We start from the raw sequence: 288358 nt of genomic DNA, 5'->3' as shown, positions 1-288358 counted from the left end.
CTATATTGACGTTTTCTGCATTGTCTATATAGATGATATTCTGATCTATTCTCGTAACATCACCGACCACGTGCATCACGTGCGTTCCGTCCTCCAACAACTAGGGAAACATAGGTTATATGTCAAGCTGGAGAAGAGTGTTTTCCACGTCACATCCGTTGAGTTCCTGGGGCATATCATCACTCCAGCTGGTATCCACATGGATAACAAGAAAGTGGAAGCCATTCTGACGTGGCCTTCTCCGGAATCCGTGAAGGGGGTCCAGCGGTTCGTAGGTTTTGCCAACTACTACCGAAGGTTCATCACAGGCTTCTCCGCGCTGGTAGCTCCTATCACACGCTTACTACGAAAAGGGGTGCCGTTCGAGTGGGATCTGAGTGCAAACAGCGCCTTTCAGGAATTAAAAAGACGATTCACTATAGCCCCCGTGCTGGCGCACCCTGATACTGAGCAGCCCTTTATCGTGGAAGCAGATGCCTCCAAAGAAGCCATAGGGGGTGTGTTATCCCAACGAAACACCAGCACAGGACAATTGCATCCGGTGGCTTTTTATTCTAAAAAACTGCAACCCGCGGAACGCAATTACACAGTGTCGGACCGTGAACTGTTGGCCATAAAAACGGCGTTTGAGGAATGGCACCACTTCCTGAAGGATGCAAAACATACGGTGACCATCTACACCGACCACCGGAACCTTCAGTTTCTCCGCTCGGCCCGTGCTCTCACTGCCAGACAGTTGAGATGGACATTATTCTTCAACGAATACAACTTCTTGATCACGTTCCGACCCGGAAAGGACAACGCCAAAGCGGACGCCCTTTCACGGTTAGAAGAACAGGACGAGAAGACCGAGACCCCCGAGCCGGGGCCCATTATCGCAGAAGACCACTTCCAGGGGGCTGTTACATCTTCGGGCTTCTTATCTCTGGTAAAACGTGATATGGAACACGCCGATCCGGTGATCCTGGCTCAAGACCACGAAGGGACGACCCGTGTGAACGGCTTGCTGTTTAAAGGAGACCGGTTGTACTTACCTGGAGCACCTAGCCAACAAGGCGCAGTCCGCATGTGCCATGACCACGTCCTCGCTGGCCACCCCGGTTATCAGAAAACCCTCGAGCTCTTACAAAGACAATTCTGGTGGCCAACCCTGGTGTCCGACACAAGAACCCATGTAAAGAACTGCACCATTTGTCTCTTGGGTAAGAACAGGTCTGAACCGTCTGTTGGGTTACTGCGTTCCATACCAGTTCCGCCCTTTCCCTGGCACACTATCTCAATGGATTTCGTGGTGGAGCTTCCCATCACCAAGACCGGGCATACCACTGTTCTCACCATAGTCGATCACCTATCCAAGATGGCGCACTTCGTACCCTTGTTGAAGTTACCCACGGCAGCGGAGCTGGCCTTGGTTTTCGTGCACGAGGTGGTTCGCCTCCATGGAATTCCATCCGTGGTCATTACGGACCGGGGCTCTCAATTCGTGTCCCGTTTCTGGAAGGAAGTATGCAGACTCCTTGAGATTGATGCGCGTTTATCATCGGCGTACCACCCACAGACCGACGGTCAGGCCGAGAGGACGAACCACACCATGGAACAATATCTCCGTTGTCTGCTACTGATGGTGGAGAAGGAATGGTCTGAGGTGATCTGGTTGGCGGAATACGCATATAACAACAGCAAGCATTCGGCCATTGGCATGTCTCCCTTCTTTTGTCTCCACGGTCGTCACCCTCGCACCTCTGCCTGGGAGGTGCCCCGGGACAGTCAGTTGCCTACGGTGCGTGCTTATCATGAGTCCCTACACCGACTCTGGCAGCAAGCACGATTTGAGTTGGCCAAGGCTAAGGACACCTACAAGGCGCATGCCGACGCCCATAGACAGAAGGAGCCGGAATACCACTTGGGCGACAGGGTGTGGCTCTCCATTCGGCACCTCAACGTGCATGGTCCCAAAAACCTCTTGCCTCGCTTTGTGGGTCCTTTTGTCATCGAGAAGGTGGTCAACCCAGTGGCCATGAGACTCTCGCTCCCTCCGCGGATGCGGATCCACCCAGTCTTCCATGTCTCCCTTCTACGGGCGGTCTGCCCTGAGGCTTCCATCCCCTCTCCTCCTGCACCGGTGGTGGTGGAGGGCCATGTGGAGTATGAGGTCAGGGCCATCCTGGGGTCCCGCCGGGTCCGGGGTAAGCTGTTCTACCTGGTGGACTGGAAGGGTTACGGTCCTGACGAGCGTTCTTGGGAGCCTTTGTCCCACGTACGCCATGCCCCCGCGCTGGTCCGTGCCTTTCATCTACGACACCCCCTGAGCCCTCGCCCTGCTTGCCCTGTCTGAGGTTCGGGGTTGCGGGAGGGGGGCCTGTTTTGGGTGGGGGTTCTGTCGGGTTCGCAGCGATTGCCGTTCCCCGACATTCCGCTAGGACACACACAAGGCGCCGGGATACTCACTTCCGGGCGGAAGTTGAGCCCCGGTCTAGTTCTCCCAGTCACCACAGGTCAATGAAGCACTTCCGGGGGAAACGCTTATAACTCGCGTTCCCCGCCGGATCGGTGCTTCAAATTCTTTCTATCGAGGCTTGCAGCGAAGGAAGTTCCGGAGTGCCGCCGTTACTCAGGTGGCTGTTGGTTTTCGAACTGAGGTTCCTTTCTGCTGTGGCGTTCGCGCTGGAGCGCCATCCCCTGGGGGTTCCTTTAACCCTTTGACATCAGCGCAGGAGAGCGCTGCCTTCTTCTGTGGCGTCCGCGCTGGAGCGCCATCCCTTGTGGGTTCCTGCACCCTTTTTGACATCGGCGCAGGAGCGCCATCCCCTGGGGGTTCCTTTAACCCTTTGACATCAGCGCAGGAGAGCGCTGCCTTCTTCTGTGGCGTCCGCGCTGGAGCGCCATCCCTTTTGGTTTCTCTGATTCTTTGACTTCCACGCTAAAGCACCTTTGCATTTGGTTCCTTTGTTTTTGATATCCGCGCTGAAGCGCTACCTTCTCTGTTACTGGGGAGAGCAACACAGCCAGCACACTGGGTGCTCATCCAGAGGCGCTGTATCTAACCACAAACCTTTATTTCAATGCCCTTGCAGAAGAAGATTCCTGATCGAACCGGAATCCCTGATTGGACCTGAGGCCACAGAAACACTGGTGAGTCCTGGCAATTGTGTGTGTTTTAGGGAATAGAGGTAGGGCATTCGTGGGGGTTGTTCCCAATCGGAATCTCCTTTGTTTCCCCAGTGGCCCTCGAGATCTCCTGTTCGCTTCAGACCACAACACTACGCCCTCTTCTGGCTGCTACCCCGGCGTCCATCTCATCCCTGTTGGGTTTATGTCCTAGGGGGTCAGGTGGGTACTAGGGTGGGTGCTCCTGTCGTCTCTGCGGAATCGCTTCACAAGCAAAGGTAAGTCTTGTGGGGCACCCGACAGATGCCTTCTGTGACTAAATGCCCTGTAGATATGGTGCCATATTTACAACAGAAAAACACATCAAATTGTTTATATAGGAGAAATTTAAAGTAAAAAAAATTGCTTCATAAAATATTAAGACGTAATTGGCTTAATTGAAAGTGGATAAAAACATTGACTCAATGTTTCATAGAAATATTTGTATCCACTTTTAACGTCTCCCATTCAATCAAACAAATTACAGTATTTTTCAGTTAGGCCTTCTGTTTGTAAATTAAATACATGGAATAAAATGGGATAAAATTAAAAGGAAAAGTTAACTTAATCATTAAAGTTAACTCTTCATTAAATTTTCTCCAGTTTAAAAGCATTCAGAAATATCATTTTGTTCTTGTTCTCCAATATGGAGTTGACAAGGACTTTTATTTTAAAATTGAATGTCAGTGCTTCGGTTCTTCACCTCTGTGCCCTGGGTCATTAATCTGACTCCAGCACTGCACATTATCAGGCCCTGCCATCTGCAGCCTGAAGATAATAATGTACAAAAAAACTGATTTCTGATAACTTTAAAAATAAGATATGCTGATTGAAAAATGAACTCAAGGCTGTGAGCTACTCTGAAGGTGCTTGTGAGCTACTGGTAGCTCGCAATCAACTGGTTGGAGAGAACTGATTTAATCTGTACTATCGGCTCTCGTGCCCAAGTCCTTTACAGGCTCCCTCATCTTGTCCATATCATGGGGCAGTAGTGCCACTGTGATGGCCACCCCATCAATCTTTTCCATAATGGTCTTTTTGCCCTCCCGTATCAAATAATTAATATCCAGATTGAATGGAGGCGTGCTCTCCCCCATGACTGGCTCCTCACCAGAGCTGCACCTTGGGCCATCCTAGCCAGGCCCTCCTCAATTGGGTGGTGCGTTTGGGGGCCATTTCCAGGACCGCTTTGGATTTAGGTGGCATCCATGCCCAGTAACAAGGTGCTATTTTTTGGGGGGCCCAAGCATTCTATAGTCACCCCTTCATAGTTCCTTGCAATAGAGCAATCCGTGCCAGCCCCAGCAATGTTCACTTAAGATTCTTTCAGCGGTACTTATGGTTTTTGCTCAAGGAGAATGAATGAGGGAGTGAACCGCTGGGCCAGTCACGGCCACGGCCACCAGTCCAGGAACTTGGCGGCCAATCGGGCAGCTCCTCCGCTTCTGTAATGGGGAGGGGTGAGAGACCGGGAGCCCTCCAAGGGTGTCTTCATGCTGGACCCTGTCCCCCAGCCTCCAGCAGCATTGCTCCCTCCAACTGAGTATTCGGGGCAACCCCCTTCAAGCAGTCCCAGCAGGGCCACACCCCCTAGACCCTTTACGGTGATAAAGATAAAGAGACAAACCCATGACATCCAGTTTACGAAAAGGAGGGAACAGCACATGGCTGGTCCATAACGAATGAGCCCAAAGGGCTATACAAGGTAAAAACCACAAAAAACGTACATAAAATAAGGCATAATAACAACATTAAAAAGAAAGTACAGAAACAATAGGTTGTGAAAAGTGGTAAAACCCGTGTCAAGTAAGAAAGAGCAAGGAAAACACCCATTGTGTTGAGAAAAAGGTAGGTAAAAAAGTGCTCTCAAGCATAGAACCCAGAGCAATATACGATTAATGTATCAATATGTTCCAATCAAAGTATTCAAAAGATCATTCTGTCACCAAAGACATGCCACCCAACGTTACAGTGGCCGTCTAGGATGGAAATTGTGTGAACCTGATAGCATGATACTTACAAGGTCTAAAAATACAAAGACTATGGAACGTGATGTATCTAGTAAAACATTGGACTTCTTCAGGGCATAAAGGATATTAAGCATCAATGCCATTCCAATCATCTCATCAGGTGGTCGAAAAACATTCCTCAGTTTACGAGCCAATATGAGGCATCTGTATAGTATCAAGGTTGATGGCTATAGTCAAGCAGTTAGCGAATCAAGAGAACATCCAAAGGTCGTTAGTTGCTACTGTCCATGCAACTAGCGGGTCCAGAGAACATTCAAAGGTCGATGTATGGTTTACAATAATAAATGGTCCTTGGATAGGGAATTATCCACTCTGTCGAATGCACTGCGATTGGTGTCAGCAGGGTCGGGAAAATTGGCCATGGAACAAGACGTCCACTTCGATGAAGCGAGCCATAAACACATAAATGAAGTATGTGTCTACAGGACTTGCCACACTTCTTCAGACCATGCAGCAAACAATGACCCATATGAGGGTAACAAATGAGGGTAAGTCATTAGAGTATTTCAAAGAAATGCATGTTAATACTACATGGTTTATCACCAGATATGCATGTTGTCTGTTTGTGTTGTTTGCATTGCTATTTCCCCATCACATGTGCCGATACAGGAATGTTTGTCAGATTGCTACTATATGAGCAAGATGACGAGTACAACAATGCTGTTGCTTCTATAGACGAGGTTGACCATTAACATCAGGGAATACAGGGCAATCCTTTTTCCCTTTGATGTAATTTATTCACAAACATTAATCCATAGGGACCACTTTACAGCCCCAAAGAATACCCTAGACTATATATATATAAATATATATATATATGGCTTAAGTGGGGCAGAAACGTGATAGCACAATATTAGGATGCTGCGGTCAATGTACCTCTGAGCATCCACCAACTGCTTGCATTATAATTTGTAATCATGCCTCAGGTATCACCTAATAAGGGACACTCTTGTGGTATATCTTAATGTATTTGTAATTTAAACAGGATTAGCATATTTTAAGAACTCCCGGAAAAATATTGAGCATGAATCTGTCCTGGTAGTACCATCTTACCAGGGTGGGATGAGGTGATCAATAATGAAGCATGCCACATTATGTGGGTGAGACCATCACATCCAAATATACACTATTTTTGGTCACCTAGGGATATAGGGTTAGGATATGGAAAGAGTAGCACTCCTATAGAAAATACTCACTGTATCTTTTGTGTTATTGAGTACCTAAAGAAGGTAGTATGGTGTTTGATTCTCCACTTCTCTTCTTGTGTTAATAAAGCTGACATAGAGATAGCCTTCCGACTGCTTCCATTGCATCCCGATAGCTTTCACTTACTGGGCTTTCAACTGGAAGGCCTATACTACTTTGACAAATGCCTGCTCATTGGGTGTACAATCTTGAGTTCTTACTTTGAGGCTTTAGCACACTCCTGGAATGGGAGCTCAATGAACAACACCTCGAGGGTAGGAAATTGCACAGTTTAGATAACTTCCTGTTCATGGGCAAGCCCAACTTGGGCCAGTGCCAGACCCTCCTCAAGCAGTTCATTGCTGGGTGTGCCACTAGCACACGGCTAAACGTCAGTTCCAATAACCAAGCTAACTTTAATGAGCAATGAACTGGACTCATCAGAAGGGGTGTGCAGGCTGCCCAATGAAAAGGTCACAGACTTGCGACTAGCCATAAAAGGGCTGGTGGATGAGAACAAAGATACACTTCAGGAACTACAACAATTGCTCAGCAAGCTTAATTTCGCTGGAAGGTTGATTCCAACAGGGAAAAAATTTGCCAAGCACCTAGCAGGGCTGACCCAAGTGCTGACCAAGGGACGCCATTAGGTCAGGCTGTCAGCCAGGGTCAGGCAAGATCTTCAACAAAGGCTAACCTTCTTGCAAGACTTCAATGGCTCGCTAATATGGCATAAACCATGGAGAACAGCAACACAGCTGGAGCTCTTCACAGGTGCGACTCAGGATTTAGGGTTCGGCGTGATGCTGGCCAAGGCCTGGTGCACTGCACATTGACCCGCTGGCTGGCAAAATAAAAGGGGTCACAAGAAACAGAATGCTGCTACAGTTGTTTCCCATAGTGGTTCTAATTCTCACTCTGGAAGGAAACACTTGCAAATAAGCAGGTGACGCTGTGGTCACACAATCATGCGGTCATGCAGATAGTGAACTGTTGCTCAGCGTCACACCCAAGGGTCCGGGACCTGCTATGACAGCTGCAACCTAAGTGTGGACACACTGTTCAGAGAAAGGCTTGTACCGGGATGTGATAACTAAATTGCCTATGCCCCCTCTCGATTTCAGTGGTCCAGGTTTCGGCAGCCACCACGGTAGGTGGACCAGGAGATGACACCATTCCCAAAGGAGCATTGGGGTCTACGAAGCTGGTCGGCAGAGTCCTTCCACCTAAAACAAGCAACAAGTGCCAAAAGAGCCTGGCGCTCTTCTAACAAGTAAATGGCCCAAAGGATCTTAGTGGCAAGCAAGCAAGCATTGGGTGGAGAAGTTCATACTGTGGGCCTTCACTAATGAATAGAGTAAGGCATGGTCACATGCGCATTTAGAAGCAGTGGCTTACTATGCAAAGCTTCAATCAGGGGATGATCCGACAAAGTCCTTCTACTGCAGAGCAGCGATGAAGGGGTGAGGAGGCATGCAGACCAGACCTCAAGACCAGAGGCTCCCCATTGACTTTAACAGGCTAATTTCATTACTGCAGTCTTTAGGAGCCATTTGCAGCGACCCCTTTGAATTGGCCCTTTTCAAGGCAACCTATTCTGTGGCATTCTTCAGAGCGCACAGGGTCAGTGAAGTGGTGGCTCCATCGAGGACAGAGGCGGGCCGCTTCTGCCTGCAGCTCCAAGACTTGTGCATAAGTGAGGCCCACATATTTCTGAGGATCTGGCGATTAAAAACTGATCAGGAAGCCAAAAGTAAACTGCTGCAGATAGATTGCCTTAGCTCACCCACATGTTGTCCGTTGTGCTTCACTCACTACTATTTGCGGGTATGGCCCCAGGGTGGGCTACTCTTGTTCTTACACTGTGACTGTACCTTCTTAAACAGGTTCCAGTTTACAGCTGTGCAGAGGAAAGCCCTGGAAAACGCAGACTTGCCTCTGCAGCGCTTTGGCTCCAACTCATTTTGCATTGAAGCAGCCACAATAGCAGCAGCTCACAGCTCAGGGGGAGGATGCAATTATGAGGCTGGGCAAGTGGAGGGCTTCCATCAGATCGGAATCAATTTAAGGTTCTCCCGCCCCCTTTTCTTCTCTTCCACAGAGGGCGGATGCCCTGGCTGCTGGGGCACTCATACATTTTGAGGGCCCAGTGGTGGACGGGGTCACGGAGACAGTATGGAGGTATATGGCTTTGCAACACTAACCTGGTCTGGATGGGTAAACCAGGATGAGGTGGGCACCACTGCTACCAGCGGTTCGGAGGGCCCTGGAGTCACGCTATGTGGTTCACCTGGGAGTGAATGACCTCTTTGCTCAGGGCAGGTAGAAACTGCTGGAAATCATAAAGACCAACTTGACTGAGGTCGCTAGGTTAGTTCAGCCCATGGCCGTTTTCTGGTCCAGGATGATAGCTCCTTTAGAATAGAGGGTAGCAGAGAACCACGGCATAGTGCAGAGATCCAAAGGAAGCTTAATGTCATGCTTGCCGTGAACGATCCTCCGCTGTAGACGTATCGCCTGCAGCGTCTGGCTATCGCGCATGCGCGATGGCGGCAGGCCAGTAGAAAAGCCTGCCATCCGGAAGGCTCGGGGCTTCGCGTTCTAGTGTTTGCCCCAGGCTGTTCCGTGAACTTCCTGTTCCTGTTTCCTGTTTCTGGTTTGCTCCTGTTGCGCGGGCGCTTCGGCGTCCGTTTTTGGAGCCTTGTCCTTCCTTGCTTCTCCGTCCTCCTTCCTGGAGATCGATAGTACGGTCCGTTATTCGGACGTATTGCTGAGAGTTTTCCCTCAGCTAGCAGAGCTCTGTTATATATTTTTGCGGTACCGCTGTTCTCTTTCTTTTTGCCCTGTCCTTCCGGATTACCTGGTCTCATCTCTGCCTGTTTGGGATCTGAGCTCACGGGGATCAGAGCGCTCCGCCCACCTAGCCGGATTTCGTCCCGCGGGCCGGCCGGGTGTCTCTGCCCTGTCTCCCTCCAACCTCGAAGCCAGTTGTGGTCCTACCAGTTATCCCTGAGGTAGGCTTTCCTCCAGCGCTTGCCGGATTCACCCCTCCTTCTTCACGTGCACTTCTCCTGCTGTCGTGTCCGGAATCTACCCGAAGACGTCTCTCCAGGTGCCTTGTGAGACTCTTTCTACTGTGCTGTCCTCCGGATTCTCCAAGTAAGACAAGTGGGAAGGGACATTGGGATTCCTTAGACTTTCTGCTGGTGAACTACTATATGGATTTCCTTCTTATGTTGTAGGGTCGAACTGCATCCACTCCAGTAGCGAATTACGATTAGCCTTTGCCTTTGCCTGACCTCTTCCGTTCTCCTGTGCAACCCTATAGGTAGCGGAGGGCCTCTAGCCGTAAGGTATTCAGATAGGCAAAACTACACAAGGGGTGGGGGTCTTAGGGTCCTCATAGGTTGGTAGAGTCACTTATATTGTTCTTTTTAACATTCACAGATCACTGTTTCACGAACATAACCACAGTTCCATAAGACACAGCAGAAGGAAGAAGACCACAGCTCCTGTGTTTCCCCTTTATCCTTGTTTTGTTTCCCCTCTTTCCGCCGCCACCTCTGTGCTCTAGGGCTTGATAGAGGCAGGGGTGGAGGTGGAAGGTTGGGACTTTCTCTACATTGGGACTTGGTGTTGCATGACGCCCCTGCGGAACTTCGACCGGGTAAGATTATTACAGAACGCGAAGCCCACGTGGTGTGTTCTGCCCGGGCGTCATGGAGCAACAACACGTAACATTGGCGGATCTCGCCAACATGATTGGGAATCTTCAGGCAGAGACCCAGGCGTTGGCACTGCGAGTGAATTCTATACAGAGGGAGAGGCAGGGGGAAGGCCGTGCTAGTGAATCTGCACCCATCATACAGGTCCATACTCCTCCGTCCATCCCTCTCGCCCCACCTGAGAGGTTTACGGGCGATTCCTCCAAATTTGCCACGTTCATCAGCCAGTGCCAACTGCATTTCACTTGCAAAGCTCCCTGTTTTCCAACAGATCAGGCTAAAGTAGCTTTTGTGATATCGTACCTAGGGGGGGTCTGCTGCAAATTGGGCAATTCCATTAATAGAAAGAGATGACCCTCTTTTACAGAACTATAGGGCTTTCAAGAACGAATTCAGAAAATTATTTGATAAACACACATATACTCTCACAGCAGATACGGAATTGCTTTCCTTAAAACAAGGGACTAATGAGATAGCCACCTATATTTCTTCTTTTCAGAGGTTAGTTGTTGAGGCAGACTGGCCAGAGGAGAAACGTGGTACATTGTTCTATAGGGGTCTGAGGGACGAGATCAAAGACGCCTTGTCTCACATAGTGGACCTTCCCCGTTCCTGTAAGGACCTCATTGATCTTGTAGTGCAAATTGATCATCGCCTGCAGGAACGTAAGAAGGAGAGAGGTAAAACAGAGGTTCGGGTAGTAACGATAAGGGAGAAAAAGCCTGAATTCCCCTCTACAGGAGAGGAAGCAGAACCGATGCAGATCGGTATTGTGAGAGGACCTTTAACCCCGGACGAGAGACGCCGAAGGCGAGAAAATCGGCTCTGTTTATATTGTGGCAAGGCGGGACATTTTTTGAGGGCCTGTCCCACCAAACCAGTGCCAGGCAAGAAGTCGGAAAACTAGGAAGCCCGGAGACCTGTGAGACAAGGACTTCGGGTACGTCTGGATTAAGTGTCTCTTCTTCCGACCCTATAACATCTTCCTCTGGTCATTTTTTTGTCCCAGCTGATTTGGTCTGGAAACAAGGACAGGCTGAAACTCAAATCATGCTGGACTCTGGGGCTTCGGGGAACTTTATGGATATAACATGGGCTCAGGAACACCGCATTCAGCCCCAAGACAAGGGGTATGGAGAGACGGTTACCACTATAGATGGGAGTGTGTTAAAATCAGGGCCCATAACACAGAAGACTGAACCCATCAGGGTTCTCCTAGAAACCGATCATGTTGAGCAGGTGGAATTCGATCTTATTCAGTCGCCTCAGTTTCCTGTTCTCTTAGGCCTACCCTGGTTAAGGAAACATAATCCTCTCATAGATTGGCATAAGGCCACTTTACAGTTTAGACCAGAATGCTGTAAGGCACACACCCTGGCTGTCAGTCAAAACCAAGAGAGTAGGAGTACCGGGAACAAGGAAGAGTTGCCTAAGGTTTACCAAGACTTAAACACTATTTTCGACCCCAAGGAGGCCACTTCCTTACCGCCTCACAGACCCTTTGATTGTCGTATAGACCTTCAAGCAGGAGCCAAGATACCGTTCAGTCGTGTTTATTCCTTGACGGAGAAGGAGAACCTTTATTTACGGGAATATTTAGATAACATGCTTTCCTTAGGGTTCATCCGTCCCTCCAAATCACCGGCCTCTTCTTCTCTGTTCTTTATCCCTAAACGGGAAGGGGGTCTACGCTGTTGCATTGACTATAGGGCCTTAAATAAAATAACCATCAAGAACAGATACCCTCTTCCACTCATCTCCGCCCTCCTAGACAGAGTAAAAGACGCCCGTGTATTCACGAAATTGGACTTGCGGGGGGCATATCATTTGGTACGGGTAGCAGAGGGGGATGAGTGGAAGACGGCTTTCTGTACCAAGTATGGACTTTTTGAATACTTGGTAATGCCCTTTGGGCTTTGCAACGCGCCCTCTGCATTCCAATTCTTTATAAATGAGGTGCTAAAAGACCTGTTAGATGTTTGTGTAATCGCCTATATCGACGATTTGTTGATCTTTTCACAGTCCGTCCAAGAACACATCCCACATGTAAGACAGGTTCTACAGCGCTTGCAGGACAATCAACTGTACTGCAAATTGGAAAAATGTACGTTTCATGTGCAATCAGTTCCCTTTTTGGGGTTTATAATCTCTCCCAAGGGGTTGCGAATGGATCCACAAAAGGTGGAGGCCATTGCAAGGTGGCCGGCTCCTCAAAAGATCAAAGACATTCAACGATTCATCGGTTTTGCCAATTTTTATCGTGGCTTTATCGACGGCTTTTCTAGATTAGTGGCCCTTATTACGCAACTGCTCAGAAAGGGGGTCCCGTTCATCTGGTCAACCGAAGCCGATAAAGCGTTTCAAACCCTGAAGGAGGCCTTCACCCAAGCTCCAGTACTGCAACATCCAGACCCGAGTTATCCTTTTGTGTTGGAGGCTGATGCGTCACAAGTCGTAGTAGGTGGGGTACTATCACAAGCAGATAGACACTCAGGAGAATTGCATCCAGTAGCTTTTTTTTCACACAAATTAAAGCCTGCAGAAGCGAACTATGCAGTGGGAGACAAAGAGTTGTTAGCTATTAAGAAAGCCTTTGAAGAGTGGCGACAATACCTACTGGGAACCAAACATACGGTGACTGTGTATACAGATCATCGTAATTTGCAATTTTTACGATCAGCTAAGGCCCTCTCCATGAGACAGCTCCGCTGGGCACAGTTCTTTAGTGAGTATGACTTCACTATACAGTACCGGGCGGGTAGGAAGAACGGCAAGGCGGATGCCATGTCTCGCTTAGGGTTTGAGATACAAGAAGAGAAGGTGGAACCTCCCCTGATCATCCCGCCAGACAAGATCATAGGAGTCTTATCCGAGAAGGACTTCCTTTTGGAAGTCGTGAGGGAACAGCAAGGTCCCGAGGGGCAGGAACTGATTAAGACCACAGAGTATGAGAATCGAGAGGGGGTCATATATGTACAGGGAGGGCTAGTCTTACCTACACCCGCCTTACAAGGACAAGCTTTAGAGTGGTGTCATTCCCATCCCTTGGCCGGTCATCCCGGAATTAAAAAGACTTTGGATAATGTACGACGCCGCTTTTGGTGGTCTACCCTGGGCAAGGATACTGAGCAATACGTTAAGACTTGCCATGTATGCGCTCAAAGCAAGGTGTCGCGTCAAAACCCCTCTGGGTTGCTCCAACCCTTACCCACACCTCCTCTCCCTTGGCACACGGTGTCGTTAGACTTCATAGTGGAACTCCCCCCTACTACCAAGGGCCATAACACTTTGTTGGTGGTGGTGGATTTGTTTACGAAAATGGCACACTTCATCCCCCTAAAGGGATTACCCACTGCAGCAGAACTAGCCACTGTTTTCTTACAGCATGTGATCAGGTTACACGGATTCCCCTCTGTGGTAATTTCAGATAGGGGTGCCCAGTTTGTCTCTCGATTCTGGCGACAGCTATGCTCCTTACTACAGATTGATGTGAGACTGTCCTCTAGCCATCATCCGCAGACAGACGGGCAGACCGAAAGGGTCAACCAGTGTTTCGAGCAGTACGTGCGGAGTCAGTCTTTACACTCACGCAGCGAGTGGGATAAAATGGTATGGGTGGCGGAGTTCGCATATAATAACAGCCAACATGCATCCACGAAGTACACTCCCTTTTTTTGTTCGTATGGTTATCATCCAAAGGCTTTTCTCTCACCTAGGGCATCATCTTGTAACGCACCAGCAGTTAGTGAATTCGTTCAAGAGATCCACCATGTACACCAGCTGACACAGACAAACTTAGAACAAGCAAAGGCAGCGTACAAGAAAGGCGCAGATCGACATAGACAGTTAGAACCAGAATATAAGGAGGGCGATGAGGTGTGGTTGTCTACCAGATACATTCCATTGAAGGGGTCCTGTAAATTTAAACCTAAGTTCCTTGGTCCATACCCGATCTCTAGAGTCATCAATCCTGTGGTAATGGAACTAACACTCCCTGAACCCATCAAGGTACACCCTGTTTTCCATGTATCCCTCCTGAAACCTGTGGAACCCGGTACTCGTCTGCCTGCTCACCCTCCTCCGGTGTTGGTAGACGGAGGAGAAGAATACGAAGTGGAGTCCATTGTTGACTCCCGACGGAGTAGACGCCGTCTACAATACTTGATACACTGGAAGGGGTATGGCATTGAAGATCGCACCTGGGAACCTGCCAGTCAGGTGCATGCTCCTCGCTTGATACGATTGTTCCACAGACGACATCCTCAGAAACCCAAACCCGTGGGGGGTGCGTTGGGGGGGGTGTACTGTCATGCTTGCCGTGAACGATCCTCCGCTGTAGACGTATCGCCTGCAGCGTCTGGCTATCGCGCATGCGCGATGGCGGCAGGCCAGTAGAAAAGCCTGCCATCCGGAAGGCTCGGGGCTTCGCGTTCTAGTGTTTGCCCCAGGCTGTTCCGTGAACTTCCTGTTCCTGTTTCCTGTTTCTGGTTTGCTCCTGTTGCGCGGGCGCTTCGGCGTCCGTTTTTGGAGCCTTGTCCTTCCTTGCTTCTCCGTCCTCCTTCCTGGAGATCGATAGTACGGTCCGTTATTGGGACGTATTGCTGAGAGTTTTCCCTCAGCTAGCAGAGCTCTGTTATATATTTTTGCGGTACCGCTGTTCTCTTTCTTTTTGCCCTGTCCTTCCGGATTACCTGGTCTCATCTCTGCCTGTTTGGGATCTGAGCTCACGGGGATCAGAGCGCTCCGCCCACCTAGCCGGATTTCGTCCCGCGGGCCGGCCGGGTGTCTCTGCCCTGTCTCCCTCCAACCTCGAAGCCAGTTGTGGTCCTACCAGTTATCCCTGAGGTAGGCTTTCCTCCAGCGCTTGCCGGATTCACCCCTCCTTCTTCACGTGCACTTCTCCTGCTGTCGTGTCCGGAATCTACCCGAAGACGTCTCTCCAGGTGCCTTGTGAGACTCTTTCTACTGTGCTGTCCTCCGGATTCTCCAAGTAAGACAAGTGGGAAGGGACATTGGGATTCCTTAGACTTTCTGCTGGTGAACTACTATATGGATTTCCTTCTTATGTTGAAGGGTCGAACTGCATCCACTCCAGTAGCGAATTCCGATTAGCCTTTGCCTTTGCCTGACCTCTTCCGTTCTCCTGTGCAACCCTATAGGTAGCGGAGGGCCTCTAGCCGTAAGGTATTCAGATAGGCAAAACTACACAAGGGGTGGGGGTCTTAGGGTCCTCATAGGTTGGTAGAGTCACTTATATTGTTCTTTTTAACATTCACAGATCACTGTTTCACGAACATAACCACAGTTCCATAAGACACAGCAGAAGGAAGAAGACCACAGCTCCTGTGTTTCCCCTTTATCCTTGTTTTGTTTCCCCTCTTTCCGCCGCCACCTCTGTGCTCTAGGGCTTGATAGAGGCAGGGGTGGAGGTGGAAGGTTGGGACTTTCTCTACATTGGGACTTGGTGTTGCATGACGCCCCTGCGGAACTTCGACCGGGTAAGATTATTACAGAACGCGAAGCCCACGTGGTGTGTTCTGCCCGGGCGTCATGGAGCAACAACACGTAACATTGGCGGATCTCGCCAACATGATTGGGAATCTTCAGGCAGAGACCCAGGCGTTGGCACTGCGAGTGAATTCTATACAGAGGGAGAGGCAGGGGGAAGGCCGTGCTAGTGAATCCGCACCCATCATACAGGTCCATACTCCTCCGTCCATCCCTCTCGCCCCACCTGAGAGGTTTACGGGCGATTCCTCCAAATTTGCCACGTTCATCAGCCAGTGCCAACTGCATTTCACTTGCAAAGCTCCCTGTTTTCCCACAGATCAGGCTAAAGTAGCTTTTGTGATATCGTACCTAGGGGGGGTCTGCTGCAAATTGGGCAATTCCATTAATAGAAAGAGATGACCCTCTTTTACAGAACTATAGGGCTTTCAAGAACGAATTCAGAAAATTATTTGATAAACACACATATACTCTCACAGCAGATACGGAATTGCTTTCCTTAAAACAAGGGACTAATGAGATAGCCACCTATATTTCTTCTTTTCAGAGGTTAGTTGTTGAGGCAGACTGGCCAGAGGAGAAACGTGGTACATTGTTCTATAGGGGTCTGAGGGACGAGATCAAAGACGCCTTGTCTCACATAGTGGACCTTCCCCGTTCCTGTAAGGACCTCATTGATCTTGTAGTGCAAATTGATCATCGCCTGCAGGAACGTAAGAAGGAGAGAGGTAAAACAGAGGTTCGGGTAGTAACGATAAGGGAGAAAAAGCCTGAATTCCCCTCTACAGGAGAGGAAGCAGAACCGATGCAGATCGGTATTGTGAGAGGACCTTTAACCCCGGACGAGAGACGCCGAAGGCGAGAAAATCGGCTCTGTTTATATTGTGGCAAGGCGGGACATTTTTTGAGGGCCTGTCCCACCAAACCAGTGCCAGGCAAGAAGTCGGAAAACTAGGAAGCCCGGAGACCTGTGAGACAAGGACTTCGGGTACGTCTGGATTAAGTGTCTCTTCTTCCGACCCTATAACATCTTCCTCTGGTCATTTTTTTGTCCCAGCTGATTTGGTCTGGAAACAAGGACAGGCTGAAACTCAAATCATGCTGGACTCTGGGGCTTCGGGGAACTTTATGGATATAACATGGGCTCAGGAACACCGCATTCAGCCCCAAGACAAGGGGTATGGAGAGACGGTTACCACTATAGATGGGAGTGTGTTAAAATCAGGGCCCATAACACAGAAGACTGAACCCATCAGGGTTCTCCTAGAAACCGATCATGTTGAGCAGGTGGAATTCGATCTTATTCAGTCGCCTCAGTTTCCTGTTCTCTTAGGCCTACCCTGGTTAAGGAAACATAATCCTCTCATAGATTGGCATAAGGCCACTTTACAGTTTAGACCAGAATGCTGTAAGGCACACACCCTGGCTGTCAGTCAAAACCAAGAGAGTAGGAGTACCGGGAACAAGGAAGAGTTGCCTAAGGTTTACCAAGACTTAACCACTATTTTCGACCCCAAGGAGGCCACTTCCTTACCGCCTCACAGACCCTTTGATTGTCGTATAGACCTTCAAGCAGGAGCCAAGATACCGTTCAGTCGTGTTTATTCCTTGACGGAGAAGGAGAACCTTTATTTACGGGAATATTTAGATAACATGCTTTCCTTAGGGTTCATCCGTCCCTCCAAATCACCGGCCTCTTCTTCTCTGTTCTTTATCCCTAAACGGGAAGGGGGTCTACGCTGTTGCATTGACTATAGGGCCTTAAATAAAATAACCATCAAGAACAGATACCCTCTTCCACTCATCTCCGCCCTCCTAGACAGAGTAAAAGACGCCCGTGTATTCACGAAATTGGACTTGCGGGGGGCATATCATTTGGTACGGGTAGCAGAGGGGGATGAGTGGAAGACGGCTTTCTGTACCAAGTATGGACTTTTTGAATACTTGGTAATGCCCTTTGGGCTTTGCAACGCGCCCTCTGCATTCCAATTCTTTATAAATGAGGTGCTAAAAGACCTGTTAGATGTTTGTGTAATCGCCTATATCGACGATTTGTTGATCTTTTCACAGTCCGTCCAAGAACACATCCCACATGTAAGACAGGTTCTACAGCGCTTGCAGGACAATCAACTGTACTGCAAATTGGAAAAATGTACGTTTCATGTGCAATCAGTTCCCTTTTTGGGGTTTATAATCTCTCCCAAGGGGTTGCGAATGGATCCACAAAAGGTGGAGGCCATTGCAAGGTGGCCGGCTCCTCAAAAGATCAAAGACATTCAACGATTCATCGGTTTTGCCAATTTTTATCGGCGCTTTATCGACGGCTTTTCTAGATTAGTGGCCCCTATTACGCAACTGCTCAGAAAGGGGGTCCCGTTCATCTGGTCAACCGAAGCCGATAAAGCGTTTCAAACCCTGAAGGAGGCCTTCACCCAAGCTCCAGTACTGCAACATCCAGACCCGAGTTATCCTTTTGTGTTGGAGGCTGATGCGTCACAAGTCGCAGTAGGTGGGGTACTATCACAAGCAGATAGACACTCAGGAGAATTGCATCCAGTAGCTTTATTTTCACACAAATTAAACCCTGCAGAAGCGAACTATGCAGTGGGAGACAAAGAGTTGTTAGCTATTAAGAAAGCCTTTGAAGAGTGGCGACAATACCTACTGGGAACCAAACATACGGTGACTGTGTATACAGATCATCGTAATTTGCAATTTTTACGATCAGCTAAGGCCCTCTCCATGAGACAGCTCCGCTGGGCACAGTTCTTTAGTGAGTATGACTTCACTATACAGTACCGGGCGGGTAGGAAGAACGGCAAGGCGGATGCCATGTCTCGCTTAGGGTTTGAGATACAAGAAGAGAAGGTGGAACCTCCCCTGATCATCCCGCCAGACAAGATCATAGGAGTCTTATCCGAGAAGGACTTCCTTTTGGAAGTCGTGAGGGAACAGCAAGGTCCCGAGGGGCAGGAACTGATTAAGACCACAGAGTATGAGAATCGAGAGGGGGTCATATATGTACAGGGAGGGCTAGTCTTACCTACACCCGCCTTACAAGGACAAGCTTTAGAGTGGTGTCATTCCCATCCCTTGGCCGGTCATCCCGGAATTAAAAAGACTTTGGATAATGTACGACGCCGCTTTTGGTGGTCTACCCTGGGCAAGGATACTGAGCAATACGTTAAGACTTGTCATGTATGCGCTCAAAGCAAGGTGTCGCGTCAAAACCCCTCTGGGTTGCTCCAACCCTTACCCACACCTCCTCTCCCTTGGCACACGGTGTCGTTAGACTTCATAGTGGAACTCCCCCCTACTACCAAGGGCCATAACACTTTGTTGGTGGTGGTGGATTTGTTTACGAAAATGGCACACTTCATCCCCCTAAAGGGATTACCCACTGCAGCAGAACTAGCCACTGTTTTCTTACAGCATGTGATCAGGTTACACGGATTCCCCTCTGTGGTAATTTCAGATAGGGGTGCCCAGTTTGTCTCTCGATTCTGGCGACAGCTATGCTCCTTACTACAGATTGATGTGAGACTGTCCTCTAGCCATCATCCGCAGACAGACGGGCAGACCGAAAGGGTCAACCAGTGTTTCGAGCAGTACGTGCGGAGTCAGTCTTTACACTCACGCAGCGAGTGGGATAAAATGGTATGGGTGGCGGAGTTCGCATATAATAACAGCCAACATGCATCCACGAAGTACACTCCCTTTTTTTGTTCGTATGGTTATCATCCAAAGGCTTTTCTCTCACCTAGGGCATCATCTTGTAACGCACCAGCAGTTAGTGAATTCGTTCAAGAGATCCACCATGTACACCAGCTGACACAGACAAACTTAGAACAAGCAAAGGCAGCGTACAAGAAAGGCGCAGATCGACATAGACAGTTAGAACCAGAATATAAGGAGGGCGATGAGGTGTGGTTGTCTACCAGATACATTCCATTGAAGGGGTCCTGTAAATTTAAACCTAAGTTCCTTGGTCCATACCCGATCTCTAGAGTCATCAATCCTGTGGTAATGGAACTAACACTCCCTGAACCCATCAAGGTACACCCTGTTTTCCATGTATCCCTCCTGAAACCTGTGGAACCCGGTACTCGTCTGCCTGCTCACCCTCCTCCGGTGTTGGTAGACGGAGGAGAAGAATACGAAGTGGAGTCCATTGTTGACTCCCGACGGAGTAGACGCCGTCTACAATACTTGATACACTGGAAGGGGTATGGCATTGAAGATCGCACCTGGGAACCTGCCAGTCAGGTGCATGCTCCTCGCTTGATACGATTGTTCCACAGACGACATCCTCAGAAACCCAAACCCGTGGGGGGTGCGTTGGGGGGGGTGTACTGTCATGCTTGCCGTGAACGATCCTCCGCTGTAGACGTATCGCCTGCAGCGTCTGGCTATCGCGCATGCGCGATGGCGGCAGGCCAGTAGAAAAGCCTGCCATCCGGAAGGCTCGGGGCTTCGCGTTCTAGTGTTTGCCCCAGGCTGTTCCGTGAACTTCCTGTTCCTGTTTCCTGTTTCTGGTTTGCTCCTGTTGCGCGGGCGCTTCGGCGTCCGTTTTTGGAGCCTTGTCCTTCCTTGCTTCTCCGTCCTCCTTCCTGGAGATCGATAGTACGGTCCGTTATTGGGACGTATTGCTGAGAGTTTTCCCTCAGCTAGCAGAGCTCTGTTATATATTTTTGCGGTACCGCTGTTCTCTTTCTTTTTGCCCTGTCCTTCCGGATTACCTGGTCTCATCTCTGCCTGTTTGGGATCTGAGCTCACGGGGATCAGAGCGCTCCGCCCACCTAGCCGGATTTCGTCCCGCGGGCCGGCCGGGTGTCTCTGCCCTGTCTCCCTCCAACCTCGAAGCCAGTTGTGGTCCTACCAGTTATCCCTGAGGTAGGCTTTCCTCCAGCGCTTGCCGGATTCACCCCTCCTTCTTCACGTGCACTTCTCCTGCTGTCGTGTCCGGAATCTACCCGAAGACGTCTCTCCAGGTGCCTTGTGAGACTCTTTCTACTGTGCTGTCCTCCGGATTCTCCAAGTAAGACAAGTGGGAAGGGACATTGGGATTCCTTAGACTTTCTGCTGGTGAACTACTATATGGATTTCCTTCTTATGTTGAAGGGTCGAACTGCATCCACTCCAGTAGCGAATTCCGATTAGCCTTTGCCTTTGCCTGACCTCTTCCGTTCTCCTGTGCAACCCTATAGGTAGCGGAGGGCCTCTAGCCGTAAGGTATTCAGATAGGCAAAACTACACAAGGGGTGGGGGTCTTAGGGTCCTCATAGGTTGGTAGAGTCACTTATATTGTTCTTTTTAACATTCACAGATCACTGTTTCACGAACATAACCACAGTTCCATAAGACACAGCAGAAGGAAGAAGACCACAGCTCCTGTGTTTCCCCTTTATCCTTGTTTTGTTTCCCCTCTTTCCGCCGCCACCTCTGTGCTCTAGGGCTTGATAGAGGCAGGGGTGGAGGTGGAAGGTTGGGACTTTCTCTACATTGGGACTTGGTGTTGCATGACGCCCCTGCGGAACTTCGACCGGGTAAGATTATTACACTTAATACTTCAATAAGTTAATTTTGCAAGGGCATGGGTGGGGAGTTCATCAGTCACGGGCTCATCCTCTATAGGGTGTCGGGTTACTATGCAGAACACAGGGTCTTCTTCTCCGGGGTAGGTATGGATATGCTCCTACTGAACATTGCCAGGGCTCTCGAACCCTTGGTGTTCTCATAGGAGTAGGTGCTTAGTATAGAACAAAGGAGCTGGAGGCGGTCGTGAAATCACCAACAGCGTGGCAGAGACAGCACCATTTTCACTGGTATCAATAACATGGTTGGTACGGACAGTAGGCAAAGGGAAGAAATTGCAGAACAGTGTCCTTGAGATGGCTCACAGCAGGTACACTGAGGGGGCAAAAGAAGAGCCAAGAAGGTGGTAGAAGCTGAGTGGACATGGCACTTGCAGCCCAGGCACGTGCTGACATGGCCACAAATGTCACCCATTTGTAGCATGGGAAGCCTAGAAGCCGTGACACGTAACCCCAGGGGGGCTTCGCTTCAACTTAATGGACTGGAACGGTTCTGGAGGGTGCTGTAAACATTAATTTACTGTGATGACCCATCAACCTAAATCTGGGGATCAATGATTAATGGTTGGCAGGGTAGAACAACCAAGGAGCTTAGGATGATTAGGTCGCCCTTCTGGGGGTGGGGGATGAAACTTTTTTCAAAGTGGCCACGTGTGACATCTATGTCAGGATTGGAGGCTTCGGAATATGCTTTACTCTTTCTTAACTATTTCTTTAGAAAATTTCACAGCAGCCAATTACAATGTATGAAACAAATGCTAAATTTCCCAACATTATCTTTATGCGACACCATCAGTATTACACCAATCAGGCTACTAGTATGCCGATACAACCTTGGAGCACCATTTTTATTACTCTTTCTTTGCTGCTATGTCATAAAGATACGTACCATTTTACATCCATATGTTACTTTACACTGTGCTTTCCTACCGCGCTTAACGCGCACGCCATAAAAATGGCCTTTGCGTTGCTTGTCAGCACCTGACGTTGGTGCTCTGGAGGCAGGAAGCGGAGCACCTGCCACTCTAACCCTTGGTCCTCTTTCTAGCTCGCCACACGAGCGGTCTCTGAGCAGTAGGATACCCTTGTGACCAGTAGCGGCTGACATGGATCCAGAGAGGAGGGCGGGGCTGGAATGTTTAAAAAAGAAAGAAAAGTAGCTCCTCACTGTTCTCCCGCTCTCTCCCACGTTATCGCAGTCTCTCCTCTGCAGGGTCGGAACAGGAAGCAGGCAGGGTCCCTCACCTAAGCCAATCACTAAGCTGCAATGCAGCGTTGTGATTGGTCTGAGTGCGGTGGTTCAGCGCTCAGCCAGTGAATGGAGGCCTGGGCATGTTCTCCGTGCAGGCTATTATCCAGCCTGCATGGAGAACATGCAAAGTGCCCATGACTCTTTGACTGGCCCGGGAGGCCCGGCCAAAAAGTCATGCCCACTTAGAGTGGGCAAACCACTCCTCCCCTGCCCTGCTCTCTGAGCAGAGCAGCCTTGCCCGTAAAGCTGCGCAGCAGGAACAAGTACAATGATAATAACCCCGAGCTATCATTACATTTCTTCTTTCTTTCACTGCTTTGTAGCAGTGGGGCACCGCTCCTCCTCTTAGTGGAGGAGCCGCCACTGTTTGTGATACTGGGTGGTGCGAGTTACGCTGCCTCGCAAGAAGAGAGCCTGCCCCTCCGTGCTGCGGGCTGTGGCGGTCGCAACCGCTACAACCACTGCCCTCTGAAAGGACAAGGAAACCACCACTTCCTTCAACACAACAGGTGAGCCTAACTCCTCCTTCCTGTGTTTAGTTGGGGGGCAGATCACAACACTTCTCCACAACTGGAAGTGCATTACACAAGACCCATGGGTTCTGGACACCGTCTCGGGCTTCAAGGTAGAATTTTTCGGAACGCCCCTCCAACCCTTTCTCTCCGCTCCCTTTCCTTTTTCCCTACAAGATCGAGATTTTATTCGACACGAGTTAGCTCAGTTTCTACAGAAAGGGGCAATCTCCCCCTGCCTCCCCGACCCATCTGGGTTTTGCAGCAATATATTCATGGTCTCCAAAAAAGGTAAAAGTTCTCGACTGGTCATCTACCTTAAAGAATTAAATACCTTGACCTTATATCAGCTCTTCAAAATGGAAGGGATTCACCTACTTAGAGACCTTCTTCAGGACAGGGATTGGATGTTCTACCTTGACCTGAAGAACACTTATGTCTCCATTCCAATGTTTCCCCCTAATTGTCAATTCCTCTATTTCCAATGGGAGACTCAATGATTCCACTTTGAGGTCCCTCCTTTTGGTCTGTCTTCCATTCCGTGGTGTTTCACCAAGGTGATGTGGCCTGTCGTGGAACAATTTCGCACCAGAGGAGTTTGGCTTATAATCTACCTAGACGACATCCTCTTGATGGAGCAGGACAGTCAGATGCTGTTGACTCATCATTCTTGGACCATGCAGATCTGGGATTTCTAGTTAATCAAAAGAAATCCATAATGTGCCCTTCCCAGTGTATAGAATTTCTGGGCTTTCAGATAGACTCGGTATCGGCCTTTCTTTCTCTACCGCGTCCTAAATTGAAATTGGTCCAGAAAGAAACTCGAGCAGCCTTATCCAAGGACAAAGTCACATTGAGAGTTCTAGCCAGGATTTTAGGCCTTCTGGCTTCTTCGATACAAGCCATATTTCCAGCTTCCTTACGCTATCTAGCCCTTAATCGGCACAAGATTTAACACTTACAATGCAGCCTCTCCTACTCAGAGACAATCTCTGTCACTCCGGACACCAGAACAGAACTGCATTGGTGGCTTGAACACGTCAGGCAGGAATGGTGGGTCATTTTTGCCAGCCGACCTGACGTGGTCATTGAATCCAATGACAGCCAATGGAGTTTGGGAGCCAGATGTGGAAGCAAAGGAATCTCATCTCCGCATAAACTGCCTGGAACTCTTGGCAGGCTCTTTTGCTATCAAGACTCTAGTGCCCCACAACTCCAGTTGTTGTGTACTATTGAGGATGGACAATAACTCTGCTGTCCAGTACATCAACAAGTTGGGCGAGACCAAGTCCCAGATTCTAGTAGAGATAGCCAAGGAATTTTGGCACTACAGTCTTCAACATTGTATCACGGTCCTTGAAAAGCTCCCAGGATGTGAGAACACTGTAGCGGACTGGAATTCCCAACATCTTCGAGACTCCAGTGAGTGGAATCTCTATTCTTCCATTTTCCTTCTTCACCAGAACCTGTGGGGCACCTGCGACATGGACCTCTTTGCCTCTTGCCTATTCAATCAACTTCCCAAGTTTTTTTCTTGGTGTCCGGACATTTTATCTGCCGTCGCGGATGCCTTTCTCCAGGACTGGCACGGTCCCCTACACTATGCCTTCCCACACTTGCCCCCATCAGGCGGAGCTCATCCTCATCACCCCATTATGGAGATCCCAGTCATAGTTTCCGGTTCTCATGGAAATGTCCTGCGACTGTCTGTCCCGGATCATCCACTTCCAGGATCTTCTTCTGGACCCGTCAGGGCATCGACATCCTTTGCTGACACAGGGCTATCTACTGCTAGTGACGTGGCACATTTCAGGAACTGCTGGCTCTTGCCTGGCATTTTGGAGCAAGCTGAAATCTTCCTCCTCTGCTCATGGTCAGACGCCACCCATAAACATTATGCCTCTGCTTGGCGGCGTTGGCTGAATTTGGATCCCTTGGGGGCCCCATTATCTTTGTAATTAATTTTTTTGCGAGTTTGGCATCTTCCGGTGTACAGTAGTGGCTGCTACCGGACCAGAGTGGTGAGGCGGGAGGAACGAAAAAAGAAAGAAAAACACTTACCTGAAAACGGCCGTCCTCTTCTCCCTGTATCCAGTCCGGCAGCAGGTAGCAGCAGGAAGCACCCGGGCTCTCAAGCTACCCAGAGTCTGAGCGCTGTGTATCGGCGATCAATGGGGAATGGGAGGCTGGGCATGTTCTTCACTGGGCTGTACATTACAGCATGGTGTGGAAAATGCAAAGTGTGGACAACCCAAGAGGGCCAGCAAAGCAGTCGTGCGCACTTACGGAGTGCAAACCCCTCCTCACCCTTCTCTGGAAAGTCCCGCTCCGCGAGTCACTGAGTGCAATAGGAAAACTAAAATGATAATAACTATACGCTATTACTATTCTTTTTTTCCTTTTAAGCAGCGGGGGCTTTAATCATACCCAAGTATGTTGTGTGTCTGCCTAGGTCTGTGTTTCTGCCTGCATGTGTATGTCTGTTTTTGTGATAAAAAAGCGAGAGAAAGAGTGAGAGAATTGAGATACTCAGGAAGTATTTTAAAGAAAATCTGTGGTGCTTTGTGTGTGCATAAAATAGTAGTTGAATGATTGTGACAAAGTTACACAGCACTCAATGTTGTTCCCTTAAATAGCAAAGTGCTCTGTCCTAGGACCACTCGTTCAAAAGACCCCAATATAATAAATTACAAACACAGACAGGAGGAGCACAAACAAATAGACTTGATATTGTATATACAATATATAATACTTTTACAAAGAAGAACACCAGGAGGCTACAACAATACAATAACAGTAGTGGACATCACAAAGTGTATATTATTGTATGAGAAATTAATCTTTTATTCCTTCTTTTCTTATACACAGAAATAGTAGCACGAACACAGCCAAGGACACAGCCAAAGACACAGCCAACGCGTTTCGTCCTATTAAATAGCGACTTCCTCAGGGCGATTTTCCTGTCTCTGTGACCAAACGTTACTATGCTTCCATTGTTTTTTCAAGCGAGTCAAAAGATGGGGCATTCCCTGCATCTGGCTCTTCAAGAGTTTTCTGTGTGTACCACTCTCTAAGTCCTTCTTATTTCAGCCAATGATACTCCATAACTACTTTTAATAGATGGATAAATCAGTCATGTGTGTCCCAACACGGTTTAGATGACAGGACCCGCTGGGTCGTGACGAAAGGGACCCACCTGGTGACGAAAGAGAGTGCCAGATATGCTACTATTTCTGTGTATAAGAAAAGAAGGAATAAAAGACGCATTTTTTATGCAATAATATAATCTTTGTGATGTCCATTACTGATGTTGTAACCTACTTGTGTTGCCCTTCTTTGTGAAAGTATTATATATTGTACATACAATGTCTTGTCTATCTGTTTGTGCTCCTCCTGTCTGACTATGTTGCTGCATGTCTGCTCAGTGACAAAGGTTCATAAATAACGTAAAGGGGAGGGTTGGTGGGTGGATGAGTGAGTGAAAGAATGGATGGGTGTGCGAGTAAAAGGCTGTATGGATGGGTGAGTGAAAGGGTGGATCTATAGATGGGTGGATGAATGAATGAAAGGATGGATGAGTGAAAGAATGGATGGATGAGTGAACAAGGAGCTGGATGGGTGGATGGATGGAAAGGTGGATGGGTTAATAAGTCAAAGAATAAAAGGATGGATGAAAGGGAGGGAGAATGGATAAAAGGGTGGATGGATGGATGGATGAGTGAAAGTGTAGATGGATGGAGTGAAAGGGTGGATGAATGAAGGAGTGAAAAGAATGATGGGTGTGTGAAAGGGTGTATAAAGAGATGGATGAGTGAAAGGATGGATGGATGGGTTTGGAGATGGATGAATAGGTGTGGATATGGAAGGGTGGACAGACAGAATAGTGAAAAACTGAATGATGGATGAAGGACTGAATAGATGACAAAAAGCAATGGTTAAATAGTGGACATCAGCAGGTAAATGGTAGGATGGAAGGATGAATGGATAGATTGATGGAAGAGACAGGAGATCTCTTCTGGGGAGGGCCGTGATGAGTTGCTTCATTTGCTCGGTGCCATAAGAGCTTTGGTTCAAAGTGGGGGTGTTTTCATTTTCTGACTACTCCTGTGCTCAAAAATATATAGTATTGTGCCAAATAATAGCAATTAAGAGTATGGCATTAAAAAAGGTGCAACTATTACAAAACAAGGAAATGTTAACATAGTGCTTGGCTTTCATTTTGTGTAATGAGTTAACCTGTTTTGTTTATATAAACACATTTCTCATGTGTTTTGGTATGGGCTGCAACTATTATAGAAGTCATTAAGTATCCTCATGTCTTGTCCTTAGCCCTGCACCTATCCCCACCCACTCACCACACCTCTAGCTCATTTTAATGAGTACCTGCACTTATTTTTTCCCATTTAAAGCACTGATCATGGTTCTTCTCGAATGGGCGGTTGAGTTTCACTGTTCCGAAGTTACAAAGAGACAAGGTTATGAATTGTTAGCTGTTACTACTGAAGAAAGAGGAACGAAAATGGCGCTTAAAGGTCTTATTGGCAAACTCAGAGCTTGATTGGTGTAATACTGATGACGTTGCATAAAGAGATTGTTGGGAAATGTAGCTTTAAGTTTCATACATTTTAATTGGCTGCTGTGAATTGGTATTTAAAAACAACGAAGAAAGAGTAAAGCATAATCCTCGCTCCGAATCCTTAATAGAATAAAAAACTTGCTAGCATTCGCGCCATAAATTTTCAACTCTATTAAGGACACGGAGGCGAGGATTATGCTTTCTCTTTCTTTACTGTAAATATTCAGCAGCCAATGAAAAACTGTTTAATATACAATACTCTACATTTCCCACAATGCCATGATGCAACACCATCAACTAGAGACTGTGTCCTTCTAAATAGGTTCCTCAGCAAGACTACTTCCTCTTTCTTTGCCTTGAATGAGTATTGTCCATAGCCTTCACAACTGTCCAACGTCGACAGATTTGCAGAAAATTCCAAGATACTTTAACAGGAGCGACTTAGCAGAACTCCCAGTAGACGCAACAACGTATGACTTGTTAATGGGAATAACCAACAAAGTGACGTCTCACTCCACTTTCTGTTCTGTTCCTGAAACAGAAAACATCAATCTGTAATCTGTAATAACCGTGGAAGACATTTTACTCAGGGCGGGTAACATACATACAAAAATATTCATGCATTGTACATTGGGCAGGAAAATCCTCGCCTCCGTGTCCTTAATAGAAATGAAAATTCTTGGCGCGAATGCTAACAATTTTTTTATTTTATTACATGACCGGAGGCTTCGGATTATGCTAGTTTAACGCTTCACTAGCACCACAGAGGAAATATCGCCCACAGGTTTATAATAATATTGCTTGAATGTAGAATCGGAGGATCAATCAGCTGATCTCATTATGTCTTGTATACATGTAACTAGCATGAATGATTTTGACACCAAATGAGCACCAAACAATTGTGTATCAATTCAAGCCTCTGTCATAATATATCTAAGCCATCTCACAATTTATCATTGGAAGGAAAAGCATTATATTCAATGGATATTGAAAAAGTCTTTGTTCTTGCATAAATCACAAACGAAACCCCTTCAGGGGAGAATACCCTAGCTGTTAGGTCAAGAACCCTGATGTCCGAGATAAGTCGGCAAGTAGATAGACAAAGAAGCATAGCCAATTTAGAGGGGGAACTGTTTCCTAGACAAAAGTACATTTTCTGGCCAAATTTCGAATAAGTTTAACACTTTAGAAACATCCCATAATACAGAATACTTAGCTTTAGGAGGATTCGCCACCCAAATTCCTTTGAGAAGTTTGCAAATCAAGGGGTGCATACCTAATGACCTACCATCTATCTGGGCATGTCCCACCGAAATGGCGGATCGGAAATTGTTCACCGATTTGTAATTGTTCACTGATCTGTAAGATAGCCCTTAGGAGGCTTTTTGGGAAAGATAATGTATCACATGAGAAAGATATGCCTTCATGGGATCCACGTGTTTCTCCACGCCCAAACCCAAACATGCCCGCCATGCAGAGGAATATCGCTTCCTTGTGGAAGGGGCCCAGGCTTCTTGGATGAAGCCTGAAGCCTCCTCTGAAATTCCATTGTTGCCTGAAAACCTCCAGGCCATCAGGGACAACTGCCCCGACAAAATTAGTGGGTGCAGTTCCCCCTGAGGGCCCCGGTGCATAGTCCGACACCATTGTAGGAGTAGAGGGCAATCGCACGCTAACTCCATGAGTATGAGGAACCATGGTTGGGCTTTCCAAAACGGAGTGGCCAACAGTATCTCCGGCTTGTTGGTGAGATATTTGGTTCGCTACTCTGGGAATAAGAATGAACGAGGGAAACGCATACTTCAATGTCCTCGACTATTTATTTGTGAAGGCATCCGTGGCCTTCGCTAGAGGATCTGGTCTCCAGCTGAAAAAGGTCTCTAGTTGGCGATTGAGTCTGGAAGCAAACAGATCTATCATGCAAGGGCCCCAGATTGAATGAATCAGGTGAAACAGGGAGGGCTGGAACTGCCAATCGCTGTAGTCCCTCAAATGATGGGAATTCCAGTCCGCTATTGCATTGTCCTGCTCCGCTATCACCCATATCTGGTGAGAGAGGCAATAATGCCAAAAGTCTTTGGCAATCTCTGCCAACATCTGGGATCTCATGCCCCCCAGTTTGTTGATATAGCTCACTGCCGAAATGTTGTCCTTCTGAAGGACACAACAAGATACCTTTTTGGGTGAGAGGGTTCGATCGCAAATGATCCCGCCAGGAGCTCCAGACAATTGATATGCAATGACAGCTCCTGGAGGTACCATCTGCCCCCTGTGGCTATCTCCCCACAGCGTGCAACCCAGCCCCATGGCTGGCATTGGACTCTATCACTACTTCAGGGAGAGAGCCAAATATTGCCCGGCCGTTCCAGGCATCCACTTGGACAAGCAACCACCTGAGCTCCTCCCTGACTTCATCTGTCAGGGGAACCTGATCTGAGTACGACAAACCCTTCTGTAAGTGTCTTATCTTCAGGCGCTGTAGGGCCCGATAGTGTAAGGGGCCCGGAAAGATGGCGGGTATTGATGATGCTAGAAGACCCACTAGGCGAGCTGCTTGTAGGGACATGACCTGTTTGGACAGAGTTACCTTCAATTCTTTCTTCAAGTTCCATAATTTGGATTTGGGCATCTGCAGTTGGACTGTCTGGGAATTGATTACGAAACCCAGGAATTCTATAGCTTGAGTCGGGCACAGAACTGATTTGAATACAAACCAGAGGTTCTCTAACAGAGACATTGTCTGTAAGTGACGGGGTGCTAGGGAGGAGGATATGGCCATGATGAGTATATCGTCTAAGTATATCATTAGGCGAATGCTCTGTTCCCTGAGGTATGCAGTCACTGGTTTCATCAACTTGGTGAAACACCAAGGAGCTGAAGAAAAACCGAAAGGCAGGACCAAGTATTCCAACCATCTGTCCTTCTACCGGAACTGTAAAAATAAAATTGTCAGTGAGGAGGAAAGATCGGCACGGTTAAATAAGCGTCTTTGAGGTCTAGCCGGACCATCCAATCCCCTTGCTTTAATATATCCGTCAACAGATGAATCCCCTTGTTGGACCCGGCCTCGTGGCGTGGTCCTGACCCCCGTGGATTGTGCCCGTTCCCCGCCCCGGCCTTCACGGGCCACCCTTCCAAACTGCACCGAGACCCCTCATCCCGAGCTGCACGAGGTCGCATACCCCTCGGGGCTCCGCCATCTTGTTGGCATCCACGTGACTCTGTGCGCCAGCCGGCGCGACCCCGCTCAACCCGGCCTCGGCCCCAGCGAAGCCCCGACATCGAGGCACCAAGAACTGGCCAGGGGGTGCCACATGAACCATTCACCGCCCCCGGCGGAGGACAGTATCGATGAGGCCCCCAACTGTCCTCCCATCCCTAGGTGTGATCGCCCTGCAACTCTCTTGGGCCTGGCGCCTCTCCTGCTGGGCGTCTGGCCACCTCCACCCGGCCTCTCCGCCCCCCCGGACGCAAGGGTCCGGACATCAAAGGGCTCCAGACCTATATCTGGGGCGACCCCGCCACAGATCGGCAGTTGTATCCCGGAGTCGAGAGCCCTGCTGATCGAATCGCGGCCGACCCTACGGAGAAGAACTCTTGCTTGAACTACCACGAGCCCTGCAGACTGCGTCGCGGCTCCTTCTTGTGGAAACCTTGAAGCCACCCGGAACATCGGGGCCCTGCTGACGCTGTCGCGGCCCAACCTCGCTGAAACCTCCCTCGGAACCCTGCTGACGACGTCGCGGCTCGAGCTGAGCAGAAACCATCTTTTGAGCCCTGCTGACTTGAACGCGGCTCCCCACGAACTGAACGCCGGAGCCCTGCTGACGCCGTCGCGGCTCGACCCCTCCGAGATCCGGAGGTCCTCCAGCTTGAGGATAAGTACTGGGCCCCAGGTACCCTCGTAACGAGCTCCTGCCCAAGACTGTCCCGCTACCCCTACCCTTCCAAAGAGACATTGAGACTTTTGGTGGATCCCTCGATCCCTTTCGTGTAAATATTGATTCCGTAACCTTTAAGTACTGATAAAGAATTGCTCGTCTTGAGACAACCTCCTTGAGTCCTGTGTGGTGGTGTTACTGTGCTAGTACGTGATAGGGGAAGGATCTCTCAGGAGACTTCCTTGCAGCGCTCGGCTACTTCGTGCAGTGTGAGGGCCCCCCTTGGTGGTCACGCCGACTCCTCGGGGTCCGCCTTCCAACATTTGGTGGCCAGCGACGGGATCCGAGCCGAACGCAGTACGTACCAGCCAGTACCCACTAGCTACCCATCCAGTCAAACAGTAATCATGAGCAACCAGGAAAATAACATGACCATGGAGTTCCAGCCCGAACGGTTGGAGGAATATACGCACAAGGAATTAAAACAGTTCTGCAAGGACAAAGGCATTGCAACCACCGGCCTAGGTACCAAAGAGAAGATGCAGAAAGCCCTGAGGACCTGGCTGGAGGCCGAGGCAGGCCACTCCCAGGAAGAAGGTCCCTTGCCCCTGACTGAGGCCACATCAACCACACTGACTCCGGCAACCGGAGGAAGAAAGAGCCTAGAAACCGGCTTCTCCGAAGAAGAAATACGAGAGCGGGAGAAGGTCGGAACCACGAACTAGAGCTCGCACGACTGCGGCTGGACGGCGAACTCCAGCTGGCGGAAAATAAACTGGCCCTAGAGCAGCTACGGCTTCAAGAGGAGATAGAAGAAAAGAGACGGCACCGAGAGTTGGAGGAAAAAAAACTGACCCTTGAGCACGAGCGAAGTCTCAAAGAGCTCGAAATCAAGGCCAAGAACGGGGGGACAAACACCCCCAGTACTAGAGACACCCTACCGCCTGCCGAGGCCAAGGTACATATCCCGAAAGAGGTCGTCAAGGAGTACTATAAGAATGACGACATTCAACAATGGTTCAAGGCCTACGAGGTGGCCATGACCTCTCATCGGTGGCCCGAAAGGACTGGGGCGCCGGCCTGTGGGGGCGGTTCCTGAGTGAGGGTCGAGACACGCTGCTCCAGCTGCCGGAGGAGGTGATGACCTCCTACGACCACATGAAGTAGGCCCTGCTCACCCGCTACGGGCTCACCGCGGAAATGTACTGCCAGTGGTTCAGAGACTGCAAAAAGATCCCGGGTACCACCTGGGTGGAATATGTGGACTTTTTCAGGCGGGCCCTAGAAGGATGGATCAAGGGTAGCAAAGTCACCACCTACGGGCAGCTGGTCGACCTCATCGTGTGGGAACATCTCTCTAACAATTGCTTCGTGGAGCTGAGGCAACACCTCCTCGACAGCAAGATGACCGACCCACGAAAACTCGCCGTCGAGGCCGATCGATGGGTCAACTCCCGAGTCCCCCAGAACTCAATGGGGGAGTACCAGAGGAACCCCACCGGACCCCCCTGCCAACGCGGTGGAGGGGGAGGGCCGAACAGGAACCGGGACCCCCCCGCCGGGGCCCCCAGGAGCCCCCCTCGAGGGCCACTGCAGCAACACCTCTCCCCGAGCCTAGCCCGAAGAGGGGCGACCCCGGCCAGACCCGGACCACGGCCACCAGTAACATGCTACGGCTGCCAACAAACCGGACACTATGCCAGCGACCCGGTCTGCCCCCTGAACCGAAGGAGCGGGGCCGGCGGGCCCCCGCCCCGACAGCTGGCGGCCGCCGCCCTGGGAGAGGGAGAAGAGGAAGAGGAAACTCTCGACCAAGGGACCACCGAATGGGAGCCGGCAGCCATGTCCCTGGTCTGCCTGGGTAGTCGAGAAATGGTACCCCGCACCCCCATCCCAAGCAACACCCAGAAGTACAGGCAGCAGGTCACCGTCAATGGACAACGGGCCGAAGCCCTTCGTGACACCGGCGCCAGCGTCACCGCTGTCCGCTGCCACCTGGTGACCCCCGAACAGATCCTACCCAATGTGCTGTGCCCCGTCCGGACGGCCGACAACAGCGAAAGCCTGTGCCAGATGGCCCTGGTCCCCTTCGAGTGGGGAGGGGTGACCGGCCTGCTAAAGGTGACGGTCCGCGACGACGCACCCGTAGACTGCCTCCTGGGGAACGACTTGGAGAGTTCCCCCTGGGCTCAAGTAGAGCGACGAGAGCACCTCCGAATGCTGGGACTATCAGAATGGGCCTGCGCCATCACCCGGTCCATGACCGCCCCGGCCCCCCGCTCGTCCTTGGCCCCCGGTGCCGCCCAGCCCGAGGGGCTCGCTCCACCCCCCGCCGGCGGCGAGGGGGAGGCGGACACCGACCCTGGACCTAGTGAATCCTCCCCCGAGGAGATTGCTTCCCCGTGCGCCCTACCAGAACTGGCACAATGGCGACACGAAGGGGCCCCACCCGGGAGCAGTTCCAGCAAGAGCAGCAGTCCTGTCCCTCTCTCGAAGGGGTCCGACAACAAGCGTCCGCACAACTCAACGGGGACCAGACCGGCACCCACTGGGTCTACTGGGCCGAGGGCCTGTTGTACAGTGAGCAAAAAGTGGCAGAACTTGGGGCCAGCCGCGTGTTGGTGGTCCCCCTCCGCTTCCGGGAGTTCCTGCTCAACCTGGCACATGACGTGCCCCTCGCCGGACACTTGGGGCAAGACAAAACTTACAGCCGTCTGGTGACCCACTTCTACTGGCCACGGATGCGGAGAGACGTGGACAACCACTGCCGGTCCTGCCAGACCTGCCAAGCCAGCGGGAAGACGGGGGGTCGGGTCAAGGCCCCCCTCCAGCCCTTTCCAGCCGACAGCACCCCGTTCGAACGGGTCGGAATCGACATCGTGGGGCCCCTGGACCCCCAGACCGCCCTGGGCCACCGCTTCATCCTGGTCCTCGTGGACCACGCCACCAGGTACCCGGAGGCGGTCCCGCTAAGAACTATAACGGCCCCCGTGGTAGGCCGGGCCTTGATGGGGATCTTCTCCCGAGTGGGATTTCCCCGCGAAGTGGTGAGCGACAGGGGCACGAACTTCATTTCCAAATACATGCGGTCCCTGTGGCAGCAGTGCGGGGTCACGTACAAATTCACAACCCCCTATCACCCTCAGGGGAACGGACTGGTTGAGCGGTTCAACAGAACCTTAAAGGGAATGATCCTAGGCCTGGAAGAACCCCTAAGGCGGAGATGGGATGTCCTGCTGCCGGGCCTCCTGTTTGCCTATCGGGAGGTCCCGCAGAAGTCCCTGGGGTTCAGCCCGTTTGAACTATTGTACGGACATCCGGTCCGCGGACCGCTCAGCCTGGTCAAGGAGGGCTGGGAGACGAAGCTCCAAGGCGCCCCTCCTGACGTCTACCGATACCTTCTGACCCTCCGAAACCAGACCCGCAAGTTCCGAGCCATGGCCGAAGCCAACCTCGAGGCCAGCCAGGAGGACATGAAGCGGTGGTACGATCGGAACTCCTCCACCATCGAATTCGAGCCAGGCCAGAGAGTCTGGGTCATGGCCCCGGTTGAACCCGGCGCCCTCCAGGACAAGTGGACCGGGCCCTTCAAGGTGGTGGAGAAGAAAAGCCCCGTCACCTACCTCGTCGACCTGGAGTCCCCCCGGAACCCCCTCCGGGTTCTACATGCTAACCGGCTCAAACCCCACTTTGCCCGGACCGAACTGAGCCTGCTACTGGCGACCGACGAGGGGGGCGAGGACGAATCCGAGCCCCTGCCCGACCTCTTGCAGTCCAACGTCCATGACGGGTCCATCCAAGGTGTTCAACTTGCCTCTTCCCTGACCCCGGAACAGCGGGACGACTGTCAACAACTGCTGCAGGACTACGCAGCCCTCTTCTCCCTCACCCCGGGGGTGACCCACTGGTGCGTCCACGACGTCGACACCGGGGAGAGCCCCCCCGTGCGACACCGAGCCTACAGGGTACCCGACCGAGTGCGGGCATGCATCCAGGCCGAAGTAGCAAAGATGCTGGCCCTGGGGGTCATCGAACCCTCCGACAGCCCGTGGGCCAGCCCTGTCGCCCTGGTACCAAAGGCCGCAGCCCCCGGCCACCCCCCGGAGTTACGATTCTGCGTGGACTTCCGAGCCCTGAATGCGGTGACCAAGACGGACGCCCATCCTATACCCCGGGCCGACGAACTCATCGACCGCTTAGGGGCCGCCCGCTACCTGAGCACGCTGGACCTCACCGCCGGGTAATGGCAGATCCAGCTCACCCCCGGTGCCCGAGAAAGATCCGCCTTTTCTACCCCGGATGGGCGATTACCACTTTCGGGTGATGCCCTTCGGAATGAAGAACGCCCCGGCCACTTTCCAGAGACTTGTAAACAAGGTTTTGGCCGGGCTCGAGGCCTTCAGCGCGGCCTACCTAGATGACATTGCCGTGTACAGCAACCACTGGGCAGAGCACCTCCTTCACCTCAAAGCCGTCCTGGCCGCCCTCCAGCGGGCCGGGCTCACGATCAAGGCCAGCAAATGCCAGATCGGCCAGGGATCCGTGACCTACCTGGGCCATCAAGTGGGAAGCGGGCAGGTGGCCCCTCTCCAGCCAAAACTCGATGCCATCCAGGCCTGGGAACCCCCCACTACCCAGACCGCTGTGCGGGCCTTCCTGGGCCTCACTGGATACTACCGGCGGTTCATCCGGGACTATGGGAGCATTGTTGGGCCTCTCACAGAGCTCACCTCGAAGAAACAACCCAAGAAGGTGCACTGGACTCCCAGCTGCCAATCAGCTTTCGAAACTCTCAAGGCAGCGATGTGCACTGCCCCTGTGCTCCAGGCCCCGGACTACAAGAAGGAGTTTATCGTGCAGTCAGACGCCTCCGAGTATGGGATCGGGCCGTCCTGTCCCAGGCCGATGAAAAGGGGCTCGACCGACCAGTGGCCTTCATCAGCCGCCGGCTACTGCCCCGGGAACAGCGATGGAGCACCATCGAGCGTGAAGCCTTCGCCGTAGTGTGGGCCCTTAAGAAGCTCCGGCCCTATCTCTTCGGTACCCACTTCCGGGTCCAGACCGACCACCGGCCCCTGCGGTGGTTAATGCAAATGCGGGGCGAGAACCCCAAGCTGCTGCGGTGGTCCATCTCGCTGCAAGGGATGGACTTTGCTGTTGAACACCGGCCCGGCAATGACCACTCCAACGCCGACGGCCTGTCCCGCTTCTTCCGCCTTGACGAGGAGAATCCCCAAGGAGATGGGTGACTCTCCATGCCTTCGGCTGGGGGGGACGCCTGTTGGACCCGGCCTCGTGGCGTGGTCCTGACCCCCGTGGATTGTGCCCGTTCCCCGCCCCGGCCTTCACGGGCCACCCTTCCAAACTGCACCGAGACCCCTCATCCTGAGCCGCACGAGGTCGCATACCCCTCGGGGCTCCGCCATCTTGTTGGCATCCACGTGACTCTGTGTGCCAGCCGGCGCGACCCCGCTCAACCCGGCCTCGGCCCCAGCGAAGCCCCGACATCGAGGCACCAAGAACTGGCCAGGGGGTGCCACATGAACCATTCACCGCCCCCGGCGGAGGACAGTATCGATGAGGCCCCCAACTGTCCTCCCATCCCTAGGTGTGATCGCCCTGCAACTCTCTTGGGCCTGGCGCCTCTCCACCCGGCCTCTCCGCCCCCCCGGGCGCAAGGGTCCGGACATCAAAGGGCTCCAGACCTATATCTGGGGCGACCCCGCCACAGATCGGCAGTTGTATCCCGGAGTCGAGAGCCCTGCTGATCGAATCGCGGCCGACCCTATGGAGAAGAACTCTTGCTTGAACTACCACGAGCCCTGCAGACTGCGTCGCGGCTCCTTCTTGTGGAAACCTTGAAGCCACCCGGAACATCGGGGCCCTGCTGACGCTGTCGCGGCCCAACCTTGCTGAAACCTCCCTCGGAGCCCTGCTGACGACGTCGCGGCTCGAGCTGAGCAGAAACCATCTTGTGAGCCCTGCTGACTTGAACGCGGCTCCCCACGAACTGAACGCCGGAGCCCTGCTGACGCCGTCGCGGCTCGACCCCTCCGAGATCCGGAGGTCCTCCAGCTTGAGGATAAGAACTGGGCCCCAGGTACCCTCGTACCGAGCTCCTGCCAAAGACTGTCCCGCTACCCCTACCCTTCCAAAGAGACATTGAGACTTTTGGTGGATCCCTCGATCCCTTTCGTGTAAATATTGATTCCGTAACCTTTAAGTACTGATAAAGAATTGCTCGTCTTGAGACAACCTCCTTGAGTCCTGTGTGGTGGTGTTACTGTGCTAGTACGTGATAGGGGAAGGATCTCTCAGGAGACTTCCTTGCAGCGCTCGGCTACTTCGTGCAGTGTGAGGGCCCCCCTTGGTGGTCACGCCGACTCCTCGGGGTCCGCCTTCCAACACCCCTCCATTTTTAGATGCCTGTAACATACGCATTGATTGAACTCTTTTAGGTTGAGCACCGGTCTGTGACCACCACCTCTCTTCTACACCAGGAAGACATTGCTGCCGAAACCCTCAGGACTGTTGTCGCTGAAAGCAACTGCATGTTGTTGCAGTATGTCTTCTATTTCTAAATCTATAAAATTGTTGTTGTGTTGGGAAAACACCAGTTGAGGTGGAAGAGAGTCCTGCACTGGGGTCTGGAAAAAGTCTATGCGACATCCCTGAGCTGTTTGTAAGACCCAGGCATCTCTTGTAATCGTTTCCCAATTGTGCAGAAAATGACAAATACGACCCCCCCCAGAGGATTCAAAGATTAATTTAGTGTTTTTACCGGAGGTAATCTGGGGTTAGAAGTTTCCCCTTTGTCCACCTTGGTGGTAACGGCGATGGGTAAATCTTGTCGGTAGAAGGTACCGCCTCTGGTGCTGTCTTGCCAGTCCCCTCTACCACTACTGTAGCCTCCTCTGGGAGGGCCTAGATAATATTGGCAGCCTGGCGAGCGGCCCCTGCCTTGCCCAGCCCATCCAAAAAGACTTGCTTGGCAAACCCTTTCTATATTTGTTTTGGCCTTGTCCAGGGATGTGAATGTGCCGACGTATTCTAATACGTCCTTTATGAATCTTTCACCAAATAGGAGACATTTCGCCAGAGGGCCCGCTTCCACGGAGGCTAGCTCCATGAGATTGTTGTCCATCCTCATTAATAACGATTCTCTTCGTTCTGCTTAAATGGCACAATTCGCGTTATCCAGGAAGCAAATGGTGCATTTTGTTCGTCCCGCCAAAATGTCTGGATCCACAGGGGTACCTGTGTCCTTGGCTACTAACGCCATCTCAGGGATCTTCGCTAGGGGGCCAGTGACATCCAGGAGCTTGTCCTGCAACCGCGCCAAGCTCGGTCGTTGCCCTTTTTAGGGTCTTTGGTGAACTTTTTCAGAAACTGAAGCATGTTGAGGTCGATATCCAGGGTATTGGCTACCTTGTCCGGAATATAAGGTTGTGGGCATTCCGATCTTAGCCTGTTACGGACATTCTTGTAAAAAAAAAATTGTAGGTTTTGGTGGATATAATCAGATACCTCCTGAGCGGAGCTCAGTCAAGATCTCGGGTGGACCATGTCCTGAGGGTTAAAATCAAAGGGAGTTGTGACCTGGAAAGTGGTGGAAACAGGCGGGTTCAAATGCGCCTTGTTCTTTCTAGGAGGGGAATTGTGGCTTGCAGAATCGGTGTCTGGATCTTTGTCAATATCTTGGGCCTTGTTGGGCGCTGGGGTTGTAACTGCCGGGGCAGAATATTGGAGATCCCCAGAGGAAGCTTGGGGCAGTTTCGCTAAGGCCTGCGCATGCGGCCATGTGGATGACTTGGCTTTACCCTTGGGGTTCCCATCTGAGATATTCAGCGCTGATCCTGTAGCATCAGGGGACTGAAGCCCATGCCTCCTATCAAAGTTCTCTAATTGAACAGTTATGGGCTTGACAGCGGCTGCCAGAGCTTGGTTTACCGTCTGGGAAACAGCCGCCTCAATGGCCTTATTTACTGATTGCTGTACTGATGCATCCAAGGCATCTACCAATTTGTATTCAAGGTAAGGACCCTGCTCTTCTACCTAGTACCCAAACTCATCCTCCTTGAACGTGGCCCAGTCTTGCATGGTTAGATATGCAATGAGTTAAGGTATTGCTATTAATAAGCCGAGTCACAATTCCCAAGGAATTAATATAGGGGGCGCCACCCATAGTGCACTATCAGGACAAAGTTGCTCCTCAGCCCAGCTGTAATCCATAATTATTCCAGCCCAACAGGGTGTAAAGAGTGCCAAAGTTACTTGAAAAGAATGTGCCCGGCTTGGGCCTTCCTAGTTATTACAGCCTGGAAAAGGTGTAGCTCCACGCAGACAGGAGAACTCCCTGCGCAGTGTTCTGCTTTGAAAACGGTGCGGAACGAGGAGGAAATCACTCACTGGGCGTCGCGTAACCCAGAAGGAGCCCAAAACCAGCCCAATTAGGCTACGCGACGTCCGGGTCTCCAAGTATGCGCCGGCCCGATCAGGGAGGGTACCGCACTTAAGACGAGGAATGCCGGACAGAGAAAAAAGCCAGACAAAGGGGGGAAAAAAGGGAAAATCTGTTGTAGGCGAGCCGAGCCGCGAGAACCGCGTTGGCCATGCTCGCCGCCACCAGATCACCAACACCACCAACAAGCCTGTCGGAATGCCTGCGCCGAGATTCGCGGGCGCACCCGCCAACAGCTGCGAACCACTGCAGAGAAAGTAACAATTTGGCACAGATCAGCAATAAATCAAAATACACTTATTTATATACCAATACACATAATGATATACAAATAAACATACGAAATAATCTAAAAAGAGATGAAACAATGTATGAAGCACTTAACTCGGCTGCAAGCAGCAAAGAAAGAGGAAGTAGTGTTGCTGAGGAACCTATTTATAAGGACACAGTCTCTATGGTTGGTGATGTTGCACATTGCATTGTGGGAAATGTAGTTTATTGTTTATTAAACGTTTTTAGGTCTCGCCTGGCGTAAGACTGCGCAGACATGCGCAGTCTCGCTGGCGAGATTTAGTGTTAACAGGTATTTTTAGGTCTCGCTAGCGTAAGGCTGCGCGCATGCGCAGTCTCGCTGGCGAGATTTAGTGTTGACAGGGTATTTTCAGTAAGGGGCATTAAGTCCCGCCCCTCTTTCCCATTGGCCGGCATCACCGTTTATGGTAAACGGCGGCCAGCCATTGGGAAAGAGGTGCCGGTAAAGTTTTCGCTTGGCTTTTCGAGCTGTCCCATTTGGACGGCCTCGCCTGCTTTGCGTTGGTCACAAAAGGTTTCTTATCTTTATGGGGCCAAACACATGGCCCCATAAAGACAAGAAACCTTTTGGCAGGCGAGGCCACGGCAGAAAAAGCCAAACGAAAACGTCATGGCGAGCGCTTGTGTTTATATGCGCTCGAGCCATGCTGTGCATTCTACATTCCAGGTTGTGAATCGTAAAGTTTACCACACGTGCTGCTGCTACAGAGTGTGAGGTGAGGGGGGGCAGGGAGCAGTGGGCCTTGTGAGGGATGAGGTGCCGTTGCCCAGGGGAGAGGGTGGGAGAGATATGTGGGGCAGCTGGCGGGGTTAATATTACCAACTGAAATGGTAATAAACGGCAAGAACGTTATGGGGCATTAATAAAGTGCTAAGGGAAATATTTGCAGGATATTTCTGAGTATTGGTGTATTCGCCTAGCTCACCTTTCACCGATTGTGGCTCGTCTGGCGAGGTCCCTGTCCGAGGGTGGATTTCCTCCTCAAGGCACATTTGTGGGGATGGGTGTGTTGGTGATGGAGCCACCAGGTGGCTGGGGTCTGTGGAGGTTGGCGTTGGCTGCTTGGTCGGACGGAGTTGCAAAGGTGTTGTGACACAGACATGTCACGTGAAGTAGCCCGCTGAGTTGGGGAGCTGATGAAATGTATCTCTGGATGTTATAACTCCATAGGTCTGCTCATGGCCTCACCTTCAAGGTGCTGTTTGATTCTGACTTAAGTCCCGAGTGAGAGGGCAGTGGTTGGGGGCTTCCTGTGTTCCTGCTGGGGGGCATTGTACTGTGAAGTTTTGGAGCACAATGTTGGGTGTGAATGGGCAGTCAATTATTCAAACTCTGCGTGATTTAAAACACATTCACACAGTCATGTGAACAAATATGCCTTGGTGACAGCACAATTGGGCATGCAGCTATATCGTGACTTGTTGTCTAACATGGGGAGGTTCATAGAGTCACTAGAGGATTATGAGGAATCTGCTGTGAAAGTGATGGAAGAGCACTGATGTGGAATCCCACACTCCTGTGGTGTTTAGGCCCTATGATGAGTGCGCATGGACCCAGATACAGCTAACATTTAAAAAGCTTCTGGCAGGCATCTGTGAAGGCTATAACCCCCCGACCCCTGGGGATTGTAAATATTAAGGGGCCTTCATGTCAAGCTCAAAGAACTCATAATAAATCAGGTCTTATCTCCGGGAAACTCATTCCTTAGCTGCCCTCTAGGCAGGGACAGGAAGGCAGGATTACGGTTCCAGCATGAGACAAGCATTTGCAATGCAATGGGCCTCGCATTTACGCGAGTTTAAACTATTGGCATTGTAAATAACAATGCCGTTTATTTATCTTTTAAAAACAAAAATAAAAGGCATTGCCATTTGCAATGTTAATAGCTCAAACTCTTGTAAATGCGAGACCTATTGCATTTTTAATGCTTGTTTTAAATTGTCTTTACTGAATGCAGCATCTATTTTGATCCTTAGATTTGTGGGCAATCAACAGGGATTGATTTTTGGCTCAAAGAAGGAGGCCACAAAACCTGGTTCTAGACTGTAGAATAAAGAAAGGGGGTTAAGATCTCAGATTTCCAACCATTCAGCTTTAAATCATGTTGTCCCACCTACTCATGGACCTTGGCCTAACGGTTCTGTAGCGCAGCGGTTTTCTTCTCTGGCTCAATGTCCACCACAAAAACTATCTAAGTGTCATCTACAAGCATGAGCGCACTGAGACTGAGAGATTTAATCAGCTGGGCAGAGAATCCCATGTAGAGGATGAATAATAAAGGTGATAACACCAACCCATAAAGTACTTCACAGCTTAAGGGCTTTGATCTCGACAAATAAGTACCAGGCTCCACCTGAAAGCTTCTATTAGAAAGAAAGCTGCATAAATAACCCAAGGTGCAACTAATGAGGATCTTTACATCAGCAATATATAGGCTTCAAAGTTAGAACAAGGGTAGATTGTCCGATAAAGTATACATGATACAAGATGACTGTGCTCCCAGATGTTATATCTGATGAGAAAGAGCTTGATAGCCAAACACTCAAGTCTTCAACGTGCCGTTGTGGAAGCACCAGCTGTGTAACCTGGGGCGCTGACAAGGTCCTATGACAGACTTTAAATGCCCTTTTTCAGGATCTTCTGTAGCACAACAAGCTCCTATTTTCTGCACAAGACTGTAAATGATGGAGTTTCTGAGATCTGCGCATCTCTGTTTCTGCAGTTTGTGTGTGGTTTCCAGCAACATCAACATCTGCAATGGGCAGTCTACTGTGTGGCACACGCTACAGAGTATGTGTCAGAGATTTTTTTAATTGTGAACCTTTTATGGTGGTAGACTGCAAACCAATGTACTCAATTTATTCCAAACTTTGATGCTCAACTACTTCGGAGCTGTAACGGCGTGCAAGCTTGATCGCGCTCTACCCAATGCGCTAGAAAGTTTATACAAGCGAAAGGGAGCCAGGTCTGGTCCCCGTTCAAGCTGCACAGCCACCTGTGCGAATGAATCAAAATCTCAATTTTATCTGTTTATCACTGTTTAATCAATTTCTTTTTACCTTTTTCCACAATATTTTTCAATTCGTTTTATACATTGAACTGTTGTCATAGTCTATGGTGCTGTGTGTGTCGATCTTGGTGGAAGATTAATGTGGGTGTATGAGGCATTACACATGCATTTAGAGAAATAGTCATGATGCCCCTGATGAAGGGATCATTCCCGAAATGCATTGGGTACTTTTAAATCGTGACTTGTGGAAACGTTTACTCTCCTATCCTACAAAAAAAAAAACCCTTGCAGGGCAATTTGAATGTATAAAATGAATTGAAAAAATATTGTGGAAAAGGTGAAAAGAAATGGATTAAACAGTGATAAACAGAGATGAAATTGAGATGGATTCATTCGCATAGGTGGCTGTGCAGCTTGAACGGGGACCAGACCAGGTTCCCTTTCGTTTGTATAGAGATTTTTTTGAGACATCCCAACTATTCCCCAAGCCTGAAGGAATGAAGGAGTATTGTCCCTCTATTGTGGAGGCTAGCTTGGCTGCTTTAGGTGACTAGGTTCTTTTGGATGTCTGCCGATACCCAGATTCACTGAGAGTTGACTAGAACACAGGCATGGGGGGGGGGGACGTGGGTTTCACTGTAGTAGAGGAAACACAAAGGGGTCTGTGGTGACTATCTCGACTACTTATGAGATAGAGATAGTGGCGGCTCCTCCATAGATGCATCGCCCCACTGCTTTCTCGCAGTGCGAAAAGCAGAAATATAAAATGGTAAAACTACTATTTTATGTTTCTGCTTCTCGCACTGCGAGAAAGCAGAAGTGCCTGGTTGGGGGCGGGAGGGTGGGCGGTCCTACTGACTATTTGGTCGGCCCCAGGGCCTACCAATCCAATCATGCGCACTCTCCCTTTTTAGGTCTCGCCTGGCGTAGGCTCCGCAGACATGCGCAGACTCGCTGACGAGATTTAATGATTTAGGGTAGCTTTCACTAGCTGGGTTTAAGCCCCGCTCCTCTTTTCCATTGGCTGGCGTCACCGTTTATGGTAAACGGTGGCCAGCCATTGGAAAAGAGCTTCAAATGATGTACACTTTTCTCTTTTAGAGCCGTCCCAGTTGGACTGGCTGCCCCGACTTACTGCTGGCGTAAAAGGTTTGTTATCTTTATGGGGCCAAACACATGGACCCATAAAGACAAAAAACAAAACCTTTTAGCACAAAAGGAAGTCAGGCGAGCCAGTCTAACTGGGACGGCTCTAAAAGAGAAAAGTGTCTCTGGCTTCTCTGGTGACTAACAACCGTGGGCGCTATACCCCGACATTGTCACGTGAGAGCTGTGTCTCACTCTTCGCCAACCAGCAGGAAGTGCTTGAATATTCTGGGAGCGAGGGGCACTTATGAAGGGGAGAGAGTGTATCCCCCACGAGCACGAGAGTACCTCTGAGGCACGTGACAGTGAGTGCACGTGTGAGGGCGTGTGAGATCCGCAGAGCTCTGTTTTTTGTCTTGCAATTTTATATAGCTCGAACTCAACCCGGAGGTATCATGGCGCTATACACGAACACCAGCTGTTGCAGACAGGCACATCCATGTTTTGTTAGGTTGGGGAGATGAAGTGATTTGCCCAGAATCACAAGAGGTTGAGCCGCAGAGACTCAAACCTGGTAACCCAGCTTCGAGGTCATGTGCTCTAACCGTTAGGTCACATCTTGCTGAGTCCAGCCTGCAGGGACAGGGGCCCATGTACTTTCACTCCAGAGTGTGTCACTCCTGGGCGTGTCACTGTTAAGTTTGTCAGTCCTGTGTGTCTCTCCTGAGGTTATCACTCCTGGATGTATCACTACTGGGTGTGTCATTACTGAGGGTGTCACTCCTGAGTGTGTCACTGGGGCGTGGGGGAGAGCAAACAACCCTGTAATGGTCACCGTGTTCTATTTGTATGACGAGGTTTGTTTAAACCAGAGATGCGCTTGGTGGGCGCTATACCCGACTTTGTCACGTGAGAGCTTGTGTCTCACTCTTCACCAACCAGCAGGAAGCGCGTGAATCTTCTGGGAGCGAGAGGCACTTTTGGAGGGGGGAGAGTGCATCCCCACGAGGACGAGATCATCTCTGAGGCCCGTGACAGTGAGTGCACATGTGAGGGCGTGTGAGATCCGCAGAGCCGTGTTTTTTGTCTTGTAGGTTTATATAGCTCGAACTCAACCCAGAGGTATCAGGGCGCTTTACACGAGCACCAGCTGTTCCAGATGGGCACATCCATATTTTGTTAAGTGTGGGGAGATTAAGTGATTTGCCCAGAATCACAAGAGGTTGAGCCGCAGAGACTCGAACCTGGTTACCAAGCTTCGAGGTCGTACGTTCTAGCTGTTAGGCCACATCTTATTGATGTGGCCGCGAGACGCGATATGTGGTGGGGAAGGGGGAGAAGCGGGAGTTGTGTGCGCGCGCGGCTAATGCTTGGAAAAACAAGCATTGATAATGCAATAGGCCTCGCCTTTGATTAAAGTTAAAGCCATTTGCTTTGCTAATGGTATTGTGTAGCAAAGCAAATGGCTGTAACTTAATAAAAGGTGAGACCTATTGCATTTGTAATGCTTGTTTATAAGGGGCATTAAGCCCCGCCCCTCTTTTCCATTGGTTGGCGTCACCGTTTATGCTAAACGGTGGCCAGCCATTGGAAAAGAGGTGTCGGTGATGTATTTGCTTGGCTTTTGGAGCCATCCTATTTGGACGGACTCGCTTGCTTTGCGTTGGTCGCAAAAGGTTTCTTATCTTTATGGGGCCAATGGCCCCATAAAGACAAAAAACCTTTTGGCAGACGAGGCCGTCCAAGTGGGACGGCAGAAAAAGGCAAGCAAATACGTCATGGCGAGTGCTTGTATATAGCGTGAACTCGACCCAACTGTATTGTAGCGCTTTACATGAGCACTACTTACCTCACACAAGGAAAACAGCTCCTTTTTGGTAGGCACGGGGATAAAGTGATTTGCCCAGAGTCAAAGGCTTTTGAGCCGACACGGAGCCTTGTTCGAAAGACGGCAGCTTGGACTGTTAGGCCACATCATCTCCCTGGGTTTTGAGGCAGGTGAGGTATAGGGCGGCACATGTCTGACAAATATAGAAAGGGGGGGGGCGATGCCTATTTCCGAATGTTGTGTCGCGCTGCGCACGCGCAATGTGAAATAAAGACTTGTTGTATTGATCTCGTCCGACGTAACTGCTGAGCTGCCACGCCCTCAACCTTTTATTATCCGTGGCGCGCTACAAAGACCATCAGACACAAGTGCCGGGGGGTTCCTCCCACCAGCGGGTCCGTGGCAATCTGCCGCTCCCTGCAATGACTGAAAGAGCTGAAGGGCAATCAAATAATTCTGACGGCACCTTATTTGGAGTTTGGTTGGTGAGATACTGGGTCACAAAAATAGCGGATATCCCTTCTACCACATTATATTACAAGTGCATTGGGAAAAGGATGCGCGCCACGTTCGTGACGAGTTTCCTGCCCGCCAAGCTCCATGTAAAGCTCCAAGTCTTCATTCATCTTGGTTAAATTGTGCAGTCGGTCGATCTGAAGATTTATATGGCTTCAGCGCCCCCTGCTGCTGACCGGAGAAATGTAGGTGCTGTTTTTTTTTTTTCTTGTTTCACATTGCAAAACCTTTAGAGATGTTTCTTCACGTAGCTATGGGTTCTATTTGTTGAGATACTCATTATTTTGGTAGCCGACATACAAACCACAACTCGTAAGTGTTACATTGAAGAAGGTACTCTGGCAGGTAAGTAATCCAGTAGCCGTAGGTATAATTAAGTAGGTGTATTAGTCATAAGATAGATGGTAAAGAAGGCCCTACCAGGAGCAGCATCCAGCTGCTCAGCCCATCACACTCAAACTGACCACACATTCAAACCATGCATTCACGAACATTCTGATTGCATCACACACACAGGCTGATCAGCAGGGAGAAAGATACACAAAATAGTATAGCATATAACACATCTCCCTCCTTCAAAACAATGAAAACAAAAGAAAGCAGAAGAGAATAAATACAGTATGCCATGACGATGACAAAGAAAGAATTTGCAAATAAGCATTAAACAAGAATATATGAATGACTACAAATACAATTATGGAATAGCAATACAGCATAATATAAGAACTCAAACAGTGGAGAATAAGTTAAAATGGAGTAATTAATAGCATCACACCCAAATAACGAAAACACCACTCGCACTATATTCAAAAGAAAGGTAGGACGTCATATGGTTTGGGTGCTGTTTTAATGCAAAGAAAGGATAACAGTGAGTGGGTAGTAGCATTCGCTTCTTGCACCTTAAGGGGTTTAAAGCCTCCAGCTGGAGTGCAATTAAACGCGGCCTCGTTCTTCCAAATTTAAATTACGGCCCATAAACCAAAAGTGGAAAATTATCCTGTCGCACGCAGCAGGGTCGGAATGGCATGGGCAATCCGGCAGTATCCGATGGGCTGGTCTTACAGATCAGTGTGTGGGCCGATTTTTAGCAGTTTGTGGGCCTGTTTAATATCCAGGTGGGCCGGTGTTTTCCTGTTGATTTCACATTTTTACTGATATTGCCACAAGCAGCGGATGTGGTCTAACGTCTTGGGTGGGCGACCTTGAAGCTGAGGAACCAGGTTCCAGTCTCGGCAGGGACGCTCAACATCCTGTGATTCTGGGCAGAGCGTTCAATTTCCCCGTGCCAAACAAAATGAATGTGTGGTCTGTGACGTAACTGGTGCTCATCTAAATTGCTCTAATACCTTCGGGTCGAGTTAGTACTGTATAAAACTGCAAAAAAGCATTGTATTTAGCAAATGCATGCAGTGTCCCGTGCCCATACAGCGTGAGTTTAGAAGTATGGCAAGTTCAAAACTGTCCTGATTTGCAAATGTGGGCCTCTTTTTCAGCTGTGTTGTTCGCTAATTGGGCCACTTTTGTTTTGGTGCCCAGGTCTATTTTTTCCATTTCTACCCAGGCATGCAATACTTCTGAAACATTTTGATGAATTATTTCTGCATCCAGTGGTGTGCATTAGTAAGGTTTGGAAGGTGAGTCCGAGGTTTTACACCCATCTCTACTAACCCATCCTACTTAGAAAGAGTATTCATTAAGCAGGGGTTCGGTGTTCGAAAGACCAGCATCAGGGTGATAAAGGTTTTTGTTGTTAAAAGAGTCCAAGGAAAGAAATGTGATTTTTGAAAATTAATCAACATTCTTGAAGCCCTTCAAATCTATATGTTCAAATAGTTTTGTATAGGAAGAGCTTGTTAACAGCCTAGCCGTAGAAGACTAGTAAGCTGGGCCTATGCTACTGAAACCCATCATCTTTGGGAAACTGTAACCTGCTATGCTTTACAGGTTCCAGTTTGGCAGCTCACAAGTCTGCGTGCCTGCTGCAGTGATCTGTCTGTATAAAAAAAATTCAGGTCATATATGAGAGGGCGGAGTATGTGTGTGCATGCGTGCAAATCGATACGTGTTTGTATGTAACCTGAACGCTATTTTGTTTTTGTTTTGTTAAGGTACTTGATTATTAGCATGAACCTATATATGACCCCTCAAGTAAGTGTTTAACAAGCATTTGCAATGTAATAGGTCTCGCATTTACACGAGTTTGAGCTATTGGCACTGTACATGACAATGCCTTTTATTTACGTTTTGGTTTTTAAAACATAAATAAAAGACATTATCATTTATGTTAACTGTTCCCCTCCGGATTGTAGCTGGGAGGGGTGGGAGCACACGACACACACACACACACAGGCAGCAGGTGTGGGGCCCAGCGCGCGCGCTGGGCAATGATGACACAGCAGCCCGTGATAGAGTTGGGCGCGAACTAACTCTCCGTTTGCCCGCCCGTTTATTATATATGCGCGCTCACGTCCGTCGACGTGAGCGCAATCTACGCGGTGCGTCTGGCTAACATCCCTTTCCAACTCAGTCCTTGACGGCAGTTCAACTCTTAATTCGCAGCATCACTTACTTGGCACGCAAAGTCTCTCAGCCGACTGCTGGGCCTGAGGTTCTCCTTCAGCTCATACCTCGAGGTTCTCTGCGAGGCCGGGGCTTGGGTCTCGAGTGCCGCCTCTTGCCTTGGTTCACTGCCCGGGCGTTCGGCGCTGTCTGGTTCAGTCCCTGGGCCGCCCCGAGGGGCGGGGCTGGGTGCACTCACTGGGAGGTCCTCCGGGTCATGGTCTTCGTCGACGCCCGCCGCTTCTCGGTCGTCTGCGGGCCTCCTCACCACCTTGAACCATGATATGTTCCGGGTGACCAGGTCTCTCCCTCGGCGCGCCGTCACCATGGTCCCTCGGCGGTCGACTACTCTCCAGTATCCTCGATCATACCATGTCTTAAACTTTCCTCCCGGCCGGCGCTCTTTTAGGACCACCGTGTCTCCAGTGCGGACCTCTCTGTTCACGGCCCTCCGTGCCTCGCTGACTCGGTTATTGCGTTCTTGGCGCCTCCGGAACGCATCCTCCTCGCTGAATGGCGGCGCTGTCCAGCCTGGGGCCACTGGTAGCCCGTCGCTGCGAGTGCCATGGAACATTAGGGCCCAGGGCGCCTGACGGGTGGAACAATGGGGAGTGCTGCGATACTCCCCTAAGAATCGCTGTAGTTCTTGTTCCGGGTCTAATTGTTCGGACACGGCGATGCGCAGAATTTTATTGATGGTGCGCATAAACCGCTCCGCTTCCCCATTGGCTTGGGGCCACTGCGGGGTGATGCGCCTGTGTCGGATACCATGTGATTTTAGGAGTTCTTCGAACTCGTGTCCTTGAAACGGGGGCCCATTGTCACTCCGCAACTCCTCGGGGGATCCGAACATCCCAAACACCTTCTCCAGGGCGGGACCCACGTGCACGAAGGCGGTGGACGGTAATGCCTCTACTATCGGGTACTTCGAGTAGCTGTCGATGACTACTAGCGTGATTCGCCCGTCGGGCAGGCTCCCAAAATCCACACTGATTTTCTCCCACGGGCTTCGCCCGTGCTCTTCTGTTAAGATGGGCGCCGGAGGTTGGGCTCCACCTGTCAGCTGGCATGACTGGCAGCTACGGACGGTTTCGTCGACATAGTCGTCCATACTCGGGAACCAGACCTTTTCTCTCATCCGAGCCTTCATTCTCTCCGCCCCCTGGTGTCCTTTGTGGGCTAGCTGCGTAGCTCTTGTCCTGAGGGCAGCCGGGACGACAATTCGGGAGCCTCTTAGGAGGAGCCCCCCTCTGGTCACGCTCAGCTCGTGGCGTACCCTCCACATGTGTTGAAGGTCGTCTCTGTCTTTGTTGGCCCACGAGTTTGCTGTTTGAAGAAAGTGCTGCCAGGTTCCCTCGAGAACGGTGCTCTTGACCTTGACCATTACTTGGTGCTGGTCAGCTGTCTCTAGGATATCTTCCAGTGTTAGGGCCCGGGGGCGCGTCAGCGCAGCCACCATGTCGAGATGACCCTCAACCTCTTCCTCATTGTCTTTTGGCTCAGGCTTGCTACAGCTTTCCGGGTGTCGGGACAGGAAGTCCGCCGGGTTCTTGGCTTCTGGCCTGTACACAACGCTTAGGTGATACTGTTGCAGGCTGATGGCCCATCGCTCTATTCGCGGGGGTGGGTGTGGCGCTGTCCCTCGGAATAGTGGCACCAGCGGCTGATGGTCGGTCACCACTGTGAACGGATGTCCGCATACGTACAGATGGAAATGACGGCAGCCCCATCGGATCGCCAGTGCTTCACGCTCGATTTGGGAATATCGTTTTTCTGTGTCCGTGAGGGCCTTGCTGGCGTATGCTAGAGCTGCCCACTGTCCCGGTTCTTGCTCTTGGGTCAGGACTGCCCCATGCCCTACGGGGCTGGCATCCACTAGGATTTCGGTCTTCTTGCTCGGATCAAAATAGACTAGTGTTGTTTGATCCAGCAGCGCTTCCTTGATCGCCTCAAACGCTGTCTCTTTGGTGTTGGCCCACTGCCACATCACGTCTGTCTTGGTGAGGCGCCTGAGGGGCTCGGCCAGGGTGGCCAGATTCGGCACGAATCTCCCGCAGTAGGTGGCCATCCCCAGGAAGCTGTGTACTTCTGCCACTGATGCGGGGGCTGCAGCCATTTTGATGGCATGCGACTTCCGGGGGTCTACTTGGATACCTTCCTTGGTAAAAATATAGCCAAAGAATTCAATTGTCTGTTGAAACAGTTGGCACTTTTCCCGGTGTAGAGTGACACCGTGTTCTTGTAGGCGTGCTAGAGTGGCTCGGACATGTTTGTAGTGCTCCTCCACGGTTTTGGAGTAGATGAGGATATCATCGCTCACGTTCAGCATGCCAGGGAGTCCAATCAAGATATCTTTAATGGTGTTTTGGAAAATTTCGGCAGCCGATGAAATCCCAAAGTTTAGGCGTTTATACCGCCTTAGCCCTAAGTGCGTGCTGAAGGTGGTAATGTACCGGCTCTCCTTCGCTAAGGTGAGCTGGTGGTAACCCGCATTTAGGTCCAGCTTTGAGAACCATCGGGCCCCGTTTAGATCGGATACAATGTCATCCATGGTCGGCGTGATATGCCTCTCTAGCGACGTTTTGCGCGATAGCTCTCAGTTTTGGGCCACTGTGAATCAATCCTTTTTTTCCGATGTGGATAATAAAGTAATGGATTGTGTTATCCCGGATGAAAAATGGCTTAACCACTTTAGAAAAGTATATGGTGCTAGCGATTTGGGCACTCTCAATAATGGGTGGGAGCCCTTAGAGTGTGCTCCGTTAGTTTTTACCCCAGCTGAGGTGGAGAGGGCAATTTTGGAGACATCCAAAAATAAAGCCCCTGGGCCGGATGGGGTCCCAGGTGACTTGTACATGCACTCCCCAAAACTCTGGGCAGGGGTTTTGAGCCATGTTTTCACAGCTGCTAACAGTAACATCTTTCCTAGTAGCTGGGTCACATCAGTCATCGTGCCAATTTTTAAGAAGGGCCAGCGCGATGACCCGGGGTGCTATAGGCCTATTTCCCTCCTAGACTCTGCTATTAAGATCTTAGGCAGAGTCTTACTCCATCAACTTAGAGGAAATATTGAGAGGAGGGGAGGTCTGTCAAACGTACAATATGGCTTCAGGGAAAAGAGGGGCACTGTGGACCAGTGCTTAAACCTCCACATGTTAATATCTAAATACACAGTTGCCAAGGAGGGGTCCTTGTTCATGGCGTTCATGGACCTCTCCTCGGCATTTGACTTAGTGAATAGGTCAAAATTGTGGGCTGCCCTATTAGTACTAGGGGTTGATAAGTCACTTGTGAACTTCATGGCATCACTCCACCAGGAACTTTTTGCAAAAGTAAGGGTTACAAAAGAGGGAAGATGCACCAGTCATTTTAAATCGGAGAGAGGAGTGCGGCAAGGCTGCATCTTGGCTCCCCTCCTTTTTACCATCTATATAAACGGCCTTGGTAAACATCTCGAGGCCGTGGAGGGGGACGTGCCACGTGTAGGAGAGATAAGAATACCTGCTCTCCAATACGCGGACGATGCAGTCCTGTTAGCACGTACCGGGTGGCCCTTCAGCACTTGTTGGATTCATTTGGGGCATTTATGGACCAGCTAGACCTGAAAATTAATGCCAATAAGTCCCATACCATGGTGGCGACTAGCCACAGTAAGAAGGGCAAAAATATTTCCTTTTTTTGCAAGGGCGAAGCAGTGTCCAGGGTTGTATCTTTTCCCTACCTGGGGGTAACATTCGATGAGAGGGGTACCTGGGGACCCCAGATTAAGATAAAGAATCTTTCAATGGCGAGAGCTACATCGGCCCTTTTGGGGTTTGCAAATAGGTTGGGGGCAAGGCCAATGAAGGCCCTTTTAAGAATATATAACGCCAAGTGCATCTCCATAGCTTTATATGGTTCGTCATTATGGGGGTATGTTACCCAGGAAACCTTACAACGAGTGGAAAATAAGTTTTAAAGACATCTCTCTGTTCCCCAGTCTACCCCTACCTTCTCGATTCACGAGGAAGTGGGTTTAGACTATGTAACAGATAAGCTTAGATTGGCACCCTTAATATGTTGGCTGAAGACATGGCTAAACAATGAATTATCCCTTAACCATGCCATCCTGCAGGATGTTATGTCTCTCGATCACATGAATAAAATTCCGTGGTTGGAGTACGTGAGACATACTTTTGCCCAGCTGGGACGCCCCAATCTATTTAATTTGCCGTCTTCTATTAGGAAAGAGGATATTAACTGGATTAAAATACACTTTATGGGAAAGGCGAGATTGGCTCACGAGGAACATGAACTGGCAAAAACAACAGTCAGATCACACTATATGTTGTCATCTTCCCCGTCCATAGAGCCCTATCTTACTTTTGTAACAAAGCCCTTCCACAGACATTTGTTAATTAAATTCAGATTTAATTTAATCCCATATCCTAGGCTGCTTTCAGTCTTGGAGCAAACCGGAAAGGGGCCCGCCATGTAAATGTGACGATTTTTCCACTCAGGATACTATGCATTTTATTATGTTTTGCAGTTTATATAGGGTTGCCAGGAACAAATACTTGTTACCTATTTTAAAAGAAGCTGGGTTTGTCCAAGTTAGGCCAGCCCTAGTTTATCTGCAGTCTCTTGGCAGTATTCGCACTATATTTTCTGTGGCTAGTTTTTTGGTAGCAGCGCACAGAATTAAAAAAAAGGGCTCTGCCCGCTATGGCGATGGTATGAACTGGGAAAACTGTGAAGTGTGACCATATAATTTTGTTTTGTCTGGCACTCCCTACTTGCATCTTTGTATTTGTATCTTTGTATATGATGATTGTGCCTCGACCTGTTAAATCAAGAGCTATGTATTTTTTAAACTGTATATATTGTTGTTTTATGGCTTATATGATTTTAAAAATCGAATAAAGTGTATTTTGATGATGATATGCCTCTCCCTTTTGATGGCTTTGTTTGGGAGGCGCATGTCGATGCACAGCCGGATCTTCCCAGGTTGTCGTGGCTTCTCGGCTATCACCATCGGTGAAACCCACGGTGTGGGTCCTGTGACCTTCTCGATTACTCCTTGTTCCTCTAGCCTTCGGAGCTCCTCCTCTACTAGCGGGCGGAGGTGGAATGGAATTCGCCTGTGCCTGAGGGCTGTCGGTTGTACAGCGGGGTCTATGTGAAGCCGTACTGGCGGCCTTTTAATCTTCCCTAGTCCTGAGAACAGGCCTTGGAACGCTTCCAACAGGTCTTCGACTTGCCTGTCTTGGACCATCCGGAGAAACGTGATCAGCCCTAGATCCTCTCCGGCGTGTCCGCTGAGCAATGTGTCCACCTCTTGGTCGATCACATGAATGTCGATGACGATTTCTGATTTTTGCGACTGTACTGCCACCGTCATCTTGCCTTTTAGCGGAAGCGGCGTGTCACTCCCATAGGCGAATATCTTTGCTTTGGACTGTCAGAGCTCCGGCCTCGGTTTGAGGCGGTGGTACTGTTGTACGCCCATCACTGCCACCGACGCGCCTGTGTCTATCACGGCATTCACCTTCGATCCGGCTATTAGTATGTCACACCATGGCTGTGGTCGCCGGGTGCTTTTGAGGGCTTTGGTGAACGACACGAGGTATGTTTCTTCCTCGTCGTTGGACTCTGTGCTTGAGTGTGGATAGCCTCTGGTCTGCTCCCTTCTGGGCTTCGGCTGTGACGACAGCGACGTGTGCGACAGTTGTCTCACCAGCTTCCTCATCGGCCTGTCTCGCTTGTGGCCGCTTTTCTGTGTCTTCCTCCGGCAGACCGATGCGAAATGGTTGTCGATGCCGCAGTTAGTGCATGTTTTCTCTCGAGCTGGGCATGCCTTGAGTGGGTGGTCGTCGTATCCGCAGTATCCGTATTGCCTGGCTTGAGCTGGGGCCCGCCGGTCGCGGGGTCTCTGTGGCATTTCTTTCGCCCGGACTGCGTCCGTCTTCTCTATCTTCACTTCCACGCTTCTGTCGGTCCCTTTTACTAAGGGCAGGTCCATCTCTTCTGCTCGCGCCGCTGACAAGTCATGCGTTCTGGCCAGGACGAGGATCTCATTCATCGTGATGTTGGGTTTGCGAAGTATCAGCCCTCGCAGCGTCTTACTCCTGATTCCTAGTATCAGTTGCGCCCTGATTTCTTCTTTTGCCCGGTCTCCTACGAGGTGCGTGTCCGCGAGGGCTCTCAGCCTCGTGTGAAAGGCGTCAACCGACTCCCCTTCGCGCTGCTTCGCTTGGCGTAACTTAAAGTGTTCATAGTCTGGGTTAACTTGGGGGTCGAAATGTGCATTCAGAGCTGCCACCGCTGCTGCGTAGTCAGTAGGGGTTCCCGTGTCGGGCAGGTGTTTAAATAAAAGGTACACCTCTTCCCCTGCATAATGTAAGAGGAGGGAACGTTTCACCGCTCCGTCCGTCTCTCTGGACCCAACGAAATAGTTCTCCAGTCTGCCCAGCCATGTCTGCCACCGCGGGGCGGCTGTCGTGGGGTCAGCGGCTTCGCTGAATGGAGGCAACACTCCAGATGCGGGGTGATGGGGCAGCGCCCCTGCTGGGCCGGGTGCCTCAGTGTCGCTCATTTTGACGCAGCAGAGACCACCCACGTGCTCGCTGTGACTTCTGCAATCTGCCACTCACTTGGGTTATTGGTGACCCCTAACGGGCAGGTTCGGTGTGCTGCACCGCCAGGCGATGCCTTCTTGTGTCTCCAGCCGGTGGACAGACTCTTGGGGTTCAGCAGCTGCTGTAGAGGCCCACTCTCGTCGCCAGTGTTAACTGTTCCCCTCCGGATTGTAGCTGGGAGGGGTGGGAGCACACGACACACACAGGCAGCAGGTGTGGGGCCCAGCGCGCGCGCTGGGCAATGATGACACAGCAGCCCGTGAAAGAGTTGGCCGCGAACTAACTCTCCGTTCGCCCGCCCGTTTATTATATATGCGCGCTTACGTCCGTTGACGTGAGCGCAATCTACGCGTTGCGTCTAGAGCTCTAGCCTTCGGCTAGAGCGAGCGCTAACTGTAACAATTTACAATACCAATAGCTCAAACTTGCGTAAATGCGAGACCTATTGCATTGCAAATGCTTGTTTCATTGGCTACTGAATATTTACAGTAAAGAAAGAGAAGGCATAATCCGAAGCCTCGGGTCCTGTAATGGAATTCAAAATTCTAGATGGGTTAGCTAGAAAAAATGTCAGTCTCCGCATGCAAAGCGGCTCCTGCAAAACGAAAATGAAATGCTAGCCCCCCCTGGAAATCACCGCAGGACAAATTTCCAATCCAGTGCGTTTGCACAGTGAAAAAATATGAAAAATATCAATTAATTAATGAATAAAGTCAAAATAATATTCATTTATCCAATCCAAGGCAAGCAAGTTAATTGGAAAATAAAAACCTACAAGATTTTGCGAGATATCCCTTGAATTATCAGTGTTAGATCTCTAGAGTCACATCGTCACATGCCTCGCCCCTTCTCGGGCAGTTTCGGGCTTGCCCTGCAATCAATCGGTCTCCGAAAGGAAGCCACGTCTTTGGTTTCCGTAATTACAGTCCTTTCTTTCCCAGTGTGTCTCTCTCTCACCATTACAGGCCTTTCATATCAGGTTGCTACAGTCACTTCGCTCTGCTCTTTGCCGTAGCGCTCACACTCACAGGCTGTCTATGAGTGCGGGAACTCCGCCGCGCTCGCCCGGTCTGTGCGCCCCTGCCCCTCCGGTGTACAGCAGTTCCCCGTCCTTGGCCGTCTCACCCCGGGTTTCCCAGGGGGCGGGCTAGGGAGGGCGGGCCGAAGTCGCACCGTCCGTCGCACGGGAAGAGGAAGAAGCTGCGGCAGGGTAGGGAGAGGGAGCCGCTCGGGCTGAGCGTCCTGCCAGGCACCGGGGAGGCTTCGGGGGCGCATAGAGCCATGTTCAGCCGCCTGAGTGCCCTGCTACAGCAGGCAGTTGAGACGGTGAGTGCCCGGGAAGGAGAGCCAGGCTAGGCAGAGGCGCGGGCGGCCCCACAGAGGAGGGAAAGCCGGCAGGGGGAGGTCGTAGCCGGCCCCAGCTCAAGCATGATAGTTGTAGGGGAGACAAGCCACTACAGGCCGGGGATTGGGCCTCTGCTCTGTACGGGCGAAGCACATCCGTAGTTTGACTGCGCCATGCCTTGTAGCCTCAGAGGATATAAATAACACGTACAAGTCGAGAATGTTGTCCCTATCTTTCCGGGTGTACGATGCCGACTTGTCTACACGAGAAAGTCAACTTCCTTTCAAGTCTCCCTCGGTGTAAAAATGCATTCGCACATTCGAGTCTTGAGTGTTTTTTTTATCAGAACCTGCATGGTGGGATTTTTTTCTCTCTTTGTATTTAACATTTACGAGGCCCAGAATGCATCGTTTATAGACTACAAAGCAGGGACTTTTGGCTGTGTCGCTCATCATACGGGGCTTCTTAAACCCCTGGCAGGTATCGGGGCCACAGGGCAAGCACTGTTCTGACACCGACACGAGAGTTCTCAAGTACCCAAGACTATGCATAACTCAGGTGAGACCAGGTTTTGTTTTGCATTCTGGGACGTATATATGGTTCTGTGTATTGCAGATAATATCAAGGCTTTAAGTCTCAGAGTGCAGATTAAAAACCTGGCGTGGTTGAGTTATTCATGCATGGACCTGGGAAACTTGAGAGATTGTTTCCCTTTTCCTCATGGTCACCATCTCTGCAATGTTTGCACTCTTTGTCAAACCACCCTATACCCCCTTTGGGTACCATGGCTGTTTGAATTTTTTATTTTAATGGCTTTACTTGAGATGAGTAGTAGAAGTGATGTTAGTAGGTTTTCTTAATTAGCCTGCCAATGCTTTGTTAGGTGTCCGGGGTTTTCCAATATGAATAGGTTCTCGGTTTCTGTGTCTGATATCCCTGTGTCAATCCATTTCTCGATGGTATGGCCACAACTCACCCTAAATTGGCCTCCTAGATCCCAGAAGCTCTCAAGATTTTGTGCAGGTTTAGACTCCCTTGGTATGTTTCTGAAGATGTCCAGCAGTAGGGCATTGTGGCCGCTTTCCTGCCTTTGAAGGATCCTCAGGTTTTTAAAGCGGTGTGAGTACTCCGGTTTGAGGAAAATGTAGTCTATTACAGTCTGGGCCCATCGAGGAATTGTAGGTTGGGAATGCAGCAAATTCATTCTTCCTTTGTACAGAATTGTTGGAGTTGGTGAACACGTGTGTCCGTTTTTTGCAAAGTTGTACTGAACCACAGCATGTATAGTGAAGTATGCAGTTTGTTCATTCCTTCCAATGTGTGGCCCCATTTTGCAGTTGAGATCTCTGCAGATGACCAATAAGGGTGTGGTCGTGGTCGGTTTGTTTATTGCAGATTCAGTTAAGATCAGTAGGTTGACGAAGCTTTCAAACTTTTTTTTTTTTTACTTTAGACATTTAATATTCTTAAGAGTGACTTGTTTAGGAGAGTAATTTTGCACAACCAGATGTTTTTGTGGATGTTTTTCCAGGCTTTGATTTTGAGGCACTTGTCTAGTCTGCAGGCTTTACATAACCCATCCCTGCTCCAAGTGGCCAGTTTTGGGATGGTATATTTGTTGTGATTTATGTTATCCCTAGATAACCAAGGGGCATGCCACCCATGTTTCCTGCAGAACAAAATTACTGCTTCTTTTAGAAAGTTCATGGGGTCATTGATCCCTATCTTCTGTGGACTTACAGTCATCTTGCATGACAGGATTGATGTTTCTGTTCTCCAGTCAGAGATATTATTATTGTCTTTTTTTTTCTTCACAACATAATTTTATTGTTGACTGCCAAGACAAAGAGCATGCCTCACAGAGCATCAGCACCACGCATAGAGGGCAACATAGACTGATGTCAACATTTTCAACAATAGCATGATATCGGTCATACAAAGAATAATTTGCAAGGAAAAACTTTAACGAAAAAAACAACCAACTGTGCCACCTTACATCCGATTGAAAAATAAGAACATCTCACATATAGGGAGAGGTTTAGCCACTCATAGCCACAGCCAGTATGTGTAGTATATATATTACAGTCCAATACATTTATAGGAATGATTCTTCAGCAGTGGGTGGGGGTGAAGGAGGCTCCAGATATATATCCCTATAATCTGCCCACCTTTTCTAAATTTTGAAATGTTTCTGAGGGCACCCCCTTGCTTAAAGACTGGGATTTCTAGGCCCATACAAAAATCCAAGCCCTTCTTCCATATCCCAATCGGCAGTGGAGATTCCTCCTTCCAGGCACGGGCAATGTCTCTTCGCCAAGGTGAGGTCTAGAAACAAGAGATGACGCTTGTACCTGTTTCCACCCAGATCCACCGTAATATGTAGCATGGCTAGTTTCGGGGAGGATGGAATGACCCATCCCAGAACCTCAGATAGGCAAGTAAACACCCCCTCCAAAACCTCGACAGTGTAGGGCAGAACCACACAGTGTGCAGTAAAGTACCCTCCATAGATCCACATCGTAAACAATGCGGGGATGCGATTAAACCAGCACGCCACAATCTGTGCCTAGTGTAATAAGCTCTATGCAGATACTTAAACTGGATAAGACGCAGGCGGGCTGCTATTGCTGCTCTACGCAGGGATTTCAGGGCCTCTCCCCAATCGTCTTCGTCTAGGGGACCCAGATTCTGCTGCCATGCCTCCCTAGTTTTATGTAATGTGGTGGGCGTGTTATTGATAAGTGTACAGTAGATTTTGGTTATCTTATGGTCTCCCAACTCACCCAGAAAGACCTAAGCCTCAACTGGGTTAAATTCAGGTATCTCTGTTAGGCATGATATGTATGGAGTGAAGGCATGTCTAAATTGGAGATATCTGTAGAATTGTGTGCGAGGCACATCATACTCCGTTTGTATTTCAAGAAAGGTTTTGAGGGTGCAGCCATGTACAACTGCCCCCACCGTGTCTATCCCAATAGCTTCCCAGCCCCGAAAGTCGGACAATTGCACCATCTGTGGTAGCTGCCCGTTATTCCACAATAGAGTTTCCCTGGTAAGCCTCCCCCACCAACCCATCTGCTGAATCGCAGACTTCCAGATCTTGAAGATTGTAGCGGTTGTGGGTGGCAGCCCCCTAAGCAGCGCCTGTGAATACAGAGCCATGTGTAGGGCATTTTCTCCCAGCAGCCAACGCTCCACGGCATACACCGGGTCACTGCGGCCGCCGTACCACCAGTCATTGAGGACGAGGAGGTGGGAGGCCATGTACTAGGCTTGGACGTCCGGAGTGGCCACTCCGCCAGAATATGTAGATTGGAAGCAGGTTCTCAGGGCCACTCGTGACGCACCCCCCCCCCCTCCAAAGAAAGCGGGCTAGAATAGCGTTTAGTTGGCGGAACCACATTGGCTTTATTGGATAGGGATGATTTTGCAATTGGTAGGGATGGTGGGGTAAGGAAATCATTAAAAAAATTGCCGACCTACCAAAAAGAGATTGGGGCGTGTGGGTCCACACGCGCGTCCGATTACTCACTTGTATCCACAGGGGGTGAGGTTCTTATCCCACGCCATGTCTTTGATGCTGAAAGAAAAACGCCTAAATACTTAAAGCCATCTTGGACCACCAATACCTCCTGCGACCAGTCACCCAGGCGATCCCCACCCGCAGCGGCCACGAAAAGGATTTCCCCCGATTCATATATAGGCCGGAGGTCTCGCCAAAGATCTGCATAATACGTAAAAGGCGCGGACCAGTCCTATCAAGATTCGTGACAAAAAACAGGACATCGTCCGCATATAGCTCTATGCGATCGTAAATACCTGGTGCCCATTCGAAGCCACGCATCTGCGTGTCTATTCGTACCCAAGCCGCAAGTGGCTCCATGGCGAGCGCAAAAAGATAGGGGGAGAGTGGGCAGCCCTGGCGTGTCCCCCGCCCGATGGGAAAACGTCTGGAAGCCAAGTCGGCCACCCGAACCAAAGTAGTTATGTCTGTATACAACAATTGAATAAGATTCAAGAAACGGGGGCCAACGTTTAGACGGCGAACCAAGGCATAGAGATAGGTACAACTAAGGGAATAGAAAGCCTTATTCATATCCATTATTCTTGTCTTTTGAGGTCCTGATTTGTCAATTTTACATTTTTGGATTTTGTTGGCTTGGTTTTATTAGTGATGGGGTGGCAGGATCCATCTTTTGTTTTGAAGTAGTGCATTTGTACCTTTTGGAGTATCAGGTTTGTTATTTATGCAGTTGTTCATTCTCTTTGTAAAATCGTCAGTACAGTCCTTTAATTCGATGATATCGAAATTGTCAAGGTTTGAGCTTAACGTTAATGTATGAGTTGTTTCTTGATGTTGGGAGAAACTTGAATTATTGTCTTTTAGCAGTGTTGTTGATGATCTTGGTGTGAGTTCTATTATTAGTTGCCCATCTGAGAAGGGGTTAATCAGGTTCAGATTTTTCAGTGTATTGTATCAAGTTAGATGTTCCTGTGCCAACTCAAATGGAACTATACATGTCTTCTGGGGTAGAAGTGTGTCTCTTAACGTAGTAAAGGTCTTTCATCTCTACTGTCCCTCATTCAAGTTTGTCCATTAGCCATTCGTAGACTGTTTTTTAAAGAAAATCTTCCCTCTTTACAGCTTGTCCTAGGCACCTTGTGAACTATCAAATTTCTTGCTTCGGTGAGCCATTTATTTTATGAGTCAGGGTCTAAATCTTCGAAAGTTATGGAGTAGCAACAGTCTTAGATTCTGTTTTAAACAGGTTCTTTTTACATGACCTGTCAGTGTTTTCAGTTCAGTCGTTTAAGTAGTAGACTTGGGGAATACTGTTGTTTGTTTGAGTAATATCTACTGGAATTGTCATTTTCGGTTAGTTCCTTTTGTTTATACTTCTCGATTCCCTCTGACTGCTCCTCCAGTTTCCAGGGCTTTAATATCGGTACTTCCATGATGTTTGGGCTAACCTCTTCAGACTGAGTCCCGTTTTTCCTTGAGTTATCTTTCTGTTTTATTTGATTAGGTTTATCCTATAGAAAGGTATTCTCAATCAATTGGAGAGCTGCCACTTCTGTGCATAGAAGTTTAATTTCGTGGTGGTGGTTATTCAGTATTTTTGCTAGATTTAAGCACACATATATTTTTTTGTTCTCTTTCATCTGGGAAAGAAAGAGCATTATTGAACGCATTTTCACAAATGGGCATTGTCGGTTAATTTAATCTCTAGAGCTTTTCTGTTAGGATTAGAGTTCTTGGAAAATCCTCCTTATTGAAAATTCTGCCTGAATGATTCGTTATCTCATCCTCCTTTACTTTATTTTCCATTGCAGTTATTTTCGGACGTGGTACAATATTTGCATTGGTTTCCTGTATCGTGTCCTGTTAGCGTAAGTAATGCTTTTTGTGTTGGAATTGAGTTATCCGGATTTATCAGGACAGCGAGGTCCAAGGGTTTTCAGTGGTGGCATATCGGAATGTCTGTTGAAAGTCTGACTAAGCGGAGGAGGTATATTCCTGTAGGTTCGGCAATAGTAGAGGGGTTTTTATCATTCTGAGCGTTACGCTGTGACTTCTATAGCACGGTGTATATCTTGGCGTTAGTTTGGTCTCATATCAAGGGTTACTGCAGAGATTAGCCCAAGTTGTGTACAGTTATCGATCTCTTGACTGTGGTGTTGGTTTAGCCCTTGGTGATCTTCTGATTGTGGTACCATTTAGCCATCCACCATCCCTTCTTTGATTCAAAGGGTTTGCTCTATATCAGTGTCCATGTGGGCTCTTCTGTTTATCGCTTTTGTTTGGTTTAATATTTGGTTTGTTTCCCGATTCTGAGGCATCCTTATGTTGTTTTGCACCCATAGATCTGTGGCCGCTGGTGCTTGCAGGTGATGTGTTGGATTTGGTTTTGATATCCCCACTTGATGCTGTCCTGTGGCAACTTAACTCGCCTGGAATATCATTACTCTTTTGAAAGACTTTGGGTAGCTTGGATTGGGTCAGTGGTCCCGGGACTGAGTGGTTTGGATATTTTTGGAAGCCCTGGGCGAGCTATAGCACCCATGGGAACATGTTGGTGCTCCGTAAAAGAGGGTGCTGCAGTATTATTTTAGATGGCATTTTTGATGAGCACGATTATCTTCAAGATTGGCTTAAGTCGTTATATACCTTTTAGACCTCTGTCTTAAATGCATGACTTGTCTTATTTTACTTTTGTCTTTTAAATTATTGTGAGGTCTTAAACCCAAGCTCATAACCTTCAGGGCCCTCACTTTACTGATATAGGCCCCGTTCCTAGGTATTGACCCTACCCGCCAGTGGCCCTCATCAGAGACCCGAGAGGGTCTAAACCATTGAAGTAATTGAATGTGTTGCTGTAGTTCTTCTAGTCTTAAAGGGGTTACGCAACAAACAGCATTGCCTGAAAAACCACTCTGATGTGAACGATTAGTCAGCAGCAGCAATGTCTCTCACTTCAACCCATCTCCATTGTTGATAAGCATGGTGTCTGTATACCCCTGCAGCCCCTCACCCACGCATAGTACACTCCCACTCGAAACTCGGCACATTCGTGCGCCCAGCATGACCAAAGCCAGCACTTGCACTTAGCATGAACATATCCAAGCCTGAACAACTTATCCCAAAATGAGCATTATGTCACACTAAGCAGTCAGCCTCAACGGCCACACCAAGCAGTGCACACTCTTACCCTTAGTAGACTGACTACAGTTGCACACAGTACACCGGCACACCAAATAAACATACACCCAACCTATTCGCACCACCAGCACTTTCACACCCAAGATGGCTCTTGTTAGAGCTCTAGGTCTCATTGTCTCTTACACATTTCTTTCGCTCATGAACTCTCTAAAATCAGCAACAATCACATTCTTACTTGTTCAGCACTCTTGTGACCTTTACCAGTCTGAGCCAATCTTCTGTGTCTGAAAGATATTGAGGGACAGGTGGCAGACACAACATTGCTGTCATCTTTGGTATCAATAGCACCAGTTAGTGCACTTTCTACAGTTATAAAGTGTACGTTGACTTAAGATGTCCTAAGCTGGTCTGGTGCCCAGCCAAGGGTTTATAGTGTTCCAGGGACGGGGCATAATGTGTAGCAATGGCTCTCAGCATTAGCATAACGCTGCATGTGACACTGAACCCTCCATATGGATAATGTAAGAGAAGGGATTGTCTTTCCCGTCGTGATCACTGCACGCAAGCTTCTAGGTACACTGCAGGAAAAAATTGAGAATTTCTTGAATTAATCTCGGACACTAGTAATTATTCTGGGCCTAAATAGGATAAAAGCAGTATGGGGTTGCTGGTGCTTCATTTAGAGGGGACCTAGTTTGACATTAAGGGTTGGGCTGTTCCTATTGCAACTGGACCAAGACCGATGTGCATTTGTTGGTTCCTGTCTCAGGTGGCATGATGGGCAAGAATGTGATGGACTGGATTGCGCCCAGTGTAATTACCAGTGGCTGAGATTAATTCAAGCAATCCACTCATCACTGTTTTGTTTCCTCATTGTGATGGTTATGCCCTGCAGTGGGTCCCATACTCACTATACACTAGGACTGAAGCTGCACTCTACTGATGATACCAAATAGTCAGACACCGACCTGGGATTTGAATGTCTTTCTGTTCCGAGTAGAGCTGGACTGTTCCTATTGGAGCAGGATGAAGTCTGTTTCGCATATGGCTGGTTTCTCTCTGAGGTGGCAAGGAAGGCAGCAAAATCATGGACTGTCCCAGAGGAATAACCAGTGGCTTATTCAAGCGATTCACCATCACTGTTTTATTATCATCAGAACTAGGTGCAAGGCAGCACAGTAATGGCAATAAAGAACAAGAGGGCCCCTCAAACTAAGGAGACAGAGCACTGTAAGAACAGTAGAGAAAAAAGCTCCCCTTGGAGAGTCTATATCACCCACCAATGATTATTCAGTGAATCACAACACTCAACCACATCACACGTGTTCAGTCTGGACCTTATTATCCACAACCAGTACCACTAAGGTATAAAAATTTCACAAAGCTTTAATATTGTGTATTAAACGCTAGTATTTGAATCATATCTACATTGAGCATGTTACAAGCTACATATGTCACTACACTTAAAAAAGATGACACATCCAACAAATTATACACAGCTAACCCCCAAAATATGACGCAAAATAAAACCCACAAATATATACAAAATTAAATATTTATAAACAAATAGGAGAACAATACAAAACAGTACTAGTATATCTGTTGTTTTTACTGATGCGCTTTAGAATATCAAACACAAATCCTGATTAAGCTCATATTCTTCATCAGTGGTCAGCTATGTCATCCATCTTCTTCAGGACTATACGAATAAGTACAAGTTTCCACAGCAAGACAAATAGTCCGATAGCTATAAAAGACATACATATATAACGAAAAATTCAAACAACCAACAATGACAGAGACATAGAACAGTAAAACACAAAATCTCTGTGCATAATCTACCTGAGTGGTGCTTGAATTCTTTGCAACACCACAATGCATACCCCCCTCACGGTGGCAACAATGGCCTGGAGGTTCTTCAATTTAAATCCCAAACCTTATTGGTTTTGAGCCCATAACGACCCCAGACCTGTCTGGTGTAGGATTACGCCCTTACCTACCCACAGTGAAGCCCCCATGGTGGTTTGGGTCACTTGTAACCTGTCATACGTACAGCTCACTCCTGGGCAAAGAATAAACTTGCCTCATCAACTCACCAGCCTATCATGTTAAAAGGTTTCCAAGTTGGACTTCGTCATTAATTGGAACTCCAAGATCTTCATTAAACACCTGGAGTTACAACCTTCTGCTGGTCTCGATAACATCTGCTGTCAAGGAAAATAAATCTGTATTGCGGATTGTCAACCTCATATTGTCACTAGTAGAACCCATGCCATGTAGTCCCCTATCTCACCTTCTCGGGGTCACATAATTTATCCGGAGAAAGGGGGGGCATAAGCAACTCACAGCAAGGAATCCTTACGCTGTCCAGGGATGCGCAATCTCCTGTTCCTTAAAATGTTACAATTGCATACCCTATAATATATTGTGTTGTCATACATATATGATGCAAGATGTAATATACTCCCAGGGGTAGCTGAGCTTATCTTATAAAAGCTTCATTAATTAAGGTGCTTCTCTCTAGCCACAAGATCTCATGCAGTGTCTACGGCCACTTAATCGATAAGAACGGCAGATTTTGTTAACTTATGTGTCTGACAGTCGAAGAGAAACAAAATTAATTTTATAAGAGCTCTTCTTTAAATAGACAGGCTGAGCAGTAGATTGTAAATCTTTCTCGGCCCTCTCTTTCTATTCTCTCCTTGTCCTTTATGTGAGGGGGTAGTACAGGTAATCACCCCTGAAACATATTGTATATACCTGTATCACCTGATTGGTTTAAAAAACACTTCTAACATTTCTGACTCTTTAATTCGTCTATTGGCTCGTTCCCACTTTGGGAGTGACATACACAAATGGATGTGTGAGCCCGTTAAACAATCGCGCCATATTAGATTGTAGCGAAACCTAAGGTTTAAAAGTCAAACGTCTGTAACCTACAGCCTGTGAATATTATTCCCTTAAGATTTTGTAAAGTGGAAGTTGTTTAAATATTACTACGTTTGGGTGCCCTATTGGAATGTTGCGAAGTCTAAGGTATAAATGTGAAATCGGGCAACCTATAGCAAGTGAACATTTTTCCCTTACAATTTTGTAAAATGGAAATCATAAACGAGCCAATATTACCCTCTGTAAGCCCATTTTAGGCTTCTATAGCACAAATCTTGAGCGGCATAAGGTTTTAGTGAACTACATGTGTAATACCATTTACTTGATACAAGTTTTGGTCTTCTACCGAACCCCTTATCTGTCAAATGCAAACTATAGCCAGGTCATTCATGTAAGGTCTATAACCTACATTAATTTACCCAATTCATAACTGTCTTACGCAGAATCCGTTTAACTGTGAGGGACCATAGATGAAGAATATCTGCTTCATCAGGACTCGTGTTTGATATTGTAAAACGGATCGACAAAAACAACAGATATACTAGTACTGTTTAGTGTTCTCCCATTTGTTATTAAATATATACTTTTTGTATATTGTGGGCTTTATTTGGGGGGGGGTAGTAGTTTATTGCTTTTTAAATTGTCATTGCATCATCCTTTTAAGTTTATTGATGTTATTTTTACATGCTCAATGTTGATTTGATTAAAATGTTGGCATTTAACACACACCATTAAATAAAGCTTTGTGTAGTTTTTTATATCTTGGTGGTACTTGTTGTGGATATTAGGGGCCAGACTGAACAGGTGTGTGATGTGGTGGCGTGTTGTGACTGATTGAATAATCATTGGTGTGTGATATAGACTCTCCAAGGGGAGCTTTTTACTTTGCTTCACAGTCCTGTTGTGCCACTGCAACCTCTATTCTGGTTTCGTACTGAAAGAAAAATGTATGGCACACTGGCAGCAAGTGGAGCAGGTGGCGGCATCACACACTGCCACCTGTACCAGCCTGGAACCCAGTTGCCATTGCAGGTGAGCGGACCTCACTGATATGAAAAATGCCTGCTTCCTGCTTTGGCCTGTTGCCTCCAGACAAGCTGTATGTCAAGACCACAAAGAGCTGAGTGTGCCTCTGCTGACTGGGAGCTCTGGTCTTCTGGAGGCAGTGTAAGTTGTCTGAGCAAGAAGTGTCCAGCTGGATCTGCTCACAATACCGCACTGCACAGACACTACTAGCTGAAACATAGAGACATGGCAGTGAATAACAGCTGCTTTGTCTGCAAATTCCAGAGGAGCCTGGTTCAAGTGAGTGAATGTGCTATGTGGTACCATCTAGCCCAAGTGCACATTACTGAGTGACTTATTTACAACTTAGCTGATCTTTCACCTGCTTCCCTTTATAAGATTTGTGGCACATGCAACCTAAGATTTATTATATAACAAGACCTTGATTACTACGAAGGCCAGTTACTGTTGTAGCAGTAATATTGAAGTTGAGAATCGCCCAAAGAAACTTTTCAAGGTAGTCAGGAATTTAGCTAATCTGCACTGTTTAAGTATTGCTACCCCTGACTTCAGTGAGTTCTGTGAGATGATTTCATCATTTTTCATAAGGGAAGTGGAGGATATATATGAAGATATTGAGAAAGGTGGGAACTCATTGAACTTACAGGATGTGAATGTGTTGGGAGATGATGTGGACGTAGCTTCAGTTAGCAACCTCCCTCAGGTTTCTGAGTCAAAAGTTGAGAAGTTGTATGAATTAAAGTAGGGGTCCCTCTTGATCTCTTAAATATTTTAAAAGAACTCTCTGAAATGTTGGCATTGCCTATTTCTACCCTATTAAACCTTTCTTTCACAGAGGGGATATTCCCCAATAGATGGAAAACGTTAGTTGTGAAAACTGTTAATGAAATCCAACTTCGATCTTACGGAGGTCCGTATTTAATGTGCGATCTCGCTCCTACCGGTGATTACGAAGCTGGTTGAGAAGTTTGTAGCTCACTAGCTCTAATATTTTTGGAAGAGAAACTACTATTTGATGAGGTCTCAATGGGATTCAGACCTGGTTGTGGAAAAGAAACGGCCATGGTAGTGGATATCAATATGAAAGAAATAGATATCGGCAAAGACAACCTTTCAGCCACTTTTGACACTGTCGCTCATGCCACTATGATCAAGCAAATTGAGGGGTTGGCCATCAAAGGGTCTGCACTCACTTGGTTTAAGTCCTTTCTGGAGAATAGAAAATTTGTGGTGAAAATACCGTTGTTTGAGTCAACATTTCAGGTTACAAGTTGCGTGGTCCCACAGCCATCTGCACTCTTGCTTATTCTGTTGAACATAATATATGAGACTTTTGACACAAGTAATGAAAAGTTTGGCTTCCAAATCATCTCTTTTGCTGATGATTCACAGACCTTGTCTTCATGCTACAAGTGAAGTGATGACCTGAAAACTCAGTTCACCAACTTCCTTTTGGCTGTGCAACTTTGGATGGGCTAGAATCGACTCGGACTTAAACAGAAGTGGTTGCTTTGGCAAAAGCAATATATTGTCTTCCTTTCTCTCGCCCACTAGTTTGACAGTTCTCCAGCGGCATCAGAGCAAAGTAAAAGCCTAGGATTCATCATGGATAAAGAGCTTAACTGTAAACCCCAGCTAAATTCCATGGTTTGCGATGGTTACTCCATCTGAGGCTAATGTTTATTCCTAATAAATTGAAAGCATTAGTTGTCACTGCTGCTTTAAATTTACAAATGGATTATGCAAGCCCATGGTACCTAGGGCTTCCAGGAAAGGCATTAGTAAACTCCATAGAATAAAAAAATGAGGCAGTTAGACCAGTTTGTAAAGGACACATGTAGGACTCCATCTTTGAATTTTGAGAATATCTGCGCTGGCTTCTGGTAGAGAGAGGACTGAAGTTTAAGCCACGAGACAGCCTATGGAAAAGATCCTCCTTTCTTTCAAATTCTGCTTCAAAGAAACAGGGAAGACTTAGATATGATAATCCTCTTCTGATATACGGGTGAAGCACACCAGAAATGGTGGCGACACTGCAATGGAATACGCTATCTCATACTGTACGCGCTCAGAGTAATCTGATGTAGTTCAGGAAATATTGAAAACGTTTCTATTTTGCTAATTCTAGTTCTCGAAGTTAAGTGACAATCCCTTATTACACTTTTTGTTGTGTGTTCCAGCACCAACAAACCCTTGCACTATTTAAATGAGTAACTCATTCGTGTACAGTGGCATGAACTGCTTTCTGGCAATGCCACACACCAAGCCTAATATATCCTTTGCTGGAAAGCACTGCTGATGGCGTAACAACAGATTGCTTATGGGTGGCAGCTGCTAATCTTGGTTTGGCAACCCTAAATTCATATCCAGGCTGCATTGAGCCAGGGGGAGGTTTACCATCAATCAATCGGATGATTGTCTTGTCACAACAAAACTCGCGGCGCTCTCCTGCAAATGCGGGCACCTAAGCTAGACAGCCACGCCTTGACCTTTTGATCAGGAACAGTTTTGGAAAGAACTCGAATTAGTAAAGTATCCCAGTACACAGAAATAAGTGCAGTTAATGTCTACCAGCAATCACTGGAGCAAATTAAGGACAGCATATTTTATATAGAAAATACCTTGAAAAATGGCTGCTGCACATGGGCCCGCATTGGCGGCAGGCACCTTAGAATGAATTTTATTAAGGTATAAGAAAATACATTCAAATTAGCCCACGGCGAATGCCTGAGGACACATGAGCAGCCATCTTGGAACTGTTAAAAAAAAGTATTTAAAGATTTCCGAGATGCCAATACATTGGCGGGTGGTGCTCAGAGCACAAGGAGGGTGGAGAGGGGTTGCTTATAAAATGGGTGGAGAGGTGTGGATGAGAAATGAGAACAGAGAGAAACAGAGAATTAATTTTCCCAAGTCTATATCTGTTTGCTTTGCCATTGCTTGTTATACTTTTCTGTCATGATAGCATTGTTGGATTTACAGACTTTTTTTGTTCGCAAAGTATGTGCAATAATTAAAATCCTGGCCCTTTCATCAAAGGTCTAAACTAAGCTATATTTTGCTGTGTAGGTAGTACAAAATTGCTCTGACTCATTTAATCAACACTCTTCTTAACGGGACAGCTTAACTCCGCTAAGTCTGTTCAGGAAGGGGTCCTTTCACTCGGCTTCCATTTTGTAACCAAGATGTTATTTCATTAGGGGAGTTCCTTTCTAGGACAACCTGGGCCAGTGCACACACAATCATCCAGCTATTACCAAACACCCCTTAACGAAATGCCAAAACTATTGCTTTACCAATGCTTGTTCCCTTTTGACCCCACACTTGCGATCTGCTTATAAGCTGATGGAGAGTTGCATGTGCAAAGCACAAGAAAATGTATATTGTGCTCGGATTTCAATGAGTGTTGGTGCTAAAATTAGCAAAAATACTATTTGCTCCTGTTTAAGCATTTCCTTACAGGTCTCAATGATGCCATTAGTCTCCAGGTTTATGGAGTTGTAGGCTGCAATAAATGTGCTTAATCAGGATATTTTGTTCTCAGCCCTATTAAGGTTAAATCAACCAAACAGCGCATGCTGTCTTGTTGCAAAACACATATTGTGGGTTTACCAAGAACATATAGGGGCTTGGAACAATTGCTTACCATTGGTTGGCTCGCCTGTCACTCATTTGGATGCTTCTTATTTGATGACTTATTTGTCAAACTTTTTTGTCCCTTCAATGGAACATATTACCATCTCTTTTATTAGCTGGCTACTACGTTTCATCTGCTTGCTTTTAGGGAACCGCTTCTTTCATTCCTTTTCTTAAGCGCGCTGTGAGAATGCATGTGTTTTCCAACAGTTTCCCTCGCGTAGTTTTTTCTCCCACCTCACTCTCTGCCTATGTGCCTCTCTCCCCACCTGCAATCGTGTTACTCTATTTCACCTGTGTTCTCTTCCTTTTGTTGGTTCTCCCCAGTCACCCACTGTGTTCTTTCTCCCACCACCTGTTGTGTTTTTACCACCCCCCCAATCCCGCTCAGCCCAAGCTACTTTTGTTTTTGTACCGATCCATCTTGGATCGGAAAGTGTGGGCGCATGGCTTTTGTAGTAGCATGCACATGTGTTGAAAGCATTTGAATGCCTACAAAATGAAGTGCTGACTGCATCATTGCGGTTTTTATTTGTTTTTTAACCAAGCGGCACAGCAGGTGTGACTTTACAACATGGCTAAACAAGCATAGGTCTCGCATTAGCGAGAGTTTAAGCTATTGGCATTGTAAGCGAAAATGCCTTTTATTTTTCTGTTTTGCTAGTTAACACTTTAATAAAAGGAATTATTATTTACAATGCCAATAGTTCAAACTCTTGTAAATGCGAGGAAGCGACCATCATTGTCCCCGCTGCTCAGAAAGTGCAAGCCCGCAGGGCGTGCTGAATCTTGCAGGAAAGCATGTCGTGCCTGCAGTAGGAGAAACTCATTAAAGAAAACAGTGCTTACAGACTAAAAAAGACGTACTGTGTAACAACCAAAATAAAAGGGTCAGTCCTCATGGGAGGTTACAAATGAAGACAAGGTGGTACTAAGGAGGGACTAACAAGCCTATTAAGGAACCAGAAGCCAGCATTTATAAAGGACAATGACACAAGCCAATGACCAATATGGGCGGAGAGTGGGCGGGAATTCTCTTCCATACTCCAATACAGCATGCCGCAGAGCAGTGCATTTGCTGCCCAGGCTCGACCTAAAAAACATTAGAAATGACAATAGTCTCATAGGCGAGATCTGTTGGCTTTGACAGCTTTTTACTCCTGTCCTCAACAATCACTGGCCTACCTAATACCTTGTCACAAATTGGGTGTCATTGGCATCAGTTAGGTCAGTTTATTAAAATGCCAGCAAGAGTGACAGTGATATTGCAAGCTCTTTGACATCCATAGGAGTTACATGTAGCACTGCTACAATATATCCACCCGAATAAGCGAGAAGGGATAGCTTTACATAAATGCTGGTGTGGCCAAATGGTATTAACTGAATATTCGGCCATTGCAAGAGGGACTCTCATCTGGGTGAAACCTAGGGTACCCTTCCAGATCATAAATGAGAAAATTTACAAAAAGGGGCGATATACCATACCCGATGGCCACCTGAAAGGCAGAGATTTAATGATAGTGAACATATACACTACCAACACTAACCAGGGTACATTCCTAGACAAGATCTCACAAACAGTTGTAGCCTCTATGCCCCACTCAATCATCATCGGGGGAGACTTTTAGTGCGTGGCACTCTACTGGACTGATTTTCCCACCACACTCGGTTGGCGAGGAAGTTCAGCGGCTGGCAAGCTCATTGATGCCTGAAGGGTGACTCACCTGAGGGACTTTAACTATTCTTACTTCTCTGCACTACATGATTTGGGTATTCCCAGACGTGGGTCCGAGGCTCACTGTGCCACTGGATTTAAGCTAGCCTGTTTGGTGAGGGGTGATACCCCAAAACTGGTCCCAAGATGCTTGTTTCTGGTCCAGGGAGGACCTTGGCTTGGCAGTTTGGGCTGAACTGTTCCCATGAAGAGCAGAGTCACAACTTATTTGAATATGGTTGGATCTAAACTGGGGTGGCATGGTGAGCAAAAGAATGATGGATTTAGCCTAGATCTCATGAGTGGGGGTGAATGTTTGATTTGTTTTTTATTTGCCATTGTATGTATTTCATGAAGTGATTTGTACTCTAAAGAATTTATTTTTGAAATGGTACAAATAAAAGCCATTGTTATAGAATTTTTCACATACTCAGGTTCCATGGGTTTAAGAGTAGCTCTTGTAGCATAAAAAGCATCATACGTTCACACACTATGGGGAATGCAGAAAATTAAACAAAAACCACCCTTAATTCTGCTCTTCAGCTATAACCCTGCAACCTGGTAGGGGGGAAACAACATAGCGTGGGGGGTGCTCCTATTTGAATGTCCATTAAGCTAACCAGTGGTAAGCAATTGGTGGGCTATGATGAGCCCACTCAAACTTCACAGTAGGTCTTTGGCAACCAGGCATCTGTCTGGTAGACCACACCTAAAAAAGCAAAGGTCAGAGACAGTTTTACTAAACTACAGTGCATTTTTAAAGTACATCTTTAAATACTATTCTCGAAAGCATAATTTAATTAAATGTGCTTGATGGATGCGAATAGTAATAGAGAAAATTAACATGGGTAATGTAAAACCAACATGCGCCGCTTTCTCAAATTCACAAAAAGTGCACCGGTAGGCCTCTGATTTTGCATTTATGCAGATTTACAACTTTCAGGAACTCAATTGAGTTTACAGAAGTAGCTCTGGAAACTTGGGACAGTTGCAGTTTTCCAGGAATAGCGTTTATTAATTTTCCATAAGTAAATATACCTGCATATATTTGCTCGTGCACAATTCTGCTGATCAAGTGCAAATTGATTTGTTAAAACTTAGCTCTTTTTTTCCAGAGGTTAAAAATTACTCTGAACCTGGAATTTTCTTTTACTCCTACCCTTGTCAGTGGCATGTGTTATTTCCAATTCATTTACCTTGGGATGCACAAAAAAATCTCAGGGTAATTAAACCGATCAATCTTGGAGGATAACACTACGTGAATAGATAATAATTAAACTGGGGTATTTAATATAGTTGAGGGTAAGGGAAAGGAGGGTACAGAGTTGTTTTTTTATTTTCTATTTAAAGGGCCTGAGGATTTTACAGGTCTTCTCTGTAAAATAAAAAGCAAGCATGTGCAATGCAATAGGTCTCGCATTTGCGAGAGTTTGAGCTATTGGCATTTTAAATGACTATGTCTTTTATTTATGTGTTTTGAAAACCTGCAAGGCGTGCGTAAACACGTACTTTGTACTTATAGTCCTTGCTTACAAGAAGCAAGGTTGGCAGTAAAAGAAGCACAGTTACTGCCAGCCTTGCTTCTCGTAAGCAATGTCTTAAAGTACAAAGTGCGTGTTTACGCACTGCTTAGAGGTTTTCTGAACCTGTGCGAAATTTACACCTTAATGATGAGGTTACATGCACACAACTTCCCAAACACCTCTTTCAAACGTACATCATGTTCAAACTGGTCTTTTCCAAATTTCAGGATGTCATCCTGATACATGCTAATCCCATCTATACCCTTTAGCACCTTCTCCATGACACGCTGGAAAACCGACGAGGCTGACACCAATCCAAAGGGCAACCTGATGAATCTAATCTCTCCAAATGGAGTAATGAATGCTGTATAATGTAAATGTGTTTGTACTTGTATAGCGCACAGCTACCCTATTTCGGGGTGTCCCGGCGCTGTACTCATACCGCTAGGGAACCCTTCCTGGCTTTTCCCTGTGACATGTCCACTCCTGAGCATCCCCAGGGTAAAGCCAGGCATCCCAGCACTGTTGGGGCCGTTGTGGAGATTAAGCAAGCTATTGCCCAGAGTCGCAGCGTGGGACCCATGATTAGAATAGGCACCGAGGTGAGAAATCAGGTCCGAGGAATTATGAGCCCAAGACACACCAAGACCTGCCGAGGCGGGAATTGAACCCTGGTCCCGGGCCAAACCTCTGCATCAGGGTCTGCCACTCTAACCATTGAGCCACACTTCTCCAACCCTACAGGACCCTTCTAACTCAACTTGAGAGTACGTAGAGGTGAGGTCAATTGTACTAAAAATTTTAGCCCCACCTAACAATACCAACAACTCAGTAATATTCGGGAGAGGGTACCTATCTATGATAACGTTCTTGTTTAATTGCCTCAAATCAATGCAAAGGCGTACATCTCCATTGGCTTTCTTGGCAGCAACCACCGGAGCAAGCCATTCCGTGCCCTCCACCCCTTCAATGATTCCAGTACGTTTCAACTTAAGAATCTCATTCCGCATGTCCTTTCTAATCGAAATGGGTACATTTCTAAGCTTACAACAGACTGGTTGAGCGTCCTGCTTCAATCTAATTCTATTCTTCTATCCTTTCAAGCATCCCAAATCCTCCTTAAAAACTTTAGGAAATTCTCTTCTCAAGGCGTCTCTACAAAACCATGCTCAGCAGTCATTTCCACAGCGCACACTCTCTCCTTGAGTTGGATGGGAGGATCACTATTAGGGTCAAGTATAACTCCTACTTGACCCTGATGAAGCCAACTAATGATGCTGTCACCTTTCTTAGATACATGCATTTTCCCAGATGCCAATCTGTTCTTGTACTCATCAATCAAACCAATAAAGTATCCTTGCAACTTTAGGGGTTCAGCTCCATAGTCATATGGATTAATATCAGGTTTAGTTAGCACGATTTTGTTTTTTAATTTGGTACTGAAAAATGTGTTTGAAATAATGGTGATCTTGGCACCTGAATCGAAAAGAACATGGGTAGCTTCACCTTCTACAACAATGGTGTCTAAAGGGCTTGACCTGATGCTACCTGGATTTTCTATCTGCACAACTTTTTGGCCACATTCAAAATCATCTTTGCTATCGTCACCACAATCATCTTCATCATCCACCTCAATTTTTTTTATCTTTGGTTCATACCTGCTCCTAATCATTATCGCAAAGTGCCCTTTTTTTTTGCATTTGCTACACGTCTGTTTTAATGCAGGACATTTTTTGTCATTGACGAAGTGACCTCCCTTTACACACCTGTAACATTTACGTTCAACCACTTTCTGTTTTTGCAATTCTTTATCCGTTTTGACTCCTTACCTGCATCTTTTTAAGCTTCTCTTTTACTACTTTAACCTTTACATCTTTATAACTCTTTTTTTAATGACCGCTACACACTTTATGAAGTGCTCAATCCTTTTTGCCACTCGCAGAACCTCTTCAAGAGTAGGCTCATCTCGTAGCCACAGCTGCTCCCTCACTTTTTCCATATTGCACCCAAACATCAATTGGTCACAAATGCGTTCTTCTACCAAGTTCTCAAACTTGCATAATGATGCAAGTTTCCTCAAATCTGTTACATATCTTTCAACAGTTTCTTCCTCTCTTTGAGTCCTCTTTGCAAAATGATACCTTTCAAAAATGTTGCTCACCTATGGCAAGTAATGTTTATCTAATTTTTTAACACAGACTTCATACTCATTCATATCTTCCGCTTCCATAGCCGGCAGTTCGGGAAGATGATCACAAACATCCTGCCCCTCAGAATCCGACAATGAAGGAGTAATGACGTTTTTCTTTCTGCACTAAGTGAAGCCCCACACACCTTAGCATATCTCTCAAATACTTTCCTCCACTTTTGCCAATTAATTGGCGGATTGCCAGGGCTCGACAAGAAGAACAGTGGCGCTGAAACATTCTGCATTGTCGTAGAAAACCCAGATGATCACCAAGGGTATTGCACATTCACCAATTGGCAATGTAGACCACGGGTGCATGATTCTGAAGAACACAACCTTTAATACAGTGCAACCGATAACAAACAGAACATTAAATGTAAATATACCACAGTGTATGTGATTCTGAAAAGAATTGACATAACTTTAAATATAGAAACAGGAATCAACATATATTGTCACAAAATTATAAGTACTAGGACAATGCAAAGTAAAGGTGAAAGCAACCATGCCCAGTGTGGGTGTCACTGAAGAAACGAGCACGCAGTGAGTGACGGCATTACACAGTAAGCTTCCTGAGGAACACGAACTCCAACAGATCTAAATAATATGCACTAATGTTATAAGTAACAATGCAAAGTGTGTGCATCAGTGGAGAAACAAGTGCGCAGTAAGAAATGGCACCACAATGTAAACTTCCTGTGGGGCACAAACTACTTGTAGGAACCAACCCCATATAGTAGGCGCGTCACTGAAATGACAAGCAAGCAATTGAAATTGACTCGTGCACCTTTTAAGCATAAAAATGTAACTCCACCTCGTATTCCAAAAAGTTTGCGTGTCACTGAAAGAGCACGCCCAGTAAATGCGATGGGAATCAAGAACTCCAAAGAGTGTGCAGGTCACTGATATGACATGCCCAGGCAATGACAAACAGGATTTGCAGGAAAGAGTGTGCAGGTCACTGAAATGACACACTACGGCAATCAACTCAAAGCTCCCCCCTTTGATAGCCTTGGTAGACCATGAAGGCAAAAGCAATGGCTGATCAAGCATAAATTGTGAGTCAGGCTGAAGCTACGAACGGACAAACTACTTTTAAATTGTGTCCGCTCTGAACGCCTTGGTAAGTGGATGGTTTATTCCATGTGCGGGCAGATGTTATTTATACGCGCTTCAACGGCGTACAGACTGTTACACTGGTAAAGGCATATACGACTCCGCTTGTGAGGAACGCTGTTCGTTCACTCATGCGTGGCTGTTCCTGATTGCTCACAGTCCATACAATTGCTCGCGCTCCACTCTACACAGGTGCCCAACAGCAAACGCTCGAGCGGACTCATGACATTAAGTTGCCCCATGCCAATACAGATCCCTTCAAGGCTTCTTCACAGCCATGCGAGTTACTTTAGTACAATAAGCGTTAGTGTTTATTCAGCCAAACAGCCCCTTAAACGGTTGCCCCACATCAGTTAGACACACTCCACGCCAGGTTTAAAGTACTGTTGAAGCCATAAGACTAAGTGGTTTCAATTATGCGGCACCAACATCCTGATTAATCATACACCGACAACATCCTCCGTAACTGGTTATCTCTCACCAGAAGGCTGCCTCCTTGCTGAGCTTGAGTAATATGCCGAACTCCATGTGTTGAGATCTTCTTGTGGTGGCTTTACGCCTACCGATTATGCCACTGTGATATTCTATAGGAAGGACCCGACCAGGCAGAGTAGAGATGAAACATTCATGTTTATTCATCAGGAAAGAAGATCTCATCCTACAAAGACTGCAGCTGGGAACCAACTGCCACAATACCCCTAATGCTTATTACAAGGCTTATGACATATCTATATTCCATTGACGTACACAGCATTCCACTTGGCTGAGGAAGGGAGATGACATGACCATGTCGCTGAGCACAGGCAGAGCCAGTCAGGCATGGTTGTACTGCCTATGCCACACCTATATCCTGAATACAGCATGTCTCGCAGAGACAGCACAAGCGCTGCCTAGGTACGACCTAAAAACTGAAAGGAGGACTTGCGTTAGTCTCCCCGTCAAATAAAAACAAGTATTTGCAATGCAATAGGTCTCGCATTTACGAGAGTTTGAGCTATTCACATTGTAAATGACAATTCCTTTTATTTGTTTTTTTAAAAAACAGATAAATAAAGGGTATTGACATTTACAACGTCAATAGCTTGAACTCTCGCAAATGTGAGACCTATTGCATTGCAAATGCGTTACGAGAGAGCATGTCCTGCCTTTTCCAGCAGGCAAGAGGAGGTAGGACAAAGCTCTTTGAGAAAATAGGGCTCGGAGGCTGTAATTAAAGCCTATTGATAAACAAAACAATTAACGGGGGTGTCCCCATGGAAGGTTACAAAATGGGAAAAGGTGATACTAAGGAGGTACTACTAAGCCTATTGACTAATGAAAGGCCTCAGTTTACAGTGGACAATGAAACATGCCAATGAAAAAACTGGGCTGAGAGTGGGCGGATCTTCACATCATACCTTAATACAGCATGCCTTGCAGAGCAGCTAATGCACTGCCCAGGCTCTGCCTAAAAAACTAGATTAAGCGTTTAAAAATAATTTAAAGTAAAAACAATTATAGATGACACAATGCTGTCATCAACAGATGAAATTTACATTAACTTCGGACAAGGATGAGATATTTCGCCCAATATAATTTAAAAAACAAATAGGAATAATGAGTTACTGCAAAATTGTTCTCTTAAGATTGATCTCGAAGTAATGACTTATACATGGTACCCATTTGGCAGGAATACATGCAGGAGTACATTTTCAACCGTTTCCAAGAAGGAAAGGGGTTGGAGAGAAGTTGGTGAGTACCCTTAAAAATGTAAGTTTGTTGGTGTGCTTACACTCTCGGAGTATTCCAGCCCTGGAATGACCGCTCCTTGCTTATTTGCAGTCCCTGTGAGTAGATTTGCTGAAATGAAAATCATTGTGTGCTTGAGTGAAAAATCACCTTTTGCTTGTATAAACCAACCCCACATGCGTAGGTAGCACATAAGATTTTGACTATAACAAGACTTTGTAGAGTTTGTAATGCGAGTCAAGTTTCCGCAGCATCTCGAGTCAGCGACAGCTAGCGATGACTCAGTATGCTGCAGGAATCTGACTCGCCTTATGATCTGGATGTTCACTAATGACCTTGAAAACAGATAAATCTCTTGAATAGTCGCCCATTCATTTCTCCCTAAAAAGAAGAAAGACCAGGATTGGTCCGAAATGCATTGGGGAGTGGGGTATTGATGAACCGGAAATAGTTCAAATGGAAAGCTGTTTGGAAATGGACTAAAACATATGATTTATAAACAAATAAATTTACGTTTGGAAAGTTAAACAATGGGTGGAAGAAATTGTTGCACAGCTTTGTCGATGTGAACAATTGGTGAATGACCACATCACAAATGAAAATGTTTAAAGAGTGAAATTGGCTGATGAGGTATACAATCTAAATACAGTCCTAAAAGGTGAAAACCATTCTGTGCATTAAGCATGCATGGGAGGACTTTCTTCAATACGGAAAAGAGCGGGGTTTGATAATTTAAATACCTGCACAATGAAAGACTGATCAGACAGCTAGCCCAAACATGGCCCATTCATAAACAGAGCCTCTGCATTTGCAGAGCCTGTGAGTTTTTAAAGATAAGAGATAAACAGAGCTCTGGTATATGCAGAGTCCAATATAATCAGAAAGAGGTAGGATCAGAGGCCTACTAGAATCCAAACACTGATCTAATGTGAGCCATTGCATAATCAGAAAGGAAATAAAGCTTTGGTCCAATGACAATGCTGCCTACAATTTTCAGTTCATTACATGCCACCATTTATGTCAAGTGGATGTTTTTTTTACAGGACATATAGATTTCTGAAGCATCTCGTACTGTAGGCTTGTAGTTATTTTATAGTATCCCACATCCCTGTGAGAGTCACTAGTGGTAGTTAGCTTGTCAGCCAGCAAGGCGGGTGTCGGTTGTAATAGATTGTAAATCATGCAGCTGATTTTACAGATGGTGCGGACTGGAAACAGTAGCTAGTGGCGTTCTGCCAAGGGGAGTAGACATATTGTGATCATCTCTCCTCAAGCCTTCATGAGACAGGTTGTGGTGTGAAGAATATCTAAAAGATGGCCATTGTGGAATCTGAAAGGCCATGCAGCAGGGTGTTTGTTTCCAGCGCCCAGATGCAACAGTACAAGGGCCTGGGCAGCAGTTCTGCAGTTGGTTTTGGGGATGAATGATTTCACTTTTTTCAATAGAGCTTTTCCGAAGCGGTCTTGATTTTCTTAGAGGTGGGTTCTCAGAGAATGTGTCCATGGTATATTCAGGTGAATTTGCATTGGGTGAAAGTTGGGGTTTGAATATTTGTAGGTTTATTTCCTTGAGGCCAGTTTGGACTAGTTGCTTGTTCTTGGCAAATAGTACCAACTCTGTTGTTGTGGGGTTGAGCTTTACTACATCATTATATTCCTCCTTATCGATTTTGTTCAGTTTTGTGATATAAACATAGTTCTAAAGCTTTGTCCTAAAACTATGCTCCATTAAACGGGGATAATGCTAAATTTTGCCACATGCCCGCGAATGGTAGAATGATGCATGAGTAGGAAACATAGTGAAATGTAAGGGAATCACTGTTTATGGTGGGTGCTTCCATAAAATGTCTCCGGCTTTAGTGGGATACTTTCTCATACTAGTCTTTTGCATGATAAATCTTGATGGATAATCAGTTGTCTCTTAAAAGCCCAGACTTTGTTGGTGATTCATGCAGGCTGTTTGCACTAAAAATCCATTGTAAGGAGTTTTCGATTCTCATTTTGCCAACACATGGTCCAGCCAGTATTGGCCCTGTGGCAGTCTATGCTGAATTATTCGAACTGTGTTTACCTGGGGTTTTCTGACTGCCTCCTGGGTAGGCTTCAGAATGGGTTTCTGTCTGAAATCATATTGCTTGTAAGGCAGCCTGTGTTGCCCTTTGCATATGAGAATGGCCCAGCCCTCACAACCAGGGCCACTGGAATTATGTGATTTTGCAGCTGTGGCATTTTCTGCATATTTGCATCGGCCAAATTATCCATCATCTGCTGAAGATTATACCTCAAAAATGTTTCTAGCCCATATAGATCAAAAGATACTAAAAACGCAGCAATATGTGTTGCGGCACAGTGGAAGACCCCTTGCAAAGGTTGACTGGTCACATTTCTATTGCTTATTGCTGTCTTACACCCCACTTAGATCACTGCAGACTGAGAGTAAGTACCCTAAGGTGACACCCAGAGTTAGGAGGACAAGCTTTTTCAGTTTGAGAGACCTCCGCTTCGAGTAGATTACCTCAAAGATGAGCATCATTGCAGATCATGCCATTCTTCGTTAAAAAACCCAAAAAAACATGGCTATATCAGGTGAAGTTTAAGTGCAATTTACCGTGTACCTTCACCAGCTGAGTGTATGTTTCAATTCGCTCCTCACCCCAAGAAGTCCTAGTTAAGGCAATAATTGCGGTTTATACGCTTTATAACCCAACGGAAGTGCTTAAATGTCCGCTAATTCTTCTTCTACACGTTTTTGCCACCACCCACGGCGCTATAATGGAGCCCCTCAGTCAGACGTATGCCTATCATTAGTGCAGCAGGTGCAGCGGCACTGGGGCCGAGGACTATCGAGGGTCTGCTGTACACCATTTATATGCGTCTTTTTACCTATTTGGCTTGAATGTTAATATTCGTGAATGGAAGTACCAAATCCTAATTCAATGCATATCGTACAATAGTGATTCCTGACAGTATTCCAACGGTGTTAACCCATGAGCCGAAAAACGTCCACATTTTTTATTTATCAAATTATTGGGACATCACTGCATCTTGATTTTGTTTTCAGGCTTGTGGTTACAACATATATAATTCTTGGATCCATGTTCTTAGTGTGGATAGGATAATTTACCAAATTTTTTGCTTAAGCCTAAAGTATGGCATGCACTGTTTGCAGCAGCAGTCTCTGATGTCCATGACCAACTACTATGTGAAATCAGAAGCTTGGCTATCAATCATAGTCACTTCAGGCCATCACTCTTCACCATCTAAATGTATGTAGCTATCAGCCATTGTAACTGAACTCCATCACCTTCCACGGTCCAGGGTTATATGTGCAGCCAGCAGTCGCACTGGAGACCTTCTCTTTCAGTAGCCCATGGTGATGTGTGTACTTTTCAACCATGCTTTCCACCTCCTTCCACTGTCCTAGGTGACATATGCAGCGGGCAGCTACTCCAGGGACGGGAGTCCTCTCTTTCCAACATATAAGGTTACATGTGCAGCCAGCAGCCACACTGGAGCCCCTCCCCTTCCACAACCCACATAGTGTTGCAGCCACACCGGAGTCCAGCTTCCTCTGCCATCCAAGGTTAAAGGTGCTGTTGCCAGCTACACTAGAGACTGGAGTCCGTCTCCTTCCACGGCCCGCGGTAACCTGTGCATCCAGCAGTCTCAATGGAGTCCATATCCTTCCACGAAGGTCATGCTTCAGTCTAGTTCCATTAATGGTGTAAGCCGCAGCATAATGGTCGACCAATGGGTTATAAGTTTATATAATTCTTAGTGATGTAGAAGTAGAAACAGTTTGTCAAAAACGTCAGCAGTTTGTCACTTGACCACCTTTAAATTACCTCAGAGATGACATACTGATTTTAACTGTATTTTCCGCAGACCTGTTTTTCTTTGTGTAATTTAATTGTCCCTTCATTTTTGTTTTGTTTTTTGGTAAGATTGGAAAACATAATTTTTTATCTTTTTGTGCGTAAGGGGAATCCCTTACCTCAGTGCCACAAGTGTCTGTTGTATTGTCATGTTAAACACATTAATAACAAATACACTTATTAATACTTTAAAATATTTATACACATTGGTTAGGATTCTCATCATTTTCAGTAAAGTGGGTAGAATTTTAGCTTTTCAATGTTAAAGTGTCTTGTTCCTTATGCTGTATGATTTTCGCGTCCTCTGTGGCAGCCTCTACAGCCCAATCACCAACCATAGCATATAGTCACAAGCAGAGCTACCCCAAATATATGTGGCCGTCTGAGACTGGGGGCTTGGGAATCCTCAACTTGGTTCATCACTACGCCGCCACTCAGCTATGCTACCTCATCCACTGGACCAGGCTAGGAACGGAGAAAGAGTGGTGCATGCTAGACCATACTATACCTCGGGACGCCTGTGGGAAGCCCCCTGGCAACCTAGACAAGACCAGACAAAAACAATATATATATGTCACATTTCGAGGGCGACGTTGGATTTGATTGACCCTTGCAAATACATATCCATCAGTGTTTTGCACCCACCCCACCAGCCATTTGAATTTGACATATGGGGTTCTGGTCAGTCCGGGTGTAAATTTGTGTTGCCCCAGAGGAGTGTAAACGTGGGGGGATGTAGTGAGGCCCCACCTGACCCCCGCCCTGTCCCATACCTCCAATCTCGCCCTCGTAATGGGAGATATATTTATAGCTGCATATATATGGTTTTGTCCATTGTATTAGCATGTTCTGTTAGCTGTCACACTTGAGTGCCTCACTTTCCATTGTATTGACTTGCTGTGCTAGTAGTCTCGTTTGAGTCCATCACCTTCCATTGTTCTGACATGTTGTGCTGTCATGCTTGAGTCCCTCACCTTCCATTATATTGACCTGTTCTGCTAGCTGTCATGCTGAAGTCCATTGCCTTCCATTGTATTGACCTGTTCTACTAGCTGTCACACTCAAGTCCATCCCCTTCCATTGTCTAGGCTGGATTGAACTGCCAGCAATAGTCGCTACTTCAGTTCCATTCCACATTCTAACCTGACGGGCATCCTGGGACTCGACCATCTACGCTGAGGTGACTTGCATCGCTAGCACTGTTTACCACGGATCTAACTGCCCGTTATAGTATGTAAATAGTGTTGGCAAACAGCCCATTGATAAGGTTAATTTCATTATATATTGAAGGCCCTCCATTGTCTCAAGCTGTACCCATCCACTTGTCCTTGAGGTTGCTCCTTTGCCGAGCTGTAAGCCCACAGTCCTCTTTTTACAATTTTGTATGCCTCAAACGCAGTGAGGTAGCCAGTCTTAATGTTTGTCCCAGCACCAAAACATCTCTGCCTTTTTAGAGCCCCTGCACTATTGCTCAAAAGTAAATGAGCATGGGTAAGACTGATGATTATGTTTTAAACATAGCATGTGTTTGTGGCAAGCCTCAACCTTAAAACTTGTCTTATTCTCAGAGGGAGCCCAACATTGACCTGCTGGAGGCCTTCACGGAGCACTGGAAGGGCATCACGTCGTACTACATTGAAACCACAGGTGAGAGCATGCCACAAAATGCTTCCTAATGTCATCCGTTTGAGCAAAACAGTTTCTCTTCGAACTTAACACACATTTAGATCTGTACTTCTGGCCGCCATTACTAAGTGGTGTGTTGGATTTGCTGTTGTCAAAGTCCTAGGGCTGATCATTACCTGACATTTAGAGCATTTGGAAGAACAGTGTCGCTCTTAAAGCAGAAAACTTGATCTTTTTAGTGCTTCAAAGTTTAATTATGTCTCAGAAGATTCCTGAAATTTGGGGAGGCTACTTTAGAAGTCAACAAATTGTTGCATATTTTTCATATTATGTCATCTAAATTTCACAGTTGAGGTTCTGTGTACCGGTTTAGCGAAAGTTGAATAATATAGTGCATCTTAAGAAAGCATCAAATTCATACCATAATTAGCCTTATAAAATCATTGATTTGGAAGATTTTGCAGGATCAGGACTTAACGGTGAGTAGGGCAGTGGCAGTGCCTTGGAGCCGCTTGGTGTCTACCGGCAGATGTTAAAAGTTTTATTTTAATTGTGGGTGCAATTGGTGGAGTGTTTTTTAATCATTACACATTTCTGGGGGCATTCTGTGGCTTACCTTGGGGACGAGCGCAATAGCCTGGGCTCAATCTTGCTTCCTTCCCGCCCGGTCCGACGCGGTAACCAGTACCGTTGCGCGGAGGGCAGGGAAGGCCAGAGCCAGGCACTTCCGGGTGGCGGTTAGCGGTCTAGTGGTTGGGACCAGGCTGCTATAAGGGAACACGGTCCGGTGGCCGCGCAGCGGTAAGTAGGGCAGTGGCAGTGCCTTGGAGCCGCTTGGTGTCTACTTGCAGATGTTAAAAGTTTTATTTTAATTGTGGGTGCAATTGGTGGAGTGTTTTTTAATCATTACACCTTTCTGGGGGCATTCTGTGGCTTACCTTGGGGACGAGCGCGATAGCCTGGGCTCAATCTTGCTTCCTTCCTGCCCCGGTACGACACGGTAACCAGTACCGTTGCGCGGAGGGCGGGGAAGGTCAGAGCCAGGCACTTCCGGGTGGCGGTTAGCGGTCTAGTGGTTGGGACCAGGCAGCTATAAGGGAACATGGTCCGGCTGCTGCGCATCGGGCGCGCCAAAGGCAAGCCCGTCTGCGCCCGTCCGCGACCGGGGCCTGGGGCCACCCCCCCTGGTTGATCCAGTGTAAAACTACGGTATAGCACCCAAGAACTGCATGCCCTATGTTCCCAAATGGCGGAGTCATGCAAACATAGCATGCAAGGAGGAAGCTTGGCAAGGGTCTGTAGGCATTGCTCTTTTAAGTTTAGTTTGGGGAAGGAGGCATTCCCTGCTTTGCGTTGCTGCCTGTTGAATTGGCGTTCACTCAGGAAACACAGATTAGAGATTTTCGACCTGCTTGTGGATAGTCAGGCAGATGTAATGTTTCTCACTGAGACATGTTTGGACGTGGACTCTGTTCCGGAGATCCTTGAGGCATTACCTAGCGGTTATGCGATTAGTAGAATAGACAGGGACTCTGGCAGAGGGGGGGGCAATGCTCTTTAAACATGCCATCCAATGCCTACTCGAGCCTGTTATCATTTCTGACAGTGAGGCTGGCCTCTTCACAATTACGGTGGCGAGTAATTATATTGTGAACGGTCTTTTGATCTATCGACCTCCCGGATATCCCTCCCGTTTTTCCTCGAGCCTGATTGAATATCTCACTCAACCAGCCTTGCGCTATGATAAACTCCTTGTATTGAGGGACCTCAATTTACATCTGGAGGATGCGAGATGTGTGGTGGCAGAGGAATTACGCCAGGAACTGGCTACCTTACAACTGAGATTAACAGCTGTTTTTCCTACTCATCAGCAGGGCCATCTGCTTGACCCCATCTTTACAAATTGGGATGATTTAGTGGTCCGTCTACCCCGGCCAATGGTATGGACAGATCATTACTTCGTCCCATTTGTCATGCGGCTGCCAAGGCCTAAGGTGCAGGAGGATTTGAAGCGGAGAATAACTTGTCGGAAGTGGGCGGGATTTTCGCCAGGCAAGTTTAATAGTGCCCTCTTGCAGGGGGGGCCACCGGGGGGAAAGGATGTTGATAGTGCCTGTGTAGACCTGGACAGGAAGATTGTGGAGGCACTAGATAGTATGGCCCCTTGGTCACGGAAAATACCAGGTAGAGCACAAAAATCTGCCCCTTGGTTTACTGCCGTTTTGAGAAATGCAAAGGCAGACTGCAAACGCTTGGAAAGACATTGGAGGAAGGACTTTTCGGACCTGGGGAAGAGCGAATGTAAATCTATGCTGAAGGGTTACCATGGACTTATTAGAAGAACTAAGGCAGCATATTATCTGGAAAGAATTGGGTCAGCGGGCAACTCGACTAGGGAACTATTTAGGGTCTATAAGGAAATATCGTCCCTAGCTACAGTGGCAGCACCTGTAATAGGCTCGGTAGAGCTATGCAACTGTGTGGCAGATTTCTTTTCAGATAAGGTGGAGAAAATCTACTCCACCTTCCCGGACTCTGCCCAAGTAGACCATGATATTTTGGATGAGGCAGGGCTCGGTAATGAGGGTGAGGGACTAGACAGTTTTATCGCCCCCCCCCCCCCCCCCCCGGAAGTGCTAATTAAAATTTGCCTGAGTGTAAAGTCGGGCTCTCCCAGAGACCCGGCCTCCCCAAAAGTGCTTAAAGGAAGCATAGAAATACTGGAGCCCTATATCAGACATCTTGTGGAGGTTTCATTCAGGACTTGCACAGTTCCAGGAAGATGGAAGGAAGCAGTGGTACTTCCTCTACCCAAAAAGCCACATCTAGGTTCAGATCGCCTTGATAACCTGCGCCCAATCTCCCTTCTGCTCTACTTCGCAAAGATTGCGGAGAAAGTGGTGATCAGGCAACTTACGGCACATATTGGGAAATTTCACCTCTTACATCCTACCCAATCTGGTTTCCGGGAATGCCACTCGACAGAGTCTGCCCTGCTATTGGCCACAGAGACTAGTAGGCAATATGTGGATGCGGGTCAGACGGCGGCCTTGATCCTGTTGGATCTAAGTGCCGCCTTTGATCCGGTTGCCCATCACACTCTGGTGCACCGTCTGAGGAAAGAAGGTTTGTCTGGCAGGGCATTAAGCTGGATGGAATCATTTCTCGCGGAGCGTAGTTTCCAGGTGAGGCAGGGTGTGCACTATTCCAGGGTTATCAAATTGAAGCAGGGGGTACCTCACGGCTCGATCCTGAGCCCGACTCTGTTCAATCTGTATGTAGCTCCCTTAGCGGAGATCGCTGATGGTTTCGGGATCAGGGTTGTGTCCTATGCCGATGACACCCAGCTGATGGTCTCCCTGACACAGGAACAGGACACGGCAGCCCCCAACTTCTTGGCATGTTTGCAAGAGCTAGCATCATGGATGGCCAATAACTGCCTGAAGTTGAACGGCGATAAGACCAAGGTGCTTGTGGTGGGGAGAGCACCATCGGTGTGGTCGTCAACTTGGTGGCCGCAGAGCCTGGGTCCTACCCCGGTGCCTTGTGCCCAGGCTAAAAACCTGGGGGTGTGGATGGACATGAATCTCTCCTTTGAGTACCAGACCAGACGGGTCGCGGGGGCCTGCTTCGGAGTTCTGAGGGGCCTTCGCAAAATTCTGGATATGCTGCCTATCACAGCCAGGAAGACCCTAGTCCACACCCTGGTGACATCCCGCCTCGATTATGGTAACATCTTGTATCTGGGTGTAACGGGGAGATGCATGCAGAGACTCCAGGGTGTGCAGAATGTAGCAGCCCGTCTGGTTCTCATGCGTCCAAGGAGAGCTCCATCGAAGATGGCACTAGCTTCCCTCCACTGGTTACCGATACGATAACGAGTTTGGTTCAAGGCTCTGTGTGTCTGCCACCGCATTATTCATGGGACTGCGCCGTCCTACCTTCTTGATTGTCTCACTCCTTATGTTCCAACTCGCCGCCTCAGATCTGAGGGGAGAGGTTTGGTATGCATTCCGGTTTTTAAGAGAGCTAGGATGGGGGGGTCGGTCCTTTCGTCTTCTGGCTGCACAGCTCTCGAACAAACTTCCTCTGAGCCTGCGGCTGGAGCCCATGGAGGGCGCTTTTAGGAAAAACTTGAAGACTTACCTATTCCCTTCAGGATAATGGGACGGTAGCTTACCAATGTAGCTTGCACCGCAGGGTGGGGACACACTGGCTGAGTGTAACCAGGCGCTTTATAAATGTGCTAATAATAATAATAATAATAAATGGCAGGCTATCAGTGGAACATGTTTGAGCTCACAGACGAACCAAAGGTTATTCGTTATTTCTTTGTTAGCCTTATTAATACATTGATTGTTTCTTTCTTTGATGTAATATCTCAAACTGCCAGTTTTTTATTTGAAATGTGAGTCTGTTTTTTTTTTATTGCTCATATTGTCACATATGTTGCCTCATGGTGCTTTGACAAATTTTAAGGCCTATATTTGTTATACTTGTAAGGGGCTGAATTGAGACAACTTAAGTGGAGTTTTTTTCTGTAATGGCGTGTAATGCAGTTTTGAATTAATTCAGTAAGCCATTCAGTGCAACTTTGACTATTAAGAGCAATTCTGTTTTAATCTGGTGTCAGAAAGCCTTTGTTATTTAAAAACTTTAGCAATGTGGCATGTTTCAGAGGGATTTTCCTTTGCCACGACGAACCACAGCGCTTTCAACTTCTCAGTTTTTAAAAATAAGTACAGGAAGAACGCAGTGAGGATTTTTAAAATGTCTTACCGAATATTAGTGCTAATTTTCCTGCATATATTGTGCAGCAACTCTTTAAAGTCTTAGCACTGTAACATTAGTTTACATTCAATAAGACAACCGTTCGACAGGGGATTTTGGTTCTTAAAGCACACCTTTGTCCTAGCGCACCTGTTCAATATTTCTTCAAATGATCTGTTTGCCATATTGCTTCAAAATGATCAGTAACATCCCATTCACTGAGAAACATTGAGCTGGTCTGGTTGGGAAGGAAGACACAGAAATAATAGGTATAATTCATTTAGACAGATCAATAGCAACCTGAATTGAGCAGTATGAGTGGGTGAGCGCACACTGCCTCACACTCCAGCACTCAGTTTGCCCCGATGCATCATAATAAATGCAGTGCATGATAACCCTTTTTTCGGTGTCAGGCTTTAGTTTTTCACCCTTGTTGGTGCAGCCAGTGCTGTGTATCTCTAGACATGTGTTTCAGGATAATTGTCCTTCTTCAGTAGAGAGCAACACTTTTTTGGGGGGTGCTGGAGATGCTGCCCAAAGTCTTCTCAGGTCTCAGTGCCACTCGCTGGGCGCAGGTGCATCAAACTGAGTGCTGGAGTGTGAGGCAGTGTGCGCCCACCCCCCTCCTCTTTGAATTGAGAAGTATGTAAGAAGGAATTCGAATTTTGACCACAACAGGCGATGGAGAGAGATTTTTCTAATCTTAATTGGATATAGGCTCATTTATAAGTAAAGGTTAGAAATAGAACTCCACCTGTATTTAACACAAGTATCAATGTATGGTAGGAACCCTTCTAGTAGAAGAAATACTTTCTGCAGTTTGTAAGCAGCATCTTACACCAAGCATTCAGTGTAGAATGACGACAAATCTTTTGAAGCATACTCCTAATGCATGCAAGGAACCATTAAAACAAATTTAGTATTACTCTTGGGGCCTTGTTATGTGTCCTCTAAATAAGTGATCCCTGCTCAACCAGCTGCTTGTGCAAAGATCACAGTTATCAGTGGTGTGATGTTTATCGCACTCTGTAGTTAACGGTACAGTAAAGTAAACACCCTTATTAGATTTCAGCAGCTGAAAACAGCTAGAGAGAAAATTGAGTGAGAATGCCTTAATTACTAAGACATGCCGATTTTTGTGTGATGAACATCAAAATCTGTATATTATCCAGTAACCGAAAAACAAATCCTGCCATATATCACATCTGATAAATTCCAAACCCCGGGGGGTGTCGGATTTCATCAGGTGCAATAAAATATCGACAACTCCTTGAGGCACTTATACTCATATATTTAATCTAGTTGAAGCAGAATGCTTTCAAGATTTAACCTCAAAAACCCAGATTGTAATTATTTCAAAGACGTTGCGAATGCGATGAAGGTTAAAGAGATTCAGGCATGTCCTTTATGTAATCTGGAAAAACTAAAGTTTGAAAAGAGTGCTTTTGTGTGATCTATTTGGATGTTCTGCATATGTAGGAAAAGAGAGGATCATATTAAACAATAAATATGCAGAAAGAGTTTTAATGAGTAGATTTTTTTTTTAATTGATAGAAAAACGAACTTGATCTGACTTACGAAAAAAGTGGCCCCTTCTATCATACGTGCTGAAGGGATGTAACTGCCTGTTTATGCTCTACATACTGACTCCAGACAGTGCTTATTACTATTGTAAGTTTAACATCAATATTCCACACTCCATATAGAGAAGAAAGGATATATAATATTTTAATAACAAACATCTTCACTGTAATGTTTAGTGGTGATTTTTGGTGATTTCATATCTACTGTTTTTGTTAAATTGTCTCCTTGGCTTTTATTAATTTGAATTCTGTCCCATGCTTGTTTCACCATTATTTCTTATTGCTGTCACGATTGGAGCAGATGAGAACCGTCCGGCCCAGAAGACCGACATCCCCTGGCGCCTGAAGCAGATGCTGGACATCCTGGTGTATGAGGAGAAGCAACCCCAGCTGAATGGCGAGGCGGGCCCTTGCATGGAATACCTGCTGCAGCACAAGATCCTGGAGACGCTTGGAACTCTGGGGAAGGCCGAGGTACAAGCGAAGCCGTGGACATCACACAATGAGTGACTATCTGTGGCCCTGAGTTGAGAAACGTTCATTCTGTTACGTGTATTTAGGTCTCCCAGAGGTTGGCAGTAGTTCAGTTCTTTTGTAAATAAATGTGTTTGTACTTGTATAGCGCACTGCCACCCCCAACGGGGGCATCCTGGCGCTTTTACTCATACCGCTGTGGAACCCTTCCTGGCTTTCCATGTGAGGTGTCCACTCCTGGGCACCCCCATGGTGAGGCCAGGCATCCCAGCGCTGTGGGGGCCGTTGTGGAGATTAAGCAAGCTATTGCCCAGAGTTGCAGCGTGGGACCCATGATTAGAATAGGCACTGAGGCGAGAATATCCGGTCCGCGGAATTTATAGCCCAAGACCCTGCCGTGACGGGAATCGAACCCTGGTCCCGGACCAGTGCTCTGCATCGAGGTCTGCCACTCTAACCATTGAGCCACACTTCTCCACTGAAACATTTATTCACCCAATAAGTTTGTTGGGGTTGACTATAGAAAACTAGACTTGCCATTCTCTATTAGTCTTCATTCATAGACATAAGAGATCAACCATATTTGTAGCTTCTTTCTGGAGCTGATGTGTTCCAACTATATTTGTAGCTTCCTTCTGGAGCTGTTGTGTTCCAAGTCATTGCCATTTTTGAGTTTGTTCGTTTTTGTTTGGCAAGACACACTAAAGCACAAAAATGAGAGGACTTGAGTCATAGCTCCACAAGTACGTAACTGTTCAACAAATATCAGCATAAGTTATATATTACAAATTAAATGAAGTTGGAAAACCAAAAATCCTGAGAGAAGCCCCTATCTGTGCCCATCGTAGTGTAAATGTACTCATTTCCTTCTGACTGTTGTGCAATAAAAAAATCTCATTATGGATCCTCTTTTTAGCAAACAATTGTAGCCTGCAAGCAAGAGCATGTTTTTTTTCTGTGACCATATGTATGTGTGTGTATATATATATATATCACTAGGCCTTGTTTTGTTACGAAAATAGATAAACTCTGTGGCAAAACTAGGTTTTCTCCAATTTTCTAAAATCGCTGGTACCAATAGCAAATTTTTTTAGAAACCATTTGATGTTGGTAAACGGATGCCACAGGCCAGCACCCCACTCAAAATAGTGTTCCATTTCCAGTCTCGGGTGCAGTTCACCATCTGCCACTTTTATGGGCAGATCGATATCTTGACCACAGTCTGATAAAGACATATCGAAGGCCGTGGCATTTACAAATAATTGCTATTAGAGAGAAACACAAATAATTGTAGAGTATGTTGATTTAGTTCGTAATTCACAGCAATTTGAAACCTGTCTACCATTACATTAAAAAATTGCCCTGCCTAATGTCCGTTAAATCAAGGTGGGTCATGAAAGTTTGTTCTAAAAATTGGGTCCTGGTTCTAAAAAGTTTGGGAAGCGTGACTCTAGATAATTCGAGAGCTGATCGGCTGCATTTCTCTTCTAATATTTTGTGCGGCGTCTGATAGTTGGGAGGTGGGCTAGATTTTGACAGGTCCCCAGGAATCAGAGTGAGTTCTTTCAAACCACGGTAACTAGTACAAATTTAAAAGCTTCTTGGACCAGTTCACTTGGAAGACGCAGGTTTAGTGTGGAAATCAGAATTGGAATGACAAGGTCAAAATTTGGATAGAGTACTTTTCTTTTTGCAAGAAGGCTCCTTTCGTTCAGATATGGGCATTCAAGTAGTTTTTTTTCTGTGAGAGTGAAGGTAGAGCAATAGGAAGCAACATTACCCTCTTCTGCCTCTGTCAACTGGAAACAGATGCTCTAATTTTGACTGTAGTGTGGTGACCTTGGAGTTAAAGACCATCAGCAGCTGATGGCAGAAGATTCAGGTGTGGAAACTGCCATGTTACTTGCTGATGGAAAAGAGAGTTGGTCTGAGCTTTCGTGTAGGGTATGCACTGAACTGAAGCAACTCTGAGTGCTTGGCAGTGTGACTTCTGGCCTTCACAGCAGCACTTTCGTCCCACACCGTCAGATGATGCTCATCAAACCTGCTTAGGAATATAGAGTGCAGTTCTCATTCCTTGATCTCTAGTCTGCCGGCAGGCGTGCTCATTAGAATGGTGGTCTTAAAGAAAACGGAATAGGACTGAAGGTCATTTCCACTCTTAGTATTTGTTGGTCCTCGGTGAAAGGAGTTGACCGCCTCAGACCAGGGCTGCTCTACTATTATTTTTTCATGACACATTTTATTGGAATTTTGTTGGCTTATAAAATTTGGTGGCCAACATGCTAATAAAACATTACAGTGCAGTAACACCCCGTCACCCTCCCTTCACAATACTAATGTATAGTTAGCAGATAGACCGTCCTGGGCTGCTCTTCTTACGTCAGATTGTTTCTCTGCTATACTATGGCCGCATGGTAAACTTATTTGGAAACAACTGGAGTTTGAAACCGCACACTTGATGATCGGACAAATTTGGCAACTTTCCAGTGGATGATTTTTAGGGCCAATGGGAAGGTCTCAATAAGGAAGGTATTGTTGCTGCCAACTCTGTAAGGGAACTTTTCACAGTAGTTAGCAACTGTCTTAACCCCTCTTGTATTTTCTTGAGAGTAATATACTAAGATGAAGCATGCAATATAATTGCCTTTGCATTGGCAGAGGCCATCTCCAAAATCTACCCCACATTTCCATCCTCCTCCTTGGGTAACAACATTTCTGTTTGTAGCTTCTTCAACACACCTACTGTCACTCAATGGCATTTAGTCTAGAAATAAAGTTTATTTTCTACTCACTTAATTGAAATGAGGTTCTTCCAACGATTGCTGCGCCATCCTTATTTCTGAGAATTTGCCTCATGTGTTCCCTGTAATTAACCACCATTCTCAGTTCCACCATGAGCTCAGGCTGTCCAGTTCACTGATTTAAAAAGGCTAACAGGATCTCACCAGAGGTAATCATGTCTGGGTGACTTCTTGGAAGGTAACTTTGTCTCTTTTGTGAATTGCCAGCCTTTTAGAAATACCAGCTTGGGGCAGATGTCCCAATTTCTCTTCTTTTGGGTACTTCTGCCTGCTGAGCCCTTGTATTATCAGCAGGACAGTAAACCTGCTTTCACAAATCCTTTCCCAGGTTGCATTCGTAAGGCCAAACACTAGTGTGGTCACACAGAACTCATAACTATAAAATTGTCCAAATCTCTCTCACTATAAAATGACTTCACATGGTAGAAGCCAACAGCTTCCTGCCCCACCTACCCCCTCACACTCAGCTGTTAGTAACAGACAGAGCCACCTTAGTGGGTGAACGTCTGAGCTGCCTCATGGTGAGCTACAATTAAGGGCCCTATATAGGTCATGTTATGGACAGGCTCTGTTTAAAGTGGCCATACCATTGTCCGCTTCTCGTAGAAATGGCCCAGTTTTGTTCCGTGGTGTTCTTCTGTTCGACATTGGAGTTGTCTCCAATTAGGGAATCCAGGGCAGCGTATAACTTCCTGTATGGTCCTGTAATGAACCCTGCTTTTAGGCCTTTCAGTCAGGTATTATTTTCTCTGTTGCTTCCTTCCAGTACCCTCCAGGAATGAAACAGCAGGTCCTCCTCTTCTTCAGCCGCGTCCTGGAACAGGTGCAGCGTCCCCTCTTACACTACATCAATGTGCACCGTCCTGTGCAGGTTAGTATCTGCTTTGCATACAGATTTCTGAAGACAAAGTGTGGCGGGTGACTGTCTATCCTAAGCGGTCAGCTGGTCCCATGTCATGAGACTAACACTTAGACAGTTCTCCTTGTTAGAGCTAGATCACTAAGCATACTTAGACTTGTACTTAAAATGATCCTTTTATGCGTAACGGCCTACAATCCCAGGATGCTTAGTGCTTTTAGCGGAGATCCTAAGACTGGTTAAATGTTACTCTCAGGACATAAGGGATTTGAACCTTTGACTTTCAAATTGCATGCGCTTATCTCTCCCTTAATAGCATTAACCCAGCAAATAATTTAATTGGATTGCATGGTGTGCATATTTGTCAGTCCTTGTGCTGGTTTCCACTCTGCATAATTTACTGGGGTGTATTATTCCCTCCCCTTGTGCCCCGTTGGGCCCTGGATTGTGCAACTTTGTTGTATACTGGTATCAGAGTTGTTTCTCTCTTGTTCACTTATGTTTTGTATCTGTGACCTTATGATGCCACCGGGGGAGTCACCTCTGCCCATGCACAGGTGTCTCTGGGGTGAGAAGTCAGTAGGTTTGTATCCATGCTATTCAAGGGTGTCTCGTGTGGCAGTTTCCATGGGCAATTTTGCTGCTGTTCACCAATATTTGAGTGGTTTCATTCCTGAAGGACATTGGTGTTTTGTGTGTGTATGATGTCACCTATTTCTTGTGGTTCTTTGTACACTTCCAGAAGCTTATCCGACTGGGCGGAGATTCCTTGGGCCCGTCTGCTGAGAAGGAAGTGTCCCAGTTCCTCTCTGCTGTCTGCACCAAGATCAAGCATGATCCCTCACTGCTCTCACACATCCTTGAGGTAAGGACGTTTCTAGCTTTCAGTACAGATAACAAGGAGCCAGATTGAATAAGCATATGCAATGCAATAGGTCTCACATTAACAAGAGTTTAAGTTATTGTCAATGCAATACCTTAAACTCTCGCAAATGCGAGACCTATTGCATTGCAAATATTTGTTTTACTAGCGCCCATGCGGCGCTTTCACATTTATGGAAGCCGCGCCCCTTTCTTTAGACAAGCCGCGTCTAAAGAAAGGGGCGTGTCCTACATTAAAGTGAAACCGCGGCATGGGGGCTTTGACCAAAAAAAACCCATCTGTTTTGTCAAGTTGACAAACAGATGTTTTTTTTGTTGTAAAAACTCCCATGCTGCGTTTTCACTTTAATGTCAGCCGCGTACCTTTCTTCAGATGTGGTTTGTAGAAAGAAAGGGGCGTGGCCTCCATAAATGTGAAAGCGCCGCATGGGCGCTAGTTAACTAAATAAATCAGCACGACCGCTAAATGCGGACCACGTTGCTAAAATAAATAAACTAGAAAAGCTGCCGCTATAGTTAAAGCGGACTGTCATTAGTAAAAAATTGTAATAAAAGTGCGCGGCTGCTGCGAGGCAGTTGGTGGAATAGGGGAAGAACATTAAATAAAATAGTGCTCACCAACGTTTAAAGGTCCAGTTGTTATGGGAAGTAACAAATGTAGACAAGGCGGTACCAAGGATGGACTGACAAGTCTAATAACCACTTAGAAGCCAGCGCTTATGAAGAACAATGACACAAGCCAGTTAAAAATATGGGTGGGGCTTCAAAGCCATACTCCAGTACTGCACGCCTCGCAGCAGTGCATGTGCTGCCCAGGCTCGACCTAAAAAGGGAAATGAATGATCGGTCTTCTCATTTGGGCTGCACAGACATTGAATGATGATGGAGGACCTCCTATCTTTTTTTGAAAATATTTTTTATTAGACACGAGACTGTGAGCATACGCTGAGCACCAGCTAGGCTCGACCAACACCAACTGAGGACCACCATTTAGAGTCAGTGGTGAAGCATATCTTTAAAATGTTTTCTGCAGAGTGGTTAGGACTAGGAACCCCCTTCTAATTGCTGGCCTGCCATTAACAAAACATTGCCCCGAGACCTGGGATGCAGATGAAAAACCACAATGTCTCATCTTGAGTAGTATTTGGGCATTTAAAGGCTTACGTGCAGGTCTGAGATGTGACTGCTCACCACACTTTTGATCATCACAGTTCTTTGACCTCTATGGGTATAGTTTCTAACTCTGGCGATTCTAGTCATTTACATTTATGTTTTGTGTGATTGGCTGCTAGAGGTACCTGCCAGGAAGGGTTCATTCATGAAGTAGCTTCTCTTCTTGTAAGCCTAGATGGAGCAGCAGGCCTTCTAGGGGTTACAGCTGGTAAATAGCCCTTTAAGAGGACAGTTTGGAAACGGTTCTGCCCCTAGTAAATCATTGTTCTGTGTTTAAGCAGATTACTTCTTGTCCAGATAAATAGATCACTGCATTGAAGGGCCTGTATTTGACTGAAGTGGGAGTAGCGAGATGCAAGAGATAATAAAAGTGCAAGAATTATTTGAATTCCAAACACTCCTCCTCTCTGGAGCATATATGTTTCCAGATTGTTTGTAGATTGCCCATTGACGTCCTTGATCATGTATCATTGGTTGATACCCAATGGCTTTGCGACACAGGAAAGGGTAGTTTTGTGTACACTGAAAGGATATTTGTTGGCATAGGGGTAGATTAAATTCTTGCCCATCCTACAAGACAACTACAGTTTGGGGGTACGGGCCCAGGGAATACAGGTTGTCACGTCCAATCCACGGAGAATGTAGTCAAAACCCGCCATCTTGTGCAGACCCACAAACTGTGCCCTTTCACCTTACACACTGTTTCCATGTCTCCCACACACAAAACAAACGTGTCGCTGCTCACAACATACTTCACAAGAAGGTAAGGACAGTTGTAATAAGAACTGTTAGGATTTTACATGGGGATGGCCAGTAGGCTGTCTCCCTCCTAGTTGTGCAGTTAAATAATCCATTCCTTATAATTAAAGAGCCACCAATACAAGTGGCAGCGATAGCTATACTTTTAGTTTGGTTGGTCTCTGCTCCTAAAGTCTAATTTCATGTGGGACGTGGTGATTGTACGGGACATTGTCGGGTAATTGCAGAATATAGTGGAAGAGCGCCTTTTTACCCATTTCGAAAAACAAACCAATATCCATTATGCTATACCGGTTGGGAAGTTAGTCACATACTATCTAAAGTATGGCAGTGCCACACTGACCATATTGACCAGTTGTGTGCTACATAAATGCCTGATGACAATTATGGGGCATGTAATGAGCTGCCTAAGGCTTTATGTGCTCAGATAACTAGCCCAGGCACATTGAAGGCCATTGTGATGGCTAGTGCGCAAGGAAGGCTAGACAATGAACGTCATCCAAATTCTGAAAAAGAGAATCTTTCCTTGCTATTTCACTTCTGACAAGAAACTACGAAGTCAGTTTATCATCGTGGGTAGTCGAATATGCTACTTACCAGTATGCATGTGTTCTTGGCATGTAGGGCTGCTGACATTCATATCTGTGCAAAGACTCTCAGAAGCGTCTTCTGTGTTGCAGGTCATGGTAGTCTTCCATCCTCGTGTTGCAAAATGCCATATCCGGTACCCACGCTTCCACTTTAGCGCTCCATAAGCCAACCATTGCATTGCCACACTTCACTTTGCTAACAATAGGGCTACAGCAACCAGTTTACAAACCGCTTTAGGTACATTGCCCTTGATCCCCAACAGCGCCGTTTCTGGAGTGTGGGTAATGCCTAGTTCAGTCATTTCTGCAATGGCTTCAAATACACTTGCCCAATAATGAGTCATGGCAGGACAACTCCACGCAATGTGCAGAAAGGTAACATTTATAGTTTAAAAATGTTTACAGTGAATGAGGCTGTCAGGTGTGAACTTTGCAATGCTCTCTGCTGTATAATATATATCGTGTTGCATATTAAAGTGTATTAGTTTTTGTCTGTAATTCTACAGCATATCTTTAACCTGCCCACAAATGTATCGCCAATTTCTGTCCTGTAACGTTCTACTCAGCTCCATTTCCCAAGACCATCTGGCAGTCAGTGGCGGCGGCACCATAACATTCAGAAAATGCCTATTGTAGCAATGATATAGTTTTACCCCCTCCCCATATCAACTTGGTCAACATTCCCAATTCTGCCGGCCTTAGAAAAGCAAATGAAAGTTGAGCTATCTTGGAATGGTAAGTAAAACAAATAATAAGATGGCGGCCGCATCCTGCTGTATCCACACATGCATGTATGCGTCGTTGTCTTCTCGCTGGGGCGCTGTGGTGCCATGATGCGTACACACGTATGCGTTCTAATGTGCATGTACACACTTTTGGGCTTTTTGTTTCCAATTCTGCACAGCATCAGCAAAAAGCACTGGCAAAGCCAATAATAGATCTGCATTGGCAGCCAATATGCGAGACCTATTGGCTTCATTAGTGTTTCTTTCTTTTTTTTGTTGTTTTAACTGCCAGGATCAGTTCCTTTCCCAGACACCAGATGGCAGGGTAAAGCATGTGAATCAAAAACAAACATGAAGTGCAAAACTGTAACAAATAAGTACTGTTACCCTAGCTTGTGATCCAAGTATACTCTTTGTCCCTCTTGTACTTTACTCTGTTGTTATTTCTTACTGAACACGCCCTGTTTTGTTCAAACATAGTGAAAAGAGACCTTCTGCCCTTTATAAGTCTGTGTGACAGCGGAGGTGGTTCAAACCCCTTTTGTATTTACTACTGTTAGAATTAGCCCTTTGTTCTGGGTCTGATATGATATTTTAGTGGTAGTAGCCTTGCAATTTTTAAATGAAGTTTTCTACTTAAGCTTTTCATTCTTGCCGCAGTGTTACTGAAAGGAAACATCTATTAACTGTTATCTGATCTTTATTTATGCTATAATGTAATTTGTGGCATTTTGATAGGGCTGCTGCTTTTCCTAGTTGTACCTCCCTTCTTGTTGTCAGGATGTGTTTGAGCGATTCTTCCCCCAATCCAATTTTTGCTTTTTGTCTCCAGGGTACGAAGCTCTTGACCTCCAATAGGAATGCGAGACAATCGCGGCATAACAGCCTGGAGGAGACGCAGAAGGAGGATTTGCACTCTTCTTACGCCTCTGGATTTGCCAGTGCGGTGGACTCTGCACCCTGTACAGAATTACCGGACTCTGACTGTAGCGGCTCGTCAACCAGAACCGAGAAGAACTTGATCAGTGCCCTCCTGAGATTGTGTTTTAGCAAGGTACCAGCAGGCTTCGGAGACTGGAGAAAGAAGCGCACACACCTGGAGTGGGAAAGGCTACTAGGACGAGATAGAGGAGGGGAATTAAATTGTGCATTCTTCGACTGCAGTGTTTACCGCTTGAAAGTAAAACAGTTGAACCAAACAGCCTCTTCCAGGAGATTAGAATGTAGAAGCAGACCTTGAGTAGGGAGCATAAAATTGTAGAAAATTCCAGGAGGCAAGAGTTCCCCAGCAGGTAGCAGAACAGTTTTGGATCTGGAGGGATGTATACTAGCTAGAATCAGAGCAGGAGAACATAACATCATCTCACAGGAAAGAGGGTGGTACCAGAAAGTGGGGCAGAATCCGTGGTTTCTTGCTGTGGACAGAAAAATTTAGTAAAAGGAGGGTGGAAATAGACTCTCTTCAACAAAGGTCAAAACACATAAGCAGTTCTGCCCTTGTAAGACATCTGCGTGGGAGAGAATCTCTTTACTTGCATGTACACAGGCTCTCTTCCATGGATGTGAGTGTAAAAGCGTTTGAAGCAGAGAGACTCTCTGGTCACTCTGGTGGTATCCATGTGTAGCTTTTTCCTAGTTTGATTAATCTGGAATTGGATATCCACAACCTCTGTCCAGAAGGTGCGGATCCTGACAAATGTGTCTCTTGACATCTTTGCTTTATGAATGTCTAGTGGAATATTCTCTAACCTCTTCATTTTAACGTTCTCTGTTGGGTAAAATAACCACAGATGTATGCATATTTAGTCCATAAAATGTTTAATTAACAGAAACCGTGAAAACGTTCCCTAACACTTTTGCCTCCCTAATGCTGAAGGTCCATTGGTGGATAAAAAGCACTGTAACCTGGGTGGCCATCACGACCCTCTTGCTTGCAGTCAGAAGAAACTCTTTCCACCGAATGTCGTGGGCTGTCAGAGACAATACGACAATACTAGAAGTGTTCACACTTCTTTCAATTTCCAGTCCACAAACTCCAGCTCCCCTTAGCTGTACGCAAGGAAATCTGCTACCTGAACGAATGATTGTTTGGGAGAGAGTAAAGAGCTTCCACTGTCTTGCCAGCATGGACATTGAAGGGTCTTGGTGGGCATTCATGTTTCAGTACTTTTTCTGTTTCCTACAGCCTACAGCAGTGATGAGAAAATCCACCATAAGGCAAGGGGTAAATAGTTCTGCTATTTCCTCATTGGTCATAGCCGTGGTGAATAAATTGTTAATGGACCTCATCACAAGAAAGTTCAGGGTACAGAGGCTATTTGATGACGTCTTTCTCTCTCCTGTTGCAGAAAATCAGGTTGGCGCTGAAAGCACGCGAGAACCTGCTGCTTCTAGTCATAGTAACCCAGCAGAGAGAAGCGATTCAGCTCGTGGAGGCCAACAGACTCAGCCACTTAGTGACAGAGAAGCTGTGCGAGCTGTACAGTGCTGTGCCTGGCTCAGTGCATCCCACAGACATCAGCACGGTGGAGAGAGTCAGCTGGAGGTATGGGTGCATACTGCCTATTGTATGATACTGAATTGCACATTGAATTACTTCTCTTATTGTTCATCCTGGTTTGAAGCAGCAGTCTGTGAGTTTTAAGTTTAGGGTTGGAAATAGCGAGTAGATTGCCATTTAGGGTTTTGGAAGTGATCAATGTACTGAGGAAGGTGTAATTGATCTTTTTCAGACAACAGAAAAATGCAGTTTGGTTCAGTGACCGTATGAAAACATATCTGACTAAAAACTAATTTATGGCTTGGCAAAAACATGCATGTGTATCAGAAGCAGAGGGATAGCTTTGACTTGACTACGTTGTGGAAACACCGTCACCATAAGCTTGGCATTATGATCTATTATTTAGGATGAACTGGTGTGTGCCCATGTATGAAGGCCTTTTGGTATGTTACCCCCAAGCAAAGAAAGATGTTTTTATGCTAGGCAAACAAAACCATTATACCATTTATGCTTCCAAGTCCCTCATTTAAATATTTGACAGTATTTTGTCAATAAATTCCTCTTTGCAGAGTATCATAGAAAGTCCATGTTGAATTGTTGTGTTTGCAGTATGTGCTGATGTAGCTCACTTGCTCTAGTGTTGAGCATGAATGTTGCAAATTGGTTTTCTTCAAAGAAGAGGTTTCGGTTTCAGAGTGACTCATGATGCCTCTGCCAAAACCTGCAATGCACCATGACATATACTTCACCTGAGATTGTGTTTTGACGTACAGGTGAGAGTAAGTAGTCCTAGAGATGTAAAGCAAGAAAGTATGTGTGTACTCATTTGTGAAATTTTATTTAAAGATTAGTTACTATCCAAAATGTCTCACCATGTTCTCGCATCTAGGCAGGTGGGAGGGCACATGTAATCCTACAGCTGCAAAGCTATTTTCTTAGAAATTGGGTTACTGGTTGACTGGGGTATGTACCCTGGTCAAGCAGCAACCACAATCCTAGCCAGGGTGAGGCACAAGCAAACCCCAAATTAACTGGTGCTCAACCTCATGGTAGCTTGGCACACAGCAGTCAGGCTTAACTTAGAGGCAATTGTGAGAAAGTGCCATCTTTCTTGCATGGTATGCCCCCACTTTTTGCTGAATTGCTGAATGTACTTTGACTGAGTGTGCCCTGGACTCCTGCCAATTAGGTGCCCAGGGCCTATGTTCCTTCCCTAAAACACCCAAAACCCAAATTGGCAAACCCTGGCCACATGTCAGCCCCTGGTAAATGGTACCCTAGGTACCCAGGGCCTTGTGACCAAGGAAGGCCTCTAAGGGCTGCAGCACTCATTGTGCCACCCTTGGAGGCCCTGTACCCTTACACACACACTGCCTTTGCAGGCTGGGTGTCTGGGTGCAAGAAAAAAACAAGTCGACATGGCACACATCCCTGTGTGCCATGCCCATCACCTACACTGCCATGGCATACATCAGCCACCCCTCTAGCTGGGTGCCTTATGCCAATGGTGTGGGCACAGGAGCAGGAGCCCTGTACCCCTACAGTACCCAGGTCCATTCCTGAGCACTGTAAGTGCAGTGCTGCCATTTAAGAGTACATGGTGCTGAGAGCTCGTCAAACACAAACTTCACAGCACCATAATGGCAACACTGAAGACTGAGAAGTTTGGTATCAAACTTCTCAGCACATTAAACCCACACTGATGCCAGTGTGGGATTTAATGTACCAAGCACCCCATAGGGCTTCTTAGAGATGCCCCCTTAAACCTAACCTACAATCCACGTCTGCTCTGAGGCTGCCTAGGCTGCCACACAGCAGACATGTTGCTGGACCCCTGGGTGGGAGAGCCCCTGCTCTCCTGGGCCTGCAACAATGCACATCCTGGGCGAGGTGCTAAATCTCCTCCCCCAGGATGGGCAGGGGGAAGCTTCAAAGGCATGCCGCCTCTGTGAGCTTCCCCAGGCCACTGCAACCCCCCACTCTGGCGGGAAGCTTGGCCGGAAACCCCAAATAAGGACAGGGGATGTGCCAGCCTGCCAACCCCACCCCTCAGGTGGGGGAGGCGAGGTGAAGCACATCTCCGGGCTCTCGCCATTTTGAAAATGGGAAGCCCTACCCTATCAGGACTAGGCTACTGCCCCCCTCCCACAGGAGAGAGGCAGGATAGGGGGTGTACCCACACCAGGACAGGGACCCATTGGTCCCTGCCCTTCACCTACCTGTAACGCCCCTAAATCTAGTATTTAGGGGCACCCTGAACCTTCCTTCCCCAGATTCCGAAATACAAAGAAGAGCAAGAAGAAAGAAGACCTGCCCTGCAGCTGCTAAGAAGAGGAAGACACCAACTGCTTTGGCCCCAGCCCTGCCGGCCTGTTGACCCTCGAACCTGCTCCTGCTCCTGCTCCAGCCCGGCATCTCTTGTGGCCAGCAACCTCACAAACCCCGGAGGACCTGGATACCTTTTGGCTCTAAGCCCCTGAGACTCCCATGAGTAGAGGCTTTACTCAAAACCTACCTCTAATCCCTGGCAGCAGCCCGGAACCGCGAACCCAGCACACTCTGCACCAGCCAAGCTTGGCCAGTGCCGGAGTGAACAAAGACCACGAGGACGACCCCACGGCGACTGTGACCCCGAGTCCGGCACACAAGGACCTCCCTCGACACTCCTGAAGAAGCCTGCAGCCTCAGAACAAGGTGCCCCCCTACCGCGATCAACAGAGGATAAGATTTCCCGACACCAAAAGGCACCCCTGCACGCGGCGCCCACGGCCCCCTGTGCCCAATCCCGGGGTACCTACCTATCCTCCAACTACCCAACTTACCTCTCGAAGTGGTGGTGGCACCTGAAGAACCCTCGTCCCCGAGCTTGCAGTCTTTTTCTAAACCGGAGATTTCCCATTGAAATCAATTGAGCGCCTGAAGGCTCAAAAGCACCCTGCACCCAGCCGCCTGAGTGGCCCTGGCAGTGCAACCTCTACACCTACCTACTTCCCCACTTGCGCTGAGTAAGTGACCAGGAGCCCAGCTCCCACAGCCACATGGCTTGCTAGTCAGCAGCCACCAACCAAGGCCCCCCTATCCCTCATAGGATAACATTGGGCCTAACTCTCTCTGCACCAGTCGCTGAGGGTGAACCAACAGTACCTGCCTGACCCTGGGAGACCCCTGAGTCTATGCCCAGAACCTCAACTCTGCCAGTCGAGTACTTACCTTTAAACCGCTAACTATTTTCTTCATAGGGTAACATTGACTGGCTTTTTCCTGAAATTTCTTCTGTGTGTGGACTTTTCAAATCTTAAAATATTCACCAAAAATCAGCCGAGTAACGAAAACGAAAACACTCACCTGCTCTTAGGTGAGCTCCCAGTGCTGGATCTTGGTGCCCAGCACTGACTCTGAAAAATATTTACAACTGTACTTACCAGTAACCCAATTTTCTCTTATAGGAAATCATTGACTGTTTTTCTGTGAAATTTCTTCCAAGTGTCAATTTCTGCAATCTTTAAATATTCTTTAAAAATCGTATAATATCTGAAAACGTAATTACTTGCCTGTTTTGGATAAAGGTCCCAGTACTGAGTCTAGGTACCCAGTACTGGATTACAAAAGTAACGAGAACATACTGTACCTGCAACTTGAATTTTCTTCCATAGGCAATCATTGACTGTCTTCTTTGAAATATTTTTTAAGTGTCACCTTTTAAAATAGCTAAATATTGTTCAAAAATCATCACAGTAATTAAGTCGACTTTCATCACTTGATTCCAAGTACTGACCCAGGACTGAATCTAGGATCCAGTCCTGGAATTCCAAAAGTAATCCTAAAAGTAATCTGTTGCAAATAACTTGAAATTTCCATTGAGCTCAATGCATTGTTGTGTTTAAAATAGTGTTGCCTATTGCAACCACTTGTAACTGTTTACAAAAGTCAATTGCATATTGTAAAAGTATTTATATAAAGCATCTCATTCTGAGAAAGTATATTTTAATGCCAAGTGTTGGTTCTAAAATAAAACAAGCATATATTTTTTTATATATAAACCATTGGCCTAGAGTTCAGTTATTGAGTGTTTGAAACCATTTGCTGACTGAGTGTGTACAACAAATGCTTTACACTGTCCTCTGATACTGCCTTACTGCTCGACCAAGCTACCACTTTAGAGAATAAGGTTATATCTAACTTTAGCCTCTGTCAAACCCTTGGGGACTGTGGACTCTGTACACCCTGTACCTATTAGGGAACAGTATATATAGAGCCACTTTCTCACAGCAATGCCTAAAGTATTTGTGTAACATTTCAAAAAGTAAAACTGCGAAAAACACGACACAAAAAGATCCCACACCACGTTAGCAGAATAGAGCTTAATTTAATAAATAAAACAAGACCAAAACGACTAACATCCAATCAGTAGAACCAGAATTTTTAAAGAATAAACTGCAATATAGTGCCTAAACGCATAAGGCGCCAACCTAAGCTATCTGGTCGTGCTTAACCAGGTCAAAGTCAAAAGTTCAGCCCGACCGCGATGGAGCTGGTTGGACGTCGTCGGGCGGGTTTGAGCTTTGCGTTGGCAGTCCACGCAAGCAATTGATGCTTGCTGTGTGAAGATACGAGCTTGTGGCGGTTTGAGCTGATTTTCCATGCAAGCAGCACAGTTTCAGTGCAACAGGCCCATTTGTGGTCAGGGAAAGCCTAAAGGCTTGAATGTAAGAGCTCACGAGCCACCCCAAAGGCCCAGGACTTGAGAGACACCTTTTGGGGGTCAGAAGCTTGCTGAAGACTTGTCCAGGAGCCAAGAGGGATCGTGTTACTTCCCTGAAGCTCAGATCAGGAGACCAGCGGACTAAACCTTTGACTCACTGTGGGATCCTGGGTTCAAGATGAAGTTGCAAGTCCAGTTCTTCATCCCCAGGCAGGAGAGCAGCAGGTCATCACAACAGGGCAGCAGCTCCTTCTGAGTGCCAGTCCAAGCGAGTGGCAGTCCTTGTAGCAGCACAGCCAGTCTTTCTTTTATACCCTGCTGCCCTAGTTCTGGGAGGTGGGAGAAGCTTTTAGTCTGTGTATTTGAAGTGCATGGAATTCTCTACCTGCCCTTCACTTGGGCCACACTGGCTGTAGTGACAATGCAGGGCTATTAGGTCTTTTGTGTGAAGGCAGAGCACATGCTATTCAGTTGTAAGTGCAGCTGTGCTCAGCTCCGCCCTCCCATCCTGCCAACGGATGGCCCATTAAGGCACTTCTAATCCCTCTATTGAGTGAATGTCTGGGAGGAATTCACAAAGTCTAACTGTCAGCTACACCCAGTTATGTGACCCAAGACAGGCTATAGAAACAAAAGGGCTAAGGGAAGGAAATTGCCAACTTTCTAAAAGGGGCATTTTCGAAATTGTCATGAAAAATCAGACTTTAGCATTAAAGAGGGTTTATCATGACAGTTTCAAAGACCCCAAACATGATGTAGCCACCAGCTCCCATTTGGAAATTATAGCTTATTAGATGTAATAATGTAACTCCAATGTTATCCTATGGGAGAGATAGGCCTTACAGTAGTGAAAAACGATTGTAGGAGTTTTTTTACTTCCAGGACATGTAAAACGTACAAGTACATGCCCAACCTTTAAATTACACAGCACCCTGCCCTATGGGCTACCTAGGGCCTACATCAGGGGTGACTTATATGTAATAAAAGGGGAGTTTAAGGCTTGCAAGGTGGTTTGAAATTCAAGTCCACAATTTAGTGTAACACTGCTACTTAAGTGTGTGGCACAATAAGTGATGTAGGCCCACTGGTAGAAATTATTGTACAGTCCCTGGGTATATGGGATGTCACTCCACAAGGGACTTATTAGTAAATTAAATTTACCAATTGGGTATAAGCCAATTCGTCCATGTTTTATGGAGAGAGGAGCACAAGCACTTTAGCACTGGTTAGCAGTGGTAAAATGCAAAGAGCCCTAAGGCCAAAAGGCCCCAAGTCAGCAAATATAGGAGGAGGAAGGCAAGATGTTTGTGGTTGACCATGCAAAACTGGGCATTGTTACTGGCAAGTAACATTTTTCATTTGCAGTATGTGCTGCTGATGACCATAGTCTCTGAATATACTGAAAAGCGGTGCCCTTCTCTTTACATCAATGGCTTGCGTGCTATAGCAGAAAATGTTTGGAACAAAGTTTTAAAGACGGTTTGCCCAACTTGCGCTGTGCTTCTTGTTCGGTATAACATCACTGCAGCATCTAAAATGACATAATCAATGACACCACTGTACATATAAAAAATGGTTTTAATTCACAACCCAGCACCCATGCTAACCATGGTTTTAGTTTCTGTCAGGTTAGGAAGTTAGGGTAGTTTAATATGTAATGTATTGGAATGACGTTTATTTGATTATGCAATAAAGTTTGACTTAAAAGTTACCATAGTTGTGTTTGACACCCCTATGCCTGATATATATTAACAACAATACTCCAATTTGCAGGTCTCCACCTCCTCCTGACGATGAAGAAATTTTTCCAGGGAAAGAGGCTTTGGATGCTTTTATGCTCTGGGTTGATTTCTGTGATCATCTTGTGAAAGAAGCACACCCGGTAAGACTGAGAGGATGGTAAGCAGTGGATATCTTCCTCTTGCCCTTCTAAGGCTGAATGGCTGAGCTTAGTCGCGTATGTATGCAAGATGGACACGAGTCGTGCTCATACAAAAATAACTAAAATGTGGGCCCCTTTGGTAACCTGGCTAGGAGAAAGTAGGGGGGAGCAGCCCAATGGCAAGATAGATGACTGAATGTGAATCCCCCCCCCCCTCTTCCCCATCACCACGATGATTAGGCCAAATGGGGTTATCAGACGTGGTGTCTGTCAAAGCCTAGCCCATAAAAGTCGAAACCCCCTTTACTGAGAAACCCAGCTTTGTTTTGTGGTAGGGCAGATGGCTAAATGAAGAACTAGACGGTCTGTCGCAAGTGATTGTGACAAATGAGGACAATAAAAAAAAGAAAAGACTCAAAGGATGGTGTTTGGGTGCAGGAACACACTGAACTCTCAGTTCGTGTTTGAATTCAGGAGCCTATTTCAAGGGGTTCAGGTTGACCTGTGCTGAGCAGCCAGGCCTGCTCGCTCTGCAGTCAACTCTTGTTAGTGTTGGAATTCAGGAGCATTTTTCATGGAGGGGTCCAGGCTGCGCCACACAGTTTAGTTAAGTCTGCTCTCCTTACAGCAGTCTATTGGCTGTGTTGGGAAGTGATCACACACTCAAAGGGTGATGTGAGGAAGGCTTGCAAATAATCTAAACCACTGACAATTGCTCTGGGTAGCATTCCACCCCATCTGTTTTCACCGACTGTGCCACTCTAAAGATAGATCCTGTCGTATGCAAATCAGCACTGACCCTGCTCCTCATGGGAACAGATGATGTAACCTACCTTCTCGAAGGGGCCTCGCCTGGCAGTTCAGGGTGGACTGTCCCATCAGGACTAGTATGTATAGAGTGGCACAGTCGATGAAAAACGATGGGTTGGGCTGCTACCCAAAGTAATTGCCAGTGGTTTAGACTATTTGCAATTTATTGCATTTGTGTGTTTGATGTAACTATCCGAGTGGCCAAGAATGTGCCCAGATTTAGGTCCCTTACTGAGTCTGCCACAGGATTCAAGCTGTACCTCATTGACAAGGCCTAACAAAGCTGAAACTGGTGTGGGGTTGTTTGTGTTTCCTTCTGGAGGGCCCCTCTTTTCGGCATTTTGGGATGGACTGTTCCACAAGGAGCAGGGTCAGTACTGATTTGCATAAGACGGGCCTCTGTCTAGAGTGGCACAGTGGGCAAAAAAATGACTGTATGGAATCCTACCCATAGCAATTGCCAGTGGTTTACGCCATTTGCAAGCTTCTCTTCCTTCACATTATGTGTGTTTTGATGTTTTAGGAAATGAGCCACATTCTTTAGGGGTACGTCCTTAAAGTGATTTGTCAGCTTGTATGGGTCCTGAGGCACAATTTTGAGGGGTGTCAAGCAGCTCTTAAGCGTCCAGTATGATGTTCACCTTACACAGATAAGTTAGCTCTCGGGGATAGCTTCTCACCAAGAGTTTTAGACAGCCCTGTCCTGCACCAAGGCATATTCTACTCAGTGAGAAGTTAGATGATCCTGGAATTTAGGAACACATTCTCTGATGGGCCTGGCATGATCGGTGCTGTGTAGTCCGCATGCTGATGCCTTTTTTTCCTTTCTTTTGGGGACAATCGCACCTTCCTTGCATTTGCACACGCTTGTGCTTTAGTCCCCATTAACATGCAGACGATCTTCTAGTGCCCATGGATTCTTTTTTTTTTTTCAAAGCTTTAAGATATTTCTTGAGCGCCTCTTCTTCCTGGATGGTTTGAGATTCTGATCATAAAAACTTGAAGATTCCTTAAGGCCACACAGCTGCCACCCGTAGTGTACAAGGTAGTGTGGGATATCCATAGTCATTGTATAGACTGGAATGGCATCACTTTGTGCTTGTTAAACCCCGTTTTTCTGACTACGTTGCTTATTTGTCCTCCTTCGGTCTTTCTTTTGTTAGCTGTTGGCCTCTGTGCTGTCAAAGTCCATATCTGACCAGCTCTTTTACGGGTTGTTGCAGCCACAGCTCCTGCAAATGTAAGTATTGCTAGACATGATTCGCTGGCACTCTGAAGGTGCTTACGGGTGAGTTTCTGTTATAAGTTGTGTGTGAGAAATGGGTGCACTGGAAGTTGCTGGACTGAGTGCATTGACCGAGCTTCTTTGTGTGTGTATTTCCGAGCAGAATAGGAGATGATGATGCATGTCAGGATTGATGTTATTGTGAGTTGTACGTGGGTCCCAGTACTGGCATTGTAGAGCAGGACTGAAGTTCAGCTGTGTGTGGGCTCCGGTACTGGAATTGTGAGTGGTGCTGCCCAATAGGACTGTGTAGAAGTTCGCGTGTGGGTTCCAGTACCAGAATAGCCGGGGGTGTTGCAGGTCAAGACTGAGGTACACTGGGAGAGTTCTGTGCGGGTTCCATTACCAAAATAGCAAAAGGTGCTGAAGGCTGTGAATGGCGTGAATTGACTGAGTTGTGTGTGGATTTCAATACTGGAATAGTGGCAACTGATGCAGGAACTGACTGGGTTGCATTAGTAGAGGTTCTGTGTCTCACTAACACAATAGGGTAGTGGGGTAGGTGCAAAAACTGTTATGGGGGTGCACTGGCACAGATGTATGTGGGCTGGAATAACAAATTGGCGGAGCAGCTACAGGTCCAGATTGAGGTGGAGATTCTACAGAATTTCCAGAGGTCCTCAATATTTTTGTTCCTGCTACAAAGTTACAGACTCCCTGTCTCCTTCCCCCCTGTATCACAGGTCTGAGTACTGCATACTGACCTCCACGGCAGTCATTACGGCTCTTGTACGGCAGATTACAGCCCCAGCGCTCTTAGAGGAGGTGGTCTTCTTTCTGCTGGGCAGTGAGAGGCGGCGCGAAGCTCGCACAGACTCGCACCACCGGCACCCATTGCGCGGGCAACTTATCGAGCACTGCAATCACTTGTCTGACGAGGTATGTGCTGCTGCAAGGAAAGGTGTTACAAAGAGCCTTTCAAACTGAAATTATGTCTTTGGAATACTTACCCAGGCTCCCATTGCTGTCACCTGGCTGGCTATGAAATTATTCTGCTTGACTAGAGCCAGTAACATATGCAAAACCAATGATTCCTCCAAAACTATTATATGTTGCAGAAAGAAAAAAAAACCGAATACGCCCTAAATGTACACACTGATGTATAAAAACATGTAATTGTCAAATACACTATACATTTCTTTTACACCAATGCACAATAAGTACCTGCAAGTTCACAAATGTTTTTTTTTTTTTTAAACATTGACATATGTCCTTGCGACTACAACACTGCAGCTACTTGGGCATACTTCATCAAGACCCGATAACCCAGAGCTTGTTGCTTCTTTAAAGTAGACAGTGGCAAGAGCTAAACAGATCAGGAATTCTGAGACTCAGTGTGGCAGCAGTCTGACTCCACGCGGCTTCCCATCCGGGTTGCTACTTCCTGCTCGCAGATTAGGTTCACTCCACTCTTAAAAATGTCTACCTACAGAAAAAAATCCTTTTACTGGGACTTTCTTGGGAAGAGAATTGTGGAGTTATCCAATGGGAATTCGACCCCCCCCATCCCCTCCCTCAGTGTAGCTACCCAGCTTGGTATAGCCACTCTGCTTTGGAAAAGGATCAGCATTACCTACTTAATAATTACCAGTCAAAACCTAATTTCTTGCAAAATTCTAAATCTAGCTCTTTGAGTCCAGTCCAGTCCTCCCTTCCTCCACTGCTACTCCCTTTCCACGCATTTCTTTTCCTTGTTCTTTCTCTATATATCTTAATGTTTCATTCTCCTCCACACTTAGTCCTCGCCTAAACCCTGTTTCTTTTCTGTCCACCTTTCCTCATTTTTTTCATTCTCTCAGTTCTTATCACATTACTCTGGTCTCTCCCTCCTCTCTGTCACTCCTTCTCTCTTCTCTTTCAACCTCTTTTGCTGTATTATCTCTCCATCCCTGTGCCTTTTTATTTCTCACCTCCCTTTGCCCATTCCTCCTTTCTTATGCCTTCCCATCCTTTCTGTTGATCCCGCTCCTCCTTTCTCTAACCATGTCACTTGTCATCTGCTCCATGTAGGAAGCTGGCTCTTTTTATAGTGGACCAAAACGACGTACACTGTTTAAAGCAGGGGTCTTCAACCTTTTCTGTAACAATCTACTAGTCTTATTAGTATTGCAATAGTGTACACATCAGACAAGATTACATAAGTGGCCACGCTATGCTAGATTACGAGCAATGTTCAGTCACCTCAGTGCATCAGGCAGGGTTGCCAGTAGCAAAGTGAAAAAGAGGTTTTGTCAATCTGGAATGCCTACAGCCGTTGCTGCTATTCTCATTGCACAAAGGTAATTATATTCATAAGTCTCTCCATCGCTATGTGATTTATCATCTATATATTAGCTTTAAAAATATTTTGGAAATTCAAGAATTTCCCTCCAAATATCTTATGAGTTCTGACATTGCACACATTTTCGTCTTCAATTCACACTTTTCAATTTTATTCTAAACATATTCAGTCAAGTAAAATCTTTTTTCTCCGACCACCAGCTCATGAATTCTGAAAACTGCACAGACACAGGAGAGCTACTCACAGTTCGCTGGAGAGCTCCCATTAGCTCACGAGCTACTCATTGGAGAAGCGTGGTGTAGTCCAGACAACCCTTATTGGTTTACAGAGGCAAAATGATAACACTAAATGCTCTCTTTTGTGGTAGTGTGGGCGAGCAGTTGAAGCTTATCAGAGGGTAGTGCTAAGCATTTGTTGTACTCACAGAGGCTATAAATAAGACACACACTCAAGAATAAATCCGAGACCTATTAAAAAAAATACGTTGTATTTCTATGTAAATTTTGATGCCAAGAACTTCGTTATCAAGTAAGAACTTTTTTAAATATCAGTTTTTACAGGTAAGTAAAATGTTCACATAAATGCGTCTTTATGCAGCAATGCTTTCCTATGGGGAAAAAAGGGATATCTTGCATGCAGTTATTTACAGTCGGTTTGTGTGGGTCTCCTTTGAGACTTAGGGTTGTAGGAGGCCAAGGTCCAAAGTACCACCAGCAGTTATATGTAACCTGATCTGTGGCCTCCGGGTGTAGAAGTGCTTTTCGGGTTGGTAGCTATGCGTGCTACGCTGGTGGAAAGAAGATGGGGTATCTAAAAGCAGGCTGCAGAAGGGAACTTGAGGACTAGTCCGGGAGTTCCCAACAGGGTCCTAGGGTTACAAGAGAGCATGGGGGCACAGCTGGTTCGTCAGTACCCAGGCTGGGGCGTCGGGTTCAGAGTACATAGGTCGACTGAGCTCTGCTTCAAAGGTCCTCGTGGTTGTCGATCTCGCCAGTTGTAGGGTGAAAAATCAGGAAAGCTGGGCCACTTTGGAAGTGGGTCTCTGCGGTGCTGACGTCCCTTGACAGCTGCTCTGTCTCAGAGCTGTTAGAGGCCTTGGTTACTGCAAGGGATGCGTCAAAATGTAAGTTCCTGGCATCAGGGGTGCTGCTAAAAACTCAATTTAGTTAATGAAGTAACAGGTAGTAGCCAATGGGGGACTTATCTTTAGGGTGACTACACCCTCTATATGACCACTTCCTGTGGGAAGTGGGCATAACCCTGACTCAGTGAGCCTAATTCCATCAAAAACCAAGATGGTGAAATTCTCATGTTCGAGGCATATGAGCTGTAGATCACATGCTTTGCATACTCCTGCCATCTAGAGTTGGGTCCGGATGTTTGCAAGTTGTTTTTCTTCGAAGATGTCTCCAGTCCCGAGTTAAGGTGACTCCTCCTTTCGGTGATAGTGCGCATTGGCATCGACTCCATTGTTAGATTGTTTTCTTCCGCCATCGGGTCCGGTTCGAAACCGTTCCTCGGGTTCCCCTCGGTGCGCAATCCACTTACCCTTGACGGTATTTTTTTCGATTGCGTATCGGATCGGTTTATAAAACTCTTTTCAATCTGAAAATTCATGGAAGGCCATCGGGCTAGCTGCGTCGGTCCACCTTGCAATCCATGGATCGGACTCCATTTAAATTCTGTCCCAGGTGCCACGCAAAGTTTCCGTGCACCAACTCACACGAAGTGTGCAACTTATGCTTATCCCCAGAGCACAACGAACAGGACAGCGACGCTTGTAGATCTTTCTGATCGAAGAAAATGCTCCGTGACCGTCGGGCTCGATGTCACAAAATGCAAAGTCAAAACATCGGCACCGTTCCGGACCTCTTGGGAGAAGATTCTGAACAAGAGACTTAGGACGCACTTGGAGCCAAGGAAAAAGAAGAACATGAGGAGATCGTGTCCATCTCAGAATCCGGCTCCGAGATGGACGAAGAGATTCCTCAAGGTCAGCGTATCGTGAGTACCGATCCTCCCATGCCCCAAAGTCCAAGTCAGCCCAAGAAAAATACTATGGTCCCACCTCCGCCTTCGGGCCACGGTCAGCACCGAGAAAATGTTTCCAACGCCCCGCCTTCCGGCTCGGCACCGAAACACACACAAAAGCCTTCCAGCTCTGGATCGAGTCGGCCACACTCAGGCACCGGGCCGAAACCTTGGGCCTCAAAACCTAAACCAGTCTCGGAGCTGGCTTCAACAAAATCAAAAGCTTCTTAGGATCCGAAAGCTTCTGCACCAAAACACTGCCACTGAAAGTCTTTGCACCTAGACACAAAAATGTTCCTTTACAGCAACAGGATCCCCGTTTTGAAGTCCCGCCTTGCAAACCGGAAAAATAAATGTTTATTAACCCTAAAATTGGACATATTTCCACCAAATTGCCACTTAAACGCAAACCAGAGCCAGAGGACCCTTATCACATTCCTCTTAAAAAGAAACATGTTGGTACTAACCCTTCTCCTCCTCCTCTATCACCTCCTTCCCCATAAAACAAAAATGTACTGATAACACCTACTAATTCACCTCAAACACAAACACCCGATGATGAGGATGATGGTGATGGGCGAGATGATACTATGCCTGCAAACCCCTGGACGAATTAGAATACTGATTCACCCACAGATAATGATCCTGACCTTTATCCTACAAAGCCTTCTCCACCAGATGATAATGTAGGCTATATAGAGCTAATAAATAGGGCTCCGGAATATCATGGGTTTCAATTACATAAGGAATCCCTAGAGGAGGACTTTCTCTTTGAGACACTTAGTACTTCACAAAGATCAAGCTACACACTGCCCATGCTCAAAGGTATGTTAAGACATGCGGACAACATATTTAAAGACCTGGTTCGTGCACACATTCTCACCCCTAGAATAGATAAGAAATATAAACCTGCACCATCAGATCCAGCTTTTATTAAAGGACAATTACCATTAGATTCTTTAGTGGTTTCTAATGCTCGTAAACGGGCAAACTCACAAATGTCTGGGAATGCCCCCCTGCCAGACAAAGAATCTAAACTAATACACGCCTCCGGGAAAAGAGTAGCCGCGCAAGCAGCAAATCACTGGCGTATTGTTAACACTCAGGCCCTTCTAGCCAGGTACGACAGAGCGCACTGGGACGATATAGAGCAAATGCTCCAATTTCTACCAGATGAACTTAAATCCAAAGCTCAAGACTTAATGCAAGAAGGGAAGCTCATCTCTAATTCATCAATTAGGTGTGCTTTAGATGCCGCTGACACTGCAGCTAGGGCCATTAATACCAGTGTTTTATTAAGAAGACACGCCTGGTTAAGAATTTCTGGGTTTAAACCTGAAGTCCAAGCTTCCATTCTGTTCACACTGTTCGACAAACATCTCTTTGGTCCCGTTGTAGACACCTCCTTAAAGAAAATGAAAAAGGACACAGATGTTGCAAAATTTATGGGAGCCCTACAGTCCCCGTCCAATTGGGGTTCCTTTAGTCGCTCCTTCTATTGTGGGGGGTCAAGAAAAATCTCATCAGACACTGCTTCTACACCATACAAAGGCAAAAATCAGTCCACCTTATCAAGAGGTTTCTTTAGAGGAGGGTACAGAGGCAACAACGGTAAGGGTAGGGGTAAAGGTTCCATAACACGTACCCCCCCCCCACCTAACAAACCGTGTTTTGCCTCTGCTTCCCCCCAATCATTCAACACCTGTTGGGGGACGTCTTCCTCAATTCCTCCCTAACTACAGACAAATGGGCGCTAGGAATTATTCAATCTGGTTATTGCCTGGAGCTTACCAACGATCCTCCAAACATTCCTCCACGTTCACACAAAATATCACCACAGCATCTACACCTCCTCAAAAAAGAGGTTCAGTCTCTCCTACTGAAGGAAGCCATAGTGCCCGCACCGCTACAATATCATGGATCAGGTGTGCACTCTTTATATTTTCAAATACCCAAAAAGGACGGCTCTCTCAAACCCATACTAGACCTCAGAGAATGAAATCATTACATACTATCAGATAATTTTCACTTGATGACACTTCAACAAGTGCTCCCATTTCTACAGCAAGGCGACTTTATGTCTACTCTAGACTTAAAGAACGCATATTTCAGTATTCCAGTACATCCCGCTCATTGCAAATATCTCAGATTTGTGAAAGCGGGCAGCATTACCAGTTCAAAGTGCTTCCATTTGGAGTCACCACTGCTCCCAGAGTATTCACCAAATGCCTAGCAGTAGTCACTGCTCACCTACGAAGACAGCACATTCATGTCTTCCCATACTTGGACGACTAGCTCAACAAAGCCAGCACTTACCCAAAGTGTCTCCAGCACTCTCAAATAACAGTTACTGCATCGACTGGGGTTTACAGTAAATGTGTTAAAGTCTTATCTCCATCCTTCTAACACACAAACCTATATGGGAGCCACCTTAGATAGTCAAAAAACTCTAGCTTGTCCCAATGCAGCCAGAATTCGCAATATTCAGACTCTAATCGCTCAGTTTAAGCCCAACCACTCATTACCAGCTCAAGTGTTCATGCAACTGCTGGGAATGATGGCGTCTTGCATCATGCTTGTTCATCATGCAAGCTTCACATGCGTCCCTTCAACAATGCTTTGCGAGTCAGTGAAACCAATTTCTACCTAAAGTAGTATCTGCCTTTCACATCAATCAATCGGTTGACTTGCCTGTGTTTTTTCCTCAACCAGATTCAGTGGCACAACGAGCTCTACACACCTTAGATGTTAGAAAAGCTTTGCTATATTACATAGAAAGAACAAAACCATTTCGCAAAACAAAACAACTCTGTTGCTTTTTCTCCACCACACAAAGGCAATCCTATATCTAAATCAGGTATTGCTAGATGGATTGTCAAATGTATTCAGACATCTTATGCAAAAGCAAAAAAAACTTTACCAGTACCCCCTAGAGCGCATTAAACTAGCAAAATAGAGGCTACTATGGCTTTCTTAGGAACCATTCCCATAGCTGACATCTAGGGTTAACGAGGCAGCAAGCTAATGTTGGTCAGGCAGTACTTAGAACACTCTTTCAGACAACTGCAACAGCTACAGGTTAGCTACCGCTTTGGTAGAATACTGTTGTATAGTCTATGCAAAGCATGTGATCTACAGCTCACATGCCTCAAATGGAAAATGTTACTTACCCAGTAAGCATCTGTTCTTGGCATGTAGAGCTGTAGATTCACATGCGCCCACCCGCCTCCCCAGGTACCTGAAGCTCCTGCAGTTCTCTCTTTAGTATACATACATAAGCATGGACATCTTTATTCTACACTTATAGCTCCATTCTCATCCTCTCCGGGAAAGCAATCTAACAATGGAGTCGATGCCCATGCACACTATCACCTAAAGGAGGAGTCCCCTTCCCTTGTGCCTGGAAAACTTCTTCGAAGAAAAACAACTTGCAAACATCCGGACCCAACACTAGATGGCAGGAATATGCCAAGCATGTGAATCTACAGCTCTACATGCCAAGAACAGATGCTTACTGGGTAAGTAACATTTTCCTTTCGTGTTCACATCAGGTAGTCCACCTTAGGGGTGGTACTAGCCTGATGGGGAACACGCCTCCTGACTAGCTCCCAGTTGTTAACTATTGCTCGCTCTTTCCTCCTCTGTCTTACTTCCATCCTTTCTTATGCTCCCTCCTGTCTCACCCCCTCTCCTTTTACTTGCAGCTCTCACTTTCTTTCCTCATTTTCTATCCTTTGTCTCTGTTTCCCTTTCGCTCTCCTTCTACCTTGGTTCTCATTCTCCCTTTTTAGGTCTCGCCTACGCAGCGAGCATGCGCTGCATAGGAGACCTTTAGCCGTCGTTCTGCCTTTTTCGAAGCACATACTCGTGCTTGTTGCGGCATACACCTTGCGGGAGCGTGCAGGGGCACGCCACAAGCACAAGTATGTGCTTCGAAGAAGAGCAGACATGCTTTCCCCAGCGCACGCGCACCACCCGTAGGCTCACCTCCTGCTCCCCCTCTCACAATTAACTTTCACGGACGCGGGGCCGCGCTTGTTATTTATTCATTGAGTAGCTTTCAAGAGTGCTTTGATTCACTCTCCGGTCACTTTAGAGTTTATACACTAACAAGGGAGTGGTTAGATAGCCTTACTGCTAGTTCAAGTGTGTCTAAAAACTCAGTGGAGAATAGATATATTTTTAAAAGAGAGCTTATCGTCATGTAGCACACTGAGTGAGGGCCTATATTTCTAAGTTGTGTTCTTTGTTGTAAGGTAAGAATGAAATTATTCAGGCTTGCGTAGATGACTTAAAAACTTTTCAATCCCCTATTCAAATAAAACGCTTCTAGCATTCACATCTCCCTTCCCTGCTTCTTTCCGCCATCGCCCCTCCCCGCTTCCTGAACTCACATCACCCCTCACCATTTCTCCCCGCCATCGCTCCTCCCCGCTTCCAGAATTCACATCACCCCTCCCTGTTTCCAGAATTCACATCGCCCCTCCTGGCTTCCAGAATTCACATCTCCCTTCCCCGCTTCCACATCGCCCCTCCCCACTCCCAGAATTCACATTTACCCTCCTGGCTTTCAGAATTCACACCACCCTTCCCGCTACCAGAATTAGCATCGCTCCTTCCTCTATTCCAGAATTACCTTCACCCCTCAGCCGTGTTCTATATACAGCATGTGTACTCCATCTCGCACTAGCAGCCTTCTTTATTAAAGCTTTTCTCTGGCTTAAGACACTCTTGTGCGTGTCTCGAGCAAACAAAAATGACACTGATTTCCTTACGCTTTTGCCGGGCATGAAATAAGGCAGTGTTTAGAGTGTCTTAAGTCATAAATGTCTTGAGCCTCTCTCTTTCACAAGCTTCAGTCTTGGGGTTGAAACCTTACACTACACACCACGTGCCTGCATTCACTTGGGCCAAGGCTGTTCGCACCCATCGCCCCATATCCTGTAGAAGGCCCGCCGTGAAAAACCACAACCACAGACCCAAATGCTGCCTGAGAGCTCTTACTGGCCACGGAAGTGCTAAACGTGTGCTACATAAAAACTACATAACATCGGCACATGAACATAATACGCGGGGCAATCTTCTAATGATTCATTTGTAATTATGATGAGCTCTTCAGAGTAGACCATTATTTTAACTAGATTCGAGTTAAACATTTATAAATCCAACATTGTTTACATGTTCAACATTTATGTAGAGTCATCGTTTTCTCTTTATTGGACCCGTCACCCAAGTTTTCAAATTGCTTTGCACTTCTTTGATTTGGGAAAGTGTGATTATGCTGACTCAGGGACATGCTGACAGCATGTTCAGCATACTTCATATTCCTGTTTACTGGCACGCTTTGTAACTGTGTGCCAACAGGAGGCGAGGCATGTACGTAATGCCAAGGACGGGGCATGGATGCAACAGCAGCATCTCACAATCTCAGATCGGGCTCTTCTCTAAACAGGCTCCAAGTGCATTCTGGGGAAAGCTGTAGAGTGGTTCAACTGTTATGATTAGTTGGCAGATACATTAGGTAGCTAAGTGGATGTTTTGTGGCTAGCAGAAGAGCATTGTATAATAGTAGGTCAGTGGCGTCCACACTGTAGCCTTATAGCCTGCTGCAGAGGACTACATCGGTTAAAAGCCCTGAACTTGAGTTATAGGCACAAGCTGCAGGCGAGGGCATATAACGAGGGTGAGGGCCTTTAACAATAGGTATAGCCTGAGGCAGAAGACCTATAAAGCTACTAGAACATTCCACCCACTGGGGCAGAATGTTCTAAATTAACAAGCATTGGCATAGCCAATAGGTCTCGCCTTTGGAACCTTATAAGTGCTTAGCCATGCAACACTTGATGTTGTTGCACCAAGGATATTGTGCTGGATAACTAAACACTTCTAAGGTCCCAAAGGCGAGACCTATTGGCTATGCCAATGCTTGTTTTCCTTGCTACCGTCTTTCTGTATTCTTTCCCTCATCTCCACTGTCCCATTTTGCTTTTCTAACCATACATTATCTTTGTCTCTCTTCTCAAAAGTCCTATTACTTATTTCTCTCCACTCTGTTTACTCTTAAAGATGCAAGCAATTAATGATAGAACTGGGATACTTGAGTGAATGTGGGTAAAACTAGAGAAAGGTCTGAAAGTAGTGAGAAGGCTTAAAACGGCCACACTCGATATCCCTAAACCGCAAGGGATAAAACTGAAGATTACATATGGTCAGTGAATTAAAAATGGATAGAAAATGACTGAATTGGGAGCCAGCAGTCCACATCTGCTGCCATGCTTCTGTGACGCACAATACAGTATCTGTCCGTTGAGCCTAGCGATCCCGCATGTGAAGTAATGTCTTCTGTATCAAACACCACAAAGTATTTTCTTGAAATGTGATCTAGGTTGTGACACTCGAGGTAATTTCCTGCAGTGTGGTGTTTAGGCTACATGTTGTAATGTAATTTCCTGTGATGTCATCATTGTGCAATTCTGCATGTTTGAAACTTGAAACTCCTACCTCTTTATTGCCATAGATGGTTGGCAAGTAAGAGAATCAGTAACAAGCAGTACTACAAGTTACGAGCCTAGCATATACCCAGCCATGATATGTGGGGTTCACAGTCTTACGACACTGATCAAAGACTACCTCCACCACTAGTCTCCTAGTGTCTGAACATATTAGGCGATGCCTGGATTTGACCTTCACATGCATCTCTCAAACATTGTGCATACACTGCTCTCTCAGTGAACATCATCCCTATTCCATCACATGATAAACATGCTGAAGGTTGTAGAAGAGGTGCGCCCTCTGTGCGTTCTTGCGCTGTCTCAAAGGCTTGTTATGATTTGGACTTCCTTCATCATACCAAGCACATGGGCGACTACACTCCGTGCCCATTTCAGAAGGGAATGCCAGGAACTGAAAGTAAATAACACTGACAAGGTGACATTTCGATTTGTAGGGTTATGGCCAAGTTAGACATGTGGATATTTGTTCCCTGAAAACAATTTAAACATCAGTGCGGTTTAGTTAGTAAGTTTGGGATCATTTGGGAAGTTGGGGTTCTTTAATAACAGATACAATGATTGACATACTCTATATTCTTTCTGTGTTTCAGTTGAAAACATAAAAATACTTAAACCTAAAAATGTTCTCCATGAGAGTTCTTAGGCCTGACTGTGCATGTGACACTTTGTACTGTTTTGTTTTACATTCGATCCCTTTTTGTTGGCTGTCTTTATATTGCATCAATTTCCTCTGTAGATCAGTATTGCCACACTACGCCTTTTTGAGGTCCTTCTGCAGAAACCACACGAGCAAATTGTCTACAACCTCGTCCTGAGAAACCTGGAAGGGAGGACCTACATGGCACGTGGTATCCATGGACCGGAGGAGAGGAGCCCGGTGGACTGTGACCAGTTTGAGAGCACAGAGTAAGTGCAGCTAATGTTAATAAGTTTTTTAGAGCGTGCTCTTAGCCAAAGGTGTCGTGGCGCTAACTCCTATGAGAAAAATCAGAATACGGAGTAGACCGGGCCGAGGTGTTAAATAGCCATGGTTTAAGTTCTTTCCTGGAAGTGAGCAAATTGGGGATGGAATGAATAAAGAGAGGTAGCTCGTTCCAGGCCTTGACTCTACCAGTGATGAAGCTTCTTCCTCCCCAGTTTGACTTCCTAAATCTGGGAACTACCAATGTTCTAGCACCCGAAGAACAAAGATTTTTATTGGGTACGTACCACAAGAACTTATGTTTGAGATAGGCAGGACCAGTATTGTGCAAATCCTTAAAGGAAATACACAAGGCTTTGAACTTGATCCTATTGCTGACATGTAGCCAGTGACGCTCCTGAATTACTGATTTTACAAAGCAATATTTGTAAGGGCCCGAAAGGAGTCTGGCGGTGGCATTTTGAAGCACCTGCGGCTAATGAAGTTGTTGCTGCTGCATGTTGAGATACAAACTATTACAATAGTCTAGCCTTGACAGGATAAGAGGCCTTGACAGAATAAGGGAGATCACCACAGTTTTGTGGGACTCTGATGAAATAAATTGTAAAATCTTTTTGATCATTCTGAGCATAAAAAATGTGGTGGACGTCAATGTATCAAGCTGGTCTCCAAAGGAAAGTTTACTGTCCATAATGCGTCTTAAATGTTTGGCCTTCCTGACATTAGTGGGCAAAGGACCCAATTTCTCTGGCCACCAGGACAAAGACCAGAAGCCAGGATTATTGGCAAAAAGAATAACCTCCGTTTTGTCAGAATTAATTTTAAACAGTTGTTACTCATCCGTGAATTGATGGGCAGAATCCAGTCATGAAAATTGCTGCAGATGTTAATGTCCTGGTTTGAAACTGACACAATTTGATTTGTGTATCATCACCTTTAGAGGTCAGAACGAACCCAAAGGTGCCAGAGCAGACACATAACCATTAAACAGGGTCGGGCTGATTGACGAGCCCTGTGGGACCCCACAAAGAAGAGAAAAAGGCTCAGAAAGAAAGGAGTCCAGTGCCACAAACTGTTTCCTGTCCGAGAGGAAGGAACTCAATAGAGAAAGAGCCACTGCCTGAACTCCTATGGATCCAAGGCATTCCAGCAGGGGTTTGTGGTGGACCATATCAAAGGCCGCAGGGAGATCAAATAAGATCAGGACAGCCTTATCTCCTGAATCTAGAGTGTCTCTGATTTTCCCCAACTGAGTTAATCAGAGAAGATTAGGTGCTATGGCCTCCTCTGAAGCCATATTGTGTGTCATCATGCATACAAATATCCTGAATGAAAGAGAAAATGTGGAGATTCATAAATTCCTCAACCAATTTAGCATGCAAAGGAAGCAAAGAAATACGCCGAAATATTTTGGGTTATTGGGATCAAGACTAGGTTTCTTGAGAAGAGGAAGTATTGAGGCATTAAGGCAAGTTTCCAGGCCTCAGGAAAACAACCAGTTCTGATTATGATGTTAAACAAAGTGGTTAGGTTATTGGCCATCAATTCAGAGACCAATTTCAAAACTGAAACTAGACAATGGTCCAGTGGAGAGCCTGATTTAGCTGAGAAAATGAGGTCCAAGACCTGATTAGAATAAAGAGGGGCAAAATTAGAGCGGGTAGGCTGAGAGTCTGGCAGGATAGGCACAGGGTCTTGACTGGCATGAAGAAGGGCTTCAGCAGAATTCATCCTGGGGCCGTAGACTTCAAACATGCGTTCAATCTTTTTCCACAAGTGTATCAGAGCGACTGATTGCTAATAATCTTGGAGATATTTGGTTTGGTAATTTTCCTAGCGGTATTAAACAATTCTTTGTAAGAATGCTTAGCCTTGTCTTTTTGTTTCGTAAAATAAGCTGCTTTTTCTTTTACTAGAAGGGCTTTGTAGGTAGAAAGGCAGCGTTTGTATGTGTCCTTCTCTAGGCTGTCATAGTCTTTGCGTCAAAGGCTCTCTTTCCGCTTACAAATTTGATCCTCTGAAAACCACTGAGAGGAGAAGGCGCCGCAGATATTTCAGTGTTCTGGAACGAGTGCTGTGCCAGCTGCAACAAGCCAATTAGTAAAAGCAGTAATGCCGTCTCAACATCGTCACAATCCTCAGGCTGTGTAGCCAATACAAACTCCTGAAAGAAATGAGAATTGATTTAATTTCAAGCCCGAATTTTAAGTGGCTTGGAAAAGATGTTAGGGGCAAACGACTTAAAAGGAAGGGCCAAGTTAAACAATAATATAATAAAATCCCCTTAAGGCACTGACGCTGTATAGGTTGAATACAGAATGAAAGGGCTTCACATGTAGAAGACACAGCTTTAAAAGAGATAGAAAAGGTTTCACGATATATAATAGCCAAGCCGCCACCCCTTTTTAAAGGTCTATCCAATGACTAGAAAGCAACACCAGGGGGAATAGTCTCTATCAAGTTAGGACCTGAGGCAGCATTCGTCCAGGTCTCTGTGACAAACAAGATGTCCAGATGCTGGCTGTGTATAAATTCAGCGCATTCAGTACTGTGCTTTATCAAGGATCTGGCGTTTATGGGCGCACAATTTAGAGGCTTAATACACTCTTTTAAAGATTTAGTAGGGATAGCGGGGCTCGAAGGGAAAGTGGGAGTGTTTGTATCTAATAACAACCTTGGGACTTGGGACTTACACGACAGACAAGTAGTGTGTGAAGGCTTTAAAGGGGAACGGCCCAAGCTGTGCATTTTAAATATTTCACTTATGATCCTCTGCAGCAAACCAATCAAGTTTAGAGTTAAAGGCTTTCTTGAGAGGGAATTTGTCTATAGAAAGCCCACCCAGAACCTCTATGGGTGGCAAAGACTCTTGAGGAGTTCAGGTTAGATGTAAGGTTCTGCCTGTTTTAAGGACTTGTCTGTGAAACCAACCACTCCGGCAACTGTTAACTAGTTCCTAGAGATGACTTATTGCATAATATTTTCAGTTTATTTCATTCTCACCCAGCCCTGCAGCCGCTGTTTGGAAATGGCATCTGTTATATTCATTCTCTCTAAGCACATGCATGTGGTCCACTGCGGACCCGTGTAGTGACTGGAAGGTGGAACCGCATCGAATATCATAATTCCTGCTCAGTAATATCTGCTTCTACATATAACCACCTACTTTTTCACTATTCGTCCTCATTATTGATGATTCTGGGGTGAACTTAATTTAAAAAAATATATTTTTGCTTGGCAGTTGTGGTCCCATTTCTGTATTCTCATAGTGGATAATGCTCATCGTTTTAGCAAATAATAGAGCTGATGTGCAGTATGCAAAATGCTACCATAAATGAGCAGCTGGTAAAGTGGATATGTGGACAGGTACTCCCTGCAGAGATTATTTGGCAGGTGACAGATCTCATAGCGTGGGGAGGTTCCTGGGAAAAAGGGTGGAAATTATAAAAACAGGTAAGGAATTCCTGGAAAAGGCAACCAGTATCTCAGTAGGGAGGTGGAATTGTTCCTCAGCATTTGTGGCCTGAAACGTTGGCTGTTTTTGATCAGGTTGAAAATCTTGTAATTAGTATAATTTTCCTAGACCAGTAGCTTTAACCTGTGGTCTGAAGGACCCCTGGGGGTCTGCAAAGCCTACTCAGGGGGTTTGCGACTGCTTAGAAAATGAAATAATATCAACAAATTAATAAAGTGTATATAAATAAAGAAGGCAAAATGTAAAATTGAAAATGTTAAAGCTTTGTGCAAATTTGAAGTAATTTGAAATTAGAGGTGAAAAAATTAAGTTAGTATCCTCGGATTGATTTGTGGGAGTAGTGCAAGTGCATCAAACTGAAGATACTATGGACAATGAGTGGCCTTAAGAAATTTAGAAAAGCTTCAATATTACCATTACAATTAACATTAAAAAAAAATATTTGTGATTAAATAAAATATTTCATAATTTGTGTATTTGTTTGATAAGTGTTTGTTTCTATGTTGTTTGTGTATTGTTTTGCGGTTCAAGTCAATGAAGATGCTTAGACCTGAGTGCTCGGCTTCCAGTTGTAGGAAAGTGACCCTTTTTGACATGGTCACCCCCAATGTTTTGTCTGGTATTTGATGTGATTTTGACTGGAAGTTAACTGTGTTCCTGCTAACCAGGTCCCCAGTTCCAGATCTCTTTCCCAAAACTGCACAGTCGTTTCCCCAATTGGCAATACCTTTAGTACTCCCTGAATGGTCCCTAGTAAATTGTACCCCCGGTACCTAGGGCAAGGAGGCTAAATAGGGTCCTTGAAGGCTGCAGCACGAATCGTGCAACCCTAAGGGGCCCTTCACCAAACACACATACTGTCTGCCATTGCAGGCTGCATGTCCGGGTGCAGTCAAAAGTGAAATCATAGCATGGAACACATTCCTGTGTGCCCTGCCCACAGACACTGCATGAAGTATAGGTAAGTCACCCCTACAGCAGGCTTTAAAGCTCTACGGCAGGGTGAGGTATACAACATGTATGGACATATCTGCATGAACAGATGTGCCCCTGTGCTGGTCAGTTCCATTGCTGCCAGTACAAGTGATCAGTGAAGCCATTTTAAGTACATGTGCTGGACATTGGTGAAAATGGGTTCCCCAACTACATGATGGCTTCAATGAAAACAGTATCAAACATCTCGTATTAATAAGCCCACGCTGATAAAAGTGATAGATTTATTAATATATTCACCCAGAGGGCACCTTAGAGGTGCCCGCTGAAATCCTACCAACTACTTGTGTGCTAGCTGACTGGTCTTAACCAGCCTGCCACCTCAGACGAGTTTCTGACCCCAAGGGGGAGAGCCTTTGCTCTCAGGAGGTCAGAAACAAAGCCTGCTCAGGCAGAGGGTGTTTACACCTCCTCCCAAGGCAGGGAGCTTCAAAGAGCCCACCGTCTTTGATATGTGAATCTGGGTTCCCTCTCAGGAGAGTATGCCGTCCCTCTTGACAGGGCTCGTTTGGCACCTGGACAAGACTGGAAAATGAGTAGTCAGATAGTGGTGTTTACCTTCAGGCTAGTTCCACCCCTAAGGTGGGCTACCTGAATTGAAGGGAACATTTCAGAGTCTGCCATCTTGGTGGTGGCAAACTTAGGAACTCTGGGACAGGGTTATGCCCTCTTCCCATAGGAAGTGGTCATATAGGGGACGTAGTGACCCCAGGCATAGGTAGCCCATAGGCCACTACCTTACACTCCCCTAACACCTCTAAATGTTACTTGTCGGCCCTTTTAGCTTTTTTTTAAACTTCTTTTTATTAAATCAAAAACAAGCTTCAGGTATAAGCATTTACAATGAACATATATAAAGCATGTATCAGACATGACAATTCTCAGGCATTATAACACATTGTCTATATTAAAATTGTGCCGGAAGCCCCTCAACACCCATTGGAGTACATCTCTTAACCAACTCGGGAAACCCAGTCAGTGCTTCCTACAAGTCCCATCACAGACCCCTATATACTGTCCACGGCCCCCATATTTTCTCCCACTTGTGAGGGCTGCCACAGCTTTGATACACCCCGTGTTCCGCACTATGACACCAGTCCATATCGCATAGCCATGCAGCCACTGATGGAGGTTCCGTTGCCCCCATGCACGTGCAGTGTTCCTCTTAGCAACCCCCCAGCCAGAACTAGCCACAATTTGGTCCACTTCGGCAACGTGATCTCTCCCGTGACCCCGAGGATGTGCCATCTGGACTCCAGCTGGACCTGTGCACCCGCTCCCGCCTCATCACATGGGCGACGCCCCTCCAGTATTTCTGAATCTTGGGGCAGGACCACAAAATATGAAAGAACAAACCCCTCTCGCCATATCCCCTGACTCAGTCCTCAGAGCCCCCACATCTAATACGGACCTGAACCATTCTCGAGGCATATGATCTGTGAAGGATGCGAAGCTGAACAAGTCAAAATCGCGCTCTGATGGCTATTTCCCTGGGACACTAGAGAACCTCCGCCCAGTTTCTGTCTGTTTCCCAGGCCTCCCGCAACGGACCCAGACAGTCCAGAGTATTGTTAACCAGTTTCATTTACATTAGCGACCCTACCTTCTGAATCATAGGGTTCAAGAGAAGCCTATCCTCTAATAGGGAGTATTCTGGGAGCACAGTCATTTATTTCATGTGGCAGTGAAGCGCTGAGCGTAACTGTCGGTAACAAAGGAATTCACCTTCACCCATTTGGAAGCTCTCTCGCAGACTGTCGAAGGTTTACATTTTACCCCCTCTCCAGACGTCCCTGAGCGCGTCAATGCCTATGAGGCTCCACCTCCGGAACCCCTGTGGTCTGTGCACTTCTTTCAGGAAGTCCCCCTCCCATAGCGGGGTCTGCTCAGTGAGCTTCCGTTCCCACCCTGTCATCCTAGTAGCTCTATGCCAAATATCAACCCCCGTTTTGGTATGTGGTGGCAGATGTGCTGAGCCCCCACCCTTATGATATAGTTTCCCCAAGTGACTGCTCGAACCCAAGGCCTTTCTGTCCACTCTATATGCTGGTTCCTTAAGTCGGGAGAAGACCCAACCATTGACGTTGGTAAGTTGAGAAGCCCAGTAGTATTTTCTGAGATCCGGGACTGCAAGCCCACCCCCTTCGTACACCCCCTTCTGTAATTTCTTAAGCGCAATCCTGGGACTACCCCCCCCCCCCCCCCACACACACAATAATAGGCGTAGCTCGGAGTCGATTGTGTGAAATATTGAATCCGAGATGCGATTAGGAGTGTTTTGAACGGCGTAAAGTAGTCGCGGAAGGGCCATCATCTTGAAGAGGACCGCCGGTCCCATAAGGGAAATAGGGAGCCCCCTCCAGTGCTTTGCATCCTCTCGCAACCTGGAAGGCTGCCCCTGAAGGTTCAATTGTGTAAACTCCGCTTCAGTCTTAATGATCCAGATGCCCAGGTATTTGAATTTTTCCCGGAGCCCCATCTCCGAACATGCGGACGTCAGAATCGGAGGGCCTCCCGCTAGGGAAAAGACCAAGGACTTGTCCCAGTTGATACGATAGCCAGAGTAGGAACCAAAGGATCGTATTATATGAATAAGCCGATGGAATGTTTGTCGGGCCGGTGCGCGTAAAGAAAAATATCATCCGCGTATAGCGAAATGCGCTCTTCCCAGCCCCCCCCCTAAATCTATCTCCCCTCACCACCGGGTCCTCCCTAATCCATGCCGCCAAAGGCTCGCGTGCCAGCGCAAAGAGCATTGGGGACAGAGGACACCCCTGTCGTGTCCCCCTGTGCAATGCAAAGGCTCTGGAGATAACCCCGTTAACCCGAACTCTGGCCATCGGAGCCGTGTATAACAGCCGGATCCACTGTTGCAGCCGTGGGGGGATGCCCACCTTCCCTAATACAGCAAAAAGGTACGGCCATTCGATACTATCAAACGCCATCCTCGCATCTAGAGAGAGGAGGGCGGCTGGAACATCTGGCTGCCTTCGAGTCATATACATGACTCCATATAAACGTCTCAGATTTAACCTCTTACTCCTATGGGGCTTAAATCAGATAATTTTGTCTGTAGGCGCTGCAGAGGTCATGCGGTTTTCCTTTTTTAAGAAGAACTACAATAGTTGCCATTCTCATATCTTCCGGAAGTTGTCCCACTTCGGACACTTCCTTAAACATTTCAAACGTGTACGGAGCCAACTTGCCCACCACGCATTTAAACATTTCGGTGGGGAGCCCATCCGGGCCCACCGCCTTCCCAGATTGCAAGTCTCTCATGGCATTCTCCACTTCCTCCAAATGGAAGTCAGAATCGAGCGCCTCCATGTCCTCCGAACCTAGGGTCGGAAGAGAAATATCACGCAGAAAGTCATTGCAGTCCAGTTCCCCCCATGTGTATTGAGATTGGTAAACGTTTTCAAAATATTTGGCAAATTTCTGTTAGGGCCGCCCCCGTACCACCCTGCGTCCCTTCTTCAGATCGAATCTCGGACACCCAATTACATCTCCTGTCCCTGCATTCCAGCCAAGCAATTAGTTTGTTGGCTTTGTCCCCCAGATCATACACTCTGCGCTGTATGGCAATCGCATGAGCCCAAGCCGCGTTTTCGGCAAGGGCTGGTAGGGATCGTTCTTTAACTTTAAGGGAGTGCTTGAGTCCACCGACCTCCCCGGTATTTTCGGTTATGGTGCGCTCCAAGGCGAAAATTTCCTGTTCGAGTGCCTCGCATTGAAATTGGTTTTCTTTGCGTTGAGCACCGCGTGCTGCCTGCACAAAGTCCCTCACCAACACATTGTACGCTTCCCAGAGGATACCGGCGTAGCTAACGGAGCCAACATTTACCGCAAAATATAGTTCTCTGCGTTCCTCGAAATGCTCTCGAAATTTCTGGTCCCGAAACATAAAGGGGAATAGACCAATCGCAGACTGGCCCCTGTAGTTGCACCTCTACTGGTGAGTGGTCGGAGATACCTCTTGCCTTATGACACCCACTCCGAAAAAGCCACGCAGCGGTAGTATGTGTGAAAGTATAGTCCAGCCGAGCCCCACTGCCGCATGCCGCAGAAAAATGAGTATATTGTCTAGTTCTGGGATTGTGGCATCTCCAAAGATCCACCAGTCCCAAAGCCTATGCGAAAGAAAACGATGGATTGTGCCCCTTTACCCCAGAGGGGAGAATCTCCCTATCAATTTCCGGCGTAAGAGTATAATTCATGTCGCCCCGCCCCGCCCCGCCCCGCCCCCCCCCCCCCCCCCCCCCCCCCCTCCCCAAGAGTAATAGTATGGGCCGGAAATCCAATAGAAGCTGGCTGAGGTCAGGGAACGTGATTTTGTGCAGTCGCGGGGGAATGTACACTGAACATATGTTTAGCACTTGCCCCTCCCAAGTTACTGACCGAGCCGCATAGCGACCCAATTGGTCATACCATGTGCGCTGTATCACTAAAGGGATCACATTTTTGATCAGTATAGCCTCGCTCCCGGACCCGGACGTAAAGCCGGCATGAGCCTGTAGTGTATAGCCAAACCTATTAAGGGCCAAGTACTTATTCCCCCGGAGCTGCGTCTCCTGAAGTAGGACTATATCTGGGGAGTGCCTGTGCAAATACTGAAGAACCATAGTGCGTTTAATTTTGTCCCCCAGGCCATTAACATTCCAGGAGAAGATGGTCAGTTTTTTACTAGGTCGTGTAGCCATGCAGTCAGACAACACCAGCCCCCCCCCCCCCCTCCACCCAGCAATTGAGACCCCCCCCCTACACGCAGAAGGACCCACCCCGTAGAAAAGTGTCATCTGACACAAATATTGCAGCATTACATCTGAAGCAAGAACCACACAGATAACCATGCATAAACTAAAAAAAAAACCTAATGATAGCCCCCCACTTTGCAACCCTGCCCTGTAGGTCTAGAACTACCCACATCCCCAATAGCAGAGTGCCTGTCGCCCCAAGAAACCAGAAATTAGAGTAGGGCTTTCTGACACCACCACCGAATAGTGCCCCCTCCCGGGCCTCCTGCCCCACCCCTCAACACCTCATATCGCCGGAACACACCACACATTGTTCCAGCCGGACGTGTCCCAATCTTGTACCCCGCGGGATCATGAGCCCCGTTAGCCCCGTTAGACAATCCCTGAAGTCCCCAAAAGTATACAGATATACTCAGCAGAGAGTCCCGAGTCTTACTTCCCGGGAGATCGTGTTTCGCTCATGGGGCTTCCAGACCAGGAGCTCCTGGACCTGGATACAGACCTTTCCCCCCTCTCTGCGTCGAGGTGGAGATTCCAGAGTGTAGAAGTGACTCCCGCACCAGTCCTCTCTAGTGCGACGATTAAATGACTGATGGGAGCCCCCATCCAGCCATTGTTGGACCTCCGCAGGTGATGAAAAGAACAAGGACTTGTCATTGTCAATGACTCTGAGTTGGGCCAGAAAAAACATCATGAATTTTATCCCCTTCTCGCGAAGGACTCGTTTCACCCCGTCGAACGTGAGACTCTCCTGCTGCACTCGCAACGTGAAATCCGGGAAAAACCTTACTGTCGAGTTCTCAAAGGGTAGGCCTTTCAGCCTTTTTACGTTTGCCAGAGTAGCCATCCTTGTCCAAATCAAATTTTTGTGATGAGGTTTCTTAAAGGTTTGCAATATATGTTTCCGCCTAAAGTCTTTTTGATGCCTCAGTGGGTCTAATGTTTGGTTCTCACTTTACCAGTCTGTACTCCTTTCAAGCCAATGTATAGTTGTCCATTACGCTTCCTGTCTTTCTGGTCGTGATAGCATCAGCGCGTCTCGCATGAGTAAACTTCATATGCCTTATACCATCTTTTTTCTGGACAAACTGGTGTTAAGAACTTGAAATGCGTTGCTGCTGTAGGTAGTCGCACCTTTTCATGTTGGACGAGCTTTCACTCTTCCAACACTCTTTGCTCCGACTCATCCCTCGAAAGGGAAGAGAGACTCCATTGCTTGGACCCCAAAAGAATGCAGCAGCTCTCTATAGAGGTTCTCTGAAGTAAAGAAAAGAACAGTGGGGCTGAAACAGACCATATCCTGATGGATAGCCATTGATGTTAAGATCTGTTATACATTGACTAAGAAGCACCCACCAGAAGGTCTGAGGGCTCATTCTACCACAGCCAAGGTTGGTACTAGTGCGTTGCACGTGGAGTGCAATCTGGCAGTCTGCTATATGGGCATCAGTGCACACGTTCACAAAGCATTATTGCCTCAGCAGTCAGGCCTGTGTGGGGGGTAGACGTTTTTACCTATTCGGTCTGCCAGATATTTTGATGTGAGCCTTTCCACAGACCCACCGCTTGGGAGGTACTGCTTTGGTATCTATTCACAATGTGAAAAATCTCTGGTAAGAAGTATTCATCAGAAGAAGTTACTTACCTTCAGTCAGGCAACATATTGTCGTTTATAGGACTGAATCTCATCATAATAAGCATTTCATAGACAGAAATGCACATGCAAAAACATTTGAATGCCCTGTAACAAAAATCCAGAGACGAAAGATGTAGTTTGAGGCACACTGAAAGTCCATCGCACATGGTTTAAGTCACATGCAAGTGATTTATGCTCACTTATAACAGGAGTGTTGCACAGTCCTCTAATGCAGATTCACTTGTGCACAAGCTAGTTGCCCACTAAGGCACTCCCTGCTTTATTGTTTTACTGAGGTACACTAATACCTATGCAGACTAGATTTATTTATTGTTACACGCTCACTTGTGTGCATACACTGCTGTGTACTTAGCGTATGAACACTTATTTAGATATAGGGGTGTGAGAAATATGAGTAATTTCCTTTTGCGTAATTACCTGAATCTTTTCCAAATTCACACAAAATTACTCAAAGTGCAAAACTGGCTTTTAGCGCTACATTTTAAAATGAAAAACATAAGTGCCCCTAACAACAGCTGCTCGCTTCTGGTTATTTGCTTTGTTCCCCTTTTCCCACCATAACATTTTATTGTGAACACGTCTGAATTACAAAATTATGCCATTGTAATGGAAGTTTCACCTGCGCCTACTTATATGAAGATTGGGCTGTATTTTTCTTGCTGCTGTTTGTAACTCTCCATATGTCTTTTACGCTTCAGGGAGTTTGAAGAGGATCCCTATTTCATTGACGGATTCCCAGAGGTCAGATTTGCTGTTCCAAAAATGAGTCCGCAATTACCTGCACAAGCACAATCAAGTGGAAAGGTGGAAGCAAATCAGATTGTCAACAGGTAACTGTACATTTGTCCTGCTCTCCATATGAGGTGCCATGCCTCTGCTCTCCCAGTGCAATAGTCAGTCTTGCTTTCTCAGTGCAGTCAGTCTTATACCTTTGCTCTACCATTGCAGTGATAAATCTTGTTTTTCCCTGTTTAGGCTACCATCTTCCTTTGACCAGTACATGTTTCACGATTATCATTGTAAAAGATCCAGACTTCCCAATGCTAAGTTCTGTCATGCGTCTTCCAGTACAATGTCTTGTAATTTACTGGCATAGTATTATGTCCTGATTACTAGCTCTTCTTGTTTCTCGAGTTTTAAAATCTGTCTTACACCTACTGGTCACTTGTGCTATCTAGATTCTTCTGGTAGATTGTCTTGTGCTTCTCTTTCCAGTGTTGATGTTTTTTCTTGCTTCTCCCTATATTGTACTTGTTTCTTCAAGTTAACTGCCCTGACTCGAGTCTCTTGGTGTAATGTTGTGGTTTGTTTCTCATTATACCATGTTCTGTTTGGCTTCTGCATGGATCAGTGGCCTATTTTGCTTTTCATGCTATGATGCATGGTCTAGGAGTAATATGCTACAATTCATCAACTAGTGGGATGTCTTGCTTTCTTTTCGCCTTATCCTGTATTGACTCTCCTTGTACAGTGTCATTGTTTGCTATTCCTAGTTTGTCGAAAATTAATTGAAAGTGGAAGTGCTTAAGATTGATGCTACTGGGTAAACCGAGGTGTTTGTACATTCCCATTTAGTCACTAATTGCCTTGCCTGATATATGATAGGAACCCAGTTTAAATTAATGTAGGAAGCTGGCTCTTTATATAGTGGACCAAAAAGAGGTCCACTGTGAAAAGAGTCCAGGCAAACCCCAACTGGTTTACGGAAGTACAAATTATATCCCAAATGCTCTCTTTTGTGGCAGTGTGGGAAAGCAGTTGGGTGTATCAGAGGGTAGTGCTAAGCATTTGTTGCCACACACAGGGGCAATAAATGAGACACACACTCAAGAATAAATCCGAGAACAATTTAGAGAAATAAGTCACAGTTTATATTAATTTTGATACCAAGAACTTTCATATCATGTAAGTTCTTTTTAAAATATTGATTTTAGCAGGTTAGTAAAATGTTTACTTAAATGCGTCTTTACGCACAATGATTTCCTGTGGGAGAAAAGGCATGTATAGCATACAGTTATTTGTGCTCAGTTTCTGGGAGTCTCCTTCCGGACTTAGGTTTGTAGGGGCTAAAGTCCAAAGTACCACTAGCAATTACTTGTTAACAGTCTCTGGGGCATCCTGGTGCAGAGGTGTTTGTCGGGTTGCTATCTGTGCACACTATGCTGGTAGAAGGAGGGGGGTGCACCTGGAAATAGGCTGCTGAGGGGGACTGGGTGAAAAGTGTGGCAGCTCCCAATGAGGGGCTTGGGTTCCAAGGGTCCTAGGAACAAGGGGACACAGCCGGTTCGTCGGTACTTGGGCTAGGGCGCTCAGGTGCAGAGTAGAAACGTCGACTGGGCTCTGTGCGTCCTGGAGCCTTGCGGTTGTCGGTCTCGATGGTTGACCGTGCAAAAGCAGCAACTCTTAGACCGGACTTTGCATTTTGGTGCCTGCGGACAGCAGGGGAGTAGCTCCTTTACTCCATATGAGATTTGCTGGAAAATTTTCAAAGTGCTGGAAGCCCACGGGGTTATTGGCAGAAGTTCAGTTATAGTACGAGTCTCTGGGTCGTGATTGTCGAGACTTAGTGCGGCAGGCAGGGGTTGGAGTCAAAAGTCCACGGCAATCTTCAGTTCTCGCTTTTTCTTGCAGCTCTCTGTGTCCTTCTCTCCTTGATCCGTCGAAACTGAGGACCTGGCATCAGAGGTGCCACCTAAATACTGTATCTAGGAGTATTACAGGGAGTGTCAGATAGTAGCCAATGGGCCACTATGGTCAGGTAGTAGCCAATGTCACTTTAGGGTGACTACACCCTTCATATTACCACTCCCTTTGGGAAGTGGGACTCAGAGGACCTAATTCCACCAAAAACTAAAATGGTGGAATTTTCCTAGTTGTGTTCACTTCAGGGAGCCCACGTTAGGGTGGTACTAGCCTGAGGGTGAATGCGCCTCCTGACTAGCTCATTTTCTTGCCTATCCTGCTGCCAAATGGTCCCTTGGCAGGGGGTGCTGTTTCCCCTGTCTGGGGAAGCCAGGGTTGTATATTGCAGGCTGTGGAGGTCTTTGAAGCCTCCTGCCTTGTTATGCAGATTACTAGTCATCCTTCTTGGAGGAAGTGACAACACCTCCTGCCAGAGCAGGTTTCAGAGAGTGTGGCTCTCACATCCAGGGGGTCAGAAACACGTCTGTGGTGGCAGGCTGGACAGGACCAGTCAGCCAACACACTAGAGGTCGGTAGGCTTTCAGGGGGTACCTCTATGGTAACCTCTGGGTGCATGTATTCATAAATCCATCACTGTAATCAGTGATGGTTTATTAATATGTAGTGTTTGATAACAACCACCATATGTTTCAGTGACGCCATTATGTATCTGGGAAACTAATTTTGACCAGTGGCCAATACCTACCTTAAGATAGCTTCCCTGTTCGCTTGTATAATCAGTACTGGAATTGGCCAGCACAGGGGCATATCTGCTCATACAGATATGTCTCTCACATGTAATATAATGCACCCTGCCATAGAGCTGCAAGGCCTGCTGTATGCGTGTCTTACAAATATTACATGCAGTGTTAGAGGACATGGCACACAGGGTGTGTGCCATGTTGTGTTTTCACTTCTTAGAGCACCTTGTCATGCAACCTGCAATGGCAGTCTGCATGGGTTTGGTCCTGGGTCCCTTAGAGTGGCACACTATATGCTGCAGCTCTTAGGGACCTTCTTTGGTACCTATGCCCTAGGTATCAGAGGTACCACTTACTAGGGGCTTGCAGAGGTGCCAAAGGTCTGGTCATTTGGGGATCAACTGACCAGTGAACTTGTTTTGGGGGCGCTGGGGACCTGGTTAGCAGGAACCAAGTGCACTTCAGTCAAAGTTGCATCAAATACCTGGCAAGAAGTGGGGGGACTAGTCCAACCAAAACCTGGTTTCCTACAATTAATACGTGAACCTAAATGCCAAAGATAAGGTGAAAGGATGACTAGTGCAGGACGGCATTACTTGGGTGCCTTCTACACTGAATGTGGAGTGAAGCCTCCCCATGTGATGGCATGATCACCAGTGTGAGGAGGAGGTGTATGATTGCAGTCTAATCTGGATGGAAGGGGGGAATATGGGATACAAGGTGTTTTACTGTTACTCGTGTGAGCCCAGAGTTCTGTGCGTATGAGGAAGATTGTGCAAGTTTGCTTACTCCTTTCTGTAATCTTAGATTTGGAAGGAATTAGAGTTGTGTGATTCCTGTGCATATGCTGCCCTATATTAAGGAAGGAGGTGTGGGGTGTCTTGCACCTTCCTGTGTAAGTAGGCTTGTGTATCACATCATATGTTTTCCCTTCTCCAGTGAGGTGTGACACCAGAAGAGTGAGGTGCGTTTTTTAGTTTTTTGTATGTCTCTGCTTATGGTGGGGCTTTCTCTACTTAGAATTTACATGAGTAGAGGAGCTACAGTACACTTCTGCATATTTTGTGACTGTACACATGTACTGAGTTCCACACGACAAAAAGGATCTCCTAACTCTCCATCCCATCTCCTCCCACTCTCTCTCCTGCACACACTTACATAAGCAACACTGGCCGGGCAAACAATTTATAGATTTCAGCAAAATGTGTTCGTGTATTCAATTCAATTAATCTTTATTATGTCAACAAAGTCACCATAAAAGAATCTTAGTCGAAAATCAATAATATCAAATTCATACATAATAAAAACAGACAATAAAAATACTCATAAAAACAAAAGCATTGAAACAATTAACCTGGTCTCGACTCCTTAGACACCCAGACAGCTTTTAAAAAAGATAAAACTGTAAAAATCACCCGGTCATTGGGAAGCATATGAAGGTACATCAGGGCAGGCCTAACTTGTTTAAAATTCAAAGATTCCAGCACAGGGTTAAAAAAAATGCTTCCTTAGCCAGCTAAAGAAAGAGCAAAACATTATAAAATGGAGCATATCGTGCGGAGACAGATTGTCACAGCTGCAGGGTGCCCTTTTCTCAGCCCAAACCCATGCACAAGTGGATGCCAGCATGTGATGCACTTTATTAAACCTGATCCTGGTCAATAAGAACCTATCATGCTGTGAGCAAACCAAACCCAAATACGGTTCCATCGCCTGCACAGTTTTTAAAAGCATGTGCTTGTGTATCCATGTCTGCAAAAGAGCAGCATTCCTCCATGGGCCCAAAGAATTCCCTATTTCTTTATCTTTGTGTCTTCCATATTCCCTGTTCTTCCTGCTCTGTTCTTCTGCTGTCCTCTATCATTACAAGCTCCCTGACATGCCTCATGCAAAAGCCCATAATGGCTGCCTAACTGACCCTTCTTTTGTCTTGTTTCAGTTTTCTTTGTCTTGTCCCTGATGAAGCGAAAACATCCCAGCACCTTGCGGAAGCCGGATATGATACTTATGTACATGACGCCTTGGAACTGGTAGGAACTGCTAATTCCTCAGTCTGTCATTGCTATGTGCTTGACAGAGCATTGATCTGCAGACAAAACCAAGAGGAGCAATGATCTGTGTAGGCCATACCAGCGGGTAGCATTGATTGCTCAGGTGATACCAAGATGGGCGTTGTTCTTTGCGGTCCATGACACGAGGGGTTGTGTGTCTGTGCCGGACAAAAGTGTAGAGTTAGAAGCCAAGGTTCTTCTTAAAGAACAAGTAATACCTGGACTCTGTCCTGCAGGAATCCAAAAGGAGTCTCAAACATCCTTTTTGGCCCAAACGTTTACAGGAGATTTGCAGCGTGCAGTCTGAGAGTGAGTGGGTTCAGGGATCGAGAAAGTTGTTGAAGTCAGCAGATATGTACAGTCTTGTATGGCCCACTCACTAAATATTTCTTGACTGAGAATGCTGAAGTTGAAGGTACTAGTTGTGATTACCCGTTCCCTGCAGCTGATGCATTACCTCCCTGCCGACTGTTCCATCTGTGCCACAACAAACATAACATGTTTATTTGTAACATGTGTATTTGTAAAGCGCACGATCACCCACAAGGGTATCTTGGCGCTGAATAGCAGATGTTTATTGTTACCCAACTCAATGGTATAGAAAACATTGTACCATAGCATTTTGTACAGATTTTCACTCAAAGACCAGTTAACAGCCCTATACTTCTGAGTTTCGCAAAGCCTTTGTGCTTGAAACCAAAATGATAAAGAATATTGTGGAAAGGATTGGGAACCAGAAGCATCATAGAGCTGAGGTGGACCTTCATGGAGGCTTGGGGCCATTGTTGACATAACGCTAAGCTGGACCCCAATGTAGTCTATTAACCATCATCATCATATTGCTGGGTAGGTCTATGGTTTTGGCTAGGGACAGAAATGATGTCCTCAGAAACTCACCTGGGCCATGTTGTTGGCTAGCAAACTATACAGAGGGCCATGCCATACCTGATTTCCCTTAATTCGTAAACAGCAAGGAAGACCTAGATTTAGTGTTTACGGTAGAACTTAAAATGGAAGTTTGGAGGGTGGTTGTATCAACTCTTTCTCCATATTCTGTGATCTTGCAGTTTCAGGAGTGCTGCAGTAACGTGGGTTCCTGGGGCTGGCCTCAGACCCCACAGCCTTTGGACACCTGCATCCCAGAAGCAGAATTCTATGAAGGTCACTTCCTCAACGTGCTGTTTGACCGAATGGCAGGAATTTTGGATCAGGTATGTAAGAGAAAGTAAAATCTATAAGTTTGGTGGTCCCTAACTTTCTAAATGCTCTTAACGGAACATTATCGTGTGTGAAGGGTAAACACCTTTGACAGACTGTTTATTTGGGACTGTTTACCTCATGGCGGTTATTGCAATATCTTCCATATATGCACAGTAGGGAATTTGAGGTTAATGTCAGAAATATGTGTTTGAGACGTATGAGAGGCAGATCACATACTTTGCATTAGATCGCCATCTGGTGTTGGGCTCGGATGCTTGCACCTTGTTGCTGTCTTGGAAGAAGTCTTTGTAGTCATGAGATAGGTGACTCCTCCTTTGGACGATAGTGTGCATGGGCATCGACTCCATCCTCAGATTGTTTTTTTCCGCCATTGGTTTTGGATGCAACTTTTGCGCACCGGTTCGAAACTTTAGTTTCAAACCTTTTTGACGCGCAAAACTTTCTCAAACTCTTCGAATTTACTTCAAACATCAAATCTTCGACGCGCCTTTCATCGGCTCAATTCCAGTCGTCGACACGGGCCGCTGGGCCTATCCACGCCGTAAGGCCTACGGCTCATGGAAAGGACGCAGTTCAAAAAATGCCCCCAGTGTGGAGCAAAGTTCCCACACAGTGACCATCACAAGGTCTGTAACCTGTGCCTCTCGCCAGACCACGACGAGTCCAGCTGCCCAGCCTGTGCCTCTTTTCGTTTGAAAAAGACTATCCGAGATCCTCGGGCCCGACGACACATCATGGCGCAGAGATCAGCTCCGGAACCAGTGGACATCTTCGATCAAGGCCCAGATGTCCCAGAGGAAGATTCCGAAGATCTGGAAATCGTGTCAGAGGCAGAAGACTCCGACGACCCCATCATTCCTGGTCAATGAGTGAGTACGTCTGCCCCTGCCCCAACCCCACCACCAACACAGAAGGCACTGGTCAAGACTTCGCCTGTTGGCCCCAGTCGCGACCGAAAGCACACTTTAGAAGCCCCGCCTCCGGGCCCGGCTCCGAAGAAGAAAGACAAGCCTTCCGGTAGCTCGGGACCGAGAAAACCGCATTTAATAGTCCCACCGGCACCTTCGGTACCGAAGCCAAAAGAACACTCTGCTCCGAAATCGGCTCCAACTCCTTCCACCTCGCAAGACAAACCAGCCCCTAACACCTCGAGGCCCATAGATAAACCGGCTTCGAACACTTCCAAGCCTAAAGATCACACCTCCGCTCCAAAACCCAAACCTTCGCAACCGAAAAACAAGCCTAAGGATTCTACCACGCCTCCTAAGACCAAAGAGCCCAAAACTCCACATCAACCCAGCTCAGAACCGAAAAAATTGGCGCCGAAAGCGGTTATCAAGGAAGAGGAAGTTTTTCATCCGGATCCTGTTGATCCCAAACAGAAAAAGATCTACACTAACCCTAAAACAGGACATGTCACAGCTGTGCCATGCAAAAAGAGGAAGTTGGACACAGCACACACCCCTCCAGTGCCTGTCAAGAAAAAGGACTGTGCTACGTCACCTATGCCTCTTTCTTCTCCAGTCCTTCCTTCTAACCCCTTCCTTTACCCAAAGCTGTTACACCTCCACCTATAACTTCTCCATCATATACACCACCACAAGATGATGATGGCCTAGGGGTGGTGGGAGACTGTAATGTCCCGTTCACAGATCCAGACGACCCACCACAAGATCATTGGGATTACAACGACCCAATAGATCCACGCGACCTCCCAAGCCCCCAACCATACCCAACAAAACCATCTCCCCCAGACGACAATATTGGTTTTGGACAACTAATCAATAGGGCTGCTGTTTTTCACGGTGTGCATATGCACTCTGACACAGAGGAGGATTTCCTTCTAGATACATTTGAACAGTCCCACAAAACCGTGCAGATATTACCAATGATTAAAGGGGTCATTAAACATGCCCCTGACATATTCAAAGATCCTGTACGAGCCAGGATTCTTAACCCTAGAATAGATAAAAAATATAGACCTGCCCCTGTCGACCCTGCGTACATCAAAGGTCAGCTGCCCTTAGATTCATTAGTAGTTTCCAACGCTAGGAAGCGCGCTAACTCCCAAACCTCCGGGGATGCGCCACCCCCTGATAAAGAATCTAAATTACTAGATGCTTCTGGCAAAGGGGTTACTGCGCAGGCGGCCAATCACTGACGCATAGCCAACACTCAAGCACTGCTGGCTAGATATGATAGGGCCCACTATGACCAGTTGGAAACCCTATTACAGCATTTGCCTGACCAATATAAAAATCAAGCAAATGATCTAATCCAGGAGGGCAAACTAATAAACAACGCTTCAATTAAATGTGCCCTTGATTCCACAGACACTGCCTCTAGGGCCATTAATACTAGTGTACTGCTCAGGCGACATGCCTGGCTACGCATTTCAGGTTTTAAGCAAGAGGTCCAGACCACCATTCTAAATCAGCCGTTCAATCAAGAACAACTTTTTCGACCGGCTGTTGACACTGCTCTTGAAAAAATGAAAAAAGACAGAGACTGCTAAGTCCATGGGAACGTTGCGGTCTCCACACACATGTGGCTCCTTTCGTCGCTCCTTTTATAGAAGAGTGTCGAATTCCTCTTCAATTAATTCCAATACTCAGGTTTGAAGATGTAAGAGAAGTTTATTCCTCATGGAAGATCCCATCCATCAACCAGCAGGCATATCTGTAACTGAACACTATTAGAACTATACACATTAGAAGAATCCATGACATAGATAAGATTCCAGCATGACATAGACTCTGCACATGGCAGCTAGCAACCCAGTGTGGAATACCACACATCTCCCCTCCTTTTAAAGAAACATTTTTTTTTTTCCTTTTCTTAACAAAAGAATCAAACAATTACCTCAACAAAATCATCAAGATAACTGGGTTTTTTGACCACTCTAGAAGATGTCCTAAGACTAATTAAATCCCTTTCCTCTTCACCCTTAGTTTGATGAGAAGAAAATCTTTCATTGGTAGAAACCAACCCATTACCTGGTTTCAGCACATCACTACACACAACCACTCTATTCAAATTCCAAATGCGATGATCTTGCGTTTGAATAGCATTTCTAAACATTTTGATTACCTTAATAGGTTTCATGAATTTTGAAGAACAACAGCTTCCCAGCAAACCAGGACATTTAATCATGACCCAATCACCTACATTAACTTTAGTTTTCTTTACAGCATGTTTACTATCAAAGTATGCTTTTCTCAACTTTGCTTTTTCTTCCTCTATTCTTACCATATGATCACCATCACACACACTCTCCTTTCCTTTTAATAGTTCATATCTGTTAACCAAATATGGTTCAACACTAGTATTGGGCACCCTACCCCGAAACAACAAGAACGGAGTCTTCCCAGTTGTTGCATGAGGAGTTAATCTGTATTACTCAATCTTACCGATGACCTCCTTTTTCCAATCAGTACCCATTCCTTTAGCCAATGCAATGGTCTCCTTAATCACTTTATTAAATCTTTCCACCATTCCATTGGCCTCTGGATGATAAAGAGCAGCGGTTTTGTGGATAACACCTCTAGTAGACAAAAATTGCTCCATCTCCCTAGAAACTAGTTGAACACCGTTATCAGATAAAATTGACTTAGGAAGCCCCTCTCTTGCAAACAAATTCTTCAAACACTCAATCACATTACTAGTATTAATAGATGATAAAAAAAAAACTTCTGGCCACCTGGAGAACATGTCTATAACAAACAAAATATATGCTTGTAACCCTTTTCCTTGTATGGGGCCTACAATATCCAAGGCAATATCTTCCCATGGGTCACTTGGACGTTTTCTCAACACCATCGGTTGCACATGCGTAGACTTATTCTTATCACTAATGGCACAAGAAACACAGTCCCTTATTACACGCTCAATCATTCTGTCCATTCCAGGCCACCAATAAGACATGCGAAGTCTTTCTTTACTTTTAGACAAACCTGAATGAGCCACATGCACCAAATCAATTAACTCCTTTCTGAGGCTGGTGGGAGGAATCAATCTTGTCCCTCGAAACAACAAGCCACTATCTATTGATAATTCATTTCGTACTGCCCAAAAACATCTTGTACCTTCTGACCCATCTTTACTAGAGCTCCACCCTTTTTTTAACAAGGACACCACTTCACCCAAAGTCGCATCACTCTCTAATTCTTTCAACCATCTTTCTTCAGCAATAATGTTCTGATCAACTACACAAACCATTTCATCATCTTCATCGTCCTCCAAACCTTCATCCTGCTCACAACTACCAGAAACTAGACGTGAAAACACGTCTGCAACTCCATTTTCAACCCCAGGAATATATTTTATTTCAAAATTGTATTCCTGCAGCCCAATTATCCATTTTGTAATTCTTCCAGAAATAAGATCTAACCCTTTTTTGCTGAATATTTCAATTAAGGGTTTATGATCCGTATGAACCTCAAAATTCAAGCCCCACAGAAATTTTTTTAGTCTTTTAATTGCCCAAAAGACTCCCAAAGCTTCTCTTTCAACGACCGAATAACGTGTTTCTGGTAGAAACATGATAGTTCTCATGCCATTTGGGCCACACTGTTTCAACACCGCTCCGAGCCCTTTCTCACTTGCATCAGTTACAAGAATGGATTTACTCCCTGGATTAAAGCTTTTTAAGGAAGGGGCCTGACTGAGCTTCTTCTTAATGGCCACAAATTCATCCTCACACCGATCTGACCATACAAATTCTTCACCTTTTCGCAATAACTGCCTCATGTTTACTGTTGCTACTGCAAAACCCTTCACAAACTTGGCATAATATTCAATCATACCTAAGAATTTCATCAATTCCGTTTTGTCTGTAGGGGAACACATCTTCGTAATGGTTTCAATCAAATCAGGTTTAGGTTTCACGCCTTCCCCAGATATATTATGACCTAAATAGTTAATGGTTTTAGATTTAAACTTACACTTTTCAACCTTTACTGTCAAATTGTGATTGCACAAATTTTCCAACACTGATCTCAATCTAGTGTCGTGTTCCACATCATCCTTTGCAAACACCAATATGTCATCTTGGTACACACATACCCCCGGAAGATCTTTCAACACCTTCTCCATCACGCGTTGGAAAACTGAAGAAGCGGATACCAATCCAAAAGGCATTCTCCTAAACCTAAAGGTGCCAAAGGGCGTGATGAACGATGTATAATCCCGAGATGACTCTTCTAGCTCTATTTGATGATACGCCGAAGTGAGATCTATCGTGCTAAAAACTTTTGCTCCATCAAGTAGCGTTAACAATTCATTAATGTTCGGTAATGGATACCTGTCCACTACCACACACTTATTAAGTTGCCTTAAGTCGATGCATAGGCGCAAATTCCCATTGGGTTTGCGTGCTGCAACGACTGGAGCCAACCATTCAGATCCTTCCACCTCTTCTATAATCCCACACTTACTTAACATTTGTATTTCTTTTCTCATGTCTTCCTTAACAGATAGCGGGACACTTCTCACTTTACAACACACGGGAACCGCATCACCTTTTAGCTGAATCCTGTGTTTATACCCCTTTAAACAACCTAATGTTCCCTTAAATACGTTTGGAAATTCTGTTTTTAAAACTTGTACATATCTGTCATCAACCTCATTATCCACAGATTGTATTCTATCTCTTAGCTGTATAGGAGGATTAGCATTTGGATCAAGAAATACTCCCAGATCCCCTTGATGAATCCAGCTAATGATGCTATCTCCACGCTTTGACACATAGACTTTTCTTGATATTAATCTATTTTTATACTCCACCAAGCCAGAAAAATATCCATGTAGTTTAATGGGTTCCCCACCATATGCCAAGGGAATTATATCAGGTTTCATTAAGGTAACTTTTCCTTTAAGCTTGGAGTTGTAAAATTCATTTGAGATGATGGTTATTTTTGCACCCGAATCAAACAAGACCCTAGTTTGTTCACCCTCTACTAAGATGTCATCATAAGGACAGGATTTACTACTGCCTTTGTTTTCAACCTGTACTACGATTTGCCCACAAACCTGATCTTCAGAATTCGATTCGCCAAACTCCCCTTGATATATATCAATTTCTTTCACCCTGGGTTTGCGTTTAGTTTTGCATAAAGCTGTAAAATGCCCCTTTAACCTGCATTTGGAACATGTTTGGTTGAGAGCCGGACACTTTTTATCATTGGCAAGATGTCCCGCATTACCACATCTATAACATTTTCTTTCAGACCACACTTTCTCCGAATTACTTTTCTGCGTTGAATCACTATTTTCTGATTTAACTTTGACTATTTCAACTTTAGTCCCTTTTTCTGAATCCTTTTTTATGACAGCAACACACTTTAAAGAATGCTCAATCCGTTTGGCGACCGTTAGCACTTCATCAAGGGTTGGTTCATCTCTTAACCATAGTTATTCCCTTATCTTTTCGATAGTACAGCCAAACATAAACTGATCTCTAATGCGTTCATCAGTAAGACCTTCAAATTTGCACAAGGAAGCTAATTTTCTTAATTGTGTAATATAATCCTCGATTGTTTCGTCAGTAGTTTGCATCCTTTTTGCAAATTGATATCTTTCAAGGATAGTGCTCACTTTTGGAAGATAATGCTTATCAAGTTTCTTAATGCACACCTCATAGTCATTTAATCTACCAGTTTCCGCAGCTGAGAGCTCTGGCAAATGGTCAAAAACATCTTGACCTTCAGATCCTAAACAGTGCAGTAACAATGATGACTTTCTTTCAGCACTTAAAGAGGGTCCGCATACTCTAGCGTACCTCTCGAAGACAACTTTCCATTTTTTCCATTTTATGGGAGGCGAACCAGGACAAGATAAAAAAAATGGGGCCGCTGTAACGTTTTGCATCTTTGCTACTCTCACCCACTTAATGTGCTAGTAACATGTATAATTCACAATTTCCAACTTAAGTAGAATTTTTTTTTTTTTTTTTACATGAACATCACATTAAGAAAACATTTAGTATCTTTAAATATTGTTTCTACCATTTACGTGGTAAATTACGTTGTCAAATAAATTAACAGAAATGTTACTGGTTTTCCTCTTTTTTTTCTAGATAATACGCTATATCACCTAAATATGGTTCCACAACTATGAGTGAAAATAAAGCAAACAAAAAACAGTAAAGTTTCATTCCAGTGGTATTCCAATCTTCTATATCTGGCTTGTGCTGAAAAACGCTTTACATTTCATGCCTTTAAACTTCCTGTAAACTCCTTTACCCTTGTTTGCGTGTTGATCTCGATTCGTACTACTCGCTGCTATTCGTTGCTTAGCAACGACACACAAAATGGCCACCACGCACGCTTGCGCAAGTTAGCGCGAACGTGATGACACAGATTCCGGTGAAGCGTGACAGTGATGAAGAGAATGACGCCGCAACAATGGCGAACGGGAGAAGCCTTGAAAGATGAAGCTTCGAAATTCTGACGGCACTTCAACTCCCAGGTAACCAATGTTATTATTTAAAGCTCAGTTCCGCGAGGAGATGGCAGTAGAACGAGGGGATTCTGATGCTGAAACCAGTAGATGTTGTTATGTTTTCAATGTTCGTAAATATGCGCCAGCGCGAGGCACAATAAAGTTTACAGTCAAATCCAATATCTTTGCCAATTCAATCAAAAGGGCGATTTTCCACGCGGCGATTTCACACGCGGCGATTTCACACGCTTCTCTTGCCGCATTTCATGCGATCTTCTGTCAAAGCACACAACAGTGCGAGACATTCACAGAACAGTCATAAGCATCAAGTATGTGTCACTGCGAAGATACTCGCTAGTCTTAGAATTACTCCAGTGCAAACTTTAAAAGTCAGATGAAGAAGAGGCACTTACATATGATGCGCCTGGAAACGAGACGAGCACTTCCTCACAGACTTGCGATTGCAATCAGGAATACCAAGAGAGTAACACACAGGTATAATTCCGCTGTGCTGCACCCGCAAGATGAATCGCCAGAAAATATATTGAAATATAAAACATCTGTAAAAGTTCAGATAAATACAGAAATCCTTGTTGAGATCTTCTCCAGAGGTTCCTGAGCCGACTACGCCAGTGTCGAATTCCTCTTCAATTAATTCCAATACTCAGGTTTGAAGATGTAAGAGAAGTTTATTCCTCAGGGAAGATCCCATCCATCAACCAGCAGGCATATCTGTAACTGAACACTATTAGAACTATACACATTAGAAGAATCCATGACATAGATAAGATTCCAGCATGACATAGACTCTGCACATGGCAGCTAGCAACCCAGTGTGGAATACCAAAAAGAGCCTCCAAAAACGTGGGCACAGATACCTCATCTTCCTTTAAAAACACCACCCAAACATCCCCTAATAGAGGATATTTTAGAGGAGGATACAGAGGGAACAACAACAAAGGGAGAGGCAGAGGTAACAACAAAACTCGCACCTCCCCTGCTGCTAAACAGTGACTTCCCTCCACTCCCCCCAGACCATTCCACTCCGGTCAGGGGAGGATTATCACAGTTCCTACCTGTCTGTGACTCCATCACAACAGACAAGTGGGTAAGACAAATTATCCAATGTGGTTACTGCCTGGAACTTACAGCTACCCCCCCCCCCAACATACCACCCAAGCAGCCTCCAATGTCCACAGAACATCTTACACTTTTAAAACAAGAAGTTCTCTTGCTGCTTCAGAAGCATGCCATAGAGCCAGTCCCCTTACTACATCAGGGAGCAGGGGTTTACTCCCTGTATTTCCTAATCCCCAAAAAGGAAGGGCCCCTAAGGCCAATACTCGACCTAAGACCCCTCAATCTGTATATACACTCGGATCATTTTCACATGATCACTCTCCAACAAGTGCTTTCACTGCTCCAACAAGGGGACTTCCTTGCCACACTAGATCTCAAGGACGCCTACTTCCACATTCCCATACATCCTGTTCACAGGAACTATCTGAGGTTCGTGGTGGACGGACAACACTATCAGTTCAAAGTCCTTCCATTCGGAGTCACCACCGCTCCCAGAGTATTTACCAAGTGCCTTGCTGTGGTAGCAGCACACCTAAGAAGACAACAAATCCACGTCTTCCCATATCTGGACGACTGGCGGATAAAAGCCAAATCATTCAACCAGTGTGTTCAACACACTCATCAAACCGTCCAAACGCTGCACAACTTGGGGTTCACGATCAACTATAAGTCGCACCTCTGGCCCTCTCAGGTACATCAATATGTAGGGCCACAATAAACACTTCCACAGCTCTAGCCTATCCCAGTCCACCCAGGATAGCCAGTATACAAGCTCTCATCAAACAATTTCACACCAAACACTCTCTCCCAATCAGAGTGTTCATGCAACTCATAGGCATGATGGCATCTTTCATATTTTTTGTACCTTATGCAAGACTTCAGATGCGTCCCTTACAGGAATGTCTAGCACATCAGTGGAATCAGGCTCAGGGACAACTCTCAGATCCGGTGTTGGTGGACAGCCGCACACATCGCTCTGGAACACAACAAACGTATCCAAAGGGCGGCCGTTCCTCGAGCCTGTTCCACAGATAGTACTAACAGCAGACGCATCACTCACAGGATGGGGGAGCCCATCTCCTCAATCACACAACTCAAGGCAAATGGACCACTCAACAAAAAGTGCTCCATATCAATCATCTGGAACTGCTAGCAATATTCCTAGCTTTAAAATCATTCCAAGTTCATGTACAGAACAAGTCTGTCCTCATCCGGACTGACAACATGACAGCCATGTATTACATACAGAAACAAGGTGGAACACATTCTCTACAGCTGTCCCAGCTCACACAGAACATTTGGAGGTGGGCCATCCCACAAAACATATACCTGCTTGCAGAGCACATTCCAGGAGATCACAATCAGATTGCGGATCTGTTAAGTCGACAAACACAACAGATTCACGAATGGGAACTACATCCACTAGTTCTTATACCATTCTTCCAAATCTGGGGCCAACCAGACACATACGAAAACGCAAAATGCCCAACCTTCGCCGCCAGGTTATCACACCCGCTGTCCAAGAGTAATGCGATATGGATGAACTGGTCAGGCAGATTTGCGTATGCTTTTCCACCACTCCCACTGATTCCACTAGTGGTACGCAAGCTCCGACAGTCCCTAAAAATGATCCTAGTAGCTCCCACATGGGCACGCCAACCGTGGTTCACAACACTGTTGGAACTCTCACTTGTCCCACACCAATAACTACGCCTCTCACCATCACTACTTACGCAGAACCATGGAGAGATCAGGCACCCCGATCCAACTCAACTGAATCTGGCGATCTGGCTCCTGAAGTCCTAGAGTTTGGTTACCTTAACCTTCCACAGGACTGTATGAATATCATTAAAGAAGCCAAACGCCCTACCACCAGATTGCTATGCGGCAAAATGGAAGAGATTTGCCATTTACTGCACTAACAATAATATCGATCCTCTGGATGCGTCCATCCAGAACTTTATTTGCTACTTACTACATTTGCAAAGATGTAATTTAGCATACTCATCCATACGCCTACATCTAGCAGCGCTTTGCCGCTTACCTACAAAACAGACAACACTTGTCACTTTTTAGGGTCCCAGCAATTAAAGCCTTTATGGAGGGCCTTAAAAGAATCATTCCTCCCAGATTACCACCCTCTCCGGTATGGAATCTCAACATTGTACTTACTAGGCTCATGGGACCCCATTTGAACCTTTACATAAATGTGAACTTCAGTTCCTCACATGGAAAGTAGCTTTCCTTATTGAAATCACCTCTCTCAGAAGGGGGAGTGAGATCCAGGTTTTAACCATACAAAAACCCTTCTTACAAATACATCGTAACAAGGTGGTTCTGAGAACAAATCCAAAATTCTTGCCTAAAGTCATCTCTGCATTTCATCTTAACCAATCAGTGGAGTTACCGGTGTTTTTCCAAAACCCAGACTCGGTAGCAGAGAGAGCTCTTCACACGCTAGACGTCAAAAGAGCTCTACTTTATTATATTGACAGGACTAAATCCTTTCGCAAAACTAAACAATTATTTGTAGCTTTCTTCCCACCACATAAGGGTAATCCCATCTCCAAAGCTGGGATTGCAAGGTGGATTGTTAAATGTATCCAAATATGTTACCAAAAGGCTAAACGCACACTAACAATTCCCCCTAGAGCGCACTCAACACGCAAACTAGTGGCTTCCATGGCATTCTTAGGGAAATTCCCATAGAAGACATTTGTAAGGCAGCAACATGGTCTACAACACACACCTTCACTAAACACTATTGTGTTGACGTGCAGGCCAAGCAACAAGCTTCTGTGGGCCAAGCTGTTTTTAAAACACTCTTTCAAACTACTGCAACCGATACAGGTGACCACCGCTAGGTGAGATACTGATGTACAGTCTATGCAAAGTGTGTGATCTGCAGCTCATTTGCCTCGAACGGAAAATGCTACTTACCAGTATGTATCTGTTCTTGGCATGTAGAGCTGCAGATCCACACAAGCCCACCCACCTCCCCGGGACCTGTATCTGTTCCAGTACTATCTTACTTAGATATACACACATGGACATCTCTTTCTTTTCCACTAACTCTATCATTTCCCAGCATGGCAAAAAACAATCTGAGGATGGAGTCGATGCCCATGGCACTATTGTCCAAGGGAGGAGTCACATATCTCGTGACTACAAAGACTTCTTCCAAGACAACAACAAGGTGCAAGCATCCGAGCCCAACACCAGATGGCGATCTAATGCAAAGTGAGTGGATCTGCAGCTCTACATGCCAAGAACAGATGCATACTGGTAAGTAGCATTTTCCTTAGCCATGATGAAGTTCACTTGGAGGGAAGAAACGCATTGGCTAGGCTGGATATGTGTATATGAAGAATAAAAGTCTTTTGAAGATTCAACCTTATGGCTCTCGTATATCTATGAATTGAATGAACAACTTTCCATCTTGACTGACAGAATGATGATTAATTTAATGATCATATAATTTGAAGCACTCAAGTGCTTAATTGATATTTTGTAGCGCTCCCTGCATTGTTCAGAATTACTTCATAGAATGATTCATGATATGTAGAAAAATGAAAGGTATTGAATGTCCTTGGATTTCGGAAAAAGGAGTTGAAAAATGGCAAACATTCTCCTACATTGGATTTTTATGGATTCTCATGTGTGATTCAATTCCCATTCCCTCTGTAACATTCTTGCTGGAATTTTTTTTATTGGTAATATGCATGTGAGGATCAATGTAAGACATCATATTACAAGCATCAATGAGGTATATTGTTGCCCAGCTGTAAACAGTAGCTTGGTGCCAATCCCAGCTCATAGAGCTCATCAAAGCTACCCAGTTACCCTGTGAAAACTGAGTTGATAATCAAAAAAGCAAAAACACTTTTTTGAGGATTGCGACTTATATTTGTTAAACTCAATTTTGGAATTTTGGAATGCTCATTCACAAATTGTGAAGATTTATGTAGTGGTAAGGTAGGAATTATACATTAAAATTTAAACATGATTATAATAAATGTGTTCTCATTTATTGGAAAATTTAACCATTCGATCCAGATCCATCTGACATTATGGACAGGTACACCTGACAATATCAAGACCCAAATCACACAAATATCGTGAAAACTGTGCATCGGCAGTGATATTGGTGCTGTGTCATTCGTCAGACTAATTGTCAGCTGAATGTGTCCCTAGTTCCATCTACTGCACCTAATGTAGAGCCTTGTCCTTTATGTGCACACATCTTCCCTGCAGGAGAGATGGTGAGATGGGTTGTCCAGGTTCAGGTTTTGCCCGTCTTTCTTATGGAGCTCTCCTGCCTGTGCCATCCGTTCTCTTTTTCCCTGCACTTATCATCCATCCTTTGGTGTCCATCCTTTCTTCCTGTCCTCCACTAGTCATCTAACTTGGAGGTGTTGGGGATGCCTGCTCTAACCAATCAGTATTTCTTGTCCACAAATGTTGGTTTATCTCACTTCATGTGTGTGAAGTGCGGATATTTCTCTTCTGGGTCCTAGACTTTTGGTAGCACTGCAAGGAGCCGCCATTTCAATTCCTTCATACTTTTATATTTTGCAGCCTTACGAGTTGAACTTACAAGTGACGTCTGTCCTGTCTAAGCTGGCACTCTTTCCCCATCCTCACATGCACGAGTACCTGCTGGACCCTTACGCGAACCTGGCTCCTGGCTGCAGGTCTCTCTTCTCCGTGTTGGTCCGGGTAAGTGGCCTGATGTCCCACACTCATATCTGTTTCCGTACCGACTGGCAAGCTTAAAAATCTTATTACATTAAAAATGTTAAAGGTTGGCTAATGTCTAGAAAAATTGAGAGGTTTACTATGTTCTCAATGCATCTGAAAGACTTGTGACTGACTCTACCCCACAATGTTATAATTATTTTTAGGTTGTGAACTCTTTTACTTGGGATAAATCTCGAAACAAAATGCCTCAAAGTACAGTTCATAAGCTTTCGGAATCACATATCCTAACTCGGATGGCAGTGATAGATTGCTCAGGAGGTTACAAATCTGCTTTGCCTGTCATTTTCTTACACACAGAGAAATGTAACCTCTTTGCATGTTGGATTGCCAGATTAAAATCAGATTTGAGAAACTGAACTTTGAATGGCACATGACCTTGTAGTTGAGTGAGCAGTGAGCAGGCCACTGTAAGTGCAAACATTGCTCATTTCATGGTGGGCAAATGCGAAAAACCGTTCTTACTGAAAATGCACTATTAAAAAAGTATAATAAAAGGGATGGATTTGTATTCATCCACAATTGCAATGTTGACGACAGCAGATTATGTACATCATTGTGCAAACACTTTTAAAGCAAATGCATACGATCACCCATCATTCATAAAATTTACCAATGAAAATAGTTTGTGTTCCTGAAATATTTGTATTAAGTTCTAATCTCGCCATATATCGTAGGATCCAAGTCACATAAAAATCAGCTGAATTTAAACTCGAGCGGTTAACAATATTCCTAATATGTGTAAAATTTGTATATGGCATACTTACTCTGGCTGCCTCGAAAAATCTCTAGGATTTTATTGTCAAGAAGGAAACAGTCCCATTTAATTTCACAACAATTTAACAATGACGACCGGGATCATCTCATAATTCCACCACCCCAAAAAAATCATAAAGCGTTTTGGAGCACCCTCAGTAATTATAACATCTGTTCTTAACTTCTGTATCAACATTAATGCCACTGATAGGGTCAAGCATTTGTTTGCGCCATATATGGTGCATCTGAGCATAATTTAATGCCTGATGATTTTTTTTTTATTTGCCTACCCTGCATCCAAAATTAGTATTCTCCAGAAGTGGAAGATGCCATTGTCAAAAGCACAGCTCCAAATCCCAAGGGCCGCACGAGGTACCTTTTAGATCTGGTTAAATGTAACCCAGAACTCTGAACACCACTTTTGACTAGTCAGTAATCTGTAGGCCAATAACCTTTCGAGGTCCTGGTCTTTCTCAACGATTGTGCCTAATTTTGAGAAGGAAAATAGAACGACCCATAAGTGCTACTGTCCCATTTCTCTGATCGACACCTCGGTAAAGATTTTGGTTAGGATCATCTTTAACAGAATCCATGATTGGTCTGGTGAGAACAAAATTCTGCACCCTAGCCAATATGATTTTAAAGGGCTCACAGTGGAGCAGTGCCTTAATCTTTACCTCATTTTTGAGAATGATACTGTTAGGCACAGCCGACTGAACCTAGCATTTATGGACCTATTAACAGTATTCAATAGAGGGAACCGTAGTAAGCTACGGAGGGTGCTGTTGGATATGGGGCTGGATGTTGCCCTAGTAAATTCTTTGCGTTCATTACATGATCATCTGAGGGTTAGAGGTGGTTTTGCCAAGATAAGGAACTCTCAGTGTCTTGAACATAGAGCGCGGCAGGGCTGTGTGATGGCACCATTGCTGTTTATTTTACGTATCAATAATCTGACTCCATTTCTCTTGAATGCCATCATGTGCCGAAAATGGGCTGTGCAACCTTGCCCGCATTAATTACGCTGATGATGTGGTTTTAATGGCTCGCATTCCCATTTCACTTCAGCGGCTGGTGGATTCCTTTGTCTAATTTATGACCATCCTGAATTCGACCACAGATTTTAGTGAATCTTGCATTATGGCGTGTGGTCTTAAACGCACAATGTGTCCTCTGTAGTTTGCAATGGAAAGCAACTAGTGTGTATACTTTCCCTCACCTGGTTATTATGTTCGACTGTTCAGGTGCATAGGGTGCTCATGTTTGTGCCTGTTCCTATAGAGGGCATCTGGGACCCTCCTGAATCTCCCATGGCCAGTAGATCGTACGGCTTTGTCCCCCCTTATTACTATTTACAATTCTCAGTGTGTTCCTATTGCTTGTTAAGGCAGTGTGTTGCTATCGCATGTTACAGTGCTGGGATCCTGGGCTATACCACCTGTCATCCCTTACAGGTTGAGGAGAACCCTATATGTTGGCCACTTCTGTGCCAGACCCCCGCTAGTGAACTTGGTCTGCCCTTCTTGAGGATCGGATTAAATTGGCCCCTATTCTATTGTAGATATCAGTTTGGGCCAACCCTGCAGCTGGCCTGAAATATCATGGTTGTCTTCAAGAGGATAGAGGCAGCACAATACCCTGGTTGGCCTACGTCTGCGCTTTCCTGAAAGATCAAAGCTTCTCAAGCTGTTCGATTTCCCTGCTTTGTTATCCTCCTCAGATAAAAAGGTTGTAAAATTGCATTTTGGTGGGAAACGACTCCTTTAGAGGGAGGGGTTTGAATGCCGCAAGGTCACAGTTTCCAATTATTGTGCCCTGAAGGAGACTGTGTGTATGGTGCCGTATCTGACCAAGAAACTGGGGAGATGGGAAAGGCCACTTCACTTCCATTTTAGGGCAGGTATGGTTCAGCATCTACTCTAGGTCCCCCTAGGATATTCTAATGATACTTTGAGGGGCTTCTACCCTTGTGATGGTGCCTTGGAGCAAACCCTTCTTTGCTTTTTTTGGGTAAATGTGTCCAGCCGCATTTTTTTTACATTCTTATTGGAATAATTGTTTTGATCAATGTAGGGTGGCCTTGAGATATTCGCAATTATTAAGCAATAAGAAGGTTTGCTACTAAGTTGAATTATTTCTGAAGTAGGACATTTATTTAAAGAAAAGTATGTCATAATGTATTAACAAACTTTCCTGAATTAATTTTAATGAATTGTTGTATGTACCGTACATAATCTGCGTTTTTTGAGCTAAGCAATGAGAAGGTTTGCCTTCGAGTGGAATTATTTCTGAAGCTAGTCGTTTATACAAGGAAAAGTATGTTACAGCGTATTAACACATTTTACTGAATTCATTTTATTGAATTATTGCAAGTACCCTATCTAACTTGTTTTTTACTTTTGGTCTTATGAGGAGGAAGGTTGCTATCACCTCGGACCTTCTCTAAAGCTAGTTATTTATTTAAGGGAAATGAAGGAATTGTTGCACATAGTTCTTTAACTGTGTTTTAATTTGCTTTTATGTATACCACTAGTATTCAAATAAAGATTAAATGATGTATTTTAATTCAAAATAATATATTTGTTACATCGGCTCTCTCATAGTGAAGAGAGAAAATGTTTTTATTCACCATGACATAAAAGGTCAAATTTCAAACTTTGCCAGACATGCAATCAAAGAAATATCAACCAGGAAGGTCCACAATATGAATGCATTTACTAGGAGATTCACGTTTTCCCTAATTGAGGCAATATACCTTTTGGTTAAAACATCTTGTAAGGTATAAAAAGATCAATGACTGGTCTTACCCAAGGAATGGATTTCTTCTCAAGCCGTCCACTTCTTCAGTCAACATGCCCTGATAGTCACAATATGTGAAAACCTTTGTCTCTAAAATGCCAATACCTTAAACAGTTCACTGGTGGTATTTTCTTTTACGTGTTTTTTTCAAAGTTTATAGTATGCCAGTTTCTTGGCCTCAGAGTGCTTAGGTTCTTATGGGCAGATCTGTGGGTTTAGGCAATGGAGTGTCTTGGCGGGGCGGGGGTTTAGATTAGTAATTGATCTCTATTCAGTCAGTGGTCTTGTTCCTTTCCATTTGACCAAATGTGTGCTTACTAAAGTCTTCTTAGACAGTTGTGACTGCTCAGTCTCTTGTCTGGGATGTATTGAGTCTGAATGTTCAAATTGCACTCCTTTCATTGCACTATAGAGCATTGTCTCTTTTCCCCTATTTGCGCTATTACTCACCTCTATGTTACTCTGCTTTGGGAACACTCCCTTGGTCCTCTGTACCTATGTGTCACACTCCCTGTATATCTTACTTCCCTTGTACCACCGAAGTTATCTCCCAAGTTTTCTTTCCACCGGACTATCTGTCCAAGTACTCCCTGTGACGGATGGATGGATAGATTTTAGCCTCTAAATTGATGGACAGAATGGTTAATTGGGTACAGTGAAGAAAAATCTAATTTTGCTGCCTGTGGAAATGAGGAACTGCTCTGGTGGCTGCACTGAGCAAGAATTTAATTAGATAGTTCTGCAGCACAAGCCTGTAGGAAACTGGCTCTTTATATAGTGGACCAAATGGAGGTACACTATGTAACGTGTCCAGGCAAACCCCAATTGGTTCATAGAGGCACCGGTAATTTCCCAAAGGCTCTCTTTTGTGGTAGTGTGGGCGAGCAGTTAGGCGTATCAGAGGGTAGTGCTAAGCAGTTCTTGTACTCACAGAGGAAATAAATAAGACACACAATCAAGAACAAATCCGAGACCAATTTAGAAAAATAAGTCGTATTTTTATATACATTTTGATACCAGAATTCGATAGCAAATAAGTACTTTTTTAAATATTGAATTTTGCAGGTAAGTAAAACAGTTACTTAAATGCATCTTTACACACAATACTTTCCTATGGGAGAAAAGGCATAGATACCATACAGGTATTTACGGTCGGCTTCTGGGTGTTCTCTTTTGGTTCTTAAGGTCTTTAGGGGGCCAAGATCCAAAGTACTACCAGCAGTTAGTTACTAGTTACCTGTCCTGGGGCGTACGGGTGCATAGGTGCTGGTTGCGTTGGTAGCTGTGCACGCTACGCCAGTTAAGAGAAGGGAGGCCACCTAGAAACAGGCCGCAGAAGAGACCTGCGGACAAGTCCGAAAGACCCCAACTGGGGCTCTGGTCTCAGGGGTCCGGAGGTCAAGGGAGCCAAGTCAGTTGGTTGGGACCCAGACTGGAGGGCTCGGGTGCTGAGCAAAGAGGTCAGCCAGGCTCTGTGCATCCTGGAGTCTTTCGGTCATCGGTTTTGCCATTTAAGGGTGCAGAATCAGGACAGCTGGGTCACTCTAGAAGTGGGTCTCGGCGGTGCTGACTTTCCTCGATGGCCGCTTGGTCTCTGTGTTGTTGGAGTCCGGATTGGATTCTCAGTCTTTGTTTGCTGCAAGGGGTCCAGTATCCCGGGCATTGGTCCTGTGCGGCTCAGGTTGGTCCTGGTGTCCTCTCACTTGGTGGAGTACAGATCTGACTTTCAGGAACGTCCTTCCTGAGGGGCTGCAGCGTCAGGGTGGCCGGTGAGCTGTAACTTGGTGAACCAGACTTTTCTTCTCAGTCCCTGTGGACTACAGGGGAGTACTTCCTCCAATCCAAGGGAGATTGCTGGTAACTTGCGAAGGGCTGGCAGTCTCCTGGGGTTCTTGGAAGCTGGTCAGCTGCAGTAGAAGTCGCTGGTCATGATTGTCGAGAAATGGTGCAGGCAAGCAGGGTTTGACACAAAAAAGTCCACAGTCAGTCTTGGGTTCCTGATTTTCTCATGGGTGTTTGTTGTTCTCTCTTCTTGGTCCATTGAATCTGAGTTCCTGGTGTCAGGGGTGCCACCTAAATACTCAATTTAGGGTTGTTACATGGAGTGACAGGTAGCAGCCAATGGGCTACTTGCCTTTAGGGTGTCTGCACCCTCTGTTTGACCACTTTCTGTGGGATGTGGGTATAACCCTGACCCAAAGATCCTAATTCCGCCAAAAACTAAGTTGTGGAATTCTAAAAGTCGTGTCCACTTCAGGTAGCCCACCTTAGGGCTGGTACTAGCATGACAGGTCACAGGCCTTCTGACTAGCTTATTTTCCAGCCTGTCCTGGGCCCGTGGTAGGGGGTGGCATTTCCCCTTTCTGGGGAAGCTTTTGTAGCCTCCTGCCTTGATATGCTGATCACTTAGCCATCCTGCTGGGAGGAGGTGACAACACCTCAGGCCGGAGCAGGCATTGTTTCTGCCTTCAGATAGCACAGGCTGGAACCTGCGAGGGGTCAGAAATTTATCTGTGGTGTCACACAGGTCTCAGCCAGCACACTAGTAGCAATGGCAGTTTGTATGCTGGTGCTGAGGGGTCCCTTAGGGTGTCACAATACATGCTGTAGCTCTTAGGGATCCTCTTTAGCCTCCTTTCCCTAGGTACCAGGGGTGCCATTTACTAGGGACTTACAAGGGGTGCTAAGGGTACTGCCAGTTAAAGAAACAATTGTACAGTTTTAGGGAAAGAGATCTGGCACTGCGAACATGGATAGCAGGAACCAAGTGCACTTTTGTCAAAATTTCATCAGATACCAGGCAAAAAGTGGGGGTGACCATTTCAAAAAGGGGCACTTTCCTACATGGCCTATTCTAGATTCACATGCTATGGTTTATTCATCCATCTAGCTGTTGAGCTTGGGAAAAGCATCCAAGTAAGTGATTTGCTGATGGAGTTTTCTAACCTCAGATTCCTCACATTTTAAATATTCATCAGTTATCAGACTAGATCTGGAAACTTTTTTTCTGCATTAACTTTGCAAACTGGAAGGTGGTGCGTACGGCATTGATACTGGTCTGCTCAAGAAACAACATACTTACTTATATCTACTACCCCTCCTGAGATATAGGCCATCAACAAGGACTCTCCGGCCATCTCTGTCCTTTACTTTTCTTTCAGTCTGACTTCAGGTGTAACCCATCTCCTTGCAGTCAGCCAGGAGGCCTCCTCAGCGCCATGTGTTTGTTAGCCTTCCTCTTTTCCTTTTCCCTTGACGGTTCCGGGTCACGCTTGCCTGGTGGTGTTTAATACTGGCTTGCGGAGAATGTGACCTATCTAGCCCAAGCATCTTTTCATGATTTCTTCATAAGCATGGAGTTGGAAAGAGCAGCTACCATAGGCTGATGTTGCTGATGGCATTTGGCCAGTGGATTTGGACGATTTGTTTTAGAAAGGTGTTGAAGCTGTTAAAAAGCCTAATCTTGGTTTGCATCGTTAGGCCCTTGGAGCTCCAGTTCTTCCTTAGCTGAATCAAGGCAGCCCTTGCTTTGCCAGTTCTTCCCTTTACATCACCATCCTGTCATGCAGAGCCTATAGAGGTGCCTATTCTGTATGTTGACATCAGCTCTTATTTTCCGTGCCACCAAACGCATATTTGGAGCTACCTCTCATCTCTTTGAGGCACTTTACCGCAAAGATTTTCTGTGTGCATGTGAAATGTCAACTCCTAAAACAATGGGTTTTGAGCCCTATAAGGACTGTCGCAAACAAATGTCTGTGGAAGATCCTTATCAGGTTTGCTTGTAGTGTCTGGGCTCGAGCTGCGACTCTAAGGCCTGCGTTGAACCTGAAGGCCATACAAGACCGTGAGGCGAAACTCTGTTGCCAAGCACTGGAAGACTCTGCAATGATATCAGTCCAAGTTGAAGGGCCAATCCCAGTCCTAGTACCATCCACAAGTCACAAGACTCATTCCGAGATCAGTCGTCATTGCACTGCAAGTCTTCAGGTAGGTCTAAGAAAAAGCGTTAAATAATCTAAGCAAGACTTGGCCCCTTCCTGCCACACACATTCTCCTGAGAAGGTGCGAGGGTATCGCCATGCCTCTTGATCTCGCTCCCAAAGTCGTTAACATCACAGCCCATTCTACAAGATGTGCTGGCACAACCCGAGCTTCCGTGGCCGTCTGCGACACTGAAGCAGGCAAGGCTATAATTAGGCTATCTGGTTTTAGGTTTAAACCTATAATAACTGATAAAACCCCACTGAAAGGAAAATAGCCATCCCCGGTGTAAACATATAAACACTGAAAAAACACCTTTACAACCACAAACTAAATGCCATTCAAAGAATGGAAAAGATGAGTGAAAGAGTCATTTTTTTTTCCTGAAGGGGGCCAATACAATGTAACTTTGTTATACAAGGTAGCATCAAGAAAGACTGGGCTAACATTACTCTGCTTGAGTTTTGTTCTTTAGGGATGTCACTAAAACATTGTGTCTTCTTCCTTCTGCTTTTTCAGTTTTGTGGTCTTTGGTCGAAAGATGCAGTGTTTAGATGCATGTTTTAGGTCTTACTTATTTTATAAACTGTAGAGAATCAGGAAATATCAAAATCATATTTGATATTTTGGCTACATTTGATTTCACTGATAGGTAAAATGGCTGGTTTCATAAGAATCTTTCCCAATATGTATCATCACATTTACCCACAGACAGAGAATAGGTGAAATCCTTTGATACATCATCCCCCTTTTCTAGTGAGTCAGTATTGCTTGTAAGTGAATTGCCATACTCCCCAGGCTTTAAACATTCAATGCAAGATGTAGCGACAGGTAGATCTGAAAAGAATGTTGTCACCAAGCATCTGAGATAGTGGTGAAAACATGATACCAGATGTTTAGTAAACATGGAACGCAGTGTCACATGGAATGCTGCTGAAAAAGGTTCCTCCCAAGTTCAATAAAGGTTGGAGTGATAGTGTTTGTATTTGCAGTAATTCAGCTACGTATATGAAAATTGTATGACGGCCTGTCAAAATCGATACCTGAGCTGCAGTGCTTCCCTGGAAGAGATCCTTGTCACTTGCTAGATGGTATGCTGAAAGCATGTTTACAATCTTCAGAGATAATGAAGAATGCTATTGACTTTGTAGTCCATTTTGATGCAGTAAAAATGTATTTGGACCTCATATACCCTGTGCACAGGCTATCTATACACATGCACTATCAGTGCGGATGGCAAGCAATAATGAAAATTAAATTAAAATTCCATAAACACTGGAAAACACTGTTTCTGTTGTTTTTAACGGCGCGAAAATGTGTAACCACTGATAACCACTGTTTTTTTAAGGTATTGAAAAAACTGAAAAAACCCCACCAGAATTTACTAAAAATAGAAACTGAAAACAGGAAAGCCTAGCTATAATCTTCGGATCCTTACCAACTTCCTCTGGTGCACTTATAAGCTCCAAGCAGCTGAAAAGCCCTGCTCCTAGGATATCGCATCAAGTTTGCCCTCAGCACCACTTAGACTCGCCGAATTCACCACTGGGCCCCCAGCACTGACTCCTCCTCTGGTGCAATGCTCCATGCAGGATCCTGGAGCCTCGAAGTTTGACCTCCAGCTTCCCATCTACAAGGTCAAAACCAATGTTTTGATGGAAGTGCTCCAGCCAGGGCAAACATCTTCTGAGCCGTCTTCCCCTTCAATGAGGCAGTTGAAGATACTCTCTTAGGGTCCTGGGCCAAACCATGTTCTGGCCTCCTCAGTCATGCGCTAAATTGCCAGACGCAACCGCCCTGCCTTGGACGACCCTGCATTTTTGTCTTATCCCCCCTCCCTGAAAGCTTGGTGGTGCATAAGTCTACCTGTTGAACAAACCCAAATGCCTTTCCGGCTACTCCCCCCAGGTTGGGAGTCTAAATGAGTGGAGTCCTTTGGGAAGAGAGTATTTTCTTCTTACCACTTGACCATCTGGTCCATGAATGCCATTTGCCTGCTGGGCCGCTATTCCCACACTTTTTGTGATTCAGTGGCTCAAATCCTCCCTGGTGTCCTAGAGAGTCTCTGACCTGTCCTAACCCAAGCCATAGAGGAAGATAATGATGCAGCCAAGTTTACCAATCGTTGTGGATTACACACCACCAATTCCATCAGGCGAGTCATTGGTACCAGCATCATGATTCCCCGCCACACCGGTCTGTGGTCAACTTGATTTTCAGGCCATTTTCATTCATCCATCATGGACATGTCCTTTGTCTGGCATGTTTGGGGACAAGACAAAGGTTTCCCGCACTGGAAGGAAATTCAGCCTCAGGAGGGTACCCAGCAGTTTTGAGGTTGAGGCCACAGTGCCTACCGCCTCAGCGGTCAAGTCCAATGAACCACTAAGTCAACTGCGCCCCGCACTCTCCCCCCTCACCTCACTGCACCTTCTTCCTTTAGCGTACCCGTTGTGGAGCATAGCAACCCGGTTGGAGGCAGGATCCAACTATTCTCGCCGGGTTGGCAGACAATAGCTTCGGTGGGCCTGCAGATAGTCCAAAAGAGGTACACATTGCTCTTCATTGCCTCTCTGCCACACTGCCCATCATCCTCAGAACGACTGACAGAGAACCATCTGTCCGTTTTACAGCAAGAAGTGAAAGCTCCTTTGGCCAAAAGAGTTACTGAGATGATGCCTGTGCCAGAAGTAGGGTTTGGTTGTTATTCCTGCTACTTTCTGTTGCCAAAGAAGGATGGAAGCCTTTGTCCTATTTTAGGCCTTCTTCTAGAAGGAAAACTTCAAGATGCTCACACTGGTCTTGACACTGGAGACTGGATGGTGGCGTTCGACTTGCAGGATGCCCATTTCCATATACCCGTCTTGCAGGCCCTTCTGCGCTTCCTGTGGTCGTGGTGGGACAGGGGCATTTTCGGTTGGCTGTTGTCCCCCCCCCGCCCCCTCCCCCTTTGGTCTCACCATCCCACCTCAGGTGTTCACAAAGGTGCTGGTATGTTCGCAACACACTTTCTGAGGTCACGGATCCCAGTCTCTCCATACCCCGATGACTGGTTCTTGACAAACTCGCCCTAAGCAGGTGTCAGCCATGCCAGACCACGGCGAACCTCCTGTCATATTTGGGGTTCACTGTCAGCGTCCCAAAGTCACACCTTTGCAGATACTCTCCTTCATCCGAGCCATTCTGGACATGGTTCAGTCTTGTGCCTTCAGGACATTTTTTCTGAGTTTTGGATCTTTTAGCCTCTGTTGTGGGTCTCAGTGAGGCCAATTCTGAGGCTGCTAAGACTGATGGCCTCCTACATCCTACTGGTCAAGCACACCAGGTGGTATGTGCGGGTCTGCAGTGGGATCTGAAGTTTCAGTGGGTCAAACATCAAAGGGACAACCCTGACCATGTCCAGAATTTGTAGGAGCCTGCAAAAGATCTGTAATGGTGGTTATTGGACCACGATTGGGTCAACGGCAGACCCCTCTCCCTGCCCCATTGAGAGTTGACAGTGGTGACCGATTGGTCACTTCTGGGTTTGGGGGCCCCCTGGGAGGGGTGGAGATCACAGGTCACTGGTCTCTGGCTTAGCTCTGGCTCCAGATCAACCTCCTGGTGCTCCGTGCCATCACGGTGTTGTGAGCCTTCTTCAGTCTATCTAAGGAAGGCTAGTACAGGTGCTTGCGGACAACACCACCGCCCTGTGGCATTGTAACAAACTGGGTGGAGTGGGGTCCTGGGCCTTGGAAATTACTGGACCATCAAGGGATTTTCCTGGTGGTGAACTACCCGGCAGGATCTTTGAATAATACTACGGACAAACTCAGCCGGCGACGTCTAGCAGATCACAAGTGGCAGTTACACCTGGAGGTGGTGCATTTCTTCCATAAAGGGGAATACAATTGGCTCAATCTATTTGCCACAGCCAAGAATGCACAATGTCAACAGTTCTCCGCATTCGAGGTTCCAAGGTGTCCGTCACCAGGAGACATGTTCTGCGTAGAGTGGTTCTTGGGATTACTGTGTGTCTTCCCGCCAATAGCTCTTCTGTCATGAGCTTTGAAGATCAGAACTAACTGGCTGCAGGTTATGCTAGTGGCTCCAGATTGGGCATGGAGAGTATGGTATTCTGGGCTTGAGTATATGTCCTACCGCTCTGGGAGGACCTGCTGTTGCAGTAACATGACAGGGTTTTGCACCCTGGCCTTGGCACTCTCCACCTTCATGCATGGATATTGAGTGGTAACAGCTGCAAACCTTTGACTTTCCTCCGGAGGGGGTTGATGTTATGCTGGCATAGAGGCTTCCCTCGACAAAAAATGTATATGCCTGTCGTTGGGACAAATTTGTGATTTGCACATTTTAGATTAACCCATTTAGGGTGAAGTATTCCAACATTCTGTTTGTTTTTGCCTCTCACATGGCATGGCTTTGGCACAGTTAAAGGGTACCTTTTGACTCTTTGGACGTATTACAGTTGCCGGACCATCCCTCATTGTTTATATCACCAGTTGTGATGTGTCTTTTGAAAGGCTTGCAACACGTGTTTCCTCCCTCTCCGTTCCTCATACCACAGTGGGATCTTAACTTGGTGCTCATATATTTGACCTGCTTCACAGCTGTCTTTTGCAGCTCCTCACCATCAAGACAGTGCTCCTAGTCTCCATCACTCCAGCGCAGTGAGTTTCAAGCTCTTTTTGTTGAACGATGTACACCACCTTCTTCCCACAAGCTGGTTCTGAGTACGGGAGCATCCTTCATGCCTAAAGTTGTGACTCCGTTCCATGTGTACAAAACTATCACCCTGCCGTTATTCTTTACTCTGCCTCACCCTTCTAAGGAGGAAGAGTGCTGAGCTTTTACTTGAATCATACCAAAAAACACAGGCTGGACAATCCGCTTTTTGTGGGGTTTGCTGGCGCGAGAAAAGACACAGCTGTGCAGAAACGGACCATCTCCCTCTGAGTCATGCTTTGCATGAAGATCTGCTATACATTGGCCAAGAAGCATTCTCCAGAAGGACTGCAAGGTCATTCCACCAGGGCCAAGGCCACTACCACTGCATTGGCATGTGTTGTTCCTGCCCTGGGTATCTGCCAGGTAGCTAAATAGGCATCACTCTATGTTCACGAAGCACTAGTGACTGGACAGCCAGATTTGCCAAGAGGGGCATTTCGCCCGCTCAGCCCTACAGGACTTTTTGGTATGAGCCACATTCACTGACCTACCTCCTAATTGCTACTGCTTTGATACCTAATTAAAAGGTGAGGAATCTGCAGTTAGAAGTTTGTATCAGAAGAGCACGTTACTTACCTTTGGTCATGCTCTTTCTGGTAGAGACTTTAACCTCATATTCCTCCCCTCCCATCCCATGCTACTCGTTCTGTGAATCTGACTCTCTCCATAAATAATGCCAAAGCCAGTTTTCTGTTTGGGCTCTGTGTCCAGGGCGTGGAGTGTCTCAAAAGCAACTGACGTTATAATGCAGGAGTAGTGTCCATATAGGCTCCCCCCGCCTTTTCCAGATCGGAACAGTGTCCGTATGGAGGTGCATGGCACCATCTACTATTGCGCAGAGGTACTGCTCAAAAACGTTTCCTGAACCAGTCTGACGCCAGGGTAATAGTCAAAAAGTGAGTACTCTGCAGTTAGATAGAGTCTCTACCAGAAAGAGCATTACCAAATGTAAGTAACTTGTTCTTTTGGGTGTTGCCCACATTGTCTGTATAACCAGTGGTGATGTTAACAGTAAGCTCACATAACCCCACAACTTCATCGCCATATTTATATTCTATTTTCTACAATCTGGCTAAATATTTTTGAGTGGGATAGCAAAATTAAAACTTCACAAAAAAAATTAAAAGAAAGTAGGTTTACAAAAACAAAATACTTTCAGAGTCTACCAGCATATAACCACAAAGCCTAACTCCCACGAAAAACACATTTATGGCAACCCTTAATTCATACATCATTCAAAAGCTCCTTGTTCAGATTAGCCCAGTGAGGAAATGGATACTGTACAGGTCATCCTTCAGACCCAGTTCATTCACCATCAAATACTGATAAAGTGACAATGAGCCCTTGTTCTTCAAAATATGAGGAGTAACTGCAAAAAGGTAATGAAGAAGAAAAGATATGGGAGTAATTCCAGATAGAACCTAATGTTTAGAGTAGGAAATGTACCCTACTAGTACTTCTTCATCAGGTGGAAGTATCAGTATGTGCAGTATAACAAAAGTGTTGCAATAACCTATGGGGGCAAAGGTGACATAGAAAATTGCAAAAACTTCACCTCCAAGTATCTGCATCCTCAGTCATTGGGCAATGCATTGTTTTAAAAAAAATATATCTTTCTATTTGAGAATAATATAGTAAAATTGGATAGTATCAGGGGTGTAGAATTTTAAAAAAGATGTACTTGTCCAAGGGACAAAGTGCTACAGAAATCTTCTTGTCCTGTAATAAAATCCACTTGTCCCCTTTACTACCTAAATCATTTAGCTGCGGCTTTTACTAATCGGTTACAGCCTCCTAAGTAAACTTGCCCTCTGCTTCTACCCATGAGTAGTAAGCAACCACACAAATTCCTTTACAGCAACCTATAAACTTACACATTCCTCTCACCATAAAGGCTAAACACATCCCCTTTCCTCTCAATTACAGTCCATAACCCTTCCACTGACTCATCATAGGCTCCATCACCCTTTGCTTCTGTTCCTTTACAGTATAAGCTTTATCACATTACCCATTTCTCTCAATACAGACTGAATAGTCTTTTCCCTCTCTCATTACAGGCCACAGGTTCCATGCCCTACTCATCCACAACACAGAATACAGGTTTCATGCTTGGCCCTTTTGTCTCCAACTCACTACATGTTCTATGCCCCTAGGGAGAAAGTAGTGCGGTGGCTTGTAAGCATGTAGCAAAAAAGACACTTTTGGCGGGCTTACTAGCCAGGAGAAAAGAGACAGATGGTGGTTGCAGTGAGTTCACAGAGTGGAAATATGTTGGACCCGAGTTGGAGATGGGGGGGCTACAGTGATGAAGTAGTGTACAAGAATGCAAGGAAGTGTGCAAACAGGATGCTGGGAAGAGAGGTGGGCAGGTTTGTAGAACAGGAGTTGAGGCGCTAAGCAGGAAGTGTGCAGCAGAAGGAAAGATAAATTCAGCGAGAAGGGACTATACACACTGACCTGAGACTTGCATGTAGAGAAGGGAAGACAGGGTGGTTCACTTAAAGCAGCGTCCCCGCTTTAGTGACGCCTTGCGTGCTGCTTTCTGCTCCTCCAGTTTGAATCCCCTAGATGTTCCCTGTAGATGTAACCACCGCTCTGGGTTGACCTGTAGACTGACCAGCTTGCCAATCACAAGGGTCGCTAGGGAGAGGCGCGGCTTCAACACCAGCACCAGCTGTAGTCAGTTGTTGGTTCTGGCCACCAGTCGCAGTAAAGAAATCCTCAATGGAAGGCTGCGGTCCAGAGCCTCATTCAGTCTCCCCTGGCTGAAGCCCTCATGTTCTCCTCTCATGCCAGGAGCATCAGACAGCAGAGACCCGCCTCCACCCGCTCCCGGGTTTTACGTGAAGACTTGAGTGGCATTGTAGAGACCGGCTCCTTCTGGTCAATGTTTGGACTGCAGAGCGGAACACTTCCAATGTGCCAGTAATCCGTATTTGAGCTGCTGGGCCTGCCAAGCCCGCCAGTAACACAGACTCTGCTGTTTAATTCCCACAGCCAATCACTGGTTAGCGCCCAATCAGAGGTCTCCAAAGGTGCTCTGGCTTTCTGCCAACATTTTGATTGGCTGTGAGTCCCAGAGTGTCCACAGATCGTTTATTCTTTATGTGATCTAATATTTACTTGTCCTTCAGACAAAATAGACATTAAATCTTCTTGCCCGTCATAAATATCAACATGGTTCAGGCGTCGGGTGATTCCCCTACCCTGCGGATAGATCCAATCATTATGACATAGCAGTTGTATATTTCTACCATTAAGTCGCTAAACAGTGCACAGTGTTCAATCATAATTTTAATGCGGCTCCTTGGCCAAATTTACCCTGATATTATACATCCTGGTTGTGCCACCGGGCCGCAGCGAGGGGCTAGCGCAGATTCCTGCCCTGCAAGCGTTCCACTTTCCCCAGACCTGGTTGGGCAATGCATTGTTGTACATGTTTCCCATCTTTGAAACCACTGGCGGTACAGGTGGTCAGCAGGTGAAAGAGTGCCAGAAAGATGACTATCGAAAGGTGCTGTGTTCCAGTAGCTGGAGACAGATCTGACCATAGTTACAGACTCCTCTCTTGAGGAATAGGAAGCCCACTTGGACAACCTGATGATCGAAAAAAATGGTTTTCAAAAGTCAAATTGTTTGATGTTAGGCATGGAAAATAAGTGGTACAGATAGCGTTGGAAACAACTTCTTGTTGAAACCTCACCAAGCCACCTTGAAGTCACTGTTTTTTTCTTATTTACAACTCATGTGACTATGAAAGATCTGACGGAGAACATTACTTACCTATCACTGCGGTCCTACAGCATTAGTATATTTCAAAGACTCGCGTATAACCAGCCCTCCTCCCCAGAGAGATGCTAGGATTTCGACAAATGATAACTGTCCATGCTATGGCATTCTGACATCCAGAGCTGGAGCTTCAGGTCAACCAATTGTTGGCTGAAAGGAAGAGAGTACAAAGGAAGTGGGTAGGCAAGAATTTTAAATCCATACTGATGATATTTTATTGCTGCTTAGTTGTCAGTGTGCAGAGGTTTGCCAACCTGTAGATGGAAAATATCTGAATTAAGAAAAGATACCAATGCTGGAGATTTCTAGTTGCATCAGTCGCTATCTGCTCTCCTGAAAGCTCAGTTGTCACCCTACCAATCCCCTCCTCTGCTATTATTTACTGTGTTTGTACTCTCTCCCGTGCACTCCTTTCTGATCTTGCTGCTTTTCCAACACTACTTGCACTATCCTTTCTCCTTCATTATTTGCCCTCTCCCTGCCCCCTCCATAGTTAAAGGTCACGTTCTTTGGCCTCTTTCTTTGATGCCCAGCTCTTACTCTCCCTGCTGTGTAGTATGCCACTACTTTGCCATTTGGATTCTTCAGCTGTCCACCCACTGATTTGCACCAAAGTCCTTGGTACTGAGCAGTGTGCCCATGTAGTACCCTGTCTACATAACCTTCGCTCCACCCAACCGCTGACCCCATTGCTGTGTTACCCCAGTGATCATTCTCCTTCTGCTGTTCACTTTACACCCTCTCTTGTTCCCTAGGTCATTGCAGATCTGATGCAGAGGATCCAGAGGGTCTCCCAATTCCCTGCAAAGCTTCTGTTGGTCCGAAGACAACTAATGGGAAGCTCTTCCGAAGAGCAGTAAGTGATGGGTCTAAAAGCATCTCTGTAGCCTTCAAAATGCACACCTACTCTGACACCTAAAGCTTTCTGAGCATCATATACACCACCTGCTCACACAGCAGACATCTAAGTATTTATTCCCTCAGATTGATACTCCGCACATCGTTCAAGCAGAATGCAAGTTGACAAACCGGGATTAAAATGTATCTATAGAATACTGCAGGATTGTATATTAGTGTAAGGGCAGAAAGTTACATTGGAAGAAGGCTGTGAATACTCAAAGCAATTAGAGTGAATAACACTACAAAGAGTCACTGGTCCATTAAAAGGAGAATACACACTGAACTCTAGTTTGCCCAATACAGCCAGAAAGATTGTGACCTAGCCGAGGTAACCTTGAGAAGCACCAATACATTGACTTGTGAGAAGATTAGAAAGAATTCCATATGATTTCGGGGCTTTAGCTTAGAGACCTGACAGTGGACCAAGTTCTTTATTCAGGTCTAGCCACATTGAGTGTCTGATTGTAAGCTAATGACTTACATGCAATTGTATAGGACGCATGTGGAGTATTTTAATAATGAGAAACAGTGGCATGTGCTGCAAAGTAAATTATGTCACCTTGGTTCTCACTCTGTGCTCAAGTCTGCCCTTAAATGGTGAAGCACCCTTGACTGGGTAGCATTTGAAGATACAGGGAACCACCCGTTGGTTATTAGTGCTTTGGAAGCTTACTTTTAACTGAAATCTGCACCATAATTCACAGTATCCAGTAAATAACCTTATTAGTTTTTTTTATGCAAATAAAGAGCTCTTCCAACATTGGGGTGGTTGACAATCCTTCTGGGGTGATCTCGGGAAAATAGGCGAATTCTGTACGAAAAGTGTCCTAGTTGATATAGTATTCTGGCAAAACTTTAATCAAAAGAGGATTTCTTCTGAGGACCACACTGTCCTTATGGAAGACCATGTAGGTATATTAGGCTGACAAAGCTTGTAGTTCACAGTATCTACAGACTGAACTAACTGCAACCAAAAAAGAACAGTCAGAAGCACTCTTGATGGAAGCACTTCCCCTTTATGATGTAGGATGGGTCATCCAGTGTGAGAGTTAGGCTTTACTTATAGGAGAATCCAAGAGGTTGTATCTTTATTGAAGATTTCTGAACCAGCTTCAGAGGCTGGATCTGGAAGGTCGGCCCACTTGAGAGGAAAAGTCACCTCCCTCACGGTGCCAGCATTCTCCAGTTTTTTTGTTTTTGTTTTTTTTTAACTTTTTTTTTTTTGCATTTTAAAGTCAACATACAGCTTGGTCAAAAGGGTGCGACATAAAACAGACTAATATCATAATTACCAGTGCAGAAGTAGAAGAAGGGAAGGCATTGTAGAAGGGCACAACCGGCCTCGGCAGCCATCATCGAGGCAGACAGTAGCTTCAAACAGTACAATAGGACAATTGGCAGGTTACACAGAAGGGCAACTGAGGATACACGAAGCCAAGCGGTCCTCCACGCCAGCCATTCGCAGACCCATACCATGTGTGATGCAGGCGCGCGGGGGTGGCCCTCGGTGCGAAGTATCCCACCATCCTCCACCCAGATGGCAACGATCCAGGACATCCAACTCCCAGTGCATGCGGGGCATCTTCAAAACGGGACCCTACTCTGGCAGCCCGCCCTCCTCAGCGGCCCCTTCAGCTAAGAGGTAACAGCGCAATGGAGCCCAGATGTCTGTGGGGCGCGATGCTGTCGGCAAGAGCTCAGCGTATGTGCCGATCTGTTCCTGGCAGTAAGTTAGGTCGCGCAACCAGTCCTTGAACTTCGGGGCCCTGCCCCGACCCCAACGACCTGCAACTCTTCTCTTTGCAATCAGTAAGGCCAGTGCGATGAATTTGCGGTGCGCCGCCTGTATGGGCTCCACATATCCCAGCAGGGCCAAAAGGGGTGAGGGCTCAACTACCGAGTTGATCATCTTGGAGAGAGCTTCACAAACATAGCCCCAAAAGCGATACACTGCCGCGCAATCCCACGCCAAGTGCAGAAAGTCAGCCCCAGGAGCGTGGCACCTATCGCAGCGGTCATTATCCCTGAGTCGAAAACGACACATACGCACGGGGGTGTAATATAATCTATGGATGAACTTATAATGTATGATTCTGAATCTGCTGCTAGAGGAGATGCGCTCTGTCTGCAGTAGGCAGAACTCCCACTGCTTATCCGTCAGCGGGGCTTGCAGCTCTCGGTCCCACTTGTCCCTCGCTGCCAGTCTCGGAGCGATCATGCTGGAGTGCACCGAGCGGTATATTTTAGAAACTAGCTTGACAGGGGCTTCATCTAGAAGAATTCGTTGCAACGGCGCCATGTGTGGGGGTTCCCGTGGAAAGTCGGGTGTGAGCGCCCGTATCCCCTGACGAAGCCGAAGATACAGGAATACGTCTAGAGGGGAAGGCTGTATGCCCTCACAAAGGTGGTCCATCGTCCGGAATTCGCCATTATGATATAAATCCCCCCACGTCGCCACACCGACAGCTCGAAGCAGCCTCCGGAAGCCAACCTCCTGAAGCAGGGGCATGTCAGGGTGATAAGCGAGGGGCAAAAGCGGTGCGTACAGCAAAGTCAACCCCATCTTGGCAGTCAAGTCGCTCCAAGCCGACACCGTGCTGGCCACTGTGGACGGCGTCTTATCCCTACCCGCCACTGGGATATACAGTGCGCCTTCGATAGGAATCGGGTGTGCTAGCCAGTGTTCGGCAGCTAGTTGGGGCATATATCTAGGTTGCCGAATCCAAAAATAGGCGTAGTGCGCCTGGGCCGCGCAATAATACAGTTCAAAGTCGGGGATGCCAAAACCGCCCTGGTTGTATGGCTTAACGAGGGTCTCCCACCGAAGACGGGGCGATTTACCGCCCCAAACGAGTCTGATGAGCTCCGTGCGTAACTGTCAGAAAAAAAAGGCACCCGGATAAAATGGAATATTCAGAAAGAGATACAGCAGCTGCGGTAAGATCACCATTTTAATCAGGGATGATCTGCCCGCCATAGAGAGGGGCAGAGTAATCCAACGCGTAATGCAATCGGAAATGCGAGACATTGCCGTGCCATAATTGGCCCTCAGGAGCTCCTCCCTGTCTTTTTCAATGTTTATGCCCAGGTATTTGAAGTCACCGTCGCACCAGACGAGGGGGTAATCTAACCCAAAGCGCGCGGTGGAGGGCGTCAAGGGGAAAAAGCAAGACTTGCTCCAGTTTATCTGGACCCCGGAAATCCTGCCAAAGCGGATGAATTCCCGAAGAATCGGATTGAGATTCTCTCTAGGATCACGCACATAAAGAGTGATATCGTCAGCGTACATAGAAATTAGTATCTGTCTCTGGAAGCATCTCAACGCTCTGTCTTTATGGTGCTGCCGCAATTTTGCTGCCAGGGGCTCCATGGCTATGGCAAACAGCAGAGGTGACAGATGGCACCCCTGCCTGGTGCCCCTGGTAATGGAGAATGCATCAGAGAGCCGGCCATTCACGAGTACTTTCGCTCTAGGGCCGATATATAAGAGCTTAATCCAGGAAATAAATATGCTAGGGAACCCCATACGCTCCAGCACCTGGAACACATAATCCCATTCCAGGGAGTCAAACGCCTTCGTGGCATCGAGGAAGATTGCGGCCATCGGCAGGTCGTCATGCACAGAGTTCAAGATGGAAAAGAATGTGCGCAGATTATGTGACGTTGCCCGACCGGGCACAAACCCAGCTTGGTCAGGTAGTATCAAGTTGGGAAGTAGCAGATTGATGCGAGTGGCAATAAGCTTGGCAAGGATTTTAACATCACAGTTAAGCAATGAGAGAGACCGGTAAGAGTCACAGCTAGTCGCCGCTTTACCAGGTTTAAGGAGGGACGTGATAAGGGCCATGCGCATCGAGGGAGGAAGACTGCCCACCTCAAGAGCGTCCTCGTACACCTCCCGCAAGACCGGCGCCATGAAATCAATGTAGGTCTTGTAAAATTCAATAGGTATCCCGTCCAACCCGGCGGCCTTGCCAGACCGCATGTGCATTATGGCCTCCCTTACCTCATCCAATTGGAAAGGGGTGCCCAGGAATTCTCTCTGCGCATCACTTAGCCAACCGAGAGACACATCCTCTAGGTATTCATGCAAGCAAAGCTCGCCCTCCCTGGCCGAAGTATACAGTCCCTGATAGTGCGTGACAAAAGCATTGAGAATTTGCGCGGTATCTCTGTACAGAGCACCATCCTCACCAATGAGTTCCACAATGCAGTTGGTAGGTCGCATCAGCCTCATCGTTGCAGCCAGGGCCTTACCCGGCCTCTCGCCCTCGCCATACCGACGGGAGATCCAATACTTGCCCCTGAATTTCGCCTCCCTAGCAGCTTCGGCAGTATACTCGGTGACTTTGTCACGAATACGCGCTAATGTGGCATCGTCAGGCTTATCAGCCAGCGACGTTTCAAGCGCCTTAAGATCGGTTTCCAGGAGGCGTAGTCGCGCAAGTATGCTCCGCAGGACCCCCGACTCCTTTGCAATGCACACACCACGTAGGGTCACCTTAAAGGCATCCCAGATGGTTGCAACATCTTTCACTGAGTCCTTGTTCCGACGGAAGAAATCTAGGCATTCCTCACGCAGCTCCTCCTGAAACACGGCATCCAACAGCATCATAGGCTGCAGGCGCCAGGCTGACACCGGGGGGCCAAGATCCGAAGCTCTCAGGGTGACTCGAACCGGGGAATGATCCGAAAAGGTACGGGGGAGGTGGCTTGCCCGGGCCAGCGCCGCATGGAAGCATGGGGCAACGAAGACATAGTCCAGCCGCGCCCAAGTCCTCACCTGCGCCGTGACGTGAGTGCCCTCCCGCCCAGTCGGATGGAGGTGCCTCCAGACATCAATCAGACCATGCTCCCCAAGTAGCTCCAAGAGTGCCTCACGGGAACTAGTGTAGTGATGCGGAGCCGGGTGGGACCTGTCTATCTGAGGATTAAGTGTGGTGTTGAAGTCTCCCCCCCAGATGAGGTGCTGTGGGCCTGCGCCTATTATGTCTGCGCCTAGGTCTGCAAAGAACTGCGGGTCAACCACGTTAGGGCCGTAACAGCAGGCAAGAGTAACGGCCATATGCCCCAGCCTACCCCATACCAAACAGTACCTGCCTTGGGAGTCGTTCTTAGTGCCCGCCATGACAAAGGGGGTCCCCTTTTTCACCAGTATGGCAACCCCACGGGAGTATGAAGAATAGGATGAGAAAGCAGTGTATTTAGCCCATCTGCGGGCAAAGGGCTGCGCAGCTTGTGCCCTAAAGTGGGTCTCTTGTAAAAACGCTATGTGTATGGCGTGTCGATCTAAATAGGCGAGGATCTTCCTGCGTTTCCTCGGGTCCCCCAGACCTCTAACGTTCCACGTGAGTATGTTCAAGTCAGAGTCACCCATTGGCAGGCCGGGAAATAAATGAAATGTGGCCCTCAAGCAAAGAGTCCGCAATCATGTGCCATCGTAGAGGCGCGCATGCCGCCTGCCCAACTTCTATCACACAGACAGCACCAGCGTGTTTTATATGTCGCTCGCACGGGCCGCCACGCAGTCCCATGAGATCACTCCCCGTCAACTCTGCAAACAGCATCCATATGACATCAGCTGCACACAACAATAATACAACAGAAACACCCCGGAAGATCTCCCCGCTCGTCCCCACATCCATCCCCACTGTGCAATGTTCATCATTCGCCAGTACAGGCCTGACAGGCGATGCGAAGTTACCAATCCAAGACAGTAAGGAAAACAGGGCATCAGTGTAATGCTCTAAAATGCAAGGTATCAAATCAAGCAGAAAACCTCCAGTCCCCCCCCCAACCCACTGAAGCAGCCCCAACGTGCCAGAAACCTCAACCCGCCCCCCTCCCCGAATTACCACCCAACAGCTCAACAGGAGCAACTTAGTCCATTTGTTCATTGGGGTACACCCTACAGGGGTCATCTAGGGGCCACATACAGCCACCCTCTACACCCAGCGCCCCAACACCGTTAGGGGAACTAGGGAGGGTGGTGCCTGGAGTATAGTACTAGCCGTCGCCAAACTCCCGGCTAGGACAGTCTTGAGCAGCATCATTGCAGTCATGCAAGCGGGCATATGTGGTGGACATCCGGTCAAGCACCAGACACGCTGCCCCCAGGAGCAGTCGCAAGCACAAGAAAGCGATAGGCAAAAAGTTACTGGTCATCATCATGTTCAGTACGCTCCTCTAGTCGTCGTTCAGCCCGTGCACTCTTCAGAGTTTTCAAAAAGTCCTCCACTTGTTGCGGGTTCGTGAAAAAATGTTGCTTAGCTTGGTGTGTAATTCGCAGCTTCGCTGGGTATAGCAGCGCGTAGTCGATTTGAAGAGCACAAAGTTTTTTCTTTACCTCAATGAATTTACGCCTCTGCTCCTGAACGACAGGTGTGAAATCCGGGTAGACAGTAAAGCTGACCCCGTCACAAGAGAGTTGTTGGTTCTGATGCGCAGCCCTCAGCGCAGCGTCCCGATCTCTGTAATTCAATAGCCGAGCGATGATGGGCCGCGGTGGAGCCCCGGGCCTGGGTCACGGCCCAAGGGAACGGTGAGCCCTCTCGACAATGAATTGCTTGGAAAACGCCTCCGGCCCCATGGAGGTCAAGAGAATCTTTTCCACATAGTCCTCCATGCGGCCAGTGTTGGTAGACTCCGGCACCCCTACTACGCGGATGTTATTGCGCCGGCTGCGAGCTTCCAACTCCTCATTCTTGGCAGCGATAACTCGAAGGACATTGTCCATTCTCGAGAGTTGGGAGGTATGCGAGGCAGCGAGATCGTCAGCATCGGAGATCCGCCTTTCAGCCTCCGTGAGGCGCTCCTCATGCACATCCATCTTTTGTGCAAAGGCATCCATGCGAGAGGAAATGCGATCCACTTTATCAACTACGGTGGCAAATCCTTGCCTCATCTCCTGCATCATCTGCTGAAGTTTGGGCGCCGGAGTGCCCAGGCCCGTGGCCGCCGCCGGCGGGCTGCTCGAGCCCTCCGCATCCTGCGTGCTGCGCAGCCCCTTTTTAGCCGCTGGGGCTTCAAATGTGAGCTTCGGCTGCCTGCTGTCCTGTTTGCCCATCCTGGGCCCGCTGCTAGAAAGGCGCCGCCAAGGAGGAAGTGGGGACAGTCCACAGGTCACCCCCAATCTCGCAGGACTGGTGCGCCTCCTGCTCCAGGTCCACTAGTCACCAGAGCCCAGATACGGCGGCGAGAACCAGGGCCGGGGAACGGTCTCAATGGGGCCCGACGGCAGCAGGCATGGCCGGAAAGGGAGAAGGCGAGCCCAAGGATGACACCGGGCTCCTCTGTCACCAGCCAGCAGGGCCAAGACTGTCCGGTCTAAACCCCTGTGCCCCAGCCAGGTTCGCCGCCAGATGCGTGATAGTCCGCCGCAGCCCCCGATCGTCCACGAAGCCTGGACAAGGCCCCAGGTCCGGGGGGGGGCCCAGCACCACAGTGCGCACCGGTCCCGCAGTCAGGCAAAGCGATTAATTCTCCAGAAGTGGGGGGGGCCTGCTACTCAGCACACGCCAGGAAACCCGCCCCGCAGTCCAGCAGGCACGGCAATCGACTCTCCAAAAGTGGGGGGGGCCGTCCATCCAGCACTCGCCAAGCACTCCACCCCCGCAGGCCAGCACCAACGTGTTCACAGATCAAAGTCGAGGGGGGGGGGGTCCGCTCTCACCAGCACCTCACAGCTCCCCGGAACCTAGGCGAACCGTACCTGCAACGGCCGCCATACGTTCGCCGCTCGTGCTCACATAGCGCACTCCTCCCGCCGGCAGAATATGGTCCTCGAGGCCCAGGGGGTCCTGCCGCGGCAAATCTCTTTGCAGGGCCTACCTGCCTCGTGGTGAGCCCCGGTCTCGTGCAGCTCCGAGGTCCGACCGCGCGCTTCCCCTCAGGCCGCCCAAGGCACGGTGCAACCTCGCTGCCTCCAACTCCGTCACGGAAGGTCACACATCTCCCAAACTTGCACCGGAGCCTCAGGCAAGTACCCGCAGCAGTATCGCGTACTTTTCCGTCGGGAAGGCGGCCAGCTGATAGGATAAATGGAGGATTTCTGCTCCAGGCGGCAGGAGCCTCACAGAAGTGCGGCCATTCTGCTTGCGCGCCCTCTAGCGCCCCCCATCATTCTCCAGTTTTTGCATTAGAACTTGCTAAAGATGAATATCACGCCCTCTGTAGGGGTGCATTCACTGGTTCAGAATATGCTTCTTTTGCTGATGTCAATCCATGCTTATAGAGAAACAAGCGGTCCCTACCAACAGAATATTTTACAACAATACACATAGAAGTCAAATAATTTCTATGGCAACGAACATAAAATGAAATAATACAAGGCTTTATTAAATGTTGAATAAAACGGAAAAATAAAAAGTGGGAAACATACAGGGCAAAAAACAATTTGATTACCAAAGCTCAGACATTTACAAAGTGACTGCACATATAATAAACAATTAGTGGCACATATACTATAGGTATCAATGCTATCCTTATTAAAATAAAGAGCAATTGCAATAGTCATTTTAACATAGAGTACTCCAAAACATTCCTTATTTGTTTGGGTGCATAGTGTGCTGAAGAAGTAGAAAGGAGACATGTCTGTACAACACCCAACACCAAAATAGACAAATGTGCTGGTAACAGGTGCCCCAGTCCAAGGCTCGGCTGGGAGGGAGGCAAGGGACGGAACATAACATTCACTCCCCTTCTTCACCAGATCTCCTATGCCAGTTAGGGGACGACTGGATCGAATGAAACAAATGGGCGATGTAATGGCTGGCATTAGCCAAGACCTTGTGAGTTTAATAAAACTATATTTATAATGTACTTACTTACAAGGGCTTTTATCCAGCTTTCTTTACCCATTGATCTGTTATTGCATCATTCACATTTTTCTTCCGCCCAGTTCAGCATAACCAATGGGGTTGTGGTTCAGCCCACTTCAGCCATTGACCGATTTCGCTGTGAGTGATTCTACTCTTTCACAAAGAGAATATCTGCAAATTGAGTAATTCTCTTCAGTTCCCTTAAAATATTTTTGCTTTTACCCAGTGATTTTTAGACTTCCCCAACAATAAAGTTTTGAAAAACCCATGACAAAACAAAACAAGCATTGACAAAGGCAAAAAGGCTGGCAGCCAACACCAGACAGACCTATTGGCTTTGCCAGTGCTGGCTAATAGCTGGCATAAAGTCAAAAGGAAAGGTACATGTCTGAGGTAGGAAACTTTTGGCTGGAGTGTCACACCTAAGGGCATATTTACAAGGGGATTGTGTCACCGGAACGTCACATTTACCAATGTTCCGGTGGTGCAATGCCTTGCACCATATTTACAAAGTGGCGGTAAGTCGCTTTTTGTGGCTTAACGCCGCTTTCTAAATATGGTACCCTTTCACCGGGTATCTGCGTTAAAGGAGCGTGCAATGGGTGTTGCTGTGGGCGTTCCACCGCAACATCCATTGCTTTTTGATGCTACCCCAGATTTACAATGATCTGTAAATGTGAGGCACGCCAAAAACTAATGCCATGCAATAGCACCTGTTAGAATGGCGCAACAGGGAGAAATACTTTTATTTCTCCTCGTTTTTGCTTTTTCTATGCATTCTGCAGCACACATAGAAAGAGCAAAACGCCATTAATGATTGTTTATGTGCAGGAAGGTGTCTCTTCCTGCACATAAACAATTGTTAAATAATGACGATTTGCTACTTCTGTGTGTGCTGCAGAGTGCGCAAAGGTCTCTGTGCTGGCGCTAGGCAGCTTCTTTTAGTGCCAGCGCTAAGGAAAACACAGAGATGCACCGTATTGTTGTAAAATGGCGCATCCTTGCATTTTGGAAATGGTGAAGTGCGGCGCTGCGAACTTTGCTGCATCGCTGCGCTCCGCTATTTCCTTGTATATATGCCCCCCTGTGTTTAAGGAAAGTGGGGAACATTTATACCAATAATACAAACAGGGAAGAAGGGGTCCTAGGGAACTTTTTAAGCCCAAACGTGGATATATTCCCCAAATCAAATGAATACAAACAACAAAAATATCCACGGGTCTAACACTTTGCCTGGCTTAGTAGAACGTGACCATGTGAAGAATGACCAGAACATGTGTCTGGGCATTCCTATTAAAAGGACGATTCCCATCACTCACCGAGGTGACATGCTTCATCATCTGGGTCTCCTCCAAGCACTATACTAGTGACGCCAAGGGCTACAACCCTTCAACTATGAAGGGGAGCTCACGGATGTTTTCAAGCTAATTATAAATGCGCAACAGCGCACTCACAATGGATCCACTAGATGTGAACAGGTGTTATTTAGGGAGTGATGGACGCGGTGCATGTGAGTAAGAGAGTGATAATTAAAATGAACACAAGGAGAGGAAAGTTTTATTGGGTATCTCCTAATGCCCAGGTTAAAAGCAGTGCAACGACAGTTTTAACATAATAACTGTCCGTGTCAAAAAGAAAGAAGGTCTACATGTTTCAGCCTTACGGACTAGATGAATCCACTGCTTTCTTCAGGACCAAACACTAAGTGAATTGCTACTGCGAAAAACGTGCCCAAACAATAACAGATGAAAAATAATAAATAATAACACGGTTGGAACAATTACAACCATGTAACCTGTATTAGTAGGTTTTCCAAATCTTCATCTGTATCAAGGATACTGTAAGTACCTGTAACAACAAACACAAAGAGGAAAAGACCTGTCATGTATCTACTAAACCATCCAATTTTTAATTGAGCATCAAGTCAAATACTAGTGATCTATCAATTATCATCTAGTTACTGTGATTGCAAGTACGCCTTACCTGTATACTGTGTTGGAAGACACTTCACCTCACCTGGCAACGGCTCAGGATAATGAGGCCCCGTTCTGTGGAAAATACAAAGAGCACAAGGATGCTTAAAGTACTGTACTTTTAAACTCCTAAGTTTAAAAATTCGTAATGTCACATCGATTAATGAAAAAACTGCATCGCACTACTAGGTACTCAACCAGGTTTAAAAACTCATTCGCTCTTTGCCCTGTATAAACAACAGTGTCTCAAGAAACAATTATGTCTATTAAGGGGCAACGTTGTAAATAGAGCTAGTGTAGTCAAAGGTTGTGAGTTGCCACTGTCATATAGTACTACAACCTATTCAAATCTGTGGATGTTAAGTCACCCGGATCTCTCAGCGGTCGTGTGCCTAATCTTACGAAAAAATTAATTTTTAAGATTCTGCAACAGCATTCCGCTTCTATTGGCCATGTAAAGCGAAACGGACGATACCTCCCAACACTCTTCTCCCTTAGCATTTATCAATGAGGGCATAATGACAACCACCATATCAAGAAAACCACATCGAGCACTGTGTCTAACAGATTTAGGAATGGCACAGCGTCAATATAGACGTTAGTCGAGGCTAACGTGTTGAGACATTAAAAGTGCGGTATGAAAGCGCGCTCAGCGATATATTTAACAAAGCGTATGTAAACCTGGTCTCACTTACCTATCCGTCGGTACCCCGAGCTTGTAAAGAGCCGAAGGGAAGGTGGTGACGAGGATTTCGCATTCGTTTTAAGGAGGAGTCGTCATACTTCCGCATTGACATTCATCACGTGATCATGTCACGTTTCATCGCGGTAATACGTCTAGTGGAAGTCATCTTTGTAAAAAGACCTTTCTTTATAATGCACAAAGGCTAATACAGATCAAGATCTGCAAAATCTAAAGCGTTAATGCAGCGTGAACAGTTGCGCGGACCCAGGACGAGTGATGCCCCACTGATCGTGCATGCTGGGAGATGCAGTCCTCAATAGATATAATAAACACAGATGACGTGATCTACTACCCACGATGACTAGAATCACATTGCATGTGGGTACCCCATTATAAAGTTAATACCCGAGATTTCTTAAAATCAAAATACGTGAATTTTATGATGTAAATGATATTTACATCTGGAGAATAACGTATATCATATGAGGCACATATAGTGACTAATGTGAGATCGTCCTATGGCTGGTTCATTATTACAGCAGATTGATATAACTGTATTACAAGGAGACCCAAGGTATATCATTGTTTAAAACTCTTTTATCACTCTGCAACTTGAACACCCACTTCTGTTCTCTGAGGAACAGATATTTGGAGATGTCAGTGATATGTGGTGGTATAAATGGTTGTTCAAGGATTGTCCATCTAAAGTCATCTGGTTTGTGATTTGCCTCCAAGAAGTGTCTTGTTAGTTTCGTAGTCTGCTTCTTACACTTGATGGTGCTTTTATGTTCTGAGACCCTGATTTTAATCTTTCGAGTAGTCATGCCCACATATTGGTAATTGCACGGGCATGTGATTAGATAGATAAGTCTTTCACTATTACAGCTAGTGAATTTGTTCTGTATCCACGGTCTGTTGGTCCCTATATCGATAGATTTGGATGGTTGTGTCTGGGGACAAGCAGCACAAGTACCACAAGGAAAGTGTCCCTGAACAGCAGGCAAGTTCCACAGGATGCCTTCTCTTTGGGCGGGTTTGACTTTTGGTCTTGTGTGTACAAGTTGATCACGTAAATTTGTGCTTCTTTTAAATGAAAAAAGTGGTGGTGGAATCTGTTCCTTCCCAACATTCAATATATGCCAATGTTTACGAACACTCTTGTGAATCTTGTTAGACAGGAAACTGAAGGTATTCACAAATGTGATCCGGTTCAAAGGTGGTTTGGGTAAAGGAGGGTCTAGCAAGGCCTCTCTATTATTGGTGGCAGCTTGCTTGAGTGAGCGACGTATTAACTTATTAGGATATTTTCTTGTACGCAATTGTGTGGATAGAGATAAGGCATGGTTCTCAATTGTATCTCTAGCGGAACAATTGCGACGTATCCAAAGAAACTGGCCATATGGTAGATTTTCACGGAGCGATCTAGGATGATGGATCTCATAGCTCAGTAAGGAATTTGTGGCCTTAGGTTTCTTATATAGTTCACTTTCCAGACCTGTAGGGGTGGAGAGAATCAAGAGGTCTAAAAATGCCAACTTGGTTTTATTGATTTCAACGGTAAACCTCAGAAAATCGTTCCTTGTATTCAACCAGCTAGAAACGTCAAAATTGATTCATGGTGCCCCCGCCAGATGATGAAAATGTCGTCTATATAACGCTTCCATAAGCGAATAGACTGACGGAAGGGATTGATCTCTGACAGTACATGTTCCTGTTCAAATCCGTGGACGTAAAGATTAGCTAGACTGGGAGCAAAAATGCTTCCCATGCTAGTACCGGAAGTCTGTAAATAGATGGTATCTTCAAAGCGAAAGAATTTTTCTTTCATCGCCAATTGTGCACAAGACATGATGAATTGTACCTGTGTTCTGGATTCCAAATTCTTCCTGTCTAAGAGACTATGGATGGCATCAAGTGTCTCATCCTGTGGGATGGAAGTATAAAGAGATTCCACATCGAATGACACCAAAAAGTCTGTGTGTGGATCAATCAACCTCAGGTAGAAGACGTAAAACGTCCTTAGTGTCTTGGAGGTAGGTCGGCATCTCTTTAACCAACGGCCTAAGAAACAAATCCACAAATGTGGACAGAGACTCTAGAATCGAGCCTAAACCTGAAATAGGCCGTCCGAGTGGTGGTCGCTGGGGTTTATGTACTTTAGGATGTACATAGATATGCGGCATTATGGGATGATCCGTTTGTAAAAAGGCTGCTTCATTGTTGGTGATCCAGCCCTCATTGCTAGCTTCTTCAACCATCGTGGCAATCGAGGTCTTTAATTTCTCCGTAGGATCTGGCTTTAAAGGACGGTATGACCTTCTATCCCCGAGTTGCTGAAGACATTCTGTTCGATATACCTCGGTGTCCAGTATGACGATAGAACCGCCTTTGTCTGCCGATTTAATAACAACTCGGTCATCAGCCATGAACTTTGAGTGCTTGTTGTTCATTCTTTGGAAGATTACAAAAGGACTTATTCTCTGTCAGAAGTAGTGCTTCAACATCCTCTCTCACAGCTTTTTCAAAGGTTTGGACCTGTGCTGGGGCTAGGTGTGTCAGAGGATTAAATGTAGATTTCTTCTTTAAGCCAGTGTTATTGTCCTCACAATCTAGGACAACTTCTGAGTTGCGGGAATGCCCAGACACATGTTCTGGTCATTCTTCTCATGGTCGCGTTCTACTAAGCCAGGCAAAGTTTTAGACCCGTGAATATTTTTGTTGTTTGTGAACATTTATACCAGGCATGATAATTGATGATGCCACAACTGTAGCTCATGTTAAGTACAAGATCTACCATTGGTTTACCACCAGAGTGGAATCTTTTGGGCAATCCTTTGACTGTAGCTGGCAGCAGTTATATCTGGGGATGTGTTACTTGCTGTTATTGAAACTACCCTAGTTTGTTGGGATGCCTACACTCATACTAGTGCAAGCCTTTATATTCCTGTAGAAAATCTGAATCTGTTTTTTGTTTAAAATGCCTTTGTGATTTTATCTTCCTACTATTCTCTTCTAGGACCGACCACATGATCCTGCTGAAGGGGGTGGTGGTGCTCGAGGAATTCTGCAAGGAGCTGGCAGCTGTGGCTTTTGTGAAATTTCCTCCTGAGGAAATGGGCTATCCAGAAGCGTGCAGGGCTGAGGCCAGAGAAGACCAGTCTAGCGTCACGGATGGAGACACATCGCAAATGGGAGTCAGAAAGGGACAGCTCCACGCAGAAGCCAGGGACGGCACACCCTGCAAAGGAAGAAGAGAAGGTGCACACTGTGAAGGTGTCAGAGATGACAAGTCCCTTACAGGATCCAAGAAGGGTAGTCCTAGGACACGGGCCAAGGAGTCTAAAAGCTCTTGTGCTAGGAGGGACACAAAGAAGACAACAGATAATCCCAATGCACAGGCTCGGACGGATGTCCCAGACACAGAGCACAGGGAGAACACTTGAACTGACTGCATGCACCATTGCCCAGATCATTGCACTCCCCCTGGAACGGAGAGATAGGTGATGCTGTCACAACTTGTGGCAAAGTGATACCCTAGGACCTTCCTAAAATGGGTTCGGCTGCTACAGGTTCTCAAATTTATTCAGGTGATTTCTTGACAATAAAAAACAAAGCGCCCTCATCCTTCAGCACCTGAACACTTTTAAGACTATAGACAAATGGCATTGGTTCCCCGGGTACCCCAAAAGCCCGAGAGCCAGTGGCAACAGAAGACAGTTTCCACATCCTTCCAACATCTATAAGGTCTGTGATAAAGGGTGTTTCTGCGCAAGTCTCTCAACATCTAGAGGAAGCTGGTAAGGGGTTTTGGACTGGCCTTTCAACATCCTGAGGGCATCTAACGCAAGGTGCCTACCAACTGTTTGCAGTAGAGGGTTCTGACAATAAGTTCAATCCCACGACCAGAGCTTTTGATCCCCCTCCAGGGTGAACACTCCACTCTTGAACTGTGCTGAAGTTTTGAGAGTCATTGCTCGACTTTGAAATTTTGGTGTGTTTTAATTTATGTTTTGATTTTTAATGGGAATGGGAAATGTACTGTAGAGGTGATGGTGGGGTTATTTGTCCCAAAGACTGGCAGTGTAAAGAGGGAGAGAAGGGGAAAGCCAATACCCACATGAGCACACGGTTCTCAATTGACTTTCTCTCCATCCACCATTGATGATACATAAGTGAGGGACACAGGAGAAATATATTTGGTCAGATTATGTAGCAGGTTCATTCATAAAGAAAGACAGGAACATGGTACTCCAGACCCGCGGGCTAAAATATTTGTTCACTTGTTTAAAACAGTGGGTATTAGCTATCCCTCTGTGGGCAGAGGGTTTACAGCTGCGCGGAGCCGTGCTCTGGATAGGCGATGGCCTTGCCAACTTGGCAAATTCGGATCTTTGTAATGGATATTGGAGGGTGCGAGGCAGGTTCTCGTGCAGTGACTGCTTTGAGACACCTGGGAGGGTTTGAAGTATAAAGCTTCTTGCACCTCCCACTAGATTCATTCTCTACAGTCTCTGACAAGTCACTGCCATGTTCTTTTTGTGGAATCCAAATTAAGCGCTAACTTCCGATTCAGTATGTGACGGCTAACGCTTCTACGAGCTCTGTGATCTCAGGCAGATCACAGGCCTTCCTTTTGATTCATCACTGCTGCGCTCTGTGTGTGTGTGACCTTAGGTGACTCACACCTCCCCTCCCTGTATTAATCTGCTATGGATTCTCTTTGCAACCACAAGTCTGTTGGGGTTCTCCTTGCTCTTTAGTCTGTATGTGACTCTTTGTCAGCCTCCCTGGGTGATCCACTGTTCTCCCTGTGTGTCCCTGACTCTGGTATGGACTCCGTGTGACATTAGGCATAAAATGTTTCCTTGCAACTCATCCTGAATCTCTTGTGGACCTTGCAAATCATTTGGCCAATGATGCTCCCCTTGAACCTCAGTTTTACCCCTCTCTCTCGCTCACTTTGTGACCTCAGGCAAACCACTACTCTTGGCTCTGTCTATGACAGACTGGCTACTCCCCATAAATGGTACCTCTACATACCACTGGGGACTCTACCAGTAGTTTCCATAAACTGTTAATTTACTATTCTGTCATGTAAAATATGCATTTGCAATGCAGGAAGTGATTTCTGCATTGAATCTCTGGAAAAAAACAGACTTTTTCGTAAGGGAAAACACCAAAAGCACTAGGGGGAAAGACCCACGGTGTATTGAAGTCTCCAGAAAGACAGTCTTTCGTTAGCCGGATTCCAGAATGGTGCTGCAAAAGGTCAAGACAGCTATTTACTTCAAAATAATCTAGATCCTCCTCAGGGATATAAGAGAAAGGTCTTCACAGTCTCCGGTCCAAGGGCAGCATTGTGCTTTAGTGGCTGATAGAGCAAGGATTGTGCAAAACTTTACCTGTTTCATCCTCTCATTTCTCCAGCGAGCCTGACCAGCACATCTAGAGCAATGTTATTTGTATCTACATGAGGAGGATACCAGACGCTGCTAACCGCGCTTTAATATAAAAAAATGCTCTAATAACCCTAGCCGACAAGAAATTTAAAACACGATTACATTGATATTGAAAAAAGCAGGAATAATTAAAAAGTATAATTTTGTTGCAACTAGAAATTAGAAAGTACCACAAACGTGCAACCAAATATTTTTTTACTATCGGAAACAGTAGTGTACCCCAAATTAAATCCCAGTTAGGGACGAATTTGTTTTAAAAAATGCGAAGTATATGTGATTTTACTACAATTTCTAAAAATGCAGGGTTTATTAGTAATGGTTTTCTAATGAAAAAGAAATCTATTTTTTATGAAAACCCTCTCTCTCGCTCTCTGCAATTACATAAATATTCGATATATATTCCATAAAAATGGGGAGTCCCTACACTTATATTTATGTAATTTATTACTACAGTGCAAACGTCCGATTCGAGTTTGTTACCACCCTACAACAACATTGACATTAGAAAAACAATGTTTACTGCCACACAGATTGCATGTAACAAATGTCATGGCATAAAACCAAATATGCAGAGGTGCAGAGTATATAATATGGCAGTTTCGGGAGGTGCGCGTGGCTCCGGAGCTCCTCTGTATCAGAGCAACGGGGGCTGCATAGAGAGTCCCGCCTAACTTAGTGATCTGGCCTGGGAACTTTGTTTGAGGCTGATTTTCTCACCAAGAAGCCCTCTCTGGGCAGTGCCTGACTTCAAGATGGCGGCTAGGGCCATCCCTGATCACCACCGCGGAGGGCTCCTGAGATTTCGGGGCACTCCCAAACCTAGCAGTAGGGGCTCTCCAGTTGATAACCCCTTGTGATGGCGCTCTATTCTGGTGGCATTTTGTGACCTAGGTATCATCTTTAAGGACGGGCCTGGACAGCGCCTGACCTTAAGATGGTGCCGTCGCCTTTTTAACTCCCTTCTGCCCGCAGCTTTCACCAGTTCTCTGGCTGCTACCACCACCGGACGTCGAGCCCCCGATTGGACTGCGCCTTGATAACATCAAAACATTTACCCCCACCCACACCTAGGTTCTGATCTGACTGCGGCTCTCATCTCTCCTACTCCCCATTTGAACTTGACAATCTTTAGATAAACCCTGATCACCATCCTGACAGCGGAGTCCGAGCACTTTGGCTGATGCCCGGTGAAGCTGCCTCAACAGCTATAGAGGAGATCGGCCCTGGTTCACCCTCTCTGCCGTCACCTACCCAGCCGGTCTCCCTGTTCATATCTCCTTTCCTCCCCCTCCCACCTACGAACTACCGTAACATTGCCTTTCTGTCCTATGTTTTATCTATGCTCTTGTAACAGATGTAACTTGTAACAGATGTAACTTGTAACTCACCGTTCCTCATGTAAATCGCTCTGATACCTCCGGGTCTAGCCAGAGCTATATAAAACTCAAATAAATGCTATTTATTCGCTTCATTGGAGGAGGGAAGGGGCATCATGACCCATTTGCGGCTTGGCCTCTGGTAATTTATGGCCTCTCCCCACTCAACAAACGTAATAAATAGCATATTACACTCTGCATATGTGCATATATAATATAATAAAATAAAAATAATATATATTCTGATAAACAAGGGGAAAGGTATAAAGGATCTGTGTAAACCACACAGAAAACTCAACGGATAGAACAATTTTTCAAGATTAATGGCATTTACATCTTAACAAATAAGCTTGCAAAAAGCAGTTTAGAAAAAAGGCATTCTGTTTGATTTCTGTGAAAAGGTAACTACCTTTTATCATTAAAAAGTCCATAAATCAGTTTAGATGTAAAGTATTCTCAGTAATGATATTCTGTAAAATAATTTTTGCAAGAAATTGCACACAATCTGGTCGAACAAAACGCATCCTCTGGCAGGCAAGATGATGGCCCTCCTTTCTGAGAGATACTTCTGACTACAGATTTCTCACCTTTTGAATATTACCCAAGCGTGAGACAAGATCTGAAAACTCTTCAGCAGTACCCCTGTGCACATGTAGGTGATGTAGTTCCACTCCAGAATTGACGTGTGGAGTCGTGTTTAAGCATCAACCACCCATGTGAACTGACATCAGTTTCTTTCTTTCTGCGCCACCAAACGTGGATCTAGAGCTACCAAATTTTCTTTGAGATAGTTTTTAATTTACAATTATTCTTTCTAAAAAACAGAGTGGTTTGGAAAATGCCATGCCTAAAACTAAGATGTTATACTTTGTAGGGACTGTCACAAACAAACGTCTTTGAGAGATCCACGTCAGGTTTGCCTGTGGTGCTTGGGTCGGATTACGACCTGCACCGACTGCATCTTGATGAAGCCCAGGGCCACCCAGGAAAGCAAGCCAAATTCTATTTCATCAAGCACAGAAAAACTCCATGCCATGACTAGCCGATGTTGAAGGGAAGGGCAGGGACCTAGTCCTGTTCCAAAGTCATTTCCATGGCCAATCTTTGTCACACATTGAAGTATTCAGGTAAGTTGAAAAATAAACATAAGAAGTTCAAGCAGGTTTCAGACCCTTTCCACCACTCTTGAACTCCAGTGAAGGTAGGAGGGAGTCAACGTTCATGGTCTCGCTTCCGAAAGCAATCCACTTTACAAGGTATACTGACCCTTGTTCCATGCCAAGCTGAATTATCAGGTCCATCTGCGATGTAGCAAATTCAAGACTTTAGTGAAACTGTGCTGCACCTATTTGGCTAGTTACCAGCTCCCTCTCGTGCACCTCTGGTTCCCAAGGAACCACAGCGGCCTCTATCTGGGACTCCGCCAGAGGGTCTTGCGTCAGTGCCAGGTAGACCCTTTGGACCAACTATGTGCTCCATTCTGGCTTCAATGCCAACTTCGATCCTGATGCCACATCCCCAGCTGGATCACAAAGCATTGACGCCAGATGATGAAATGCTCCCCGACTCAGAGTCAACCCTGCTTTAACCTCAACTGAGTCATCACCTTGATCCAACTGGCTGCTGCCTTTGGGTGTCCAGTTAGACTCCTATACACTGCCCTTGACTCATGGAAGGGCCCACACACTTCATGCTTCATTCAGGATGGATTCTGATCATGACCCCTATGATCCAAGGGACAAAGTTGCCCAACCATATACCAAAGATAACTGAGAAAGAGATCTGCAGGATTCCACTGTCCTGAACACCTCAACAGACACTCGATTAGTTTCTCCACCAGGTTTCGCAATGGTTATGCAGTAGGCTGCTGAGGACCTTGACCAATGGTTGCCCACAATGGAGGTGAAGACTAACGTCCTGAGGCGGGTGAGCGAGCAACAAGCCCTCTCTGTCAGCCTGTACTACACCATGTTTTACCCAGACAAACTGATCCTGAGAATGTGGGCCTCCTTCCTCCCAAAAGTGATGACCATGTTTTACATCAGGCAAAACATCACTCTGTCAGTGTTCTTCTCTACCTCACCCCACCACAGGTTGAATCCTAGTTTTCACATACACTATACCAGGGAAAATTGTGTGGACTATCAACTCATTGTTGGTTTCACTGGGGGAAAGAAAGGCAGGGCAGTGCAGAGGAGGACCATCTCTGGGTGGATTGTGATCTGCATTAATATCTGCTATGCACTGGCCAAGAAGTAGCACCCGGAATGTTTGCAGCCTCGTGCCACCAGAGCCAAGGCTGCTACCACTGCATTGGTATGCAGATTACCTGTTGTGGAGATTTGCCAGGCTGCTACGTGGGTGTCGCTCAACACATTCATGAAGCACTACTGTCTGCATAGCCACAGCCAGCAAGAAGGGCACTTTGCTCACTCGGTTCTGTAGGACTTTATGGTTTGAGCCAGTTCACAGACCTCCACCTGGGAGGTACTGCTTTGGGGTCTATTCAAAACATGAGGAATCTGCGGTTAGAAGTATCCATCAGAAGAGCAAGTTACTTACCTTCTGTAATGCTCTTTATGGTAAATTCTCTGTCTAACTACAGATTCCTCACTGACGCTTCAGTTCTCCCTGTTCTGTGAACTGTGCTCTTTCTTACCTAAAAAGGTCCCAAGTCTAGAAACCTACAGACTGGTTGAAACCAATCTGCTATTGGGCTCTGAGTCAGGGGGAGAGCAGAACCTGCAAAGGGTGGTGCTTGTATGCAACTCTGCACATCGCTTCTGGAGTAGAACGACGTTGTTGCATATCTTTACGATGCCACCTGCTTGCACGCAGAAGTACTGCTGAAGATATTCCGGATCTAATCAGACACATTGGGAATATTCAAAAGTTGAGGAACATGCGGTTAGATAGAGTATCAACCAAAAAGAGCATTACCAATGGTTAATAACTTGTTCTTCTGTACTGTCATATCTTTTTTTGCATTGTCTCCAATGCAAAATGAGTGACCGCCTTGAGATCTCTGCAGAGCCAATATTGCACTGTGGTTACTCTGAAATTAAAATGATGCGTCATCTTTTATAGGATGAATATTTTAGGAGATCAAAATGGGAAACCTAATTTATTGACTAAAAATAACAGTGGGCCCTCCTGGAGATCCCATAGCGACTGGGCTGACTATCCAGGAGCTGCTGCTCTTGCAGCCTGGTCCCTGTGTGGTCTTCAGAAGAAGTCCTTCACTCCTATAACATCAGTCAAAGCATGGCCTTACACTTACCGAAGGCAATGAAAATCAAAGATGGAAAAGCACAGGGGACAGAAGCAGCCGGATACACTTCAGGCAGGTGTACAATCATACTTCTCGTCCCAGATTTGCAGGGCCATCAGTGCCACATGTACATAAGCCTCCGCAGAATGTTGCAGGATAATGCCAGCGCAGGAAGGAGACTCCACTACCCTCTGGGAGCCTCCTGCATTACATTCTACACCTGAATGCCTGTTGCAGAGGCTCCAAATCTATCCAACCTATTTTCACTTGTGTAGTGATCTCGGGGGCTATTTACGGTCAAATCTCCTGGAGGGTAGAGTGACAAAAATTGCTAAAGGTGGCGGTGAACAAATGATAGCTAGTGGCCTGTCCAACGACCTCTGATAAATGCAAACTCTGGCCAAGTCCCTTCTTGTTCCGGTTGCCCCAGTAACTGAATGTTGGTTGCAAAATTCCTTGCAGCTTAGTAACTTTCTTCAATGCCTTTCACGGGTTTATCACTGACCGGTGGGGAGGAGGGGCATATCTGATATCAGGTTGGTCCACCGTGGTAGTGGCTGGGGTTCTAGTTTCTCCTCTTCCAGCATCAGATACCTTGGGGAATTGGCTGTACTGGTAGTGTACTGACTCACCGCTCCTATGATCCAGAGACAGAAATAGAAGGGGCTGTGTATGGTTAATGCCCCTTGTTCCACCTCTCCCGTCATCTTAAAAAAAAATCTATATTTTGATATTGTGATCCAGTCACGTCTCTGCTAGTGCTCAGGAGGAGGGAGCCATATCGCCTTTCAGAAATGTTGTGTGCTATCTTGGCTTCTTTCCGTGCTATTGGCTAAACCGCAGTATGCGGGACTCTGTGCCAGACACGTACAAGACTTGGCGGATGCTTCTCTGTCCTAGTGTGACCTATTTTCCTCTTATAGACAACAGCACACTCTGTGAGACCCACAGCTCTCGATTTTGACTACAATGCGGAACTGTAGACTTCTTTAGAGTCTTGCAGGACTCTGGCCTCTCCCTCATACTTGCCAATGAGTATTCTAGCTTAAAGTGACATACATCATTCTGACAGCATTTGACGGCACCCTATATCATTTACACATGACCTGGCTCAGAAAGTACTTTTTATGGAACCAGGCATCTGTCGCTGTTACCAAGAGCACTTAGAGTGGGATAGAGATGCCTCTTTTTGGTTTTCAGAGATTTCAGCGAAGGGAGTTCTCTGTTCCAACAGTAAGCTTGTTTTTTTTCCTTGCGCCATTCATTCACTTCAGAGCAATTTTGAACACCAATTGAGAGCACAGCAGTGTTTCTTATGTACTCAGTCTTATCCAGGAAATAGGTTGTCTTGATCTCCAACACTTTGTAACGAATGTATGACGTTACTACGCCATCTATTACCTCGCAGTAGGTTACAACGCGGTCGTTACAATGACCGCGTTGTTACCACGCATGGCTTTACATCGCAAGTCGTTTCTACGACTTGCGCTAGATGGCGTGCTGGATTTAGGAATAATATAAATTACTATTCCTACTCCAGTTAGCGCAATAGCAGGGAATAAGTTGGATTTAAAATCTAACACATTCCCTGGTGTTGCACGCCACCTAGCGCAAGTCGTAGAAACGAATTGCGTTGTAAAGCCATGCGTGGTAACAATGCGGTGATTGTAACGACCGCGGTGTAACCTACCTGCGTGGTAACAACAGCGTTGTAAACACTGTTTCCCCTTTGTAACACTAGCTGGATGATATTTAATTGGTTCCTGTTGTCCTAGGTCACGGCCAATGCAGACATGAGATACTTCTTTTGTTTTGTTAGTTGTCAAAATGGAGATGTCCTTCTTGTCATAGGGAAAAGGTCCTTGTGCCAGCTCCCTGTGCGACAGTTCTCGTGTCTAGCTTGGCCACAGTACTCTACCCTCTGCTGCATGTCTACCTGCTGCCCTCTGCTTGTGCCTCCTCTGCTCATTTCTTGCTCTGTTTTGCCTTTTTCTGATCGTTTTTCTGCCCCGTTTCGCCTTTCCTGTTTGTTGTTCTGCCCTCTGTTTTCCCTTTTCTGCTCTCGGTTTTGCCTTTTCAGCTAGTTTTGCTGCCCTCTCTTTTGCCCTCTTCTGCTATTTGCCTTCTCTGCTCGTTTTTCTGCCCTCTGTTTTGCCTTTTATGCTCGCTCGTTTTTCTGCCCTCTGTTTTGCCTTTTATGCTCGCTCGTTTTTCTGCCCTATGTTTTGCCTTTTTCTGCTTGTTTTTCCCCTCTTCCAACCGTTTTCTCAAGACCTGGCTTTTCAACTGAAACCTCGCAACCCAGCGCCCAGATACCCCTTGGGGTGACAGTGCTGCGCTCTACAAATGCTGATTGATTGATAGGTATCACTCCTTGGTAAGAGCATCTCACCTTATTTGCTAGAATTCCAAAGGCATTGTTATAGGTATCTTCATTGCTTAATGGCAACGTATGCAAGAAATAATAAATTATGTTCATCCATTGTGCCAAGATTGTGCTCACTGGGCATCATGTTAAGTGTATTTTATTTTTATTGTTGTTCTCATTTAGACTGAGTGGAAAGTTTATGTAATTGATCCATGTTTACCAATTATCACTTAATTGTGATTTTTTTTTTAATAATGTTTTTCTAATGGTTGTATGTAATTTTAGCAGAACACATATCTGAGGTATGTCCCAGGCATCACTCTGCATCCGAAAAAAAAATCAGCAATGCTTCAAAGCATAGTTGCAGCATAGTCAGCTACAGTTGCCAAAAGTGAGCAAACAAAGCCACTACCTGCTCTGTTAACATCAATTCTTTTTATTTTTCCCGCCGCAGAGGATGGATCCTTACGATGGTTTGTCCTGCAATTGTTGCCTTTTTTTTTTTTTTTTAAAGTAATAACTTGGATGCCAATCAAAATTATGTTGTCTCCAAAGCCCTCAATGTTTAAACCCTGTAGCACTTCCTAATGGCATTTGTCTGGGACGGGCCATTGTGACTTGCATGTGGTTTGTGGGCATGGACCACAATGTAACAGACTGGGATTTCTGTGTCTTCTTAAAGCCCCAAGTCCTTCAATGGATGCCAAGTTATTTAGGTCAAGAAACCATCAGAACATGGCCTTTGATTCACATTTCCTCATCAACGGATGTACGGCCTGATTATCGATCCAATCTTCCCACCAGCTGTAACCACAAATATGATAGGCGGTATGGACACTGCTCTTCTTTCTCACATCATAAGACCGAATCTTGACAAACGATACTCACTATATCACTCTTAACACACCGTTGTAAAAATGTAATTGCACTACAGACACCATTCCTGATTTTGGAAAAGTTAATCAAAAAGCAGAGTTAAGCTTTCCTTCTTTGACGTCCAGCTCACTGCAGTTGGAATTTTTGCGTCTTTATGCTCACAATATTTGTATATGTTACGGGAAATTATGGTAATGCATTTGGAGCTGCAATAGTCCAGGTCATGTCGCACTGTATCCCTATTCCTGTCATGGCCATTCCACTATCTTCAGTCCTAGGTCCAAGCCCTACTCGCCCTTCACCATCAGTAATATCTGGTTCAGCACTGGTATGTCCCTGTCCGGCTTTAATATCTTACATTGTAAGATATGGGCCATGGTACCCGTTCCACAAATGACGACATTGCTTTTCGTCTACCTCATTCTGACACCAATAATATATCATATTTAAAAGTCTTCTTGGACAGCAGCTGAAATTTCAATTTCAAATTATGCTTTGAAAAGGATTAAAAATGTGCTCCCTTCAAAGTTTTTGATTCCCTTAATTTCTGATCTGTATGTGGTACTGAAATTTGAACGGGGATGCTGTTGCAACCCCCTTTTCACATTTTTAAAAACCTGTTTTTGCCAGAGAACGGCATTTTGAGGGCATGTGCCTCCTTCTTGCTGAAGGTAGTTTTCAGATTCCACAGTTCCCAGTAAATTTCACTATTGGTTTTCTTCCGTCTTCCTCAGCCTCCTAAGGGGATGAAAGATTTTACATATCAAATCTCAGGAGGCCCATTCACTTTTATGCAGAGATCCAAGAATATGGAATAGATAAATCATCATTGTTTTTTAACAATTTATTTCTGAAGCTTTGCTTAAATTGTGTTAAAAATTGAAGAAAGATTCACCTGGAGCTTCACTCTGCAAGCGATGGAGCAGATACACCAGCGCCCTTAAAGCAAACCCCTTTTCTAGACATCTGCAAAGTGGTCACTTGGTTGTCCGTATATCCTTCCAAACCATTCCTATGTGGACATTGATGAGAGGAACAAAGTGCAGTTTGGAAGAGCTATTCTTCAGCAGGTTTAAGTGAGATGTCCTCCTGTACTGTTGCGGATGTGGTATTTCTACTAAGATGAGGACTCCGCTAGAAGGTGCATTCTTTAGACAAATAAGTTACTTGTGTTAGGTAACTTTTCTAATGGATAAGTGATATTCAATTCCCTCTAACCTCTCTTCGTCTGATGTTTGTTATCATGTTACATATTGTTTTTTTCTTTTGAATTAATGGTTAAAGCCATGCTTTTTTTGGCTGGACCCCTTTTGTGAGGGAATATTTGATTGAACTGATGCCATCCAAGAAGGTAGTCCCATTAGGACTCGTTGCATTACTAGATGGAAGCACTGTTGAAAAATCGTCTGGATAGAGTCTAAATCCTGGGGATATTTCTAAGAGGAGAATATTCTCTGCTAGTAGATCAAGCATCCATTATAAACAACATTGCCCTAGTGAATTAGGTATTGTTTTAAGTTTGTACTTTTGTTTGAAGCCTTTCAGTATCTGTAGAACATGACCATCTTATGTGCCTGTTTCTGTTAGCAATATCACCGTTATGGATTTCCCCACTGCTGGTTGTTTAACACTTGGATTTCCTGCTATTTAAGCAACAAGTAGCATCAACAAGTTTTATTCAGCTTGAAGAAAATCTTCCACAGCTATTAATCTAGGTGGTTGAATGGATGCTTATGTCTTCACGCGTATTTGAGGTGTACTATAAAGCACTCTGTCATGCCTCGTGCAGAAGATTTAGAAATCTGTTGGGAAATTTTTGTATGTGAAATAAGCTTCGAGTTTGGGTGTGCTGGATCTCACCTCACCAAGCAGTTAAGGAGCTGGTATGTCTGATGTAGCACAATCCAGATAGCCCAAATATCACACGCTGTTCTGCCTATAGAGAGGCCTCCACAAGGAGATCTTTTTCTAAGCTATTGAACATCAAAAAGAACCATGTGACGGTCAGCAAGCTGAGGTATCATTTTATAGAACTCTGCATAGTCTGCGCCTTGCTCAGCGTTAGGTACAGGAATATTAACCTTGCAGCAGTTTATCTCAAAGTCAAAACATTTTCATCCGCGCTACGCCCTCCTTAATCCTTGACTTTGGAACAGTAGTTTTAGTGCATTTGATTTTGAATTCTGTACATGTACTGGAAGTCTTATAGCACCGGAGAAGTTTGGATGATATCTTCTTTGGCACTTTACCAGCTGGTGATAATCCAATGGATGCGGGGCCACCACAGTTAGAGCATGACAGTAAATAATAAGTCTTATCGGTGCAGCTTTAGAATCCTAAATTGACCAGCGTTGGCCCCATTAGCAGAATCCTCGGTTAAGCTAGAGCAGGAGTTGTCATGTATAGCCAGCACCATGCCCATGTGAACTCAGTGGATGCACTAAACCACCTCTTAAATCAGATTACCATTCTGAGTGCTGCATTGTCTCACTTTCACTGTCGGAGAAAACTGTTTGAAGGCCCCCCCATGAGGACATTGAAGGTTGCCCTGAGGTTCTGTATTCCACCTGCTTAGCAGTGTGCATTGATTACCTGAGGGCAGTAAAGGGCATGTTAAGTCATTGTGGACAAAATAGTGTGTAGACTAACCCCTTCATCCATCTCCAGTCCGTTCAGTCAGTATGGACTGGTCGATCTCTTAAGGTTTATGAGGCACAACCTGCATGCAGCAGGCACTCGGCATCCAGCCGCTTTCCACCCGCAAGTCCTGTGAAATTCTTCAAAGGACAGTGTTTCTCGCTAAATCAGGGTACTCTGCTTTTACCTTTAGCTAGAGTTCAGTGTCCACAGATCCAGAAGCATTATCATGTTAATATAGCCTTGTAGTCCGCCGTAGCAGGCTATACCGGCTATTAAAGGCCCGCTCCAGCGTTAAAGGCCCGAGCCGAAGGTCGAGGGACCTTAACAAAGGAGCGTGACTTTAATAGCCGGTGTATTTATTTATTTATTTTATTTCTTGTGACTTGTATAGCGCACTATAACCCAGGGGTCTCGAAGCGCTTTGTTAGGATCAGCTACACAATAAAAAGATGCATCAAATTAAAAATTTAGCGGCCACCCCACGCTTGCTGGAAAGCACAGTTTTTAATTGCTTGCGGAAGGGCATTAGTTTCTTTTCATTGCGGAGTTTCAGCGGAAGTTTATTCCACATAGCTGGCAAAGTATGTGAGAAAGCACGTCCACCCACAGTGGTCAGTCTACAGCGTGGCTGAACCAGATATATGGAATCAGCAGATCTAAGCACCCTCCCTGGTTTGTAAAGGGACAGGCGAGATTTCAGATAGGTGGGTGCTCTGCCATGAAGCGCTTTGTGTACAATGCAGAGCCCCTTGAACATTAGCCTCTGCCTGACTGACAACCAATGGAGTTCCCGCAGGAGGGGGGATGCCTGGGTACTCCTCGGATTCTTAAAAATGAGCCTGGCAGCATCGTTCATGACCGTCTGCATTCTGTTTAAAAGGCCCTGTGGGAGGCCTATATACAATGAATTGCCATAGTCCAGCCTAGCCAAAATCATTGCAGAGACCGCGCTCCTTAGGGTGGAAAAAGAGAGCAGCGGGGAAACTTTCCTGAGTTGGCGAAGGAGGCCGACGCAACAGCCCACCACAGCTGTGACTTGCTTTTTCATGGACAGCTTGCTGTCCACCTGGATGCCCAGGCTCTTAACCACCTCAGCCGGTTCTGGAGGCGTGCCCAACTCCCCAGGCCAGAAACGGTCACACCAAGGGTTGCCAGCGATGGTAATCGGCAACACCTCGGTTTTGTCCGGATTGATTTTTAGGGAGTTGCCGGACATCCAGTTAGCTGTACTTCTCAGGATGGGTGTAGCCCAACTACGAAGGGCTATAAGGCTATTAGAACATTCTGCCACTAGAGGGCAGAATGTTCCAACAAATAGAACAAAGGCCTCTCGGAGTTGGAGGAGTTTACATTCCCTCTGGCTCCGAGAGGCCTTTGAAAACAACATTGGAATGTTGCTTTGTGGGCCTTTACCGGTCTGTAAAAGCATGCAGCACTCCATTGTCTTTAATGGAACTCCCAACCTTCCAATGTTCTAATAGTATATATAATAATAGTGTAATGTTGGCATATTATAAATTCAATTGAGAAATACCACAGGGCATTGGTGCTCGTTGGCCATTCACTGCTCTCTTTTCACTTAGCACCAAGCAACCACTCGGGGTGTACGTGTGCTTAATAAATGTCCTTTAACATAACATACAATGGAATTAGCAAGGTGTTTTGAAACTGTCTCCTCTTTCCCCATTAAAGTCTAACCATTTATGCCATATTTGTATATAGTGGAAGTTATTCTTGAGAGGGAACTCCTGGCCAGCGTAGGAGGTATCCTAAGGGAGCAGGAGGGTGCCTTTGCTGAACGGATCTCAGTCTTGGGAGAGTACTTCTTGCCCCCCAAACACCTCGTCTGTATGCGAGAAGACATGGCAGTCTCTTCACCGCAAGCGTGTTACACCAACCTTAAGGCTGGAACCGCTTCTTTGAGGTACAAGGGTTGAGCGAGCTCAGAACGGAGAAAAAGGTGAGAGGCTAGGGTCCTATTTTAATTTATTCTCAATCTTTTTCTTTGTTGCCATTTATAGTCGAAACATGTTTTCCACTATAAACAATGATTTTTATTTCCCTCTTCCCTATTGGACCCACAGCATAAATTTAATTATAATATTTGTATCAATTACCTCCTGTCAAACCTATGAAAGCTACTGGGAGACACCTTGCTTTGTGTCATCTTTCTCCTTTCTCATAGTGTCCACCATCTTTATGGTTTGTAGTCACCTGGGGCAGGTCATCACGCTGAGACGATCCCATGCAAGGAATTGAAGCGCTGCCTACTTAATTTGATCTCTGCTCTACCTCTAAGTTTTTAATGTATTAGTTGTATGTGGGACTTGGGCTGGATGCATCTTTAAAGGGTATTATTTATCTGGTATGTGAACTATGCACTTTCTGTATCGCTACATGACTGACGCTGTGCAATAAAATCTGAGTGCCTTCTGTGGAGCATTTTCAATGTAAATGCTGCAATAAAGTGACAGATTTAATGATGCTTGATTGTACGTTAGTTGTCAGTTAATACAAAGTCTTACTTTTCAGTCTAATTTATTTAAGTGTTTGGTAGAGCATTATGTCATCTTGTGGTCACTTTCTTTTGAAAACAATTGTATTGGTTTTTAAACAAGAACTACCAGCAGCAGTCAAATGCAGTACATCACAATAATCAGTTGGTATTACCTTTTACATACACGGGGAATTGAGTTTGCGTTACCCAGTCTTCCAGATCCCACATAGTGCACTCATTTCAAAGGAGATACGTTCAATCTATCTGCCCTAGCCATTTACCCCAAACCGTACGGAATTTAGCGGACACCCCCTAGCTTCAAACAACGGTTTCTCCTGTGCTACGCACCAGTCTACGCCTCTGCGCCATTTCGATATGCCTGGGGATTCCGGATCTATCCAACTAGTCGCAATGTCTCTCTTGGCCACCACTATTGCAGTGGTCAGAAACTGCTTATTAGCTTGGGAGCAATCTAGGCCATCCGTAATACCCAGTAGCCATCTAGGCCATCCGTAATACTCAGTAGTATATGTAAGGGGTTGTGCGGGACCTCCCAGCCCAGGACCTCTGTGAGTTCTTTCTCTATGGAATCCCAACAGCGTGTGATGACAGGACAGGCCCATACCATGTGGAAGAAGTCTGCTTGGTCATGATCGCACTGCGTACAAGATGGATTTGACTTCATACCTGCTCTAAAGAGGCGTTTGGGCATTAAGTAGGTGGCGTGTAAATAGTATAGTTGGACCAGACGGAGCTTGGCGGAGGTGGTGACTGTTTTGGGTGCCATTAGAGTGTCTCTCCAGTCTTCCTCGAGAGGCCCCACCCATTGCTCCCATAGGTGTGGAAGTCAGTCTAACGTGTTTGGAGTGTTGTTGTGAGAGAGCGGTAGATACGAAAGACACCCCCCTTTCCCAGGTTGCCCATCATAATCTGCACCTCGGGGGGACTATATTCCGGAAGGGATGTGCCTTGAGGTACGTGAGTGTAGAGGGCGTGGCGTAGCTGCAGATATCTGTAAAATTGCAAGGAGTGCAGTGAATAGCGGGTTTGCAGATCTTGGAAGGTGCGCATATGGTCACCCGTCCACACATCCCAAGCTGCGAGATACCAATAAGGTCCCATGGTTGGAATCCCTCCAGGGCACTGACTTCTCGAAGCCGGGCCCCCTGCCAAAGTGGAGTGTATTGGGTCAGTTTGTTCGTCCATTGGGTGCAAGGAGTCACGCCAGGCTAGGAGAATAGCTTGCCTCACCGTTGGCATCGTCCTGGGGATAGTAGCAATGTACATAATCGCCTGGATCCTGGGTAAGTCCAGATCGCCCAGTTTCAATCTAAACGCTGGGTCTGACCAGCCACCATTGAACCAGTCATGCAACGTGAGCAAGAGGGTTGCCAAATAGTATAGATAGAGATTAGTCATGCCCATGCCACCATCAAAGGACGGGATCCGGCACTGGGATAGAGCTCAGCAAGGTCTCCGCCCGCCCCAGAGGAATGTAATAGTCAGGTTGTCAAGCTCCTTAAACCAGGTTTGTGGTAATTGAAAAGGGGTGTTTTGGATCATGTAGAGGAGTCGAGGGAGTATCATCTTTTTAAAGAGGGCGACCCTTCCCAGAGGGTTAAGCGGGAGCGTTTGCCATTTTTGGAGATCAGCACAAGCTTTCTTCACCAGCGGGGTGACGTTAAGCGACCAGGCGAGGTCAGGGAGCAAGACCTCCCAGATTCCCAGGTATTTAAAGGACTGTCTTCTGATTGGGATCATGGATTGCCAATCAAAGCAGTCTCTTGAGAGGTGAAGAGGGACCAGGACGGACTTGTGGGAATTTAGCTTCAGCCCGGAGACTTGTCCAAAGAGATGTGAGGTCCGGAGGCAGCGAGGGCCAGATTGGGCCGGTTCAGCCAAGAAAAGCAAGACATCGTCTGCATATAATGCGATTTTGCCTCCACAGCATTTGGCCATCTACAGCCTTGAATACAGTCGTCAGATCGCACTAGGCACGCCAAGGGCTCCATTACTAGGACAAATAGGAGCGGTGAGAGGGCGCAGCCGTGTTTCATCCCCCTTTCGATGGAGAATAGCTCCAAGAGTGCTCGTTAACTAAGACTTGTGCTTGTGGTCGAGAGTATAATACCTTGACCAATTTCTGGAAGTGTTGGCCCATACCCATCTCAGTTAGGACATTGTCTAAATATCTCCAGTTTACAGAATCGAATGCCTTCTCGAAGTCAAGAGGTTAATGAGTGACGATGCGCTAGAGCTACGTGGAGACATCTAAGGCAGTGTCTAGTTCCTCGGGAAGGCATGAATCCACACTGGTCGGGGTGGACCAATTTGGAAAGATACGGTTTCAGCCGGTGGGCGAGAATCTAAGAGAACATTTTGACCTCCTGTTTATGAGGGAGATGGGGCGATACTCGGCGCAGTGCGGTGAAGGAGGAAGCATTTTAGGGATTACCACAATAGTGGCGGCGTCTGTTTCAGGCAGAAACTAGCCGTTTTCATTTGCTTCAGTATAGATGTCCAACACATGCGGGACAAGTATTTCTCGATAGGCGGCGCAATACTCCTGAGGGAGACCATCGGGACCCGGGGTTTTGCCCGGAGCAGAGCGCGATATAGCATCATTGATCTCCTCCCGGGTGACAGGAAGGTCTAGGTCTAGTGCGTCAGCTTGGCTTAAGCGAGGGAGTTGGATACGTGTTTGAGCGATCAAACTTGAAAGAGAGAGCTCAGATTCCTGCCTCGAATAGAGCTTGGAGTAATAGTCGGCGAAGGTCTGGGCTATATCCGAAGGAATACAGTGAGTAGTAACCTCTAGGTCTATAATCTCCAGGATGATACGATTGGCCATGGGGTATGTGGCCAAACGGTGTAGGAGTTTCCCGTTCTTATCCCCCCATCTATACACCCTGGCCACAGAGGATCTCCACAGTAGCTTAGCCGCCTCCATGGAGATTTGCTTGATTTCATCGCGCAAGTGCATGAGTTGCCTCTCATGCATATCATCTTGTTGGGCAGCTGTCTGGCTTTCGAGGAGAGTCGCCTGGGCCTCCAAGAGAGTAACCTGAGCATCTAGGGATATGAGTTTGAGTTGGCCCTTGGCGCAACCACGGATAGTAGCTTTACCCGCTTCCCATAAAATATTCTGGGAGAGAACCGAATCGTGGTTAGTAAGAAAATGGTTCTAGAGTTCTGTGCCCACAGCCTTTTTAAGGTTTTAGTCCTAGAGGAACCACGCATTGAACCTCCTGATCGGACAGAGTGTGTCGGAGGGGTCTCCTACCCTCAAGAGTATCGGTGAGTGGTCAGAGATGCCCCTCGGAAGGATAAGGATGAGTCTGACTTTTTGGCAGTCTAGTGCCGGCATGAAGATGTGGTCAATGCGCGCTAGCGTGTGATGTGCAGCAGAGATGTGGGTGTATTGCCTGGCCTGGGGATGCCAAATTCTCCAAGTCGCACACATAGCGAGTAGGTCTGCTCAGTTAGTGAGGAGTTGTGCGTGGGCGGTCCTCGTGTTGGATGGCGGACTTGTAGCGTCGAGGTTCGGGTGCATGAATGCATTGAAATCCTCCAAGAGCAATGAAGCATTCCTGGAAGTCGGTAGTGGCCATTGTCAGTGTGAAGGGAAGATTGCGGCGCATGAGGATTGCTACACCTCTTGAGCCTCGGGTGAACCCTGAGTTCCAGGCTCTGTCGTAGCCATACCACACTAGAAAGGGGCAGTTGGTGCCCATAAGGTGTGTTTCTTGGAGTAATAGAATCTCCGCTGCCTGGCGTTGGGCGTATCGTACCTTTGAAATTCCATGACAGTATGCAGAGGGATTCTCCTTTATTATGTGTGTTTGTCATTGTGGGTAAAGGTGTAGGCGCAGGCCAGTGTGATGTGAGCTGGGTGTGGAGTCTCCACATTGTGGGCAAGTTGTGGGGTCATGGGTACCCTCTTGGGTCGTGTGTGATGTGTGGAAATGATTCGCTGCCGAAAGAGGCTGCTGGTGTGACGTACATAGTGTAGAACTGGAACTCGGGACAACGGTCCCCCTTCTCGCCCAACCCCTTCCCCCCACCCTATAATTCAGCAACGGAAGCATCTGTCGCCCCAAATGAAACTAAGAGAGAGAACCAAACTAAATTGCTTGGGTATGGGTTTGCGTGGAGGACCCCTCCTTACATAGGATAAATATCCCTACATTGTGGAATAGTTATACATTACGGTGAAAGTTATCTGGTCCGAAGGCATCTACTGCGCAGCATCTCTGGATGGTCTACAGACAGGCCAGGTATTCGCTCCAGGAGTTTTGGGCTTTGAGAGAGATCTGAATCAATTGAGTCCAGGTGAAGCCTTGGATGAGGCGTCATCGCGTACTGAACGGGCCGCAGATTCTAATTCGTGGAGGGAGTGGGACCCATTCAGTTGTACAGATTCCCTGGGTAACAGTCCGGGGCTCACGGGTGAGTCCGACCTGGCTTGGCGCAATCCTTGTCCTCTACGGGAGCGTGTGCGTCTTTCCTTCGGCGTGAGTGACCTTGTTTGGGTAACACCATCTTGGGCTCCAGCGCGCGGAACCGAAGGATTTAACCGTAGTGGTGGTTCTTCTGTTAGCCAGGTCCAGGCTACTTCTGGAAAGTTGAAGAAGAGGGATTTATTTTGGAACACCACCCAGAGGCGGGCCAGAAAGAGCAGCCGGTACTGAAGGCCTAAAGCACGCAGTTTCTGTTTCGCCTCAGTGAAGGATCTTCTTTGAGTTTGGACTTCCCTTGTGTAGTCTGGGAAGATAATTATTGGCTGGCCTTGAAATGATAACGATTTTTGGTTGCGTGCCTTTGCAAGGATAAGATTCCTATCTTTGAAGTTGAGGAACCTGGCGATGATAGGTCTGTGTGGCGTTCCCGGTGAGGGTTTCGGAGCAAGGGAGCGGTGAGCGTGCTCAACCGCACACCAAGAGGAGAGGGAGCCCTCCGGCATCCGGGATTGTATCCATTGTTCGACAAAGGTGCCGATCTGGCCATTTTCTGAGCCCTCCGAAAATCCCACCAGGCGTAGATTATTACGTCTCGATCGATTTTCAGCATCCTCTGCTCTTTTGTGTAGCTCCTTGGTGTTGGTTTGCAGACGTGCAACCTGCTCCATCAGCTGATGGACATAATCTTCGACTGTGGAGATATGAGATTCAGTCTCTATAATCTGGGCGGTCGCGTTGCAGAAGTCCTGTCGAATGAGGCCCATCTCAACTTGGACCTCGCCAATTTTATTTTTGACCGAGGTTTGTGAAGCATTAATTGCTTGTAGATGTTGTTGAGGTCCGCAGCCGCAGGGGGTGGGTTCTCTGTGGATCCACTCGCCAGTCCGGGCTCAGTAGTCATGAATTGATCCATATAGTTCTGCGTTGGGGGAGGTTTAGGGCCTTGATCCCTCCCCATGCTGGCAACCGGGTATGAATCTTACATGCGCCTAATGTCTGAGGGTGCAGTCCGGTACCTCTCTGAGGGAAAGGAAGTGTATCTCTGGGACCTAGGCTTTGGGCGGGAGAAGAGTGCACTGCGTATGGCTGCGTAGGAAACGCCACGATATGTCCAGCTGTTAGTGCTGCGCAGATAGGACTGCCCGCGAGGTGGCAGGCCTCTGCAGCCTAATCTTCGCTATATCCGTAAGGCGCACTATGGAGGATACTGGGAATTGGTCCGTGTGCCGGGCTTCGTGTCAGCCCAGGGTGCAGTTCTGTGCGAGTACCCTCCGGTCCCAGTTGTCCAGTTAGTCGCCGGGGCGGGCTCAGGAGTGCGCCGGGGCACGGCTACACCTGCACCGAGACAGGTTTATATATGATCTTAGGCCGTTTTGCCAGTCCTCTGCCGCTCTTCCCCCAGCGTCCGATCCCACAGCAATGGGCATGCAGCAGGCAAAGGAGGAATCAGGAGGGAGTCCACAACTACATAGGGCCGGAGAGGCCAGGGGTGTTCCTCCAGGAGGGATGCAGTTAGGAAGACCGGCAGGTACCGTGGGGGGTGGGGGATGGGTGGAGTCACGGAGTCTTGAAGCAAGCCCAACCCGCCGGCTCACTTGGGGACAAGGGGAGGCAGTTGCAGGCCTTGGTTTGTTTTGGGGCTTCTCCTGGTCTCGAGGTGGGTGGCAGATCAGATCCCCCGGGCAGCCACGCCGCAGTCACTGGGCTGTCAAAGCTGGTCGCAACGGCCGCTGCACATTTCCTCACCGCATATGCTTCGGGAAACCAGGCGCGGACGCCGCCGATCTTCAGCCGACACTCTACGACAGTCCGTGGGATCGTGCACCAGCCCCCAGGTCCACCCAGTCCGCAGTGGCAACGGAACCGTCCCGGGCGCGGAGCCAATCGTGGGGTGTCTCCAAGGCAGAGGGGTGACCCCGACAGTTCAGCACAGCTTGGCCCTCCGCCGCCGACAGTGTACACAGCCCCGGGGATCCGGCACAGGCCCTCTCAGCAGTCCACACCTCAGGGCCCGGAGTGCTGACAGGTAGGCCGCGAGTAAGGCTCACCCCAGGCAATCTGTGCGTTGCAGCCCAGGTGTGTTCAGGGCCTTCCTCGGCTCCAAGCAGCTCCCGGTGTTGAGTTGCAGGGAGGCCATGATGTGCCCAGTTCTTCCCGGCAGTGGTCGCAGCTCTATCCCCGCCTCCAGAAAGTTTCCAGGCCCGGCTTTTCGGCCAGTTATAGCACAGCAGGGAGTCGCCCCGGACAAGTGGCATCCACAGCTGTGCAGTCGTTCAAACTCTCCACAATCAGGCAGATTTCTGGGATTTACTCGGGAGCCCTCACCGCCATCTTAAGTAGGCCGCAAGTCTGACTCTCGATGGGCAGCCCCTCCGATCCTCCTGTGGTGCCACAGGTCACCAGGACATCTCCTACCAGTCTAGGAGGGTAACAGTAAGTTTCAAACCTCTTTTAATTGCAGCGATGCATAGGGATGGCTGAGCGGATGACGTAGGGGTCAGGAGCACTCTTAGAGTGCGACCGCCATCTTGATGCTCCAAGCCATGCCCCCCCCTTGTGGTCACTTAAGTTCTAGCATGTTGGGTAGATGCAGAACAGGTGGGTGATCTGGTTGAGCTATGTAGGGTTCTTGGTGCCCAGTCCATTGACACAGCAAGGTAGTATGGGACCTCTTCCTGTCTGCAAGAGTGCAACGACGTGTGTATCTTGTCCTGAATTCACAAAAGCTGGATTACATAGGAGCATGCTCATCTGGCATTACCTGTCACTGTATAGAAAGAAAGAAGCCATTTCCAAGCCTTCGACAAGCAAAATAACCCAGTTCTGCTGGGATGAAGAGCACACCTGTCTCCATCCTGTGTGGGCTGGTAGAGCGGTGCCGTTCTCCTCTGTAACAATTTTTTACACTACCCTGTTTTCCTCCAGTGAAATCATCAGTCATGCAAGTCTACTAGTGGCAGTCTATTTGGTTTTGATTTTGTCATCACTATTGTTATTTGATGATCACTCAAAGTGTGCTGCTTTCTGTGACAGGATGGCTACTAGCCCCTCCACCCAAGTCGCAAACTGCTGTGATTGGTGGTAGCTGTAGCATGTTTTTAGCTCAAGGATCAAGGATGCCGGCCTTTTTACATGTACCTATTTTAGAAGACTGTGTATGTGGAGAAATAATCATTCAGTCCCAATAACTGGGATGCCTTCCTCTCATCATTTCTGGAACAGGCATGAAGGATATGTGATTCAAGGATAGCCTGGTGAATGGTGGTCTTTTTTTTAATTGCATGCATGCGCAGCCCAAAACGGCAGATGCTTTGTACGGTGTGGCATTGCACATCGTAGACAACCAGCCTGCACATATGCACCTCCATATCTATTTCCTAAAACACAGAGTACTTGGTAGGTGGAGAGAGCTCTAGCTTATTCCTTTGTTCAAGGGATATTTGATCTGCGCTGAAGGAAGCCCACTTATTTCCTGTGTTGTGCCCATCTCTTGTGGATTTAGGAGCAGATAAAGGCATTCTATAAGCTCAGATGCATAAAAACGAAGGCCCATTAGAGCTGGTCTTGATGTGGATTTGTGACTCAAAAGCCTGTGACATGTCATCAGCAGCACCAGAAAGTGCATGCTCCAGGACTTGAGGAATCTGGGAACTTTAAAAAAAGTTACAAACCCTCTAGTTGCCTCCAGCTTAACACCCTCTGGACCCGCAACATCCAGACAGCCATACCCCATCAGGCTGGACAACGCCCTGTGACTGCTTTGCAGCTGTGATCTCCAGAGGGATGGATTGTTTACCTCATCTGCCAGGAAAAGCTCATCTGATCCATGGGAAGATCTGCACAAGGCTTAGCTGACTAGTATATCTGCCAAAGGATGTCTGGATGGACATAGAGCTCCCTGGAATCACAATGTCATTGCAGTGGAGTTGACCAATAGAATTCTGGAACAGGAGCTACAAAATTGTCTGCCCATGCAGCAAGAATACGCCTGGCCAGGTAATTGTATCATTCCCCCCAGTCCTCAAAGGAACAGGGGCCAGTCACTTTCACATCACTGGTGTGCCTGAGGGGGATGCACTTCTTCCGAAACCAGTTTTCTATCTCTTGTGGTTCTGGAGATATCACCAATTTTAGGTTGAACTAGGCTAACCAATAATCTCACTAGCTCCCTGTGAGGCGGTCAGAGATCATCCATGGCAGCAGTTAGTGTCCATAGGCTGGTGGATGCTCTGCCACCCAAAAATCTTGACAGCGGCTGGTAGATTTTGAGATACAGGCTCAAGGAAAAAGTCATTTGGCACTTGGTAGTGGGAGCCGAACCAGTATTTCCTTCAATCCCAATTTTAAAAAAATCATTGTGACCTGTTGGGTTTTTAACTGGTGCCTAAACTCTACTTAACATGAAAAGCACCTTTAAACCGGACACTGGTTCTAAAAGTGATTCTACCACACTCGCTCATAATTATCTCGTTGGCACTCCAATTCTAACTTTGGTATCAGAAGGTTTGCTGGCACCTCCTCACATCAGCTTCAAATACCCATTAATGCTCTAAGTTCATAAGAGTATGAGGATACTGTGGTAACTCGTTTAGCATCAGAGCAAAGCCCATTAAATCAGGCTGGAACTCCTCGTGATGCTATAGTGCCAACATTAGCTCAGTTATCTCTGCATCAGCTACACATTCCAACACAGGCACTAGTATTACTGGTTCCACTGTTACCAGAATGAATCCCTATGCGCAGCATCACTGGAACTAGTCACATGGCAAGGTTACGGACTACCAATTCAGATGAAGAAGTACTATTCCCCATCAGGAAACTGCATTCTGTAACAAATACCTGTTTGTTTAGGCCTCAAACTGAAACTACAGTTTCAGACATGGCTATATCACCATTCTGCCTCAAATGTGGGACCAGCATGTAGATGCATTGCATGGTTGTCTTTGCAGTTACAGAGGACTGGGTAAAAAAACTAGTGAAACTATGAATGTATCCAAAGTTCTTGGCGTCAAATTTAGGACTTTACATCATTTAGCAATAGATAATCTCATATTTTGGCAAATTCAGGGTGTAGTAGCTCTTCTGGGCAATGAGATAGAGCTTTCACCTACGTACACAATTCACCCAGACTATGGACATATTTTGGATGTCATGGGCAGAAGATCTTCTGAAATGCAATATTTAAAACTACACAACCGCGTTCAAGCTGCTTTGTATCACCCACAATGCGATACATGGAATGGGACCACTCTTCATCAGTAATAAAATCACCAAACACATTCAACATAGGTACCTCCGCTCCAGAGTTGCACCTCGCCTCTAAATCCCAAGATACAAGAATAAAACCATGGGTGGCCCATCCTTCTCTGTTCAAGCAGCCAAACTATGGGACTCTTTACCCCCAACATAAGATCCAGCCACAACCACCTTATCTTCAGAAAACTACTCAAGAATTGGCTCTTCCCCACAAACAGAAAAATACAGCATAACCCTCTGTATATAAGCATTTATGTGTACTATAGATATGTACCTATATATGTGTGTTGCTTTGTATAAACATGTAGAATACATGGTTTATTTTTTTCAAGTATAACACTTGAAAACCAGAGTTTATCTAATGCCTCTTTAATCTACATATATTTACTTCCTTTATGCATCTATATACCTTCCATGCGCTTGGATCTATATATTTATTACTTGTCTGCCCCCCAAAAATGCATATTCAATGCACTACCCTATTTTTCACCCGATACCTCTATCAATATATATTTTTTTTAATATCTTTATTGAGTAACTTGTAGACAAGAGAATATACAGCGCCCTAACATGGGGCTCAGCGAGCACGTTTGCATAGTATATCAATACAAGCTAGTTTCCAATTTAAGGAATCAACCCACATTAAACAAGCCCTCCACCCATTCCTACCCCTCCCCGTTCCCGGCACTGTGAATAGCAGATTAATATACCTGGGTAAACTTTCATAGTGACTTTTGACAGTACTCACTAACAGTCCCAACTCTCCCCATACGCCCAATAGCGTTATATTACAAGACTTCATCGCAGTTCTGGCTTCCCAAGTAGATATCCCGTAAGGGGAGCCCAAAAATCCTTGGGGCAAGAGGCCTCCTGTAGTTCCTCCGCGTAAATTTCCAATTGGTCCCTACAATAAAGTAAATCCCTGATCCACTTCTTCACTGTCCGCAACACTGCGCCACAGGCTGCTTAGCAAACAAAGTGGAAATGGCCACCAGCCGCCTATTGCACGGTTTAAGCTTCTGTACCCAGCCCAGCAGACAGATAGCAGGCAAACACCCCACAGGCTCCATCACTACATCCGTAAGCACTTGCGTGATCTGCATCCACAAGTTATGTATACCAGAACAGTTCCATGCTAGGTGCAAAAAGTCAGCGTCAGCCTGCCCACAACGCACACAGCACGCACTGTCCCGTGAGCCGAATCAGCGCAACTGAAGCGGGGTATAGTAGAGCTAATGTAAGTATTTGAAATGGATTATGCGGAGATTGCAGTTCGCTGTCAGCCGCCCAGTCAACACACAGCAGAATTTCCAGTAATCAAGCGACAGAGAGGTGCCCAATACAGCCGCTTACCTCGTATATATGGGGGACTCAGCGAGGTCAGTTTTCCTAAGGAATGCGTTGTATAATTTTGTGATCAAGCCCCCACGCTACGCCCCTGCAAGCACCGCCTGCAGTTCGGCCGGGTACGCAGGGTAAATGTCTTGGATTGTTGCTGCACTCACATAGGTAAATCCCAGCATCAGTCCCCCACCGTGGCGACTCTGCAGCTCTGAAAGCGCCCGGAACTGGTCCTGATTATATTAGTCCCCAAGGCGAGTAATCCCCACCTTACCTAGTGCTTTCAAGGCGGCTGGTTCCCGCGCAGCCGATATGTCGGGATGCGTCGCGAGCGGCAACAGTGGGGCATAGAGATAGTCCACTTTCACCCTTTTTGCAAGGGCATTCCATGCCCATGATTTCACCCCACGTTTCCCCCCCCCCCCCCCCCCCTTAGAGGCATAGAACAACAGGGATGTCCCGCCAACAGAGAAAGCTTAGTAACAGCCCCACTCCCAACATCATTGCTCCTCCTCTTCATGTCCAGTCGTGTTCTCACGGCGTCGCCTCTTCAACTGATTAGCATACTCCATTGCCGCCTTGGGGGCTGTGAAAATCTTGGAGTTCCCCTCCGGCCCTACGCACAGGCGCACCGGGTACAACATCGCATAAGGGATGCTTTCAGACTAAAGGAATTTTTTAATGGTGCCGAACTCCCGACGCGCAGACTGGACAGCGACAGTGAAGTCTAGGAAAAAGGACAGTGTTCCCCTGATGACCGATAGTGCCCTTATCCCTGACCATCCTCAAAATGGCATCCCGGTCCCTGTAGTTCAATATCCAAGCAATTATGGGGCGAGGTGGAGTGCCCGGTACCAGTCGCGATGCCAGAGAACGATGATAAAACATGGAGGACAAATTCTCAGGACCAAAGATCTCCTTGATCAGGCTTTAGACAAATGACTCCATCCTACCAGTGTTCGCGGATTCGGGAAGGCCCGTAATTCGAATATTGTTTCTATGTGATCGCGCCTCCAAATCTTCGTTCTTGGCCTGAATTAGCGCCAATACCTTTTCCATATTAAGTGTCTTGCTGGCTATGTGACTAAGACCATCCTCCGTGAATGTAACCCTCTGTTCCACCTCCCCCATTCTTGCATTCTGCTTTTCCAGCTGCGAAGCCATATGGTCCAATCTGCGAGTGATAGTGGACATGTCACCCTCTATGGACTGGAGGCTCTTTTTCATGGCCAGTAACCTGGTTTCGAGTTTGGTTGGGCCCTCCCTATGAGCATCTGCCTCAGAGTCCGATGCTGCTTTTCGCTGGGTCCTACCAGATTTTTGCGCCTCAAACGTGAGGCGAGGTTGTGACTTATCCGGCTTCCCCATAGTGGATAGTGGGGTATACAGGCACAAGGAACACAATTCAGATGCCAATGCTCTAGAACACCTGTCGCTCAAGGTATCCGTAGCAGGCAAAGGAGAGGAGTCCAACAGAACCAGAAGCCAGCAACTATGGGCGCTCCCTGCTATACAGTTAGATGTATGCTTACCATATACGCCAGGTATCAAATCCCGGGCCCGCAGTGTCTTTACAGGCAGCTTGGGAGTCCAAGAGAAGCGAGGAGCCAGCAGTCAATCAGCAGAGCACAGGCCGGGTAAGCCCAGGCATCAAGAACCAACCCTCGAACAATCAGGGTCAGCACCACCGCACGGCATTCACACCCATGCTTCAACCACCACACACCACGCAACAGGCCGCAGCTTGCAGGACAAGGCCCAATGTCCAGGCCCGTGCCCACCTACACGGCCACTGGCCCAAGCAAGGCCGCACCCCACTTACCACCACCTGCCACAAGTGTCGACGGAGTACCTTGGCAATGGTCTGTGCTCTCCGGGGGCCAGTCAGCATCCAGATCTGCAGGGCACTTCTGCACTGATATGTGCAGCGATGCAGGCAGCAGCTCGCAGGCGGCAGCCCAGTGATCAGGCCCACACTCGCCACCTTGGTCTCAGGCCCAGGCTAGGGTGCACCCCGCTCACCGCCGCCTGCCGCAGGTGTTCACAACTGCCCGCAGCCACGATCCGTGTCCTCCGGGGGAATGCCCAATAGACCTCCAGTGCCTTCAGATCCAGGGCAAGGCCTGCACCGGCGCATACAGCGACAGAAATAGTGCCAGTCCCCTACAGCCGGTGTCCCCGGAGACCTCGCACGGGGCACCGCAGCTCAGGCCAGTCGCACTTTCCCCCCGCAGCCGCGCTCCAGGCTCCACAGCTCAGATCACAGCGGCACGGGCAGCAACCACCGCCTGAAGCAGGTACACAAAGGCCGCCGCGCTCCGCTGCCAGCGGCAGGATCAATTGGGAGCGAAAGTAGGCAAGCACACCTCCTCCGGCCCCCGGGCAGCCTCAGCGATCGGCGTCGGGTAGTAGTCCGCTAGATCACCGCATACAGTCGCCGTTCTCAGCTACCAGCGCCGACGGGTCAAGTCAGCCCCGGGCTTAGGTAGCCGCCATTTTGCCTCCTGTCCGCCGCCACGCACTCGTCAGGTTCTGGCCGCAGATATGTCCCCAGTCGCTCCGATAGTTCACAGCCAGCTGCAGGGGTGTCACTCCATGCACGGCAGTCAGTGCATGATCGGCGATGCAACGATTTTTAGCAGATTTTGGACGGATAGGGGATCAGCCGGGCGGAGCAGCACTAAAGTGCGGCCATCTTGCCTGGCGCCCTCTAGCGCCCCCTCTATCAATATCTTTAACCTACATATACTTACTTCCTTTATGCATCTATATACTTTCCATGTACTTACGGATCTATATATTTATTACTTTCCTCTATTCTGCATATCCAATGCACTCCCCTATTTCTCACCCTATACTCTCTCAATATATCTTCTACCTCAACTCTGAGTCATCTCAAACCTTTGTCTACTACTCTTTCCAATGCACTACCCTATACCTCTATCAATATATCCTCTAAATCCACACTCTCATTCATCCCAAAACCCATACCACTACTATGATACCCAAAATAGCACTTTTTAGACTCTCCCCTACTCTACCTCTTCTTGCACCATCTGACACCTCTTTTATTATACCGATCCCCCAAAACAAGCCTTTCTAAACACTTCCCTCTGACTCTTCCCCTCCACATCCCTTTTTAATCATACCAAGCCTCCTAAAACTATGACCTCCAAAAACAAAGTCTAAATCCTTCACTCTTCTATCCCTTCACTATCCTTTTCAATCAAAATAACAGAGTAACATGTCCACTTTTCAAATTTCACATTTCACTATACTAATTCACCACTAATCCTTTATGGGTTCCAGAGTAGTGTGCAACTCGCCGAAGAAAGCACTTCAACAACTCATTAGGGGTAGCAAGCACTATATAAATGCAAACCTTTTTTCCTCTTCTATGCCTCCGCTACCCTTCTCTATTCAATTAACTGAATAACATATTCACTTCTCAAATTTCATATTTCACTATACTAATTCACCACTAATCCTTTATATGTTCCAGAGTAGCGTGCTACTCGCCGAAAAAAGCACTTCAACAGCTCCTCAGGGGTAGCAAGCACTATATAAGTGCAAACATTTTTCCCTCTTCTATCCCTCCCCTACCCTTCTGAATCCAAATAACTGACTAACCTTTCCACCACTCCAATTACTTTCATATTTCACTATACTAATTCAACACTAATCCTTTATGGGTTGCGGAGTAGAGAGCTACTCGCCGAAAAAGTGCTTTGATGCCTCGTATGGGGTAGTTAGCGCTATATAAATGCAATTACAGTACTATGCAATACAATACAAGTGAATGCACGTGTCCGGGTGGCAAGATCCACGTTTCAAACATGGGAAAATGTAAACTTTTAAGACTCTTTATAATTAAAAAAAAATACTAACCTGATTAAGAAGCTCAGGACAGGGATTTGACTATACCTTTGATGTAAAGGATCTCTTTCATCCTAACGTGGAAGGGACATCGCATTGTGGGGCAATCTCAATCAGGTCTTTTTCTGCGACTGCTTTAAAAGCATGTAACAGTCCTGCTACTATTGTGGTCTTGATTAGAAGGGTACATAAATCACCCACCTCATCACTAGTTTTCAAGAAGGGACTACAGGATTGATCACTTATTTCAGAACTACTGAAACAAACCATTTCCTCCTTCTCAACAAATTCCCTAAGCTGAGCATGAGTAGCGTTTATAATGCATTTCACCCGTCTAACGAGGTGGATGGGTAGCATTCTATTTTATGGAAATGCTATGGATGGAAGTGTTCGTCTATCACGCTGCCTAGCTTTTTGCTGCCACTATGCAGGATTTGAAGCAAAAAGAGTAAAGCACTTGACCATTAAGTAGGTGCAAGTATATGGATGGATAGGCGTGTGAGTGCAATGTGGCCTATGTGGGAAGTGTTTTAATGTTTTGTTTATGACAAATATCGCTCAGACTGTATCAGAGCAAGTATGTAGCTACATCTATGGATAGGGGTAGCCGATTGTGAGAAAAGATGCAGTTGCTCAAGAAGATACCTACAAGCTTTTTTTCGTATGCCAGTTTTCATCACAGAAACAGCATAATGGCCTTAGGAATGAGTACTATGTGATTAACAATGGACTGTGTTTTGAAGAGTACACGCAGGTGCAGCTTCGGAGTAACCAATAATAATGGGCATTATACTGGCAGCCACATTACATGTGATGGGTTCGCCGTGGCACAAGAGAAAGGCAACCATAGCCCAACACTAGATGGTGGGTATGCGCAGCATGTGAATCTACAGCACCACACGCTACAAGCAGATGTTCACAGGGTAACATATTCCACATGGTCAGGCATGATATATGTCTGAGGAATACACTGAGGTGTGTCACAGAGCAATGTGTAGGGATGGGCAAAATAACAAATAGCCACATTATATGCTATGCTGAGTCTGTCCAGGTGCTTTAAAGGTCTAGCCACAATGCAGACAGCCAGAGCATAGGCTCTGAGGAGTCATACAGGAATGTCGGAGGAGAAACGCCATAGCTATGGGCATTATTATCGATAAAAGCCCATTGGATGGGGCATTATGCAACCAGCCAAAATATATGCTCTGAACACCATGCCCAAGAGTGGCAGAAGAGTAACCCAAGGCATGATCAAACACCATATATATATGGAACTGTGGGATCCACCCAGGAGTGGTGATAGTGCAACTCAAAGAAATCAAGCAACAACAAAAAAAGAACAATAATAAGACAAATATATCTTGGTCTACACATGCTGGAGATAGCACAACACGCAGGAACCGAAGCCAGAAGGGTGTTTATCGGGTTCTTTGGAAAGAATGCATTTTAAATTTACCAAACAAGAGGAGGAAACAGGTGGTGTGGTTCAAGGGAAGAATGTGTAGGGGTGGTTCTGTTCCTAACCCCTGCTAGACCCAAAAAGGACAAAAGAGTGAAGGCACCACAGGAAAGATTCCTTGACGTCTCCACCTTTTATCGTGACACTGTGGGAGGAGGGCTAACGGATGGTTGGTGTTTGGCATGGATTGGGGACAAATCGTAGCAGATTCTGGGCGCGGCAGCCACCCATGAAGCTAATTAAGAATGCACTGGTTACTTACCGGTAATCTTCATTACTCCAAGTCTTCCTTAATACAGTCCTTACCTGTGAGAAATACCAAAGATTTAGATGTGTTGTAAGCCAACAAGATGGTATTTTATCCATCTGGATAGAGTAGACGTAGAAGGACGTGACCCTTTATTTCCAATCCAAAAAGTAACAAACCGGGACTCTGCTTTACGAATCAATGATGTTCTCTGCAAATAGATTCAAAGTGCCCTGTGCACATCTAACGTTTTCAAACGATCTTTCTCAGTCGAGAAAGGATCTGGGTGAAAAACAGGAAGGACACCATCTTGTGAACAGTGAAAGGCTGATTGAATTTTGGGCAAAAAAGCTGAATTTGGGCGTAAAACCACTTTGTCCGAGATAAAACAAGATGAAGGAGAAACACGGCAAAGCACCAATTTCACCTACCCTCCACCCCGAACAAACTGCCATAAAAAAGACCACCTTCTGTTTTAGATACGTCTACGCCACAGAGTCAAGAGGTTGACATGAAGCACCCGTTAAAACTTGAAGAACCAGGGGCCAGTCCCATGGTGGAACCAGGGAACAGGCAGTTGAAGAAAAATACTTCTCTATAGCCTACAACAGTGGATCTAAAGCTGTGGTCGGTGACCACTGGGGGTCCGTGACTGCTTAGAAAATTAAATAATATTAACAGATTAATAAAGTGTATATAAATAAAGATGCAAAATGCACAATTGAAAATTTTAAAACGTGCTGTAAATGTCAAGGAATATAAAATTGGAAGCTAAAATTACATTAGTGTCCTCAGATTTGTGAACAGTGCAGGTGCATCAACCAAAATATAGTATGGATGATGAGTGGCCTCAATTGAATTTAGAAAAGCTCCAACCTGTGTATTAAAATGTGTATTTATGTGTGTGCGAATGAAATAAAATGTCATCATTTGTGTATTTGTTTGATGAATGCCTTTTTCTGTATTGTTTTGTGGTTGAAATCATCAATTGTGTTTAGGGCGGAGTACCTTCCAGTAATAATTCAGTGGGGGGAGGTCCCCCGATTCCAATAATGTTCAGTGGGGGTCCCCGGGTTCCAGTAATGATCAAGTGGGCTCCCCAGAATTCAAAAGGTTGAGAACCACTGGCCAAGAAAGCAAATAAGTCATTGTCAACATCCCTTCACCTATGAAAGCCTGAATTGCTGCTCACTAAGCTCTAATGGTGGAGGCTGCCAACCCAGGAACAACCCCATCTCTTAGAAAATCCAGGATCCTGACCGGGTCCCAAAGATTAGGCTGCAACGATTTAGATTGACATAATTTTTCAAAGTTCCCCCAAAGCCTATTATATGATTTCCTAGTGTCAGGCCGATGGCATTGTTGAATTGATTCCACCACCTCTGAGGAACAACCCTGGGCTAACAATCTTAACCTTTCAGCAGCCAAACTCCCAGATTAGACCAGCTGAGTGACTCTCGAGACAGAAGCGGCTGTCTCACTGGGGATGGCTGGAAGGGAAAAGTCCATGAAGGAGTGATCACCATCTGTTGCAAAATGGGGAAACCAAGGTTTACTTGCCCAACCCGGGATTACCAGGGGGACTGTGGCCTGATACTCCTGAATCGTCTGCAATACTCTGGATATTAAGGGAAAGGCGGAAAGCAATACAGAACGCCCTGAGGCCAGCTCACTGACAAGGCATTTTTAGCCCATACTCCCCTGTTTGGGACTAGAGGATAAAAGTGAGGTAGCAGAGAATTCTCCAGTGTGGCAAATAGATTCAATCAAGGATGACAGAACCTCTGAACCATCTCCTGAAAGGCCAGGGGCGACACAGGGAGATTGGTGAGGGGAAAGTCCTGCTAAAACGATCTGCAGGCCCATTCTCCTTTCCCGGAAGATAAACTGCGGAGAAAATGGACCTCTGCCCAGGAGCATATCTCCTTGGCCAGCAGATAAATAGAAAGGACCGTCCCTCCCTGCCTATTGATATATGCTCTCAAAATCCGACTATCCATCTGAACGCAGACCGCTTGATTCCTTATCAAAGGTACTCACTGCAGCCAATTCTATCTAAGTGAATGCATTTTGGGCTTCTTGAAAAGACCACCTTCTCTGTGCTTTGGCCTCCCCAAAGACTGCACCCCATCCCTTTTCGCTGACATCTGTTTAAATGATTAGAGGGATGGACTGTTGCAGTTGGAACCCCTCCGGAAAGTTCCCTGGCACCAACCACCAGTAAAGTTCTCTCCTGATCTGTGAAGAGACTGGGACCAATGATTCGAAATCATGAGCCAAGCACTAAGCACTGGATCGGGGGAAGATGGACGATGAGGTAATGCTCAGGCCACATACACTTAAGGCAGTAAATACATTTACAGGCAGGGCCAGATCACCGGTGCCTCCAGGGATGCACTATGGGGGTAGAGGACTAGTAGGAATTCCACGGTGATTCTCCCCTTGCAGCAATTCAAGACGACTTCCCAAGAGGAACAGAGGTTGAGAATAAGTGGGAGGGGGAGTGGTTTACTAAGGGCAGATCCCCCCCCATGGGAAGTTTAGCGTTGCAAGACGCGCTAGAAAGGATGCTACAAGTCCCCTGTGGAGCCAAGGAGAACAAACTGCACCACAAGGAGCGTGTCCAAACTGCAGAGAACCCCTTCACTGCAGCCACATGTGGAGCAAACTAAGACTTGTGCCGCACACATCTTAGGCAGCAATAACTATTTACAGCCGGTGCCAATCACCTGTGCTTCCAGGGAAGGAGTCCAAACAGCAAAATTTGGGAAGAGTAGGCGAGATCTTTTCAGTGCTTTAATTAAATATCTCTTTTCTAATTGGAGAATTGCGACCATCCCAGAGTATGGCTTTTAAATGGGCCTTCATTCATATCTTTTGTGCTCCATACAAGGGTAATATGTTTGTTTCCGGTGAGTGCACATATATCTGAATACATTTATGTTTTAAACTCACGCCCTGAATCTTCAAGTATGAAAAGAGCGAAAGATGGTGTTGCATGTACAAGAGGCACGTACATTTGTTGGCTTTATCTGTGCATTGCCACAAAGCCTCCTTTGTCCCTTCCATGCCTGCTTCTTCGCAGTCCAGAAACATGGCTCATCAGTGGGTGGCAGAACTGTGTATCATTTTTAGGTTTTGCCTTAGACAGTTGTCAGTGAAATCTACTGTTGAAAAAACATAAAAAGCTTTAAAATGGGCTTAGAGCCCTTGCTCCTTCCGTACCATTAGTTGACTTTGACTTCACTCTTATTTCCTTGCATCTGATCGGTCAGCATCTCCTGCACCTTCCTGCTTCATCAGGTGCTTCCAGTGTGTGTCCCTACCAAGGAGCATGGCCCTAGTACAGCTTCCTGTCAGCGACCAGTGTCCTTCCACTGGCTGCATGCTACTGCAGGTACTTTTTAGCTCTCGCTTGACCCAGCGCATGCGCTGGTCTGGCGAGACATTTATTAGGTGGGTTTAGAAAGTGCTACCCACATTTTTGGGCTGGCTACAAGCTACAGTGCACGATGGCGTGCACGCGCACAGCTGCTCCCCGCATTCCCCCCACCCTTCTCGCCCAGCCATCTGCCTTTCCTGCGCCAGCCTTCAGCACCATGCCCCTCCCCCCGCTGCTTTAGCGCGTCATCACGATCGCTTTTGCTTTCAGAGTGATCGCGATCGCGATGACTTTCGCTTTTACGGGACCCTCCTCTGCCTGTTTTTAGGTCACGCCTTGCTATCGCGTAAGCGATCGCAAAGCGAGACTATTGTAAAAGGGCTTTTCAAAGTGCTCCCAAAAAGCGGATTGCATGGCTAGCACGTGCACAATCACGCGCATCGTGCCGCCATGCACTCCGCTTTTGGGAGCACTTCAAAGGGTCCGCTCCCCCGCCTGGAATGCACTCCCCCACCCCCGCCAAGCACGCGCGCCACGCTCCGCCGGGCTTGTCTTATTTACACTGCCTACATTTTGCTTTCCTATAAGAACTAGGCCTAATAAGAACACTTTCAATGCGCACCTCCGCCAGGCATATTCCAGTCATGTTTTGCTGCGCGCTGCAGTGTGGCTGCTGAAAGTCTGATGTGCATGTTAATCGCATTGACATGATAATATTCCTTTTAACAATGCCATCAACATGCATTCCAAAAGCAAACATTACCTACAACAAATTCATTTTGGTTTACACTCTCCAGAAATTAAAGACGGCATTTTGTTTAAAACTAGACACAGCAAGCTGAGTCCAGATCTAAGGTACTGTCGCCCCTTTTATTTAAACATATTTACCATCGGTCCTTTTTGCAAAGCGACACGAAGCCGCATGCCACCGGCAGCTTTGAACAGTAAAACAAGCTAAGACACAAATGGACTATGTTTGTTGGGGAAAAAAATGTAAATAAACAACTATGTCGGGGATTGCGACGTCGGGAGTGAGCTTCAAACTAAAATACTTGCTCACGCAAAACACACATTCCACATTGGCAAGCAGCGGGGCACTGTGTATACTCTTCCGCACGCTGCAGAGAGTTGGTAAACACTCGGATTTAAGGGGGGGGCGTGCCACAATGACTTTATTACAAACTCCCGGCAAAATAAGCTGTAGGTCCTTTCTGCTACCTGTCCTTTAAATACACATTTATCTACAGAGCCCAGTGTACAAAAGAGTAGTAAGGAGGGAAGGTAAGGGGGAATCTAAAGTGTTTAAGATCAAAATTGAACAGTAGGGCAGGATCAGGAAACTAAGTGATTTAGGGAAACCAACAGCTCAATGGCCAGATCCCAGAGCAGTGATAGAAGTTTTAAAACTGATTTAGGTTACAAGATAAGTTTTGGAGTTTGAGAAGAGTTTTGTTGTGTCATAACTTGGGCAAGTGGTGTTGGCTGGGAAGAAGGTTGGCTGTAGAAGAGTGGTGAACGTGATGCACAATTCCTTAACCACAGGTACATTTCCAACAAAGCACAAGTATCCTACATATGGCCACTCATTAAGAAAAATAAACTGGACTTAGCTGACCCAAACAACTACTTTCTAATATCAAAGGAACTGTTCCCGGGAAAACCGATTGAAAAAAAGTGCTGGCGGCACTGATAAACCAGTGGTAAATGATGGTACCACCGTTTATACAGCCCAGTACCCACTGGCAGGCCCACAACCGAAAAGACAGACCTCACAAAGAAGTTAGTTGTGATGGTGTTTCTTCACTCTCTTCCCCCACCCACAGCATACCTCCTTCAGAAATGTAACAGATGCTTACCAATACTCGATGTACTGAAAAAATGTTGCAGCCCACACATACATTTCATTGTGGAGCCCCAGCTGAATTGGGGCGTGTGATGGAGCCAATGGTGTCTTACTGATTAATCTTGGCTTGCTAAATCTCTCTTCTCTTACTGCTAAAAAGACCATTAACTGCTCTTTTGTCTAAAGCGGATAGAACAAAAGGAGGCTACTGTGCTAGGCAGCAGGGCCCATGAAGAACTATGTAGAGGCAACTGATAGTCAGTAGTGACTGGCCACACAGTGCAATGCTACAGTGACAGTTGAGTACTAATAAAGAATTTGATTCTAAACAAATGGATTTTTTAATAAATATCTTTATTTGTGGATTGTTTTACCACATGGAAGGTTTCTACATAGTGTGACTCTGGACCAAGGCCTATGACCAGAGGCGGACTCACTCAAAAGGAAATTGAGGAAAATTCTGGCCCTTTGAAAGAAACTACGTCTGCAACAGAGTATACCTCATGCCAGGATTTGCCCAGTATACAAATATTGTTTCACACAGAGCTACCAAGCATGTATGGGCATATGTTGTTTTGAAATATCCAAATTTTCCTGTGCGCCAGAACATTTCTTCATGGAAGTCAGGCACTTTATTTAAAGTTTAACATGTCTCCACCAAACAGGTAAGATAATTCTCCTCTTCCTTGCAGGTCCTACGCTGCTCCAACTGTCCCCTATTGTGACCAACCATCTTGTCACAGCCAATTGTCCTCCTCATGGCACGGTGTGGTGAGCTTAGCTTCACAAGTGTATGAGCAACACATCTGCCATACTATTGTGCCTGCAAGCCTTTGTCAGTCCGGCAAGACTCTGGCTTAGCTATGAAGTGGCACCACAGCATTGGCGGAAAGTCTTTGGAGCAGTCGACTCTTAACAGCACCCTGTGGCACCAGGAACCACTCGAAGCCCTCTCCGATTATTCCAGGGGGTGCTGTGTCACTTGATGCCAGGCTGTGAGTGATTGACACTAGAACATTGAGGCATACTCCATCAGCACCTCCAGCCTGAGACTTACCCAAATGTTGCAGTGCTAGGACCCCCTTGATGTTGACCTTCACCTCTGGAAGTAGCCGCTGGAGGAGCTGTTTCATGGCAGAGATAGTGCTCTTCCGGGACTCAGCAAAGGTGGCCCCACAAGCAGTCACAGGCAGGTGGTAGCTGCTCTGAGTAGACATCATCACCCACATGTCCTCTGCACTACTGGTAAAGGTGATCACAAATCTCTGACTGACCACAGCATACGCAGTCTCATGTGGCAGTAACAGCGGATGGCTGGGGTGTTCGTGGAATTGCAGTGCTAACTTAATGAGCGGGTGGATGTCGGGGGCTCTTATGGAGAGTGTGGAGGTCCTGTCCCACCAGGCGGCCTGAAGGGACTCAGAATCTGCTTCCTTGGTTGTCTTTAGGGTACCACCTGCAAGGGAACCCAAAGCACAATGAGCCTTCTCATGGAGCAGCAAATCACCAAGTGGGACCAGAGACCACATTAGAGTATCAAGCAGAAGAACCTCACCAACATCAAACAAGCAGTAAGCACTATGCACAGGACAGAATGTGTGAAAACAATGAGTAATAGATGGATTTGAACCCACTTTAACACTATTCCAGCAAGAGAGCAGCCAGAGACAACACTGGGACATCAAGGAGGAGAGCCAGCAGATACCATATAAGTGTTATAAATTACCAAGGCCTGTCATGCAGGGGGGAACGCAAGAGAAGCACCATGCATAACTGTCACATGCGGAGAGAAACAGAACAGAAACGAGAGTGCCCTGCAGGAATGGAAGTACATTACAATGTGCGAATGTTTAGTAGGACTGACAAAGGCACAACATTAAAGCATCAAACAGTCGAGAAACCTAGAGATAACAACTGAGAAACAAGAAGGAGGAGAACAACAGAGACATCACAGTTTCAAGCTGGAAACTGGGAGGAGAGCACACCAGGGGACAGTGCAGAGACAATGTATACCTTTCAAGAACAGACTAAAAGATGTCAGAAAACCAAAGAAGTGAGAGGCTAAATTACAAGATGGAGAATAACATCAGAAACAATATCTGCATGCCAAGGAAAGATGAACTTGGTAACTTACAAAAGTTTTAAGCAATAGAGACAATGTACGCCCATCAAGCAAAAGAGTCTAAGAGACCCTGTCAGAGTGTCAAGCAGGAGAGAGAAGTCAACAAAGTAAAAACAAAAGAGCTAACCCAAACCACATTGGCATGTTACACAGAGGTGAGATCAAAGGAAGATGACAGTAAAACAATATGTTAGAGTAAAACAGAACAGTGATCCCAAACCTCGTTGGCATGTTATGCAGATGAGTGGTGAGGTCAAAGGAAGATGACAATTAAAAAGCAACAAGAGCTTAAGCAGTAACTTGGCCGTCTGTAAGTATAACTGTAGCAGGATTCATTTCATTTTCCATCACTTGCCACTTCTTAATCTATAGCAAGTGGCTGCTTATTTGGGCATGGCCTGGGGGCTGGGGGTTCTGAGTTCAAACACATGGGTCTGGACTCTCAGGATTCACAACAGAGCAAGGTTGCCAGTGTGATCTCAGCAGGGAACATCTAGTGCATCCAGGAGGGTCCATGCTCCGGAACTGACAGGACAGTGAGGACCGCATACTTCAGACCTGTATCTCGCACCTCTCATTTTATATCTTCAGTTGTGGTCTCATTCAGCTTTGTGCTTCCAGCAAGAAGGCAACACTTCCCATAAAATCGCAACCAGGCTTGTCAACCACGAGGAGAGCAAGAGAGGCACCACAGACAAACGCCAAGTGAGGACAACACAAGAGAGACAAAAGGCCATGTAAGTTTGCTAAATAGAAAAAGCTTGCGGGCTGGGAAGCGAAGCCAGACCCCTGAGGGGCCTGCGACAAACCCCTACTGGGGGGGGGCGGGCCAATGAGCGCGCACCGGGAAATCACCGGGCACGGATGGGGCTGCTTGGTTTGAATGCCTCAATGGGCAGGGGGCCCCTTGGGGGTGCACCAGGACTTAAGGGCCCCCCAACAAGAACATGTGCTGTCACCCTACCCCTCTCCATCCGAAGTCTTCCTTCTTTAACATCCTTCAGGAAAGCCCTTAAGATCTGGCTATTTAATAAATAGTTCACTGGCTCGCTTCTGGACTGTTGGTGCCAAGACACCGTTTGGTATTCGTGCGCTGTATAAATCCTAATACCATAACACCGTTGCCCCACCCACACCTGAAATGCGGGCGTCGCAGCCGCATGCAGAGGAGGTGCTCAGGCTAGGCGGAGACAGGACAGAGGGACAGCAGTCAGAGCTGAATAGCCAAAGAGGAACCACTCAAACCTGTGTCCTTAGGATGCCTTATGGCAGGCGCACAGGGAGCAGGCTACAGGTCAGCATGGGGTCAGCAGAGGGCAGACACGGCACTTGCAGCCCGGGCCAGGCATGAGGACCACCCACAACACATGGCAGCAAGGTGTAGCCTACAGGCCGCAAAAGGGTTAGACCTCCTGATAAGGGGCATTCGCTCAGGGGGCTCTCGAAAAGGTTGTGCTGTTAAGGTTAAGCAAGAAGGCAGGAATGACATGATTGTTTTAAATGTAACTACATGTTTGTGTATGACAGTATGTAAATAAAAGCTGCGGCCTTTCGCACCATCACCGAATTGCGTTATTTGTGAACCTAAGGGAAGGTGGGGTGCATGGGTTGCATGTTTGGGGCCAGGAGGTTCCAGGGTCATGCCCCTCCTGGGAGGGGTTTGAAGTACAGCCAGTGTTAGAATGGCAAGCAGGACAGACTTAGAAAGCAGGTGAGAATCCCAGAGAATACATCCAGTGTCAAGAAACAAGGGGACATCGGGCAATAAAGCACATTACAGAGCATATCAGAGCATCCAACAAGAGACAGACCCAGCAACCTTGGAGAGAGTCCAGCAAGAGAAAGACCTAGACATGGTGACAATCTCACAGTTTTCACCTGGAGACTAAAAGAAAATATCATTCAGTCAACCAGGACACAGACCCAGCTACGAAAATAAGTCTATAAGCAGGAGACAGACACTATAAAAATGTCAGGGCGTTAAAGAAACAGACCAGAGGCACACACAAGTATCAAGCAGTAGAGACAATTTAAGTCTATCAAGCAAGAGACTAAGGAACAAAGCCAGAGCATTAAACAAGAGAGATGCCAGAGACAACATCAGTGTCGAACAGGAGAGAGATCCAAAAGACAATGTTGGTGTGTTAATCAGAGGTGAGGTCAAAGGGAGATGCTTATAAGGACAACTGCAGCAGGCTTCATAGCCTTTTTTCCCTCTGCCCTATTCCCAACTTTGTTTCTGGCATGAAACATTTTCCATGAGGACTACCTTGGAGGTCTGTCTGAAGCTGGAAACATAGGACTGGTTGCTCATGTTTCACACCAGAGTAAAGGTACCTGTGATCTCAGAGAGGAAGACGAAGCGGATCCAGGAGGGTCCATGCTCCTGAACTGCCAGCAGGCTGCGGGCCTCACACTGAAGACCCGTCTCCTCCTGCACTTCTCGTTTCATGGCTTCAATGATGGTCTCGTTCAACTCCATCCTCCCAGCAGGAAGGTACCACCTCCCGTAACACTCCTCCTTGGCTTCCTGTATCATCAGCACCTCCTTCTGGAAGACACAGGAGAGAAAGCAGATGACGACAATCTCTTGCAAAAGTAGTTCTCAACCTTTTGACTTCTAGCGACCCCCACTGAACGATTATTTGAATCTGGAGATCCCCCCCCCCTTCACTGAGTCATTACAGGAAGCCAGGGAATCCGACCTAAGCACCGATGATTTGAACCACAAAACAATACACAACAAATACAGAAAAAGGCATTCATCAAACAAATACACAAATGATGACACATTTTATTTAATTTGCAAACAAATATAAAAAAAAACAAATAATAGAAACGTTGGAGCTTTTCTAAATTCAACTGAGGCCACTCATCGTCCATACTATAGTTCGTTTGATGCACCTGCACTGCTAACAAATCAATCTGAGGATATTAATTACATTTTTAGCCTCCAATTTCATATTCCTTCACATTTACAGCAAGTTTTGAAATTTTCAGTTGTACATTTAGCTTCTTTATTTATATACACTTTATTAATCTGATAATATTATTTAATTTTCTAAGCAGTCGCGGGCCCTCTGCGGAGGATTCGCGGGCCCCCAGGGGTCCCTAGATCACAGGTCTACAACAATAAGTGACACTGTCCCTGCATCTATTAATGCACAACTGTCATGCATAGTGATATGATTTATGCCAATGGAGACATAGCCCCTGCGCCACACCACATAACTTATTATCAGTGCATAAGAGCCTCACTTTTGCCATTAAAGATAGTCTGCTTGTGGGTGGGCGTGGTCTCGTCGAGCAGCAAGATGGCCGCTCCTTGAGTGTGCTCTGCCGGCCGAGGCAAGATCCTATAAGATCCCGTCCTTAATCTGCACCAGCGGTGTCAACAACGTCGGAAATTGAATCCCTGACGTCGCGGTGAACAGATTGATACCGCTTTAAGGGCGCTACAATCACTCTGCGACGTGGCAGCTAAATGCCGCGAAAGGCCCGGCACCGCGCTTGGCGGACTGTGCACTGAGACGGTGAATACATCGGCACAAGCCTCAGCCACTATCTGAGGGGTCTTCCAGGAAACATGGTATCAGCGCGGTGATCCAGGCGAACTTCCTGCTGGGCGGGCCGGGCGCAGTGCCGATGACTCGGAGACGATATCGTGATTCCTGTGCCCGTGAATTGTGAGGCTGCCATCTTAAGGTGCGGGATCGAGGAGTGAAAGCAAGCCTGGCACCGTAGTAGAGACTGCCTTTGGGACGCACAATGAGGTGAAAGGCAGTGCAACGGAAGCGTCCTGCACCAGCTTGTGAGAGTTGCCCACTGTGAGGATCCCAGCGTTGGACAGAGGTAACGGGGGGAGCCGTGGAGGAGAGGGGACCGACCTGACTCGCTTCGTAATCTGGAGCTGGCGCGGGCCTCCCCTCTTGGGGAGCCCCCTTGACGCGCATAGTGCGGGCAGCTGATGAGCTGCTGGCCCTGATTAATGAACGGCAGACCGGGCATCGGACAGCAGTGTAAGCCTCACGCACTATCACTCCATAGGCTACTAGGGCCGGTGTAAGAAGAATTGGCCGTGATCGGGAGTGATACCCATGTGTGAGGCCTAACAGCATAAAGCGACCCTGTACATTGCTGTGGGATAGGTGCGGCCACCCCCGCTGAGTTATCAAGTGCTCACAGACCAGGAAGTGGGCAACAGTACATGTACAAGATTATTACACTCAATAGAGCCTGAGCCTGCAGATGTAACGGGAACCCTTCCTACGCCCAAATACCAACAGCTCTGCAGCGCTTGGAAAGAATAGGGGCTCTTAGCTTCAGTTGTGGGAATTATCTAAGGTTGAGGCGTCCGATCGTCCAGGGTTGTGCGCCCTGCTGTGAGTTGAGCAGGTGGAGAAGTCTATTGGCAATACGGTTCCAGTGCTACAGAACAGCACAGAGATGGGGGAAGACAGATACCAAACAGACCCAAGTTCCACAATAAAAACTGATGATAGGTCGGCCCCAAACAGGTCACGCAGTAACTCCTTCACAAATGTCCCCATTTTAGCAATGGCCGTCGTCTCAGGAATTCTCAGTATACGAACGTTGTTACGCCTGGATTTGGCTTCTAATAGTCATTTTTGGCTCTGATCAGGGTCAAAACCTTGTCCATTTGTAACAACTGTTCTTTGGCCCCCACCTGAAAGTCATGTGTATCTGAGGAGCAGTTCTCTAATTGGTCTAGCCTATTTTTGTGCGTGTCAAAGTGTTTCTTAACCTGGTCCACTTGTGAGGTAAGTGCGTCAAGTTTAGTGTCAATGGTCTTAAGGCTGGACCTCATTTCCAGCAGAAGAGCACGTAGGTCTTCATCGCGGTCTTCAGTATGCCCTGTGGGAGAGTGGTCTCCTTCACCTTCTGTCCCAGAGTCTGTTTGTCGTGTGTGTAATTTGTTATCGAATGACAACTTGGGTCTGTTTGGTATCTGTCCTACAGGCAGAGATCCCTTATGCGCTATTGTATCCAGCAAAACTAAAGGTCAAACACGACGGCACACCCCATTTTTTCACTGACGCCAAGTCAGCGAGGAAGTTTGCAAAGCACGTGGTGGGGAAGAGACGAAACACTGGAGCCAAAGGACAGACGAGTCCAGAGAAGAAACTCAGTGACAATGACTAAATGTTGCCTATTATTGATGCTCAATTGATCCATAGATAATGGATCATGAGAAACTAGCCTAAGTCAACAGACAGTGGGTTCACCAAATTGGTGAGCCTCAACAATTTAGAAAAGAAAAATGCTTTTCTAGAGTCCCCTCACTCACCCAGTGTTGCCCCTAGGTGACATGCTTCATCATTGGGGCCATCCCAAGCATCTACTGCTTGGGGCGTGCTACGACTTGCGAGATTTACGTAGGAGCACTTTTTTGTGTGAAACTATGTGTTGTGCAGTGTTAGGGGAGTGGTGTTTGTGTTAGTTAAAAATACCTAACTAGTGAGTTAACAATTTATTCCTACTCCTACCTGGTAAGATAAAAAGGGGTTAATAACAGGAAAAATATAACTGTTATGTGGTTATATTGCCTATTATTTTGTCAACATGTTTCGAGGTATCCCATAACCTCTTCTTCAGGACAGCATGGGATCCAGCCCCACGTGTACCACTCCGTGCAGAAACCTAAATTAAGGTGAAAAAATAGACTAATAATGTGCGCCTATTGAGCGCACTTGGTTATATACATAAGGTTATTGATGAACACGTAGTATCTGTATTAGAGAAAAAGAAATGCAGGTTAGAAAAATACATCCTGCCTCAATGGGCAGGTGCTGGTATTCGCGTTTTGGCACACTCATCTTGTCAGTGCCTTTCAAAATAAAATAAGAAAGTGATCTAATGTTATTAAAAAGGAACAGTTAGTAGTGCTTGTTTTCATGTTGTTATCACACAAATCTCCAGTCTAGAGAAAACGGAACTGGTTACAAAACACCACCTTTTAAAAACCACCACCTTTTAAAAAACACTCATCTTCCTGGACAAGCTTCGTGACAGTAAACACACACTCAACATGTAACGTTGTACAAACATATAGACATATAAACATAATTATATGGTAGCACTAATATGCCCCATGGTCTGTCTGGGTGGAGGGGCCTGTAGGACCCTAAAAATGAAGAGAGAAAAGTGGAAGAAACACCAATCACGTTAGGATTAGAGTATTTTCTCTCTGCTGGATCTGTTTTAAATAACCACCAAATCGGGTTCCTGTTAGGAGAGAAAACGAGGTAAATCTTACTGTTCTCGGCATCCCTCCGTGAGTGTGACATGTAAGTCCCAGGCTCGACCACATATTAGCGTGTCTCTGCCTCGGTGCTGTTTTTATATTCTGTAAATCGCCAAATCATGTTGGCATTGTTGTTAAAAGACTAGTGCATGTATGGTTTGAAAACTTGATTTTGGCACAATGCGTGCGCCATTTTGTGGGTGAGTGAGGGGACTCTAGAAAAGCATTTTTCTTTTCTAAATTGTTGAGGCTCACCAATTTGGTGAACCCACTGTCTGTTGACATAGGCTAGTTTCTCATGATCCATTATCTATGGATCAATTGAGTGTACTTTAATGATATAGGAGGACGAACCTAGCCTGAACCTCCGTCTCCCTCTTATTCTGACGCCTATTATTGATGTTCTGTTTTCCGTTACCAACTTTTATGATTTTGCGTGCACATAGGCACTGCGACACAGTTCACCCAGTTCTTTGCTGGACCAACATTGTTTCAACCAAGTATGTCAGGGTCACGAAGCATAGATGTTAAACGTGCACCGCAGATGCATTGTATATCTCTTGGCCTCCGGGCAGGGCTGTAAGCCAGTGACACCACGCTCCCGGGGAGAGCTCCCACGATCTATCACCAGGTTTTGACCTAGGACAAGTTGTTGTTTGTTTTGTGAGGGTGGGTTTAATGCACAACCTAATTGGGGGGTTGGGGGTGGGAAGGGGTTGTTACAGTTGGTAAGTTGGACTGGAGAGCAATATACACTTCTACAAAAAAATGCTACTATAACTTACACACAAGATGACCATAGCATAGAACAGTTGGGTGGGCCAGAGCTCCAATTGGGAGCACAAGTAACACAACATGCACAAAAACAGCATAGGCAGTCAGGATTATGTGTCGGATTTATGGACATCGTGAAGACATGACTAATGTTCGATTTTTAACTTGGAATATACGTGGGCTGAATGATTGTAGAAAGACTAGACTAGTCTGTGCCTATCTAAATAGACATCACACAGATATATGTAGGATACAGGAGACCCACCAAAACAGTACGTCGCATGCAAAACTACATCACAAGCACTGGAGATACACCTTCTCCTCTATTTATTCTAATTATGCAAGAGACGTAGCAATACTGATCCGGCAAGGACTAATTTGGAAAACTATAGAATCACAATTAGACCCAGATGGCAGGTTTGTGATACTTTGCGAGCTATTGGGGGGGGGGGGGGGGGGGGGTGTAAAAATGATGCTAGTGGAAGTCTATGGTCCAAATGTAGACTGTCCTGAGTTCTTCTGAAATGTATGGGCAAAAATTCAGCTTATAGGATGTGACACGATAATATGGGGTGGGAATTTTAATACTGTGCTAAATGACACACTAGATAGGAAAGGAACATCTCGCAGTTTGCACCCTAGCGCAAGCGAGGTCCTAAAAACACTGACACATGATGGAGGATTGATAGACATCTGAAGAACTAGACATCCAGAGCTAATGGCGGGTACGTGTGTGTCAGCGTATCATGGGGCATGGTCGCGGTTAGACTTCTGGCTGGTGTCACGTGACATCGCTGCCTGGACCTCTGATTGCACACATTACCCCAGGACGTTGTCTGATCATGCCCCTTGTCTGCTGCAAGTGACGATCCCGAACACCCCACCTCAGATGTATAGTTGGAGACAGGCCCCGAATGCCCTACTTGGCTTTTAAAGAGGAGATACATAAGGACATTGAAGACTTTTCTGATATGAATACTGGTTCTGTGTCCACGTACGCGACATTATGGGAGGCATTTAAAGTGGTGGTGCGGGGTAAGTGCATATCACGACATGCGGGGTGCTTAAGGCCATCAGGAGCACGCTGGGCTCTCTAGGATCTCGTATCAGGGAACTGGAATCCGACTATTATAACGTAGAAGACCCTACAATACTGCCTAGAATTAGGGAGCTAGTCTCTGAATTTGAAAAAGAGGCAAAACGAGAGGTAACATTTCTAGGAAAGTACACACAAGCTAGGCACTATGGGGAGGGTGACAGGCCTGGGAAAACCCTAGCCAATATGCTGCGAACACCGCGCACAACTGCATATATATCCGAAATTAATGGTGGCGAATCCACTGTTATAAGAGGCCCATGTGAGGTTCTCGAAGAATTTACAAAATACTACACCAAATTATACACAGCCACCCATCGAGGGGTGCCGGAGGGGCTTCAGACATTTTTTGAGTCTATAGAGCTGCTATGGCTGAGCAGGGCACACAGGGAATATCCAGACGAGCCCTTCACTACTCACGATATACTGCAGGTGATTGGCAGTGTACCTGCAGACAAGGCCCCTGGATCCAATGGGTTAACTACTGAATTCTATAAAGCCTCCGCGTATTTGCTAGCGCCCCACCTGCTGGCGGTATTTCAGGAAGCTCGAGATACTGGTGAGCTCCCCCCTTCAATGTGTGATGCGATAACCCTAACGCTGCTGAAACCAAGAAAACCCGGCCAAGAAATGGACTCTTATAGGCCGTTATCTTTAATCAATATAGATGGAAAAATGTATACGAAATACTGGCCAATAGGTTGCAGCCCTTGCTCCCCATGATCGCAAGACCCGATCAATCCGTGTTTATTCCCGGCAGATCCATGGCCCATAACCTTTGTACCTTCTTCACTGTGCTACATTACCTAAACCCTAAAAGCAAGGCGCTTGTGGAGTCCCTGGATGCCACAAAAGTGTTTGATGCATTGGAATGGCCCTATTTGTTCACCATATTGGGGAGGATGGGACTCAGTCCCAACTACATAGCTCTGATCAAACTGTTGTACACAAAACTGTTGGCGAGACTGCGCATGAATGGCATGATATCAAATTCCTTTGCTATATCTCGCGGGACACGGCGGGGTTGTCCCTTGTCCCTGCTCTTGTTTGCCATAGCAATGGAACCTATAGCAGCCAGGAGTCGCCAACATCATGCAGCTAGGGGGTTGGGGTTCAGCACTAGGGGGCTACTGATTTTGTTATATGCAGATGATATGACGCTGTATATAAATGACTCGGAGGTCAACCTCGCGCCTCTACTTAGAGGGATCACAAAATTTGGTGGCCTCTCAGGCATATTTATAAACTGGTCCAAATCGACCTTGTTTCCTCTCACGATGGCAACTAAACCTTTTGATCAGGAATTCCCGCTGAAATGGGCGAATGGCCCGGTCAAGTATTTAGGCATCTGGTTGAGCTGTGATGAGCAAGAGCTATGGAGTCTGAATTATCTCCGTGCTATCGCCTGGCTAGAAGGGAAGTAGCGGTGTGGGCCAAACTACTGATTTCTCTCGCTGGCAGAATAGCCATAGCGAAGATGGTCGTGTTGCCCAAATTTTTATATCTATTTATCAATATACCACTTCCACTGACCCCGGCGTTTTTTAACACCCTTCGGTCTCTCATGATCTCCTTGGTCTGGGCAGATAAGCAAGCACGCGTTACCTGGGAGATACTCACTCTTCCCCTTACGCAGGGTGGGCTGGGGCTCCGGGCATGCGGCTTTACGTGTATTGTGCACCAGTGCAGTTTTTGCATTTCTGGTTACACCCCGTCCCATTTCAGCCTCATGTGGCTGTTGAGGCGAACATAGCAGCCCCTGTTCCTCTTCAGGTAGCCATCTATAAATAAATAAAACAGGCCCAGGGATGGTATAGACACAGTTGAGACTCTACGCTGGGCCTGGGAAAGGCTACGCATTAGGGCTGGCCTGGAGATACTATAAGCCCCATCTGCCCCATTACCTTACAATCCACAACTCCCAGCTATCGCTGATGATGGAAGCATGGCACTAGCTAAATCAATGGGACTCGAAACATTCGCGGACCTATACTCAGAAGACACGTTCTGTATTCCACCGGAACTTTGTTAGGAGGGCCCGAAGGAATTCTCAGCACTTTTTCTTTATTTCAAGATTAGAGCCACTTGAAGGCAAATGCATTCCTCCTCTCCAAAACCCCCTGAACAGCTACCAGTGCTTGAACAGTTGATAAACACGACAGGTCCCTGCAGACTTATAACAAGGAGGTAATGCTCTATGCAAACCACAGCACCCTTAGTCATACCCAAATCCCAGCAAGACTGGAATGTAGAGCTCGATAGGCAGGTGACGGATGACAAATGGGTTTTCTGCTGTGGCCAACTCCAGTTACTCTCACCCAATTATAAATTGAGATTAATACATTTCAAATATTTACATAGGTTCTATAGAACCCATAGTCAGCTATAACGCATGGGGTTAAAACCAGATTCAATATGCTGGAGATGTGGGTATGCCCCTGCCACCTTTTTACATATGTCCTTGCACTGCCCACTCATTGCCGCCTTTAGGACTGCCATCTTTAGTAAGAGTCATGATATACTGGGGACGCCCAATGAACCGCATACGGTCATAGGGCATCTATGCTATGTTGAAGACACTAAGACCGAGCACCTTAAATGACATGCTTTACTACTCTTGATGGCTAAACGCAGGGGGTCCATACATTTGGGGTAACAAAGGGCGCCTGCGGTAAAGGCTTGGATTCAAGACGTCCCATTTAGTCATACTCAGCTGTCGACTATTTGGGAGCTGATGCCTGCAACCTCCAGGCCAAAAGGTATATCGGGGCCATTCCTGGACTGGCTAAAAACATTGCAGAATGATGTGTCAACCCCTCCTGTTCAAGCTGCAGCTGACACTACACAACCACTAGAAGCACATGCAGAAGCACGCTCAGATTAGTTCAACTACATTAGTTGGCTGATGAACCTTGACTTATGCAGGCTGTACATGGTAGGTTATGGGGATGCATGCAGTAGTTGGGAACCTTGCTATGCCATGTCTGCCTTGAAGTCCGGCCCGCTATCTTTTGCATCTTACATGATGATATGTGATATGTATCAAGCCTCCTGTCTGTTTTTTCAATAATGTATTTTTTTGGTGTTGTTTTGTTTTCTGTTTGATTGATCACACATTTTGATTAATGCTGCACTTTCGATTCTCAGATTTGATAACGTAAACTGAATGTGTTCTATTAAAATGCCAATAAGTAAATAATTTTTTTTTTAAAAAGGTAGTCTGCTTGCAAATATTAGCTAATAGCTACAGCACTATCATACCTCTTATACCACAAGAGCAAGTATTTCTGATGGCTACTTTTTCCTGCAGATTTTTCACCTTTTAAATTGCTTAAGGCACCTGACTGGATCCAGAAAGCGTTAGCATAGCTGCATCTCCAGCAACGGCTCTATACCAACTCTGGACATTACTACACAAGCCTATATTCAGGGCCACAGTGTGTTCTGGCATCAGTTCCTTTTCTTCAACCCCTTCTAATGCATAAGTGGCTCTACCTCTAACTTCAATTTTACCAAATTCACCAGAATTTTTAGGTAAAATGCTCCTTCTTGAACTTTTGGGGGTTTCATCCCTCTAATAGCTGCACGAAGCAGCAGTCGGTTTCAGACATAAGGTCTACATTTTGTGGCTGGGCTACACTCATGAAGTGTCAGTCTGCAATAAATGTGCTCTCATGGAGACCATGTCGTTTATGGCCAGGGCTCATTTTGATATGCAAGTCCATTCCCATTCAGCCTAGTGCAGAGGTCACCTAAGAGGGAGTCTTCCCTTATGGGTTTCTCTCATCAGAAAAAAACAGCAAAGAAAGTGAGGTTTTCTTCCTCTTTCAGAAGTGGATACCATTCTTGGAACCGATCTTCCTGGCACAAATGTCCAAATGATGATGATGAATAGGATTTGTAGAGTGCACAGATGCTCCGTGGATTGTACCAGTGCTAGACTTTTCAGGTAACACTTACAGCTGAGCAAAGAGCCATGATTTCAGCCTCTTATTAAAGATCTGCTCTGTTCTTGCAAGACGGAGGTCCGGGGTAGTTTATTTCCAGCAAAAGGATCCAGAAAGAAAAAGGAACGACCACCTGTCCTAGACCAATAGATCCTGGTAAGCGTCGCCAAGGGCATATTAGATGACCAGAGTTTCCTAGCACGGCAGTAAAAGTGAATTCTGGTGGCCAGATACCTAGGGTCTATCTGATGTAAGGTTCTATAAGTATGAACTAGAGCCTTAAACATAATGCATTTCCTCACAGGGAGCCAATGCAAAGTGCAGAGATGTGGGGAAACCTAGGATCTCAGAGGGAGATTGAAAAGCAGCCGTGCAGGTGCATTCTGAAATACCTGGAGCCTTTGGATTACAAGGTCCGGCAGTCCAAGGTACAGGACATTAGCTTAATCCAGCCTAGATGTGATAAAGGCCTCAGTTACAGTTTTCCTGGCTCGTGCAGACAAAAGAAACAAAAACTTTTCAGCATGCGAAGGAGACCTAAACAGGTCCCTACCACAGACCTAACTTAAGGAAGGAATAAGAGCTGATTGTCAAACTTGAACCTTACGTTCTTAACCACATCTGTTTGAGGGAGTAGAGGAGGGGCTCCCTCAGGCCAGCAAGCCACCCAGTTAGGGAGCGCATCCAAGCCAAAGAAGAGTAGTTCAGCATTGCACAACAGCTGGCTGTGGTGTACCCAGGAGAACACTGTAGTCAGGCATGGTCCGATTTAATCTGGGGCTATGTCTTCGCCTTTAATAAAGGAGAAGAGTAGCTGAGTGTCATCCACGTACGAGACTGTCTTGGCACTAAAGGATTCTGACAAATAGGCAAGAGGGGTAAGGTAGACATTAAACAAAGTGGGACTAAGGGAAGAACCTAGTGGGACCCCTACTGTTATGGCCCTCCTTCCTGGTGAAAAAGGAGGGGTCCAGGCCTCTTGACCTCTGTTCTCTAAAAACGATTCCATCCAACTCTGAGCAGAGCCCTTCACTCCAATCATCCGAAGATGATGAAGAAGGACAGAGTGTGGAAGCGTATCAAGGGCCGCTGATAGATCCCATAAAATCAGCACAGCCTTACCACCTCTTTACAGTGTACATGTAATATGCTCAGAAATCTCAAGGAGTGCAGTTTTGGTACTCAGGTTCGGCCTCAAACCCAATTGACTGGAGTGTAGGACATCATTACACTCCAAATAGCAAGAGAGCTGTTGATTAACAAATTTCTCCAATAGCTTTGCCAATAGCGGGAGCGGAGAAATAGGCTTAGAATTCAATAGGGGAAGAATATTTGCCTGTTTCCAAGCAGAGGGCACCACCGCCATGGCTAAGGAGTCATTAAGCAGTTTGTTAACCAATGGGTTAATCACTTCTGCCCCATAATTAACAGCTCTATAGGACAAGGAACTATTGGTGAGCCAGATTTAAAACTCCAGATAGCTGAAATTGTATCCGCCCAAAAAAAAGAGAGTTAAAGGAAGAAAAGGAGCATCCAGCAGCCCGTCACTTTCTTAGGGAGGATTAAGCTAAAATCACCCAAGGAGGATTTAGCCAGACTGGATTGGATTTTGAGGATCTTGGCCTGAAAAAAAAGGCCAATGTTTGTAGCACAAGCAGGAGGTGCCATGTATATTTTTTACCACCTTAAACACTCCTCAAGATGTGTTACCTACTGCCTTAATCTTATCCTCATAAAAAGCTTCTTGGCAGACTTAACTGAAACATGATATTTCCTAAAGGCCGCCCAATAGATGGCTTTATATTCCATCTTATAGCTCTTGTACCAGCATCTCTCTGCCTTTTAACAGACCTTGTACTGAAGAAACTCTGACCAGGGTTTTCTGTGCTGAAGGCCGATGCCTCATAGGTGGCAAGCTTACTGTTAGGCGTTGCTTGACATTCTTAAGGTTGCTCTTTCCCCCTAAATATATCCTTGGTGAAGAATTCTAATTCATTTAAAGTCAACAAATTAAACTTTTCCACAGCGATACCCTCGCTAAGTTTTAAAACCCTGACGGGCTATGATCTTTCCTTTTTAAAGGCTAAGTGCAATACCATGACTGTAAATTGTGTCTCTGTGTCTCTTCATGAACCTCTGTTGCAAGGAGTCAGGGCAAGTTAGGATCCAGAAGATTCATTCTGACTAACTGATTTAACAAATTTGCATAGCTCCTACCACACTAACGAGGGTCTCTAGGTGGTGGGGCAGTTAGTGCAAGGTCACAGGCAAATCGGTAGAAGGTGAGGCTTGTCTGATAATATCCTGGCTGATCTGGGACTAATGAGGGTAAGGAAACCATACCGCCAACTGGACCTGGAGCATGGGTCTGTCGCCATGCTTAGGCGTATAGCACTTATGAACCCCTCAGACTGTCCCCCATCCACTGACTGATTTTTTTAAGGACACCACAGCTTCAAAGATTTGTAGTGCCATATATGCTTTCATTTTCACCACCAGGAAGCTTAGGCTTGTCACAAGTAAATAACAAGAGGGACTCCCTCATTGGTGTTGTAATGACACCTCGTATTTCAGGCCTTTTAAGTGTTGAAGAGGGCTCCAGTCCCTCCCTTCCCCACCAAGTGACACAGAGATCCTACAAGTGAGGAACGAAAGATAAAAGCTGTAAGTGTATGCCCCCCCCCGCCCCCCCTCCCTGGATTGGTTCCACAGCCTTCACTGCCTGGTGTTGCCACCATTGTCAGGCTCTGCTGGTGACTTACCTGTTCATTGAGGATGACCGCCGCAACAATGTAAGTGACGTTCTTTCTTAGCTTCACAGGCTTCAACTTTTCAGGGGCTACATTGTACTTTGCTGGCTCGTCCAGGCCCTTGCCATCCAAAAGCATTTCAAGCTCATGCTCCACCATCGGCCAGGCCATATTGGAAGGCTACTTCGGAAGAACGTCTCCCTCTTCAGTACAGTGCTGAAAACGAAATGGACATAGTTACGGCGTGTAGAGAATCTACTTCTCAAAATCCTTCTCTCCAGACCAGTTCACAGTATTGGCTAGATACTGTCCTGACAACCCCCAAGGTCCCTCCATCAAGCTTCAAACTAGTGCTGCTGCCCATTTCACAGACCCTGGGAGCCGATCAAGGGATGTTCACTCAACTAAAGATCGGAGCGAATAGGCATCGGTGAGAATAGTCATGGCTCACTTTCCTGCTATGCTTTCTCATAGTAGGCCATCATGCTCAGTGCTCTGTCATGACGAACTACCAAGCTGTGCCGTGTCAAATTTGACAGTCTAATAGTCAGTTGTGAACGAGTGCCTTGCTCATCACAGCGTCGAAGCAGAATGCTCCTGGTAAGCACACTGTCATAATGGATGGAACAGAGAGGGCCAGCTATCAAACTCACCACTTAGTATTTTGCTCAGCACTTCCAGCACTCTGTTCTGGAGTAACAACATTTGGGTATCTACTGGCACTCTTCTGACACTCTAGAGCTGCAAAAGGCCAACACCTGTAAGAGCCCTTTCTGGAGGGACTATCCCACTCATCTCCTCGCCACTACTCTCTTAGGTCTCTTGTCTATGCCCTACTTTTCTAACTTCAGCCAATAAAACTGATCAGTAAATTTTTTTGTTCCTAAGTTCTACGTGCTACAAGGTTATTTCCACCTTATATCACTCTGATGTTGAAGTACGAAGTTCCATCAGGCTGTATAATACTACACCTTAGCTGTAGAGCTGTGAAAAGCAAAAACGATTATAGCAAGCATTATTTAAAATCAATTTAACGTTATTTTGCTGCCATACATCACCCTTTCTACATAAAAGGCACCCACTCAGAGCAGCATTTTGCTCTCTTCCTCCTCTAGCATTCCACAGTGGCTTTTAAGATGGATCCTTTGTATAGGAGAAGCTATGTTACTACCCTGACATTCCATTGTTTTGGACCCGGGATTTCCCCGCCAATAGACTCCATGCAGCCTTCCTGTTGTAGCTCCTCCTCTGGAGTCCATCCGCTCCACTGGACCACTCTGCCTCGGCTCTGCGCGCTGACTGAACTCCTCACTCTCTGCCTCCTTTCTCAGTGTTTATTCCATGGAGCCTCCCCTGCTCACTTTCCCAGGTAGGTTAGACTTTTAGCCATCCTCTGGAGAGACCCATCACAATCACACACGGCCTTCCCTCCCACACAGGCTTCACCCACCTCCCATGGGATACATTTCATTTGGGCTCCTCTTGAATATGATCATTGATGTCATGGTTGTACAGCAAGGAAGTTGAGGTCATGTTCTGGACACTCAAATCATACCTCTGAAATTCTCCGCATATGGAGGGAGTTGCCCTCTTGAACTCATCTTCGCCCTCCCAACCAGCAAAATGCCACTAATAGACTTCAATAGGATCACACAGCTGAAACCCTTCCTCACCTTCCCATCGTTTTATTCTAATCTTACTAATTTCAATAGGTCCACTCCCCGAAAACTACTCAATCTCAGCCTCCGTAGAGATTTAAAATTTGAGAGGTATGTGAAATGGTTTAATCTTTAGCACTAAAGTGATTAGTTTGGTAGTCCTGCACCCCTGAATTTCAGAGATGCTACCTTTTTCCCAACTCATCTAATGCTGCATTGTAGCAACAACAGAGAATAACAATATACCACACTCCACATACAATTGGTCTTTTGTCTTCTCAATGCAGGCAAGGGCATATCTTATCGGGTATAAATGACTTTACATAAGCTGCACCAATTATTTGTGCGGAACAGACAATCAACGTAGAATGCAGAGTAGAATCAAAGTAAGTGGAGGCTAGGCTGTCCGCATTTTAAAAATCAAAAGGTCGGTCAGTTCATACACATTAAAGTAAGAGCACAAATTGGAAGTGTCTATGGAGACAAACAGAACTTTAATGATAGCACCTCCTTACAGGCTAAAAATAAGAATGACAAGAATGTAAAGAGTGCTTCAGGTGTTGAGTAGCCAGCTCTAGTTTAGCAAGTTTTTACTAGTGCAAGCTTTCACGATGACCCACATCATGCACGAAAAGCCTAAGGAATCCTGCTTTTTTGTTTTTTACTTTGCAATATTTTGGAGGTTTTTATTTTGTAGTGGAATTTGTTTTCTTCAAGTATCAGAATGCAAATTTAAAAAAGAGGATAATGAGTGACAGAACACGGATGGAGTTCAGATAGTGGTGCTTTAAATTCTCCTTAGCTCAAAGTCTTTTCTACGCCTAATTCATATGATTTAGAATGAATTCCTAGCAGGTCTTGATTCCTACTCACAGCTTTCTTCCACCGGCCTAATTTCTGTTCTTTATCTCACTCTTGCAGGCTTTTTTTCATCTATCATTCCTCCTTCTGCTACTTTTTGCCTCTAGCTTTCTTCTTTGTACATCTCCCTTCTCGAATTCTTTCTCGCTTGATCTAGGTCAAAGAATCTGATGATGAGCAATAAGGGCTGGTGCAAAAAAGCAGGATTCCTTAGGCCTGGTTCCCAAAAATGGGTGCCAGTGCCCATCATCTCCACAAATCAGTCACTGGTCAAGGCTCCCAAGGTACCTTTACTTCCTAGTGCTGGTAATGCATCAAGAGTTCTAATACTCTCTCCTTGGATAGACTGCACTCTGAAACAAAATCTTCAGTAGTCCGACTGTCTAATCCATCGTGACAAATAAAGACAAGTGCTACAGGATCACCCACACACATTTATTGTGTGCCATGCCTTGATGAGCTGTAAGCTAAAGGGCATTGATAAAAAAGGAGGCTCCTTCCCTACCACCAGCATGCCTTTCTCCAAATACTTGTCTTATTGTGGCAGTATATAGCTCCACTACTGCTAACTACATAGTGCTTGGAGACTTAAATCTCCATTTAGAAAACACCAATTGTGAGGTTACCAATATACTTTTTTTTACTGATCTAGCAGCAATCCAACTACCGTCCCTACTCATAAACTTGGTCACTTACTTGACCCCATACTTTCTAATATGATGGAATCAATAGCAGGGGACCCTTACGAGGTCCTTTAGGTCAGACCATAAAATATTTCCATTTAAAGTAAATTATTTAAAAAATCAAGATGCTACATCTTACCACAATAAACCAAAAAGAAATTGGTCAACAACAACTATTAACGCTTGGGAAATTGTTAACAAAAACAACCCCTGAGATGTCAAATTACTTAGACAATAGATATAACAGAATTGAAGAATGGATCCAGACTGCCTCAGATAAACTAGCCCCTAATAAGCAACATAATGTCCCAAGGAGGGGAGTGAAAGCACCATGGTTCTCATTAGAACTTATAGAACTCACAAAACTAGCTACAAAACAAGAGTGAACATGGAGGAAGAATTATGATGCTACTGAAAAAATTAATTACAAAATAGCAATAAAAAAGTACCACCAGGCCATTAGGAAGACGAGAGCGGACTTCTTTGCTTCTAAGATAAATAATGCTGCCAACTCCTCTAAGGAATTATTCAATATGGTAAACAGCCTGATGAAATCAGCAATTTAAAAAACGGGCCCCCGCTATCAGAAATAAGATGCAATAAACTGGTCAACTTTTTTGAAGAAAAAGTAAATAAGATTCTCCTCATGTTAGGAAAAAACAATAACGTCAATAGGCCTCTGGTCGTACAAAAGGGGAAATGATCTTAGTTTCCAGAAACCACCTATGAAGACACAAAAAAAATCCTGAAATCCTTAAAATCTGGATCTCCTCTGGACCCGGCGCCCCCTGATATATGGAGGGGAAAGCAGTGATATGCGAGTTGACGGATATGTTTAACTGTTCACTCAGCTCAGGAACAGTGCCAAAAAAATGTAAACACACCTTTGTAAAGCCTTTATTAAAAAACACAATTAGCCAGGCAAGGAGAGTTACATTTCTGCCTCCTTTTTCTGCCTGCCTCTCTATCTTTTTCTCTAATTATCGATAGGGGGGGGGTAGCTAAACAAACGTGACACAATGTCTCAGGACACCAATGTATAAACTGCGCTTGGGACAACCCATGCTAACCATGTAACAGAATTGCTAATGTGTTCTTGCATAAAAAAAAAAAAATTTAAATGTTGAAATAAACGTAAAAAAATAAATAAATAAACACAATTGTCCGACCCTGATAAATGTGAAAATTACCAGCCAATATCTCTCCTGCTGGGACCAAGCTAAGTCCTGGAGAACATGCTAATAAGAGCCTTTCCGCATATTTAGAAATCAACAATTCCTTTGATTTCAATTTTAAACTTTATTTCGGTCATAGACCATAAAAGTCAAAAGTGGAGTACACAAGTCCAATTAAGAGTACAGTTAATAATGAGACCTCGTTTAAAACTTAATGTGGGCTCACTTAAGTGAGAGCCTGACAAGTGACATCAAATCTGAAAATGATGGGCTAATAAATAAAATTATCATATTTTAGATATAAAAATATTCTCAACTTTAAAAATGACACCCTCAAATTCAGACACTATGCTTGGAGCAAGGGACAATACCCGGATCGACAAGTTTGTGCTGCAGGAGTGATTCTCAGCCAGTAGGGGTTGAGAGCGAGATAACTTTGCGCTGGATCGGCCAAACGCGCTCTAGAAACTCAGCAATCACAATGGTGGACGAAGTGTCAACCCAGCAAATTCTCAGGGTGACCGTATACCGGCGCACTCCTATCAAGTGTACAAAGGGGACGATCCAGTGCTGATACTACTTCGAGTAGAAGGGACAAAAAACTGATGATCAACAATGTCTTACATCAATCACAAACCTGTTGCCAGGAAGGAAGTAGCACTGCAACAGCCCTGCTTGAGGCCACAGAAGGGCTAAAAGCCATCTTAGATCAGGGTGGGACCGCTGCTTTGATCCTACTGGATCTCAGAGCGACATTTTATACAGTGTCGCAACAGGTATTAATCACAGGAGTAAAGGAGATCAGAATTTCTGGAACTGCTTATGTGGCTAACTTCATTTCTGTCTAACAGAACTTTTCAAGTCTGAGAGGGAACTACTCGGTCCCACATCTATTCACTCAGTTGTGGGGTCCCACATCTATTCACTCAGTTGTGGGGTCCCTCAAGGGTCCTCACTGAGTCCAACGCTGCTCAATCTGTATGTTATCGAATTGGAAGAAATCATACACAGTTATGGTTTCCACTTCTGTATCATATGCTGATGATACTCAAATTGTCATTTCCCTCTCCCGTCAAATAACAAACTCCTCAAACCCTATTAACGGCTGCCTTAAGCATGTTGTATAGTAGATGGCAGCAAGCAGCCTTAAACTTATCTGGGAAAAAACGTAGGTGCTGGTGGTGGGGAAGAACCCTTCGAGATGGGTAGAATTAAACTGGCCTGCTTACATTTGTGACCATCCTACCCAAAAATCAGAAGTCAATAGCCTTGGCTTTTGGATTGATGATAAAACGGACACTCAAGCAAAACAATTGACATCAACATGCTTTGGCTCACTAAGAGTCTTTATAAAATTGCTTAGGTGGCTACCAGACACATCACGCAGATAAGTAATACAGGGTTTAGTCATCTCCCGACTTGACTACGGGAACTCTCAGTACCTGAGCAGCCCGAAGTCAGTTTTAAAAAGACTTTGTTATCCAAAACACCACAGCACAGATACTATTGAAGATTCCCAAGTGCCAGTCTGCCACTACTGCCCTAGCAAGCCTTCACTGGCTGCCAGGACTTAAGAGGATACACTTTACGGTACTGTGTATAGCCCACAGAGCGATACATAAAAGAGGTCCGAAAATGATTCAAAATCTTCTTACTCCTTATAGCCTTGCAAGAATGCTGCGGTCCAACAATCAGCACCTCCTCGTAGTTCCAAGGATAATGAGGGTCAGGAGTGGCAGGAGGTCCTTCTCCTTCCTGGCACCTAAACTGTGAAATGCTCTCCCTCTGAACCTAAGACTTACCGAATCTGAATTAGCTTTTAAGAAATTGTTGAAAACATTTCTGTTTTAGTCTACACTTCCAGCTGTAGGATATCTTGTTGTAATAGCGCTGGGAAGCCCTATCGGGTGGTTAATCGGGTAGCTACACGCTTTCCAAATTACTGTGAATAGAATAAAGTATACCTATTCCTCTTACCCAAGTTGTGTCCTTACTGGAAGCAGGGTTTGGAAGTCAAAGGCCATCCAGCTGGATGCTGCCATACACCATCTCCAGACTCAGCAGCCTATTAGTGGAAAGACTGATATTCTGTGGTGGCAAGCAATATACGGAGCTATGAAAGTGTTTTCATTTCTCAAGCTCTGTATGTAATGTGTGCTGATTAATTATACTAATAAAGCCTATTTACACAGTACATAAATTGTGTTTTTCGACATAATAGTTGGTGTTACTTACAACTAAATTCAATGCTACTCATGTTAACAGCCTTGGAAAATGAAAGAATAAGTTAAAACCTGTACGGCTCCACACTTACGCATTCGCAGGATCAATGCAGCTGTGTAAATAAACCACTAAGCTATTTTACTAGGACTGGAACTTGTGATCTGCAAGTTACTCAAAAGATCTCTGCAAAAAACTCAATTCGCTTTTTTACTGGAATACCTACCAGTCCTGGTGCAGCTCTAAACATTTTAATCAGCTGTAGCACTATGGCCAGCATCATGTACTGTGCACATCTGCACACTCAAATGTTAAAAGACGTGGAGGCACACTGTAATGTGTTTGTCCAATTTTGGTACAGTTATGTGGTGGTTGCCACTGATGCATCCTCAATTTAGGCTGTTAGTGGTGTGAGAAAACTGCAGTTCTGACTTACTTTAGTTGTTACAAATATTGCACATTGCAATATAAAGTGTCCAGCATTGCTCAGGATTTAATATTGAAAGTCAGACTCAGATGACCACTGGTTATTGTTGATTAGCATGTGTGTAGCTCTTAATCGGTCACTACTATACCATTGCAGTGCTTTTCGATAGTTTGGAGGTAAGCCCTTACTGCAGAGATCTCTGTGTAACAGGCTGGTCGCAGGTCTGCATCATAATAAACAGAGGGTTTTGTATCTGCTACAAGCAGTGCATGCACCCTCCAGGTCATAGGTCCGAAGAGCGACCACCGGCGGCAGATCGTTCTCCCACCTCGCCGTTAAGACCTGGAACACCCTCCCCATCCTCCTTCGGCAGACACAGGACCTACTAACCTTCAGGAGGATACTCAAGACATGGCTATTCGAGCAGTAGCAGCAGCCATCCCCCCCCCCCCCACCCCCGCCAGCGACATGAAACCCTCACGGGTGAGTAGTGCGCTTTACAAATGTCCTGATTGATAGGTTTGTTTTTAATTAGATATCTAAGTAGGTTAGTGTTTTATTGCAGACATTCTTCTGTAACCCACAAGTCATATGTTCAAACACTGGCAAAATGGTTTAGTGTTGCTAGCTGGAAGCACCTGCAAGTAACATACAAAGCATGATATGGAATCCTTTTGGGCACTTAGTCAATTTATCACTCTATTCGGTTTATAAAATCAGTATCACTAGCTTGGTTAGTAATTAACACCAATGATTAAGTTGCAAACCATTTAATTCGTATTCTGTGGTATATAAGTGAGTAGTACAATTACACATACATGTGCAAACATGTACGCCTACATGCGTACAATAGATGCAATGTGTGGTCAGTAGTCATGTTATTTTCCTTAACTAGCTTAAACTGAGGAAATGCACGTTAACAGCCATCCACTATTGCTCTATCATCACACACATTTTCTTTAAAAGTCTTTTCTAATTTTCGGAGCGGTTTCTGTCAAATGCTTTCATCCTCAGTTTCTTCCTTGGCTACTTTGTGCAGTGACGCTTCTTGGATACTTCCTCCATGGGATACTGTATCAGGAGGCAGTGGTGGAGCTATGTCCAGATGGAAACAGTTTGGCTTGCTTACCTGCTCCTAGATAGCCTACAACACTTACAAAAATAATTAATGATTTAGTTTTAATCTGTTCCAATCCAAAATCCTGGATTGAGAAAGAACTGTTTAAATGCTATTCAGCGGGCAGCAGCTCTGCATGGCACACACTTTATGTCCCTTGGCACTGCCATGTCCCTCTGAACAGCACAGTGGGTGCAGGCAGGGCGCTGGGAGCGTGCTGCCAAGGAAAACCTGCCAGCGAGTTTGTGTGCTGCAGAGTACACTGTACTCTGCTGCAGGCACATTAAGACTCAGAGGTTTTATATGGCCTTTCAAAACGGTGACCACCACATAACGCACACGTTTCTAGTGTAAGTAACCACCTATCTGGTTTACCGGTATAATGCCCCAAGACCTGATGGACAGACATAAAGCTCGGCAGCAGGCGTCTTAACACCCTGAACTACCGTGGGATCAATAAAAGAAGCTAGCTTTACCAACACATTCCCCCTGTAAATCTAATTGAGGGCAAATAATGTATAGGAAATGACCGACCATGGGCTGATGGACACCGACTCCAGCCGTCGTGACTCCTCGCCTTTCTGCCACCAAAACAACCTCGCCCTAAATGTGAGGGCTCCTGTGACACAGCTGTTTCATTTTGATACTGGCAACCCTCACTAAACGTAAGGGAGTTACAAAACGCGGGTGTTGTTACCTCCGCCTCTCATACAGAAGACGTTAAAAATCAGATTACTTCTGCCTTGCTTTCGAAACTATAACTAACATGAATAAATGAAGGAAATTAGGTATTCGGAAAGGTAAGGGTACAGTCAGTGACAGCATAAGAGGAGGTACGGAGGACTCTTCATAGCTCTCTGACACATCCCGCGATTTGCTCAACAACTAACACGCCCCGGAAACGAAAGCCCTTCCCTGTGCTGCTCGAATAAGCCTCCCAGCCGCTCCGGAAGTGAACACCGGTGCACCGACTGTCAGTGTTGCGGACGGACTGTGTAGTTCTCGGAGGAGAGCAGGATGCCGTCGCGCAACATTTGTTGCATCTAAAATATTGATTTGAGACATTGGGAAAATATTTATGTAGGAACTGTGGATTATAATCCAATATCCACCTGGCAAGAATTCTATTCTCTTAAAATTGGCAGCTCTAAAATGTTTATACCCTAAAAGCAAAATATCTGACCATTGTTTAGGGAACATTTTGCAGTCGTTGCTGTTGGGATTTTAAGTACAAAATTCGGGATCACTTGATCCTGCATGTTTTGATGAAAAATCTTATACCAACTGCCACTTCCTAAGAATGTACTCTTAAAAATAAGTGTCAACACCTGCTACAGAAAAATTCCCTAGGTCTGGAGAATAACTCCTCAAGAAATTCATATTACGGGCAAAGACTAAACCCACTCTCATTCCCTTATAAAATAACCTGATCCTAGGTCTTCCATGTGTATTTTATAATAAAATTAGCTATTATTTTAAAGCCCAGCTCCTTCCATTGTTCATTTATTGGGCCTGATATATGTAACCCCAGGCTCTTACAATCCTTCAGCGAAAAAAAAGAAGGCAGTCTGAAAAGGCGCTTCAACACCTCATCAGGGGTAGCAAGCGCTATATAAATGCAAACCTTTTCCCTCTTCTATCCTTCTCAATCCAAATAACAGACTAACATATCCACCACTCATATTACTTTCATATTTCACTATACTAATTCACCACTAATCCGTTATGGGCTCCGGAGTATCGTGCTACTCGCCGAAAAAGTGCTTCAATGCCTAGTCAGGGTAGTAAGCGCTATATAAATGCAATTACAATACAATATATCCATAGGGCTGAACGGAATTTAACACCACCCTCCCCGACTCCCTGATCCCCGCCCCCCCATCAGTTGCTGTGGTCAGGGCTGACTGGGCTGGGGCTGCTGAGCTGCCAGCTGGCATGCAGTTCGGACAGTGTGAAGTATTCCTTTTGGCTCGCACGCAAGTGCTGTAAAAAAGCCCCCCCGGCTCTGGCAGGTCCCTGGTCTGACAGCTTTGGACTGGTGGGGTCCCCCTTGCACGTACTTTGCAGGCCCCTCCCCTCAAGTTTTGTTATGCCACTGTCCCACGCACATATGAACAGCCTTCGTTAGCTTTTTTGTGTTTTTTCCACGGAATTCAGGTGCACCCTCCGACACTGACTAATCATTTCCCTTTCAAATGACTAGTAGTCAAGATAGCAGTGCAAATGAAAAGCTGCTATCAGAGCCCATTCTCGCTACAAATACACAGCAGGGGCACTCTAAAGCATGCTCACTGGAATAAAATCCGGGCACAATAAATGAGGTATAGAGACAGACTGATATGCCTTAAGGATTTTGCCCTGTAAAGAAAAGGCTTATTTTTTTCAGTTTTTTTTATGTACCTCAAACTCGACCCAGAGCTATTGAAGCACTTTACATGATCACCAATTACATTCTTTTTTTAGGCATGGATAGATTAAGAGTCATATTTATGAAGATTGTGACGCAGGGTGCGCTGCCCTGTGTGACAGGGAAAGGGCAGGAATGCGCCGTATTTAAGGCATACAACACATTCCTGTCCTTTCCCCCGGCGCACAATGGGCAGCCTGACGTCAGCGCAGGCACCCTTGCTGCCTGCGTTGCATGCAGGATTGTTTTTGTGCAGCAAACACCTGCCTGCACAATAACAATATGGTGCGCTACCACCATGGGGATTGGACTCTAAACTCTTTGCCTTTAAATCCAGCTCCCTCAACCCTCTTTCATGCTCTAAGAGCATCTTTTTCTCCTCCACGGCTAATTTCTCCCTCTGAAATGCCAACTCCTTATCCTCCTTCCCCAGCCTGATCTTCGTAGGCTCCAACTCATGCATCCTGTTTTTCTCCTTGTCCTCCAGCTCTTCTGCTGGAGACAGCCCCTTTGAAGAGACACTGCTGGAACCCCGGGAAGGTACCCTCCCCCCAGGCCGGCCCAATAGCCCATTCTGTTGCTCCTTCAAATCCTCTCCCTCCACCATAGGCTCCTCGGTAAGCTCACTGACATTCCTTGACTCCAACCAGGCCCTCAGCGCCTTTTGGTATTCCTCCTTTCTGGTGAGGCCTCTTACAGAGATTTTGAACTTTTTGCAGACAGCTTTAAGTTGTCGCCTGTGTACGTATCTACCCTCTCCTCTTCAAATTCAATATCAACAGCTGCAAGTGATGCTGCTTTTGACATGATGAAAATTGGCAGTTCTCAGATGCAAGAGAAAAAATAGTCCCAAGGAAAAAAGTTCCACCAAATGTATGGGGTTGTATAATGGTCTGCACTATACCCTACGTGTACACCAATCACTGTATGTAAGACACAAATGCAAGTCCAGACCCTCACCGCTGACCACCAATGTTAGAAATGGGGGTCTCTAGTTGGCAGAGGTAGTTACCTTTGTCCAAATAGGGACCCTTGCTTCTAGTCAGGGTAAGGGGGATACACTTCTAAAATAACCCCATCTCACCCCCTTGATAGTTTGGCACGAGTAGACAGGCTTATCTCAGAGGCCGTGTGTAAATGGATGCGTTATGCCAACAAACAAAACGGGCCGCAGGGAAGGTGATGAGTCAGTTCCTTACACTCAGGGAAGGTAATGCGTTGGTTCCTTGCTCCGGGGGAGGTGATGTGTCGGTTCCTTACTGCAGTGCAGAGGAGTTGAGGTGTCTGTTCCTTACTGGAGAGGAGTTGATTTCTTACTGCGTGGGGAGTAGATGCGTCTGTTTCTTACAGCGTGTTCCAATGATGCGACAGACTTGGCGCCTTGAAGCAATACGACGATCCAGGACGATGCGTGGATTCTTGCAACTGCACATCAGGGCTTGCGTCGGAATCGGTGCGGGGAACTTGGACTTCGGAGACCGTTGCACTCGATGCAGCACGCAGCGATTTCTCACGCCGTGGCAGTCGCTGCGACGGTTTCTTTTGCAAGGTGTCGGAAACAGGTACGGATGCTTCACGCTTCTTCGATGTTGCATTGATTTTCCAGCTCCCAGCGGAAAACCGTTCTCTAGAGGTCCAAAACAACAGCAGGCACCTCTTGCAGATCAGAACTCCCAGCAAGGAAGTTCATTGGAGCTGGTGGTGAAGTCTTTGTGTCCCTGAGACTTCAGAACAGGAGGCAAGCTCAGTTTCAAGCCCTTGGATATCTTTTCCTCAAGCAGGTGACAAAGCAAACAGCAAAGTCCTTTTCTCCTTTCCTTGGCAGCAAGTAGCCACTGCAGGCCAACCCCAGACAACAAACAGCACAGGGGCAGTGTTCCTTCTCAGCTTCTCCGGCTCATCTCCTTGGCAAAGGGTTCTCTTGATTTCCCAGAAGTGATCTAAAAATCTGGGGTCTGGGCCCCATTTTTTATACACAAAAATCTGTTGTTCTCTGAAGGCAGAGAGTGTCTGTACCCAGCCAAAACCAGTTCTGTCCTCACTGGTGCAGTTTCCTGGCAGGAGGTGGAGACAGCATTGTTGAAGGCAGACCAGGCCCATTCAGGTGAAATGAAATCTCCTTCCCCTACTCTAAATGCAGCCCAGGTCTATCCAGCCCAGCCCTGACTCGTCAGGCTCTCTGGAGCCACTGCTCCTCCCCAGCCCCTGTCATCCAAAAGCCAGACATGCAATACACAAACCTAGCAGAGTCATACTAGATGGTTAAGCAAGAAAATACCTACTTTCTAAAAGTGGTATTTTCAAACACAGAATGTAAAAATCACCCTCACTAAAAGATGCATTTTAACATTCTGAGTTCAGGCATATCAAACTTTATTTTTCTGCCTTGTTCCCAGGGGCAGATATGTTTATAAGATGTTATAAACAAACTCCCCAATCTATCCTATGGGAGCAGGTAGCCTTGCAATAGTGAAAAACGAAATTGGAACTAATTCACTATCAGGACATGCTACACTCATCAGAGCATGTCATACCTTTCACATACAATGCACCCTGCCCACAGGGGTACCATGGGCCTACCATAGGGGTGACTAACATGAAAGAAAAGGGAAGGTTAGGACTGGCAAGTGTGTGCACTTGCCAAGTCGACCTGACAGTACCAGACTGCACACAGGCTCTGCAATGGCAGGCCAGAGTTACATTTTACAGGCTGCTTCTGTGGGTGGCACAATCAGTGCTGCAGCCCACTAGCAGCATTAGATTTACAGGCCCTGGGCACCCACAGTGCACTGTACTAGGTTCTGAGCACTTGCACTTTGTCACTGAACAGCAGTGACAAAGTGCCCAAAGCATCTAGACCAGTAAAATGGAGTCCAACACCCAGCAAAAACACAGGAGGAAAAGGCAAAAAATACAGGGGAGACCCACACAAATTGTGCCAGGTCTATCACAATCCTTACAAGCGTTTCCTCTTTTACAGAAAGAGGAAGTAACAAGGAGAAATAAGGAACTTTCCCCTCGTTGCGCCTCTCCTGGGTAGGCGTATCATTTTGGCACATTACCAGGTTTGGTAAATGTAGAAATGCGTCCAAAACCATGGGATTTGCATGGGAACACCCACACAATGCCCATCGAACGCCTCACTTTCACAGTGATTTGCGCTGTGTTGCACTACTCCGAATTTATGAAGCCATTTAAAGCCACGTTAAGTGGCTTTGAGTGGCTTCATAAATCTGACTTAGAGGGTTGTGTCATCCTTGTACCATGTTGTGTGGTGGAAGAATGACGCAAACCTCTCAGAAATATGCCTCTAAGTGATTTGACAAGAATCACAGGATGTTGAGCCGACACTGACACTCGAACATGGTTCCCCAGTTCCAAAATCAGCTGCTCTGCTTGTAATGAAAGTACAGCCACTTAGGAAGTGAAAACATTAATAGTACAAACAGTTTGTTTTATTTTCTTAGTAGTATCAAACCACTTACAACACCACTACATAGCTGGAAAAGTAACCTAGCAGCTTGACCTAAGAAGTAAGAAACGCTATTTAAATACTTTTGAAACACATGCAGAAAATATGCATCTGTATATAGATAGGTATATATGCGTTTAGCAGGGCTCTAAAGTCCCCATGACTTGAGTTTGGTTTCCACCAGGCTTATCCTAATCTTTCATCATTATGGTGTTCATTAATAGGTCACACTACAAAATGTTTGTAGTCAGGCATAACTTTGTAGATTATAAATTGTATATTTGATACATCAAAAAACCAGGTTTCAAGAAAAGTTAAAGTTACATTGCATTGTACACCACAACGCCTATAAAAAAGACCCAAAATTAGTCGGACCTATTAAAGTACTGTAAATCTTCCTGAAAAGATGCATAGAACTATGTTGTGTATTTGGTGTAATAGTAGTCATTCAGAATTAGGTACATTTCAAAATATGTACAATATATTTTTTAAGAGTTGTAGTCTATACTATTGTACCCTTTACTTCTGTTGACATTTTTTTATTGAGTTTCGGTGACTATGGCCCTAATTACAATTGGCCTAGTTTAATTGCAAAATGCATGGTAACTACTTGTACAGAACATATTGGAATTATACATTTTGCACCTAGAACTGCATCCCCACAAATTTCCGCAGGTGACTCTCAGCATGTCAAACTGGAAAAAATTTGCCAGGGATAAAAAGGCTCGGTGAATACCAAGATATATGGCTTTGGTGTGGAAAGCACCAAATTACACCTGTTATGCGCTCCATTTTTGGGCAAAATCATAATTGGTGCTAGCTCTCAAGCACAAACAGTTCAGATCCAGTGATGTTGGATTTTATCAGTTGTTATAAATATTGTGCTGCCCTTCAGGGCATTTATAATCTGGGCCTAAGTAGAGTTATGTAGTGCACAGTACAAAGTTGTGCAGTCTGAATAGTATCCTTTCACATGCTTGTTCAGGGGAGAATATGTGCATGCAATGTTGTTTTTGTTCTATATGAACATGGCTTTTATGATTTATTAATTCCATTCATGTTTATTTGCCTCAAGTAAATGTGATGCACATTTACAAATGCACATTTTATTCTGTGAATGAAAATTCATTGATCTAAATATCCTTTAAAGAAGAAGCGCCTGGCCAAGCTATTGGAGAGTTGGAGTTGTGTGGTGGCCTAAGTTTGGGTGCAGTAGTTGTCTTCCTGCTGCTTTTTTGTAGTCTTCAGAGTAGGTAGACTGATGCATTCAGATAAAATCTATTTGCATTTTCCAGTTGCTATCAAACTAGGAAGAAGGTGGTCCATCTATGGGAAACCTAAATGTGGGAAAATGCAGAGAGGCTTGGCATAGTTAGTAAAGATGCTTCTGATAACTTTGTTCACTTGAAGGACGACTTATATATATAAATCCAGGATTACTCTGAAGTGTGTTCATTAAAAAAAAAAATCTTTATTTGGTATTTTTTACATAACACAAATGGACAAAGAAAACATTACTTTCCAACACATCATCACTGCAGGTCAATTGCTCCCTCTAGAAAGGAATGTTTATTAACAATGTTGGTATTGTTTACCTTGCCTGTTACAAATGCATCTGTTCCCTCACTACACATTTTTATTAGGTACTTATCTATAGGATTTATTATTTCCTCTTAATATACAATCCTCATCTTTTTTATTATTATTGCTGGCAAGGCTCTTCTCGAAAGTTAACTATATATGTCCGTTATGTCTATGAGGAATCGTCACCTAGCACATTGAATAGTATGGCTTCTAGGTCTTCAGCCTCCTTTAAATGCTTTCTAGTATTTCTCATGTGGGAATCCTCTGCCAGGACCTACCCTGTCATGTCATTCACTTATTCACTTGATTTCTACCCAGTGCACTCTAGGATTCATCCAGTGGACTTCAATGCAGTGCTTTTCCAAGATTGACCCCAAAAGCCACACCTGTATTGCAACTTATCTTTTCTGGGTTTTGGGATTATTCCCAAGAGGCATTGTTTCATAGTGACCTCCAGGATATTGTCCATTGCTGTGCACAGCCTTGCTACCACTATTTCCCTATATTCCACTACCATGCACCATGCTATAGGACCATATCATGTGAAGGAGAATTCACCGTCCCACATCTCAGATATGCAGATGATCTCTCTGATGTATACTATTAACCTTATACAGGGTCAAGTATGTTTGATGTAAGAAATAGAATTACTTCAAATGGAACCTAGCTTTACTTTAAATTTTCACAGCATGCTGTTAAATTACTTCCCGTTTTTTATATGTTTATGGTTCCTGAATGCCCTCCTCCCATAGTTGTCATACCCGCAAAGGTTGCCTGTTTCTCTCTGCCTTCAAAGCCTTGTATAATTGTGAGATCAATGTATGACTACCTCCTGAGTGTAAAATCACTTCAAGTGTTGGTGATGACTCAGACACCACTGGGAATTCTGTTTAGATCTCCCTCGCCATCCTGGATAACTTAGCAAACTGCAAAAATTGGCCTGCTCAAGCCCCAAGTGCTTTCTGGGCTTTCGTAAATGTTATGAAGGTTTCTCCTGGATACAAGTCACCCAGTGTGCAACATCCTCCTCCTCCTTCAATGAATCACAACCCTGTTGCAACTAATATGTTGGAATTGTTGCAAGGAACAAAACACCAGGCTTCTAGTGAATGGGGGTCATTTCAGGGCTCTCTTCAATGTCACCTCCCAGGCTCATCCTGCCTGCTGCACTATATATGGACAACCAGTCAATTTCTTACTTCAGTTGATGTCATAATGGGTGGACCAAGTTCCTTAATTCAGATGGTCATTGTAGGAAAGTGGCTTTCTGTTGCAGTAACCCCCCTCCCCCAATTGTTTTCCAGATTTCTGATTAACCTTGACAGAATATGCCCTGGGTCCCTGCCAATCAGGTTAACAGGGCCTTTGTTCTTTCCAAAACTGTTGCTTTGTTTCCACAATTGGCACACCTCTGGCCCACATGTAAGTCCCTTGTAAAAGGTACCACTGTTACCAAAGGGCTTGTGACCAGAGAAGGTCTCTAAGGGCTGCAGCATGTATTTAGCCACCCTCGGAGACCCCTCACCTAACACATTTGCACAGCCATTGCAGACTGTGTGTTTTGATGCAGACAAAACTGAAGAGTCGACATGGCACACATCCCTGTGTGCCATGCCCACGAACAGTGCCTGTGGCATAGGTAAGTCCCCCCTCTAGCAAGCCTCACAGCCCAAAGGCAGGGTGCACTATACCACAGGTGAGGGCATAGCTGCATGAGCAATATGCCCCTACAGTGTCTAAGTCCATTCTTAGACATTGTAAGTGCAGTGAAGCCATATTGAGTACATGGGCTGGGAGTTTGTCATTACGAACTCCACAGCTCCATTATGGCTATACTGAAAGCTAAGAAATTTGGTACCAAACTTCTCAGCACAATAAACCCACACTGATGCCTGTGTTGGATTTATTGTAAAATGCACTCAGAGGGCATCTTAGCGATGCCCCCTGAAAAAGAACCAACTTGCTAGTATTCAGCTGACTGATCTGCACCAGCCTGCTACACACAGACATGTTTCTGACCCCCTGAGGTGAGAGACTGTGTGCTCTTGGGGATCAGGAACAAAGCCTGATTGGGTGGAGGTGCTTCACACCTACCCCCTAGCAGGGACAGCATTCAGGCCGGTGAGCCTCAAAGGCTTCCTGCGCTTTGTAATGCTAGCCAGGGCCTCTCCAGCCATCGGAGATGCCCGCCGCCCCCCGAACAAGCCCCACTTTTGGTGGCAAGATCGGCAGGAGAATTAATAGTCAGGAGAGGTGTGTCCCCTCTCATCCAGGACCGCCCCTAAGGGGCCCTGGACTGAGATGGCCCCCTACTTAGGAAATCCTCCATCTTGAATAGAAGGATTATATCCAATCAGGTTAGGATATGCCCCATCCCCAAAGGGGACACACACACACAAAGGGTGTAGTCACCCTAAAGGCAAAGTAGACCATTGGCTACTACCTGCCAGTACCTGTAACAGCCATAAATTTAGCATTTAGGAACACCCCTGAACCTTGATCCTCAGATTCCTGTGACCTAAGTAGAAAGGATGAAGAAGACGCCATGCAGCCAAGCCTGGAAGGCGACTATTGATTTTACCCCAGCCCTACCGGCCTGTCTCCTGCTCCAAGACCCTGCAAGGAAGGCGACGCCAAGAACCGCAGGAAGACTGCCACCCTTCAACAAAGGCCAGATCTCCTGAGGACAGTGGCCCTGTCAGGAAAATTCCAACTGTAAGGACTCCTGATCCAGGCGGATTCGCGACCACTGCCCACTCTGCACCCGACCCCCACAGCACAAGTCTGAGTGGCTTACCTGTCCAGTGACATCTCTCCAGCAATCCAGACCTTGACTCCATCAGTGGCTAAACTCTCCTGGACCCACAAAGTCACCTGCAGCCTCGACATGAAGGGATCCCCTGACCGCAACCGGCTCCGACAAACAAAATCCGACACCAAAAGGTACCCCTGCGTCCTTACGCCCCTGGCCATAGAGGTACTCCAACCAATGGTGCCCATTCCTTCTCGACATCCCAACCTACCCCTCCAGCCAGTGGTCACCTTCATTCAGCCTCCTGGTCCGAGCCTGCAGCCTCTTTGTGCGACCGAGATTCCCCGTGGAAGAGCATTGGGCACCCGACGCTGATTTGCACCCTGCACCCGGCCGCCCCTCTGCCATTGATTGCGTAGCTTTGGTGCTTCCTTGAGCCCCCTCCCCGCCTGTGCTCATCCTAACCCCCGGGGTCAGTGCCCTGCAACTGCAGGTACCTACCTGCATCCAGCACCTCATGTGGGTGCCCCCAGTCTCCATTTACTAACATTGGGCCCAGTGACCTCTACACCCGGCCGCCCCAGTGCCATTTGTGGTGCAGTACCGTCCTTAAACTGAACCTTGCCCAGTGTTGGTCTAAGTCCCTGAAGACTGGAAGAGTAAGTTGTGCACTTACCTGTTAATGCAGATAACTGTTTTCCTCCCATAGGATTGCATTGCATTTCTCCTAAAGCATTCAAACTGTCTATCTTTTACAACTGCTAAGTTCTACTGTTTCTGATTGACAACACAAAGGTATTTCTATTAATGTGAAGCTTTTTTACTGCCTTGCAAAACAATTCCTACTGCATTTCTGAAAGTATTACTACTCTTGAAACGTTTGCTTACCTGCAACTGAGTTCTTCTTGGTTCGAAAATAAAATAACAAAGTAATAATTTTTTATACCAAACAATTCATCGTGGATTCAGTCTTTGAGTGTGTGTAATCATTTCTTGCTTGAGTGTGTACAGCAAATGCTTAACAAAGCCCTCTGGTAAGCCTAACTGCTTGACCACACTACCACAAATAGAGCTTTTAGTATCATCTACATAAGCCTCTGGGGATCCACTGGACTCTGTGCACACTATACCTTACTTTAGTATAGTATATACAGAGCCAGCTTCCTACAGTCGTTGAATGGCAATTCTTAGTTTTCTACCTGATGGATGACTAGAGTTTCATGTGGTTGGTTAGCATCTGTAAGACCATTGCTTAAATGCAGTCATCGCTACTTGAGCAGTTTAGGTCAAGTTGGTTTTCCAGCTTTAGAAGGATCTAGGTGTCAGCTGTGTGGTTTTAACAGGTTAAATGAAAGTACCTGATGAGGATGGTAATGGAGTGAAGTAAGTATTGAAGAGGTTTAGCAAGATGATAGAACCTTGCAGCACCCCAGAGTTTGTGCAGAATGGAGCCAGTGATGGTTCTTTAGCTGCCAAAAATGTAGGAATTTGGGGGCTTAATTGAAAGCAGTTCTTTCAATCAGTTTGCAACGGAATATGCTATTGGCCAATATCAAACTGAATCAGTTGAATCAAGGTTATTCTTCCGTATGATTGTCTTGGTGTTGGAGATATTGGGGTCATTTGGAATGATGTCTCAGTTTATGGAGTTGCTGGTGATGCTACTTGCCTAGATAGCGGTGTTAGTGGAAAGTTGGTTGTATTTGAAAGCTCAAGATGGACAGGTGTCTGATGGGGAGCCAGCTCGGAGGCTGGTCGTGGGCATGTTCTTGAACTGGAGGGAGAAGAGTTGTTTGAAAATACCACAATGTGTGCCTCCCACCACAGATTCTTTTGTACGGTCTCAGGATAGAGGCTGATAGGTGATGTACTTCTGAGGTAATGTGTCAATGTATTGGCAATTACGACAAGATGGTATGCATGGGGATCATACAGGGTTTGAAGGTAGTGTGATCTTGATAATGGTATAGGCCATGATGTGAACTTCCGAGTTGAGCCAGCAAAGTTACTTCTATTGGAATTCTGCTTTGGATCTCCAAGGGGAGTCAGGGCCCTCTGTCTTTTTTATTGGCAAATTATACATCCTTGTTGTTGGACCTATGTCCCAGGGGTAGCTTGGCTCAGGTCAACAGGCTTACATCTCTACTTGGCCTCCCATGCTTGCATCCTGCCCAGCTCGCAATCTTGCGCAGCCTCACACAAAAAGGACACTACACTGACTGAATTTTAAGGTTTACTAGAATCCTTCAACTTTCTTTTCTTTAACGGAGGTACTCAGTTTCCCAAGACAGAGTAAAACATTACATTTGCACTTAAAAATGACAATACCATTCCAATGTTACATCTTATAAAGCGATTACAGAAACACCCCCTGAGCTTCTCCTCCCGCCCCGAATCAGAAGATCTAGGTTAAATTCCTACAGGGAGTGCTCTGCACCACATCTATAATTTCTACAACTTCAATAGAGAATTTGGTCCTATCTCAACCTCCTCCTTTTAAGTGCTACGCTGGGTATTCCCTGTTGCTTGCAATTAAGTGGTGACCTCTAACAGTCTACTTACTGTCTAGACAATAAATCATTACATTTCAACATTGTACATGAACTCAGGCAGTTACCAGTGTGGAGATCGCTTTTCTCAACCCTTATGATGGGTATCTGTATCTTCGCCTCCCCCCTCCCCTCTCAGTGGTCAGTCTCTTGTACAATCAAGTCAATCTACCCACATTACCAGTCTCGAACCAGGGTCTCTCAGAGACTGTCACTAGGGTTCCTCAAGGCAACACCTGGCCGCAATTGCCCACTCTCTGGTGCCCTACGGGGTTCTCTTTTCCCCCCACCGCCTCCTTCTTGTGCCCCTCTTACTTTGATCACGAGGGTCCGGTTACAGGGGAATCCGGACTCCCAGCGCCAGCCGAGGAAACCTTGTCATCGGGTTGAGGGCAGTTATTAGATACCCCCGCTGGAGCGCTGCTCCCTAGGCTTTCCTTTCAGGAGTATCCCCTCCGCTGCTACCTGCCTTCTGTTACAACCCTCACGGCTGTGGACTCGGCCAGCCAGCCGGGTTCCCCGCGTTGCTTGGATTCTCGATGCCTGCGGCCTCAGTTAATGACGTATCTCCTGGGGGTGCGGCCACGCTACCGGCATCAGGGGGAGGCGGCGCTGCGGCCCCTCTCACGTGATGTGAGTATGCCGGCCCCATTGCCTTCCGCGTCCCTCACTTTCCTCAGACGATCTTCCTCACCTGGGCAACGGCGTCACTCGCTCCTCACAGGGAGCCTCTCCACAATCTCCGGTCAGCAGCGAACCACCTCCAGAGGACGACAGGAGCCTTCCACCCTATTTTGAAGTGATGACGGTGAACTAATCTGGTAGGATCTCGATGCGAGAATTGGGGGGGGGGCAAATTAAGGGTGGCAATAGTCCTTTTGTGCATCACCCTGTTCAGCTGGAGTTTCAGGGAGGGGGGTGGTCGACCACCAGCTGATCCTGGGCCACGTCCAAGGAGTTTGGCCACCGGTAAATCTCCAGATAGCACTGACCACCGGTTCTCCGACTGTGTCCAGGGCCCGGTCACGAGGTTAGGGGTGATGTCACCTGGTTTGGAAGTTTGTGCAGGTCCGCAAACCTGTCTGTTCCCTTTCAGGCACAACCACCTCCTCGCACAGGTGCCTTCCTCCTGATTACCACGCAGTCCACTCCAACCTAAAATGGCTGCCCTCCTGCCACCTCTATTTATCACCTTGGGCCTGACTTGCCAGAAGGGCCCAGAAGGTTCCGGAACCTCTCATGGCAAGTCATGGCCCAGGTGTCAAAGTGACAGTTGGAGCCACCATTTTGCGCATCTCACCTTCCTCATCTATTCTCCTCAGAGGAGCACCTTGCGTCTTTCCCTCAAGTGATGAGGAAGAGGCGCCCAGAACCTCTACATCAGTACCTAAAAAAGTTTGGTAGACAGAAAAAATGAGAAGGTGAAAAGGGACAGAAAATAATAAAATGAGGAGGGAACTGCCAAAGGGCTGACAGGTCTAACACGCGTCCCCCCCAGCTGAAAGTGGGGAGAGCTACCCAACCCCTTGGTAGTCCTCTTCACTAAGGCGGAAATACCTGGAGAGACCGTCAGCATTGGCGTGGTCCACTCCTGGGCGATGTTCCACCCTAAAGTCCATCCCCTGTAGGGAAATGGACCACCTCAACAGCTTGGGATTCTCGCCCCTCATTTGCATCAGCCACCTGAGGGGCCGGTGGTCGGTCTGAACCAGGAAGTGCGAGCCAAACAGGTATGGCCGCAGCTTCTTCAGAGCCCACACCACCGCAAAAGCTTCCCTCTCAATTGCACTCCACCTCTGTTCCCGGGGGAGTAGTCTCCTAGATAGGAAAACCACCGGTTGGTCTAGACCCTCATCATTAAGTTGCGACAGCACTGCTCCAATACCGTGCTCCGACGCGTCCGTCTGGACAATGAACTCCTTGGCAAAGTCAGGGGCCCTGAGAACAGGTGCCGCACACATGGCCTTTTTCAAGGTGTCAAAAGCTTGTTGACATTCCTCGGTCCAGATCACCCGTCGAGGGTGCTTTTTGGAAGTGAGCTCAGTCAAGGGGGCCACGATGGTTCCGTAACCCTTGACAAAGCGTCGGTAATAACCAGTGAGGCCCAAGAAGGCCCGGCCCTCCGTCTGAGTCTTGGGGGGCTCCCATGCCATGATGGTTTCGATCTTGGCCTGGAGGGGTTGCACCTTACCCCGACCCACCAAGTGACCGAGGTACACTACCGACCCCTGCCCGATCTGGCACTTACTGGCTTTGATCGTCAGACCTGCCTGCTGCAAAGCCTGAAGAACAGCCTGAAGGTGACACAAATGGTCCTCCCAGCTGCGGCTGAAGACAGCGATGTCATCCAGGTACGCAACTGAAAAGGTTTCCATTCCAGAGAGGACCTGGTTCACCAATCGCTGGAACGTAGCAGGGGCGTTCTTGAGCCCGAAGGGCATCACACAGAACTGGTAGTAACCCTCGGGTGTGGAGAAGGCTGACCTTTCCTTGGCTCCATCCGTCAGGGAAATCTGCCAGTACCCGGAGGTGAGGTCAAAGGTACTGAGATATTGGGCAGCTCCCAACCGGTCAATGAGCTCATCCGCCCTCGGGATTGGATGAGCGTCTGTCTTTGTCACAGAATTCAGTCCCCTATAATCCACACAGAACCGGAGTTCTGGGGTAGTGCCCGGTGGGGCAGCTTTGGGTACCAGTACCACCGGACTGGACCAGGGACTACTCGAAGGCTCAATCACTCCTAGCTCTAGCATCTTGGTAACTTCCTCATGGATGCTAGCCTTCACCTTATCCGACAGTCGGTAGGACTTGGACTTCACAGGTGGGCTGTCCCCTGTGTCCACGTCATGGGTACACAGATGAGTCCTTCCCGGGATAAGGGAGAACAAGGAAGCAAACTGCTCCAGTACCTGGCGACAGTCCTTCCGTTGTTCAGGAGTTAGTGACGGTGAAAGGATCACTCCCTCCACCGATCCATCCTTCTCTTGGGACGCAAACAGATCAGGAAGAGGTTCACTTTCCTCTTCCTCTGACCCATCAGTCACCATCATTAACGTGACCTCGGGTCTCTCTTGGTGAGGCTTGAGGCGATTGATATGGAGCACCCGATGGGGCTGCCTGGGGGTCTTAAGATCTACCACGTAGGTAAGCTTGCCCTTTTTCTCAACCACCTCAAAGGGACCTGACCAGCGATCCTGGAGGGCGCTAAGCTCTCCAGGTTCCATCACCCACACCTTCTGGCCAGGCTCCAGCTCCACCGGGTGAGCGTTTCGGTCATACCATTCCTTCATGACCGTTTGGCTGGCTTCTAGGTTTTCAGAAGCTTGCTTCCACAACCTAGCCATTTGGCTACGAAAGGCCAGCATATAGCTCACCACATCCGGGGGAAGTTTTCTGGGAGTCTTTTCCCATCCATCCTTCACCAGGCTGAGGGGTCCACGCACAGGGTGCCCGTACAACAACTCGAAGGGGCTGAAGCCCACTCCCTTCTGTGGTACCTCCCTGTACGAAAACAGCAAACAAGGTAGGAGGACGTCCCATTTCCTCCGCAGGCTCTCGGGCAGACTCCGGATCATGCCCTTTAATGTTTTGTTAAACCTTTCCACCAGACCATTAGTCTGGGGGTGATAAGGAGTGGAGAACCGGTAAGTAACTCCACACTCCTTCCACATAGCCCGCATGTATGCCGACATGAAGTTGGTACCTCTGTCCGACACCACTTCCTTGGGGAATCCCATCCGGGTAAAAATTCCCATAAGGGCCCGTGCCACCGCAGGTGCAGTAATGGTCCTCAGAGGGATAGCCTCTGGGTACCGTGTGGCATGATCCACCAAAACCAGGATAAACCTGTGACCGGCCGACGTTGGTGGATCCAATGGCCCGACAATGTCGATGCCCACCCTTTCAAAGGGGGTACCAACGACAGGCAGTGGTTCCAGGGGAGCCTTCAGCTTCACCCCTGTTTTCCCACTAGCTTGGCAGGTTACACACGTCCTACAAAAAGTATCGGACGCAATCCTCATCTGAGGCCAGTAAAAATGAGGGACAAGTCGAGCAAAGGTCTTGTCTTGTCCCAAGTGTCCTGCCAAGGGTATTTCGTGAGCCAGTCCTAACAGGAAGGCTCGGTAACGCTGGGGAACTACCAAGGCCCGGGATGAACCATGCACCGGAGCCTTGGGTTCGCTATACAGGAGTCCATCTTCCCAATATATGTGGAAGTTCTCCGAATCGTTACCCGCTGCCTGGGCCTCGGCCTGCCGCCGTAAACCCTCAAGGGTAGGGCACTCCTTCTGGGCCCGACAAAACTCTTCCCTAGTAGGTCCTCCCTCCACCTGCCAGTCTGCAGGGGTAGGCAAGCCCTCCAGGGACGTTACATCCCCCTCCGTAGACTCCGGGACCACCCTAGTTGCCCCATCCACCTTTGGAGGGTCAGATGCCGGGGCAGGCTTTCCCCGTCCCCGTCTACCCTTTCCGGCAGCTGGTTGGGCCTTTGTCCCAGGCTCCAACCTCTGTGAGTCCCCTCTTCGGGTGGTCACGGACCGAGTGTGGGCACACGTCCACTCAGGGGTCCCCAACATTTCCACGTGGGCCCTGAACTCAACCTCCTTCCATGCCGAGTGTTCAAGGTCGTTTCCCAACAGGCAGTCGACCGGCATGGCAGGGCTGATCGCAACTCGTAGAGGACCCGCCACCTCTCCCCACTCAAAGGGAACCTGGGCCACCGGATAGTGACCCTCTCGGTTGTCAGCCATCACAACCGGGTGGACTACATTGGGGACCACCTGCTCCGGGGACACCAGCTGACTCCTTACCATAGTCATGCTGGCTCCTGTGTCCCTCAGAGCCTCCACCCTCTGGGCATTGATGGTGACCCATTGCCTGTACTTAGTAGTATTCGAGGGCATCTGGGTCTTAGGAACCATCTCACAATCCCCTAAGGACACTAAGGTTAGCCCTGCCCACTCACCTCCCTTATCTAGGGGCAACTCCTCCCCGAGCACTACACTCGCCACCCCAGGGGTCTTTCCTCCCATGGGAGGGTGTGGTCTCTTGGGACACTTGGCATCCCCCTTATAGTGCCCAACCTCACCACACTCATAACATCGGACAACCCTAGGCTGCTGACCACGGTCAGGATAAGGGGGTTTGTGGGGGCCAACCTTAGGAGGGAATCCTACTCCCTTCCCTGGTGAACTCTTTTGGGGGCCTTTAGAGAACTCCCTCTTTTTGTCTTCCCCCCCTTTCTTCTGGGGGGCGCCCTGTCCAGCCCCTTGGAAATTCCCTCCAGTCCCTTTTGAGGATACCCGGGTACTCGCCCAGATATCCGCCTCCTCTGCAAGCTTCCTGGGATTAGTTAGCTTGCTGTCTACCAGGTGCTGACGCAGCTCTGGAAAACTTTTCTCTAGGAGGTGCTCCTTTAAAATTAAATTGTACAGTCCCTCATAGTCCTTGACATCACTGCCCTGCACCCAGCCCTCTAAGGCCTTCCTGGCATAGTCCAAGAAGTCCACCCAATTCTGAGTGGACAACTTCTGACTGCCCCGAAACCTCTGCCTGAATTTTTCAGGGGTCAGTCCAAATTTCCTTACTAGGGCTACCTTCATGACGGGGTACCTGGTCTGGTCTGGCTGTTCTAGCGCTAACAAGGCATCCCTCCCCACCGGAGGCATATACCTATACAGGCCACCCCCCCACTGGGCTTCGGGGACCCCATGGGCTCTTAGAGAAACCTCATAGGCAGCCAGCCATTTTACAATGTCATCCCCTATACCATAGCTAGCAGCTACATCTTTGGGCAGGTAGGGCCTGGACTCTCTTGGGACTTCTCTCGGTATGCTGCCACCATTAGGACTGCTGGGCGTTCCAAGTTGAAGGGCTTTGAGCTCTAACTCTTTTAAGTGAAGCTCATGGAGGAACCTCCTCTCCTCCCTCTCCTTTTCCAACCGGGCCAGATCCATTCTAAGCTGCCTCTCTTCCCTTCGGTCAGCTAGGTCAGCAGAGGACAAGCTCCCTCCTGAGGCGCTACTTCCCACCCTGGATGGGGCCCTGGACCCAACGTCCATATTACCGCTCCCAGGGGGAAAAAGGACTTCCGGTTCTTCCAGGGGGTCTAGTCCTGGTTCTTCCTCCCGTTTCCCGCTAGGGTGGGCCATAACCCAGGCTCTTAAGCTTGCTTGGAGCTCTGTCTTCTTTGCCCCCTGCTTAAAGAATACCCCCCGTTCCTGGCAGAACTCCTTCAATTGGGCCGCTGTATACTCCTCCAGCCTACCCAATTCGAATTCCATCCTGCCAGATGGGGCCCCAACACAGTTAACAAGAACTTTACTCAAGAAAGGGAATATACACAGGACAATTTCAAAAATCCTCCAATTAGAAAACAATCTGGAGAAAACTCCAGTCAAAACAATCCAGTGTAGGTGGTGATGCGCGCAAAACTGCCACTAAGCGGATGCAAGCACTGAATAATGATCCCACCGCTGAGCACCAATTTGTTGGACCTATGTCCCAGGGGTAGCTTGGCTCAGGTCAACAGGCTTACATCTCTACTTGGCCTCTCATGCTTGCATCCTGCCCAGCTCGCAATCTTGCGCAGCCTCACACAAAAAGGACACTACACTGATTGAATTTTAAGGTTTACTAGAATCCTTCAACTTTCTTTTCTTTAACGGAGGTACTCAGTTTCCCAAGACAGAGTAAAACATTACATTTGCACTTAAAAATGACAATACCATTCCAATGTTACATCTTATAAAGCGATTACAGAAACACCCCCTGAGCTTCTCCTCCCGCCCCGAATCAGAAGATCTAGGTTAAATTCCTACAGGGAGTGCTCTGCATCACATCTATAATTTCTACAACTTCAATAGAGAATTTGGTCCTATCTCAACCTCCTCCTTTTAAGTGCTACGCTGGGTATTCCCTGTTGCTTGCAATTAAGTGGTGACCTCTAACAGTCTACTTACTGTCTAGACAATAAATCATTACATTTCAACATTGTACATGAACTCAGGCAGTTACCAGTGTGGAGATCGCTTTTCTCAACCCTTATGATGGGTATCTGTATCTTCGCCTCCCCCCTCCCCTCTCAGTGGTCAGTCTCTTGTACAATCAAGTCAATCTACCCACATTACCAGTCTCGAACCAGGGTCTCTCAGAGACTGTCACTAGGGTTCCTCAAGGCAACACCTGGCCGCAATTGCCCACTCTCTGGTGCCCTACGGGGTTCTCTTTTCCCCCCACCGCCTCCTTCTTGTGCCCCTCTTACTTTGATCACGAGGGTCCGGTTACAGGGGAATCCGGACTCCCAGCGCCAGCCGAGGAAACCTTGTCATCGGGTTGAGGGCAGTTATTAGATTCCCCCGCTGGAGCGCTGCTCCCTAGGCTTTCCTTTCAGGAGGATCCCCTCCGCTGCTACCTGCCTTCTGTTACAACCCTCACGGCTGTGGACTCGGCCAGCCAGCCGGGTTCCCCGCGTTGCTTGGATTCTCGATGCCTGCGGCCTCAGTTAATGGCGTATCTCCTGGGGGTGCGGCCACGCTACCGGCATCAGGGGGAGGCGGCGCTGCGGCCCCTCTCACGTGATGTGAGTATGCCGGCCCCTTTGCCTTCCGCGTCCCTCACTTTCCTCAGACGATCTTCCTCACCTGGGCAACGGCGTCACTCGCTCCTCACAGGGAGCCTCTCCACAATCTCCGGTCAGCAGCGAACCACCTCCAGAGGACGACAGGAGCCTTCCACCCTATTTTGAAGTGATGACGGTGAACTAATCTGGTAGGATCTCGATGCGAGAATTGGGGGGGGGGGCAAATTAAGGGTGGCAATAGTCCTTTTGTGCATCGCCCTGTTCAGCTGGAGTTTCAGGGAGGGGGGTGGTCGACCACCAGCTGATCCTGGGCCACGTCCAAGGAGTTTGGCCACCGGTAAATCTCCAGATAGCACTGACCACCGGTTCTCCGACTGTGTCCAGGGCCCGGTCACGAGGTTAGGGGTGATGTCACCTGGTTTGGAAGTTTGTGCAGGTCCGCAAACCTGTCTGTTCCCTTTCAGGCACAACCACCTCCTCGCACAGGTGCCTTCCTCCTGATTACCACGCAGTCCACTCCAACCTAAAATGGCTGCCCTCCTGCCACCTCTATTTATCACCTTGGGCCTGACTTGCCAGAAGGGCCCAGAAGGTTTCGGAACCTCTCATGGCAAGTCATGGCCCAGGTGTCAAAGTGACAGTTGGAGCCACCATTTTGCGCATCTCACCTTCCTCATCTATTCTCCTCAGAGGAGCACCTTGCGTCTTTCCCTCAAGTGATGAGGAAGAGGCGCCCAGAACCTCTACATCAGTACCTAAAAAAGTTTGGTAGACAGAAAAAATGAGAAGGTGAAAAGGGACAGAAAATAATAAAATGAGGAGGGAACTGCCAAAGGGCTGACAGGTCTAACACTTGTGGAATGCTAGAAGGGGAGCTTGTCAGTGCAATCATTTGACTTCAATTTATATTCCAAGGTTCTGTTTCCGGTCTTCAACGTCTTTCCTTTTGTGTTGAACCACAGTGTCTTTGGTCCGTGGTTCAGGGAAAAGGAGGTCTTGAGTAGTATAAATCTAAAAGAATCTCTGAAATGCCTTTTCTTCTTTTTTACATTTGGAATAAGAAGGATGTGATGAGGGGAGAGTTGAGTGTGATGAAGCTGAGCTTATTCTAATGTATGCAGAAGGTATTCTGCTATCTCAAAATGCTAAGGGAGGGGAGATAGGAAAAAAAGGCGAACGCAAGACAGAGGGAATGACCCAAAGACATTTTCATCTTCCTGGGCAGGGACGCAGTGTTTTACATGCTTCTACTTATACACATCAAGCCAAAAGGAAGAGAGCAAAGGAAAATTAAAAACAATAATGGTAGGAAAACTGAAGAGACTGTAAGGTCGAGTTTAGGGACAAGGCAATGATCAGAGATGTCAGAAATTTAATAATAGGGGCAGGGGATATAGGACAGGTCAAACAGAGAGTCCCTGGGAGACAGGAACTGCCCACCCACTTCATAGTGACGAAAGGCAGACCCCCTATGAGCCTCCTTGTAATAGTTACATTTAACTGAAAAAGGGTCAGGAGGGAAAGTAAGAAGGAGAGACAGGCTTCTTTGAGGATGGTGGCCATCAGGGTTAGAGATGTCTTGTCTTTAGTAAAGGTTTGTGGGAGGGAGAAGGCAAGGTTAGCAGGCAAGGTAGTGCTTAAAATTGATAATACTTAGTCCAGGTAGTTTCTGTCTTCGAATAATTATTGCTTTCTGCTCAGATGTAGCAGTACTGTGCCTCTGAAAATTAAATGAGGGTAAGATTCAGGAAGCAGGACCAATCTATTATAGGTAATTTCATGGCTGCCATAAAATAGTAGATGCTAGTTTATCTGCATCCCCGTCTTTTTTCATACTATGATTATTCCTGTATGTTTAAAACCTTTCATCAATTATTTTGATTTAGCTCCATCACTCTTGTTAAAAGCCATTCCCATGCATTCACTGTTATGTTATGTTATTTCTGAAAGTACTTTGTCATGCCACTACTGAGCATTCCCCCCGAAGACCTGCCAAGCATATTGCCGCCTCAATACCGCCACTCTACCGCCAAGGATCTCTGATCCCTGGCGCTTGCGGTGGTCCCAGGGTGGCCACTGCTGTGAGTCTGGCTGTCCTTGGACCGCCAGACTCGTAATAAGCTCCTATCCTAATGCTTTGCTCACTTTGCCTGCAAAACAGCCTACACTCATCTCATCCGCAGACCACCCAAAAACCACAAGGACTTCATATAAGAAATTTCAGACCTCATACTCTCTGTGGCCCCAACATCCACTGCCAGCACCCAGTACTCCTGAACTGGACTGATCATTTTGCTGTGCCCTTCATCTTCACACATTCCACTCCCCCACATGCAGCAGAAAAACGTTACCTTCCTTTCTTTCAAGGGGAACCATCTAGAAAAGCTCCAAAAAGAACTAATCAACCTATCCCAGAGACTTCCAGGCCTCAACAGATGTAAAAGTCTACAACACCACTTTGAAGAATCATGTAAAATGCTATGCTCCTCTGAACACCTGTGCCCTCAAGCCATCAGCACCCTGGTAAACCCAAGAACCTCCGAAAAACAAGCAGGCCCAACGAAGACAGGAGATGAAATGGAGATTGAAATGCCAGGAGGACTTTAAAAAAAGAACTACTCCAGCCAGCTTAACCACACCTAGGGCCACTGACTACAATACCACCATCAAAGTTGCAATTAGCAGAAGCAAAGCCTTCTTTAAGGAAGTCAGTGTGGCAGCCCATCCTAGAAACCACTATCTTACCATCAGCCAACAGATGCAATGCTATCAACACCTTCCTCATGATGAAAATCAACGAAATCACAACTTCACCATCATCAACACTACCACCCATACCCAGTCGTCACATCGCTAACAGATCAAACACTATCACCCATGCAATCCTCTCTAACATTCTGAACACACTTAAGCCACCTCCTACAAAAATGATGTGCGCCTCTCCTCCATCATCAGGTCTCTGCAAGGAAAAGTCTTCATACCACTTCTCCACATTCTCAATGCCTAGCTCACCAGGGCAACTATCAGAGAGCCTCAAGCATGCTCATATCCTTCCCTTGCTAATAAATCCCAGACTAGATCCACTGACCTTGGCAGTGTCTGTTCTATAACCCACCTCCCATTTATTGGAGAAATGTGGAATTCAGTTGCCATTCAGCAGCGGGGAGCATATCAGCAAGAATAATATACTTCAAAACTATGAACCGGGGTTCAGACCATGCTGTACTTGACACCATCATGCTCCAGCTAGTTAACAATACCCTCTTCCTCAATGACAATAACAACTTACATGGAGGATGGGTGCTCTGTTTCTATCTTTTCTGCATCTAATTGCAGTGCATCTTTCCGAACATGGGTTGTGTTTCAGGCTTCATGATTGCCCAATCATTTCAATACCAATAATATTTAATGGAAGTTGTATCATGAAATACCAAGAAATTCATATTCAATATTCTGTGTGAGGTAGAGCTTTGACGTAACGTATTTCCACATAGATCAAGAGGGTTGTGAACTAAACTAACATCCTATTCTGCAAATAATGTAAAAGTAATATGTGCAGGTATATCCATCATTACAGAACAATATTAAAAGCAACGTGCTTAAACCTTCCTACACACTACCAATTTCCCAAAAACTTATTTTGGGGGAATGAGGCTCAGATATCTTGTTAAAGTTATTTTTCTATCCCCTTAAGTTGCTGCAACTGACCCAGTGTGTTTGGAATTTGCTACTCGTCAGAGACTGTCCCAAAAAGTAGAGTCCAATTTTCCAAATCATACTAGGTTGATTGGCCCAATTCTAATAATAATAACAACTTTATTGTATGATAATTTAAAATCTTATACAAAAGCGGCAGAAAGTGCAAGTTTAAAAAAAATACATAAAATCTAATTAAGACAACATGTTTAAAATGCAAAAATACTATAAAATAACTAAACACACATGACTTAGTACCAAAGAGGAAAAGGGAAGACAAGAAAAAAAGCAGTCCGTTTAGTAACAGCGCATGCAGAATTTGAAATGCGGGGGGTGTGCAAAACTGCAGGTGGCATCCTGTTCTTACCAAAAATTAGTATAGACATGTATATTATTAAATATGCGGTGATAAGTAATTTCAAGTGTTGGTGGTGCTTGAAGCGTAGTTTATTCAACTGTCTCTTCTCTGGCTGATCGTATGAGCATTCCAGCAGCCGCATAAAACTTCCCAATTAATGCCAACTACATCGGGACTGTGGTGGTGTAGATATGCCTTAAGGCCTCCTTACATGATCTCACGCCGTGATGTATAAGCATGCTTCTTAAATACAAGCGCCTTGGGGAAAGCAAGGCTGGGCAGCAACAAATAACATGCTCCGCAGATTCTGTGTGGTGTTGTCACAGACAACAGCTGGAGCCACTTGATGACCAGTTTTTCCAGTGGGCTCTATAGTCTTGTATTGGCAATGTTAAGAGCCTCACTCTCATGACATTTTGTAGGGCTTGCCTTCCAAGACCGGCTTTTAAGTAGGGCTGGCATGAAGTACCTTCATGTGAGTTAAAAAGGCCTTCTGCACCCAGGACTAATCTGATCCGTTCAAGGTCTTGTTGCCTCGAAATGTTCTTGCCACACTATTTTAGCAGGATCTTTAATCTACACTTTGTTAATGGTATGTCTGTAGAAGGTTCAATTGATGGTCCCAGTGTTGCTTTGGCAATCAAGAGATACCTCGCCCAGCGACTGTTGTTATCTGTGAAGACCAACTGTAGCACTGCCCTGATTGTGCTCGGGCATGCATTGATCACGTGTTGGAGTTTGACTATGTCTTTTTTACATTCAATGTCCATTGTTGTAATGTTGAACTCTAATTGGATCAGTGAATGCCTGGTCGTGTAGGGGAGCTTGAAAACTTTTCTATATGCCATTGTGTATAGACCCTCCAATTTTTTGGTCAGCAGACCAGGGAAGACAAGGTGGTCATAGCTGAGTGTTGGCATTAGCTTGGCTTGCATAACTCGTCGGATCCCCTCCGTCGAGTAGTTTACAAGCTTGTGGTGTAGTTTGCACAAGCCATATGTTAGCTTAGCTCCTTTTGCCCCAGTACTTTAACCTGCAGGGCTGGTCTGCAGGTGTCTGTAAATTGTACTCCTAGGTAGGTGTACTTGTTGGTCGTGCTTATCCTTAGAGGGCCCAGCTGCCATGTCAGTATTTGTTTTTTTGGCTTGTGACCAAAGATCATCACTTTAGTCTTAGAAGCATTAGCTACAACCTTGTTTTCCAGGTTGTAATTATATAGCTTTCTCTAATGCCCTTTTCATGCCAATTCTTGTGTGATCCAACAGGACGAGATCGTCTGCATACTGCATAATTGGCAGTCTGAGGTGGCCCAATTTTGGAGGAAAGATGTTAGTTTTTAACAGTGCTTCTCCCAGGTCAGCAGTGTATAAATTAAACAGGGTGGGGGCCATCACGCAGCCCTGTTTTAGCCCCCTGTTTGTGAAGATCGTGGCAATTGGCCCAATTCAAGATAAAATACATTTGCTATTCATTGTTCTACAATTTGAAGGTACTTTGAGATTGGTCTGCGGGGGACGGTGCTCAAATGGTTTTCTTCCTTTTTGGCCGGCCGCCGGCAAACGATCTGGACATCATCTGACACCGCCGTAATGCCGCCTCTGGGAGTCGGGGTCCCTCAGGGCTCTATATTGAGCCCGACCCTTTTTAACATCTTTATGACCCCTTTGGCGGCGGTGGCAGAGTCATTTGGTGCCCGGATCGTGTCGTATGCCGACGACACCCAGCTCCTCTTCTCTTGCGAGAGAGGGGCTGACTTTGACGGGGAGAGTATCCAGAATTGCCTTGGGGCTGTGTTCGCATGGTTCCAACTGAACAGCCTCAAGTGCAATTCCGACAAATCGGAGGTACTCTTCTTCGGGTGCGATACGGAGCCTAGCTGGCAGGCCTGGTGGCCCATCGACATGTTCCCTCCGTCCGGCTCTTCTCCCATGGCTAAAAACTTGGGGGTTAAGATGGACAAGGGGCTGACGATGAAAGCCCAGATCTTGGGGGTAACCGGCACTTGCTTCGGCCTGTTAAAAATGCTGCGGAGGTTCTTGCCTCTCTTGTCCGAGGAGCACAGGAGGCTGACGGTGCAGGCTCTGATAGGCTCCAGGTTGGATTATGCCAACATTCTTTACCTGGGCCTGCCAGAGTATCTGCTACAAAGGCTTCAAGTTGCACAGAACGCGGCGGCCAGGGCCATCTTTGGCCTAAGTAGACGGGCCAGCGCCTCTGGGTTGTTGGTGACGTTACACTGGCTACCCATCCGCAAACGGATTGCCTTTAAGGCTCTGACCTTGGCCTACAAAGCGCTCCATGCTGTGGGAGCTAAACATCTCCAAAAGAGACTGACCTTTTACCATCCGACTCGCTCGTTGAGGTCAGAATCTCTACTTTTGGCGGCTGTTCCGCGTGTGAAGAGGGCTCGCCCTGGGGGCCGCTCTTTCAGTCTGTTGGCCCCACAGATGTGGAATGCACTACCGCTCCCTTTGCGGGGGGCGTCTACTCTCCTTGATTTTAGAAGAGGTCTCAAAACCTGGCTGTTTTCCCAATAGGTCTGCCAGTAGTTTTGCTTTCTTTTTTTTTATCTTTTAACCTCTTTTAGCTGTGTTGTGTTATTCTGAAATCTGTTCCCCTTACTTAAAAGCGCCGGGACACTCTTTTTGAGTAACCGTTGCGCTATACAAAAGAATAAATAACATAACATAACATAACATAACATTTTCTGAGCGAGAAAACCTCAAAACCCTTGTGTAGGAAACTAGATTTTTGTGGCAGTACCCCCCCACTTTTTGCCTGGTATCGGTATCTAGTGCAACTTTGACAGGTAATGTGCTTGGTTCCTGCTAACCAGGTCCCCAGCACCAGTGTTGGCACCTTTTAGGATCCCTTGTAAGTCCCTGGCAAGTGGTACCTCTTGTACCCAGGGTATTGGACCCAAAGAGGGTCCCTAAGGGATGCAGCACAAATTGTGCCACCCCAAAGGACCCCTGCCAAGGCTCATGCAAACTGCTATTGCAGCCTGCTTGTCTTGATGCAGAGAAAACAGTTGACAGGGCATCCCTGTGTGCCATACCAGCAAAATACTGCATGTGGTATAGGTAAGTCACCCCTATGGCAGGCCTTACAGTCCTAAGGCAAAGTGCACTATATCCATGTGTTCGCTTATCTACCTGAGTGGATGTGTCCCCGTGGTATCTAAGTTTGCCCATAGATATCACAAGTGCACAGGGAAGCCCTGACCAGTATATGGGATAAACACTCATGATTACGAGATCCCCAGCAACATGATGGCTTCACTGTACCCCAAGATGTTTGGTAACAAACACCTCGTCTTAATAAACCCACATTTGTGCCAGTGCTGGATTTATTAATGAATGCACACAGAGGGCACCTTAGATGAGCCCCCTCAAAACTTACCGACTATTAGTGAGTTGACTGACTGGTCTCAACCAGTCAGCCACCATAGACAGGGTTCTGACCTCCTGAGGTGAGAGCCTTCGGCCGGGAACAAATCCTCCTCTAGGCAGAGGTGTTCACTTCTCCTCCAAGCAGTATGGACATTCCAGGGCGGGAAGCTTCAGAGGCCCTGCTGCCTTTTTTATGCAACCCCGGCCTCTCCAGTAAGTGGAGGTGCCTACCCCCCTGTTCTGATCACACTTTTTAGCAGCAAGACAGAAGGGTAAATTAGATTAGGAGGTGTGCCCACATTCAACAAGCATCACCTCTGGGGCAGGCCAGCTGAAGTGCACCCCAGTTTTTAGATTCCTCCATGTTGTTTTGGATGGAATTAGCCTTCTAGGGTCAGGGGTATGCCCACTTCACACAGGATGAGGTCATATAGAGGGTGTAGGCACCCTAAGGTAAGTAGCCCATTGGCTACTACCTGTCACTCTCTGTAAACACCCCTAAATTGAGTATTTAGGTGGCACCCTTGAACCCAAGATCTCAGACTTGACGGATCAACAGAAGAAGGGCGAAGAAGAGTCACTGCCTGGCGAGAACTGTTGCAGGACATTTGTGCGAAACCAGCAGTTTTCAGCCCTCTTTCAACAATTGTGACAGAGTCACTTGTCCTGCAAGTTGGAGAACTACCAAAGCCTTGGATAGCTTGCCAGCACTTCGACAAACAACAAATGTTTCCCTTGGAGTCCGCAGGCACCAATAAGTAGAGTCCAGTCCACCGCCTTGCAGTTTCCCTGGCCCGACTGACTCTGAAGATGGTTCAGCAACCTTCGAGAGCATGAGGAGGTTCTCATGCTCTGGTTCTCATGCTCTGGAAGGTCAGATCTGTCTGCCCTCAAAGTGTGAATACACCAGGACCGGCCGGAGCTGTGTATTACCAAACCCCGGCTATCTGATGCCCTGCACCAAACACCAACAGCGAGAGTCCAGTCTGGATTTTCACTGCACCAGGACCAGGCAGCCGTTGAGGGACATCAGCATCACTGAGACCCGCTTTGAGAGTGGTCCGCTGCTTTGATTTTGCCCCTGCCAGCTGTTTGTCCCTGACCACGAGGTACATCTTTGCGCACCCAGCCCAGCTGACCAAACCACTCTGCTCCTGAGTCTCACGGCCTGTGTCCCGATGAACGAGCTGTGCCCTCGTGCTCCAATACCCCTTGCGTCCTGAGCCTATGTTTGGGAGCCCTCAGATGTGCCCATAAGTCCCCCTGTGCAGCCCCTTTTCAGGTGGCCCCCCTTCTCCATAGCACCAGCTACCAGCCTCACCAGCACCCTGCTCCTGGTAGAACCCGGTCAGTTCTCGAAGAACAGCTGGTAGTACTTTGAACCTTGGCCCACTACTATCCCGATTCCAGGAGTTGAACCCCCTGAAACCGACTGTACCTACCTTTATGCATCTTTTGCTTTTCCTCCCATAGAATTGCATTGTGTTTAAAAGCACACAGGTGTAAATGCTTTACTTACCTGTGCATATTTCTTTCGAAATCTGTACTTACCTTTGAACGAAGTTCTTGAATTTTAAATATTTATAAAAATAAGTGTTATTTTTCTAATTTGGTCTCATATTTATTCTTTGAGTGTGTGCAACAAACGCTTAGCACTACTCTTTGATAAGCCTAACTGCCTGCCAAACTACCACAAAAGAGAGCGTCAGTATTATTTACTTTTGACTCTATACCAATTGAGGACCCACTGGACACTCTGTGCAGTGTACTTTATTTTAGTACACTATGGGGCCGATTCCAATCCTGGAAAAAGGCTGTACGAATTGTTGTATGGAGAGTTTTCTCCGTACGACCCGTACCCTGTAAACTTTTCGTACAACCTAGGAAGTACGATTCGCACAGAAAGCCTATTTCTGTACGTTTCGTACAAAAGCCCGTACGGGTCAAAAAAACCTACGATTCTGATCTGGAACAACTTGTACGCGACGTCCGGACGTATTCAGGCAGCGGTTTCCGGCCCAGCAAGTACGATTCGTCCCTACGTCACTCCGTACGGCTCTTTTTTTACGGGAGCCAAACACAGCCGGAAAAGCAGAGTCCTACGCGAACCGCTACGAAACGGAGCCACGGTACGCGACGTACACGCCATGAACCCCATCGTACGTGTCATCCCGGCCCTACTAGCCTACGACCTGGTGCACCAGACCCGACGCACACGCCGCAGAAGGTGAGAACAACACCCAGGGGCCAGGGTGGGGGTGAGGGGCAGGAAACATACCCAAAGCCAAACCTATAAAATGGAGCCCATACATTACCACCAGGGTCTGGTCACTTGGGGGGGGCGTGGCCAGCAACCCCTGCGTACCGCAACAACGGAAGTGGACGTGTACGGTGCGTTGCACACGTACCCCTACGGCACCAGTACAATAGTGATACGGACCGTACACACGCAATGAATGCGTGGGTACGGTGCGTATCACACGTACCCGTACGGCATCACTACAATAGTGATACGGACCGTACACACGCAATGAATGCGGGTGTACGGTGCATTTCACACGTACCCGTACGGCACCAGTAAAACAGTGATACGAGGCATACACACGGCAGGAATGGAGGGCTACGAGTCGCACAAGGATGTCCATCAAGTACTTGTCATTGCATACTTTCATGTGCAGGCCCTAGGTGTGTCAGCCAGTGATATTGCACAGGTCCACTCATCTAATTGCACAATTGATGTGTGATGACCTGTGTACACATGTCATGTGTGAGGGGCACTATGTAGCACACATCACCTCACCACTTGCCACATGTGTGTCTGTAGTCCAACTGGGTCATGCACAGCAGCATTGGGATGGCATAGTCATCACCACCCGCACCTGTCTCCTAATGCCAGGGACAGGGACACTCTCTCAACTGACATGTCACGATCAGCGTGCCCCTATGTGACTATGCCAGGTGTGTGTCATGTGTTCCCATGAGCTTGCTGTTAGTGTTCCGTCAACTGCATCTGCTGTTGGTGCATCCAACATGGGTCTGTGTGGAGATGGGCATGGCACACATCTACGCACACCATGCCACATGTTGATTCCCACGGCTGTAGGGTCTGTGTGCATTGGACATCATATTTTCCCAGGCATACATGTCTGCGTCGTCTCAATAGCTGTGTTTATTTGTTGTCACATGTACCCCTTCGTCGCAATGTGTTTCATATGTACATTTGACATTCCATGTGACCTGTGCATGTGCCATGCAGTCAACTGTCTGGATGAGATGACATCCTTCCAATGCTGCTATGTGGATGTGTGTCACTCCGGTGATATCACTGGCTGTTCACTCAGACTTGCCCCCAGCTCATTTCAGGGCATGTCATGTAGACTTGACAATCAACAGGTGTATCTGGCTTTTCGTAGGAGTGCCAGCAAGCTGGCATATGTGTCCTAGATGTATTGCACACACCAGACTCCATAGTTATCTGACTGATGTTTAGTAGCAGTTTAGCATGTGCTATGTACATTGACATTGATGTTGGCAGACTCTCAATCTTCATTATTCCTACCAATGTCTTGCAGGGCACCGCCTGTCCCAAGAACAATGCCAGACTTGGCTGCCATGAGGGAACGTGCCTGTATCCGACGTTACAGATTCACTCAACAGTTGATTGAGGACTTGACTGACAAGCTGGCACCACACCTCCAACCGCGACACAGGTATCCTACTGCGCTGACCCCAAAGATGAAGGTGATGGCAGCCCTACATTTTTTTGCCACAGGTACGTTTCAATTGACCATAGCTGATGTTGGTGGGATGTCACAGACCATGTTCAGCCGTGTCCTGCGTGATGTTTTGGCAGCCATGTTCGGAGCACCTTGATGAATTCATCAAATTTCCTACTCCTGAGGAGTTGACAGATGTGAAGGGTGAGTTCTATGCCCTGGGAGAAATGCCCCATGTCATTGGGTCCATTGATGGGACACATGTGGCTTTGGTACCACCACAGGCACAGGAGCAAGCCTATCGCAACCGTAAACATTTCCACTCAATAAATGCCCTTGTGGTGGGTCTTGCTAACATGCTGATTTCCCATGCCTGTGCACGCTTTCCAGGATCAGCACACAATGCCTACATCATGGGGCGTAGCAGGGTGCCACAAATGATGCTGCTGCTGCACAACGAACGAGCATGTCTTGTTTGTGGGTATACTCTGTCGGTCCTGTGTGTTGCGGTATCTTTGGCTCTTACGGCATCTCCTGACCCACTTATTTACATGATGTTTCCATGTAGGGGACTCTGGATATCCCAACATGCCATGGCTAATGACACCTCTCCGCAACCCAAGAACAGCTGCAGATCACAGGTACAACAATGCACACGGGCAGACCAGGCGAGTGATTGAGAGGACGTTTGGCCTCCTGAAGAGCCGATTCCGGTGCCTTGACAAGACAGGCGGGTCCCTCCCATATGCACCGGAGAAGGTCAGCAAAATCTTCATTGTGTGCTGCATGCTGCACAACATGCCGTTGAGAAGGCAGTGCCACTCATCCTTGATCCTGATGAGCAGCAACACCCACCCGTGGAGGATCCAGGGCTTGGGCACGAGGCAAGTGATGAGGAGGAGGAGGATGATATCCGGAGTCAGCTCATACGCAACTTCTTCTCATAATGGTGAGTCACTGGGAATGAGTGTGCAAGCTTGTAGCATTGAGTGGCATGTGTTGCAATGTGTGTGTCCAGCTGACTGAATGCAAAGTGACTTTGATGTGTGTACTGATGTGTCACTCGAGTGATGATGTCATGCCACACAGTTTTGCGGAGAGACTTTCTTTGAAATTTGCATGTGTCCAACATTGTTCATGTTTCGTAACTGACCATGTGTGCGGCGAGATTTGTTTTAGGTGACTTCTTGTGTGTCTGTCATTCCCAGGTTTTTGCGCCTGTTGTCTGCTCGTGTCATCTTTCTCCTCCTGCTATTCCTCATGAGGATTGCAACGTGTACTGAATCAGCGTTCCATGCACGGACATGTGGAAATGTCAGTTTGGGTAAGGATTGCAGCAAGACTTTTTGGTGGTGGTACGGGTTGGGAATGTGTGGGGACTCCTTCTGTGCATGTTGTGGTACCATGCATACATGTCTTCTCACCATGGAGCAGATAACATGTAGCATCACTCCCATGACATGATAGTCACCCTTCTTGACAGTCATCTGTAGTGGAGTGTGGAGTCTGATGAAGGCATCAATGTGCGTAAACCTTGCCTCTGAAACATTGCTGATGCTACGGGTGGACATAGTGTGGGATATCACAACAACAGGTTCTATGATTTGCAGCCTCTCCGTGTGCAGCAGGATGTGTTTGGCTCATCCCCTTAACTTGTGTGCCAGTTCATTGGGATTTACAACATCCGTGTTGTGAAGGGGGGGTCCAGCGTATGTCCCACATGTTCTTATGGATGCATTTCCCTTTGTGTGAGTTTGTGCAATAAAGGTGTTCAGCACAATCCAAAGTGCCTCATCTCTGTCACTGCAGATCTCTTGCCAGTTTGCATGCGTCATCTATGGCATAATTGTCAAAGATTGAGCATATGAGTGTATGTGTACTTCGGCAACATGCATGCATTTCTTCATGGCTAATAATCTCTATTGTGCATGAAATACCTGGTTGTGTGTATGTATTTGTGCAGGTTGCTCCCCACAACGGGACATGAACGCCTGCTGACGGTGTGTCTCCTGTGCGCAGCTCCGCATTTTGTTGCCTGATCCTGTGGCAGTCATTTTTGTTGATTCTTCATACATTTTCTCGGAGTGACCCATGAGTAACCTGACACTCCTTCCTTTACATACACCTGTTGCACTGTGCCTTTCTGACCTCCTTGTCTTTGTGTGCTACTTTTTGCCTAGTTTCTCACCCCTTCCGCCTGCTGCTGCCTCACCTGCGGCACCGCCCCACCGAGTGCCCTGATTCTGCAACCCACACGCCTCCAAAATGCTCCTCCCTTCCCCCCTCCACCCATTCTTAATGCAGCCAGCAGCTTGTCTATGCCACTGTTGCGCCAACGCCGTGCCAAAGGCAGGACCGTCTGCGCCTGCAACGTGCACAGTGCACGACCCTCTGGTCCTTGCATGACCCACGTCACACAACAGGCTCATGCTGCAGCCATCCCTCCAAGCAATGTCCACCAGACAAGCAACCGCCTGCTATCAGGCAACCCCTAAGCGCACACACGACACCTTTGCATGCTGAGTGTGCAACTCCAACTGCCTACACAGCGCTGCCCCACCTACCAGACCCTGTCAGAACAACCAGGTCATGTGTCTGCTACTTCACACCCGCTCCGTCCACCAGCACGCCATTGGACTCTGTTACCTCCTCAACACAACAGCCCCACACATCACCTTCATGACAGTAACCTGGATAAAAGCATCCTCAGCACACAACTTCTTCATTGCCATCTCTGACGGATACAAGATCACCCGCAGGGACGGCACCAACAATCCCGGCGGATGACTTGCTATTTATTCACAAGTACACCCTCAGAGTCACAAATTCAGTTTCGCACCAACCCCCTGGCAACCCTCAGAGTAACTCTCATCTACAGATCTCCAGGCCCACATCCACAAATCCCCAAAGCCATCAACACGTACATCTGCACGCACGCCCTCACCTCCACAGGCTACATGTGGCTGGGGGCCAGTAACTTCTTGCTGGAGGAGAACCACACCACCATCCATCATTGGTCCATCAACATTTGCATCCACGTCTCTGACAAGCAACACATTGCCCCACACCCCGCTACCGATCCCCCAAAGATGCTTGATATAAGTCACCACAGACAAGCTGTGTGGGATACTCAAACCAACACCCCCGCCACACCCTGCAACGTCACACACTGGATCAGCAACTGATCCAACAATCTTGCCACATTGACGGACTTTCCTGTGAAGCACAACAACAGTTAAGCCACCTGGGACAAGGCAGACCTACTGGACTCATACAGATCTAGCCGGACTCTTGTGCAAACCTTGCAACACAAAGAACCATCAGTTACCTTACAGCCCTGGAAAACACCACACACAGCCATCACCATATCATCAGCAAGGACAAGTGGAGATCCTTCAGATAGGGCTGAGGCACCACAACACACGACATAAAGGAGCTCATCAGCATTGTGAGTGGACTGACAGCAGCTCTCCATCCAAAAGACACCCCACCCTTGCAAGGCAGATCAAATCCCTTGCAAATTTCTACCACTGCAAGCTCATGGACATACACGACAGCCTTGGCATACAGAGGCAGACAGCACTATTATCCGCGGGACAAACCCCCCTCAGGTTCTGGACTCCCGTCAGCAGCAAATACACCACCTGGCTCATATGCACCATCCACTCTGGCTCTCCATCAGGCCCCTTCCCACACAACATCTCAACCACATCATTCCCCATCCTTGAAGCCCACATCCAGCACATCATGAATGTCTCCTTTGAGTTTGCAACATTCCATGGGAGCTGGAGGCATGCAGAGACCCAGGCCCTTCTTAAACAACGGATGGCAGTACCGCCGGAACTCCTGGAACATCACCCTGCTTCCCTACCCAGCAAATGTCATCAGGAAGACACTCAACGAGCAACTGACAAACTTCCTCCACGCAAACAGCTCCAGGCAACCGGCACCAGACCATCTTCCACAGTAATCACACCACTGCAACCATCATAATTGCCACCACCAACAACAACTTTGCCCTGCTTAACAATGGTGAGACCACCCCCCTTGACCTCTCAACGGCATTGTACACCATGTGCTACCGCACTGTCAGCTCACACATCTCCAACACTGGTATCCAGAGGAGGGCCCAGGATTAAATCAACAAGTAGCTCACCAGCAAGGCCCAGGGAGTCGGCCTCCACCCTTCCGCATGTGGTACACTGAGGTCATCTGGCCCATGCCCCAGGGCTCATCTCTCAGCTTGACGATCTTCAATGTCTCCATGACCCCCCTCTCCAACATTACATGCGCACACGTCCTCATCATCATCTCGTATGCCATTGACACCCAGCTGCTCCTCACCCTCACCAAAGACCCAGCCATTGGCAGATCCAACCTTCAAGAAGGCATGAGATCGTTTATGAATGGCTGAACATCAGCCACCTGAGGCTGGACTTGGACAGGACTGAGGTCATCATGTGAGGATTGTCCCCTTACGGCTGGGTCAACTCCTTGTGTCCCACCGGCCTGGGCACCGCACCAGCACCCAGTGGCCACACACGCAAGCTGGTGTTCATCATGGACTCATCGCTCACAATTACCATGCAACTCAACACCATCTGTACCTCATGCTGCAACACCCTCCGCATGCTGCAAATGATCCACAGATAGATCCACTCCAAGGCAAGACAGACCGTCCCCCAGGTCCACGACACCAGCCGGGTCAACTACAGCAACGCCCTGTATGGAGGGACAACAGCAAAACTGCAGGAGAACTTGTCCACATCCAGGGTGCATCCGCACACCTCACCTTCAACATCCCCCGCCCCAGCCACATCACCGTCCACCTGAGATAGCTACAATGGCTCACTGTCTGCTGCAGGATCACCTTCAGACTCCTCACCCACACTCAGGAGGCAGTCCACAACCCCAGGCCCAAAACCGACCTTCGACGTCTGTCATCCAACACCCCGTTGGCCCAACTCCGTGCAGACAACCTTGCCCTGGCCACCATTCATCACATCCACAGAACAACTGCATGCAGGAGATAGTTCTCCCACCTCGCCAAACAGACCTGGGACTACCTCCCCGGGCACCTCCACATGACCCATGACCTCTATGCCTTCATGATACTCTTCCAAATTGGTCTGTCCGAGCAGTATTGCAAGCACCCCCTCAGCAGCTTGGGTCCATCACGGGTGAGTATTGGGCTCCATGTCTGTATTTCAGGATACATTGTGACCCATGTGTGTCCTCGACCGGACTCAGATACCAGTGTATGGATGGCTGGAGTTAGTTCCACACTCAGGCATACTTTGACATATCCCCACACTTATGTTGTGGACTCATGCGAAATGACTGCAACATCAAATTATTATTATTTTTTTTTATTATAGGTCTGGGCCGTGATTTGTGCAAGAAAAAGGTGCTATGCAGGGACCATAGAATCCAAAGTTCACAGGGGGAGATGGGATCCTTGGCATTTGAAGTCATCAGAGTCCAGAACACAGTGTTTGGCATCATTGGTCAGACTGTGACCAGCAAGTCCATGTGGCAGAGAATGTCTGTCAATGAGGTGATGCTGTTGCACATGAAGGCCAGGTGCCAGGCCAGGTGACCTGGGAGATGTGGATGGCCCGCTGCCTCTCACGGTCTTTTCCGTGGACGACCCACCTTCCTCAGGGGACCCTCAGATGCAGGCCTTGTCGATGCTTTGGATGCTCCGTCGGACAAATCCTCCTTCTCCTCCCTCCCTGTGGCTGGTGGTGGTCTTCGCCTGGTGGCACAGGGAGGGTTGCCCATGTTGTCCGCGATCCGACAGAGTGAATGGCTTATGTCCTTTTGCCCCGCCAGGAGCTCAGCCAGTCTTGCCTCCATCCGTCCTTGGTGTTCTTGTTGACTGGCATGTTGCTCGGCCTGCTGGTTCTTCATCTCTGTGATGGTCCCCTTTATCTCTGTGAGTGTCCCAACTACCTGGCTGATCTCCCTGATGTCACGCCGGTATGCCTCCATGATGTTGTGTATGTGTGACATACCGGTCTCTTCAGCTGGCTGGTCAGGTTCTCGCCTCCACCTGCCTCTGCTCCCACCACCCCTGCCCACACGAGCCTGGCCTGCCGTTGTGGGCACATCGGGTCTATGGGACCCCTGAGGGATGGCAGTGGTGGTGTTGTCTGCCACCTCCTGGGTGCCCGGCGAACCTTGTCCCTCCTGGTCAGACTGACTCAGTTGTTCACTGCGGGCAGGGCTCCTTGGTGTCTCCTGGGATGTGGCAGGAATGGGGATGTTCGTGAACCAGGTGCTGCAGGGGCTTGGACAGCAGAGGGTCCAGGTCGGTCGGGGTCATCCGCAGAGTGTTGAGAGGCATCGCTGCAGGTTGGATCAGGTTCCTCCCGTGCCCGGGACTGTGATTCTTCACCCCCATTGTTGGGGGGAGATTCCTCACGTTGCCCTGTGTGTGAGAGACAGTCAATGTTAATGCTGTTTCATGCAACACCCATGTTTCATACACATTCTAGTTGGCACTGTTCCTCCAGGTAGTTGTATGTGCCTAGCATTCTCCTCAATGTTCACTTGTGGATGGGTTTGTTGCGGGGGACAGATTGATATGTGTTCCTGAGTCTTTGACTTGTTGATTTTTTGCTTGGATGCTTCTTCGGCTATGTATTGGTCTTGTTGTGTTACATGTCCATTGTGACAGGGGGTAAATCCATTGCCTGTCCCGGGGGTGTCTGCTTGTGTAAGGGGTGTGTGTGACAGGGCCTGCTGGTGGGTGTAGTGGGATTTTGCACTGGGGCTCCCAGGTGATGTAGCTGTCCCCCCATGGAGCATGCTGCCATGACAGTGAGTGTGAGTTCCTGTCCTAGATATCTGACCTTGTTGTCTTGGTGTTTGTGTTTGCACTGGTCACAGGAGGGCCTTGTGCTGCCTACACCAGGGCCCAGTGTCAGCTACCTTGTCAGTACTTTCACAGTCCCTGTGCATTGAGCATGGTGCATGGGCCATATGGGATGAGGGCAATTGTGTCTGATTTGGAGTTCAACAATGCGTTTTGTGACACCCACCCTCCCAGCGTACCGGACATCCATTCTTGGGTTAGTGCTTCGTGTAGCATGGGACATAGCATGGCCTTGCTTTCTCAATGGGGCATACACATGTTAGTGGCATTGGCGTTGTTTTTGACTATGGTTCTGGCCAGTGAGTGTTTGGAGGTAGTTGCGTGCATTTTGTGTAGTTGGGGTGTGGATGCCATTACCCCCATGTTACATAAGTTGTTTGTGTACTCGCCAGGCTCTGGAACTCCTTGAAGTCCATGTACTCCCACCGGCGGAAGCAGGGCCATCACCTTCCCCTACAAGGGATGGAAATGTACTGGTCTGCGGGGCCCACCACCTCCAGTGATGTTGCTCTGGGCGTAGTCGTCATTCATTTTTCGCTTGACTGCCCTCCGCAGATCGTACCACCTGGCTTGGCATTCAGTCCTGGTCCTTCTGATGGGTGCAACAGCATTCACCCTATCGACGATCCTCTGCCACAGGCGTGATTTTTCAGCTATGCTGGTCTGTCTGACCAATGTTCCAAACAGCTGTGGCTCGACTCTGATGACTTCATTGACAAGGATCTCCAGCTCCTCCCTTGTGAACTTTGGATTCTTGTCTGTGGGCATGGTGTGGGGTGAGGGTGTGGATGGTTGTGGGTGTGTGGGTCTGAATGTGAAGTTGTGTGTCTGAATGTGAAGAGGGGGGTATGTGTGAAGGAGGTTGTGTGAAGGTGTATATGTTAAGGTGGATGGGTGCAGTTGTTGGTGTGTGCTCTCTAGCTGCAGTGAGTCTGTTGCAAAGGCTCATGGTTTGTGTGTGTGGGCCCTTTTTATTGGTCCATTTATGGGTGGGCCTCAGTTTGAATTTTTAGTGGGTGTGTTATAAGGGGTGGTTGTGAGTTTGGCCCGCTGTTTGCCTGTTTGGATGTGGCCAGGTCAGTCATTTCCATGTTTTGTGCACTGTAGACATGCTTTGTGGTGTTGTGCGAGTCGAATAGACCCCCCTTGTGCTGTTTAACATTGCCTATGTACATACGCGATGTTGTTGTGAGGTGCGTACATACGCAATGTTGGGGTACACACCGTACATACGCGATGATGTTGTTGTTAGGTGTGTACATACGTGATGATGTTGTTGTGAGGTGCGTACATACGCGATATTGGGGTACGCACCATACATACGCGATGATGTTGTTGTGAGGTGTGTACATATGCGATGTTGGGGTATGCACCGTACATACGTGCTGATGTTGTTGTGAGGTGCGTACATACGTGATGTTGGGGTACGCACCGTACATACGCGATGATGTTGTTGTGAGGTGCGTGCATACGCGATGTTGGGGTACGCACCGTACATACGCGATGATGTTGTTGTAAGGTCCGTACATACGCGATGTTGGGGTACGCACCATACATACGCGATGATGTTGTTGTAAGGTGTGTACATACGCAATGTTGTGAGGTGCGTACATATGCATGGGGGGCCTGTACGACTCGTACCCCTGTACGACTCGCACCCCGGGAATTACTTTTCCTGGGATACGAGTCGTACAATGTTTGCTTTGTAGCGGGTGAAGTCATTCCCCGTGTACGGGATGTTTTCCGTACAAATCCTAAATCGGTAAGCCGGTCCGGATCGTACTTGTACAGTCGGACTGTATTTTTAGGCTTCGTACGGAAAAGTGTCCGGGTCTGTCTCGTACAACTTTTCCCGATCGAATTCGTACGGATCGGGCCGATCCGTATGTATTTTTCCCGTACGAATCGTACTTCACGGGTGGGACGGACTTGTACGATTCGTACGGGAAAAATTACGGATACGAGTCGTATGGAAAAAATAAAATACAGGATCGGAATCGACCCCTATATAGAGAGCGAGCATCCTACACCCTGAAAATTATAAGAAATAGGTATATGGTGTTGGGAGTAGCGTCATTTTTGCTCCTTCCTTACATGTCATCATACGCAATATACATGTGCACTAAGCACTACATACTTGTGTGTCCTAACGTTATTAATGTAAAGTGTTGCACTTAAATGCAGTTCCGAAGTGCATTCACTGTAGAACTAAGATTCATGTACACTATGTGCTTTAACCTTATTAAAATTAAATCTAGTTTTTGGAGATTTGAGAAACCATCCTCGAGCTATTAAAATGTATTTACATTAGAGACAAGAGAGATTTATGTAAACGTGTGCACTAATATTTTTGCATTGGTATTCATAATGTAGTTCTTAGTCACACTTGTATTCGTGCATTCAAAGTTACTTTATATAAGTGCAACATGAATCTAATGCTGAATTTATGTACTTACATGTCATTCATTTGTAGTTGTATGTGCACAAACTACACGTATTAATGTGAACCATGGAATAATATGCTTAAATAGACTCAATTAGGCCTGTCCTTCTTTCTGCATAAAATATAGTATTTCCATTACTACTTGCGCGTCTTTTTCTTAGCAGGTAC

General features: G+C 46.7%; 2 protein-coding genes across 9 annotated transcripts; one reads left to right on the top strand and one right to left on the bottom strand.

Moving 5' to 3' along the window:
• Positions 1-56866: 56866 nt before the first annotated feature.
• FHIP2B (FHF complex subunit HOOK interacting protein 2B) lies at positions 56867-190512 on the top strand. The gene is made up of 17 exons (XM_085633830.1): positions 56867-57126; positions 85070-85148; positions 91782-91954; positions 95525-95629; positions 96360-96482; positions 100579-100800; positions 102095-102291; positions 108722-108830; positions 110804-110880; positions 111609-111804; positions 122486-122655; positions 134249-134380; positions 138873-138963; positions 140052-140195; positions 153304-153444; positions 170292-170392; positions 184930-190512. The coding sequence occupies exons 1-17, from the start codon at positions 57082-57084 to the stop codon at positions 185354-185356; spliced, it is 2532 nt and encodes an 843-aa protein (XP_085489956.1). The 5' UTR covers positions 56867-57081; the 3' UTR covers positions 185357-190512.
• Positions 190513-222604: 32092 nt separating this feature from the next.
• On the bottom strand, positions 222605-248270 carry NUDT18 (nudix hydrolase 18). Of its 8 annotated transcripts, none has more exons than XM_085633823.1 (5): positions 247894-248263; positions 245573-245660; positions 239231-239434; positions 226724-226937; positions 222605-223720 (listed from the first exon to the last, which is right to left on the bottom strand). In XM_085633823.1, the coding sequence occupies exons 3-5, from the start codon at positions 239387-239389 to the stop codon at positions 223122-223124; spliced, it is 972 nt and encodes a 323-aa protein (XP_085489949.1). In that variant the 5' UTR covers positions 239390-239434; positions 245573-245660; positions 247894-248263; the 3' UTR covers positions 222605-223121. The 8 variants fall into 8 exon arrangements, with proteins under 8 accessions (XP_085489949.1, XP_085489948.1, XP_085489947.1 ...); XM_085633822.1 differs by having other exon boundaries at positions 222607-223720; positions 245573-245683; positions 247894-248248; XM_085633821.1 differs by lacking the exon at positions 245573-245660 and having other exon boundaries at positions 222607-223720; positions 247894-248270.
• Positions 248271-288358: the final 40088 nt, after the last annotated feature.

Source organism: Triturus cristatus, chromosome 11 (assembly GCF_964204655.1).
Source record: "Triturus cristatus chromosome 11, aTriCri1.1, whole genome shotgun sequence".
Classification (NCBI taxonomy): domain Eukaryota; kingdom Metazoa; phylum Chordata; class Amphibia; order Caudata; family Salamandridae; genus Triturus; species Triturus cristatus.
Note: the sequence above shows the minus strand (reverse complement) of the source record. Positions and strands in the feature narration are given on the sequence as shown.

Bases quoted from the DNA above. Each gene is read 5' to 3' on its own strand.
- FHIP2B (XM_085633830.1), top strand. From the start codon at position 57,082: ATGTTCAGCCGCCTGAGTGCCCTGCTACAGCAGGCAGTTGAGACG. The intron at 108,831-110,803 runs GTAAGACTGAGA...TTCTTTTGTTAG, and splicing joins TTGTGAAAGAAGCACACCCG to CTGTTGGCCTCTGTGCTGTC. The intron at 111,805-122,485 runs GTATGTGCTGCT...TTTCCTCTGTAG, and splicing joins GCAATCACTTGTCTGACGAG to ATCAGTATTGCCACACTACG.
- NUDT18 (XM_085633821.1), bottom strand. From the start codon at position 239,389: ATGGCCTGGCCGATGGTGGAGCATGAGCTTGAAATGCTTTTGGATGGC. The intron at 226,938-239,230 runs GTAAGTCACCAG...TGTGTCTTCCAG, and splicing joins CGGTCATCCTCAATGAACAG to AAGGAGGTGCTGATGATACA. The intron at 223,721-226,723 runs GTACCTTTACTC...GTTCCCTTGCAG, and splicing joins CTTCCTCTCTGAGATCACAG to GTGGTACCCTAAAGACAACC.